Genomic DNA, 269,306 nt, shown 5'->3' with positions numbered 1-269,306 from the left:
GATTAATTGGTACTTCAAATGCTTTGCGTTTGTACACTTCTAAAATCAGTATCTTAGAGTTTAAGCTAAGAGTTGAAAACTTCATTATTAACCCAAAGGAGCGTTATCCCTGAAGAGTTATTATTCTCGAAATGGCATTCTTCTTTGAATCTCTTTTTAAAATGTCGCCACAAAATATTATCGCTCTGTATAAATTTTGAAAAATCTGCATGAATGTATGTATGTTTTTCGCACTTCGAGAAAAAGACAGTATCTAGAGCCATCAAATTTTGAATTACCTAATCCTCCACCCGAATATGGGCACCTAGAAACTCGAAGCCTTTTTCACAGTGGGAGAAACATTACATACATTCCTGCAAATTCTTCATTATTTAGTTTCTTTAAATGTAATACGGAACGATAATATTTGGTGGCAACAGTTTGAAAAGTGATTCAAACCTTTATAGTGATTCAACGCAAAATGCTCTTTTGAGACTAAAAGCTTTTCTGTATTGACGCCCCTTTGGGCTAAAAATGCATTCGCCTTGCCTAGCTCTAATATAAGGTAGTAAATGCGGGCTAGTATCTTTCCTCAAGATATTCATCTGACTCCTATATATAAAAGAACAGAAGCATGTACACTGCTCATGTTCTCTCATAGTATTTTGAATAAATAATTATTGACCGAGATTTTATGAAGTTAATGGTTTTGATAACCTCAGCGAGAGCAGTTTTATAACTGGGGTATAATTTTATAATTTTTTTGCAGCAAGTGCTTAAATTTGGATCATGCAATGGCTACAATTACAATTTATGGCGATATTTGTCATATGCTATACGTTAATTATGCCACTTAATGGCCTTCGCTTCATCTGTACAGGTATCTGTGTAGTTGTCTCATGGCATTTTGTTTTCTTCCAGAAAAGAATTTAGGAGACAAAATATTTTTACTTTAGTACATTTTGTGCAGATTTACATAACAAAAGATCTTTTAATAATGCGTTTTCGTGTGCTCATACCTAACGATGATAGATATGGTGTTGTCACAATTGGCAGTCTACTAAATTTCGTTTGTTAGTTTATGAGTTTTATACTAGATGGCACCACCTCTTTTTCAGACTTGTTGCTTTTACATGTGCTTTTCCCGTTGAATTTGCGAATAGTTTTTATAATGCTAATTGCTTTTTAAGAAACATAAGATATGCCTTCACGGACTATAAGAAAACAACGATCGAAAAGCGACTCAAATTTCGGTGGGGATAGGACACTCCAGTCCAGGCGCCCGTTGCAACGAACGTCTCGTTCAAGGATCCATCTTTGTTATCAATTTACTCTCAAATAAATTTCACGCTTACATTACAAAAAGTTAAAATAGGAAGCAAATGAAATAACTGTTATCTTAACCGGCAACAGTGTTTAATTTATCTCTCATAAATTCATTCTCTCTCTCTCTTTTTTTTTAATACTCTGCTTACAACAAGTTGTTTGTAAATAAGCTTTGAGACAACTAACAGTATTATCTATCGGCGCTTTAGATACCAAGAAATCATGGCTTTTACAGAAATTTGTTAATAACTAAATACGAATAATTTCTTCGGAAAGAGCACAGACATAGCCTTCCGTCCATTGCTTCTTTAAAAGCGCTATTTTGCAAGAAAACAAAAATGTTAAGTAGCAGACAATAATTTCCACTTTCAAAAATATAGTTCCAGTTACAAAAAAATTTACAAAGTAAGCGGTTTTTTTTTTTACCGCAAAGCAAAGTGGTCTAAAAGGTGTGCGAACAGGCTGTGAATAATTATTTCGTTGAACCTTTTTATAAATGTTCCTGCTCATTTAATCTTTTCGCATTCTAGTTGTTTTCCAAGTTTGTTCTCGAATATTTTGATTTTCTATTATTAATTTACCTCGAAAACTTTCAAGAGTATACTGTTCTCGTTTCAGTCATTGTGGCATCCTTTTAAATGCTGTCAAAAGTATTATTTGTACCATAAATGTTCTTCAAAATTGCTAGTGGTATCAGACTAATTGTATTCGTTACTATCAATGTTAATTTCTGTTTCAGATTCGTCATCACTTTCGTCATGTAATCAGTAGCGCCATTTTTTCCCTCTAATTTAGCATTTTTTTTTTTTTTTTTTTTCCTAGGAATGACACACTGAATGAGGACGCCATGAATAAGTGCAGAGGACAAAGGAATAACCACAATAGATCAGCAAGCACGGGACAAAGGTGGCTATTCCACAAAATTTTTAAACTCCTTCTTAGGTTTGCAAGAGATTACTCGGGAATTAGTTCTTTGCACTCTGATATTGTAAACTGATAAAGTTTTCTCTATATAGATACTATTCACTGTGTTGTTTGATTTTGTTGTTTCTTTCTGTTAGGTTCACTAAATACATACTGAGTCATGTCACACTTCTGATGACTAAACAGTGCAAAGGGTAGTTAGTCACAACAGCAAGAATGAAATCTGAGCCGTTTTATCTCTTGTTTAGCGAACTTAATTTAACATTGAATTTCTACAATTAATATAGTACTTTAACAACACAAATATATTATACGTAAAAGTGCGACATAATTTGCGAAAAGGAAAGATCTGATATAATAAATTTTAAAACTAATCTCAGAAATTTACATATAGGAAACACTTAGAAAAGTTTAGTGTTTTAATGTAATACACTATTTGTAAAGTTATAATAATTAAAAAATGTGTTCTATATAATTAAAACGTGGTTATGGAAGTATGACATCATTTATAACGTGGCGCTAAGTACCACGCATGGCAGTAAGTAATTATTTTGTGAATAATTTCGAAAACTAGCTGAGCACGATGAAAGTACTGCAGTAAAATGCATAAAATCAATTCTTTTTCACATTATCTTTTAACATTAAAAACAACAAAAAGTTAATTATATCTACCAAATAAACCTGACTCCCTAAATTAAAATTTCTAAGCAGTGAGACAAAAATAAGATGACTTTTGATAATGGCTCTTGCTTCCGCACTCTTTGTAATACAAATAAAAGTTAATCTCCTGCCAGTATTTCTTTTTGTTCATAGCATTTAAATTAAGCTTTTATTATTACATATTAATTATTACCGATATCATTCACTTTAATGTGCAACAAACAGTGTTTACCTGAATATGTAGCACAGACGATGTGTTTAGTGAACAGAATTAAAAAAATGATCGCGAAAATCCTTAAGACAAACAAACGCTATGCGGACAACAAACTCTTTCGTCAGTTTTTCTTGATAACACTAGATACGATAGAATGTGAAACCATTCACCACAGAATATATTCAATGATTTCGAAGTACCATATCAATAAAAACACGCTAAAAACTGTTAATATTTTTAATAAAAAAAGAAATAACTAAAACTGCAAGCTATTAGCATAAAAGAATCATTTATTTAGAAAGGTTTACTGAAACACATAGCAATGAATCGGGGGGAAGGGAGATCAGCGCACAAGAACTCATTAAAGAAGAATTACACGAGCAAGGTCAGGGTGAGAAAGACTGAGAATTTCTTGTCGTCACATTAAACGTTTGCTGCGACGTGTATGTGACGTCCGTACGACATTCACATCCACATCACAATGCGACATTTCTGCGCATTGCGATGTGGTCACAAATGTAATGTGAAGAAAATGCAACATTGAGAGGTCACTGCAACGTTATAGCAACTAAGTGTGCTGTGTGGGATTTTTCAAAGAAAATAGAAGAGATAATACTCATTTACATGCTAACGTAGAGTGTATGTTAAGCTGCATTCAGACGACGGTATAAAGGGCATAAGTGGTTTAAGCCGAGCTTGCGTTGCCAGGCAACCAGTCTGTGCCAAAGAATATGAAGGACAAGCTCTCGTAGACATAATGTAAACCAGCCTCAAGTGACTTTCGAATCGAAGCGAACATGCGGTGAAGCAAACGCGCAGGGTGCTGGCGAAATTCCTTCTACTTGAAATGTTAGTGAAGCATAGAGCGTAAATCTGCTATCTGAGAATTAGCTTTTGCTCTTATTTATGCTTAAAATCTTTATTCTGCAATGTACTTTGCATACTTTTTTTTTATTTTACATTATTATTATATTTATTTATTTATTTATTTTTTTTTTATTTTATTAAGTGTTCAATTAACAATTAATCATTTTGGCTCTTAAATATTTAATAAATGGTTGCTATTATATTAATATTTCTAATGTAATACTGTATTAAATTATGCTTTCATGTTAAATGTCTATGATTATATATTCCCATAAATAAACTCATAGATGTAACATTTATTATTATTAAAATAATTAAAAATGCAGCGCAACGTAGCGCTTCAATAACCCTTTGCAATGGCAATTTGGCAGCAGCGTTAAGAGTATTTTTAATCTTATCAGTGTTGCTAGTGTCGATAGAAGCTTCAGCCAACTTAATAAATAAAAAGAAAAATCCGAAAGGTGTTAGATTTTAACGGTCGCACAAAAGGGTTTGTTAGGGTTTTTTATGTTCACGCTGAGCTCGCAGTCTACTACTTTGCTGTTACAGTCATTCCTACTAACTTTTTTTTTTGTGTGTGTGTGTGTGTCTTTTTAGCGTTATTGTTAAGTATAATTTTCTTCGCGCTTATGCCATATACAATTGTACAGCAAAAATAAATAAATAAAGCAACATATCAGTACAATTCATAATTCCCGATACAACGTTAAGTGTTGCCTTGCAATTTTCTGCTTTTTCAGTCTTTTCTCAGTTCATCATATCAATGCTAAATTTCGCGTTTTCAATGACACTAAAAATTTCTTTTATGAAGATTTCATTCGTTGAGAGGGGAGACAGGTATTGTATAATAATACTTTGTTAAATAGGATGTACGCGTAGCGAATTATCGTAACATGTACACTGCCCTTCACCCTCCCCCCAACAAAAGGGGACAGTTTTATACCTTCCGCTCTGCCGGGTCGATTGACGAAATTCAACTTGCGTTTTCCACGTCTCGAGAGAGCGACTTAGGATATGTATTAGATTTATATATAGCAATGTTCTAATAGGTATTTTGACACAAAATAAGACTTTTTCTTAAATGACATGTCCCCCCTTTTTCTTCCCATATTTCGATTCTATCACTCATTATGCTAAACTGCCAAGTTTTGTCAAATTCGCACGAGTGGTTTTTAAAAAATTAGCTCTCAAAATTTTAGCTATTCAGTGTTGATTGATTTTGATATAATATATTTATTAATATCACTTTTTTTATTAAAATCACTTGATTCTTCCATTTATATTTTAAAATTAATTTCATTTCAAATAAAATTCACTCATTTTTTATGATTTATTTTTTAAATTTGTATTTTAAAATAATTTTTATAAATTTTTCAAAAAATTTTTTGATTTATAAATATGTTGTCATCATCTTAAAGTAGATGTATTTCTAAGCATACCTGCAAAAACTTAGAGTTTTTTATTAAAAATTTCCTAAGATATACGTGAATTTACATTTAGGCACGCTTTGACATTTGCCGTATAAGCGATGATAAAGAAAATGTGGTGTACGCACTTTGTGAAAATTATTTGAAAGTATGAAAGGACTTTTTTTCCTCTCGTGAACAAAGAAAAAAGTCAAAGGAAAATAGGTGGCTATAAATTAAGTTCGCCAAGTGAATTATTCTTGTTGCAAACTGAAAAAAATTCGCCAAGATAAATTTTTAATTTCTCATTCAAAATTACAAAATTTAATATCTAGACTTAATCCGAGTCGTAAAATCGAAATATGGAAAAAAAAAATGGTATGTTATTTTAGGAAAAGTCCGATTTTCTGTCAAAATACCTATGTTAGAACAATTTGCTATATATAAATCTAATATATATCCTAAGTCGCGCTTTCGAGACATGGAAAACGCAGCTTGAATTTCGACAATTGGCCCAGTAGAACGGGAGATACAGAACTGTCCTATTATTTGTCCAAAGCGATCTATTGTTTTCGTGCAAAGTCACTCTCCTAAGTCTCACTTTTCTACTAAGTCACTCTCCTGTCAGGAGAGAATAGAAAGGCCTCGCGTTGAGCACCGATGAGGTATCTCGCCGGAAGGTTCAATCCGGCCCGCGGTTAGAATTTTAATTTGCCGGTCCGAAGCAAATTAAAAGAAATATATATTTATATATTATACATCCATCTCCTTTTCCTCTTCGTTTAAATATTATTTTTTTTTCTTCCTTTTTTTTTCAAAGGACTGATGATGTTTTTACTTTCTATATTTTTTCTACAAAACATAAATTGACGGAAATAGCAAGCACAGACAGCTTTCAATCGGTGAGTGTTAAAAGCGGTAAGTTCTTTGTTAGTTATAGCTGTAAGATTGGCGTTAACAAGCGTTTTCGCTTTCTCGGGGAGCAGACATATGGGAATCTAATGTAGGTGAATTAGACCTCATAATGTAGCAGACTGCGCATTTTAAGCTCCAGCCAACGGCTTTTCTTTCGACGCGAGTTTTAATATTATTGATTGCATATGGAAAGAGTACGGACCTATAGCATTATTGTGAATAGCGGTGAAATTAATTAAAAGTATAGCGTAGCTTGTGCTTGTTTTGGGTTATTCGTAACATATTTCAACCCCAAAATGGCTACTAAAAAAACGTAAAGTTGATTCAGAGTGCCGTGCTTTTGTAGCAGTCTTCAAAGAATATAACATTTCCCGTCATTCCACATCTAAGCATAAGAATTCCAATTACGAAGCAATGTAAAAATATGAAACAAAACAAAGTGTAGAAAGTCTTTGTAAAAAATTATCAGGCCGACAAAATGTTTTCAAGAAGATAAACAGTATCCAGATCTCAAGATTTCAGTACCATTCAGACAGAATTGGAAATTTTTACCATGCTTTTCAACGTAAATTCTGAAGCAGTGTGTTCAGATTTCAAGCTTGAATTAATTGAGTTGCAATCTAACAACCATCTCAAGCAGTTGTTTCTAAGTATGCCAAAGTTAGAGTTTTACAATCATTATCGAAATTAAATTTCCCAAATTTAATATCCCACGCCCAGAAAATCAGTGCTATGTTTGCTTCAACTTATATATGTGAACAAGTGTTTCAACTATGAACCTTAGAAATAATTATTTCAGAAGCAGACTGACAGATAAGCTTTTAGCCCCGTTCCTTGTAATCAATACATCTCACTTCGAGCCTCAATAAGGAACTTTTGAAAATGAAATCGCAATTCCATTCATCTCATTAACATATTTAAATTGTAATACTTGTATATCATTTTTAAAATTTTAGAAAAAATTATCTTGGCCCGCCAAACTTTTTTTTTTTTTTTCGTTTTCTGGCCCGCGACCGAAAAAGTTTGCTCATAAGCGGAGCCCTAATTCACCGGAGCCCTAAAGAAGAAGGCTCTGGCAGTTCTTTATGTAACCGAACAACAATTTCAGCAGAAATTAGATCTCGAAAGTTTTATTTTTAATAATAGAATTATATTAAAAAACGATTCTCACTTCTAAATGCATGCCTCTCTTTCCTCGGAAAACAAACCCTTGAATGGAGGTGGAGACTTTTAAGGGAAAAAAAAAACCCCACCCACATGGTCAAAGGCTTATTCTCCACAAAGTACAATGATTTAATGACAGCGCGTAAATTTTTCATTGCAACGCTAGTGTCTCCTCGCGGAAAAGAGCATTTGCAGACCTTTTGGAATGATGTAACCGAAGACGGGAGATTGTCACTTGTTGCTTTTTCCTTAGCTAACCCTCATATTCGGGGAAAATTTGTTTCCCAGTCATTTTTCGCTTGACAGCTACAATTATATTGATAGGAGATCATGGTCAGAAAATGCTAGACTCTTCTCTCTTTGTTTTCAGACTTATACACTTTTCGTTAAAATTTTCTCTATACTCTGTTACTGTTTATAGCATTCTCATTAGTGATGCTTTAACCATTTTAACATTTTTCATTGGTGTGTTGGTAAAAGAATGGTCTATATATCTATTATCCCTTAAAGTAGTGCATTATATTTAGAGCTTAAACTAAATCGGAGACCGGTTGAGCTATTTCTCTTATTGGTGAAATTGTAATTCCAGCCGAAAGCCCAAATAAGTCAAAGTCCAGTACTTTATTTTATTATTTAACTATTTACCATTTATTTAATAACTTATTAAATTTTTATTCATCTCTTTAAATTTTGTTAAATTTTAATTTTAATTATATCATTATTCTAAATCATTATATATAATTATTCTAATAATTAATTATTTAATTATCCTAATCACTATTATTAAATTTTTTTAATTATCAATTACTTTATCATTTTATTTATTTATTTATTCTTGTTCCTCTTTCCTGATAATCTTTCATAGGGCTCCGGCACTTCTAATTTTAGAAATTAAGGCCTGCTATTAGGCTAACTGTTATAAGCTGTTATAAAATGACTTTGTGTCTTCGAATGTTAAATGAGGTTTCATAAACCACCAAATTTTTTATTTTTTTACCAACATTCTTACCCACAAAAATTATCTTTCCGTCCAAAAAATCCTGGCATTAGTAAGGAATGCAATCGGCTCTAACCGCTTTATAATAATTCGGGTTGTTTGTCAAGGTATAAAGAAAGATCACATTCTTATCGGAGTGGATATTGCTAACACAGTTCAAAGCAAGATATCACATGCGATATGGGCTCAGACAAGATGAAAAATAAACAAATTTATCTTCACTTCTATTTCATTGGAATTCAGATATAAACTGAAAGCAATCTATCTATTCGCCCTTCGTGGAAATTAAGGAAATAACTTTAATTTCACTTTCATTTTAGTAATAAAAGCTATACACCGAAAAAAAAAAAAAAAAAGAGAGAGACAAAGAGAAACAATAAATTACAATCTAAGAAAGGAAATTTCAGATTACATTCTGATAGCTCAAAGTGTTTACTATTAAAATTTGAAAATTTTTAAAAAAGTATTTAAAAATAAAATTTAAAAAAAAACCGGAAAACTTTCAGATTTTGTATTACGCCTAAAGGGGCATTTTTAACGTTTTGTATGTTACCTTTATTTATTAAATATCATTTTCTTCGCATTTAAACCACATAAAATTAAATTCAACAACAATATCACAAAGTATTTAAAAATAGTATGGCTTTAGAATTTCCGATATACAGTCTCGCGTGCTGGAAATAAAAATGCTTTTTTTTTTCGTACATTGTTGCCATTGCTCGCTTTGAAATAGTTTAGTTTGTTAATAAAAAATTCGCTAAAATTTTACAAAATTTGAAATAGACAGTAAAGTAAAACAAATTCAAAATTCAAAATTGAGGCTTCCAAGTGCCCATATTTTGTTGGAAGACTACGTTATTCAAAATCTGATGGCTCTAGGTACCGTTGTTTTATCTTAGTGCGAGAAACATACATGCATTCATACAGATTCTTGATTATTTATACAGATTCTTCATTATTCTTCATTATTTAGTTTCTTTTAATATAATACAGAGCGATAATATTTGGTGGCAACAGTTTGAAAAGTGAAACAACGCAGAAAGTGAAACAAAGCAAAATGCCGTTTTGAGATTAATAGCCCATCTAGGCTAACTCCTTTTGGGCTAAAAACGTTTTGAAAATACATATTTAATCTGCATAAAGAGAGACAGTTTTTTTTATATAAATGAAGTAAATAACTATCAAAAACAGATCTCAAATGATTATAAATTTTAATGAGTGATAAAATAAAGGTGAATTTCATGCACTATTATGACTCTGTCTTCTGAAATTCCTCATGAGCAGAAAATTATTTTTAACTTGAGTATCGAAAGTGATATGATCTGATTGTACTCCGCACTTAGATTTCTAGTGATTACTTTATCTCTGAATTGAGTTTTCTTGCGCAGTAACTAATAATAGTTTCGTAAGTCGTTTTGTCCTCTTCCTCTCCATTTCGCTCAATTTCGCTGAGAATAGGTTAAGAAGCTTAAGGGGAAAAGAACAAAAATCAGGTTAAAAAAATTCAAAGAGTTCAGATTTTAACGATATCCTAAAATATTTCGTTTAAAGTTTAATATGGTTTATCACTAGAGGTTATGGGTGATGCCCCAAGTGGAGCAAAATAGTTTATTAGTTTATTGGATATTATAATATGCATTTAGACTGACATGGGAAGGTTACATATCTTCTGTACATTTAAAAAGTGAAATAATAATAAAAACAGAAAATCTGAAAGCTTACAAATTTTATATTACGCCCGAAAGAGTGTTTTTTTTTTTTTTTTTTTTCTTTCTAAGTTTGAGTGTTACATTTATTTAAATCTCATGTTCTTCGTATTTAAACCATAAATTTCAATTCAACAGCAATATCGCAAAATAATTAAAAAAGGGCATACCTTTAGAATTTCCAATACGCTGTCTCGCGCTTTTTTTTTTTTTTTTTTTTTTTTTTTTGTATAGTATTGCCATTGCTCGCTTTGAAACCATTGAGTTTGTTAATCAAAAATTCGTTAAAATTTTAGAAAATAGGAAATAGATAATAAAACAAATTCCAAATTTTGACCTGCAGATGCCCAAATTAGAATGGAGGACTGCGTTATTTGAAATTGGATGTCTCTAGGAACCGTTGTTTTATCATAATACGAGAAACATATTTACATTTATGCAGATTCTTCACAATTTAATTTCTTTAAATATATAATATTTGGCGATAATATTTGGTGGCAACAATTTGAAAAGTGAAACGTTCATTTAAAGTTTTCAACGCAAAAATGCCAAAACGAAATTAATAGCCCTTCTGGGCTAACGCCCTTTGGGCTAGAAATATCTTACGTTTTTCCGAATAGCAACAGACCTGATTGGAAAAGAGTAGAGGATGTAATTTAAAACATTTTACGTTCATGAAACTTTTCTCTATTCTTTTAACTCGTGGTTTCTTTTCTTACCAGCAGCACAGGCCAAAAACAAGTAGCAGTTAAATTTAATGTAATTATTATTGTGTGAAATAAAATAATAAGATATATGTGAGAAAAGCAATTAAATTAAATATGGTAGTACAACTGAGGCAGTTGGTAAATTATTTTTGGAAGGAAATTAACAAAGAAAAACAAAGACAAGGAATTATAACCTTGCAAGGGGGTCGTTTTGGATGGGGTCATAAAAGAGTCCTTTATAGTATAACAGTAATTTAATAACAGGTTTAAGTTACGCACGGACATCACATTTAATTTTAAAAACATTACAGAGTAAAATTCTGATACAACCTAAAAGGTTCATCATTGGATCTTTACTGAAGTCTTTCTCTGGCTACTCACCAGAGGGCTCCCTCGTTGCTACGGTTAGTGCAACATAGTTCATATTAACAGCAGAGTTTATATTAAAGGATTGGTTACAACTTGAAAAAAAATTTTTTTTTTCTTTAAATGTCCCCTTGCTTACATACATAAAATTATATAAAGTGTATGCCTAGATCCATCGACACAAAGAGGGAACAGAACTATATTTCCCGCTCTACTGGGCCGATTGACGAAATTCAACTTGCGTTTTTCATGTTTCGAAAGCACTACTTAGGATATAAATTAGATTTACATGTAGCCATTGTTCTAACATATGTATTTTGGAATAAAATCGGTCTTTTCCTGAAATGGAATACAAATTTTTTTCCATATTTCGATGCTTACACCTCAAATTATGCTTAAGTGCCCAGGTTCGTAAAAAATCCCACAATTAATTTTTAAGAAATTATGTCTCAAATTTTTAGGTCCTTAATGTTAATTGAATTTGGTATACATTTATTAATAACTTTTTTAAAATTAAACTTAACAAGAAAAAGCAAACGTGATATTTAATCGATTTTCGCATAAAAACATCCAGTGAACGAAAGAGTGGCTGCACAGATATCAAAGAACGGATATTGTCAACATAAAGAATACTAGAATATGCAGAAATCACTTAAATGAATCTGGTTATGAGGATACAAATAGATTGCTAGTATTACCGACGAAAAAAAAAAAAAAAAAAAAAAAAGGTGCTATCCCAACTGTTAATATATACTTGACTTGGTTATTTATCAGAATACCACACGGCAGCAAAAGCAATGGAAAAGAAAAATTGTTACGAAGTGCATTTGGTAGAATTCAGAATTTAAGTCCTTAAAATGCATATCTAAGACTTCAAACGGATAACGATAATAGTCATAAGGAACTAACTGAATGAGTATAATGTTCTCGAGCAATGTTTTATGTTCCAACTCAAAACAATGTGAATAATTTAATGATAAAATTATCAGCTCTTGAGAAAAACTTTATATTTATAGACTGAGAGAAAGGAGCAGTTAAAACATATTTTCCTGAAAAAAAATTAAAATAAACAGAAAGCTAATATTATAAAAATTAAATGAATAAAATTCTGCATAAACTATTATCAGTATGTATACTTTTAAAATATGTGAATAGATGAGTATACTTATGAAAGTACATAAATACAAGTTTAAAATATTTTCGTTATTTTATGAGTAATTGATGCTGCATAATACCTCTGAAGATCCATAATAATGCCTTTATAGTAGTCATAGCAAAAGCTTAGAAAAATTTCATTGAAACTCATTTCCAATGAACACAGAAATAAAAGAAGCAAAATCTTCGTTTCGATTTAATGTATCACGAAATTTATTATTAGCATTTATTAATTTTTAATCTGATAGATGTGGATTGGATTGGATTATTCAATTATGGCAAAGCACACGCATTCAATTATGCCTAAAGGGAGGGATGCCTTCGTGGAGGACTTTCTAAGGGAAACTGGCTCGTATACACGTTACACACGGGGAAAACAACGAAAACGTCCATGCAGTCAGCCCGTTCACGGGATTCGAACCTCGGACCGAATTACCAATGTTCAGCGTCTTTACCGCTCGGCCGCTGGTGGGACCTCATAGATGTGCAGGGCCTTTTTAGCATGTATTCTGGAAATGTACTTGCATACTTTTATTTAATATTTCTATAATGCAAATTATTTGGTGATTGTAGGTTCGTTGATTAAGAACAAATACATATATTAACAGTATACTTTATAGAACAAACTTTTTAAAATTATTTGATTAACGATAGAACAGCACTAAAATGGTAAGAATTACTTTTTTGAGGGGGGGAAAAAATTCTAGTGCTTATTTTTTATTCTGAACTCTTTTACTGTTGCCACTTGAGCAAAAGTCGTCGTGAAGTAGATAGATCATATAAATATCTGTAAATGACATAGGATGTTTTGGGCTGTGGCCTGTGAATGGCCTACATTATCTTACTGGAATATCGTACTCGGATTTCTTGTCAGGTATGGGAGTATACTGATAAAGAGAGGCTAGATTTTTCACATGTAACGTTGCATTTGCAAGCAATGATTAAAATTATGCAAAGCATTATGTAACACCGTCGAGATACTTGACAATGAGAAAGAAAACATCACTGAGCAAAAAAGAATTTAAAGGATAAAAAGCAGAGTCCAAGCACATCTGAAAACTCCTGGAATCAGAAGACAGATGTCTGTATGATAGGCGACAGGAAACAAAATGCAGTTGTCGCCAGGGTATATAATACCTCGTAATTGTAACATCTATCCACTATCTATTCATGTTCTGCACGAGACAGTTCACAATTTCTGAGCCACCATGCTCGATTTCTCTTGTAAGACCGACTGCAGCTATAGAATCACTGATAGAGACTAACAAAGGGCTGCCAGAATTCTTCAGACAATGTCGCACGCACACATTTGGAGAACCTACAGAGTTCATAATACATAGGCTAAGCCATATAACAATATTTTCATTCTCCAAGTCAGCAACAGCTGCTGTATCATGAGGTATAGCACTGTTATTGGCGAAGAATCCTGAAAAATGTGTACGAGGGAAGGAGAACCTTGGCACAACAACAGTCAATAGTGAATGAGTTTCCTTCAGATATATGGAGCTTTATATACCAGCCATTAACTTCTTCAAAGAAGAATTCCATGTTATCATCACCTTCAAGTCGGTCCCTTTTGATTATGTTAGAGGAATGACTGCTAATCCCAGCCCTTTTTCAAGTATTTAGATGTCCAGAATTACTGACTAAAACTATTATTCTATCCATGAAACTGGAAGGTTTGACTACTTGATCCCTGGAGGTCTTGATAGCGACTGTTGCTATCATCCGTGAAACTCAAGTCCATTACTGAGCTTCTCAGATCCAAAGTTTCCGGTACTATAGGAAACACTACCTCTGACGAGATGGCCTCGATGGTTGACAAGCGAGAAAATCATCATCTGATTGTTTGGTAGCCATAGTAAAACGTGAGACTGAATGTTCAGTAACGCGTTGCATCAATTTTGGGATTTCACCTACTCTATGCTATACATCTCTCATCGTCTGTAGGACAAGATACGTGTTTTCCATATCCCGCCATGGTTGCTTGTGAAAGACCACTACTAGGGTTGGATTCATCATTGAGCAAAATAAGCACGTGCTTAGGACATCAAGGAAAGGAAGCCTGCAAAATTTGCTCAGAGTCTCAAGGGAAGGACTAGGCTATACAAAGGCGCCACAAAAATATTTCTCATTGTCGCTTTTACCATGTAAACCATAATGCAGGTAAACCAAGAGAGAAGGAACGATGAAAATATTCGTTATACTGTAAACATATGAGGAGGCACCAAATTTCTTAAGTGCTTAGTACGTATAAAAGTCTTAATTAGGCACTGACCACTACCTTCGGATAGCTGTTCTCATTGTTCGAAATGTAGTTCAAACTCCTAATGACATGATGCTACGTGCAATCCTGAAACACTTGGCCACTCTAGTGGCACCTGGACTTCTTTCAGTTTTCCAATGATTCGGTCTCACGCACAGTCGTCGAAATGTTGTCAATAGAAGTGTCCCATAGCGATTTCTAGTCGATACTATTCAGGGTGAAAACACTTAGCAGTAGTTTCTGTTGAAATATTGATCATACAGCCAGGGCCTGACTTAGCCTAACTGGGGCACGGGACAAAAACGTTTTTGGCCCCCCCTTTTCTTCACTACTTCAGTAATGAACAAGCGAACTTTTTGAAGATATTTAAATTTTTATAATTATAAACTTTCTATTCGATTTGGGGGCCCTTCTGTGACGTGGGAGCCCGGGCCAATGTCCCGTATGCCCCTACCTTAGTCAGGCTCTGCATACCAACGACTTCCTATAACTTCATATGAGTATTACATCTCGTTGCTGCATACAGCATTCTCATGGTTTATACCTTTTCCTACACCCCCATAGTAAATCAGACCTTAGGCGATCTAATTCATCTTTTTTTCCTTCTTCCTGTTTGTGTTAATTTACATTATTTTCTCCATTTTATTCTTAATTTTTGATCAGCTGTCGTGAATGACTTTAATTATCTGGAAAATTAGTTAAGGCCTGCAGATCCTATTAGATAAGTTAGTAAGAGATCACTAGGTGTTAAAAACTCCCAGATACAAAGGTTTAAATAACTACATTTGTTTTGTCTAAACTTTGAATATAGAAGGAACAAGTTGGGCTGAAAACAAACCATAATTTTTCCGATGGAAATTCACCTATAACAATCAATTAAATTGAAACAAACTACATATTCAACAAAATAAGCTATAAGCCGGTCAATATTTTAACGATGCGTAAACTTAAAGCACCCGGCTAGCGAAAAACTCCAAAGCCAGAATATCAGTTTTAAATAGGGCTAATTTTAATGGGTTTCATTTTGATCGAATTTTGGTAAATTTGAATTTATTCCTCATTCGAGCAGTTTAGACTGATACAAATATTTTTAAAATCATGCATAAAGATTTTATGATAATTTTAATTTTCACATAAAGTATCAAAAGCATTTAATTTTCTTCTAAAGCACGAAACTCAAAATAGTATTAACAATTTATGAAAAATTATGTTTGAAGCAGTTTATTTGCAACTTGACTCGAAAGTGGTTCTTTAATGTTTTTGTTTTGCTCTTGCAAAGTAGTCCCCCCCCAATGAAAGGAACCAATGAACCAACCTACTGAGTAATGAGTTCGGTGCAAATGGTCATGTGTTATTTCTTATCATCGTATAAAGTTTCAGAATCAGATTTGAAAGTGCCTTTTTCTGCTGACTTGTGAATCTTTGGCTATCATGGCTCTTTTATTAGTATTTTTAACTTTGAGTTTTGCTTGTTTAACTTTAGGTAATGTCTTGTTTACTTTTGCAAAAATATTTTAATAAAAATAATTACTATTATTTCCGGTTGCATTTATATTCTTATGTTAATGACTAATAACCAGTTTCATCTTCCTCAGCAAGAACTGAATAATAATTTATTAACTTTTAATCAAATTAATTGTGTATTGCTTAGGTTAATTTTAATAAATTTAATCAGCTCTTTTAAATATTTCAGCCGGTCCCGTTGAAAAAAAGGAAGCATGGGGTTATGTGAATGTCAGAAAAGATGCTTATATGTTCTGGTGGCTTTATTATACTGATATTTCCGAAGATTACAGAAGTTATCCGTTAGTAATATGGCTTCAGGTAATTAATTACATTGATATCTGTAAGCCATGAATATTAGCAGTAAGATTTGACTAATTTCTGAGAATTGAAATATTTATTGCAAAATATACTGGTTTTTATCTATAGTTAAATTTTGTGAGAAGGTTCTTGAAAAAGACGGCAAATAATATATGCTCTTAATTTATCTAAATATGCTAGTGGTGTGAAATTTTTTTCATGGTTTAGCTTATTAGATTATTTCCTAAATCCATTGTATGATGATTTGCAGAAGGTGGTATATTAAAATACACTCATAAGGTGCTATTTATTTCAAATTTGTGTTGTATTTCCAACTTTTATGTATTTAAAACAGTATATCTATGACTTCATTGTGCTTTTGAATAAAATTTCTTAGAACATAAAAATAATAGTAATTCAAAGCATTTTAAGCTGTGAAGCAATTTACTGGTATTTGAAATCAAGACTTTTTTTTCATGTAGGACAGTGACAAATTTGTGCATTAATTTTTCATTGAAATTTCAATAACAGTGTCATTTTATGACCTCATCTTAATCAATAGTAATGAAAATAATATTTTAAATCTTTTGTAAGTTGTAAATAGACTACAGTGATTATAATATATTCATTAATTTTGTATTAATGTACAGCAAACATCAGTTTAACATCCATTTGTAATTTCTGCCATTTCATATCATACTTGCCATTTCTCATTGTAAATAAAGAAAAGCAGAAGAATTTTTCAATATTGTACATACACAAAGTAACTCCAAAGGAAAAATATGTACAGATTAGTTGTAATCACTAATATAGTCAAATATAATGCATTCTACTTTTTCCTACATTAACTAAGAAAAGTTTGTTCCATGGAAAAGAAATTTATGAAAAGGCCATTTAAAGGAGGTTTGTAATTGAAATGGTCAAGTAAAAGATAAGTATAATATATTTTCTTCTCTCTATATTATTTTTTGTATTCCAGGGTGGACCTGGCTCTTCTTCAACTGGATATGGCAATTTTATGGAAATTGGACCTTTAGATGTTCATTTGAATCCAAGAAACAGTACATGGGTGAGTTTTTCTAATATGCATTTTTCTTTCTAACAATACTTGCCAAATTTCTGGCCTCTCATTATATTTATGTTCAGAAAATTGCTTAAGATAAGCTTGTAAATTCAAAATGTTCAAATGTAATTGGTACATTTTAAAGCAATATCATCTACATGCTATTCTGTTATCACAGTGAGAAATTGAAATTTGTCGAATGTCAAAATTAAAATTCTTACTCTTTATGTATTCCAGAACTCATCTGTGCCATAAACTGAAATTTGTACATTTTAAAACAATATCATCTACATGCTATTCTGTTAGCACAGTGAGAACTTGAAATCTGTTGAATGTCAAAATTATAACTCTTACTCTTTATGTATTCCAGAACTCATCTGTACCATAAACTGAAATTTGTGTTTTTTATAGTAAGCTTTTTGTGAGCAATAGAGAGTTCTTGCCATATTTATGCAAGATGAGCATGTCTCGCACTATAACTGAATAAATAAATTCCCTCTTCCCTCCAAAGCACTTTTTGTTCGAAAATATATTTATGCACGCTTCTACATTGTGTTGTTTTCTTATAAATATATTTTAATTTTGTATTCATTTGCAGTTTTTTCAGTAGTATATCATTTTTTTTTATTTAGTTTGTATTATAAATTTAGTCCCCCCTCAAATTATATACTGTATTTAACTGTTTATTGTAATATGTTTACAGCTGAACAAAGCTAATCTTTTGTTCCTGGACAATCCAGTTGGATCAGGTTTTAGCTATGTGACTAATAAATCTGCTTTAGCAACAAATAATAAACAAATTGCTCAAGATTTAGTGACTGCTTTGACAGCAATACTCACTACAGTGCCTGAATTTGTGGTATGTTTATTTTAAAATATAGATTATTAACTGTAGACTTTTATATATTTAGATGCAATCAAATATATGTATATTTAAATAGGACCCTCAGAGTAAAACATATAAGTAGTTGAAAGGAAAACACTTGAATGACTTTAAAAATTTGAAAAAGAAAATGTTCATTTATTGAACTGTGTGTAAAAAAATACACTGAATTATCTGATAACAGCTCGTGTAAATAAAAATATATAATTGATATTATTGTTATCTGTTTCAAAATAGGTGCTTACTCTGTGTTATCAAATAATTCTTTCTTGAAATGTAAAAGAGCTCAAATGTATTCAGATAATAATCTTCCCTGTGGTCAGTAGATTTATTTATATTTTTTAGTACACACACATAAAAAAAATAAAAATAAAATTGTGTTTATTTTTGAAAATGATAAATTTATTGGTAAAAGTTTACAATTGGGTGCCCCTTGTTTTTTGGCGGTTCTTTTTTGACACCAAGATCGGCGCCAGGAAGGCACAATTTCAAGATGGCCACGACACAAAACCAAAATAAGAAGTCGAAGAATTGCACAAACTTTGTGTCCATGTACACATCGATCTGTTTTTACTTAAAAGAATGTCCTAGAATTGCACAAACTAGGCATTGCACACTGCCTTAAATTTGTCCGTGTATACATCAAACTATTTTCATTTAAATAAAATCAGGAAGCTAAAACAAAGTTAAAACTATCATGGTAACCAGAAGTGAGGTTTTATCACCAAAATTTAAAAAAGAATTGTCACTAATCAAAGGGGCACCCAATTTTACACTAGAGTCAATTTATTTTTTAATTATTATCAGGTCTATATTTGAAACTATTGTTAAGTCCTACTTCTGCTGTTGGATGGTCGTATTCACTAAGAAATTCTGTAATTTGGTTCGCTTAGGTCCTTTTGATGGGGTTAGGGGAAGATGGGTAGAAAATTGGTCAGGTATTTTACCATTAAATTTATTAATTATGTTTTTTATAACAATAAAACAAATTTATTTCTTACAAATATAAAAACATAATAAATGAATATACATATAAAAATTAAATTCCAAGTCAGTATGTTTACATTTCAGATCATACATTTCAGATCATTGTCTCTTCTGTATATTTCCAAATTTCTGCCTTTTTATCAAGAAGGTATCTATTGTAATTTGCGTTTTCCTTTTGCGCTCTGTAAGAAGTTGTTGGTAAGTGGATAAGTCCATAACACTCCGTCTTGCCTTTGAACTCCTGTCAAAATTTGGGTCATTTTTAATCAATTGGTCCATAATTTCTGTTATAGTGGTCAAACTGGTTTTTAGAAACACTGTTAAGTTCTTTTTGCTCTTCTTCATAATCACTACTTTCAATATTTTTGTGTTCTTCTTGGTTTTCTATTTCATTGAGCTCATCATTAAAAAGACTTGCTGCTATTTCTTGCACTATTTCTTTGACATCTTCCACATTTACCTCATCTAAACCGGTTTGTTTCACTAATTCCACTATTTCATTCATATGGACAGAATGTCCAGTGTCACCGCCCTTTTTTAGATCTGGCCAAATGTTCTTCCACACCTCGTTCAAACATATTTCTGTTATTTCATTCCAAGGAAGGATTATGTTTTTTACAACATTCATGATATTGTAGATGTTATTTCCAAAGCTCTCTTATTGTTTCTTATCTCCATCTGTTTTTTCAAACATGTATCTAAATGATCACCACAGGAAATAAGCCTTAAAATTTGATATAATGCATTCATTCATTGGTTGGATTAAAGCAGTTGTGTTAGACGACAAGAAAACCACTTGGGCTGGAATGCATGTTATTAACCCGTAACTGGGGAGGTGCGGTCTCAGATACCACTACGGGTGTTGTTCCTATCACCAATATTCTATATTCCGTCTGGTTGAGTGAATGCTCCTGCTACCTTCTTTCGTGACCTTGATAATTCTCACCCATTAACTAACATTTTCTGCACCTGCTTCATTGTGAAATTCTAGTCCTTTGTCTCAGAGCATTATGTCAGAATGCACCTCCCTCTCAGTGTTACGATTTCTGTTCCAGGTGGAAACATGGCTCTGAGACTCAGTCTGAAAAATATCATATATCCTTCCGATTCGTGTTTTGCAGAAGAGATGCAAAGAATTCTTGATGAAGTAGGAAGTGAATTTAGCGACGAAGATGAATGCCAAGAAGATTTTGCAAATGAAAATTCGCATTCCACAATATCAGACCTTTCTGAATCTAACAATGAATCACTGAACCAGAGACTGAAGCCATTTCATCTAAAAAATATTATGGGAGAAAACTCTTCAAGTGGTCATCTATTGAACCTCAATGAAATGCGAGAACTCCCGCGCATAATATAGTTCATCTTCCAGTATTAAGAATATATGAATGCGAATCCTAAAAGCGTTTGGGAACTCTTTTTCACAAACGAAATATTAGAGAAAAAGAACTGAAACCTTTATATTTATACTTAAGTTGTAAAACGCCAGTTTGTTTCGTACGTACACAAAAATTATGTCACAAATGTGCACAAGATATACTGAGTAAATTGATATTGATCAAGAACGCAATGATATTACTGAAAGTTAAGGTACTGTCATTTTTTTAATGTTCCATACAATATTTATATTTTTCATCTGAATGCATCTATCATATGGTAAATTAATGGAAAATAATTATTATTCATAAAAATAATAGTTATTCTGGTTTGTTTCGCATAATTTACATTTGCAAGTGTTTTTTCACGAAAAAAAGTTCATGTTGCAGCAAAAGAAGTTCTTTGTGTTGATTGATTTCTTTGTAAAATAATTTTTTTTCTGTTTGAAGATAAGTGTTTGTAGAATGTATGGGTAAAATAAAATTTTAATATTTTGATTAAAACTTTTTATTTAAATCATAACGAGTCGCGGTCTCTGTGACCACACGTCCCCAATTATGTCCCAATATTTGACCTTCCCTGTTGTGGGTTAAGTCAGATAAATTTGTAGGATGGCTTGGGGCATTATCAATTAAAAGTAGTGCTCTTGATTCAAGTTGTTTAATTTCACAATACTGTTTAACAGATGGGAAAAAATATTCAGTGAACCAATTCTGGAAAATTTTCATAGCTATTCATGATTTTTTATTAGACTCCCAAATTACAGGTAAAGTTGATTTGGATATTCTTTTGATCGCTCTTGGGTTTTTGGAATGGTAAACAAGTAGTGGTTTTAATTTGAAATCTCCACTTGCATTACCATCCAGTAGAAGTGTTAAGTGATCTTTTGCAGCTTTAAATCCTGGTTTACGTTTTTCATCACGGGATAGAAATGTTCGTTTTGGCATTCTTTTCCAAATAGGCCTGTTTCATCAACTTTAAAAACCAATTCTGGAGGATAGTTTTCTTGTTCAATTATTGTTTTTAATGTCGCTAGGAATTTAGCCGCCACTTTCATATCTCCACTTGCTGCTTCTCCTGTAATCTGTATGTTATGAAGATTATTTCGATGTTTAAATCTATTAAACCATCCTCGACTTGCAATGAAAGTTTCACTTGTGTCACTTGCCTCAACCTGAATGCAATTAAAAATTCTTCTGACTTTTCCCATTACAATAGATTGGCTTAATGGCATATTGCGTTCAATTTCGTCGTCAATCCATATAGAAAGTCATTTTTTCATTTCCTCTATTGTATTATTTCTAGAACGGGTAATTCTAGTTGCAGAGTTTGTCGTAGTTGCAGTTGCCGATGGCAGTATTTTTTCTTTGTTCTAAAGAATAGTCCTTATTGTTGAAATTCCCAAATTCAATGCAGTACTAATTTGAGATTGACGTTCACCAGTATCTAATTTTCTAATCACTTGCATTTTAGTTTCTAGTGAAATGCTTTTTCTTGTTGCTTTATTTTCATGTTTTTTATTATCACCCATGATAAAACCTAAAGATCACAATATTTGTCACTATATCAATCATTACATTATATAAATTTATACTCACAATAACGACAATAAATGTTTGAAACGATAAAAATATGTTCGTGTAACAGCGCAGGATAGAAGAAACCCAGATAAACTGGTTCGGATATCGGAAAGCCTAACGCTGCATGCAATTTTGTTGAATTCCACAATTCAAATAAAGGAGCATTAAACCGAAACAGCATTAAGCGGTGTCTTACTGTATATGAAATGAATTTTGTCTTTTCTCCCTTTTTCCTGTAGACATTATTTTTATAATTTAAAAGCACTGATGCTCTTAAACTATAACTATTAAAATTTCTTTTGTATTACAGAGGGTGGTTATACATTTTTAGAACAATTTTAAGACTGCTTAATTAAAATGAAAAGAGCATTTTTTTTTTTTTTTTTAAATGTTTGGATATTCTTCATCTTCATAAGCTCCACAGCCTGTCACAGGCCAAAGCTGTCTCTCCAAAATTCCTCCACATGATCCCATTCGGCACAATAGCATTCTATTGCTTAACTCCAATTAACCTTAAATCTTGCTTGACATCATCTATCCATCTAGTGGGTGGTCTTCCTTTTTTTCTTTCTTCCTTAATTCTCGAAAAGGTTATCTTTTTGGTTGGAAATGCATCATCACATAAACACATGGTCCAGCCATCTGATACGATGTGCCTTTATGATTCTCACAATATCAGTTTCACCATATTTCCAATATTTTCCATATAGTTCATGATTATAGAGAATCTTCTACATGACATTTTGTTGTACCGGTCGAAAGATCTTTCTTAAGATTTCTCTTTCAAAAGTTGATATCTGATTTTTTTTATGCTGATTAGTTTGGATTTAAGTTGTTTTTTTAAGGCCATAGTAACATCTATTGGCCATAAATATTCTATTCTTTATTTCAATTTTTATATCATTGTAATCAATGGGCCCAGATATTTAAATTATTTTACGGTTTCGAAGGTATAACTGTTTATCTTCAAGGGGGATAAACAAAAATTTTATTAGATGCAATCATAAATTTTGTTTTGTCTTCATTAATGATTAGGCCCATCTTTCTTGCTGCATTTTCAAGTGTGACAAAAGCCTCGACCACAGCTTATTTTGATTGCCCAATGATATGAATGTCATCAGCGAAAAGCCAGCAGTTGAATGGTTCTGTGGAAGATGGTTCCACTTGTCTTTATTCCAGAGTCTCTTATGGCCTTTTCTAAAGCTATATTAAACAGCAGGCAAGGCAGTGAATCTCCCTGTCTTAATCTTTTCTCAGTATAAAAAGGTTCTGAAAGATATGTTGAAATTTTTATTCTACATATCGCTTTTTAAGAAACATCCTTGTGAGGCTTATCAGTTTCTTCGGAAAATTCTAACATCGCTTCAAGTAGTTTCTCTCTGTTAATACTGTCATAGGCAGCTTTAAAGTCAACAAACAGGTGGTAGGTGTCAATGTTATATTTAGTTCTTTCCAAGATTTGTCTAATAGAATGCATTTGATTAGTTGTTGTTTTTTCCCTATGGAATCCACACTGGTAATTCCTAATAACATTAGTAGTATATGTAAGCAATCATTTATACAAAGTAATGGAGAAGCTTTTATGTGCTGAATTCAAAAACGTATGTTTGCATCCAATAATCTTTTAAAAGACTAAGTCTGCAAGATTTCCATGAACCCCTTAAAAAAATAATAATAATTAACAAATTAAATAAAATAATATAAAACACACTTTCAGATTTTTAACAATTCCAGGATGAGATCCCCCTTTTTAAATATGCTAATGTAGCTAGGTTGCTATAGCGCAGAGCATTTGGTTTTTCTTTGATTGCATGTGGAATCAAAGAAATGCTTTTGAAAACCAATTTATGAGGAGAGAAATGGACAGGGAACGAGAGAGGAAAGGCATTGCTGATACCACTCCATTTGCACATCTTCAGTGTACAGGAACTTTCTCTCTCACTTTTTTTTTTTTTTTTTTTTTTCAGTTATCTCGTCCAGATTCTCCTTTGTTTTGCTATATGTGGTTAGTTAAATCATTTTTCTAGTTTCATCTTTTTTTATATTGTTACTCTTTTTCAGTATGTATTTTCTTATGAACTAGTGTAATCAGTTAAGATGGCCCTTAGTAAAATCAGTATTTCGGAACTAAAGCAGTGATATATTTCAGCATTGTCTTTGGAAGTTAAAATTGAGATGAAATTACAGTAGCTTTGTGAAACCTAATCCTGATGATCAAATGTAAGGCTAGAGATTTTAATAGGGAATCTAAATCCTATTTATGTGAGAAATGTTTATAGATGTGTGGATATGAAGCAACTAACAGGCTGTTTTTCTTTCCATGCATGCTGTTGCAAAACAGAATGGGGATTGAATTTGGGTGGGTTACGGTGTCCTTGATTTATCATGTCTAAGGCAGAAAATTAAAAAGCATGATTACTCACAATCATATTTAAACTCCATTTTAGGTTTTAATTAGTTAGGAAAGATGAATATTTGCCATTAACTCAACGGTGCATTTCATTCGAAAAGACACAATGATAACGTTGCCAAACATCATTAAGTTCTAACAAAAATTATTGACTGCATTCTGTTTTGCGGTACATTTGAGATTGCACTTCGATGACAGGATGAATGCAAGGATTCAATAAATCCAGGAGTTTTCAGATGAGATCATCAATTTCAGACTGGATTTCAGAGGTCTTATTAATTCTCAGCTGAACTTGATTCTTCTCTTAAAGACATCTCACTAGTGCCAGAGTTTTTAATGGAATGCGAAAAGAAATTAAAATATGATTTATTAGACTGCATGCTCAATGTTTGTCAGAACCATATAAAAAATTAGATTTCAAAAGCAAGTTTTGTTTCAATAATAGCAGGTGAAACTACTGATGTGTCATCCACTTCACAATTGGTGTGCAATTTTTCGATACAGTTTAAGTAATGGACAAAAAATTGAGAGATTCTGGGAATTCATGAATCCATGTGGACATGACTCAAAATCTAAATGAATCCAATCAAATTTGGAAAAAGTAGCAGACAAACCCAAGAAATTAATAGTGCAAAACTACCATGGTGCCATGCTGAGTTCAGGCTTTTATTTGATGCACCTTCAAGAATGCATAATGTGTATTGTTATGCACATCAGCTCAGTTTGATTGTTGAGCAAAGAACCAGTCAGAGTCAGTAAGTTTGAATATTTTTTCCAGTCTGAGTGATATTACAAACTTTTCAAGAAGTCTCTGCAGGGAATGGCCATTCTGGATGAAACTGTTATAAAAAAATACCTCATATTTCAGCTATTAGATGGAATTTTAAGAGTCCAACCATCGACACAGTGTATGAATATATAGGGAACAATTGATTGAATGCATGGAAAAACAGAGTCAACATTTAAACAAGCTGTAGTAATAAATTAAGCACAAGCTGCTTATGTTAGGAAAACTCAGAATTTTGTTTGGCTTACAATTTTTAATATTATGTCATATGTGATGTGTTATACAACCAGATTCAGACAGCACTAACTGATGCAGCAGTCATAAGAAAGAAAGTGAACATTTTCAAGCAGTCATTAGAGGAAGAAAGGAAGAGAATAGACACAGTGACAAAAGAGATATGAGAAGCATATGAAACTTCAAGATAAATGAAATGGGAAAATATTCATGTAAATATAGCTATAACAGCTAAGATATATGCTTTGTTATCTCAAAAATAAGTAACAGAGATTTTGTTTTATTTTGTCCTCTTTTCTCAAAACTCCATAATTCCAGTAGTACGAGAAAAAGTTTCCAACTTGGATTCTTGACCAAACAATGGTTGTTGATTCCGTGTTACAGAAGGATCATCTGAAACAGTGTTATAGCTAGGATGGAGCAAGGGGAAACGTCTGTCCCTAAGCGCAGCATCTAGAGGGCACCAAATTGATGTTACAAAATTTTAGAATGAAATGTTTTTCATTCTTGGTACACAGAAAGGGGCACAAAATCTTCAAATGTCCCTGGGCGATGAAAGCTGTAGCTATGGCTCTGATCTGAAATCTGGGGGGTAATATACAGAAGATGAGATTTCAGAAATATGATTGGTGCCATTAGTCTTGGAGACCTACAAGCTGTTGCTAATTATTATGACTATTTCAATGACCACTGCTGAAGTCTTAAGAGATGCTTCTCAACTCAAAACAAGATAAGACTTTTTAAGAAGCACTGTGAATAAGGACAAACTAAGAGCTCCATGATCTCAATTGAAAAAAAAACGTGAAACAAAATTTTATTCAATTAAAATGCTATTAATTTATTTGTCTCTAAATAAAAAAACAGACTAGTGGATTTAATTTACAAAACTTGTACATGACTATTTTATAATCAACATTCAAAAATATACTGTAAGCACTTTTATGGTTTTATTACATTCCATTATAAGAATTTTTTTTTTTTCCTATGAGAACTTGTTTTTGTTTTATGCTTGAAAAAAAGCAAATGTATGCTGATTTGTAAGCTATGTTGTGTCTGCATATTTATTTTTGAAATTTGTTTTGTGAACCTTCATTTAAATATCCCATGAGCCGCCTCTGCTTCCACTATTTTCCGGAGTCCTTCAGCTATCATGGGTTTGTGCTTAGAAACTCTTCAACAGACCAAAAGCACAGTAGTCCATAGGTGGAACATCTGGGGACTTCGCTGAAATACATTGAAAAGATATGCAGTACAAAGTCTGAAATACGGACATGCAATATCCAGAATGATTGAAAATCTGGACCACCAGCTGCTGCTGAACAACAGCAAATTTTGGAAAAAAAATTTTCCAGCCATTTGCTTTTGTTAATTCTATATTGAAATCATTCTAAAAATATGTAAACACCCTTTGTATTTTGTCATTGTACTTTATTTTTTTAGAAAGCAAGGTGTATTTAGTAAAATTTGTTTTCTCTTTTAGAAATCTCCCCTGTACATAATTGGTGAGTCTTATGGAGGCAAAATGACTGTGGATTTTGCTTTAGCATTATCTGAGGTAAACCATGTCAGAATAATATAATATTTGTTGACAATTTTAAAAAGATATTTTTGGAGTTACTCCTCTAATGTTGGAAATTTGTTCTATTTATTGAAAGCATATAAATAGTGTTAAAGCATATAAATAGTACAAGAACTGACTTTTTCAAAGATATGTGTGCAGTTATAGCATCATAAAGCCAGAAGTCTATTTTAGGTAAAAATATAACTGTATCTTATCTTGTTCATTTGCTCTTTGGCAGCTCAGGATTATGGTTCGGTAAAACCATCAAAACTAGTCGTGTGAAAAATTGCAAATATAACACTGATTTTGCTGTTTGACTTCTAAATTAAAGTCTATGCAAAAGTATATGCTATTAAAATTCTGTCTTGCAGTCTTTGAGGTCTAGGCATCTCAGTCCCTGTGTTAGGGCATAAAAATCAAACATGTACAAAGTTAAAAATGTTATTATTTTAGAATTATTAGTTTATTTATTGAAATAATTTCTTCTCCGATTTTCAAAAAGGGTCATAAATTAGTGGCTTTTATATTAAGAAAACAGAATGTAAAGTGCATAATTACTGTATCAACTCAGACATTCCCTCCCTTTTTACTAATTTTATCACATGAAAATCAAGAGGAGAAAATTATGTGAATAATTTAATTTCCAAAATCTGCTGGAATCCTGTGTCTGTGTCATCTACTATAGCTTCTGTAGCTATTGTGTTGCCATTATCACTGTTTTCATTCTCTTCAGCATCTTTCCTTGTGGGATGATTTTCAAAGCCATCAAGAGCATTAGCTATCCAGTTATCTTGAAGCTCTTCATGATAATTATTTCATCAAAGCCTATGCACCCAGAAAACAATGACTGTTTAAACTATTTTATGATTTAAAGGAGCTAACTTTCTAAATGCTTTAAGGAAAGGGAAAAAGATTTGAATATTTAAAAAAAATTCAAAATCTTGCACTAAAAAATAGGTGCAAAAATATGCTAGTTAAATATCATATTCATTTAATTTTGTTTTCTTACTGTGTTTGTTTTATATTTTGCATAGTTGGATTAATTTGCTTTTCATAATATTTATATACATTTTTAGGCTATAAGAAACAAAAATATCTCATGTAACTTTAAAGGCATAGCACTTGGAGATTCCTGGATATCACCTGTGGATTCAGTGTCTACTTGGGGTCCTTATTTGTATACAATGGTATATTTTTAATTTATTTATTTAAAAAAAAAGAAAGTTAGCTGAAATAGTGAAAAAATATATTGTATTACTACTATTAATACCATGGTAACGAATTTGAATATAATTAGTAATTTGTGTTCAAATTCATATATTAGTAATTTATATAATTTGGTTTAAAATAATTTCTAAAATTTGTCTATGTATTGTTTATCATTGATATTGATATTTTATAAAAAATGATTAATTATTAGATTATCAGAATTTTAATATTGAAGCCCCCCATGTTTACTGGTTAAAGGAAGGGAAATGAAGTATAAAATTACATTAAATCGTAGCAATAATAAAATTGTGTTTGTGCTGTTATGATTGCATGACTGATTGAACTTCTGTACCACCATTAGAGGCTTAACAGGGTGTAGTGGTGTTACTTAAATAAAGAAACGTTGAAATATTAAACATAGCCTAAATCAGCCCCATAAGCAGCAGAACAACCACCATATTACCTGAAATAACTTTAAATAGAATTAACAACTAAAATATGAACTTAAAAGTTTAGAAGCTGGTGAGATTTATCAGCTTCACCAACAAGTAACACATTATTTCATACTTTTTAAAACATAACACATGTTACTTACATGCATAAAAATATGTTACTTACAGGATATCATAAACACCCTAATTCTTCTTAAAACTGACAGAGAAATTTTTAAACACAATCAATATATAATTTTGTTTCATATACAGATATATATTTTATGAAATTTGTCAATTTCAAATTAGTTACTGTACTTTTACATGGATCCTTTAGAGTATTAAATTTAGCAATATCTGGAATAAATCTTAGAACAATATTTTTCTGCTGTTATGATGTGATAGATAAGTTGACCTGTAAAAAATATTACCTGACAGAACTGTAATTTATCACATATTTCTCTGTGGTTGACTAGTCATTTGCACTGCACATAGTATATATATTTACATTGCATTTAGTCAGAGCCTTTGTATATTTATTTGAAAGTGTGTTAATTCAAATATTTTGTTAATTCAAGTAATTTAATGCATTAGATATGTTGCATGTTACTCTTTCATATAGTAAGATGTCCAAATGGTTAGTTAATGAAATACCTCTAGATAATACTGTATTGAATTGTTATTGGTTATGATAAAGCATACAATGACTAGTTGCCTAGGAAATAAAATGCTTTTAGCAGAATTTTTTTAGTGAAATGGATTTATGAATAATAAATTAGTTTGCAAATAGCATAGATCTCTTGCTTATCCATTGCCAAGAAAACAATTTGACAAATTCATCTAATATTTTATACAGAGCATTTCAAACATCTTTGTTTCAGGCAATGTGAGGTGACTAACCCTATATTAATCCTTTCAGGATGGGCGTCCCATATACGCATTCCCTAAGAACGTCTGTCTCTTAGAGCCGGGCGTCCCATCCACGCATCACGAGATTGCATTCAGAGGACGGGTGATGCGTATATGCATTTTAAGCTGGAACGTTTTTCTTAAAGACACTAGATGGCATCCTTTGTCCATTACTTTTGAAATGAATACAGTTTTAGGTTCCTGATCTTGAATTTGATATATTCTGCCCGACTTTGGTATTTTACTCATCAACTGTTACGAGGGAGGGGTAGGGAAAGCGTAAACAAAGCTGGTCTTTCTAATATAAACATTTGCGTATCTGATTTATGTCCAATTCCTTTTTTTATTCTAATTTTTCCCTCTACTATGTACAGTCTTTTAGGGTTATTATGTGGAGTTCTGTTATGTTTTGAATTGCCTTCAGATATGTTTCCATTTCTTATCTTTTTATTTCGGAAAGCCTCACCTCTGGTCTATTATGGTGGGAAGGCACTTTTTATCAGAGGAAGAATACCCTCGTATGGTTAATGAACCATTTAACTATCACAGTTGAGAGTGATTATTCATTTTCTAAAGAGTTAGAAAGTGATACTTCTTTGTGCTGCAAGATTTACCACAGTCTTCATTTTAAATTTTGTTACTTCTTACTGTAAATACAATAGAAAGTCCGAAATCTGGATGCCCATTATCCAGAATGATCTAAAAGCCAGACCTCAAAGCTACAAACATTTTTTATTTTTTATTTTTTTTATTTAATGCTTTAAGCATGTGCATTTGATTTTTCCTTCCATAATACAACATGCGGAGATTTTTACTTAAAAATTCCGATTCTTAATTTCACTTAGGCACTAAATAAAATACCTCGTTATGGAAAAACAATCATGTAAGCATGAATTTGTGAGATTAATAATTTGGCTTCGTAGCTGAATATCTACTTGGCATACATCTCAAACTGAAACATTCACCTGTTTTATATCCCTGACACTGACCTGGCGAGTCATTTTTTTATTATATTTTGCTTTCATCACCGCATGTTTATCAATACATGATAACTTCTGTAATAACTCATGCTGTGATGTCTAAACTCACAGCATTTTTGCTAATATAAAACTTTTTTTTTTATATTAGTAGTGTACAAATGAGAGAGCTGGCGCAGTGACCTTTGGGGGCGAAACAATGACTGCGAAACCCTCCATTAAAATCGAACCCACTTTTAGAATGTGATGGCTCTCCAACCCTCCATAAAAATTCCATCCACTTTTAGAAAACAATGGCTCTCCAACCCTCCATAAAAATTCCATCCACTTTTAGAAAACAATGGCTCTCCAACCCTCCATAAAAATTCCATCCACTTTTAGAAAACAATGGCTCTCCAACCCTCCATAAAAATTCCACCCACTTTTAGAATGTGATGGCTCTCCAACCCTCCATTAAAATCGAACCCACTTTTAGAATGTGATGGCTCTCCAACCCTCCATTAAAATCGAACCCACTTTTACAAACGCTACTTTTCCAAAACGCCGCTTTTACAAACGCCACTTTTCCTCTTCATCGCATGCTTCTTTTGCAAGGGGACATTCGTCCCCCACATAATCCACTGGCATGGTATATTTAGTGAGGGTATTAATTTATACCATCAGTGCACCATTATGTATGGCTTCTAGAGCATCAAAGGAGAGACAATGGGTAATTGATTAATAATACCTAGTGAATAATAAAAGCATTTAAAGAGAAGCATTCTATATGTAAAGATGGAATTGTTACAAGAATTAAACACATTTAGTTCTCTCAATGAGTTCAAGAAAATGAGCGAACTTAATATCAATGAAAAGTATCCGGTTACAGAAATTAGAGAAATAAACACAAAGTATGGTAAAAAAATAATAGTCCATTTACCTGAGTGTGTTGTATCTTTACCGAAGCGATGTGATAACAAAGCATCTGATTATTTAAAGCTCAATGGCATTAAACCTCTTTATTTTGTTTATTTAGGAAGTAAAGATGTCGGGAAAGCCCAACCTGGAAACATGTTTAAATTTGAGCAATAACTTTTTTTTTTTAATGGTTTTAGAATCATTAAAAAATAAAGTAGGCTTAGTTACACAAAAGAAATCTGGTCATTTTTGATAGAGTGTCATAACCCATATTCTGTACCTTACTATTCTTTTCTTTGTGTAGTATTTGATACATTTGAATAATATATTTTAAAATTAGCGAATGAATTTCAGGATAATTATTATTCATATCTGTTTCTTCTTCAACAGCAGTCAGTAAATGCTGACACATTCTAGCAAGGCCGCACATTCTGCTGTTATTACCTGAGCTATATAAAGCTCTAATATCACCGAATAAGTCATAAATATTTTCCATCTTTACATATAGAATGCATCTCTTTAAATGCTTTTATTATTCACTAGGTTTCATCAGACCCCTCGAAATTTTACGAAACCTTCGTTAGAAATGACTCTGAGATCAGTATATTCATAAGCTGTAGTAATTAACTATGATGACACTCACCAACGATACCAAGGACTCGCTCGCCGAGGTACCGAGAAGAAAGCCAGGAAGGCCCCGCAAGCATGACCGAAGGACCCCGCGGACACTCTCCCCCATTGGACTAAACTTTGAGCGAACAGCCATTACAACACGCACATACACAGTAAATATAGACGGCCTTACCATCATGATAAGATAAGCTATCATACTTTTTCCCAATATAGAGGTTGGAGGGCGCAGCGCCCTCCAACTTTTTCTCAGTGGAGGGCGCAGCGCCCTTCACCTGGAGTTGTGGTCTGACTGGACTCACAGGGCTCACAGGCGCGCCAGCTGCACCTCCACAGGCCACCTCTCACACAACATATATAAGACACATAGAGGACATACACTGAAAGACTCTGACGCTTTAGCGTCGGGGATCCCACTTATGAATAACGGTGAATGCTACTCTATTGGTTCAACGGCGAGAGTAAGCTGGGATAACGGTGAATGCTACTCTATTGGTTCAACGGCGAGAGTAAGCTGGGATAACGGTGAATGCTACTCTATTGGTTCAACGGCGAGAGTAAGCTGACATGTCTTTTTGGCTAGGTTAAGACCATCAATCCGGATTGAATGACATTAATCCGGGAGAGGTCGGGGTTTGAACTTGGGACTTTGATGTTAGTAGTCCTGCGCGCTAACCGTTCAGCCAGGGTACCCGTATTCAATAATTGCTAACTGTCTTATAAATGTAACATATCAAACATGTTTTGTGAAGTGCTGCCATCTGTTGTCACTTTCTAATACTACGCATTTAGACGCAGTCAAGGTCGTGACGTATACGATAGAATAAAAAAAAAAAAAAAAAAAGCACTTATCATTTCCTCAAGCTAGGAACACGTTTCACTCCAAGGTCATTTCATCAGCGTTCGCTTCGATTTTTTTTTCCCCACGCGGGACGTTGAAAACGGAAACACGATCATAACAAATTGCGGGTAGTTATTTTATTTTTAATGCTACACAGCATTAAAAAATTACTAGGTTTAAGGTTCATTTTCGCTGCTATATCTATATAAATTTCTGTTGCATATGTTAGTTAGAAGGATGCAAATCAGTTTTTTATAGTGCATCTTGTAAAAGGCATTCGATAGTAAATGGTGTTTATAAGTCATCAGATGACAAAAGTCTATCTTATCCTGGTGTTCTAAGATAAACTCTTCGCTAAAGGTTTGATATCTGACAATTCGTTCCCATTCCAGCTGTTCTGCGAATTCCCTCATGAAATCTTCAGTGAGTGTTTGTTGGGAAGAGATAAGAACCATATCGATATAGTCTTTGTGCTTCCGCATGAAGTCTATGCTCAGTACTTGGTAGTGGGAAACTGTTATCCAATGCACTTTTGTTATATGTTTATCGAGGAAAGGTTCTGTCATCTTTTGGTACCTGCAAGCTTGTTCCCAGTCTAAACTATAGGCATATTTGTCCATGAAGGGTTCCGACAATTTCTGGTATTTGGAGATTTCATACCATTCAACTAAACCTTCATGTTTTTCTATAAATGGTTCTGATAACGTCTGATACTGACAAATGACCTTCCAGTTCACCTGATTTGAGAATTCTTCGATGAACTCCTCCGAAAGAGTCGAGTATCGACTCACGAGCGACCAACTTATATTCTGTTGTAATGCCCTGATTTGTCCTTCCAACAAACCGGTCTTCGAAATATCGTTCCAATTTACGTCAGCCATTTATTATAAACACAAAAGAATTTCTACTTTCAAGTATACATAGGTTTTTAGGTCCTTAGTCTTAACGAATACTTGTATCTCTTTATCTTTCTTAATATAGTTTATAAATGATACCTGTTCGGTGTTATAATTGAACTCTCGCAGCATCTTATTACCGTTAAAAATTTGAGCTTCAACCACACTTTCAAGATAAGTACCATTATTATCTATGAGTGCGAAGAAGGTTATTTTAGCCTTTACACTTTCATTCAATGTCATGAGTGCTCCATTCAGTAAATTATTACTGAACGAAGTAAATGTCACCTTCTGAAATTTTGAGCTGCTGTACCCGCTTTCAGGAGGATCTGCGCATACATAAACACTTTGAGTATATTCCTGTAATTTTTCTTCAGTATGCTTGAATCCTATTTCCAAGCTTTTAAGCTTCTTCGAAGTCTCTGACGAATAATTTTTAAAGCTGTTTACCATAGCATCATTACTTCTCCTAGCTTCCAGCTTTAGTTCCTCTATTCTGTTGGTCATAACATCATAAAGTGTCCTAATTTCCAGCTTTAAATCCTCCAATTCTCCGGAAACGAAGGACTTCGTGGTGACATCGTTGGCGTCTACTGGATCTTTACAGTTTTTCAGCACCTTGTTTTCCATATCATAATTCCCATCGTTTGTGAGTTTAAACCCTATTCCAGGTGGACCGCGAAGACCCACCGCTTTTCTGGGATAGTATATTCCAAAAGGATACCAAGCCATCTTTATTATTATATAAATAAGTTTTTAATAGATTGTAATCTATTAAAATCTAAAAATAATCTCTAAATATTACATCCTTAAAGTATTCAACACTATGATCTTCTTTTCTACCATATTGAGTTTGCATCTCTTTCTCTCATTCAAAACAAAGTAAAATACATACTTATCATCAGGGCTGCTCTTCAGTCTCCAGTGAAATTCAATCATCAGGTTGCTAACATTTACGTACGGCTCGTGAAAAGATAAGTTGAAGCATATGATTGGATAGAGACTTCTAAAGGTTTCATAGTTGATCAGACATCCGGCTTCGGAAGTGATATTGTTAAGCCCTGCATCTAAGAGAGCGGCGTAGAGTCTCGAATAATCTTTTTTCTCAAAGTCCATAGTATAATTGATGTTTGGCACCCTCACGTTATTGACCATAAGCCAGCAATCAATCATGTTTAAGTTATCGAACAGCATGTTGTTTTGAGAAAAGTTTTCGTTTCTTTTATCATATTGGGGCACAACGTAAAGGCTCATCACTTCATCAGTAGTGGCGGGTATGTTGCATGATCCGCTGCTATTTTCTAAAATGTTGGACTTGACTACTCTAGGTTGCCTCCAGTTAATGTCGATGGATTGGTCCGACAGAATCAGTTTTGTAAACTGACCATCAACAGAAGAATTGAATTTAACATAAGGTAGCCAAAGCGAAAGTTTCTTGACTTGTACTTTATATTTAGGATTAGGTACATTTGTATACAACATGTTCCTGTGACTGTTTCTTTGAAACTGAAATTTTACATCAAAGCCTGTAATGACTTTTTCATAATCATTGAGGAAGCCGAAAATGTATTTGAGCGGTATAAATATGTGCACAGACTGACTATCTCGGGTATACATCCATCTTTTGGTAAAACCTTCGTTATGGTCATCATTCACTCTTAAGTTAGTGAAAAAATTTGTTATTGTTGTAGCGTCGGTAAGGGCACCGTTAAACTTGAACGATCCTCTCTCGGTAGAATCGGAGGTATCTATATAGTAAAACATATTGGTCGCTTCCGAAGTTGCATAATCAGGTGTGAAGTTAATTAAACCCATAACCTGTAACATCAAGGATGTGTCATGCACATCTGAATCTATCTCGTAGGCACCGATGGTCATGATACTTCTCCTGAGTAAACCTCCACCATTCACCAATGTCACGTTCTCTTCCCCTACAGAATCTCCATTTGCTTTTAGGACTCTGAGTTCTTGGTGAATATATCCTTTGGAGTAGAGAATTTTAGCGTTTGTATCGAGTATGTGAAAGTTATACGTGGCATCTTCACTCGTATCTTGAGTGTTGTGCGTTTCTTTGATTTCTCTATACTCAAAACTTTCTATATCTCTGATGACGTCTTCTGACGTTTGTTTCAACTCCCAAATATTGTTCATCTTTATTATATGCAGTAAAATTATTTTCGCTTCATATTCTTTCCAAGGATAGCTTCTAATTTAGATTCGTTCACTACTTTTAAACCTGTGCCTCTTTTAATCGTTTTATTAAGGATTGACTCCAATTTACTATTCACTGCTTGCTGCACCTCTTGTTCAACCTCTTTCTTAGCTAGGTTCAAAAGCTTTCTCCCAAAGAAACCTCGCCCTTGTATCCTCTTGCTTGCTCCGTAAAGTCTATGTCTGTTCATTTATTGTAAGTACAAAAATTTTCTTCACTCCACCAGCAACCTGTAAAGTACCCTTTGATTATTGAGCTCAATAGGTTCACCATCCTGATTGGTCAGACGCATCCTGATCCTATATATGTGGTTACTCTTTGTCTTAAAAAAGATAGGTCTGTCAAAATCTTTAGAGAGCAAACTGCCTGGCTCTTGAGCCGGTGTGAAAGAATGGATAACTTCTGATGCAAATTGGTTCAAATAAGCTCCCTCTATTATATCACAATGGATATGAATATCATCGATGCTTCGAGAAATATTAGCCACATACTTGGCTTCTTGTTTCACTTCTTCGTAAATCTTTGGTTCAAATCCTAAAATCTCATGAAGCTTACTCTTTGATAAATCAAGCTTGTAGTGTTCTTTCAGTTTTATCACAAATCTCTGTCGAGCGAATATCACGCCAAACTGTATGGGAGGACTTTCGTCCTTGAAGTACTGCATCATGTAATCGTTTAGCTCCCCCAGAGTATAATTTCCATCCGGAATAGTTAGATCATACCAGAGGCTTCCATCATAGAATGAAAGCATGTTGTTCTCATAGGCCTTGCAAATGTTGTACCATGAAACCCATAAGGAAAATGATTGCAAAGCAACCCTCTTGATTCTCAGAGGCGTAGCGTATTCGACAGTAAAGTCTTCTGACTTTGGGTAGTCTTTTGAGTTTAATATAAGCAGAGTCATTTTATTATAAGCATTTTATTTTTTTTTATTTTAATGGGCTTTTACCTATTAAAATAACACACATGTTTCATTAAAGTAGCACTTTCTTCTCATTATGATCACTTGGTTCTTGAGTTAGGGAGTATAAGATGTCCCAAGGAGGGTGTCCTCTATTTCTCTTTTTTATGTATGTCATACTGAAGTAGCCACAACGCTCCGATGTGGGTTTCTGCAGGAAGCTTGAATTGTACCGAACTTCTTTGTTTGATGTTCTCAGGTAATGAAATATGTTTGCCGGGATAGTGTCATCCTTTAAAGTAGTACCTTTATATTTGTAGTCTCCGAATGAATCAAAATATTCTACAAAATTATTTTTTGGATCGTTGTAGTAAGCCACCCAATGTGTTCCAGGCCCTGTCGACAAGTCTAAATTAATAATTCCACTTTCAAACTTTCTCATCTTTTTGGGTAGCAAGTCTGATGTGAAGACGCCACGAAATCCTCTCTCACCATTCATGCATTCCTCAATCATTTTGTTCGAGATTCCCAGTTTTGTAGAACGCCTTTCCCCTTTTTTTTCTTTCCCCCGCAACCGGATCCACTCACTTTATCCATAATCTTTTTGGCTCCCCATCCAGCTGCCCCCGAAAGAGCACCGGTAGCTAAAGTAGTAAGAATGGGAAGAAGAAAAGGCAAGAATCCACCATTTGTCTCCAGTTGTGTTTTGCTGATCTTTATGCGTTTGCCCTTCTTTAGTTGCTCGATCTGTGTTTGTGTAAGATATAGATCATGATTTGGCGCCTTGGAGGTATTGATCTGTAGAGTGACCTCCTCTTTTTTCTTGTGTGCAGTCTTTAACTTGTTGATCTGATGATCAGTCAGATGCACTTTTATTTTAATGTAGTTACTCATTTATTATATGTAGAGAAAATTTTAGTTAGCTCAAAAACTTTGCGTAGTAGCTTTTTACAAAATCATTAGTTAGCTCACCCTTTTTCAAAAGCGCATCCAACAGAGTAACGATTTTATTGTAGAGCGTTTTACTTTTATTCCCTCCACATCTTTTATCCGTCAGTCGCGAAAGCAGCTCCACCCTATCGATACCCTCGCCTGAATAATAATTTCCATCCCTGAGTGTTTTGAGTGCTTTTGTATAGTTCCTCATCATTTGAATTTTGTAGTCGAACTTGTCCAACTCTTTTCTTAAATATTTTTTCCTATCTTCATTATCTTCTGCACTGTTCTTCCATTCTTTTTTCATAGGCCCTTTTCTAGTTCCGAATTCTTTATTTCTGTCGTTGGCGCGTTTTATGATTTCATTCAGCTCGCCCTCACTTTTGTTCACTAATTCCGATGGTAGTTCAAAACCCTCTTCCCGAATGAAAGACTCGTCGATATCCTTATTTAAGTTTAAATTATAAATCCTGCGCTCCAAATCTTTTATTCCATAATCCAATTCTGGAATTGTTGTGGACTCTAACGATGGAGAGGATATTTCCTGTATTGCATCCTGAACAGCTTTAAGGTGTTTGTTTCTAGATACTTCCTGCTTAGTCATCTCTTCTGTCACAGGCTTATGAAACTCTGTTAACATTTCTCGAACACCTAATTTTTCTTGAAGCTGCTGCTCGTTTTTTCTTCTAAGATCTTTTTGTAACTCACCCAATCATTTTTGGGCTAGTATCTGCCCCTTTATCTTTTCAATGCGTTCCTTTTCTAATTGATTCATCTTTATTACTTAGCAAATAAAGTTTTGCCTTAAAGTAAATGTTTTTGCCTTAAAGTAAATATTTTTTGCCTTAAAGCAAATATTTTCACCTTAAATAAAGATATGATTCGAATAAAGAATTACACGCAACCTGAAGAGTTTGCATATGCTGATCAGCATCCTTTGCTACCCAAACATCCCTTCAGACTTTTAATCACCGGACCTTCAGGGTGTGGTAAGACAAACTTGCTTCTTAACTTCATCTATGATTGGTTGAAGTTTGACAATCTCTACGTATGTGCTAAAGACATCTTTGAGCCCAAGTATTCATCTCTACAAGAAACATACACGCAATTTAATGATATAGAGGAAGATGATATTCTTAGCCTTAAAAAAGTTAAGAAGGTTGATAAAGAAAAAGTTTTAGAAATGTTTCACAAATTCAAGAAGGAAACATTATTCACGTCAGAGTTGGGCGATTTTATAACAGTAGATGAACTTGATCCTAACGTTAAGAATCTAGTTGTATTCGATGACTGCGTGACAGAAAAGAAGCAAAAAGTCATAGAGGACCTATTCATAAGAGGTAGGAAGAAAAATGCGTCCATCATCTATATATCTCAATCATATTACTCAACACCCATCAACATACGCAAGAACTGTAACTACTTTATCTTCTTTAGACTCCAACCAAGAGAGGTTAAACAAATCTTGAGGGAAATCGATGGTAGTCTCACCAGCGAGGAGTTCGATAGTATGTACAAAAAGTGTGTCACGAAACCTCATGATTTTTTCATGCTTGATTTAGTTAACCCTGAAATGAGGTATAGGAAATGTTTTTCTTCTTTAAATAAAACATGGAACAAAAATTAGAGTCATGCTTGTACGCATACAGAAAAAGCTACAAATTCTACAGTGATGTTAGTCTGTCTCTGACAATTGCGAAGTTCTTGTTTGGTACTTCGAGTTTGACAGCTTTCGCTCTGCTTCCCTTAGCATCCTTGAGCATCGTGGCCAGTGTCATAGAGATTATTGATAAATCCTTGCATGTCGCAGAAAGGAAAGAAGAATACAAGTTTGCCTACAAGTTTTATAAGTCTTTACTAAATTGCTTGAGAGCAAAGACTATTTCGGAGGAGGAAGCTTTGATTAAAGAGCAAGAATTTATTAAGGACTTGAAGTACTTCCCCATGGAAAAATATTTAAAGGAGAAAGGTTTGAACGGGTACGAAAAATAATTTTCTATTCTTAATAAATGAGCAAACAAGATAGAAAGATTAAAGGTGGAGATTTAGTCGGTTGGATGCAAGATAAGCTCAATCCACCAGAAATGCATCTTCCTGGTTATCAGTACTGTGGACCTTTTACAAAGCTTTCTAAAAGATTGACTAGAGGGGATCCAGGAGTTAACAGAGTAGATAAAGCATGTAAGAAGCATGACATAGCATACAGTCAAACAAAAGACACTAGACAGAGACATGTTGCAGATGAAGAGCTTTTAAAGGATTTAGATGCCATTGAAAACCCAAACAGCGGATTTTATCCACTCGGAGAAAAACAAGCTAGGGCTATCATCCGACCTATCATAAAAACCAAAAGAGTTTTTGGACTAGGTGCTATTGTGACATATTGCTTGATTTGTAAAAAGAAGACAGGTACACTAAATGTTGAAAATTCGGTAACAAGCAACGGAAGGCCTATTATGAAAGGAAAGTGTGAAAAGTGTGGATCAAGGAAAAGTTCTTTTTTAAAGTTGACGGGGTAACTCAGAACACCCCTAGACTGAGAGATGTGTACTATGATCCTGAAACTGGATATTGCGGCATCAAGGAGCTTCAGAGGAAGGTGCATGTTCCTAGAAAGGATATCGAAGAGTTCTTACACCAGCAAGATGTTTATACCAAACACAAACCACTTATCCGTAAATTCAAAAGAAGGAGAACTTACGTATCACACATTGACGACCAATGGCAAGCAGACTTGCTATTTTTAAAACCATTATCAAGTTCTAATGATGGTAACAACTACTTACTAACAGTCATAGACATTTTTAGCAAATATGCTTGGGCTATACCAGTTCGCAGAAAAACGGGAGAAGAAGTTACTATAGCGTTTAAAAAGATCTTTAAGGAAAGAATTCCTCAAAAAATTCAGACAGACAAGGGGACCGAGTTCATTAACAAAGAGACGCAACAACTGTTTAAAGAGAATAATATTCACTGGTTTACTACTGAAAATGTCGAAATCAAGTGCTCCATAGTGGAAAGGTTCAACAGAACTTTAAACGGTAAAATTAGAAAATATTTAGCAGCAAACAATACAAAAAGATACATAGATGTATTGAGTCAGTTAGTAAAAAATTATAACAATTCCTACCACAGAAGTATCAAAATGACACCTGTTGAAGCCAGTCTAAAAGAAAACAGTGGTGATGTGTATCACAATTTGTTTAAAGAAAAGGTCATACATAAACCTAAATACCAAGTAGGAGATAAAGTAAGAATATCAATATATAAGTCTGCCTTCAGAAGAGGTTATCAAGCAACTTTTACAGAAGAAATATTTGTCATTTCTGAAGTATTAGAAACTGATCCAATCACTTATAGAGTTCAGGATTTAAATAATGAAGAGGTTAAAGGTACTTTTTATGAAATTGAATTGGTAAAGTATGATAAGAAAGACAACGTATATAAGATTGAAAAAGTCATCAAAAAGAAAGGGGACAAATATCTAGTAAAATGGTTAGGCTATCCTGAGACTAGCTGGATTGATAAGAAGGATTTAGTTTATTTTTAATAGCCGACGAAAGCTATTAAAAATTATAATTCACTCATTGGGGTCATCGCACCCATATTTGTGCTCCAATTTAATGCATCGAAGATGGTTCTGCAGATTTCTTCATTCTGAGCTAGTGTTGTCATCAGTTTAGGTAGCTTAAGTGGGACCTCATAACCACCTCTTTTCCGTAACATTTGGTATAAAATATAGTCTTTGCTAATTAAGTTCTTACGCTTCGGATACAACTCTATGTATTTAGAGATAAAAGATGACAAATCAATCATAAGCTCTTCTTCGAAAGGAAAGTTATACTTACTTATCCATTTATAAAGATTTGTCATTCTGCTTTTCATTCTAGCTGTCTGCGCCTTTTCGAAATATAAATCTTCTAATTTGATAGGGGGTTTATTTGGATTATATCTCAGTTCTTCACCACATGCTTGGCAATTGTACCATTCATCACCAATTACATATTTGTGTTCACACTCTTTAGTTTTCAAGTCTGAAGAAACTTCTGTGTCTGGACTAAACAATCTCATTATTTCCTCCATTTCTTCCGTCATGTCCATATTTATTTTAATAAGTGTTCCTTTTAACCCCTTTTAAATTGATTGATAATGTTGTTGTCATGTCTATACATAAGTGCATGAGGTGCAAAAATCAAAAAGTCTTGGTGCTGCCAGTTCTGGAGGCGGATCTCTATTGGCGGAGTTCGAAGAGGCATGAGGGATTCAGGACAGCAGTTGGGATAGGACCAGTTGGTGATACCCTTGAAATGTTCAGTACGTAGCCGAGCTATTATAGAGGAGAGGTTTCTTGGGGGCCTTACCAAAATGCTGATCCTTCGCCTGGCATCTGTACAGGTGACTTTTGAGGTTGCTCTTTATCGCATAGTGACCGTGAGCCAAGGTATGGATACCATCTGGTAATATGTGCCGCTTGTCATCATCTCCTGAAAGGGCAATCTTATTTACTTGTATGGAATGAATATTATGTTTTGTGCTTCTAATGAGATTCATAGATCTGTACTGTTTTTGATGTGAGAATAGACAGTTTTTGTAATCCTCGAAAGTAATTCTATTTTTCACTACACATTTCTTAATACCTTTTGATTTTTTAACTAAGTCTTTTTCAGTTTTACAGGCATACATCTTAGATATTAAGCCAACGTACTCTTCCAAGATCCCCCCTGCATTTTCATCCTTCATCTTCCCCAAAACCTTTTTATTAACTCGCGGCATTCCATACCTATTATCCTCCGGATAATCAAACGTGTCAAAATGTTCAAGCATTCCTTTCATATCTTCATAGAAATCATCAGTTTTTATATCATAGATGAAACTATCCGTATCCATGTACAACAGTATAATGTTTTTCCCATATTTAGGTGCCATCACATTATAGTGGAAGTCGTACATTAAAGTTTTGGATAAATCTAAGATACTCATTCCAACATAGATAGGTTTATCAAAGAGTACTGCAGTTTTGTGCATATGTATAGCGGCTAAATTTTCTTCAAATATGGTTCTTCCTTTAAAATTTGGTTTAGCAATAAGTTTTTCGGCTTTCTCCGCATCACAGCACAGTTTGATATCAAGCCTTTTTCTAATATTTTCCATTGTCTTACCAAACACAAAGTTGTTCATGAGTTTATAGAAATCTTTTTCAAAGTCATTAGTTGCTTTAGTTCTCATTTCAGTGTTCAAGTCGATATATGTCTTCAGCCAAGGTGCTTGCTTATACTCTAATACCCTGTGTACTTTCTTCAATTTTAAGCCCATTTGTAAAAATTGTTTCAAACCCCTGTAATGAACCACATAATGATCTTTGTCATATAAGGTTGTTAGTAATTTTGTATGTTTTGAGCCATCAGGAACTCTGTTCTCAGCTCCTAGTGGGAGGTCTGAATGGAGATCATGCAAATATTCAGGATATTCCAAGTCGCATTCTAAGATATAACCCACATCTGAATCGTCGGGGATCGCTGTTACATCTATATCGGTATCCCCCCACTTGAAGCCGCCATATGGTAGAAATTGGCTCATTGCCCATCCATACAAGTTATTGGCATCTAGGTAGATTAAATAATTAGATTCTTTACTTCTGTCATAGTCTTTCATATATTTATTATTAGCTTTCCCATACCTATTACAACACTGAGAAATCCCACCTCTGGTTCCTTTTTCTAACATTAAAATCATGTTATAATCAGTCAATAATTCTAATTCCTTTCCAGTTGTTTTTAACATAGCATCCCAAGAGAGACCGGGTGCAGTGAAGTACCATGCAGGATCCAATTTGTAAGTCCTTATGCAGACATCTCTAAAATGTTCCATAATATCAGCTAAGATCAGTACATCAGTCTTCACATACAAATCAGAATACTCACCTAAATTTTTAATGTTGAAGGTCTTCCATACTGTTTTGGCATGTGCATAGTCCTCGTGTGATATATCCGACTCAGTCATTTTGTTGTAAAATTCTTTTTTGTTGGGTAGTCGTGTTTCGTCACATTTATCCCACGAGTCCATATAATCATACGGATACACGCCTTTTCTGGTAACGAGGTCCAATTTGTCCTTGGGAAAGAATTTGGCTGTTTCTCTGAATTCTTTCACATTTTTGGCTAAACTATCAATGCTGCTAGCCATGAACTTAAAAGAATCCAGAAACCTCAACTTTATTCCGGGTAGCTTGACCTTTTTACCATCACCTGCATCTACCCATTCCGCTCCAACCTCTTTGCTGAATGAAATGTATTTTTCCTCAGTGTTTGGAATGACATCGATATTCCCATTATCACCACCTAGCTCTTTTATGAATAAATGAGAATCGTACCCAGATAAGTTGTGAATGAAGACAGGAATGAGGGAAGGGTATTGGTACATTAAGTTACATAATTTATGAGCTGGCCCTCTATAGTTTGATTCATGTTTGGATGGATCGAGTAAATGGTCATGATCCATTACTTTTTGGAAGTCCTCAGAGTCTTTCGGTGAATATGGTGATGGTACTTCTTTGATGTTAAACCCGCAGATATGACATATATGGGTTCTCTTGAAATGCCTGTCATCTTCATCAGTAATTTTGATTGGGTGCTTCTTATCATAAATTTTCTTTATCTCTAAGGCCTCAGCTTTCAACGTTTCGTAAAATACTTTAGTTGCATTTGGACCTCTATATGTGATAGGCGGTTTGTAGTCTCCGTGCTTATATTTAATGTAAAGTGAGAAACTCATGGGTTCATGTTTTTGGTACTTCTGCATGTAAGAGCTCTTGGGATCTGGCTGACATGTATCTATCTTAGTTGTTAAACTTTCAAAATCTGCATACATTACAAAAGGTGCTCGTAGCGATTTATGGTAATGTTTGAACTTTAATTTTGAATCTTTTTCAGGCATTACTATTTTAACAGCCTGATTTTTCTTACAATCCTTTTCATGCGTTTGAAGATCTTCCTCAGAGTGAAAAAATAACAGGCACCTTTCACATGGGTATACTCTTCCATTATGCTTGGTTAATTGCCCACATATTAATTTGGACATGTCTTTTATCCAACAGTAATGACTGTTCCCTTTCTCGTTTCTTATGTAAAGTAAATTGACATGCTTATCTACTTTATGCTTAGTTATTCTTAAGGGGTATATGTTAGTCTTTTCATCGTATGAGTATATGTTCACTGATATGTTATTCAATTTTTCGAACCTTTCGAGTACTCTGTCTTCCATCTTTACTGGGTATTCAATGCCTTCGAACTTTAGCTCATTTTCATATGGCTTATATTTGGTGACTCTTTGGGCATCTTTTTCTGCTGGATGTAGTGCAGACAGTATCGCCCATTTAAAACACTCATTATCATTCTCATTTTTTACGTTTATGACTGCTTTTTTAGCTTTAATCACTTTTGACAAATCAATGTAGGATGATCCTCTCAGTGGGGTGTACTTATTGATCCTCACCTCAAGACTTTTGATTCTAGCAAGCGTCCAACCTGAACCCCTTGCAACAAACTCCTCCATCTCCGTCAATAATTTTTGGATAACTGATCTGTAATAAGCTACCAAATCAGTTGATTCTAAGATGACTTCATTTTTTGTTTTGAAGTTTTTCTCCATTTCTGTCATCGTTTCATCTTTCCCTTTTTCATAGTCACAGAGAAATTGGAAATTAACCTTCAAGCCATGCAGCCTCTTCAGATGTTTTGTAATAAGACCCCGGACCAGTGATGAAACATCGTTCAAGAAGTCTTTGGGAAGCATCAGATTGTGCTCATTTTGGACATCATACGTCACCAAACGGTTTTCAAAAGCCGTATCAATTTCATTGGGGGTATATAGCCTTCTCTCTCGCGAATCTGAAAACAGGTCGGAATCAAATTCGAAGTGACGGTTGAACAAAACGCTTTCTATGTATGCTTTGATGTCTGCCTTCCTCCGTAGTTTGGAATAGCCTGCGATGCCACGCGATCGACAAAATTCACGTAGTTGGTTAATGGTCATATGATGCAGCCCCTGCATATTGTCAAAATCATCTCTGTGAACCTCCTGGCTGGCCTTCTTAGGCTTATAGTTTTGATGAGCTTTAGTTTGTAAGTGCTTATTTATGCTAGATTCCTTTATTAACTTTCCGCAACACCTGATTTTTAGCTCCCTCTTCTTCTTTCGCTTGATAAACAAGTCATTGTGGAACCTGGAAAAGCCGTTGTGGTATTGAATGAGGGCGATCAGTTCCACCTTTTTAAGTTTCGAGTATCCTCGAATATCATTTTCTCGACAGTAATCTTGTAACTGTCGAACTGTTTTTGATTGAAAATCCATTTTGTCTTTCTATATACTACAAACCTTCTCTTTAAATGCTTTTATTATTCACTAGGTATTATTAATCAATTACCCATTGTCTCTCCTTTGACGCTCTAGAAGCCATACATAATGGTGCACTGATGGTATAAATTAATACCCTCACTAAATATACCATGCCAGTGGATTATGTGGGGGACGAATGTCCCCTTGCAAAAGAAGCATGCGATGAAGAGGAAAAGTGGCGTTTGTAAAAGCGGCGTTTTGGAAAAGTAGCGTTTGTAAAAGTGGGTTCGATTTTAATGGAGGGTTGGAGAGCCATCACATTCTAAAAGTGGGTTCGATTTTAATGGAGGGTTGGAGAGCCATCACATTCTAAAAGTGGGTGGAATTTTTATGGAGGGTTGGAGAGCCATTGTTTTCTAAAAGTGGATGGAATTTTTATGGAGGGTTGGAGAGCCATCACATTCTAAAAGTGGGTTCGATTTTAATGGAGGGTTGGAGAGCCATCACATTCTAAAAGTGGGTTCGATTTTAATGGAGGGTTGGAGAGCCATCACATTCTAAAAGTGGGTGGAATTTTTATGGAGGGTTGGAGAGCCATTGTTTTCTAAAAGTGGATGGAATTTTTATGGAGGGTTGGAGAGCCATCACATTCTAAAAGTGGGTTCGATTTTAATGGAGGGTTTCGCAGTCATTGTTTCGCCCCCAAAGGTCACTGCGCCAGCTCTCTCATTTGTACACTACTTATATTAGCAATTGAATAAATGGCAACCTTTTATGCTAACATTACGCTTGGCTATGATTATAGATTTTTAAATGCTCTAAGAAATGTTGACGAGAAAAAATTCAACAACAATTTCTTTTCATGTAATAAAAATAGATTTTGTTAATGAAATTCATAGGCCAAAAGATTACATTTAGTGCTATTTTAATTAAGAATAACTGATATGTCATTCACCATAAACCCAGAAGTGGCGGCAGAATATGTTGGCACCGTCCGGCAGAATTTGGGGACGTAACCGAGTGGCAAAATTAAGGGATGAGAAGTTTTTATGATTTAGGGAAAACACTAAGATCCAAAGTTTAGGCACAGTGAAAATTTAGAACTTAGGAAAGTGCTTTGTAGCAGAATTTAGGACTTGTAGAGACTGCACCAGGCAGTATCGAGTGTCGTCCCTAGATAAAGCTTTAAGTATATGTGGGAGTTTATTTATTCAGAACTCGGATTAGTTTTAAGCATGTGCAAGAAATAAACGTAGGTATAGTAAATAACTAAACTAATACAATTCAGGCTTTATTCAGTACGCAATAGGAGCAAGATAAAATTTAGCGAAACAATTTAGCTTTCATTGCCAATCTTGTGATACACAGCCAATAATGTATCACAAATGCTATTAAGCTAGGCTAAAATTAGTGGACTGTGCTGCTCCCTAATCTTTTAGTTTGATCCAGCTTATTATTTTTTGCAGATTTTTATTATTTCGGCAATTTTATAAAAACTAAGCTTGAACTTTTTTACTTAACATATTTTACTTAAAAACAAATTAAAATTATTATAATTATTACTGGCTACTGCTATGCATCATGTAAATTATACCAATATTTGAAATCAAAATTTGAAATTTTTTCTAATTTTTGGTAGCTTCAACTTTAATCTGGGTAACTAATGGTGCAATTATTAGTGCAAGATGTTTACAATTTCTAGTCTTTCTCTATGTATGCATTAATTTATAATTTAAAAAATTTGATCTTAAGTGAAATATGGTCAATTTTTCATGGCAGTAAAATAAAGTATTTATTAGCCCAAAGGGGCAAGTAGCCAGGAAGATCTATTAGTCTCAAAATGACATTGTAATGTTTCATTATAAATGTTGAATAACTTTTTAGATTGTTGCCACCAAATATTATCACCCTGTATTATATTTAAAGAAACTTAAAATGAGGAATCTGAATGAATGTATGTATGTTTCCTTGCATTGTGAAATATATATATACAGTACAAAGTCCGAAATCCGGACTGGTCGGGACTTCGACGATTCCTGATTTGGGATTTTTCCGAATAATAGATCATCAATTTAAATCTGGTAAGATGGCATGCAGAAATTATACAATTAAAAATATGAAATCATAATTTATGAAATAAAGAACAATTATTATCTAAAAGGTATCAAAATTTTCAAAAAAAAAAAAAAAAGCTTAATATTTATTTGTTTACTTTATCAAACATTTCTTTCAATGCAGGTTGTTTAAGAAGCTTCCACAAAAAATTCAAAAAGTTCCTTTTTCTTTTTTCTTTTGTTGTATACAGTGGACTTTCCAATGCCATACTCCTCGCATAATTTTGAGATGGATATGCCTTTATCCATTTTTTGCAGCAATTTCACTTTTTGTTTAATGGACATCAAAACATGGTTTCACTTTGTAGATCATTTGGCAACTCCAGAATTGCAAACTCTTTTCGACATAATCGAAAGTTCAAGCTTAGTTTTTATAAAACTGCCATAATAATAATACTCGGCAAAAAATAATAAGCTGAATCAAATTAGAAGATCAGGGAGCAGCGCAGTCTGCTATATTAATTGAAATGCATTAGAATCAGTAAAGATAATTTTAGCCTAGCTTAATAGTGTCTGTTATACATTATTTGCCATGTATCACAAGATTGGTGACGAAAGCCAAGTTGTTTCGCTAAATTTTGTCTTGCTCCTATTGCGTACTGAATTAAACCTGAATTTTATTAGTTTAGTTATTTACCATACCTACATTTATTTCCTGCACATGCTTCAAACTAATCCGAGTCCTGAATAAATAAACTCCTACATATACTTAAGGCTTTATCTAGGGCCGGCGCTCGATACCGCATGGTGCAGTCTCTACAGATTATAAATTCTGCTACAAAGTGTTTTCCTAAGTTCTAAATTTTCACTGTGCCTAAACTTTGGATCTCAGTGCTTTTCCTAAATCTTAAAAACTTCTCATTCCTTAATTTGGCTGCTCGGTGCTTCCGCAAATTCCAAAAATTTCGTCTTCCCTAAATTCTGCCATCCGGTGCCAACATATTCTGCCGCCGCATCTGGGTTTATGGTGAATAACATATCAGTTATTATTAATGAAAATAGCGCTAAATGTAATCTTTTGGCTTATGAGTTTCAGTACAAAATCTTTTTTTAACATATGAAAAGAAATTTTTGTTGAAATTTTCCTCGTCAACAATTCTTAGAGCATTTCAAAATCTATAATCATTGCCAAGTGTAATGTTAGCATAAAAGGTTGCTATACTCTTGTTATTATATTACTAATATAAAAAAAAGTTTAGGCATCACTGCGTGAGTTATTACTGAAGCTGTCATGTACTGGTAAACATGCAGTGATGAAAGCAAAATATAATAAATAATGACTCGCCGGGTCAGCGTCAGTGATATAAAAATAGGTGAATGTTTCGGTTTGAGATGTATGCCAAGTAGATACTTGGCTATGGAGCCAAATAACTAATCTCACAAATTTATGCTTACATAATTGTTTTTCTATAATGAGGTATTTTATTTAGCGCCCAAGTGAAATTAAGAATCAGACTTTAAAGTGAAAATTTCTACATGTTTTATTATGGAAGGAAAATCAAATGTGCATGTGTAAAGCATTAATTAAGAAAAAAAAAATTTTGTGGCTTTGAGGTCCAGATTTTAGATCATTCTAGATAATGGATGTCCGGATTTCGGACTTTGTACTGTATATATATATATATATATATATTGCTAAAAATAACATTATTGCTAATTAATTTATGAAAGAAAAATTTTTTTATCATATTTCAGTTCTATTTTAAAAATGCAGAATTCTTGAAATTGTAGAACATTTTCTAATTTCTGAAAAAAAATGTACTGAGTTTAGAATTAGTATTTTGAAATTTTTAATTGATATTTTAGTCTTTGCTGGATACTGCTGGACTTAATGACGTTCAAGCGAAAGCTTACCAGATTAAGCAATCTGTGGACTCAAGGAAGTTTAAGCTAGCTACTGATCAATTCTCCGAGTTACAAGAGCTTATTGGAAATGTAAGTTCATTAGTAGTTAAGTTATAAATTTCTGAGAATTTGTGATAGTACTTTTTATTAATTTTCTAACTATAAAAAATGTGTGGAGAGAAGTCTCTCCCTGTCTCACATATATACCTTTTTTAAAGTTGAAAAGAATGAAATGGGAATGAAATAGCATTTTTGGTTTTCCTAAAATAGCATTTATTCCTAGTTGTTGCATTCAAATAACTTTTCAAGCAATTTAGACAGTGATATCTATCTGTTTGTATGGAGGAACCTCATTTCATTTGGTTGGCTTTTTGATTGTGATTCGAGCAGATGTTAAATCAATTTTTCCCTAAAAAGATAAATAAAATAAATTTGTTCTAGACTCAAAATAAATGTGTATGGAGTGCTATAAAGGAAAATTTAACTGCATATTTCATGTATTATGGGGAGCTGGTAAAAAAGACAAGGTTTCTAATTGTTTGCACTGGGAATTACGCCTGCATGAAAACATTTGGTAACTCTTCTAATATTCTTTCTTTTCTCTTCTCTTTTTTAACACTGGATAATATTTGGTATTGAAAAGCTGAGCAATTTTTATTTAAAAACCTGCCCAATATTTATTGTTTTTCAGGAATTTTTAAAAAAATTCCTGAAATGGTCAGTTGCATCGTCATTGGGTAGGTTGATGTTTTTGCTGACCAGAGTTATATTAGAACAGTATAAAATTTTGAATTATCATCGTGTTAAATTGGGTAGATTACTATATGAGAATCCTGTAAAGGTTGTTCAGAAAGAGTTGTATGATTTTCTGAAATTTCTCCCTTGACCATATTGAATCATTTTGTTCATCTGTATTTATGGACTAAATTCAAAACCATTAAAACTGCCACATATTGTTATATACCAGTGTGCAAAACTTAAGCAACAAATTCATTTTTTAACATATAACTATGAATTGGTGAAAAGGGCTTTTTGCAATCAGTACAGTGGAAAGCTAATTGTAAAGGTGATGCATATGGGAATATCAGCACCATGACATCAGAAGGTATGTTTGCGCATGCAAAATGTGAGGAGTTGGAACCCGTAGTACAAGGCAACTTAAAGGAAAAGAAAACTTAAAGAGAAGAAAGGAAGGCACATTTCTAGTCATTATTCTGCAAGTGAAAATGAGATTGTATGGGCAGTATGGCTACAAGAAAACGTCAGGACACCTTTACATGTGGTAGACTGATTAGCAAGCTCGAGGAGAGGCATAGTTTGATGTCCATCACAAAAGAGTTTGGAATTGACAAATTGTTGTTTCACGAGCTTGAAAAGCCATCCAAACAACAGTTACAGCTATAAGAAGGGCTGGTAGTGGTTAGCCAAGGAAAACAAGAATGATTGATGACCAATATATTACCCTGCAGGTGAAAAGAAATCGAATCTAGACAACAAGCAGCATTTGCACATTGCAATCGGACAACACTTGTCTCGATTTACTGTGGCCAAACAACTATGGCCTACTCACCAGTCCTCGTGAATGCTGCATACCAATGAAAGCAGCTTCTGAGACGTTTATGTTAACACATTGACTGGACAGACGATAACACATTGACTGGACACCTCATCAATTAAGTCAAATTCCCTTTATTGATGCGAGTCGTTTCAGCCTGACAGATGGCTCTTGGTGCCACTTGATATGGAGAGAGGTAGGGACATACTTTTATCCCACTAATACCAGGCAAAAAGACCATTGGGGTGGTCCTGGCATGCTTGTACGGGGACACATTATGATGAATGGATGAACAGAGCTCCATGTTTTTACCAAAGATCATAACTGTGATGAAGTTATCTCTTCCCATGTCCATCTTTTCTGGGGTACCATTGGTTCCAACTTTGTTTTTATGGATGACAATGCATAGACACACAGAATTCATGCTGCCAAGGAGCTCTTGGGAAGTAAAGATATCTGCAGAATGGATTGGCCAGCGTGATCCTATGATTTAAGTCCTGTTGAAAATGTGTTAGATACTTTAAACTAGGTTGACTAAACGAAATCTTACTAAGGTTGTTTTGTTTATTATTCTTCCTCTTGTCCAGACAGTTTCTTTCTCCCCCCTTTTTTTTGTACCAATGCCATTCTGTCAGCAAAGCCTTTTACTATTTTGTACTGTATGCGTCCTATTCATTTTTTTTTTTTTGTTGTTTTGGTAGTTTCCTTATAGTTTAAGTACTATATTTTACCTCTGTAGTGTGAATTTCATATCTCACAGTTGATTTTTTGCAGACTAACAGAATTAGAAAAGTTGCTTAAGTTTTGCGTGCTAGAGTAGATATGTCTCCCTTGTGCCTAAGAGTTTTTAGAAAATACTGTAATTTGAATGTTTTTTAGACTGTTTCCCTTGTTGCCTTGTGTCACTTGTGTGTATGCAAAATTTGGACCAGCAGATGTGCACTGATCAACAGTCCATATTAGTGATTTTTGACTCGTATAGTCCATGTGTAGTGAGTTTTGATCCAAGTCAAATGACTTGGTCTTTGCAAACTGAAGTTAATATTTCATTTGTTCAAGTTTACTTGCACAAATATTTATTGGGTTGTTCGGAAAGTAATTTCGTTTTTTCCCGTCAGAGGACTTAATTACATTTTTTCGAAACCAACTTCACACTTAAGCCGCATAACCATTATATGTCTTGAGAGCTGATATTACAAGGCTTGTGTGTGAAAAAGTTCTATTAATTCTACGCAGTAGTTTTTGGTTGGTGCCCTTTTAAATATGGAGAGCAATAAGCAGCATTTTCATCATATTTTACTTTTTCACTTCAGAAAAGGTAAAAATGCTGTCCAAGTGAGAAAAAAATTGACGGATGTGTATGGAGAAGGCGTGTTAACAGTACGCCAGTGCCAGAACTGGTTTGCAAAGTTTCAATCTGGCAATTTTTATGTCAAAGATGCACCACGGTCTGGAAGGCCGGTCGAAGCTGACAAAGATGCGATAAAGGCATTAGTTGATGCAAATCGGCGAATAACCACACAACAGATTGGTGTGAGGTTAAATTTGTCGAATTCGACTGTTTATGGCCGCTTGAAAGACCTGGGCTTAACTTCGAAGCTCGATGTGTGAGTGCCCCATGTTCTTACGGAGCGAAATTTGTGTCGTCGCATTGACGTGTGTGATTCGCTCCTCAAACGTCAGGAAAATGATCCATTTTTGAAGCGGATTATTACTGGGGACGAAAAATGGGTCGTATACAACAATGTGAAACGCAAGAGGTCATGGAGCAGAAAAGATGAACCGGCTCAAAGCGTTTCAAAAGCCAACATTCACCAAAAAAAGGTGATGCTGTCCGTTTGGTGGGATTTCAAAGGAATCATTTTTTTTTTTTTAGCTTTTACCGGACAATACAACTATTAATTCGGAAGTCTATTGTCATCAGCTGAACAAATTGAATGATGCACTTAAACAGAAGAGGCCAGAATTAACCAACAGGAAGGGTGTAGTGTTCCACCAGGATAATGCGAGACCTCATACAAGTTTGGTCACTCGCCAAAAGCTTTTACAGCTTGAATGGGACATACTGCAACACCCACCATATTCTCCAGATCTGGCGCCTTCCGATTATTATTTGTTCTGGTCCTTGCAAAATTTTTTGGATGGTGAAACCTTTACCTCAAATGAAGATGTCAAAAACCACCTGAATCAGTTTTTTGCCAGCAAGGACCAAAACTTTTATGAGCGGGGAATCATGTTACTGCCAGAAAGATGGCAAAAGGTGTTGGACCAGAATGGCCAATATATAATTTAATAAAATATTTATTCATTATACGAAAATTGTCTTTCATGTTCCTAAAAAAAAAAAAAAAAACGAAATTACTTTCCGAACAACTCTATACATTCGTATAGAATTGCACTTTTGCTGATTTCTGCAAATTTTGTTACTATCACTGATGCTGTTGTATAAATTTTGAGCCATTATCTCGCCTAAGTTTTTTGGCTTTACATCCTGTAGAATGAGAGAACATATATATTAGCATTATATAATGTATATATGTATTGTATAATGTTAGCATTATATAATAGATCAGATTACAGCCTTAGAACACACATCACATAAAACAGTAAAATGTAGAGTACTACAATTTTTCCTTTTTTTTTTTTCTTTGGCCCCAGTATGCATATAAATGGAATTTGTATCAGTATATATTTAAGAAATATAGTTCTATTGAATACTGTTCCTTCATCTACTTCTCTAGTAAAATAAAAAGGAAAAAAATGTTAAATATCATTTGTTATTAATATATAAAGTAAGTAATGTTGAATAAATTTGCTTTTTTTAATTCTTAAATTAGGCACAGTAAATTCCTTATAATAGAATTTGATTTTCATTGCATGATATTTATATATGTATTTATTTTTTGTATTTGAGACTCAGTTTATGCATGCAGAATGAATACATATTTAAATACAGATATATATATATATTTTAGCTTACTCATTCTGTTGATTGGTATAATATCCTGAAAAATGAAGGTCCACAGCAGAATGTATCATCAATCAATAAATTTGCAAAAGATCACAGATTACGTAAGTTACTGTTACAGCAACGTAATTAATTTTTTAAATTTCAGTAATCATTTGAAAAAATTATTTATCTAAAACTAATATGTTTCCATCTAGTAGCACTTATTTAGTGTTTGTTATCTGTTCTATAAAGAGTGATGTGTAGTACTACACCTATGAATTTTAGTTGCATTGGTCTTCATGTACAGTATTTTTATTTGTATTGGCTTGCAGTTATTCTATTTTGGACTATTGTTCCAAGGTATAATAGTTGGTATAGTAGATTCGAGTAATCTGCAACTGCTTAATCCATGAATGCATATAATTTGCAATAGTTTTTGGATGTCAATGAACAAAATTTAGATTTTCAGGAAATTCAACATGGAAAATGTAAGGGAATTTTTCTTATATATCAGTAAACTTTTTAATAAAAATATGCTCGATTAATAATTTATTACTTATTATGGTTAAAAATGTAAATTAATTTTACTTTTGAAGTTTCTCAACATTTTAAGAATGCATATAAATTTTGTTATTAATCTAATTATACATAACATAATGACAGAATTACCATAGAATTAATTTTAGGGAAAACTTTGCTGCAAATGTTTTATAAACAAAGTATTTGTTTACTTTTCTTCCATATAAAAGCATAACTATCGCTTTGAAAGTAATTTTGTTATATTTTGAAATAATTTAACTCATGCCATTTATTTTACATAACATATTTTAATGCATTTATGCAAAGCTTTCTATTTTTTCAAAACTTTTCCTTCTCTATTTACCATAGTTTTCTTTCCATTTCATTTTCCCCTTCCATTGCCGTTATTTTCTTCATATGTAATTGTATTTAAAAATATAATACAGTACAAAGTCTGAAAATCCAGATGTTCAGTAACCAGAACCCCAGACCACCAGCAATTTTTCTTTTTTACAAAACTTAGAAAGCAAGAATGTTATTCTAGGAAAAACAGGTATGTTTTAAAAGCGAATTTTTATCCCAGCTACCCGAGATTCTTGTACATACATCACTTTCAAACACTGTAGGCTAAGAAGACGCACCATGGCCATTAATTAATGCTAGCCACGAGTGCACATTTGGCTCTTGAATGCAAGCAGGTTGTCTTCACTTGAGTGGTTGTAGAGGGGGTTAAATTTTTCTATCTGACCTGAACAATAAGCTTAATGACATATTTGATTAAAGTGGGATGTTGATAATACTAGTTTTCTTTTATTGGTTTAACAGCGGGTAAAAAGGAAGAATTGGATTTGGAAGAACAGCTATCTTATCAAAATTTAACGTTCGAATTCTCAGTTATGTTGAAAAGATTTCCTTGCACCACTACAAGGGCCAGAAGTGGTGGCCATTTCATTATGGAAGCACCTTATAGGTGGCCATCATTGCCTCCTATGAAGGGACAGATAGGTATAAACCATTGCCTTCTCCAGTATTCCACCCTATGCCCATTACTACGGCAGTTAGGGTCACTAACTGTTATACCGGCTGGGTGGCACCCTGTCATAGTAAATACCCTGACTCTGTTTAAAATTAAGGAATTGTGGGAATGAGTTTTGTATCGCTGGATACCTATACATGTGGACATAAGAGGTAACATGCTGGCAGACACCACAAAGTCTGCAATCGTATGTCCAGTCAGCTTGTCTCTTCGGATTATATCAGCAGATTCATCAAACAGAAAATCTTAGATAAATAGCAGAAACTCTAGGATGAACAGCTTAATAATAAGCTAGGAAGTGTGAAAACTAGAGTGTAATACTGGGATACTACTAGGAACCGGAAGGATAAAGTCGTACTGACCCAACTTAGAATCATTCACTCCAGAGTCAATCACATTTTTCTTCTGAGATGGGAAAGTGAAATGGTTTGTAATGCAATGTATTTCTTGCCATGCATCATTTTTTAATTGTCCTTTTTTTAAACAGACTTAGAATGAAGTATTTTAAAGACTGTGACATACCTCTTGATCAAATAATTGGAAAAGAGCTCATTAGAAATTTCTTTCAATACCTGAAAGAAATAGGTCTTTATTATTTAATTTGATTTGATTTTTAGTGTAATATATTGGTATTTTATAAAATTGTATAAAAATTATAATTTAGAATATAAGCCAAAGGATACCAAACTTTTATATGTCATGGTAACCTGTATGTAGAAATTATTACTATGGCACCCTATTTGAAAATGGCTTGAAACATTTTTTATAAAATACATCTATCAGCCATCATATGTGATTGTGTTTATAACATCAAATTTGAATGTTTATATTTTTATAATGCATTTGCATGTAAGATGTAATTGCTGATTTATAGATACTCCATAATACTCTTTTATATCATCTGCATATATTTAGATATTAAAAAATTTAAAAGTTGTGTGTGGGACCCAGTTCAGAAGGCTTTCATTTAGACTACTTTGTCATGAGCTAGGCCCACCAGTGGCCAAGTGGTAAAGTCTCTGAACACTGGTAGTTCGGTCCGAGGTTCGAATCCCGCGAATGGGCTGGCTGCATGGGCATTTTTGTGGTTTGCCCTATTTGTAACATGTATACAAGCCAGTTCCCATTAGAAAGTCCTCCACGAAGGCATTCCTACCCTTAGGCAGATAGCCTTTGAAGCTTTGCCATAATCACATACACACGTTGTCATGAGCTATTTTATTAGGACATCAGAGCTATATTGTCATGGGCTACTCTGTCAGGGTGCCAATACTTGCTGTAAGCTCATACCTTAAATACAATATTTAATAAGACTTACTTTTAAAAAGTCAGTATTCATTATTCTTTTTAAATTTATGTACATTTTTCAGGTGTTTTAAAAATATGTTTTCAGAAATTTTTTAATTATTTCCCTTTTTATTACAACTGTTTGTGCAACAGCAAGAGTTTTAATTGAAGTTTTTAATTATATTGTATTTTTAGAGCCTGCAGTTTTTTTTCTAAATTTTAATTCAAATTTCAAAATTTAATGATATTTGTAATTATTGTGTTGGAGACTGAATATGCTTATAATTAAAATTTACAAGATCAAGAATGGCAGAAGATGTTTCAAATAATTTGTTATTAATAAATATCACATAAAGATGTGAGTAACTGATATTATACTATTTGGTGCTTCAGATAAGTAACTGTAAATGGGTCACAGCAGCTTTGGTGTAGATGAGTGATGCTTAAGCTTTCTGAACTATTAGTTCCTTTTGCCCTAGAAATTTTTCATGATGAGAAGTTTTTTCTTAATTTCTGTAATGTATTATTGTTTTATTTAATGCTGTAGTGAAATGAGTATAATAAGTTTACTGAAATAGTAAGATATAATAATACATAATACCATGCATAATAAATAAAATGTAATAATACTAAATACATTGTAAGACTCTGCCTATACCTTCTAGATAACAACAATATTGCTATACATGATTTGAGAACCTGTGATTAGATGCAAGAATTTTTTTATATAGCTATAAAAGTATATTAAAAATATATATTTTTTGTATGCAGTCTTAATCTCTTATTATTGGTTAGTTGCTTTTTATCATTTAAAACCTTATCTGTCTGAGCATCTTTTATTATTTTCATTATTTTGCTTTTGCATTTTTAATGGAAACTCTTTAAAACTTTGTTTTTGAATTTTTATTTTTCTGTTTCAGGTAGGTTATTTTCTCGTCTTATTCAGCCTTATCACGGAGATGCCTTATCTGAGCTTATGAACGGAAAAATCCGACAGAAATTAAATGACATACCAAAAAATGTTACTTGGGGAGGTAAAACTTTTTTAATTATGAGTGAAAATTACTTAAATAATAACTGTTTAAAAATGATGTACTTGCAACTACAATACCTGTTCTAACACTTCATGAACTAGTAACATTCTTTCAATTCTTTGATTGGCACTTATGAAAATAGCCTATGTCATATTTTGTTAATGTGAGTGAAGGCAAGATGCAACTGCCATTTTTAAGTCAAATTGTTTTATTGAGGTAGAGAAAATAGAATTTCTTCTCCAGGCTACATATAAAATAACAAGCGATGGAAGATGCACGCAAAATTAGTAAACATTCTCTGGGCTATCTTCCATGTGATTTAGATTTTGCAAAAATTAAGAAGATAGAAATTTAGCATGGGCTAGGAAAAGAAAGCTTCCATAAGTATTATGTTACCCTAGCTCTCAGAAAATGGTCTGTATTTTGTATATGAGAATCCAGTGCACCTATGGAAGTGGTGTAAAGCAGGGATTCTCAGCCAGGGTGAATTTCATAGTTTCAAGGTAGGGAATGCAGTCAGCCTTTTATTTACTTATGTTGTAGGATTCAAAAGCTCCCGGACTCGATCTATAACATAAAAGTTTTTTGCAGTACCAGGGCTAATATCAAGAATGCAAGCCTTTGAGTGGGATCGTTGTTTCAGAGAAGGCAGGGAAAGTGCCAAAGACAATGAACACTGTGGCCATACCGTGACTTGGTGCACCGATGAAAACATAAAAAAGGTGCCTGCGGCAGTACGTTCTGCAAACAATTTGCCAAATAGCAGAATCAGTTGGGATATCAGAGGCCACATGTCAGCGGATACTGACTAAGGATCTTAACATGCATAGGGTGTGTCAGCATATCGTTTCCCACGTGTTAAATTTAGACCAAAAGGGAATTCAAATGGAAATGGCGGGAGATTAAATCTCGGCTGTTGACAAAAAGCCTTCCTTACTTGGCAGAATTGTTACTGGAGACGAGAAATGTTGTTTTTTGTTGACCCACAAACCAAGAGAGCATTGGCAACGTGGAAATCATCACAGTCTCCACGAAAGCTGAAATTCCGCCAAGGTTGCTCTGAAAGAAAAGTCATGCTAGAGGTATTCTTCAATATCCAGAGCATTGTTCATCTGGAATTTATCCCTGAAGGACACACTAGGAACAAAGAACTCTACGTCAAAATTTTGCATCATTTGTCTGAGTTGATCCAGAAGAAGAGGCCAAAAATGTGAGCTAAGCAGTCATGAGTGTTGTTGCATGACGATGCTCCTGCTCACTGATCCTTACTTGTCAATGGTTTCTTGCAAAAACAAAAACAATTGTTTTGCCTCATCCTCCTTACTCACCTGATCTCGCACCCTGTGATTTTTTTCATATTTCCTGAACTGGAAAGATGCTTGCAGGGTTGTTGATTTCAGTCTTCAGATGAAGTTAAATGTGCATCGCAGGCTGAATTAAAGGACATGGGCAAAAATGGATTCCAGATATGCTTTGATGAACTTTACAGGCGCTGGCAAAAGTGTGTTGTTGCATAAGGGTCTTATTTCGAAGGAGGATGTGTTTCTGCAATTTAATTCGTAATATTTTTTATGTCATAGACTCAGTCCGGGAACTTTTGAATCCTACTTCGTATTTGATATTTAGTTTTAGTATATGAATATAAAAAACTACTTTTATTCAAGTTTTGGTATTTATCAAACTTTTGTATACTTTTTCTCATTTAATTTCTAAAACACACTAAAAATAATTTAAATTTCAATAAATGTATGTAAGATATAACAAAGTATGATTGGCAACCTCGAAATTAACTATTCTAGATTCGGTGTTCTCCCTCCTAAATTCATCTGTTCTCCCAAATTCGAGATCTTTCCATGTTACATAGCAACCTAAGATTAACCAATCACAGATTAGCTGTACTTATACATCATACTTGGTGTAAATACTCTTGGCAAAACAACTAAGTCATTCCTGTCCGTAATTTCTGCTTAGCCAACACCGTGCTGCTTTGCCTTGCTTAAATGTTTATATCATTTCTTTTAAAAACCAATGTATGTAAAAATTATCATATTTCTTTAGGATTGGTCTACTAAGATTGTTTTATATGCATGAAAATAAATTTGGAACTTCTCAAAATTCATTTGTGTCACTCTCATTTTTTCATCTTTCCACTCGACCATCTAAGACCACAAGCTGTTAAAGTATCCATTTCCTCCTAAGCATTAAAATATTAATTGTATATGTATTTGTCAAGTTTTAGAAAGGAGGCAGGGGAGAAAGATCATCTGGTAATGATGAAAAGGGTGCATGGGGGAAAAATGTTTGAGAAACATTGGTATATGAAATGTGAAGGTCATTTTTTTAACCATGAATCTTGTACCTTGTTTCCTAATAACTCTGTATTAGGGGTATTTTTGTCCACAAACTTCCAGAAGAGAAATTTTAAAAGGCTGAAAATAAGTAAAGCATTGTGATTTGTGTTGTATTTATGTGTTATGACTCTTTGTATATCTCTATGTTTTTAGTTAAAGTAAGAAAAATATAAGAATATGATTTAATGGAAAATAAGTTATATTTGTAATTCTCTATAAAATAGGTCAATCAAGTGATGTATTTGAAGCTTTGGCAGGAGATTTTATGAAACCTGTTGTAGATTCAGGTATATACATATATATTTATTATTAAGCAGTATAATTATGGTATCTTATAATATTTAAATAAGTTTATTGCATTTTTGAGAACATGCATAATCATTTCTGGTGAATATTAATATCTTATACACATATAAATTTATATATTATAGTTCTTTCTCTACTTGTGAATGAGACCTATATTGATGTGAATGTATACAATGGGCAGTTAGATCTCATCGTTGATACAGTTGGTAAGATATAAAGTATTTTTATGAGATACCTAATTTGAGTGTTATTTTTATTTGTATCTTATGTTTTGCTCTGGAATAAAAATTTGTTACTTTTAATAACAAAATTAGCTTCATGTATATAATGAATTATTTTATTAATCATAATGTGTAAACGCTATGGCTGCATCTGTCACTTTCTGTTCAGTTTTGAAGAATATATTTTGTTTCACATACTATGTGTATTAGATCTTACCTCAGAATCTGAATTGGTAATTATATTCATAGTAATATGTTTTACTTAGTAACATGCATATTTTTAGAGTAAATTTGGAATTTACAATTTTAAATGGCATAAAATAATCCGTTCAGAATCTATTACTTTCATATTTTTTCTATATAACTATATATTTTTCTTTTTAATGTTGACAATACTGAAAAATAGTAATTATGCTACTGAAAATTAATGTGTTCTTCTATCTGTCAGTTTTAAGTACTGGTATGAAATTATTTTTGATATTGAGTTATATTGTTTTCTTTATCAATGCAATCTGTTTGGCATATAATATGAGAACTCAAGCATAGACAGCCCACAGCACTGAACTTCCATTCTATTTGATGAAAACTGGAATTAATAAACTTTTCCTACAGTATTAAATATAATTAATAGTATAAGTTTTCTAACTATGCGTTTGTTAACCAATTGTATGTGACCAATTGAAAATTAATAATTTTGGGTGGTGGTTTCAATTGTATGGGTTTTATATGCATTACCTGAATCATTTAAGTTGTTGAAACACTCTATTCACAGTTTGGGTAATCTCTAAGTTTGAACGTACTTGAATATCTCAGTTTTCATAGACACAAACTTTAATCATTATGAGCAGTGTTTGTACTAGCAAAAGTTTTGTGAACATTGCTGTGATTGATTTTGGTATTAAGGCATACTAGTAAGAAAGATCTAATTTGCAGATGTTTGATTCCTGCTCTAATCTTATATGCATACTTGAACACTAAATTATTATTTATCAACATTTAGCAGTGAATGAAATGTGCTATTATCTCAACAAAACCTTTAATAGTTCTATATTCTGGATACTAAAAAGAAAAAAGTAAAATATACATTTTAAAAGTTTCCCATTACAAGTGGCTGCCATGTAAATCTAACTTGGCATTTTATGATAACAGTTCACTTTGATTGTAAACAGTATTCTATATTTCTCTGTAATTGCTTCTTTATCCCGAGATCTATGTGCTGTTGAAACAAGGAGCATAAAATTGAATGCATCTAAGTCTTAAGTCATGTTTTTTTCATCTCAGAACAGGGGTGAATGTCTTGGCACTACCTACCAACATACCTTTATGCTGTAGTATGAATGCAATATAAAGGTATGTTGGTAGGTTGAATTATGAATGCAGTATAAAGGCTTGCTCTTTTCCATTCAGAGGTGACCAGTAAAATCTTTAATGAAGTGTAGAAGAAATTATGGTCATGATTTGGAATAGAATATAATCGTCCATCAGAGATTAAATAACATTTAAAGTTCAGGAAACCTACATCTTACCTGCTGTCGTATCATCAACTAATATCTCTTTTATCTGTAGCCATATTTTCATAAAGATTTCCTTTCTTAAATCAAATTTCTTTTGCAAATTTTAACTACAAATACAGTGCACTGTAGTAGGAGACAGCATGTTACTACTACATCGAAAAGACAAAGTGAAATGCCTATTAAGAGTTCTAAAGTTTTTAAACTTGATTTGTGCTGCTTTATTTTTGACTTTTGAATTGTTTAGATAGTAGTTGTTTCACCTGCAAAATGTATTTCATTAGTCTTTTTTTTTTTTTTTTTTTTAATACTTGAATAAGCAGAAATGTAGACTATTGAAATGAAACTAAAAACACTGGAATGTTTTTATAACGACAGGGCTGCTACATGGGTATAAGGTGCTCTTGTGCGAAGGTGTATTTTTGCGTCCAGATTAAATATAGTAATTAGAAATTTTTTTAAGCAAAAGAAATTTCTGCCACCTTTTAATATGGTATTGACACTAGGAAAACAGCTAGCAAATTTAATTTATTTTTTGATGCATTTGTCATTTTATGAAGAAATTTGATCCTTAATCAGACAATAATCAGTAAAGGTTAATTCTTAATAGCCTGGATCATATACATGCTTGAAATGGTATCACTTCTGATCGGGCATTTTTGTGCGAGGCTCAACCTGATTATCCATATTGGGTGGCCCTCTATAAAAGAGTACTAGCAGTTCTCATGTGTAATTAATGGAGTATTAGAAAAACTAGAGTGTATGATTGGTGGAAAAATTGGAGACCCCTTCATTTTACTAAGCAAACAAGATTATAAAATGTGCTTTCAAGAAGTAACAGTGTAAATTATGATATGGTTAATGCAAGAGCAAAGAGATATGTAATTTTGAATAAGTAATTTTGCATTGCATTTGCGTAAGGCTTTGGGAAAAATAGCTTCACATGCAATTTATTTATAGATAAAATGTATGAAAATTACTTTTTTTTTTTAGCAAACTATCAAGTAACCAAGAAAGTTTATGCGGTTTTTGTCACTCATCAGAAACGACGCATAAAAATCGTACACCCATTTTATTCTTAAAAATAATCACTTTTAATTCAACTACATGTTACAAATGAGGCACAAACTTATAAATGCCTTTTTTGAAAAAATTCTTTTTTCTGGAGTTTTTGTTTTAATTCTAAAGCAAAGAAAGATGTCTCGCACTGCAAGGAGATTTTTACTGAATCTTGGTTGTTATTTCTGTACAGAGCATAAGCTAATTTATCCTGAAATTCTTTTGAAAGAGAGAAAATAGGAAAAAGATGAATAAATATATGCTAGTGATAGAATTATCTGTTATGCATGATTTTCTGTTATGCATTTATAATGTTGAAACATTTTTTTCAGTTGGAGAATTTTAGGAACATTAAGATGCTCTCTTTATCATTGTTCTTTTAATAAACCCAAATTTATCATCAGAAATTTTTAAAAATATTTATTTTTATTCAGGAACTTTGAACTGGGTTGAAACATTACCATGGCCTGGTTTAAAGGGTTTTATAAAAGCACCAAAGAAACCCATGTCATTTACAGCAGACCGCACTGGTGGTTTTTCTAAATCATTCAAACAGTTCAGTTTCTTTTGGATTTTGAAAGCAGGGCATATGGTAAGTATTTAAAATTTTTTATATCATTTGCATTTTGGAACTTTTAATTTTTATGCACAATTATAGATAATTTCATAATAAACAGCAAGCATATACCCCTTTTTTTTTGTTGTCACAAAAACTGTTGGCAATGTATTAAATTTTTATGTTTATCTTTTTGAAGAAAACTTTTCTTTAAAAGAAAAAAAAAAGTGTAATTTATTTCCCACCTTCTTTTTTTTTTTGGGAGGGGGGTAATTGAAAATCAACTTCTACAAAAATGAATTATTATACAGTATTAAAATACCAAACATATTCATTTTAGTAATTTTTGCTTCATGTAATATAAAAACGATTGGATAATGTCATAATTCTTCTACATTGTAAATTAGTCCATATTCAATTTATTGTCCCTCAACATATTATAATTAGTTTTATTGTCCAAATCGCAGGCTTAAAAAAAGTCTGCAATTTCAATTTCTTTGGTTTGCAAGTTGCAGACTGGAAGTGTGATAATTTGGACCAGTCCATAATATTTTAATGAGTAATAATCACGATTAAAAACTTATTTAGATAAATAGGTAATATTAATTAAACTAATTTGAAACATAATTTAAATTAGTTCCCACCAGCAGCCGAGCGGTAAAGTCGCTGAACACTGGTAGTTCGGTCCGAGGTTCGAATCCCGCGAATGGGCTGGCTGCATGGGTGTTTTCGTGGTTTTCCTCATGTGTAACGTGTATATGAGCCAGTTTCTCTATGTAAGTCCTCCACGAAGGCATCCCTCCCCTTAGGCAGATAGCCCTAGTGTGCTTTGCCATAATTAAATACACCACATAATTTAAATTAAATGGAGATTTAGATCACCAGTTCCCAATCTTTTTGACTCTTCAAGTCCTTTTTAGAAACAGTTTCTATGAGGGATCCCCTAAGGCTTATCATTTGTCATAAAATTTAAAGCCATTTAGAAATAATGTTATTGGAGAGCAGGAAATAAATAGTAAAGGTGTGGAAAGCAAAGAGGTAATCAAAGAACTGCGCAATGTACATGTCTGAAATTATATTTTAAAACTGTGAAATTTACCATAATGTCTCAGTTTATTTTTCAGTTACTGCCAATGCACATATCAAAAGATGGCCATATATAAATATTCTACTTAAGTTCCATAAATCAGTAAGAGTAGCTATTACACTATCAGTGAGAACAATAATAAAAAAAAAAATGGTCCATACAGTAAACTCCAATTTAATTATTACACCCTCTTCAATTCATATACAGGGCATGTAATTAAATTTTCAATTATGAAGGAGAGTTAAGTGCACCCAGATGGCTCAAAGTCAGGGAGCAGTGGATGGTCAGAAATGCTTTACTGATGTGGTATTTGATGTTGGTCTGAGAGTTCTTACGGGGAAGCTTAGCACATGTGCAAAGGTAGTAGGATAAATGATAAAAGTTAGCTGAAACATGTTCCTTCCATAGGGTTGAGATTAATGAGGAATGATAGTCACCAATTCTGGTCATTTAGGAAAACCATTCTACGTTATGTTTAAGACATTCAAAGCTTGAGTGTGTGAGCTATAGAATATAAAGTCAGGGCTGCAGTGTTTGGAGTATTCTTGGAAAAAATGAAATGCATCCATTTCATATGCAGCATGTCCAAGCACTTCAACTAGATGATTATGCGCTTTAGATTGCTTTTGTATGGTTTCTGTAACACTGTGTTTTGTGTTATTCACTTGTGAATAGTGCTTCACAGGCAAAAGAATCTTCAATTTACATAGTACCCATATGCAAAGGTGTGGTTAGTGTCAAATCCCAATGCGAAAAGAAGTCATGCAGCACAGAACTATTTTGCAGTAACTGTTTGAGCCTGCATTGTGGGTGATCACCTCATTGAATCTTACCTGTTGCATAAGCATAAAACTGCAACATAAAATTTATAATAACTAAATATTAATGTCTTTTACATTACAATCACATTGCAAATAGTTCAACAACAAATCATGCATTATAAAGTGAATTTAAATTTATTTAGTATTCTTTCGAAATTGCGCTGCTGTGCAGCATGAAAAACCTCAGTTTTTCAGATTTTTAGGTTGGCAACTATTTTGTTTGATAGCACTTAGGGAATGGTTGTACGCATAGCAGTATTTGCTGGGAAAACCCAAGATGCCAGAAATCATCCAGAATATATGGAATTTCATTTATTTGGGCCTACATTACGTTTATGAATATACATTTATTATTAGAATGCATGTTCACTTACATGATATCTTTCCACTTTTGATATTTTTTGTGTATACTACTAAATGTATAGATCATTTCCAATCCTACATTGCTATGCAAATCTGAGTCATCTGCAGAAAACCTACCCTCCTACAAGTTTTATAGCTTTGGTATCGAGACTCATATATGTTCATTATGAACTTGTTATTAAAAAATTTTTATTCTTCACTGCAGAAGACAATTCTAGCTTAATTTTTCTAATTTTAGTGCAACTTAAACTCATTTGACTTTTATTTATTTTATTTTATTTTGAGTGGCCACTGGGTCCCTGAGAAATGTGTAAGGATCCTTTTAGGGCTTCATAGAACATAGTTTGAGAACAATTGATTTAGATTGATGTCACTGAGTTATGGTAATTGTATAAGAAATTTTCTTGAGAACTGTACTAGATTTTGAATACAGTAATTGCCAAATGCTCATTAACACAATGCATGTTCGACAAAGTTAACTCAAACAGCCAATAATAATCTTATAGCAAAATTTATTATTCAATCAAAATGCATTGAGAAATACTAATTCACTTTGAATTAAGATTTCATGCTGAACACAACATATTTGCTTTCTGCACTTATAGAAAAAAAAGGAGGTTAGGTGTAATTCAGATAAGAAAGTATTATTATTTAAGCAAGCCTAATTATTGTTGTTATTTAAAGGGGAAAATAAAATGAACAAATGTTAATTGAAAGGATTTCTATTACTGCTTAATAAGTAAGTAAATGAATCAATTATTTTTTAAAGTAGCTAGTGATTTTTGCTCATTTAATGTTTCGCAGTAAAAAGCGCTTGTTGTGTGTTAAAAGCTCTTTGATTTCTTCATTATCGCTGCTTTCACTGTTAGCTACTGTTGTAGAATCATCCAGTTCTTCATTTGGCATTTCACTGTCATTGTTCTCGACTAATTCTTTTATTTCTCCTTCTTCCACATCTAAAAATGCTTTGCTACCTATTGTTTTTATAGTCTGTACGATTTCATGATTTCATTTGCAATCACTGGAAGTCCTATAAAATGGTTGACAACTTCTGGCTGGAGCTGATGCCAGCAAGTATTAATTGTTGTTTGATTCACTTGTTCCCATGTGAGTTTAATAATTCTTATGCTGTGTTTTATGTTGAATTAATTCCAAAATGCCATTAGTGTGGCATTCTTTATTTCATCAAGTGCTTTATTGTCAGAAATATAAATGACTTTGAGCATTTTTATGATGTTTTGATCCATCGTTGGATTAAGGAAGTTGTGTTTGGTGGAAAGAATAAAACCTTTATATATGGATGCAACATTAAGAGGGCTTCAGCATCATGTCCTGAAGCATTATTGAGAATTAGAAAAATTTAAAGCTGTTTTTACTGTTTGACTTTGTAAGGTGTATGTTAATTTTATAACAGTTATTTTTAATTTTGAAACCCTTTCCTTTCAATTCTTGTTTCCAACTTACAACTCCCTACCAGAATGAGTTTTTAGAATCACATTGAATGCAAATGAGTTAGAAGTAGTATTAAAAGGAAGTTCAACTTACTTCAAATTAGAGTGTTTAGGAGTCCTCAATGGCACGTGTTTGCCTTTGGACTAATTCATTCTTGAATGTATTACGCTCTGCCATATTGTATATGCCTGCTGATAATCACTGGCTAGTTTAAATTAAGGGCCAACTATGTTAGATATTTGTGTCTAGCGTCGTTTAAGTCTATTTTAGTTAGTATTAGATTAGTTTCTTATTTTCTTATTCTTATTTAAAGGCCCGAGTGGAGGCTTTCCTGTAAGCCCAAGAAGGGGCCAACTGTTACAATCTCTTTGAGTGAATAAAAAGGGCATTTTAACCCTTCTTAAGTCTACATTGTTATGTCCTTGAACTCAGCAATAAGTTGCTACTTAGGTTTCTAGATTTCTCGACATTTTATCATAGGCAGAGTAGCGAGGGACATTACAACTTCTTTAATGAAGGAATTTTCAAACTAGTCATTAAAGAGGGTTATTGTAATGTGGCTGATGCTTTGCAGCATGCCGTGTATAATTGAAATTCTCACATTGGTAAAATTAAATGGGGATAATTAAGATAATGCATATAACCAAAACTGAATTTGGCAAGTGTTTACTGTATTTAATTTCTCATGTATACTTCAGAGGAGGATACTTTGAGAAAGCGTAAAGAGTTATTCTCCCCCCCTTCAAAAAAAAACTCCTCTTTTCAAAGAAAAGTATAATATTTTCTGTGTTTCCAGGAATAATAAGCAACTTATAAAATAATTTGCAATTTTTGTAGTTGTTTTAAAATTTTTAAAAAATGAATTATCTGTGAAATTAAATTTTAGATCCCAGCTGATGCACCACTGACTGCTTTGGAGATGTTAGATATGATTATTTCAAAGAAGAAGTAATATCATACCAAAGAATTTCTTCTGGTTATTTATGTTCCTTTTATGTTTTTAAGAAATATTTTATATAATTTAGAGGACTCTGATTAGTGGCATAGTGCTCTGTTTTTTTTTTTTTTTTTTTCCTGCAAGTTTACTTTAATACTTTAACATAATTTAAGCAACATATAATAATATACTTTATGACCAATATGAAGTAGTTTGGTATAATTTCAAAACACACGGCATCTAGTGTGTTAGTGACTTTAGTTATTAATTGGAGTTAAAAAAAAAAAAAAAAAGCTATTTTAATGTTTAAAATAGCTGTTTCTATCTACTGCCCAGCATATGTTATAAGCATTGATTGCTTTTTGGCATATGTTTAGGCTATACAGTGGCATCTTTTTTTTTATTCATTTATTGTATTTGTAAATAGTGCTGTATGTTATGTAATAAAAGTAATATTTTATTTATGTGTAAGGAATATTATTCAGAATTTGAAGTGTTTTCTCTTTTACTTGTAAAAGAAACCATAAAATACATATAATGAAGGGGAGTGATTATACTGCTTTAGAAGAGGAGGGAAATTCTCTCTCCTAGAAAAATTGCAGTCTGAGAATTTTAGATTGCTGGTTAATGAATTAAGAATTCAAGATACTGAAAAAAAGAACATTTTCATATTTTCTGAATGTGAACACAAGCTAATCTTGCTTTTAGTCATATGTCACATGTTTCTAGTTTTCTAATATTTTCTAGATGCATAATTTTGAATCTCTTATTCATACACTCCTCGACATTGAAAATGCAACACCAAGAAGGAGTGGTCAGAAAGAGTTGAAATTTGGAAAAAAGACAGAGACAGCAAGCAGCAATAAGTGATCTTTATTTCAAAATGATAGAATATGGAGCGAGAATGGCATTGGCTCAGTAGGATGTAGGACCACCGTGGACAATGCACGAAGAAACACGTCTAGGCATAGAGTCAATAAGAGTGCAGATGGTGTCCTGAGGGATGGCTCTCCATTCCCTTTCAATCATTTGCCACAGTTCGTCTTCTGAACGAGGCAGGGACAGAGTCTGCTAACGGCATTCAATCACATCCCAAACATGTTCGATTGGTGACAGGTCAGGAGAGTACGGTAACCAGGGAAGCATCTGTATACCTTGCAGAGCATGTTGGCAGATGTGAACACTGTGTGGCCGGGCGCTATCCTGCTGAAGGTAGGGGATTGCCGCCGGCCGCAGTACATTATCCAAGTATCGTTGGGCCATCATAGTGCCCTGAATACGAACTAGAGGCAACATGGAATCGTAGGCAATAGCGCCCCAAACCATTATGCCACGTCGCACGGTGGGGAATTCCACAGTTATTGCCGGATTAGATCTGTCTCCACGTTGACGCTACACACGTATGCGGCGACTGTCACTGTATAAACAGAAGCGTGACTCATCTGAGAACATGATGTTTCGCCATTCTGTCATCCACATCACTCCAGTCCGGCACCATTCTAAACATTGGCGTCTATGCTGTGGGGTAAATGACAGTCTTCTTAACGGACGCCGTTAGTCGTTAAGAACTTCCGTCAGTGCAGGCCACGTTCAACCAATCGACGGGAAATGGTTCTGGTTGACACGGGAACATCCAGGGTATCTTCCACATGCTGCAGAATCGCGGTACAAGTGCCACACCTTGTGGGCGGATGCGTCGATCTACGCTTGCTGACGTCACTCTGGTTGCACCTGCCCCCTCCTTTTTCCCCAATTTCCTTCTTCCAACCATGTTCGCCATAGCTGATGCACCGTGCTCACATCCATGTGGGTATCAGCTGCAATTTGATGTAAGGACCAACCCGCCTATCTCAGTCCGATCACCATACCCCTCGTAAAATCGTCTATCTGGCTGGAAGTGCCTTCCTTGATGATGGCCTGGCATTCACTTCTATTACATGTATCCTCCAGAAGAAAAATCAATTTTCTTCAATAATTCGTCTGGCAGAAATAACGACATGAGTATTGCCCATTCTGCACGTTTCTTCCCTTATATCTTACTTCGCGTGCGTCGGAGAGCTGCGCATTTCACATAATTCGCATGACTCAGTGAGGTGCAGCTACTCTAAAATTTGCATAAATTTCTGAAAACTCCTTCTTGGTGTTGCATTTTCAATGTCGAGCAGCGTACATAAATTAAAAGTAATACATGCACTACTGACAGGAAGCCTTTTTTTTTTTTTTTTTTTTTTTCCGGGGGAGGGAATAACATTTCCCTGTGCTTAGATTTCAATTTATTTTCATATTATCAGTTTAATATGTGAAATTGTTTTAAACTTTTGCAATAGATTTGTTAGTTAAAAAGGAATTCAAAACGCAGAATATAAAATCATGTATTTAAAACAAAATGCCAAAGATGGAGAGGGGACTTCATTATATTATTCATTCATAAATTAGCATCACATGAAGACGTTTGCTCTTACTTTAATATTTCAAGTATAGCTATGCATTTATTTTCAGTGTATTGCATTAGTATGAGGTTCGTGATAAGTATTGCCTATATGTTTACGGGCAGCACGTTTTATTTTATGAAGACATTTAAAATTCACAGAGTGTAAATAATATTATAACATCTTTAAGATAATGAAATGCTTCTAGTTTCACAGCAGGAAAAGCTGCTGCTCTGGAAATGAAGAAGTAGATGAAAATAAATATATCTGGAAAATATTTAGGATCTCGTAACAAAAATTTTTGAAGTAACACTGCACTTTAATAGAGCTTTATCTTATAAAAAACAGAGCATTATTTTATTAAAAACTCTAAACATGAAACTAAGAAGAAGATACAGACCTTCTTTAAAAACTGTAAAATGTCATTTAATTGAACTTACTTCATTGAAGTATAGGTCAGCTGTTGTGATTTAGGAAAAGAAAGAAAAAAAAAAAAAAAAAAAAAAAAGAGAGAGAAGAAGAAAAGAAAAGAAATAAATAAAAATAACAAAAAAATAAAATAAAATAAATATAAAAACCAAAGTCTGAAAAATCAATTATTCCTAATTACTTGCTTTTGGTCAGCAATTAGGAATGATTGATTATAATGAAGTAATAAAAATGTGATTGAATAAGGAATCACATTTTTATTGCTTCATTACTTCATTACTTAGATTTATGTTAAAAAGCATTTGTACTGCATGTAAAAATAATAAATAATAACCCCCCCTCAAAAGATTGTTGTGCTTATCAAATAATCAAATTCTGCTCATCATTATGATGGGGTAATTCAGTTATGATAAGCATTACAAAAAACTCATGGAGGTAAAGATAGACGTAATTTGCAAATTCTTATAATTTTGCACACAAGTGCATGTGTGCGTATTCGTGCCTGACATTTATTGCTATTAGTGAATTAAGTATATAAACTATGAGTATGTATTTGTGTTGAAACTAAACATATGAAATATGAATAATTTTTTTTTGTTATTTTCTCCAAAAAAAGATAATTTTATTATTAAAATAGTTGCAATCTTTACTCTGTCTCACTCAAATAATGTAAATCATCTCCTTCAATAATTTGATGATTTGTAAGTAGATATAGAGAATGCGACTGAATCCGAAACTCTTCATGTATCAATGATGTTTAGTGATAACAGAAATATGAGAATTAGAGGTAAGCAGTCCTTACGTAATCTGAATTGAAACTGTAATGTGGTGTTTAGTGTGAGTATCAGAAATATTAATAGTAGCTTTGTGGCAACCTACAAAAATCAAAGAAAGGAACTAAATGCCAGCAAATAGCATACAAATGAAGAAATTGTTGCATGTCCGTAAAAATCAGTACTCAGTGTATGCACTTTTTTATGTGTTTGTATTTTGAATAAGTATCTTTAGAGATGAAAGACGAAGAAAACAATTATAAAATTGGTCTATTATTTCATCTCTGTTCTTCTAATGGGGAAAGATCCAAAGTCTTCTGGTGGGGCAAAATCCTTGCTTTTATTATTATTATTCTTAACAAATCAAAATATGTTTTCAAAAAGGTTGTATAACTGAGTATATTTCTTGGGGAGGGGATTTGTTTGTTTTGGTTATGCCAGGGGCACACTAGAGCTATCTGCTTAATGGAAGGAATGCTTTCTTGTAGGAATTTTGTAATGGAAACTGTTTTGTGTTTACTCAGTGTATGATCCTAAATAGTGGTCAGCAAACTCTTTACGCAAAAGAGGCAAAGATCATCAGTACAAGAATACAGCAATAAAATTGCATTTGAGAGCCAAATTTCTATTAAAAAACAATGTTTTTAGGAGTCAGTTTAAACTAATTATGATCATTAAATAAAACCAAATATCATAATAATAATAACTTATTTATTGACTGAAAATAATATTTTTCATATTAAAATAAAAATATGGCAAAACATGCATTTAACATCAAAAATGACTTCGATTATTATTATTTTTTTTAATTTGAATAAGTCGTCAGGTTTGTGTGTCTTTAAATTCAAGCAGCAGTCTAGTTTCTCATCAATAAGATTATTTCTCAATTTACTTATTAAAGTCGCTGAACACTGGTAGTTCGGTCCGAGGTTCGAATCCCGCGAACGGGCTGGCTGCATGGGCGTTTTCGTGGTTTTCCCCATGTGTAATGTGTATACGAGCCAGTTTCCCATAGAACGTCCTCCACGAAGGCATCCCTCCTCTTAGGCAGATAGCCCTTGAGGCTTTGCCATAATCACACACACACAAGTTACTTCTGATACGTATGCTTGAAAAAAATTTTTCGCATGAATATGCAAAGCTAAAGTGTGAAAGAAGAGCAAATGCTAATTCTTTTAACTAATCATATGAATCAGCAAGTCTCTTTGTAAGTCTTTCAAAACAGAATTATTTTGCTGTGAACTATGATCACATTTATTTTTCTCCGTTTTTCCCATATAAGCATTAAGGCGTTCAAATTTAGAGCTCTATAATGCTTTGTGTTTTAACTCCATTAACTGCATTTTAAAAGCAATGACAATATTAAAGGAAAAAATTCAATTCTGTTTACGTCAGCACTGAAAGGTTCTTTAACTACAGGCTAACTTCACTATGTTATTTCTGAATTCCTGAAATCTCCATGGAAAAGCTACCTTCATATTTAAAATTGTTGTTGCGAAATAGTAAATCTTAATTACTTAATTATTTTTGTGGCGATGTTTCAGCACGCTGTGAAAAGAAATTAATGTTTCTTTTCAAAGTCTTGAGTAAAAAGGCATAATTTCTTTTCAGTTGAAATGACTTCTAACATCAAAAAAATTATTTCCACTCCCATGTAATTTGCGATTATTTTTAGATGAGGCCAAACATCTGCCATGAAATAAAATCTTTAGATCCACTGATGTTCCATTAGTTTATGATAGTCAATACCATTCTCAAGGAAAGATGCTTTAATTTCTAATACTAAGGAAGCAAAACGTTTTAAAACTTTTTTTTTTCTTTAAAGCGTATCTGCATCATATTCATTTTTCATTTCAACTACAAATTCCTTAAACTTTTGACGATAAAGAGTTTAGCCACAATGGTGTTGGCAGTCTTGATCACCAATTCCATAATACTGCAAATTTCTTGTGGAAATGTCTGCTTCCTAATTGCTTCTTGATGAATGATGCAATGGTAAGCAACTGCCTCGGGATTAATATTTGCCCTCAAAATTGAAAAAAGAACCTTTTCTTTCTCTGGTCATAATTTTATGCCCCATTTGTTTGAAATTAAAATAATTTTATGGAGTGAAATATAATGTTCCTCCATTCATGCTATGACGACATTTGAAGTATCCTTGTCACACATTGACTTTTCAATTGCAGTAATCCTAAAAGTTCTTCAGAACCCATAGACGAATTAAATCGAATAAAAAATGAAACATGGGTTGTGTTTTTTTATGTTGCAAGTTTTGTCAATAGCTATTCATAAAGCTGAAACCAATTTAAGATCACTTATTTTCTGATTGGTTATATTAGAAGACATTTTGGTTGTTCTGTTTTTTACTGTTTCAGCAGACAGTGATAACTGATTTTTTAAAGAATTTCTGCCTTGTCCTTAAAATTTCAGAATAGTTCTTCGGATGCATTTATAAAACAACTTTAAATGTGTTCAGCATCTGTTTCTGGTTTGCCTGTCTTAGCAAACTCTTGACTAACAGTAAAGCTTGCAAAATTAATATTGTTACGAAATGTACAGGAACGGTGAGATGGCTTCCCCGCAAAGAAGGTTTAGGTTTGCCACATTTGGCGAGAAATCGCCCATTTGGCAACAAAATTGGCGATATGCCATGGACGGATGGAAAACGTTCTGGAACAAATTCTTACCGGTCTAGCCCAGAATGTTCTCGAACAGAAGCCAAAAGCTATATAAACCCTGCTGGTCCGCAGTGAGTGTGTGTCTCATCTAGTTAGTCCGTGCGGAGACAATCGAGTTGACAGCCAGCCGGCGAGTACCGAATGGGTCGTCGAGGGCATCGAAGAGTCTGTTAGTGTATCGCTTTTAGTGCATCGTCGAGCGAGTGTGTTAAGCTCCGGAAACGACTGAACCGAAGAGTCGGGAGCTGTGCTCTTTGTGTCGTCGAGTGCATCGCGAGTTGTAGCATGGAGAGTCTCGAGAGTACGTGGACAAGAATGACCGAGCAGAATCGGGAGCTGTATTCTGGTGCTTTGCAGTGAAGCCGTCTCCACCGTTATTGCCTGACAGTATGAAGGCTGTGTTGCTGATTGTTCCAGCGTGTTTATAGTAGATCTACGACGACTGTAAAAATGTTTTGGAGCTGTCCTGATTAATATTGGTAAGTAAAGTGTGTTTCGATACTTCATCATCAAAGTCGTCATTATTCACTCCAAATACTTCCATACCAACGTAAAGGAAGAAAATAACCTAACAACTGGTGTCAGAAGTGGGATTTATGAGTGAATGGCAGTGACCCGCCTGCAGAGGAAAGCCATGGCGGAGGAAACGAAGACTTTGATGGACTTCTTAGCTGAGATCAAAGCCGGACAGGAAGAGATGAAAGCCGAACTGAAATAGTTAAAAGTCGGATATGTCGAGATAAAAGCCAGATATGCTGAGATAAAATCTGGATATAAAGAGATGACAGCTGAGATCAAAAGCCGCACTGAAAGAGATGAAAGCGGAAATGGAAGATAAGAAAGCCCGGCGAGAAGAAATAAATGTCGGCCAAGAAAAGATGCGAGAGCAACTCCAACAGGTGAAAGCGGAGCTTGCAGAAGAAACTGGAGCCATAAAAGAAGATGGGGAAATGACAGACGTGGCACCTGAAGAATCAGAGGATGAAGAAATGAAGGAAGTAGCTGTTGAAGTATCCGTGAAAGCTAATGAAATAAAGAATGAAACATCTTGCGAGATTAAAGAAAGAGAACGAAAAGATGAAGAAAAAGACATGAAAGACGCTTCTCATCCTCAGGTGTCCGAAGTTGAGCTGGAAGACAGTGGTAATACAGTTTGTAAAGATGAAGAAATAAACGAAGTGGCTTGAAAGTGGCTTTTGAAAGAGGTGAAGAAATAATTCATGTAAATAAATTTCCTGATTCTCAGATGCTTGAATTAGAGATGGAAGAACGCCAAAATGCGACAGTAATGTTGGTAGAAACTGACAGTGAAGTTATCAGTCACAGTTAGCAAGTATTGAACCATCTGAAAATGCATGTGAGGCAGAGATGAGAGAAGTTGATGTGCAGCTTAAGCAGTGTGTTCCAGTATTGCAAGAAAATTCACCCACTTTTGCAAACTATGTGTGCGTCTCATAGTGCAGATTTTGCAGACAAAGACTTGATTCTAAACCAGGATGCTTCTGTTTGTAAAGAATCGGGTTCGTTTATGACTCTGATGTAGAATTTGAAGCTGGTTCCCAGGAAACGGGGGAAAACGAGTATATACCAGCTGCTAAAAATACTGAGATGAACTGTATACATGCTGCGAATGAACTACACAATGGTGCACAAACCGTTTCAGATCTTCCTGTGGATGAAAAGTCTGAAAGGACTGAATCTTCAGACTGTGATATGCAAAATAGAAATGCATCTGAGAACTGCAGTGGAAAAGTATTTGACCCGGGTACTGAAATTCATTCTTAACTTCAATTTGTATAATTTAAAATTGTGATGTGTTTAATTTGTGTATGTTACTTGTACATAGTGTAAATATTTGTTTCATTAGTTATGTTATCTGTATGTTTTAAAGCGATTTGATTGTATCAAATTTAGCGTCTGACCAAGGGTTGTACTGCCCGGGACGTGCCGTCCTTGGGAGGAGGCAGTGTTATGAAATGTACAGGTGTGGTGAGATGGCTTCCCCGCAAAGCAGTTTTAGGGTTGCCATAAATGGCAAGGGATGACAGGGTTGCCATATTCGGTGAGAAATCGCCCATTTGGCGACAAAATTGGTGATATGCCGTGGACGGATGGAGAACGTTCTGGAACAAATTCTTACCGGTTTAGCCCAGAATGTTTTCGAACAAAAGCCGAAAGCTATATAAACCCTGCTGGTTCACAGTCAGTGTGTGTCTCATCTAGTTAGTCCGTGCGGAGACAATCGAGTTGACAGCCAGCCGGCGAGTACCGAATGGGTCGTCGAGGGCATCGAAGAGTCTGTTAGTGTATTGCAGTTAGTGCATCGTCGAGAGAGTGTGTTAAGCTCCGGGAACGACTGAACCGAAGAGTCGGGAGCTGTGCTCTTTGTGTCGTCGAGTGCATCACGAGTTGTAGCATGGAGAGTCTTGAGAGTACGTGGACAAGAATGACCGAGCAGAATCGGGAGCTGTATTCTGGTGCTTTGCAGTGAAGCCGTCTCCACCGTTATTGCCTGACAGTATGAAGGCTGTGTTGCTGATTGTTCCAGCGTGTTTATAGTAGATCTTCGACGACTGTAAAAATGTTTTGGAGCTGTCCTGATTAATATTGGTAAGTAAAGTGTGTTTCGATACTTCATCATCAAAGTCGTCATTATTCACTCCAAATACTCCCATACCAACGTAAAGGAAGAAAATAACCTAACAACTGGTGTCAGAAGTGGGATTTATGAGTGAATGGCAGTGACCCGCCTGCAGAGGAAAGCCATGGCGGAGGAAACGAAGACTTTGATGGACTTCTTAGCTGAGATCAAAGCCGGACAGGAAGAGATGAAAGCCGAACTGAAATAGTTAAAAGTCGGATATGTCGAGATAAAAGCCAGATATGCTGAGATAAAATCTGGATATAAAGAGATGACAGCTGAGATCAAAAGCCGCACTGAAAGAGATGAAAGCGGAAATGGAAGATAAGAAAGCCCGGCGAGAAGAAATAAATGTCGGCCAAGAAAAGATGCGAGAGCAACTCCAACAGGTGAAAGCGGAGCTTGCAGAAGAAATTGGAGCCATAAAAGAAGATGGGGAAATGACAGACGTGGCACCTGAAGAATCAGAGGATGAAGAAATGAAGGAAGTAGCTGTTGAAGTATCCGTGAAAGCTAATGAAATAAAGAATGAAACATCTTGCGAGATTAAAGAAAGAGAACGAAAAGATGAAGAAAAAGACATGAAAGACGCTTCTCATCCTCAGGTGTCCGAAGTTGAGCTGGAAGACAGTGGTAATACAGTTTGTAAAGATGAAGAAATAAACGAAGTGGCTTGAAAGTGGCTTTTGAAAGAGGTGAAGAAATAATTCATGTAAATAAATTTCCTGATTCTCAGATGCTTGAATTAGAGATGGAAGAACGCCAAAATGCGACAGTAATGTTGGTAGAAACTGACAGTGAAGTTATCAGTCACAGTTAGCAAGTATTGAACCATCTGAAAATGCATGTGAGGCAGAGATGAGAGAAGTTGATGTGCAGCTTAAGCAGTGTGTTCCAGTATTGCAAGAAAATTCACCCACTTTTGCAAACTATGTGTGCGTCTCATAGTGCAGATTTTGCAGACAAAGACTTGATTCTAAACCAGGATGCTTCTGTTTGTAAAGAATCGGGTTCGTTTATGACTCTGATGTAGAATTTGAAGCTGGTTCCCAGGAAACGGGGGAAAACGAGTATATACCAGCTGCTAAAAATACTGAGATGAACTGTATACATGCTGCGAATGAACTACACAATGGTGCACAAACCGTTTCAGATCTTCCTGTGGATGAAAAGTCTGAAAGGACTGAATCTTCAGACTGTGATATGCAAAATAGAAATGCATCTGAGAACTGCAGTGGAAAAGTATTTGACCCGGGTACTGAAATTCATTCTTAACTTCAATTTGTATAATTTAAAATTGTGATGTGTTTAATTTGTGTATGTTACTTGTACATAGTGTAAATATTTGTTTCATTAGTTATGTTATCTGTATGTTTTAAAGCGTTTTGATTGTATCAAATTTAGCGTCTGACCAAGGGTTGTACTGCCCGGGACGTGCCGTCCTTGGGAGGAGGCAGTGTTATGAAATGTACAGGTGTGGTGAGATGGCTTCCCCGCAAAGCAGTTTTAGGGTTGCCATAAATGGCAAGGGATGACAGGGTTGCCATATTCGGTGAGAAATCGCCCATTTGGCGACAAAATTGGTGATATGCCGTGGACGGATGGAGAACGTTCTGGAACAAATTCTTACCGGTTTAGCCCAGAATGTTTTCGAACAAAAGCCGAAAGCTATATAAACCCTGCTGGTTCACAGTCAGTGTGTGTCTCATCTAGTTAGTCCGTGCGGAGACAATCGAGTTGACAGCCAGCCGGCGAGTACCGAATGGGTCGTCGAGGGCATCGAAGAGTCTGTTAGTGTATTGCAGTTAGTGCATCGTCGAGAGAGTGTGTTAAGCTCCGGGAACGACTGAACCGAAGAGTCGGGAGCTGTGCTCTGTGTGTCATCGAGTGCATCACGAGTTGTAGCGTGGAGAGTCTCGAGAGTGTGTGGAGTTCCGAGAACGACCGAGCAGAGTCGGGAGCTGTACTCTGGTGCTTTGCAATGAAGCCGTCTCCACCGTTATTGCCTGACAGTATGAAGGCTGTGTCGCTGATTGTTCCCGTGTGTTTATAGTAGATCTTCGACGACTGTAAAAGTGTTTCGGAGCTGTCCTTATTAATATTGGTAAATAAAGTGTTTTTCTATACTTCATCATCAAGTGTCGTCATTATTCACTCCAAATACTCCCGTACGAACGTGAAGGAAGAAAATAACCTAACAACTGGTATCAGAAAAAAAAAGCAACAATATTTTTAGACAATTGCATCTAATAATTAAATACATAGCTTGATTTTTTTTTACTCTTCTGAAGTTCCTCATCTGCTTTCTTCCTTCCTCGCAAAAATTTACTGCCAAATGATGCAAGTTTAGTTGTAAAGTATCTTTCCAAGTGCGATTTCTTGTTATATGCCAGTTTTTCTTCAAAGTAAGATTGGTCGGAAGGCCATTTGAGTTTTGTTTAAAAGCGAACGATTCGGTCTGTTTATCTTTAAATTCACGGTTTTCATTTTCTGTTTTTCTTTGCTTCATCTTTCAAGCTATGACAAAAAGGTGGCGCCTAAAAATATGTTTTATAACAATAAAGACAGCAACGCAAAATTATAAGAATGCAGGATAAATAAATGCCTATATTGCTATTAAATTGATGCCAACAATACATGTGGGATCTGCTGCCGTTTGAAAGATGCTACAAGTTGTTTAATGCTGGCATAAGACGTTTGTGCACGCCAGGCCATCTAGAACGTGTTGTGGTTGCGCGCAGAGCTTAAATCGCGCCAGTACTTCTTAGTTTTGTGGATAAATCATAATTCTAGTCGGAGCGCACCGGAGCTTTAACCAGTTTAACCTGTGGCGCCCACGTTTAAGAGTGCGCACCGTTTTGTGTCGCCAGAATCGAGCCATGACGAGTCTATTCGTGCATCACAGAGTAAGTTGCGCTGGTAAGATATTGGATGGAAAAGATGGGTTTATTTTATAAAATTGTAAATTTTATTTCTAATATTTACTTATTTGATTAACATAAGCATATATTACATACATATTAAGCTAAAAACGCAATAAATTAAATATTATACACATAAAAGTAAGAATTTAAATTCCTGCTGTGGAGTGATATTCAGCGAAACAGGGTATTATACACAATGGGACTTTGCAAATCGAACACCAGTCACGCGATTCCTTCCTGATCTTACGTTTGTAGCAATGCGAACACCTTCGCGTAGGGTTGTTTTTTTCGATGTTCCGGGTGTATAATCCAGAATATGATTCCCGCCTAATTGGCTTATATTAGGTCTAAATGGCCGAGTTTGTCTCGATTTATTTCTTTAATTGGATACGTTGCAAAAGTGTTTTCGATAAATTTGAGCAAAAAGTTGATACGCGATATTGCTCCATTATTATTATTTTTTTATATATAATATGAATGCTTTTAGACACATAATGTCTAAGGAAATGGAGAAATATCTTTTTGTAGTACTTTTTGAGTCGTTTTCTTGCTGTGGAGTACGCTGTGATAATTCCATCGCTCATATCCACTCCACCCATTTTTTTATTATAATCAATCACTAGCTCCGGTTTCTTTGTTATTATTTTTATTTTCTCTGTTTCTATTACGTTGTCATTATGTGCAGTACTTACTAAATAAACCTTCTTCCTATCTTTCCATTTCATTATACGCATGACGAGTATGCTCGTGAATACGCAAAATCGTGCCGCTTCTCCATGACGAGTATACTCATCAATCACAGTTAACTGGTTGATCAGAAAGCTCCGGCACTTCTTTTATGTAACGGAACAACAAATTCAGCAGAAATTTGATCTCGAAAATTTTGTTATTAATAACAAAGTTAAATTAAAAGTCAATTCTAACTTCTGAATGCATGCCCCTCTTTCCTTGGGAAACAAACTCTTAAACGAAAGTCAAGACTTTTAAAGAAAGGATAGCCTCAACCCTCATGTCCAAGGCTTATTCTCCTGAAAGTACTATGAATTTATGGCAGTGGGCAAATTTTTCATTCCAACGCTGATCTTTTCCCTCGGAAAAGAGCACCTGCAGACTTTTAGGAAAGATGTAACCAAAGATGGGGAATGAAAATGGTCATGTGTTGCTTTTTTATCAGCTAACCGTCGGATTTGGGGAAAATGTGTTCTCGTCACATTCCGCTTGACAGCTAGAATTATACTGATGGAAGATCGTGATCAGATGGAATGTTGGACTGTTTTCAAAATGCTGGACTCTTCTCTTTTTGTTTTCATATTTACACATCATCCGTTAAAATTTTTTGTATGTTCTGGTGCTGTTTATAGCATTCTCTCTATTCTCACTGGTGATCCTTTAACCATTTTAACGTTTTTCATTGATGTGCTGGAAAAAAAGATGATCTTTATTTCTATCATCCCTTGAAAATAGTTCATTGTATTCAGGTCTTAAATTCAGCCTGAGAACGGTTGAGCGATTTCTCAGTTTTTGGATGAAATTTAAATTACAGCCGCAAGTTAAGGTCCAGCACTTTATTTTATTATTTAATTATTTATCATTAATTCAATAATTTATAAATTTTTAATTTATCTCTTTATAATTTATTAAATTTTTTTAGTTATTTATTATTCTAATCGTTAATTATCTTTTTATTGTAATAATTAATTATTTTATCATTCATTTATTTATTCTTGTTTCTGTTTCCTGACGGTCTTCCATAACGCTCTGGCACTTCTAATTTTAGAACTTAAGACCTAGTCGCGCGTGCCTCCTCCAGGCCGCATATCCCCCTCCGCCTACGTTAGTATGCTCGACACCCTGTTCGCCCGCACGTAGTCGAAATCGATTCATGACAGAGTGTCACTCCAGTGTCACTGCATGCGTCTCGCGTGCCGCGGTTTGCTGACCACTGTCCTAGCCTCATGGTTCCAACTGTAGAACGGAATCAGATTAGGTAGAGTCAGCTTAATGGAATAACTAGAAAGAAGAGGTATCTGATAGCAGGGAAGTATATTTTCCTGAAAATGCTAAGTTTATTAAGTCTTTGAGACTATTTATGACAAATATTCTGTCAAAATTCTTCGTTAGCGAAAATATATCGCCAACGAAGCCTTTCTCTGATCGTAAAAGTATAGGAAGGGTCTGTTTTAAACAGTGACGTAAAGAAAATTTGTGGGCTGTGGTAGTGATTGTGATGCATAAATCGTACAGAAGACATGCTTCAGTATACGAGTAATCACTACTTATTTCGGTCTTTCTCAAACCACCTTCCGGGCCGTACCAGAGCTGTAGCTAGGGTTTTCAGCGCCTTGGGGCAATTGAAAATTTCGCTCCCGCTCTTGTTTACAAAGAAGGAAAAACATTTCATTTTAAAAATTCACAACATCAATTTGGCGCCGCCTGGATGCTGCACCCGGAAACAGATGTCCTCCCTTGCCCCTCTCTAGCTAAGCCCTGGAGGTAAGAAAGCCAAGCCATGGAGGTAGGAAAGCTAAGCCATGGAGGTAAGAAAGCCAAGCCATGTAGGTAGGAAAGCAAAGCCATGGAGGTAAGAAAGCTGAGCCATGGAGCTTGCTCTACCCATGGAGCTCTAGCCAACGAATATGCATAGACGTTCTTTGCTCTAGCTAAGCCATGGAGCTTACTTCCTACCTCCATGAGCTAAGCCCATGAGTCGTACTATCACGTGTATGGTGCTCCAGGCTTTTTCCAATAACAGGCGCAATCTTGACCCATTGCTACGACGAATTTCTTGGGCTTCCTCTGCTTTCAGAGACTGATGTTTCTGTCGATCAGGTGGGTTAAGATACTTGTGTTGTCGATCAACATCAATATATGTACATATTAAATTCTGTTTAGGTAAAAATTAAAAAGGCTGACAGCTTTTCATCGAAGCTTCTGAGAAAGCTGGAAACGAACTATTTTGGATATTTTAAAAAATAACAGTTTGTTACGCATTTAAAAAAAGAAGATGATGATAAAAGCAGTTATTACTGTAAACTTCTAAGAAGCTTTCGAAATAATAATGATGAAGCAGATTCTACTAAATTTTAAATTAGTGTTATTACAACCTGAAGTTATGCCTGTCCTTCATCTTTGACCTACAGAAAAGTAAACAGGCTTATTGCTCAAGAAAGTGACTATTTTCTTCTGTTATATAATAGGTTAATGTGCACTTTTCTAATGAATTCCTCGCTTTTTTCCGTGTAAGTCTCTTCCGCAATTTTTAGTATGAAATGATTCCTATGTGATTTGCTGTTTCAGATTAGCAAAGAGTATTCAGGGTTTCTCAAAACGATGACACGCCTGATTATCTTTTGAAAAGTTAGTCGCAGACATTTTGTTTCTGGTTAATAAATGAATCAAATAGAATACGAGAATTCGATTGCTATAATTCTGGTCACCTGATATTTTTAGTTAACTGTAAGCTTCTAAGAAACTTTTCGAAATAATCATGATGAAAGAAAGCAGAAGTTTCGCTGTTTTCCATAAAGCGTTATTTAGCAGAAACAGATTCTACTAAATTTTAAATTATATAATATTAATAGTATAATTCATGAATATTTTTCATAGTTACATTCATAAAATTAAAATTTATATATGGGCTGCACAAAATAGAAAAAAAGTCTGTGAGGAAAATATATTTCATAACCAAATTAGTTAAAATAAAATTCCTTATAAGATTAAAATTTACCGAAATGCTGCTGTTTAAAAGTTCTGAGAACCGTACATTCATATTTTTAATGAAGTTTACTTAAAACACAGCCTTCTACGTCAGACATATGCGATACACCGAAGCACGACTTCAAATACACACCTGTAGAAATGTTAAAGTTTGAAATTTTTCGTAAAGGTTTGGTTTGGTTAATTTGATTATGGCGAGACTGTCTATCGGAAATTCTAAAGATATGTTCATTTAAAACTATTTTGGGATATTGCCGTTGAATTGAATTTTATGGTTTAAGTGCGAAGAACATGATATTAAATAAATAAAGGTAACACACAAAACGTTAAAAAAAGTCCCTTTGGGCGTAATGTAAAATCTGAAAGCTTTCAGGTATTTTTTTACATGTAAAGAAATTATATTTTAATATTAAGCCTAAAATCTGTGATTTTGCTTCGGAAGAAATTGGCTCAAGTCATAACATTTTCAAAATTTTTTTCGAAACAAATTTAACAAATACAAATCTTTTCCCTCAAAGATCTTAAGCAGTGACATACTAACTGTTACTGCATACAGCGCGCGCAAAATGTTTAATTTCCCTTATTTTTAGTAAAAGACATTATGATCAAAACTCTTAAATATCTCAAAAACCTCTCTTATTTAGTTCATTCCTTAAACTGGCCCATGCGTACGACGAACGTTCAAGAAAGATTTACTTGTACAATCTTTTAAAAATACCCTGTATAATTATTAAATTTTGAAACCATTTAACTAAATAATGGGTGCATAAAAAGTAAAACATGTAAATAAAAATATGATTTGTCTCAGATAATTTCCCGATTACAATAATTCCTTTACTTCGTTCAAGGAAGTAAAAACTAACATGAAATTTCATCACAAAAAGAAAATAATCTAAAAAACAACGCGAAATTTACGTTGCGCTTCATTCCACATCAAAATAATACATTTCGCCTTGTTATGTTAAAGTACAAGTGAACTTTTACTTCTTTATACGAAGTAAAGAAAGTATTGTAATCTTCAAATATCCGTCTTGAAGTTCTTGAATCCATTTGGACGATTTTTATTTTTTCCGTAACGTCTCTACATGCGCACAGAATAAAGGCGTATTTTTGCTAAAACCGGTTGTAAAATGGATTCAGAAGGGACTTTCTCGTAATGTCTGTACGTACGTACGTATGTGTGTATGTATTTTTACGTGCGAAAATTTATTATACGAAAAGAAACACTTTACAGTCCTGTAACTCTCCGCTTAAGTACTGGTACAGCTCTTCTCAGTATGACAGAGCTCAGTCAGTAATTGCCACTTCAGACTACTAAGATCGTTAAACACAACGCAATGCGAAGCGCATCCAAAGAGCGAAGCTCGCACTGGTATATCTCAACGCTCCAAAGTTGATTCTGAACTAAAAAAATGAAACCTGACGCTCTCTCCCGTCTCATATAGCAGGGAAGGCCAACCTGCGGCTCTTTGAAAGATTATTTGTGGCTCTCGATAATGTACCCCAGTTCCCTTTTCATTTTTGTGTTATTATATTTTTAAAAATTAGTATCGTTCCGTATGTGTTTCAAAACGTCTTTTAAATTACAGACAACAAATATGAAAGACTAAGTGCAACGTTGTAACAAATTTCATTTCCGTCCATCGTCTCTTGATTTTTTTCTGAATCCATTTGAAATTAACATAATTCAAGGCGAGTTTTCCATTTCCAATATAATTATGACCCAAAAAGCATCTGGAAAGTTAGAATTAATAGAGATGCAAGAAGATCAAGCTCTACAATTAAAATATAAATAGACGTCGATTACTGAATTTTGGAAATTTGCACCAGAATAAAAAATGCTGCTTGTCGAATTATTTCAATATTCGAAACAACGTACTTATGTGAATCATTTTATTCCACTCTAAAATTCGTGAAATCCAAACACCGATCAGTATTAATTAACCAGCATCTCAAAGAATTACTGAGAAATGCTGTCACCAATTTTTCACCAAATTTTAAAGAATTATCAAGAGAAGTAAAATAAATGTGTTTAATTTTTAATATTTAAATTCAATACACATATTTTGTACTTTTATTTATATATTTTCAATAAATATAATTTCTGTAATGAAAAAATTTTTAATACCTTTTTGCATACCTTTTAAATAAGTATTTAATTGCGGCTCACGAAAAATTTTAAAATTTGAAAAATGGCTCGGACTGTCAAGTAGCTTGGCCGCCCTTGTTATATAGTTTTCTCCTCATCGACGCAAAATTTCCAGTACCTTCCATTTCTTGAAATTTCTAGAAGGCATATACGGTTTCAGGTATATATAAGGTTCATATAAGGATACTGTTACAGTTACATACAGGGATCAATTACAGTACTACAATGACCGGATCAAAATTTCGCCAAATGGTCGCCAAGTTTGGCGTAAACTGGGGATTTCTTGCAAAATTTGGTGACAAAAATTAGTCGCCAACTTGGCGATATCTTCTCAGTTTAGCGAGATAGACATTTACCTCAGTGTTAAATAAACTTGCCCGCTGTAACCTTGTTTTTCCAGTGGAGTTTCATCTCTTCATACTTTTGATGTTACATTACACAAAATTCGTAAGAATATGCATCTCGCATAGCTCAAAAACGACAGCCGTAGAACGTTGAAATTTTGTATATGGGACTGCTATAACATGTTGTGCACCTCTCTATTGCAATAAGCATATACTCGTATATCTATATCTATCTGTCTCCGTGTCTGTTTGTCTATCTATCTGTCTGTCTGTCTATTTGTCATCTGTCCGTCCATCCATCCATCCAGCCAGCCACAAAACATTAAATTAAAAGATTACTTTCGAGAAGATTAATATACACTCAACCACCCTTACTCGGCTTAAAATTCCTTACCCGGTCTTTATTATCCCCATTATTGGTCGTAGTCATATACTTCTAATTACAGAAGTGTTTTAAATGACGAAAAAATATTCATTTTTTGGCAACGGCAAATTAAAAAAATAATAATTTTGGACAAAAAACGAAATTTTATTTGCCATGCGGTCTTCCGATTCCTATACTTATGTTTGGCAATGGTTCATACTCATCATGAAAAAAATAAAATTGACTGAGGTATTCAATTTCAAAATTTGTAATTTTTTATATCATTTTCAAATTGGCCTGAAGGATTAGTTAATTAATTAAGTAAGAAAAATTCGAGGAAATAAGCGCGAAATAAAGTGCAGCTAATATATATATAGGCCGTGCAAGGAAGTCGTGTGGTGTCCACATCAGATTTTTTAAGTTTTAAAATTTTGCTAAAATAGCTGGGGTTGGTTTATTTAATTATGGCAAAGCACGCGAAGGCTATCTCCCTAAGTGGAGGAATGCTTTCATGGAGGACTTTCTGATGGAAACTTGCTGATGAAACATTGCATGTAATACGTAACAAGGGGAAAACCAGGAAAGCTCCCATGCAGCCATCCCGTTTGCCTGGAGTCGAGCCTAGGTCGGAACTACCAGTGTTCGGCAATTTTACCGCTCCGCTGGCCCGAAGATTGCGAAGTTATTTCTGTCAGATATTTGAGAACTTTTCTTATCCAGTGATTGGCTGTACATGATTTTTGTCTGAGTGACTTCACCTTCTAGTCACTCAGACAAACCGATTAACAGAAATTAACAGACACCAGATGTTAATCAGGTTTTAACTGGACATGGGAGGTTTCCATTCTATTTCAACGGATTTAATCTGCAGGAAAATAAACTATGTAATAGTTGTCAGGTTGATCGTGATGTTAGGCATTTTGTGGTTGACTGTAGTTTAACAGCCCCTATTAGACAGATTTTTAACATTACTGATTTTAATGTAAGTGTCATTAATTTTAAAGTTTTTAAATAATATTCTATTGCTCTAATGAAGTTTATCAATTAAATAGGGCGCTGGTAGGAATCTTCTGTTAAAACTGAATTCTGTATTTATATGGGTTTTAGATATCTGTGGTGTTCTATGTTGTGAATTTGTGTTTATGGGTTTTTTTTTTTTCTTTTGTTTGTTTGTTTGTTCTGTAATTTTGTGTTAGATGTGCTTACTTATTTTTAATTTAGTATTTTTGTTTATTGTTTGGTGGTTGCTGTGTTAATGGATGCCGTCGTTTGTGGAGATACGGGGCCCCTTCTTTTGAGCTATGGGGACACTCGTGCCCAGGTAGGCTGAAGGGAGCCTCCAATTCTTACCTTGTAGATCTTTCCTTTTTACTCCCCAGAATTTTCTCAATCATAAGGCATAATCAGAGCCATCACTAGATTTTCTGACGCCAGGTGTCACTTCGAAATCTCTCGCCTGGTTCCTTACTAAATTCAAACATTTTTCCGCCTTTAACTTACGTGGTCCTATACAGCTGCTGTGGTTGCATAAGTCTTGGCGTCGGCCCTGGCATAATTTAGTAACATTCAGGGTTCACCTTGAATTATTAAGAAATTGTCTTGGCTTCACTCTGCAGTGTGAATCTCTTATATTTATATTACACTAAATGAGGGGCTCCCTAGTGGGGTCGTTATTGACCCCTTAGAGGTCGCTGAAATTATAAAAAGGGTCATTGAGAACCAAGGGGTCGATTGGAGCTCGATAACCAAATATATAAACTTGCAATGGATCTGTATAATCAAGATCTGATTGATTACAAATAATAATGATAATAATAAAATTGATAATTAATTGTATATTGATGTAGAGTTGTGTCATACAAAGCCAAGTTCTGGGCTGTTAAAATGCATAGGTAGAGGGGCTGTTAAAATACATAGGTACGCTAGATTTTCAGAATTTAAAAGTCATCTTAGAGAAAATATCCCAAAATGAAAATTGTTACCGAATCGGTATTATTAACTTTTCTCTCTTATTACCTTGTTGAAGCTGTTTTTTGTTTTGTCAACTAGATAATTTAGTACGGAAAGCAAGAAACTTGTAGAATATTTTTGAAAGAAGGGATTTAAGAATTAAGTTAAACAGTTTTATTCAAAATTTTCAAAAAATTGCATCAGTACATCAAGTGTACCGTTACATTCAGTAAATTCATTTCAGCCATCACAGTCATCATCTTCAACATTTTTCATTTATGCAGTTTTCTTTGTACACTTTGATCCACCAGTGGCCCAGCGGTGAACACTGGTAGTTCGACCTAGGCATAAATTCCGGTGAACGGACTGGCTGAATGGACTCTCCGATAGTGTATCCTATGTATAACTTGCATACGAATCAGTTTCTCTTAAAATGTCTTTCACGAAGGCATCACTCTGGTTAGGCAGATAACCCTCGCATGCCATAATTAAATAAACTAAATTTCGTTCTCTCCGTTTTGCACAGATACAGTAAAATTAAGTTTTTGTTTATTTTATCTCTTTAGTATTGTGTTGATCATTTTTAAAATTGTTTTTATTTAAATAATTTCTATCAGCTTTGAAGCAATCGCAGTGGTCCAGGAACGTACTAATCTATATTACATTATATTGATTTCTATGGGGGAAAATTGTTTCGATTTACAAACTGTTTTAACGAATTAAGGTCATGAACCGAGGTTTTTTTACTGATTATGATTATGTTGTGTGTTATATAACATAGAAAAAAATGCAAGAGGGTTGATGAAGAAAACCATCATCGTTTAATCGATGCATAAATAAATAAATAAAAATAAAAATCTGAAAGGTTTCAGACTTTAACGGTCACCCAAAAGGGTTTGTTAATGTTTTTCTATACTCTACCTGAGCTTGCAGTCTACCAGTCTGGCTGTTGCACTCGCTCCTGCTAACCCATTTCTTTTTTGTCTTTTTAGCTTTATTACTAAGCACCATTTTCTTCGCACTTACGTCATATACATTTCAACAGCAAATTTACAACATTTTTAAAAGCAGCATAAGAGTATACGTTTAGAATCCCCGATGCAGCACTAAGTATTGGCATATATTTTTCGCTCAAAGGAGCGTTAGCTCCAGAAGTGTTTTCGCATTTTGCATTGGTTCAGTATAAAAGTCTGAATCAGTTCCAAATTGTTGCCACCAAGTGTTAGAGTTCTGTATATTTAAAGAAATTAAATAATGAAGAATCTGCATGAATGTATGTATGTTTCTCGCACTATGAAAAAACAGCGGTACCTAGAGACATCAAATTTTGAATAACGTAGTCCTCCACTCAGATATGGGCACCTGCAAGCCCAAATTTGGAATATTTTATTATCTATTTCATATTTTGTAAAACTTTAAAGAATTTTTGATTAACAAACTCAACGATTTCAGAGGATTCCATTAACATTCACATGGCATGTATCTTCAAGCACGGATATTTATTCCGCGAGGTTTCTTCTTCTTCTTCTTCTTTTTTTTTTTTTTTTTTGTAATAATGCTGTTGAATTGAATTTTATGGTTCAAGTACTTCTGGAATTGAGTTTTATGGTTTAAGTAATCTGAAACTTTCAGATTTTATTAATTTTTTTTTTTTTTTCCCGGTCTTTTCTCAGTTTGTCATATCAATGTTCAGTTTTGTTACCAAGATGACTTAAAAAAACTTTTTTTTGTCTTTTTATTATTAACGTTTCGTATGTTTATTCATTAAGTATCACGTTCTTGGCGCTTACACCATATGAAATTCGATTTAACAGCAAAATCACAAAATATATAAAACCAGCATATTCTTAGAATTTGCAATAGACAGGCTCGCACGCTGGAGATAAAAATGTTTTATTCCGTATAGTTTTACCTTTGCTCGTTTCGAAATCGTTGACTTTGTTAATAAAAAATTCGTTAACTTTTTTTCAAAATATGATATAGATAATTAAACAAATACATAATTCAAAATTCGGGTTTCTAGGAGCCCATGTTTGGATGGAGGACTACGTTATTCCGCCGTTTTATCAGTGTGAAAAACATGCATACATTCATACATATTCTTCATTGTTTAATTTCTTTAAATATAATACAGGGTGATAATATTTGGTGGCAACAATATGAAACGTGATACGCTATTAATAGTGGTTCAACGCAAAATGCCGTTTCAAAACTCATATCCCATTCGGGACTAACGATTTGGGCTAAATAAGATTATTGAATTATTTCTGAAACTCAAACTGTGTTAGTAAAAAAACTCAACATTGATACGATTAATTGAAAAAAACTGGGGGGGGGGGGTGGAAATCTGAAATGTTTCAGATTTTAAATTACGTCTAAAGGTGCATTTTTCTAACGTTTTCCGTGTTACCTTTATTTATTAAATATCATGTTCTTTGCACTTAAACCATAAAATTTAGTTCAATAGCAATGTCGCAAAATAATTTTAAAATGAGTATATCTTTAGAATGTCCGATACACAGTTCAACGCGCTGGAGATAAAAAGGTTTTTTCCCCCGTAGAGTGTTGCCATTGCTCGCTTTTAAATCGTTGAGTTTGTTAATCAAAAGTTCGTTAAAGTTTTATAAAATATGAAATCGATCATAAAACAAATTCCAAATTTCAAATTTGGGGCTTTCAGATGCCCATATTCGCAGTAGGATTACGTCATTCAAAACTGGATGGCTCTAGATAGCGTTGTTTTATGACAATGCGAGAAATATGCATATATTTATGCAGTTTTTGCATTATTTAATTTTTTCAAATATATTGCAGAACTCTAACATTTCGTGGCAACAGTTTGAAAAGTGAACTGACATTTATAGGAGTCCGACGCAAAATGCCAAAACGAAAGTAATAGTCCTTCGGGGACTCAAATCCCTTTGGACTAAAAAACTGAAAAATGTATGCCAAATCTTAACTCTGCATTGAGAATTCTAAAGGTATACTTCTAAAACGCTAAAAAAAGTGTGCTTCATAATAAAGCTAAAAAGACAAAAAAAAAAAAAAAAAAAAAAAAAAAGTGGGGGTGTAGTTGGAGCGATTGCAACAGCAGACTGGTAGGCTGCTAGCTCAGCAAGAACATAATAAACCTTAACAAATCCTTTTGGGCCACCGTTAAAATCCACCCCCTTTTTTTACATTTTTCTAATTTATTTAAACATTTTTAAGGTTTTGTTGAAGGGAACAGCTAAAACTTGAATTTCATACTGATGTTAATATCTAACTGTTGATCTGGAACTAGGACTCTGTCTGTCTGAAGTAAACTGCTTCTTCACTTTTATCTTCATCTCAACTAATATTCTTCCCCTTGGGGGAAACAAAAAATATTGTATTATTGTATACTACAAATTCTTAGAAATCATAATTAAGCAAGATGAAGTGGAAAAACTTACAGTTTTACTGCGAAAAATGGCAGCAAAATAAACAGTTACGAAGAGCCCAAAGAGAAAAAAAGATATAAAGCGAAATTCTCCTTAAGATGCGAGGAAAATCAAATCGCTCGCAAAGCAAAATCTAAAAGCAGTTAATCACCGAGATAAATTCTCAGTATCAAAATATTCGCACTTTTTACAATTTCGAACTGAACTATTCAGGCTTCAGTGAAGTTTATATTTATATCCCACTTCTGGAAGCTTCCAGAAAAATTGGAATTATGTTCGGAGAGTAATACTGGTGAGGACATCTGGCTGCTTGAATTCTCTGAAGAATCTCAGAATTCTTCAATACATAAGCTAAAGGAATTGAAACTGTACTGCTAAAAATTGTTTCATGAATATTTTTTATCGTTTATTCTTCAAGGCAGATAAGTAAGTGACGGAAAGGTAATACTTTCTAGGAAGAAAAGTAAAATATTTTTTTTTCATGTTGCTGTAAAGCTGCAATAATCTGGGAGAGCCTACCGAATACTACACTCAGATTTATTATTAGCTTTTACAAATAATAATAATAATTTACTTGACGGAACGTTTGTTGAATTAAAACAAGTATAATAAATACATGATTGTTTAGTAAATTCAAATTTGATTTTGCTAATCACACGATGATTAACGCTGTATTAATAAATTGCTTTAAAATCAAAACTATTTAATTGTATTGGAAATTATCGAGAAAACTATAGTAAATTCAAATTTGATTTTGCTAATCACACGATGATTAACGCTGTATTAATAAATTGCTTTAAAATCAAAACTATTTAATTGTATTGGAAATTATCGAGAAAACTATTCAACTGTATTGGAAATTATCGATGAATTAAAAATTTATTCAGCTGTATCGTAGAAACTTCATCATAAACAAAAGTTCAAAGTAGCTTGTTTTAAGAATACCACTTAAATTGCAAAAATCTGTTTGAATTTTTTGTTTCAATAGAAAGTTACACCTTTGATATTTTTAAAGTATTCATCATTAAAATATAATACATAAATTTAGTAAATGAGTTTAAGAAGCATCATGCAATCGTATAATCCTAATTTTTTTCCGAAGATCGAAAAAAATACTTTAAATAGGTTATCAAATAACTTGAAATTTTAGAATAATGCATATATATATTCAGTTCAGTAATAAACATATAAGTATCCAATTAATAAGATATAAATTACTAATATTTACGCTGTATTGCTAGGTAGAATATTTTATGCAAAGAAATTGTAAGAAAACTTCAAGCAGAAAGAGTCTTAACCGGCAGCAAAACGCAGAACGGTCTTAAGAACTAGGGAGGAACTGGATACTATCGGAAGGGTGACCCCCTAATTTTGCATCAGAAGTGATGTGGACTTATGAGTATCAGAGGTGGTAAAGAGTCATGAGAGTGACGCTTATTGCAATAAGTTACTGGAGATAGAGGAAGAAATTTTTAAGCGGAACAACTTGGAGACGGGAACGTTAATGGAAACAAAGAGAAGAGTCCAATGCTTTCTGACCATGATTCCCTGCCGAAACAATTCCAGCTGTTAAGCAGAATGTGCAGCGATTAAAAATTTACCCTGAATTGGAGAATCGTAAACTGAGAACAAAAATAAGCTTCTGTAACAATGATAATTTTCTTTTCCCTTATTTAATTAACATTCTTTCAGAAAGCTTCGCTTTTAGTACTTTTGGGAATGAAAAATTTACCCGCTTTCATAAATTCATTGTACTTCCTCGAGAATAAGTCTCTGACATGTGGGTGGGAGCTTTATTGACCTCTCAATTTCTATAATAAGGTTTGTTTCCCACAAAAAGAGAGCCAGGTATTCGGAAGTTAGAATCGATAAAAAGGTAACTTTGTTATTAGAATAAAATTTTTAATATCATAAGTATTTTCAGCTGAAATTGTGCTTCAGTTAGACAAAAAAATGTGCTATAACTTTCTTATTTAGGGCTTTGGTGTACTTCGGCTCTATCTCAAAAAGTGAGAGTTCAACGGAATCTGGTTCCGGTGGACTGCGATATGTATTATGTGGCTGTTATAGGGGGAATGGTTTGAGGTAAAAGTATTTCAAATGGACATCTGCAAATGTATTTGCATTATCGGTATCGGAATATTCGATTCCTGACAGGTGTTAGGACTTCGGCCTTATAGGAGTTACGAAGTTTACGAGAAATATCGTTAAATGAATTGTCCATAGTCACCAGTGAATTGAGATAGTTTGTTCATCTTTTATTTTTGAAGGCAGTAATTTCTTGTTTGATTTGTTTTAAGGAGCTTTCAACTAGTTTTTAACACGTAAAGGTCATCTAGAATGGTAGCACTAGGTATTAGCAAAAAAATTTTTGTGCAAGCAATTTTATAGAGTGCTGTAGAATTTGAAGCGAAATCATTTACGTTCTCTTTACTACTAAGAACATATAGTGAATTTGAGTTTCAGAAAGCAGCGCCTCCTTATACTCTGTATCAGGTGAAGAACATCGGTAAAACAAAAAGACGAAAGTAAAAGTCAAGTGGCCGCCATCAGTCGACGAATAAGGTGAGTTTCTGGTCAAAGGTCCAAATCAGTGAATTGAAGAATTTAATATGAGTAAAAATGTTAAGGATGGAGAAGACAAGGCCGACTAGGTAGATCCAGTTGGCCTTGTCTTAGATCACCGCTATTATTTTCTAATTTCAAATTCATTTGTAAATTTCGAATTAATTTATTGCTTCTCATGAGTTACAATTTATTAAAACGTATTAATATTTCCTAGTATTCTGATGGGTTTTTGCAGAAAATGTAAACTATGTAGTTTTTTATTCTGTTTGGATTCTGAAGTCGTGACTAATTTATAAAAGCACATTTTTATTCTCCTTTGGCAGCACCTCACAAGAAGCAGAAAGCTGTTGTGTTGTAGGATAATGTTATGTTTATAGGTAAATCCTCAAAGCAGATCGGTGATACCAACTTGTCATTAATGATTGATTTAGAAATGTTTAACATTTCTTCAGTTCCTTCTCCCCAGGTTGCTCAATCATGGATTTAAAAAAACAATGTTTTGTTTTTCGTCGTGTTACCTTGGTGATTTTTACATCATCTGACGCTGAATTCTGAGTATTAACAAGAAATGCATTGTTTGTTATTTTAGTTATTTGGAAGGAAATTTGAATTGCGTTTCCGAGAGAAAAATGACTCACATTAAAAATCTTTTCTTCAGCTGACGCTGATACTCATCTCAATTGAAATCTCGATAATTTAATATCTTTTCTCTAGGAAATAAGTTCTTTAGAATTTTAAATTTATCAACAATGGGTTTTGGGCATTGCACCAACAAATTTTTGTACTTAATTGTTGTCATTAATTACAGTGTTGGGACAGTTAATTGTAAGCTTTATTCGGATCAGTTTGTTGTACAAGTAACCGGAGGTCCTGATGTAGTCAAACAGTTAGCGGATGAGCATGGATTTGACATCCTTGGTAAAGTAAGTACTTTAGTAAGTTAAATTATTTCTTATAGTTTCATTGGCTGCTACAAAAATTAACTTTTAAACTAATTAATTTTATTTTAAACAATATTTTGAATTATTTACTTTTTACATAGTTCTCAACGTTATATTCCCATAATTCAATTTTAGAAGATGACATTTTCAGGGATTTAAAAGTTAAAGAATGACAATATATTATGAATTGTCATAATTAAGTTGGACTATATTGGATCAATATTTGCATGAAATTTAGTGGTTTTCCTTAATTATGTGTCTTTTATGCTTAAAAGTTTTGCAAATAAATAGGTATTGTGAAATATTAGTAGTGGAAATGAAGTATATGATTAAATGACCAGTATAATCATTCCCTAACCATTATGAGTTGTAATGCTTAGGGAGTAAGTATATGATTTAAATGACTAGTATAATCATTCCCTAAGCGTTGTGAGGTGTATGTAGAATTATGTATTTATTTATTGCTTATAAATGTTGTCTTTGATAGAATTCTACATTATATCTTGTAAAGTCTATGTCTCTTTGGGAACCTAAACTATTGAATTTAAAAGGACTTTTGAAGAATTTTGTTCTAGTCTTGTGAAATAAAACAGAAATCAGAAGTGGGTGTATAAGACCTTTTATTTTAACACAACAAATGACTGGGTGTGGGTTTACATAAGCCAAGAACTTCTGACTTAACAGAAATATGTAACAAATAATGAATTCAAGCTGTGGTAACTTAGCCTAATGGCTCAAAGAATACTTAAACACGCAGGAACGGCTCTGGTTTGTAGTAAATGGACAAGACTAAGCCAAATGGCTAGAAACGCTCAAGTTGCTAATAATCACAGCACAATGGGTCTGGAATAGGAGTCATGCTCTAAAATTAACTTCCCAAACTCTTGCTTAAGTAGCACGTCTTTCTATCTTAATCTGAATAAACATTTGCTATTTCATTTACATTCTGGCATGAAAAGAGGGGGTGAAAAGAGAATAATAGGAAAGAAATAAGAATGAAGTATTAGTTAAAAATAAATAGATAAATCTCACAAATTGTTAAATTGAAATAAAAAAAGTTTGGGTTTTGAATTTTTCACTTTAAAATAAACATAGTACTAATACCTTGCATAATCCAGATTCAACATAGTTCACTAATATATTCAGAATTTCAAAACAAATTAAACTTTAACTGGGAAAAATTTAAATTAATAAAAAAATTTAGTGTTGAAAATTTTTTTTAATGTATAAATGATTAATTCCCCCCTTTTTGTTAACTGAAGTTTCTTTTTGTGCATTTTATTTTTATGCAGCTTTTAGATTATGCAGTGTGATACATATTGCATTTTTTTTCTATTCCTATTTCCTATCCAATTTGTTGTAGTATATGTATGTACCTATGCTCAGCCTATTCTTTCTTGCTCTATAACTGAATTAAGGACAAGAGGTGTGAGGGTAGTAAGGAAGCATATCATACCACATTATACAAATGATTTCTTTGGTTTTGAAACTCATTTTGGTGAAGTCACTAAGAACAGTGGAAACTAGACAGCAATTTATTTATTGAAAAAATAAAAGAAATTTTGTTATATAACATATTGTCATTTTTGTGTGCATTTAGTTCTTTCATCAGTCCAGTCTCAAACAGTTGCAAATTAGTAGTTGAGCCAATTATCTGGAATATACTAGGTATTGCTATATGTGGAATATAATGGAAACGTAATTTTTTAACTGATGAAGTACTCGCACTGGATATGAGATACCCGATCCTTTTCCTTTTGTTATTTATGTCAAGTTCTTTTGTTTGTACCAGGATAAAATTTTTAGTATCTGAATTGGAGGTCACACTCTTTGAAACAGGAAATCTGGGCTGTTCCTAATAAAAGTTTATTGGAAATGGTATATCATATCCTCGCAAACTCCCATGTTATTTGGATTTCGTTTTTTGTTTTGCTTTTTATCTCACATGGTACATTATCTTAGCTATGATAGTGATGTGCAAAGGTCACAGAACCCTTTTAGAAATTATAAAGATGATGAATCCTTTATTGAAAAAAATGAAGTTTTGATGAAGAATATTTTAGTGAGAACAGTTTGTTTAAGAAAAAGATGCAGTACTGAAATAGGAGATGAACCTTTCTCTCAGAATGACTGTTTTATTTATTGGTAAAGGCAAAGTTACTAAATGGTTTAAAAAGAAATTTTAGAAGTGGAAACTAACCAGATTTCTGTATTAATGAGCTGCCTAATATAAAACATAAAGAAACTCATAAAAGATGTGTGGGTAAAAATATATTTACAGGTCCCCTTGGTGATAATTGGCAGTTTTTGGCAGTATATGGACACCAAGTTTTTGCAATTCTTTGACTTGTTATTTTGGCTTCTGCACAAATCCAAAATAACAAGTCAAAGAATTGCACAAACTCGGTATCCATGTACACATCAACCTATTTTCACTTAAAAAACATCAGAGAATTGCACAAACTAGACATCGAGCACTCCATTGACTTTGTCCACATCAATCTGTATTCACTTAAAAAATCAAAGGAGCAACTAACAAAAAATATATAATCTGAATAAACTACATTTTAAATCAAGCAATGGAATAACATAAAAAAGGAAATTCATCTTAGAATTAGACAAAGGAAATATCCTCTTAACTTTATTTATGAATTTGTCTTCAGTCAAACAAACTTCTTTAACAGCATCCAAAAACTTCTTAAAGTTATCTGAATTAGAATCTGTATACAGGTATCGCCACGTAAGTTCACAAAAATAAGAGTAAAAAATATCGATAAAAGTATATTTACGGGTACTCCTTGATGAAAATTGACGATATTTGGTGGTACATAAATACCGAGTTTGTGCAATTCTTTGACTTGTTATTTTGGCTTTGTGTAGCAGCGATTTTAGTGCCAAAATTCGACGCTACACAAAGGCAAAATAACAAGTCAAAGAATTGCACAAACACGGTATCCATGTACACATTGATCTATTTTCACTTAAAAAAACTTCACAGAATTGCACAAACTATGCATTGCGCACTCCCTTGACTTTATCCATGTACATGTCAACCTATCTTTATTAAAAAAAATATCAGAAAATTGCACAAACTTGGCATTGTGCACTCACTTTGTTCATGTACACATCACTAAAAAAGTCAAAGGAGCACCCAATTCTGCAGTAGAGGCAAACAAAAAATACATAATCTCAATAAACTGCATTTTAAACCAAACAATAAAATAACATAAAAAGGAAAAACCTCTTATGCATCTAAGCACTACGCAAAGCAAATATCCTATTACCTTATTTAGAAATTTCTTCATCTTCAGTCTGCGGTACACAAAATTCATTTAACAGCATCCAAAAACTTCCTAAAATGTTCTGAACTCAAATCCGTATATTGGCGTCGCCACATAAATTCACAAAAATAAGAGTAAAAAATATCCTCTGTTGTTTCGGACTGTCCGGAAAATGGCTACTAAGTAAACCTTCATTTACACACCAGTCAATTAATGCTCTTTTCCCCTTTCATTCCAAATCATGCAGAAATTTTAAATTAATCTTACTAATTTCAGCCATTCTACCATCTAAACAACAAAACAATGTACTTCCTAACCAACGCACACCACAAGCCCTTACAAAACATCCCATAATTCAGAATTTACCACAATCATGCAACCGATTACATCGTAATAGGGTTTCCATTACATTCAACTACTCAGGTTACCATAAATGAAACAACAACTTGGCGATAAACGAAACAACAACTTGGCGATAAATGAAACAACAACATCGTGATAAAAAAAGGGGTACCCTTCAGTTTACTCTAACCAAAATATCCTCCATAATGTTGCTATCATCCGACACTGAACCATACACATTTCCTTCCTACAAACAGGACACTTAATAATGGCTACTAAGTAAACCTTCACTGAATAAGCCACAAAATAAAACACTTATCTAAAATCCGACACACACTTTCCAAATCTTTTCCCATGATTCAAATTGACCACAATCATGCAATCAATTATGTCATAATAGGGTTTCCATACCATTCAACTACTCAGGTTACCATAAAAGAAATAACAACTTTATGATAAATGAAACAGCAACTTGGCAATAAATGAAACACCGACTTGGCGATAATCCAAGGGGCACCCTTAAATCTACTCTAGCTGAAAAGAAAAATGCGATTTATTTGTCAAAAATGTAAAAAAAGAAAAAAAAATCGCATGGAACATTAATATGCTAGTGTGAAAACTGTATAAAGTAGCATTTGTAATTATAAAATAAGGTTATTTCTTTATTTTCTATTTTATTTATAACTTTTTTATTTATGATGTTTAAACTGAGAGAAATGGCTTTGAGTATGAGATACTCAGCATGAATTCGTGTGTTTGCATTTACTGCAAGAGTGCTGCTGAGTTAATACTTACTCTGTGATGTTATATTAGTTCAAATATATGTTGATATGAGTCACAGGTATTCAGCAAGATTATTACTTATTCATTGTTGACTTACTTTAAAAGAAAACATGAAACTAGTACATTTGGGATAGTACAGTTAACAATTGAGGCATAAGTTTTTGGTATATTATTGAGTTATCTTATTATAGATTACTGAAATAGCTATGTCTTATTAAATATATTTCTTATACAACCATTAAGATGACTGATTTTGATTTTTATATCTTGATGACATCGTAAATGCTGCGAAGATAGTTTGTAAATGCAATATTAATGGTATTATAAATGTTTAAATTTTTTCCTAGATATTTGATGATCATTATCACCTTCAGCATAAAAAAGTAGCAAAAAGATCAACAGAGTGGAGTATTTCTCATCATGAACTTCTTTTAAAAGATGAAAGGGTATAGTCATAATTTTCCTTTTCTTTAATTTTAATTTAAACTCTGTTCTTTTGCTATATATCTGTAGATATTTATAATAAACTTACTTACTGAATTTATGTCCTGTTTTAAATTGTTGAAGGGCTCTATGCTCTTGATTATTAGTTAATATATTTTATGAAACTGTACTTATTAATTTTAAGATCAACATAATCTAATTAAATCTCGGTACTGTTCTGTTATGCACCTGCCACATATTTTGGTAGATTTTTTCATTGTAAACACACAGTTAAATGTATTAAATGCTCATATACACATAAATGGTTTGGTCTTCAGTTGGAGCTAACATTAGGTCTCGGCATATGCTTGTTTGGCTTCTGTTTCACAAGCGTGGAAAAGTGTGGCAGGTGCATAATGGAAAAGTTCCAGTATTTTTGCAGACTATATTTTAACTTATAAAAAAGAGTTGCTTGTTGTAATTAAATTGTCATTAAAAGGTGCTGAAACATTCGCAACAAGTTATTAAGAAAAGGACCAAAAGAGATCTGAAAAATACAAATACTGATTTAAATGATCCAAAATGGCCAGAAATGTGGTATTTAGTAAGTAATTCTTGTATTCCTGCTGTAGTATTATATCTCCAAATTATATACTTATAAAGGTTTTATAATATGTCCTTATAATACTATATAAGTTTTTAAAGCCTTTGTAATGTCACACCATCATTAAAATATGAGGCATAAGAATAATGTATCAATTATTTGTTATAAAAGTTGCTAAAAGTGTAATTTTTAAGTACTTGCAGTAGTACCAGTTTCTTAACTAAAATTTTATCATAATACAGTCAAAAGTCGTTAATTCCGACACCCATAATCCAGAATGATCTATAATCCGTACCTCAAAGCTAAAAACTTTCTGTGCATGCGCCGTGTTGACACATGCGCATAGGCGTTTACCTTTACGACGTTTACCTATGCGCGTAAGACCTTTACGTCTGCGCATATGCATGTGCGCAAGCGCAGAATACGTTTTCGCATGCGCATTTAATGTATAACGGACAGTATAACCTAAAATTATCTAATTATCTATTTCAGTTAATGTTGATGATTGCATTGTTCCTTAATCTTCGAATTGGATGCGGCTTATTATTTTTTGTAGACTGTAAGAGCAATTTTATAAAAGAAAACTTGAACTTTCGATTATGTCAAATAGACTTTCCGATGCTGGAGCTCCCAAAGGATCTACAGAACGAAAGTATGTTTCGATGTCCATCAAACCAAAAGTGGAATCGCTGTAAAAAATGGATAAAGACATGAAGAAGGTGACAGAGAGGTTAGTGAAAACGAAAAAATTTCGATTGACAAGTTAGTCGGTATTCTCGGCACAGCAATTACGGGACTTGAACAGCGGAACTTTGTAACTGAACAAGAAATTATGTCTGTTTATAGAATTAAAGAGAAAGTATTATTACATAAAACGAAGCAACTTAAACAACTTACATTGAAAGAAATGTTTAATAAAGTAAACAAATAAATATTAAGCTTTTTTTTTTTTTTGTAAATTTTGATACCCTTTAGATCATAATTGTTCTTTATTTCATAAATTACAGTTTCATATTTTTAATTTTAGAATTTCTGCATGCCATCTTACGAGAATTTAACTGATGATCTATAATCCGGAATCGCCGAAGTCCCGACGAGTCCGGATTAACGACTTTTGACTGTATAAATATGCCTTTATGGCATGCAATGCTCAGTATTATTTATGACATATTGTTTCTAGTTTAAGACCTTTTGTTTAATTTATATTATACTTTATGTTTGAAAATACGTGCAGAAGAAAATATGCAGCCATTATGACACAACAGCAAATGAAGTATGCATTTTCAACTTGGGGCTCATACTCTGTTATCTTCATTGTATATATAGGTAGATGGATAGACACAATACCTGCCTCTTATTAAATTCACTTTCATTCCAAGCATTTGAGTTTATTAAGCAGTTGAGTTTAATAAATAGCGATTTTAATATTGCAAATTATAGTATCAACTTTGAACTTAGTTACTAAGATAGTAACTTAAAATTAATCTAATAATTAATACCTAAATTACAAGGGGTGATTAAATGAAAAGGTACGAAACGACATAAAAACATAACAGTTAAATATTTGCATATTCCGCTATGGGAGCACGTAGTGAGACATCTCGGGATGCGATTGGAGTCTCTGACTGGGAGAGCATGCGCGGGCACCCACATGCGCAGGAGAAAGCAGAGGCTCTTATCAAAAGCGGCATCCAAATGATGTGGGCAGTCCGTATGAGGACAGGATGGCGTTCGCTTTGCAAAATTCAACGACTGAGGAGCAGCGAGGTGTTATCCGATTTCTGACAGCGGAAGGTGAGAAACCGGCAGCTATTCATCGCTGGATGGTGACAGTTTAAGGGAAGAAATGTGCTTCTGACATGTCTGTCAGGAAATGGAGTGCCCGTTTTTGTGCAGGCCGTGAGAGTGTGGGTGATGACACGAGACCAGGCCAGGCAAACACTGTCATCACGAGCGATCTCATCGACAAGGTGGATGACCTAGTCAGAAGTGATCAGCGTGTCACATTGCAAATGTTGGTGGTGAAGGCGGATGTCAGCTGTGGAACCGTGTGGACAATTGTTCACGACAGGTTACGATATCGGAAGGTGTGTGCCGCTTGGGTTCCGAAGCAGCTCACCGACCAGCAAAAGCTGTGTATGCGGCTAGCACTGCAGCATGTTTCGATATCAGGAAGACCCCGCTTTCATGGAGCAGATCGTCACAAGTGATGAGACCTGGTGCATCACTACGAGCCAGAGACAAAGCGGGACAGCATGCAGTGGAAACATGCGTCGTCACCTCCGCCTAAAAAGTTCAAAGCCGTACAGTCAGCAGGCAAGGTGTTGCTCACTGTCTTTTTCGACGTTCTAGGTCCGCTACTTGTGGAATTCCTCGAGCACAGAAAAACCATGAAGTCCAATGTGTACTGTGAGACACTCCGACGCTACGCAGGTTCATCAAGTACAAAAGATCGGGGCTGCTCACGGAGGGTGTGGTTCTGCTCCATGATAACGCACGTCCACACGTCTCCAGAGTCACACACATGGAACTGGCCAAGTTCAGTGATCTCCATATTTCAATTCAAAAGTTCTTAGTGTTTGTAGTACTTTTCTTGATTCAGCTGAAGTTACCATGCAGTCACGTTCTTCTGTATCACTTTCATTGTCAGGTTCAGTTTTTCCAGCTATTTAACACTTTTTATAATATTGTAGTCAATGTTATCACATGCTGTCTTAATATCAATTGCAAAGTAGTCTAAAAATGGCAGAATTTGTAAACAGTGTCTAACAGGAACTAAGAAAGTGTACCCAAAAGCTTGTCACAAAAAGAGTCTGCCTAATTTCTAAATCTTTAATAGCAGTAGAAATTGAATTTGGGTGGTCTGTGAGTAGACTAGAAAACACCTCTGATGCATCAGACACATTTGATATCATACAGAATTTGATACACATTAAAAATAATTTTAAAAATAGATTTGCCATATGAGCTGATGAGAAATTTATTGCATTTATAAGCTGTGGGAATTTTTAATAAATCTAATGACAGTTACAGCTTAGAAGACAGTATTACCTTTAGAAAATATCAAGAATCCATAAAAATTGAAGAAATAGATATACAGCTTGCTTGCAGTACAATGAGCATGCAGGGAAATTACAGGGTAATTTTGAGATGGCAGAAAAATGATACGTGTCGATGTGGTGCAGATTTAAGGATCCAAAATTTACATGAAATTTCATGCACTTTACAACTTCCTATAATCCAAAATTTCATGTACATTACAACTTCTTGTAAATAATAATCTATCACAAGCAGTGCCAGTTTAAGCTCATTTTGGGCTCTGGGTGCAGAAGATCTATGGGCCCCCTTGTCACTGGTGGATCCAAGGAGGGGCTCTTGGATTCGCTAACAAATGAAACAAAATTTTAATGTTTAGAGAGAGAGTAGAGAGAATGGTACCGCTTGTATTATTGCAAAGTTGTTGTTTCATTTATTGCCAAGTTGTTATCATTTATTGTAGCTTGAGTAGTTTAATGTTAGAGAAACCATGTTATGACGTAATCGGTTGCATGATTGCGGAAAATTCGTAAGGGCTTATAGTGTGTGTTGGTTAGGAAAATAATTTAATGTGGTAAGATTAATTTGAAGTTTCTGTACAATTTGGGAAGAAAGGGGGAAAAAACATTACTTGACTGGTGTGTAAATGAAGGTTTACTTAGTAACCATTATTAAGTGTCCTATTTGTAGGAAGGAAATGTGTATGGTCAAATGTCGGACGATAACGGCGCTAAGGAGGATATTTTTAACTCTTATTTTGTGAATTCATGTGGCAACGCCAGTATACAGATTTTAGTTCAGATAATTTTAGGAAGTTTTTGGATGCTGTTAATGAATTTTGTGTGACTGAAGACATATTAATTTGTAAACAAGGTAAGTAGATATTTCCTTTATGTAGTGCAAAGTTGAATTTCTTTTTTATGTTATTTCATTGTTTGATTTTAATTTATTAGGATTATATATTTTTTTGTTGGCTGCTCATTTGGCCTTTTTAAGTGAATATAGTTTGATGTGTACATGGACAAAGTCAAGCGATTGTGCAATGCCAAGTTTGTGCAATTCTCTGATGTTTTTTTAAGTGACAATAGGTTGATGTGTACATGGATACCAAGTTTGTGCAATTCTTGTTATTTTAGCTTTATGTAGCAGTGGGTGATTTTTGATGCAAAAATCACTGCTACACAAGCCAAAATAACAAGTCAAAGAATTGCACAAACTCACTCTCCATGTACCACCAAAAATTGCCAATTTTCATCAAGGGGTACCCGTAAATATATTTTTATGCAATATTCTTATAAAAAAATGATTGAGCCCAACTAATCTGGGCCCCTGGGTGCTGCCTCAAGTGCCCCTGCATTGATAACAAATTGTGATAGATTAACGTTTACAAGAAGGTATCACGAGAGAATCAGAGTATTTAAAATCAAATGCTTTTTACCACATCAAAGTGTAATTAGAAAAAAAAAAAAAAAAAAAAAAACAAAGACATCGCAAAACTTCATGTTGTCTTTGACACGTCATGACATGCTGAAGGCAAATTGCCATTGAATGATTGTTTAGAATCAGACTTAGTTTCACTGGTTACAGTTTCAAGTTCATTCTTGAACTTTCTTGAATTCTAATATGTAGCATTACTGACAAAAATTTTGCCAATCCTGATATATATATGTATATAGTACAAAGTCAGAGATCTGGGATTGTCAGGACTTCAGTGATTCCATACTTTAGATCATCTGTTCAAGCCTAGAAAGATAGTATGAAAATTATTAAAAAATATTTTTTATTACTATTTCTTTAAAAAAGACATATTTTGGATACACAAAAGATTTTTTTTTCCCTCAGTCTCTGTAATGTGAAATTAAAATGTGACCCAAAGCCAAAATGGTGATATTTTCTAGATCTAAAATCATGCTGCTGATATTCACCATTCTGTTAATTGATTAACTACTGAAACATTGTCATTGCAGTGTAAAAATAGTGGGGGAGAATATCAATATAATACTCTGAATACAAACTAAAACTTTGGTTACTTGAACCTCAGTTAGATGAAATTTTTGATGGAATAATTGTCAGAACTAAAAATTCAAAGTTACGTCAAAGTGAAAATTGGAACAAACTGTTCAAAATTGATATTGATTCAGAGTCAAATTTTGAATGTTCGTTTTCTGACGGGTGTTTCTTTCAATATTGGTCTATTCAAACTTGACTATATTTGGGTTTATTCTTTGCTGTTTTCCATAAAAGCAAAAATGTTATGCACAATTTACTTACATTGTAGCACGTAATTTCAAACTAAATATTTAACAATGTTAAGTTAACCCTCTGAGTGGCCCAGGTTTTTGGATCTGTCATGAAAACCTGTACTAGTCCTCTTACAAAGATTATTTCAAATACCTAGTTTTTCTTCATACTATTAGAGATAATTTAATAAAAAAATATGAGCTTGTGATTTAGTATATTTGCAACAACTATTAATATCAGATCACTAGGTGGAACAGAATAAATGCTGGATTCTGTTGACCAAAAAATCTGAGAAATACATTATTCTTTTGTCATTTGGTAAGCCTATTTTAACTCAACTGTTTGTCCTTTGGGTGTTACTTGCACTCGGAAGTGAAGAAACTGTATTCATGAATCAAACTATGTTCATGAATTACTTGGTACGTTTCTTACCAAATTGTACAAAATTTGTTTTTTAGGTAAAATTTGATTCATAGAATCAAAATTTGAAAAGAAATTCCATATCATTTCAGAAAAAGTGATTTTGTGTTAAAATATTATGTTCAAACAACACTATATTTAAAATTCACTTTTTCGAGTCATAAAAAATATAAGTTGAATTTCACCAATCAGCGAGGTATAACAGGAGATATGTAACTGTCCCATTTTTTTTTGAGTCTGTGTATATATTTAAATATTAAATTTTTCCTGTATAATGTAAAGTCACATGGGGGAAATATATAGTGGTTTACAAGGTATATGTCTAAATTCCTAATCGATTTCTAATTTGAAACATCATGGCCATTGACAGCAAATATTTTATTTTCCTTCAACACTGTACTTGTTAAACTACTTGAAAAATACATATCTTGAATTACATAAAATTACTATTTGCATTAGTTGTTAATAATTGATAGATTAATAGTTAAGATGGTGTGAAGAGGATCTGTAATGAGATGTAAGCTTTTTCCAAATTCTGTGTTGAGCTGTTCTTTAAATTCTTTAAACAGCTACTTTTTTATATTATTATTATTATTTTCTATATCATATGTTTAAAGGCAATGAAATTTAACTACATAATATAATTTCGTACATTTTTTTAATACTAGAACAGAGGCTGGGGCTTAGACATGAATGTCGAAGCTGCTTGGGCTGAAGGCACTACTGGTAAAGGTGTTGTTGTCACTATTTTGGATGATGGGCTTGAAACAGATCATCCAGATCTTGTCCAGAATTACGTATGTTAAAATTGTTAATATTTTATTGATTATATGTATTTATGTAAAAGGAGTTTTGTATATTACATTAACTCATTATTTATGTATGTATTTTTTATATGATTTCAATTCTTTTTATGAGTATTCCACATTGTGGTATCCAATCATAGTGTGACATCTAGTAGCATTATAATAAAAGTTAATTATAAATATTAATTTTTATTTTTATTTTTTAAAATGTTGAAATATGCTGACATTAAAAAAAAACATCAGAGCATTTTTTCCAAAGAAATAATAATTTATTACCAGTTTCAAGATGTAAAAGTTTTAATATCATGTTCTGATATGCGTGAATTTATGTTAATGAAAATATGAAGTTGATTATGTCTTCGCACAGTGGCTTCAAACTGACATACCCCAAAGAAATTGTATGCAGCTCATGAATACATTTCAGTTACATATTTGTTGCAAATCTTTGAAGATTTTAGTTGTTTGAAATTTGAGTTTACATTAGTTTCATTACCACTAAAAAAATATGAATAACACACTAGAAAGTCTATAAATGGGTTAATTTGCAGTATGATATACATTTTATTCTAAGATTTGAAGGTGCAGGTTTTATTAATTTTTATTTATACTTGCTAAAAAATAAGTAAGTTCAGCTACAAATTTTTGCACTAACAGTAGTAGCTTTGTTTAGGAATACATATACTATACATGAGCAACCTTTTTTCACAATTGAAAATTAAGAAGAAAAAAAAACACAATAGACCGATGGGCATCTACAATCCGTGAAGGAGATAACTTCTAGTACTTTCTCTCCTAGGCTACGAATCTTATCAAAAGTGAAGTATCAGGCTTAATAAAAGAGGTTTGTAATTATTAGCCCATAGGGCATTAGCACAGAAGGGTTATTAATTTCGTTTTAGTATTTTGCGTTAAAAATGTTAATTGTCAATTCACTTTCCAAATTGGTGCCACCAAATATTAGAGCCCTGTGTTATATTTAAAGAAATTAAATAATGAAGAATCTACATAAATGTATGTATGTTTCTCGCATTGTGGAAAAAAAAAACGGTATGTAGAGCCATTAAATTTTGAATTTTGTAATCTTCCATTGAATATCTGGAAGTCCTAATTTGGAATTTGTTTTATTATTGATTTCATAATTTGTAACACTTTAACGAATTTTTGATTAACAAACCCAATGATTTAAAAGTGAGCAATGGCAACACTGTATGGAAAAAAAAAAAAAAAAAAAAAAAAAAAAAAAAAAAAAAAATTATCTCCAGCCTGCAAGAGTGTCTATCGGAAATTCAAAAGATATGCTCATTTTAAAATTATTTTGCAATATTGCTGTTGAATTGAATTTTATGGTTTAAGTGTATAGAACATGCTATTTAATAAGTAAAGGTAATACACAAAACATTAAAAAAAGTCCCTTTGGGACTTTTAAAATCTGAAAACTTTCAGATTTTTTAATTTTTTATGTATTAACATCTATGTTTTTATTTATGCATCAAAGAAAAATTTAATGAATGAGAGGAAAAAATTGGGTTGTCATTGTTTATTTTCAAGTTTTACTTCACTTGAAAAATTTTCTCGGGAAAATTTTTTTTCAGAATTTGTTCATTTTTTGTTTAAATTAAAGTAAGTTACTTAATTAACTAAACATGTTAGAATTGTTTTTAAATGAACATCAGTCTGAATATTTAATATTTAGCTATCGATATATTTGAATAACAAAGTGTAACCAACAAAAGTGTCTTAGCTGAAAGAACTTTTTTATCACAACCCAGAAGCCATTCCTGAACAGCATCTTTCACATCGTTGTTCTTGTAATGTGAGTTATGCAAGGACAGCTTCAGTTTCTGAACAAAATATCACTTTCAGCCAGTTCTGGTGAATATAAAGGAACTGAAATTATTGTTAGAAAATACTTTATATTAAACTATTGTTTTATTGAATATTATCAATAAACTGTAAATATCATCCATATAGGTCTTTTATTGTTTCATAAAATTTTTTTTTTCTTAGAAAATGGTTTTTTTCCGTTATAATATATGAACTAAACACTACCTATAAGCCATGATGCTAATCAAACTTAAAAATTGTCTTAGTTCAGTTTTTTCCCTCCAAAATTCTTAATGAATTGGAAATGTTTCTTGGGAGGTGGGAGTGCAGGTAATCAAAAATTACCTAATAAATACCTGTTATAGTGATGTTTTATGGTAAATATTAAAAATTAGTTTTAATAGAACTTTTTTATACAAGAATTTCTTATAAGTGAAATATATAAATCTTTTAAAAAAATCTGCTATTTTAATCATTTGTTGTATGTTAAAAATGAAAAACACAACTATAATTTTGTAACCACATTACTCACTTCTATAAGAGTAACTTATATGTTTTATATAATTTTAATTTTTTGTACAAAAAATTATTTTAAAGTTAAATTACAAGTTAAATTATATTTAATTATTTTATTTAACAAGTGTCAGTTTCATGTGCGGATTTATTGTTAAGCTTTATAAACATTTATTAATTGAAGATGCCTACTGTTTCTTTGTTTTATTACATGCAAGGTTGTTGATAAATGTTCTATAGAGGCAATCTCATTTTTTTTGTAGAAGTTTGTTTCCCATCTCCTTCCTTTTTAAATCTTCTATAAGAATATGAAAGGTTAATCAATAAAATGAAGGTTTTTAGAGCTTTTGAATCAATAGAAGTTTGCTTTCTTTAGTATGTCAAAATAGAATTGGCTTTTAGAATTTAAAAAATTTAATTCTATAAATTGCTTTTCCTCCCATTATTTCCTAAATTTTTAGTTCAAATCTGCTTTTGTTATATCTGTTATGTGTCTTTTTAGGACCCAGATGCTAGTTATGATATTAATAACAAAGACTGTGATCCACAACCTCGATATGATATATTAGATTCCAATAGGTAATTTTTTACTGTATTATTATTTTCGGAATAAATGATAATATTTTATTTTTATACACTACATGTATACTTCATGTGTCATTTTATATATATTTCAAACGTTCTTTGATTGATTCAAAAGTGTTTTTGTGTTTAAAAAATATATTTGTGTTTAAAATATGTATGTGCAAATATAAAAATGTATCACTTGAGAAAATCAAGTGAAAGCTATTTAAAATTTACAAATTTTCAAGTATTGTAATTTTGAATTATTAATTTATATTATTTTAAATCAATATCTAATAGATTTTATTGTGTATTTTTTGTATTTTATCGAAGAAGTTATATCTAAATAAATGGTTAAGTGAGTTAAAAAAGTAGTTAAAAGTAGCACAATTGTATATTTTTTTGTTGTTGGCAACAGCTCAAGTCAAATGTCAGCTTTTCCAGGATTCATCGTCATTGCACTTTTTATTGAAATTTTATTGTTTGAACAGAATGTAAATTTTCCCCCTTCTTTGTATTTTACAATTCTCAAGTTAAATTATAGCCTTCTCTTTTGCACTGAAACAAGTTGAATTAATCAGTTAACATCACTGAATCAAAGTGCATTTTGTAGTCTTCTTTCTAAATGATTAATGAAATATAGAGTAAGTGATTGAATGTTTTGATAAACATTAAATTGATTGTTGTTGAAAGTTGGCAGGAGTAGTGATGATAATGATTTTATGTTTAAAAATATGCTCAAACTTATGAAAGCAAAGAAAAGAAAGGAAGAAAAGTATATTTAGTGCGTTCATGAAATGTGTATGATCGCAAAACAGCAAGAATGACAGAATTACATACATATATTTAAACTAATTGAAATTAGTAATATGCTGGAAAATTAAAATTTTATCATGAAGAATTATTTGCCTAGGATCTTTTTTGTTCAAATATCGTAAGCAAAGAATGCTATATTCAATAATAAACAAAAACTTGGATTTCAAAGAACAGTGTTAGTTGCTATCTTCCCTTGTTTCTCTAGTGTTACCATATGCATTTGCTAGAGAGAATGAACAGTGTAGAGGAGAATGCTGTTATAGTTGTTAATGTTGGTTGTTGATTAGATAGGATTATTGGTAGAGGTTAATGTTCATTGCTTCTCTGTTGTCTGACTGAAGACATAATATTCCTCAAAGAACATTCCAGAGATTTAATATGTCATGTTTGGGGCCATGGCTTGATGCCTCAAGCAATGAATCTAAAAACATTCTTTGAGCTAAAATGATGATATGCTTTTTTCCAGCAAGCAAAGTCTTAGTGAATTACTATTTCAGATTCAAATTTGAATGAGGAAATATTTATTGATAATTATGGTGACTTACATTTAACACTTCAGGTATTCAATGTTTAAAAGTGCTTAGCTCGTATCTCTGTGTCTCCAGAAAGAAAAATTTTAGATTTTAATGTAATGAATCTCAGAATCTACAATATAGCATGACAGTTTGTTTTGAAAATGTTTCGTGATTACCAGTGTCTGTGTGTATATATTCAACATAACATAATATTTATAATTTTAAACTTTAAGACAAATAATCCTATTTTTAATTAGGAGATTTTCCATTCTCTGCATTTTAAAAGATAGCCGTGCATATCTTCATTTAATTGATGGCAGCAACTTCTCTTTGGAGAATATGATATTTGCCCTTTCAGGATTTCAATTTCTTCTCAAATAACATGTCACAAAGCTGAGAAATTCTGCAATATAACATTCTAAATTAGTACAATATTCACATCAGTAATCAATGGCACTATAATGATAGTATTTCCATTAAGGGGAAAATTACAGAACTATTGCTTTTTTAAACCTCAGATTTTTAAAATACAGTTCTTCTTGGCATTTAAGAATTCCATTATGAGAAATATTGAGATATGTAAGAAAATCAAGCTTCAACACTCAAGAATTTTGGTTTTTTATGTTTGTGATTTTCCTTTTGTAAGAAAAATTCTTATAAAACTCAGAAATTCATGAAAAATTTCATTTATCTGATGATGAATGATTTTCTGGATATGAAATTTTTTCTACCTTCTAAATTATGCAAATGAACTATAAGCTTTTGAGATGAGATAATAATTTGATAATTTAAAATGAAATATTAAAATGGCACTGTTTGATTTGGAATTGAAATTTTTGTTTGTTACATTGAAACTAGTGCCCTTCTATTGTGATTAGTTTCTGATGACCATTTTTCTTTGAAATTTGTCACTTAAAATTTTGATCAGCAATTGCTTCTTAGAAATTTTGTTGCAAGATATAACCGATAGTTCGATTTATCGTAACAGTGACATTCTTCTTGTTCAGTCTTAATTTTTGTAATAATAAAAATTTCAGACATTCTTCACTATTTTCTCAGTGTCTCTGTAGTCTGTCTTGCAGGTTTTCCATCCTTCTTGTTTTTTTTTTTTTTTATTAAATCTGTTTAGCATTGTTGCAGTTGCTTCTCTAAATATTTTCTTGAGCTCATTGATATTCCTAGGTTTATTTATATGTACTTAGTACTTGAAGTATATTAAAAATATTATTAATCTTATCCAATATTATTAATACCATTGAAAAAATAGATCAGATTCACTGGAGAACATTTAAAAAATGCATTGTTAAAAAAATGAGAGGCTCAACAGAGAATAATATTGTTGCAATAAATGGCATTAAATAGTCCGTTGTTTTTGAAAATATATTAATATTTAAGTTGTATTTCATATTGTTTGTTCAGAGTCGTCAGATTCCTGTGACTCTCACTGCATAGCTATAAATTTTAAAATTTTGATATTGCTATTAATTTTTTTTTTTTTTTTTTTTTTTTTTGTAATAGCAAAAATTTTATTTTTGGTACTTGAGAGGCACTGGTAAAAATAAAAAAGAATTACTTTCAATTTATTTATGCTAAAGTGTATTCTTTTGTATAAAACTAATGTCAATGCAAAATGAAGAAAACTTTTCAATTTTTAAAAATTTTTATATCCACATAATAGAACTTATGTAGCTCTTAACTCAGCAGAGTGTTATGTGTAGTGAAAAGTAAACTGAATGCTGCTAGACTTATTTGTTAATCTCTGCATTAGCGCATCAGCATGATAATTATTCACACTAAATGTCTATGTACAAGTTTTTTTTTTCTTAACAGAAACTGCTACTTTTAATAATACTGCTTTTACTTATACAAAATAAATATTCTGAAGAAATAATCTTATTTATAGTATGTTGTAATGATATATAAGGTTTGAAAGGTAATTTTGTTGGTTTTGTATGAAACACCTTGAAAGACTAGGACATTTTCCGGGCAACCAAGCATTTTTGTAACCCTTTAAATGCTTAAGACATCTTTAAACGCTTTCAGAGTTCTCTTAAAAAATGCTTCAGATACATATACATATAATCAAAATCTCTCGAAAAATTATTAATATACATTGAGGCCATACTTCACCATAAATGTTTTAAGACGTGTTCAGATGCTATTCCTGATCTTTGTCCTGTGTCTGTGGAGGCAGCTGTCAGTTGGCATAAAGCTCTTAATAGAGAGTATTTTATGGACTTGTAGGACTTTATGGGATTTACGTTTGGAACTTTCAGAAAAGTCCTAGGAGTGAATTCTTATTGTCAGACAGCAGGTGTGTATTATACTTATGGTGACTGCAAGCTTATGAATGGAGATAAATCGTTTGACAACTGTTTGTTACACACTGTTTGCCGTTTTGTACTTTATATTAATGAAAGTCAAACAAAATTGCTATAGCTCATTGCTGAATGTTAGTAAAAATAGAAAAAAAATCAAGAGTTGTAACAGAAGATGTATTTTTTTAATAAATCATATGTTATAAATACCTGATGCATAATTAAATATCTGGTGCAGATCTAAAATTGTCTGTAAATTATCTGGTGCATCTGTGAAATATTTTAGAATAATTTATTTTAAAATCTCTTTCAGACATGGTACTCGATGTGCAGGAGAAGTTGCAGCAAGTGCTAATAACAGTTTATGTTCTGTGGGTATTGCATATGAAGCAAAAGTTGGAGGTGATTTCTTATCTAAATATATAATTTTATTACTAATTTATAATTATTTCCGAAATGTAGGTAATACATTGCAAATAAGTTAAAAGTGATATAACAAAGAATGATTTAAGGTAAAATATGTTTATCTTTTCAATAAAATGAAGATTTAGAGTATAATAATATGGTTAGTGTTATGTGGGTCACCTTGCTGAAGATGGCAGTAAAGCAGCTGTATGTCCTAGGCTTCAGACTTGGGTTCAAATTCTGAAGAAGGCCTAAGTATTTGTAGTTATCTATTTACTGCTTTTTCTTTTTGTGGTATTGGCCACCATCTGTGGTGCACCTTGGGCATTGGTCTTGATAATGGGACAGCTAAATCACCAGTGAATTCAGCCATTTCAGGTGAATGCTTGAATTAGCAAATGTATGGCTGTTGAATTTAAAAAAAAAGTTATATGGCATGTGATAAAATTAGAAGACTCTGTAAAGAGTAGCAAGAGTGAATTGATATGAAAGTAAAATAAATAAGATAGAATTTTATGTAAAGATAAATTATAGCACTTATAAATTTTCTTTTATGTAAAATTTTGTGAAAAAATATAAAAAAGGGAGACAAAACTATAAGACATATAAATAAACATAAATTGCAAAATATAAACTGGAAAGATTAAGATCAATAATTGTTTCTTATGTATGTGTGTTTGTTTATATACAAGGTGACCAAAAAGTCTGTTAACATTTGAAAATTCAGTAACTGAATAATGTAGATATAGAGGTAAAAATGGTCACACATGCTTGAAATATCATGAGGTTTTATAGGAATAAAAAGCTTAAAACAGCCAACAAACGGCACTTTGTATGATTGCAAACTTTATATGATAACCATGCATTTCCTCAAAAAAGGATCCAAAAACGATTGTTGTGATAAATCCACATCACATTCTGACCAACACTCGGAAGTGAGCATAGAAAATTTACAGTCATAAAGGGACTGATTCCTTCTCTTCAGCCGATTTCGTACATGATTCTCATGCGGCATCACTAACATTTTGCTGCCCAGCGCGATATCGCTGCCTTTTTCGCATTTTCTTTTCTTTCAATAAAACATTGTGTCATTTCAAATGTGTATAAATTTTTACCTCTTGACCTACATTATTCTGTGAATTGTTGTATTTTCAAATGTTAATGGACTTTTGGGTCCCTTCTATATATATGATGTGTATGTAAACAAAAGTTATGAATTCTCCCCCATTTCTTCTGTGCAGAAAATGCTTAGACATAGCTTAGAACCCTAGCAGAATCCTGGCATTTGGTGCAACTCCTCTAGATATTTTACTTATTAGAATCAAAATTTGAAACAATTTTTTAATATCATGTAGACTGCAAACTGAATGTAGAAAATAATTAACAATTTTTTTTTTTTTTTTTTTTTTTAAATCTGTATTGTTGCCTAAAGCTATATGAAGCAAATCTGTTTTTTATAAGTAAAATTATAACTAATGATTTTTTCATTTTTCACATAGCGAATAATCTGTATTAATATATTTTCAATGCTTTTTTAACCTTCTTTTTTAATCTAAATGTAAAAAAAAAATTGATGTGTACACTACATGACTTTTTTGTACAGAATATTAAATTATATGCACTTTTTTCTGCATTTATTTTAAACATATTTCCTCGAATTTCATTAGAGATAGATTTCTCATTCAATTAATTCAGCTCTCACTTTGCAGCAAGGCAAAAATACATAAAACCTCAAAATATCTTTATTAAAAATTGGAAAATATAGAAAAATATAAAACATCAAATACAGTTAAAGCGACTTTGCAATTTTTCTTGGGTAAATAGAGGTAGTGATTCTAAAAAAATTAACAATTTTATATTTCATGAATCAACAAAGTTTGAGCCTCTGAGCTAGAGCTCTAAAAGTTTTTTGCGTGAATATTCTGTGGATAGGGTACCTGTATAACTTATAAATTTTGCAATCTTTCCAAAACGTACTTTAAAAAATTGTTTGTATCCAATATTTTTAAATTTTGAGAGTAAGAAATATGTGGTTGTGTAATATCTTGAAATTTTTGAACATTGGAAAATTAATCTATAATTTGTAAAAAAAATCATGAGCTATTAATTATATGATTTTCCACAGTTTTTTAATACTCTGTATAGGGAATTTGTCTTTGTTCAGATGCAGTTCCTCTCTGCTTATTTTCATCTGCTGCTTATATTATTTTGCTGCTTATTTTCTGCTTATTTTATCATTAGTATTAAAGTAAAATTCTGATAATCTGCACTCCTGAGGACCAAATATTTATAAATGATAAGTCGTGCCTTTGCAAATTTTGTTCACACTTTTCCCTTTCTAATTTTTACATTAAATTTTGATTGTTTGCACATAGATAATTAACATAATGATAGTTTAAGAATGTTTTAGTAAATATTTATTGAATACTAAACTATTATGGTTTTAGAAATATGTTTATACCAAAAATAAGGTAAAAATATTGTTCGGAGAAAAGGGAATAAATGATAAGTTTTTTTTTTTTTCTTTTTAAGGAAATGAAGAACTCTTTTGTAAAAATATAACAAATATTTTGTTAAAAAAATGTATTTATTACTAAAATTATTTTGAAGTAACTTTTATGATTTTTAAATGAGAGGAACTGGGTAAATAAATAGATGTACTGTTTACAAAAGTGTGTTTTTTTTCTAAATTAAATCCCCAAGCTGAAGCCACTGGTATGTTGCATGTGTATGCTGTTGGATTAATAACACTACAGATAAAAATTCTAAAATATAAATTTTGTATTTATTAAAAGAAAATTTAATACTTTCTAATTATCTGCATGCTTGATTTCAATATCCAGTAGATTTTCAACATATATTCGAGTATACAAGCAATAATAGCCAACTTACACGTATGTCTACCATAGACATGTTTGAGTACTTGTGGATTTGCATAATTTATGCTTAATCATCATTTTACTTAACTGTATGTATCAGCTATTAAGAATGTAAATATCAGCTTTACAGGTTTTTGTTTTCCTCATAAAAATGTCTTGTTTCTTTCAACATACTTCTTTTTGTTCTTATTTTATGAATAGAACAGTACTTGCGAGTCCTAAAATTAACCAAATAAGCAAATTTTTTTTTGTCAATTTATAAAATCATTAATGAGTTGGCACGTTTTTATGGGGGTGCAGGTAATTAAAGAATCAAAGATATCTGATTGTTCTTAAACTATTGTAGCATCTTTTTGGTTTAAAATGCTAGATACATTTCTGAAGTGGTTATTTTGAAAATTCGATCCCTGTTTGCTGGTGATTTAAATGAGTTTTTGCTCCTTGTGCAGAATCTAAAACATGTATTTCAATTGGATCTCAGTATCTGAAAAGCATAAATAAACAACTTCTTCACATATGTTAACTACAGTAACTCCAAATTAATACTAAAAGAAGTGTAGTGTACATTCAAATGTAGAGATTGCCTAAATAAAAAAAATTGCGAATTCATGATTACTATAAATAGAGAGCTATGCTAAATTCAGTAATAAATTAACTTCTTTAATACATCAAACGTTGAAAAAGAAATTAAGAAATTAAAAAAATTAACAAAAAACAAGTAATTATCACTATTGATCGGAAATTAGTTGACTTTTCAAGGGGAACAAACCAACTCCATTCAATGAACAATAATTAATAAATGCAAAAGTGTTTTGTCTTTTACTCAAGTAAGAATAATGATGCCAAACTGACAAATTAAGTTAGGCCAAAATTATACGAAAGTTGAATTCAGAGTATCCCCACTGCCCTTATAATAATATAGTTAATGTATATTCTGGCCTTTTATATTTCATGTACATTTAATATTTTACATTTCACTTTTTCTTATTATATATATTTACATTTTTAAACTTTTATTTGATTTGTTTTTGCAAAGATAACGTAGTTATGTTTCTCATGTTTATTACAATTACTTTGAGTTCTATTTCATAATTGCAGTCAAGATCACTACTATTTATTATGTTTTTTTTTTTTAAATGTTTTTTTTTTTTTTTAAAAAAAAAAAAAAAACAATAGTCTTGAATTAACATGCATAAAAGCGAAGGTGTCGGGGGGACATTTACTCAAGTATCTTGTAAATTTTACTACATAAATTGGCTTTTCACTCAAAATTTCTAAAAATCTTGTATTAGCGAAAATGCTTCATTCAGAATGAATTCTTTGATACTCTACTTTGGCTATAAATCCCATCACTTTATGGAACTACAATTTTGGCTTAACTTAATTTGCCAGTTTGGCATCATCATTTTTACTGGAGTAAAAGATGAAACACATTTGCATGTACTAATTATTGTTCATTAAATGGGAGTTGGTTTATTCCCCTTGAAATGTCAACTAATTTCCGATCAATAGTGATAATTACTTGTTTTTTTTTAAAATTTTTTAAATTTTTTAATTTCTTTTTCAAAGTTTGAAATTTTGTCATTCATGATTTAAATTCAAGTCCCCTTAAAAAGTTTTTTCATGATTTACATTTAAGTTCCTTTAAAAAACAATTTTCGGAATTTAACTTCCTACTTATGGGTTCCCTCATTTTGATATACTCTACTAAATTTATATTAGGAGTCATAAAGAAATATTAAATCAATATTTCTTTAGTATATATATATATATATACTAAAGAATGTATATATATAAAATTAAGTACATATGTATATATATATATATATATATATACTTTTGTTAAAAATTTATTTGCATATTAAAAAATGTCCTTAAATTTACCATGCTAAATTTTCTGAAAATCAAAATTTTGTTTGTTTACATCTAAAAATAAGTTTGGATTGCAGGCATTCATTCATTAAGCAGTAGAAAATTATCAGGATTTTGCTATATTTTTCCATGGCTCTCAACTTTTTTTAATGCTTTTTGTGTCTACTCGATGCAATATTTTTTTCTGTGTTACGAATTGATATATGTTTGTATTTAAAAGAAGTACTGACAGGCAAAGTTTGTTGAATAGGTGTACCTTAATAGAAAAGAATTTGGAATGACTTGTAAAGAAGGGAATAAATATAATAAATAAATAATTATTTTCCTAATTTCTCTAAATGCAGTCAAAAGTCGTTAATTCGGACACCCATAATCCGGAATGATCTATAATCCGGACCTCAAAGCTAAAATCTTTCTGCGCATGCGCCGCTTTGACGCATGCTCCTAGGCGTTTTACGCGTCCGCGCAAGGCATTTACGACTGCTCACATGCGTCTGCGCAAGTGCAGAATATGTTTTCGCGTCGGACGGCATAAGCTAAAATGATCTAATTATCTATTTCAGTTAATGTTGATGATTGCGTTGTTGCAGACTGTAAGAGCAATTTTTATAAAAGTAAGCTTGAACTTTCGATTATGTCAAATAGAATTTCCGACGCTGGAGCTCCCAAAGGATCTAGAAAACGAAAGTATGATTCGATGTCCATCAAACAAAAAACGAATTGCTACAAAAAATAGGATAAAGGTATATCCTTTGTTTATCTAACCGTTCGGAAATCTGTTTATCAATTTCACGCTGCTCTGCGTGGGGGGGGGGGACGTTGCGACGCGCAATGAACTGGAAGTTGATCTGTCACCACTATCGTTATCTTCAGAGCAGATGTTTTTATTTTATTCGGCTTATAATTCCTTATTAAATGTAGTATTTAATCTCGATGTACTCCGTCTTTGATATGATTTAAATCAAATTCCTCGTCATTATAAATATCACGAATACAAATCAAATAGTTTTCTGGTTGCAAATTTCTAATTTCGGCTATGCGTAAGGTACGCATGCGTGCGTTGAAAGAAATGTTTAATAAAGTAAACAAATAAATATTAAGCTTCTTTTTTTGTAAATTTTGATACCCTTTAGATCATAATTGCTCATTATTTTATAAATTACGGTTTCATATTTTTAATTTTATAATTTCTGCATGCCATCTTGACAGATTTAAACTGATGATCTATAATCCGGAAAAATCGATAATCCGGAATCGCCGAAGTCCCGATGAGTCCGGATTAAAGACTTTTGACTGTAGATAGTTAAATTTGGTACATATACATTTTTATTTTAACCTGAATTAAATATTTGTAGGTATTCGAATGCTTGATGGTGATGTAACAGATGCTGTTGAAGCTCGCTCAATAAGTCATAATATGCAACACATAGATATATATAGTGCATCATGGGGTCCTGATGATGATGGAAAGACTGTTGATGGTCCTGGTGAACTAACATTTCGAGCATTTAAAGATGGAGTTGAAAAAGTTTGTTTTGCTTATTTATTTATTTTGGCTGGAAAAGATGGAAAAGTTAATTAAATTTTTAAAAAATTAAAAATCATGGTCTTAATTGTTTGAGTGCCAAGCAGCATGATTGCGTTGTTGAGATTTTATGTCGAGAAAACCCAGTACTTTTTGAACATTGTGAACAACTGACAGTGCATGTCATGTTGATAATGTGGGCACTTTATTTAAATCAAGTGCACGTCGATGTAAAATAAACAAAGTGCTATCGCTCCACTTGGTATTTTTTGACATAAAATAAAACAAGCGCTGTCGCGCTTCTTTTTGACGGTGTTTTTTCAATACCCCCTGGGACTCGAACGATTAAATTAAATTCTTATATTTTTTGTATAATGTTTTTTCTTTCTATATTATAACAATATTTAAAAATAATTTTCCCTGTCTAGAAATAGGATTATAATACTAAATCAGAAGTCAAACAACAAAAATCAGCGTTATACCTACAAAAATTTTTCACAGGACTAGTTTCGATGGTTTTACCGAACCATCATCTTCAGCTGCAAAACCGCAAATGAACAAGATAGGAAATAATGATTAGATAAGATAAGAAAGCCTGGACAAGAATAGGCAAGTGGCGCCATCTGTTGGCGAAACCAGAACTAAAACATAATTTCTCTAAAAGCCGAAGGCAAATTTGGATTGGAATTAGGATCGTTAACTAGAACAGAAAGATTTTTATGAATGTGAAATGCCTCTAGAAAATCCAGTTCTCCAATGGAAGATGTTTTTTGAATAATTTTGGCAGCAGAAAAATTGAAAGTGTGATTTTCGGACCAACAATGTTGAGCAACAGAAGACTTCTGTGTTTCCTTTTTTCTAACATATGCCTCATGTTCTTTGACGCGAAATTTTAAGGCTCTCTTAGTTTGGCCAATGTAAATTAAACCACACTGGCAAGGAATCCTATAAATACCCCAGGAATTCATATCCGGAATGGGGTCCTTGAGTATAGAAGTTGGAATTTTATTGATGGGAGAATAAACAACCCGAAAGTTAAATTTCTGCAAAATATGTGCAACTTTATAGCTAATTGATGGAAAGAAGGGAATGACAACAGAATTTTTATAATCTCCTAAAATAAGAGTGTGGCTTTTAGTGTGTTGAGATGAGAATTTTTTAACTGCTTGATTAATAATGTTGGGTGAAAAGCCCCTGTCAATAGCTATTGCTTTTAAATAATTTAGTTCTTCATCAAGGGCTAGTTTGGAGGAGCAAACTTGAAGAGCACGGAAAACATGGGAATAAAATGAAGCTAACTTTTGTTTAGTCGGATGACATGATTTAAAGTGTGGTGGAAGGCAAACCGATGAAGGTTTACGGTAAACTGTAGTACTGGAGTTGGATGTGTTACGTGTGACCAGAATGTCGAGAAACGGAAGAGAATTGCAAGTCTCAAGTTCAAAAGTGAACTGAATAGTAGGATCAATAGAATTCATTGTTGAAAGAACTTTATTTAAATCATCTTTATTACCTTCAAACAGGGTAAAAGTATCATCTACGTAGCGGAACCATGCCGGGAAGTTTAAAGTTTCAAACAATTTTGATTCATAATAATGCATGTAGATATCAGCCGGGATGGGACTGATGGGGCTTCCCATGGCTAATCCCTCAGTTTGCTTGTAATATTTATTTTGGAAAACAAAATGTGTTTGTTTCGGCGTATTTATTCGGCGTGTTATTGTGTCTAATTAGGATTATAATGTTATATTTATGCACGTAAACATCTGATATAATGTAGTATTTGAGGTGAGAGAGGAGAAATTTACTCATCTGTTATATATATATATATATATATAAAGTAAGAGGAATGTTTAAAAAGTTAAAAAATTTTAACGTACAAAGAACTTTCTACCTAGCAACCTTCACGCTCGCGATTCAAGAAGCACACATACAATCTTGTTTCCCTTCTATTTAAACTCAACTTACTTCTGCTAAAATTTGAATATACTGCGCGTTCTACTACAATTTACATACTCTGGCATTGGCAATTCTAGGGGAAAGTAAAGGCTTGACAGGAAAGATAGCTTAAAATATATGTTAGTTAAAATAAATATAAACCCTACATTTGCCGCTGCCAGAATTTGGTAAACTTGGAAGCAGGTCCTAGAAATGACCTGTTGAAATAGTTTCCATATTCTGACCTAAGACTCAAGAGCTCTGTTTACAAAAACAAACTTTTGTCTAAAACAATTAGAATGGTTTCTGTAGATGATTAAAATACCATATCTTCTTACAGGATCCTTTCTGATAATTGGTCTTCATCAATCAATCTTTTTCTCTTCCTTCCAGCATCTGGAAGGAATAAGTATCAGTATATTCTAAATACATTATGATTTACACTTTCTTAACACTGTATAAAGTTTTTGTTTTCGATTCTTTTCTTTTCCTTAATTAACTGCTTACATTCACATTCATTCAAATATTCAAACATGAATTTAACTTTACCTTGGTTCTCCACCATGTGTGGTGTCAAACGGGAATCTTCGTGTTTTTGTATTACAACACTTCCCCTAACCACAATGATTTGTTAGTATACAAACGACCAAATATGACACACCTTAATCCAATATACTGAAACTTGATGAGCTATGTTTAACATTCTTAAAATTCAGGTGTAGGTGGAGAACCCTACAAAACACACTCATTCTAATTTCTCCCTCATTCATCTTTAGACATGCAGGCTTTCGCTCTAAAGCATGATTTTATCTACTGTTTAATACTTAGATTTGAATTCGTTTCTTTTGAGCATTTACTTTTAACATCTAAAATTTTATGCTTCTAGACTAAATTCTACTTTTACATAACTTTCAAGTATACCTATATTTACAAAATTCTAATATATATGATTTTTACAATTTACCATAAAATGAATAAGAGAAAATAAAAATTTACTTCACGCTTTCTTCGCCAAGCTGGCGACACTGAAACTAAATTTTACATTAATACAAGAATACGAAGTTATTTTACTTTTTGCCAAATTTTGGCTTTTAACATAACAGAACCAATCTCTCAACTAACTCGAACTGCTTGCTCTTAGATTTTACACTTAAAGAAAATAATGCTTTTGCCTTAGCTAAATAAAGTAAAACAAAACTAAGTCTCAACCGAGACAAATTGACTTCCGTCAACACATAGAACTTCGTATTTACGCATAACATTTCAGAACAAAGGAAAAATTTATAGAAGATTTTAACTTATCTTTGAGTTTTTGATGCTTGGAACTCCGACATCCTCTTCTGGCAAAATTGATCCCAAGTTACAGAGTTCATGGAAGTTAATCTCCGTTTTTGATTTCTTTGAGTTTCCTCCATAGTGACGTTCCTTTTTCGCCCTCTGTACACCGGCCTTTTGGGGTGGTAGTCTTCGGGTTCCTGTCTTTTCCGTTTGGCCCCTGGACGGCTAGTCTTGGCGGCCTCCGGTCTGGATTCTTGCTTTAATTTTTTCTGCTGGTGCCAATCTTTTCTTTCCTCTTGCTGTCTTTTTCTTCTCGTGAATGGCAGCCTTGTTTGCTCCTGACTATCTGGCCCTGTAAGTGGTTTCCTCGACGCAGATTTTCTACTGTGGGAAGTTGTAACTGGTCTTTTCCTGTTTACCAAAGATTCTTTATGAGACGGCATTCATTTCCTGCACTTCTTGAATGCTGGAGTGTGACCATTTTCCTTCCTTCTTTTCGGGACCCTAGAATGACTTGTAAAAGGGCTAGGTTCCTCTTCTGTTCTCTGCTTCTTGGGTGGTGGAGCGGGTGGCGTTAATTCTGGAATTTCCACTTCTTTTGCGCTTGAGTCCTGCAAGAAACTTTTATGGATTTCAAAATCATTTTAATTATAATATTTTTTCACCTGGTCGGGACTTGCTTTACTGGTTTCCCCTCTCTCATTCTTAAGGTACAATACGACTCCTTTGATTTCCTGTATTATATAGGGGCCTTCAAACTTTAGAGCCAATTTTGCCGTGAAATTATCTGGGGCATTTGATAAAGAAAATTTCCACTTTAACACTTATCCCCTACTTTAATATCTGCTTCACGGCGTTTTCGATCATAGTAAAGTTTCTGTCTATTTCTTGCCGTATCCGAACTTTTAACAGCCTGATCAATAAGTTTCTGTATATCTTTTTGTTTGAATATTTCTTCCCTTTGTTGCACAAAGAATAATTTATCTAGTGACGTAATTAACTTACACCCTAAAAATAATTCTGCTGGAGTTTTTCCAGTAGTATCATGATTTGCTGTTCTTAAAGCATAAGCTATCTCATTTATGTAGCCATCCCAGTGCTTGGTATGTGTGCTAACATAGCTTCGAATTATTTTTATAATATTTTTATTTACTCTTTCTGCGATGTTTGCCTGTGGTCTATACGGAACCATTTTGATATGGCGTATGCCAAGTCCAGAGCAAATGCTTTCAAAAATTTGGCTAACGAATTGCTTACCGTTATCGCTAATGACTTTTATCGGTGCACTGTATTTTAAAATGTGCCTGTGTAAGAATGCATCTGCAACTGTTTTGGCTGGTGCGTGTTTAAGTGCAACAATTTCTGTCCGCTTTGAAAAATGATCTACAATTACTAAAAGAAAACGATTTTTATTTAACTCACTCTGGTGAAAAGGACCAAGAAGATCTATGCCTAAAATTTCATTCGGAAATATAGCGCGAATGCTATTTAAGTACCCAGCCGGGCTGTAATTAATATAATTTATTAATTGACATTGATTGCAAGACCTGACATTTTACCATTTTGTATAATTGCATGAAATATACCGCCTCGCGTACCTTTTTATAGTCTTTCTGACCCCTAAATGACCCGATGTTGGCGCATCGTGTAATTCCTTCAAAATGCTCAATCGAAGAGAGGCTGGGATGACTGGTCTATACTCAAAATTTTCGTTTGTTGATTTCGTAAAAAACAATAATAGTTTTCTGCTCTACTTCTTATTGCGGCGACATCTGTATCTTCAAAGATTTTGGGGTATTTTAAATAAGCATAAATACTTCCAAGTTCAGGATCAGCTTTCAATTCTGCAATAGTTGTTTCTCTAGAATCTAAAATTTTAGAAGTCAACACAGCGCATTTGAGTTCATTCCCTTCATCGTCCAGTTTTATTCGGGATAGTGCGTCAGCTACATTATTTTCTTCCCTGGTTTATATTTAATTATTAGATTATATTCTTGAAGTTTTAAAGCCCATCTTATTAACCTGGGCGTTAGGTTTTTCCCAGAGTAAAGTCTACCAACAACCGCATGATCCGAAAAGACCTGTTACTGGCGCTTTGCCGAAATAAACTCGAAATTTGTGAACAGCCATTAATACGGCTAATGTTTCTCTCTCTGTATCTGTATAATTCCTTTGCATAGAGTTTAAAGTTTTACTAAAAAATTCCAAAGGATGACCATTCTGCATGAGAACCGCACCTACGGCATAGTCCGACGCATCTGCTGCAATTTCCAGGTTTTCGTCTCCTTCCGGGAATTTCAAAACAGGGGCATTGATGAGTACTTCTTTTAACCTTTCAAATGCTGTATTTGCTTCTGCTGTCCACCTAAACTTACTTTTTTTTCTTTTAATTGCTAACAACGGTTCAACAATAATCGCGAAATCTTTTATGAACGACTGATAATAAGAACATAACCCAAGGAAAGAAGAAAGTTTCTTAGCGGTATTGGGAGGTGGGAAATTCTTGATGGCTTTTACTTTTGAATCCTGAGTTTCTATACCCTTTTGCGAAATTTTATAACCCAGATATTTAAGTTCTTTAGTCGCGAACTTGCATTTTGATGCGTTAATTGTAAGACCGGCCTCTTTTAATAATTTAAAAACCTCTTCCAAGTCTTTAATGTGTTGTTCCAACGTACTTCTCATTATAATTATATCATCTATTTAGATTAAAGTCGATTTTCCTAGGACAGGCTTTAGAACAATGTCTATAGCTCTCTGGAATGTTGACGGGGCCCCACACAACCCAAAGGGCATGCGTAAAAATGCATAAGTGCCCGATTTTGTGATAAACGCAGTTTTATGTATATCTTCAGGTCTCATAGCTATTTGATAGTAGCCAGACGTTAAGTCCAACATAGTCATGTATCTCTTAGACTTAATCTTTCTAATAATTTCCTCTATTACCGGCAAAGGGTAAACTGGGAACTTAGTAATACTATTAAGCTTTCTGTAATCGATAGCAAACCTCCAAGCCCTTTTATCTGAAGGAGGGAAATAGTTCTTTTTCCTACATAGTACGACTGAACTCGCATACTCACTATTTATGGGCATTATTATCTGGTTCTGCAGCATTTCCTGAATGTGTTCCTCGATAATTTGCTCTTTCTGTTTATCATACCGGTAGGGCTTAGTCCTACAGGGTTTATTGGCAGTTAGTTGTATATCATGCATTACAATTTGACAGTTATCAGGCCGTTCTGAAAACAAGTTTGAAAAATCACTCACCCCTTGCTGGATGGCTTGGCTTTCATGGTCACTCAAATGGTGCAAGTCTACCTGCGGTTGTTTCGCTGGCTCCACCACCCTCCGATCCATTTCCAGCATGATCGAATTGTCCTGAAAATTTAGCTTGGCTTTCGCGGCCTTTAAAAACTTCATGCTTAAGATGACTGTGCAAATTTTTCACCACAAAAATTAATACTTTAAGGCTTTCATCTTTTATCTGTATTTTTAATGATAATTTACCGATACATTGACAGGTTTTTCCTTGGGCTGTTATAATTTCTGTGTTTTTATTTTTAAATAATCGTAACCTATTAAAATTCTTCTTGAAAAATGTATCACTCATAAAATTACCTTCTGCCCCTGTATCAATGAAGGATTCTACTGGTACATCGCCAACCAGGACTTGTATAATTGGTAATTGGGAATTCTTTACCACGACCGTGTTTAAGTATCTCCTTGAGGGTTTTTTCGAAACTTCCGGGGTCTGGACCCTTGCTTTTACAGGCCCATTTACTCGTTTAAAGCTTTCCTTTCAACTTCAGTCTTTTGGGTACACGGACGGTTCTTTTCAAATTTCCTTTTTGCGCCTTGACCTTTGAGCTTCAATGAGTTGGATTGATAGCTCTTTCCCCCATAAGAGCGATTTGTGTTTCCGGTCTGTTGATTTGAGAATTGCCTTTGGAGACCTTGAGATTGCGATGCCCCTCTAGATTTTTCCGCTATTCTTCGGTTTTGGAACTTGACCGCCAACTCGAAGAGTTCCTGCAAGGTGCTTGGATTTCGGATTTCGAAGTAATCTTGGACAGCAGGTAGCAATCTTAGTAAGATTATTTCAGTTATCTCCGTGTCAGGTTTCTTTCCATACAGCATATCCGTCAGCTTAACTTTTCGCAGAATAAAGTCCATCAACTCTTCCATATTATGTTGATAAAAACTATACAGTTCGGCTTCTAGCTTTGCTCGGTCTTTCACTATGGGGAAGGCCTTTAATAATGATCTTTTGAAATTTTCAAAGGTATATGTTTGGCCTCCGAATTCTCCTAATAAAAATTTCCCTATACTCTTCCACCATAGTGAGGCCTGTCCTCTTAGTGCAGACGTGGCAATGGCAACTTTTTGTCAACTGGAAGTGATTTTCGAGGCCATCTAAGAATATCGCCACCGAGTTTTTTCCGTCAAAATTGATGTTTGGCTTGATAGATGCTCTCATCGTTTGGACCAGGTGTCCAAATCCTTCTAACTGGTTTGCCATTTCTTGCTGTTGGAGTTGTACAGGAGCTTCCATCCAGTTATCGGCCATCTAAGTTCGTAAGATGTTCAGCCACCAATATAGTGTTGCGAGGCCCCAACTTGTCAGCAACAGTGGTAGTGACTGCTATGAACTGTAAATTACACAAACTCGTAAGAAGGGTTTAAATCCCTTTTTATTCCACTTTAGAAATAACAGCTGCGTTCATTTGACGCTCACAAACTACGCTGACCCGGTGGTTTAACAAAACAGAAATGTGAAACTAAAAATAAATGACAAGATGAATAAATAACGAGATCACTACTTACAAGGCTCTAAAATCGTAACTAACTTAAGCGCGTTCTAAGATACAGCTGAGATTCAGCAAACTTACTGATTAAGCAGTTGAAGATTCAACGAACTGCCAAAATAGGCACACAGGCCGAAAAGCACGGTTCTTAAATTTCTACCTAGCAACCTTCACGCTCGCGATTCAAGAAGCATACATACAATCTTGTTTCCCTTCTATTTAAACTCAGCTTACTTCTGCTAAAATTTGAATATACTGTGCATTCTACTACAATTTACATACTCTGGCATTGGCAATTCTAGGGGAAAGTAAAGGCTTGACAGGAAAGATAGCTTAAAATAAATGCTAGTTAAAATAAATATAAACCCTACAACATGTTTTATACATCTTGATTTAAAAGAACAAACAACTTAGATTATTGAATGCACTGCGAATCTCCTTAAAGTTTCATAATAATAATAATAATAATAATAATAATAATAATAAAAGAATTGCAAAATATGGCAAATGTGTGTGTGCAATTTCTTTTTGTAATGTATCTCCTGTTGTTTTTTTTCCTGTAACATAGTGTTCACTTTTTTGTATTCATGTTTGGTACAAATATATATAGTCAAAAGTCGTTAATTCGGACACCCATAATCCGGAATGATCTATAATTCGGACCTCAAAGCTACAAACTTTCTGCGCATGCGTCTTGTTCACGCATGCGCACAGGCGTTTACGAGAGCGCGTAAGACCCTTACGGCTGCGAATATGTTTGTGCGCATGCGCGTTTAATGTGTAACGGAGTTATACGCTAAGCTAAAGTTATCTAATTCAGTTAATGTTGCTGATTGCGTTGTTCCTTAATCTTCGAATTGGATCCGGCTTATTATTTTTTGCACTGTTAGAGCAATTTTATAAAAGTAAGCTTGAACTTTCGATTATGTCAAATAGAATTTTCGATATATATTTACTACAAAGTGAAAGTATGTTTTGAAATCCGAAATCTGTTTATCAATTTCACACTGCTCTGCGGCAGAGGGGGGGGCAGAAACGTCATTATTAGATTATGATAGATTAGAAAGATTATGTCAAATAGAATTTGCGATATATATTTACTAATATGTAATTTGTATCATCTACAAAGCGAAAGTATGTTTTGAAATCCAAAATCTGTTTATCAATTTCACGCTGCGGATTGGAAGTTGATCTGTCAGCACTATCCTTATCTTCAGGGCAGGTGTTTTTATTTTATTTGGTTTATAATTCCGTACTAAGTGTAGTATTTCATCTCCATATACTCCGTCTTTGATATGATTTAAATCAAGTTCCTCGTCATTATAATTCGCTTCCAATAGTGAAGAAAGTGACCCAGAGGTTATTGAAAACGAAAACATTTCGATTGACAAATTAGTCGGTATTCTCAACACAGCAATTATAGGACTTAAACAGCGGAACTTTGTAACTAAACAAGAAATTATGTCTGTTTAATAGAATTAAAGAGAAAGTATTATCACATGAAACGAAGCAACTTACATTGAAGGAAATGTTTAATAAAGTAAACAAATAAATATTAAGCTTTTTCTTTTTGTAAATTTTGATACCCTTTAGATCATAATTGTTCTTTATTTCATAAATTACGGTTTCATATTTTTAATTTTGTAATTTCTGCATGCCATCTTACGAGATTTAAACTGATGATCTATAATCCGGAAAAATCGATAATCCGGAATCGCCGAAGTCCCGACGAGTCCGGATTAACGACTTTTGACTGTATATATATATATTTACTTAGATTTCATTTAATTTTATTATTATTTTTAAAAATCTTTTAATTCATAGGGGAGAAATGGTTTGGGTTCGATTTTTGTGTGGGCGTCTGGTAATGGAGGTCGTGAGTGGGATAACTGCAACTGCGATGGTTACACAAATTCCATTTGGACATTATCCATCAGTAGTGCTACAGAGCATGGGTTAGTACCCTGGTACAGTGAAGCCTGTTCTTCTACACTTGCAACAACATACAGTAGTGGCTCTTCTGGTGAAAGACAAGTTGTAAGTTTTTTATTATACTCTTTTAAGCTTTTTAAAAATGGAAATGCTGAAATTTTATCATGTTTAAATTCATAAATTGTAATCAGTATGTGTACTTTTTTATATTTTTATTTCAGTTTTGTTTGTAACAAAGCAACATAATTTTTTACTCTTAACTTCAATTGTAATTCTTACTTTAATTTTATAAGGTTAGTGAAAAATGTATTTTAACACATTTATAATCCCACTAGTTATTATTAAATAATAATTTGCAATAAAGTTAAACCTTTAATAAATGATATATTTAAAAAACATAACTGCTGTATTTTTATAGAACTTTTAAATATATTATTTCTTTATTAATTAAAGTCATATTTCATTGTAAGAATTATTGCTATTACAGTTAATTTCTCCCTTAAACTCATACAGTGAAAAATATGGATATTTTCATCTTGGTAAAATATTGATTTGTCTATTTGAAAATGTATCTAATATAATTTGAAATATTACTTAGGACATGATTAAAATGTCAGGTAGTTGAATACATTACAACTATCAGACTCTAGAGACAAATCTATTCTGTGAAGGTGTTTCTTCTTTTTTATCTCAGCTATTTGATAATAATAGTTACTTTCATGACAAACTCTAAAGTAGGCCATTATAGCATTTTTTTGTATTCTGTTTTAAAGCAAAGTGTACAAGCATATTATTAAATTATGTACCGCTATACCTGTTATAATTATGTATTAAAACATGCATCAATACTCATATTTTGTTGGATTTAAAAAGAGGAGTTTATCTAATTTAAACTTTAGTAATATTTTTAATTAAAATTAGTGTAGGAATTTTAATAGTATAGCAAAACCTAAATTAATAATGTATATGCTGAAAATTAAAAAATATATATATATATATATATGTGTGTGTGTGTTACTGTGAAACACCGAAATCTGGAGAATGTCAACTTTCACCGGTGAATGTCAACATACACATAGTCGCTTGGTGTATGTCCGAAATTTCTTCCAAATACCCTTATTTCTGACTTACACCGGTGAAGGTCGACATTCACCATGTACTAATGGTGAATGTTGAACATATATTTCTACCAACATAAAGAACATATAGAACATATAAGAATATTATAGTTTCTTCTCCGTCAATTCAGTCGCGAAAAAACGCACTTTAGACTTAAAATAAGAACTTAGGAACATAAGAACTTAAAACACACAGTACATTCAAAATGAGAAAGGAAAATAATAGAAGTTAAAAACTTACTAAATTATGTGATTGAAATCTTATTTATTGCAACGACTTAAACTATTATGACACTTTGAATTGCACAAGAGGCCCTTGCTTTTACAACTGCATTTATTTGTGGAACACTTCATTTTGCAATGACAGCGTGTACATATACTCTTCTCTTTCCGACCTACACCAAAGCATATCTGTGATTGTCGACATACACCGGTGAGGGTCCAAATGCACAAGAATTTAATTAAATATTTGATCTTTCACCGACGTATTTGGTGAATGTTGACATTCTCCGGTGAAAGTCGACATTCTCCAATTTCGGTCTTTCACGGTAACATATATACTTCAAAAAGCTTAATTCAAATTTTTCTATGGAAATTTTAGTTTTCTTTCTAGTCCAGAATGTTTCTTTGTTACACTAGTTAAATAAAAGTTTTATTAACCTGAATCAAAGCAAAATCATAACTTTGCAATTAATCTTAAGTTTGGAAATAACATATTGAAACTTACTTGAACATGCTTATCTGCAAATAATGAATTTTCAAATACAGCAGCAAAATTTAGCTCAGTTTAACTATATGGAATGTATTATTTAATTTATCAAAGGCTATCTTCTGAAACTATTCATAATTTGAATTCTCATAAATATCCATGCTTTATCAAACTTGGAAGGGAAGTTTATAAGGGAAGTAGTCAATCTTCACTAACCACTTTACTGTTTCAAGCTCTGTTAAGTATCTTTCTGCTTTCATTAGATATTTTTCCACTTTGTCTTTCATATTTGTGCTATCACTGAAGTTATTTATATGAATATCTGCTGCTAGAAATAGAAATAGGAAAGAATCCAGTGTATGTGGGATTAGTGATTTCTTTCTTTAGACAATTTAGAATGTTACTGATATTTTGATATGTTTTAGATTAGATATTCAGAGCATAAGGACTCCTGTCAAAAAGGATTCTACTTTCATATTTTATATTTCATCTCAATGGAGAGATATTGATCTTGTATGAATTTTTAATCTGTTTTATTTCAGGTGACTACAGATCTGCATCATGGTTGTACATCTACTCATACAGGAACTTCTGCATCTGCCCCTCTTGCTGCTGGAATATGTGCTCTTACTCTTGAAGCTAAGTGAGATATATTTATGAAAATTTGTTTTGATAAAATATATGGTGTATTGTTTTATCAATTGTGTTATTTATGTAGTTAAATCTTTGTTAACTTAAGAAAAAATGCAATATTTTTATTTCTGGTTACCCATGACAACATATTCCTTTCTAGCTTCAATTTTATTTCACTGATATTTTAAATAACATTATTTTTGACTTCTCAACTGCATTTAATTGCTTGTACTAAGTTTTTTCTTTATTTATTATTTCAGCCCCAAACTGACTTGGCGTGATATGCAGCATATAGTTGTCAGAACAGCAAAACCAGCAAATCTCTTAGCTCGTGATTGGCAGACAAATGGAGTTGGTAGAAATGGTATATATCTATATTTTTTTTTTAAATTATGAATACGTTATTATAAATCATTTTTTCATGCACAGTTTTTTTTAAGGAGAATCGTATGAATATCTTTCATCATGTAGCTATTATCACAGACTTTTGCAACCATTTTTTTTTTTTTTTTAAATTTGCTAGAAACACTGTGATGATTTCTGTATAAAAACATTTGAGTTCTGTAAAACTTAAATATTTTTTATGAAGAAGTAAGTATTTTATATACTAAGATTTTTTATGAAGACTTGTTATTTTGCCTAGAGTAAAATAACAAGTCTTTGCCATTTAAAGCATTTTACCTGTCAACAATAAGACTCAATTAAGCATTTTGGGTTAAAAAAAAAGAGAGAATCTATTCTTTCTTAAGCATAAGAATCTTGAACATAACATTCAAATAGCTCTTTCTGTGTTAAATTTCTATAATTTACTAGCATTTAAAGCATTTTATGTGTCAACAATAAGATTGGATTTTTTAGTATTTTGAATAAAAAAGAGAGAGAAAGAGACAAATGCTATATTTTCTAAAACATAAGAAACTTGCACGTAAGAAACATAAGAAGATTCAAATAATTCTTAGTTTCTATATTAAATTTCTATAATGTAGAGTAAGTTTTTAGATGAAAAACATAGATTGTCAAATTATATTTTTAATCATCTTTACCATTAGTGATTTTATTATAATTTAAATTCTTTGTGAGCTTTAGGTAGTTAAATAATATTTGACTTGCACTCATGGAAAAACTGTGATAAAAATAAGTCCAGAATTATAAATACTGTGAAATTTTCTTTAATATGGCATTTACCTAAGATTTATTTCTTGTTAATGATGATAGATGCTTTTTCATATTTAAAGTGCATGGACATTTAGCTGTTAAAGACATTTAATGCATATTGCCCAGTGAATAATCTGGATAACATTTTTATGAATTTTCATACTCTTTCTCGCAAAAAAAAAAAAAAAAAAAAAAAAAAAAAAAAAAAAAAAATTAGGAAATTGATTGATTTTGTTTCAAAAGATTATATTAACTTGTTTTTCAAAGGCAGCTTCATAGACTGTTTGAGGAGATGCTGAGGAATATCAAAATAACTTTGATTTTTGTCCCCTTGTGTGTGCAGAAGATGGTATTTTCATGCTGTCAACTTTGTTGTGCTTTTGTGTCTTTGAATAATCAGTTCAGATGTTCTGAATAAACAGTTAAAACATACAGAAAAACTTGATCTTTCATTGCAGCTCTAAATAATAATAATTATTACCCTCCTTCCCCCAAAAATATTTTTATAGATCTTAAATAGCATTCTAATCCTTCTTAATGTAGGAATAAATATCATAAAGGGTTGTAAAAGTGCAGGACACTTGCTGTTGTAAATTTATACGTGAGACCTCAAAAGGAACAATAAAATGTAAACTTACTTACTGAGGAAAGTTGTGAACTTAAGAAAAACATTTGTTTGATAGTCTTTATAGCTCATAAATATTGTTCTATTCGTAAATAATTATGAAAAGAAGCATTTTGTAAGAAACAAGAACTTATATAAAAACAAACAAAAATGTTTAAGTACAAAGGTTGCTGTTTATATTTCTGGCCTTGGCAACAGTAAGTGTTGCTAGGTGACTGCAGACAATTTCATTCGAAAGTTTGATATTTTTAACCATAAATTCTTCTGAGCATTTTGCCATTTTAGCATGATTTGTATTGTTTACAGTAAACTGAAAAATTTATCTCTGGCAAAAAATGGAATAGACTCGTAAACATTTTCGTGTAATAATTTTTCATAACCTTTGACATGGATTTTTAAGGAAAGAGTGCTTTGATGAACTTAATTCTTTATACAGTGATAAAGCACCATCCTACAACACTGTAAAAAGCTGGTATAACGAATTCAATCGTGATCGACATTCGCTCCAGGATAAATTCCTTGATAAAATTGTTGTGCCACAAAATATTGATGCTGTACATGAACTAATGAAGCATGATCGTCATGTGACATACCGTGAGATTGAGGCATCTTTGGGCATTATTGTGACAAGCATCAATAAGACATTAAATGAACATTTGGCTGTAAAAAAAAAGATTTGTTCATGTTGGATTTTGCATAGTCTGACAAATGTACAAAAGAAGGCTTATGTCGATTGAGGCAAGGAAATGTTGGAAAAATAAATTCAAAGTGCATTAAAGGCTGCGTATGACATCCACACTGGTGACAAATCATGGATCTATGCAGAGCCCAAAACAAAACAGCAGTCGACTGTATGGGTCTTCCAAGATGAGCCAAGTTCAACAAAAGTTGTTCGCGGAAGAAGCACATCGAAGCAAATGGTTGCCTGTTTCTTTCGCAGTAGCAGTCGCATAGTAACAGTGGTGTTAGAGCAATGCAGGATGTTCAATTCAGAATGTTATACGACCATTTGTTTGCCAAAAATCATCTGAGAAATTCGAAAAAAGCAGAAGAGGTGAATCATTCTTCATCATGAACAACAATGCAATCTCTCACACATCGGTAAAAACAAAAAAAATTTTGAAAATTTTGATGGACCAAAATATCGAATTGATGGGTCATCTGCCATACAGCCCTGATTTGGCACCCAATGACTTTCTTTTATTCCTGCACATCAAAAATAAATTACATGGTCAGTGATTTGTGACACCGGAAAATCGGTTGTTGCATTCAAAATGCATATTTTAGAGTTACCTCAATTAGAGTGGAAAAATTGGTTCAAATTCTTGCAAAAGTGTATTGATCTTCATGGAGAATATTTTGAAAAACAATAAAACCAGTTTCGATTGTAAAATTTTATTTTTTTATTATTAGGCCAGAAATAGCAACCCTCGTATGGCTTTTATATTTTTATACTAGGTAGATAATGTTTATTTATGGTCTTCACATAGTTTTTACATAATTAATATTTAATAATTCATGCAGAAGTACAATTTTAAATATCAATACTATAAATCTATAAATATCTTTGATAAATTATGTTCATTTTGTAAACATGCCATTTGATTTATCAAATTTTAATAGCAAAACAAATAAAATAATTTGCATAACTGTTTTAACTACAAAATGTTTAAGTGATGTTCAGGTTAAGTGACAGTCAGGTGTTTATGAAAATGCTATTATCTTCACAAGAAATAATTTAATGTTAAGACTTGGAATGTGGATAATAAGAAGGTATTGTATAATACTCCCATGGAAGTAAGAAAGGAAGGAGTGGCCAAACGGCATTAGAAGTGAAGCACTGCTCTGAAGCTTTGGTCACCAGATGGGGTGTTTTTTCTTTACATTCAGATGCTCGCTTGACAGTGCTCTGATAGTATTTCGACACACGACAGTTCCATACAAATCGAAAAACGGGACACTTCCGCATAAAAGAAACATTCCTAGTATGATGGATAATAGCAATTTGTATAATTTAGCGACATTTACGCAAAAATCACAACTTGGTTATTTTTTAATAACTAACAATAGCGATTTTGATTATAAATTTGTTTTATAAAATTCTAAGCTGTTGAATTACAAAAATATAGATTTTAGCAAAAACGTTATGTTTAAAGAATGAAAAATACCTCACCGTACTTTTAAAATTGTATACATTTTTCGATACCCTTGATACAGTATTCGCTACTTTTATGTTCCAAACGCCAAAATGTTTTAAATAAAATAATTTTTTTTTACATGCACATATTATTGTAACATGTACTTTTTTAAAATTAGTGTAAATACTTTACTCGAAAAATATAGTGAATGCACAGAAATTAAATATTTCCACATGCCGGAAATGAAAAATGGTATATATGCATGTACTTGCAAAAAGAATGTACGAGGGCAATCCCAAAAAAAAGGTCTCCTCTTTCTTGGGGACGTAGAGAAAGTTTTAATACGGTTGTTGGCAACACTGTTGTGAGTGGTGCCTTCTCCACTACCACATAAGCACGCAGGTGCTTCGCTCGGATGCTCAGTCTTGGCTTGGCAGCCATTCGAAATGGAGCTCCCGATAAACGTTACCGCCAAGTGTGAAGTGCGCGCAGTTATTCGATTTTTGAACGCAAAAGGCGTTAAACTAGTTGAAATTCACTGCCTATTGGCGGAAGTGTATGGACAGTCGTGCATTGATTGCAAAAACGTTCGCATGTGGTGTAGAGAGTTTACAGCCGGTCGTACTGAAATTTATGACGAAGAAAGGAGCAGGAGGCTGTCAATTGCCGACGAGACAATTGCGAAAGTTGAGGAACTCATGCGTAAAGATCGGAGGATCACTCTGAATGCTCTCTGCATTTTGGTTCCTGAGGTTTCCAGAAGCACCATCCACAGGATTTTAACGAAAAAGTTGCAATATCGGAAGGTGTGTGCAAGATGGGTGCTGCACATGCTGACAGAAGACCACAAACGGCAACGGATTGATTCTTCCCACGAATTTCTTCACCACTATGGAGACGAAAAGGACAACTTCTTGGACTCAGTTGTCACAGGTGACGAAACCTGGGCATTCCACTTTACACCTGAGACAAAACAACAGTCATGCGAGTGGTGGCATCCCTCTTCGCCCAAGCCACGAAAATTCAAGCAAACACAATCTGCCGGTAAAGTCATGGCAACTGTGTTTTGGGACAGGAAAGGGTCGACTTTCTGCCTGCTGGGACAACAGTCAGTGCTGACAGGTACTGTGAAACACTGAAGAAACTCAGAAGGGCAGTTCAGAACTGGAGAAGAGGGATGTTGAGCAAGGGTGTAAGCATTTTCCACGACAACGCCCGTCCTCACGTTGCCCGTCAAACCGTCGATCTCCTGCAAAATTTTGGTTGGAACATCATCACACACCCACCCTACAGTCCGGACTTGGCACCCAGCGATTTCCACCTGTTCCCTAAGTTGAAGGAACATTTGTCTGGACGGCGGTTCTGCTCCGATGATGAGGTGAAAGATGAGGTTCAACGCTTGCTGAAGGGCATGGTGGCAAGCTGGTATGACATGGGCATTGTAAAACTGCCACATCATCTACAAAATGCATCGACCGAAATGGCGATTATGTTGAAAAATAAAGCATTCTTCAATCTTTAAAGTGATCTAGCAATTATAGAAAATAAATGGTTCTTTGTATATCTAAAAATATAGGAGACCTTTTTTTTTGGGATTGCCCTCGTATATGCATTTAACAAAATATGTAAATATTTATTAAATTATTTATAAATGTATTTGAAATGAAGGATTTATTCATTCATAAACAACTGTGAAGAAATCTAATTATTAAATGTATCTAAATTTATAATGATTATAAATATTATCTAAATGTATAATAACCTTAACACTGAATTGTAAACATAAACTGACATCCTGTTGACAAATACGTTATAAAACTATTTAAGCAAGAATCTGGAAAGCAATCTGTTAAAGGGTATTGTAAAGCAATTTCTATGAGATGCATACTTTAGAAAGTAGTAAAGAAGCGTTTTAGAATATGTATTGTTGAAATTAAGGGTAAAAAAGTTTGATAAGTATAATTAAAAGAGTTATTCCCCTTACATTTTATAATAACTCAGTTACAAGTTTTAAATAATATTAAAAAAATAATCCTTATTTTATTCTCTTTCAGAAATATTCAGAGAAAGTTAAGTACTATTTAAAGTATTTCACTGTTAAAATAAAAGGTGCTCTAATTTGAAATAGACCGAATAGAGCATTTATTATAAATTGACTTAAATTTTTCGATTTAAAAGTTGCCTCAGAAGCTAAAAAATCATGTCATATTTGAGAAAGTACTTTAGGAAGCAGCTCTGTAAATAGAAAAGAAATAATGCATAATTTTAATATTAATAATACAATAAACTTTGATCTTAATTTTTGTAATCCTTAACCGAATAAAATCGAATTACCTTAAAATTTTTTCCTAATGTAAGTAAAACTTGTGAAAATATTTCATTCAAATTAAACCATTCTGAGCAAACTGTTCTGTGAAAAGTATAGCATTTAATTCCGTTCAGAATGAAATGTTGTTTAAAAGTGCATTCTTTTCATATACTTAGGATTCTGAAGTATTGTAGAAAAAGAAAATATGTACATTTATATGCATATTTACGACATAATTACAAAATATTTACATCCGATCGTGTTAAAACCCATTGAACTCAATGGTAAATTACCCAATGTTTTGGTCACTAATGAAGGGACCGCCAGTGATTCAAAGCAGAGTATGGGAAAACTGGTTTAGGGCCACTTCATCTAATTTCCTACCTCCATGAATATTCCAGAAAAAAAAAAAAAAAAAAAAAAAAAAAAAATTATGTAGTTTTAGGCTCAGAGTTCTATTTATGAAAATTTCTAAAATGTTACTCTATGTCGTGAGAAATTACTAAGTATCCTCAATTTGTTATCAAAATGTTTTGATAAGATCTAGTAGATTTTAACCAAATGTATTCTGAATTTTGCTTATGCTACATGTACAGTTTGAACATGTATGGATTTTTATGTACAGAACAACATGAACATTTATGTTACAGAACAATACACGTTAATTCTAATGCTATATGCCAGAAAAACGCATAAAAATTCAAATTAAAAGTTATACAAAGTATGCAAAAAGTGTAAATAAAATTCTGTAAAACAGAATAAAATTATTTTTTTAATTCAAATTTTTTGCAATGTTTCTGTTTTGTCCATTTGCATGATATATATTTATGCCATTGGTTATATAAATTAAATGCTAATGTTCCCTCATTTTAGTTAGTCATTCTTTTGGATATGGCATGATGGATGCTGGGGACATGGTCAAACTAGCACGATTCTGGACTACCGTTCCTGAACAAAAGACTTGTGAGATGAGAGGCCATCAAATTAATCAGTATGGGTCATTAATTTTTTTAATCATTTTCATATAACATATTGTGCAAATCTAATTTATTCAAGTACAGTATAAAGCCCATAATCCGGACGTCCATTATTCGGAATGATCTATAATCTGGACCTCAAAGCCATAAACTTTTTTTTTTTGTATGCTTTATGCATGTGTGCGTTGAAAGAAATGTTTAATAAAGTAAACAAATAAATTTTAAGCTTTTTTTTGGGTAAATTTTGATACCCTTTAGATCATAATTGCTCTTTATTTCATAAATTATGGTTTCATATTTTTAATTGTATAATTTCTGCATGCCATCTTACCAGATTTAAATTGATGATCTATAATCCAGGAAAACCCCTAATCAGGAATCGCCGAAGTCCCGACGAGTCCGGATTACAGACTTTGTACTGTATTTGGAAAAAAGTGTACATGCAAGAAAAATTTATCATATTCTTTTTGATTCGTTTTGATTTGTCTTTCTAAAAATAGGTTTATTCATCCAAGAGGTAGAGCAGAAGCAACACTTAGAGTAAACTGTGCAAATATTCGATATCTGGAGCATGTGCAAGCCAAGTTAACTATATCGACTGTACGAAGAGGTGATCTACACATATATTTAACATCACCAATGGGAACTAGGTAACTTAATTATTGTTATGAATTTTAACAGGATTTTATTTTTATTGATTTATAAGGAATTCAAAATAAATTTATTTTATATATATTTTTAATTACTTGATGAGATTATTATTATGGGATTTAATTTGTAATTTCAGAATATAATATATTGTTGTGTTCGTAATAGAATGAATGCACACAAGTCCAGTGATAAATTAATAAAACTTATTTTATCAAAAGAAACACTTCATAGTTCAGGAACTAGGTATTCAGTGTATCACAGAGTACAATCAGTAGTTACACTTCAAACTACTAAAAAACTTTAAACACAGTGTGATCCAAAGCACATCTAAAGAACAAAGATATCTCCTTATTGTGAACTCATTAAACAAAACTAGGGGGACTGATGCTGTCTCTGGTTTTATATAGTTTTCCCCTTCCACGAGATTTTTCTAGTACTTTCTGCTTCTCAAAATTACTGAAATGTATATGAGGACCAAAAACAGTTTTATGCAAAACATAAGTTGCAATTATTTAGTTACAATACCTATTATGGGATATAGGGACTGGACAAAATGTCCCCAAGTTTGGCAACGTTTGGCGATTTGTCGCCGAAACCATTACCAGTTTGGCAATGTCTCGCCAAATTAGCGAGATAGCCATTTAATCAATATTAAAAGACTTGCCCCTATATTCTTAGTTTTCTGGGTGAGCATTCTCCTTCTAGATTTTCATGTTATATTTTACAGAAAAATATAACAATTTCACATATAATCAGGGCCATTCCTAGACCATTGGCTGCTTGCGTACTTTCCTAAGATTTCCGCCCCAAATTAAAGAAAAAAAAAAAAAAAAAAAAAAAGCTCATTGATTAATAAAATTCTTATTTTATGCTCACTAAATTCTTACAATGAATTAAAAATATTTGGGCGTGGTATTGCCAAGAGTTCTGCTCTCCCTGATTTTGGCCACCCACATACTTATATGCGCTGCACCTCTGCTAGGAATGCCTGCATATGATTGCACTAAAATTATCTGCATATGTACAAAATTCATAACAGTATTATACAGGGAATTAGAAATAGTTATTCAATTGTCCTAGCAAACTGGAATTTTTATGTTCATGATTTTAAATCCAGTTTTGAAAATGAGGATTTATATGGTATATTGATGATACAGTTATACCTAGTTCATCAAACTACCTTACGAGTGTAGGAGGGGAGATTACAAAGTATTAAAAAACTGGGAGGGGCATGATTAGTTAATTTTTTCTTTTGAGGACTTTCAAATTTTCAAAACAAATTAAACTGATGACTGATTTTTAATTTATTAAATATAAAATAGGTGTTTAGTGCAAACAAGGCACACAAAGACTATCTGCTGAGGTTCTGCTTCAAATGAAGGGTTCACGAAGTATGACGATACATGTTTTCCTTTTCCACCAACCTTATGAGAGAAATTTATGCTTGATGGATTTTAAATGTCCCCATACCGCAAAAAATTAGTCACAAATATTCAGGTCTTATTTGAGATTCGAACCTGGACCCAGCGGCACAGAAATTTGTCGACTTGTGTTAATCACATACCGTACTTGGCTTGAAAATAGATTATTTTGTGTGTTATGAATAAGACGAGGAAAAAGAAGTTTACCTATAAATATTAAGAATAATAATTTTTTTAAGCAAAATTTGTAAACTGTATGTTCTTGTATTGGGTCCTCTGAAAAGTTCTGCAGTTTTCTGATGATAAATACAAATGAAGCAGTACAAAAACATGAGAAACTTTCATTGAATCATATAAGCACCATTTTCTTCTGTGACATTTACTATCTCTGAGGTTGCTGAAAAATTTTGCTTTTAAAAAAGTCATTAGGTTTATTTGTAAAGAAATTATCAACATGCTCTTTGACAGTCTCCAAAGAAGTAAATTCCAGGCCATTTAGAGGATTTTGTAGTGGCTTGAAGAGATGAAAATCTGAGAGAGCAAGGTCTTGTGAATATGGGGATTTTAGCCACAGCCAATAAGTTTTTGTCTGACATTCATTGACAGGTGGGGCCAAATATTGTCATGTTGGAACACAACACCTTGAAGACTGGTCATTCCTGGTGCTTTGCTTCAATTTCTGCTTTGAAAACTGCCATTTGGGAACAGTATTTTTCTGAACTTATTGTCTGACTTGGGCGCAACAATTCATAATGTGCAATTTCTTTGTAGTTCCACCATACACAAAGTATTACTTTTTCTGGATTAAATCTCCACTCTCGATGTTACAAGAGGTTCTTTTGGTTTATGGCATGGTCTTTTTTCTTTCTTTCTTTCTTTCTTTCTTTTTTTTTTTTTTTTTTTTTTTTTTTTTTGTAACATTATTGTATAGTATCCACTTCTCATCTCCAGCCATGTAGCATTTAAAAGAAAAAGAGTTAATTATTTTAGCATGAATATTCTGCTCTGTTAGGGGGTACCCATGGATCATAGTGGCTCCCATACTCACTTTTAGAAGATCAATAAAAAATATGTCAAAAGGTAAACTTACCTTTTTTTCTTCTTCCTGGGGAATGGCTGATGGGATTTTCTAATATGAACTCATAAGACTATTCCAGACCAGGTTTATTCCAGACCTCAGTTCACTTCATTTCGTGAGGGATGAAAACTGCTGAGAGGCTGGCTCAGCAGCGACACTCACTCTTCTTCAAATGATTATATACTGCACTCTTTGAATATTTACTCTGTCTGATATTCCTAAACTGTGTAATTTGGGTTTTCAGCCATAGATTCTTTTAATAGGTCCTTGTTTACACAGGATGATCATCCAGAGGAAACATCATTTTCGAGATTGAAATTTCCTTGCTTCTTAAACCACCTTCAAAATGTGTCATCAGAAACAGTACTTTTCCATACATAGCTCAAATTTTATGAGCAAGATTAGCAGGCTGTCTAGCACTTTTTTTTCTTTTTCAAATAAAAGAGCATTAATAAGATGTAAATTGACTTTTGGACTCTTCATTCTTAGTACTGCACCGAAACAAAAGTTATATAACAACTCATATTTATGCTTGTGAGGAGAACAGATCATATTTAAACATCTGCTCCGATCAGGTCACTCTTTCTCAGCAGTAACAAAACCATGTGGCTTTTCACTTATGCAAATGATGATATGCCCATCATATAGTTTGATAAAGCATGATGAGGAACAAATTTTAGGGTAATGGTATTAAACAGAAAAAATATGTAATTTCAAATCAGAGATATTATTTATTGTTACAATTACTATAGTTATTCAGCATAATGTTATTTCTGGTTGTGAAATAAGACTGCCAAAATATTTTTTTTTCACTATATTAACACAAAGTTGTTTCTTAGATCTACAATTTTAGCTCCACGTCCATCAGATACATCTAGAGCTGGATTTGAGAACTGGCCTTTTATGAGTGTTCATATGTGGGGTGAAAATCCAAATGGTGTGTGGAAATTAGAAGTTGTTTATGATGGGAAAATTGGAGGTATATTCTAAAATGCATCTCTTTTGTCTCAAAGTATATAAATTTGTTTTAAGTGACTTGTTTTAAGTTTTTATTTTCTCCTGTTGAATAATCTATCACTAAGGAGATTGGAGCAAGACCTGATAATTTTACTGAAAATATAAAAATTTAAGTATTAGAAATTTTGTCACTCTTGTAAATAGATTTTCATTACACTTTGAGAATAAGGCACAATATCTTTTCCTGTATTTATCTGCCTGGTCTTAAATAAATTGCTTACATGAATGTTGTCATTGCTTGTAAAATACAAAAAAATCTTGTTAATTTAATCCATCCTTGTTGTAATATACAATCCGTGAAATAGTAATAAAAACTGTAAACTAAATGTTGATAGTATTAGGAATTAACAATCATGAATGATCAGCTTACTTGGAAAGCAAAACACTTTTGCCTTACATTCTATAAGTGTCATTTTGCAATGACTCCCATCCCATTTGACTTGTCTTGCTGTCTTGTCTCTGCCACATTATTGCTTTTCCATTTTAGAGGCAGTTATGCTATAAAATTCCATCTGTGCTAGTCGAGTTATTTGTCGCTTCTCTAATTCTTAAGTACATTGCTGATAATTATTTGTATTTTGCATTATTTTTTTTCCATTTCCATCTTTAGCAGTAATTAAAAATTAATGTATTTTAAGATCATTATAAAAGTTGAAACATTTAATTTATGTGATAGAGTAAACTTTGTATTGTATGAAAAAGAAAAGTTAAAGTACTTTTCCTTCTTGAGAAATTCTCAATGGAAAGAGAAAAGAATTATCTCAGGCAAACTTGAAAACCAGCAAATATTTGCATAAAATGCATCGAAACAAATTAAAATAGGGTATTTTTAGATTATGCTGGTTTATTCAACTTTGTTTGAGTGGACTGAATGTAAGAACTAAATTTCAAGTTGCAATGAAAAAACTAGTTATACAGTTTGTCATTGACATATTTAAAGAGAATTCAAATTGACTTTACACAGATTTAGAAGATTGTGCAACAGGCTAAAAAAGTTAATAACAAAAGTTTCACTGAAGATTTTTAAGCTATTGGTCTTTTTGGGAAGGGGAAACTGGATGAATCTTTAAAGGAGAAAGGACCAATATGAATGAGATTCAACAGAATTATCTGTATACTATGAATGAAATAGGTATAAATTCTCAGAAAACATTCAGGTGGTTAGGTTAATTTTTAATATTTAAAGTTATTTAATTTAATCTGGACTTTGTTAGCTTGAATAAAAATAGTGCTCAATCTGGATTAGGAGGTTTTATTATAATAAAATAATAAATATGATTTTGATGATTTAATGCTGGAATGTTGTTAATATTTCAGATCAAATAATGAACATGGTTTATGACAACTCCTTGAATGTAATGAATTGACTTTTTAGTCCCATCCAGTTTCCTATACATTTAGTGATATTTTATACAACTATGGCAATTATTGGGGGAGTTAAGGCAACAAGAATAAATGTGATATTCATAAATTTTCAGGACTAGTTTTAACTCTTTAAATATAAAATCTTCTTTCTTCAGTTGCAGAAGGACAAATGATGAAAGAGAAACCTGTGCTGAGGCAATAAAAATGAGAGATTTTTATGAGTGTGAAACACTCTGTACTGAAGTTTGTTAAAAGAATTTCCCCATTTTGGTCAAATATCGATATTTTATTTTTAAACTATATATCACTTACAAACTAAAACATTTTGTTAGCAGTAGGATCATTCAAGCGAGAAAACTTCTCCATTTCTCGCTGGTATTTATTAGGTAGTGTAGCAATGCAAAGACATTACAGTTTTAAACTCCTTTCTTGATGAGAAACATTTTGAAGAAAAGTGTTTTTTTCTTCCTTGTACAAAGTAAGGGAAGTACTGTAATCACGAAAAATTTCGGGTATCATCTTTTAATGAAAATATTCTTTTTGACTGCTCTCAAATCCATTTGAAAAATTTTTTTGGCGTTACATACGGAAAGAATAAAGCAATCTTTTTTTCAAAACAGGTTGTAAAACAGATTCAAATGGAATTTTTTTCATGATTTTTTTATATATCTCTCATAATTCAAAAACGATTAGCCATAGAACATTGAAATTGTGTCTATGAGACTGCTATAACATGTAGTTGTGCATATACCCACCCTCTTACCTGACTTAGTGAACCCTATTTTTACTCTTATATGTTTGTAAACTTTGCATTTTTTGCTCTAAAAGCAATTGAATTATGTTGCTCTTATGGTCTGGTTATGGTTTTTATGCATTAAGTTAATCTGCATTGTGGTGCTAGGCCTGACATGGCAGCTATTTGTTTACATATGAAACTCATAGCAGTATAGTGAATTGTCAGTTAGTGTACAAACTTCGGTGCCTTTTTGCCCAGTGGAGCCAAAAGTTAACTTTGAATCAAAAATTTTCTCTTTCTTCCTGTTGGCTGAATTGCTGGCTTTTCCAAGCAACTATAATTTTAATTGCAAAACTTAGTTTTTTAACTGTATTTGGTATTTTAGTTTTTCTTTATTTTACAATTTTTAATGAAGATGTTTTGAGTTTTTATGTCTTTTGACTATGCTGCGAAGTGAAAACTGTATTGTTTGAAAGAGGAATATATCTCTAATGAAATAAGGAATAAGGAAATAAGTTTAATTGAAATGCAGAAAAAAATGTGTAGGATTTAATAGGCCATACAAAGAAGTCACATATGCAGTGGACATCCTACTTTTTCTTTGCCTGTTTGAGAGCAAGTTTTCCTTAACTTGCTTTGTATAGTTAATTTGAAAAATAGAAAATTTTTCTTGATTATTATATGTTTCAGTGTGTAGAGTATTCTGTTTCAGATAATTTGAAAAATTAAATATATTTAACTTACCTTCAGAATTATTTAACCTCTCATCACTCTGATTTTTTTAAAAATTTTATTATTAGGAGATCTGGGATTTGTGCTAAAAACAGATGTATGTTTATTTTTACCTTTTGATAGAATGCCAAAATTTTATTTTCTTTTACCAGACTTTCTGGCTCTACAATAATTCTTCATCTGAAATTGTTTTAGCTTCTTAATCAGCTACAAATACAGAATATTTTTGAACAGATTTCCTTTGTTTTGAAATTCTAGAACCTGAGGGAACAGTTCCTCTTTTAAGGTTTCCCCTTTTCTCTTGAATGTAAAATTTGCAAAACATTTTCTCTTTCTTGTTGTTAAGCCAGTAGGAGAGCAATCTCTTTCTTCTTTCGAACTTTTCAAATGTGATTTTTTATCATGCAAGATGCCAGATTTACATTTTGGTTTTTCAGTTTTTGAACATTGGGAATTTCTCAATGCAATATCTTTTCCTACATTTTGCACCTCATAGTTAAAATCATCTCTCCTTCTAAGAGTTTTGAAATACTCTCTATTTTATGCAAAGCAATAGATTTTTGCACTTTTCTTTGCAGTGAGAAGACAGGTTTCATTGCCAAATTTATTTATGTAACAGTTACAGAATTTGATGCACAAATACATTAAAAAATGTAGTTTCTTTTGTTAGAATTTCAGAAAGCAAAGCTGGCTTTTTATGCAATTCTCTAGTTTTATTGTCCTCTAGGTATTTCAGTGGTATAGGTTTCTTTGTCACGGTCTCTTTTGATAAAGAGTGTTTTCCAGAATTTTGTGTATTGAAGTCTGAAGCATTGACTCTGTTTATATCTCCAGTTTCAATAGGCACACCTTTCATTTTCACGCAAAAGTCTAGATTCAAAAAAATTATTTTCTTGGAACACAAATGTGTCTGCAGATCTTTCTGATGTATCTCTAGGTTGAATTTCCTCATGAAGCAATATTTATTTATTTACACCTGGAGTTACAGATGGAATATATTGACAAGTTTCAAAGCATTTATATTATTTTAAGTTGAAAATGTATTAATAAAAGGGATAACTTCACTTAGCTCCATATCATCAAGGAGCAATTGTATTATTTATAGCAGTAGGTTCGCATATTGTTATATGAGAATAAACAGATCTATTAGTATATCTACAGCCTTAGTACTCTATTCATCAAATGTTGACAAAATATAAGTATACTCAGTCTCTCCCCCCCCCCCCAAAAAAAAACCAGACAGTTCTATATATCCCATTCTACTCAGTCGATTTACAAAATTCAATTTTTTTTCTTGTATTCAAAGAGCAACTTAGGATGCATATTCAATTTATGTATAGCATTGTTCTAACATACATATTTTGACATAAAATTGGACGTTTATTTTTTTTCCATATTTCAATCCTACATTTCAAATTATGCCTTAAAAACCAAATTTTGTAAAATTTGGTATGGAATTTACCTTGGTGCACCTTTTTTACTTTGTGCCAAGAATAATTCACGAATTGATGAATTTCTGAGTTTAAGGCAATCTATTTCTCTCTCCCTTTCATTCTGTGTGAGCACAAAAAAGTATAATTTTTTCTTTCTTGCAAATATTTTTACTTTTATTATAATTTTTAATCGCAATTGTCATATATACATATATTTAGAATTTTTTTTAAATTATTTGAGTTTAGTGTTTGAATTATAGTTCTTCAAATAGTTATTTTAAAAATTTCTCTATATTTTGTGCATTGGTGTTCTTTAAGCCTGTTTATTCATATATGTGGTTTTTTTTTTTTTTTTATTTAACCATATTTATACACTTCTTTTAAAGAATACTTTGTCGCCCGACATTCGTCATGACGTCTTTGAAAACTGCATTCTACATTAAAAGAGAAAATACCATAAAATACGGTTAATACATCTTTCAGTGCACCATTCAGATAATATACATGAAAAAGAAAGTTGTATAATCTACATTTTAATTTCAAATGATATCCATTTTTATGTGGTTTTATTACTATGCCATTGCTTTACACAATTTTATTGTCCAATACTTAGTTTATTAAAGTATTATCCAGATTTCTGAATGCTGATGATAATGAAAATAAGGATTGAAATAAAATATAAAGTATAATTCAAAATAATTTAATGAACAGGAAAGGCTAAACAACTATTTCATCTTTAAAGAGAAGTTTTTCATAACTTGAGGAGAAAAAAAATTGTGCAAATGTTTGAGAAATTAACAATGTTAAATTCTTCTTTTCTCATGTAGGAATTGCATTTGTTATTAGTACATTTCAAAGTTTTATATGAATTATATATATTAAATGTTGTATTAAATTGCCCAACAATTCATATCTTGGGGGGAGTTTTAAAGTGATTGAATCAGAAATTGTGTTGTATTGAAATTGTGTAAATTGTATAATTATAAATTGTATTGTATTGAAAAAGATAACAACTTGTGAGAAATTAAGTGAATTTTGTACATACCTTGAGAAAAAGAGATGATTATAGAAAGTTTTTATGTTTTTCACTTAAATTAGTTTTTATTTTTATCTATTTACTTATTTTTTTTTTAATAATCGCATTAGCAATAAAGGCAGAAAATAGCATAATTTTGTACAGTTTTTAAGAAATATTTATTATTATTATTTGGTAAGGACTGGTGGTTTATCTTTTATTATGTTAATTTATTTCATTCAAAGCATATATTGGTAAATCAATATTTGAATATTTAATATTTCATTATTTTTTAAAAAGGTCACTACTATATGCTTAAATTGATAAATTTGGTAATTTTTGAAAATTTTTTCCTAAGTAGACAATATTTTATAGAAATCCTTATTTGTTATGTTTCTCAATTGTTCATCTAGGTCGAGCTACCTTAAAGGAATGGAGTTTAATACTTTATGGCACTTCTAAAAGTCCAGATGATTTTATAAGAAAGAAGGACGCATACGATCTTGATTTTTTACACCGAAGTGGAGATATGGGAAATAACGATGTGTCAAATATATTAGGAAGAAATTTCAGTCCTCTTTCCGATGGAAGTTTTTTTTTAGATAGGAAACCAAATGCACTTCAGGGTATGAGTAAAGAAAATAGATCTAGAGGTAACTTAAGAAATTTAAATATTTAACAGAAAATTTTAGAATGTTTGATTTCAATTAATCTGTGGTGTTATTCATATTCAGTTTGCTTCCCGTTTTTCTATATTTTAATGTAAAATTTTAGTTTCTAATAGTCCTTAATCTTTGATTTGCCTCCTCTGCTAAAATAGTAATTTGCTTATAAATAATGTACCTATAATAATATTTCTAATGTACATTTTTCCTACATTAATATATGTCATTTGTATAATGCTGCTTAACTGACAAGCTTACACAAAAAAATATCCAATAAAATTAAAATCAATGTATTTTAAGGCCAGTAACTTATAATTGCTCCCTCTAGCGAAAAATCGTAGAACCTTTTAATTAATTTCAAGTCTCTGAACTGAACCTTCTTTATTTTAATGTCTATTCTTATTTAAAAATTATACAATTCTTAAATTATAAAATTTAATATACAAATGTATCTATTTCTTGCATGTATTCAATAATAGAATTACTCATTTATATGTATACTGTTACTTCAAATAGTAAAAGAAAAGATGAAAAATCCATAATTCTCTTTCATATTCGAAATTCTTCATTGTAATTTATATTACAAACGTATGTCTAGATAAATAGACAACAATATATTCTTTCTTTTCTTATATATTTTTATATAGAGAGAAAAAGTCTGTCCAGTATTTTTAATGATCTAATATCCAGACTTCTGGACTGCTAGCCAAAAATAAAATAAAATAAAGTCATACAACAATTTTCCTTTACAAAAATCTAGGAATAGAGAATATAATAGCAAAAGAAAGTGGGTATGTCTTAAATGCCACTTTTCTCTGGACTGCCTGAGATTCCTGCATATCACTTTCAAACTCTAGCTGGTTAGGGAGTCACACCATGCCAAATTAACAGTGCATTAAGATGTATTGATATTATTCAGGATCACATTCTTAAACCTTGAGTGGTTGTATATTAGTGGGGGGGGGGCACTACGCATTTTGCCTTCTGATGCAGTTTCTGCAGATCCTAAATTCTGCTACTTAATACCTCCCTAAATTTAAAAACTTTTGCAAAATCTTCTCTAAATTCTAATATTTTTGCTGCACCTAAATTCTGAGACCCATTGCAGCTGTACCATTCATACTTTAATTGGTGTCAGCCCTGTGTGTGTGGGGTGGGGTTAGCATTCTTCGACCTAATCTAAATAATAAGTGAAGCCCTAGTGTTGTCATGTATGTATGTCATCTTACTATATTTAAACTAATGATCTAAATTCCAAAAAGTTCCAAAATGTGGAATCACCAAAGTCCCGGTGATTCCGAATCTTGTACTTTGTACTGTTTATGTACATAAAAAAAGTTTGTATTTAATTACGACAAAGCCTCGAGGGCTATGTGCCTAAGAAGAGGGAGGACTTTTTAAGGTAAACTGGCTCGTATGCACGTTACACATGGGGAAAACCACGAAAACACCCATGCAGCCAGCGCGTTCGCGGGATTCGAACCTCGGACCAAACTACCAGTGTTCAGCGACTTTACCGCTTGGCCGCTGGTGGGCCTTTTGCAAAAAGATTAGTGGCTGATGATTTATGATATAATAAAAAAATTCTTCAAGAAATAAAATGTAACATTAATGACTAGTTCATAACTAAATAAACATTATATCATACTATAACCAAAACTACCATAAACAAAAAGCTCATCTGGACTTTTTAGATAGCTTTAATTAACAAAACACAATTAAGATAAAGCATTACAATTAAGGGCGTTATAATTACACATTTAAGTTACAAAGTAAATCTTAGGGAACAAAGTAAATCTCAGGGAACACCATGCTGAGTCCATGATTCCTGTACATCGACTGAAAGCTGTAGTCTTTTTTCGGCAGCCGCTAAGTGGCGCTCGTTGAGCCGTGGGGTTACAATACATTTTTTTAAATTGAAATTTACATTTTTAGATTTTTAAAGCAGCCTAATTGTAGCATGAATGTTCTTGTGTAAAGTTGAGAATTCTATTTAAGTAAATGTTCTTTGATGCATTATCTTGTACACAGGGGCCATCTGTACTGGTTGTGAAAATCTGAATTTGCAGAGTGGCAAAATTGATTTAAATTATAAAATTAATGTCTAATTAATAGATATGAATAATTAATTGATAAAAGGGCAGTAAAATATACTCTTACATTGGTAAAATTCTTAGGATTGTTCCTGTTTATATATACACAGGTTAATCTTACATCAAACAGTTTACTTTTAGATTTCAAAAAATGCTCTAGAAATCTGGCAAAATTTTGGTGTAATTCAAAGTTCTGATCTGAATTTTAGAATGATATTCCAGCATTTTTTTGCCATAAATTCTAACTGAAGGTATTTTTAAAAATATAATGAAAAACAAATTAATAATTATAATAAAAATGAAAAAAGGAAAAAACTTTAAATTCTTAAATTTATCTAACCATTTTCAGAAAAAATTAATATTCATAAAAATCTTAGAAAATCCTCTAAAATCCATAAATCAATTGTAGAAAATTCACTGTGTATTGAAATTATTACCTTAGTATTATTTATAACATACAAGGAAGATTTACAAATACTGTCATTTGATACTAAAAATTTCAAATTATGTTGTTCTTTTATTGCATATAAACTAATACTGGTGATAGTTTTTAATCAGTATTTATTTGGTTATGATAACTCTATTCCTAAACTAAATCAGTGTTAGTTCTTGTTGAAATAAGGAAAAATCTTTGTAGTTTTGTCTTTTACAATATAAGTGATCTTAATAACAAGCATTTAGTTAAATATTATTTATAGCTATTCAGATATTTATGGGTTCTTGTATGGTAACTCAAACATCACTTTAACATATATAACTGTCTTTATAAGTCCTTATTTTGTGTGGCCTTTATTTTTAAAACTGTTGGCCTTACGCATATACCTCTAGTTGAAAAAATGATTTGAATAAGGAATATATTCATGTTATGGCATTATTAAATTTTTAGAAAAGAAATCAAATTTATAAAAATTACTAAACTTTAACTTTTTTTTGTGTTGTTATATTCAGTAAAAATTAAGTCTAGCAAATTGTGAAAAATATAATATAACAATTTGACTCCTGTATATCAAAAATTAACTGAGATATATAAAGCTTCAGAATGTATTCAGGAGTCATACACCGATTAAAAAGTGAACCTTTGAAATTTATACATAACTAAAATTGGGCATTTTCCCATTAAAGCTGTACCACTTGGTGCCCTTTTTAATTCTGTATGACTGTATGATTCTTACAATTGCATTTCTTTCTCACTAGGTATCATCAGTTTTGTTTTGCATCTTCCATGGTAATAATTCTGTTTGTAACCAACACTCACAAACAACATTTTTTTTTAAAATCTAATACTTTTTTCCTTTCCTTTCCCCATCCTGTGAATGGTTTTATGATATGGGATTTTGCCAAAAGAGGAACAAGCAGCTACCTTGTTTCTTCAAGAAAAAGTATATTCTTCATAAAAATGATTTTGTATAAATGATCACTTGATGAAATTAAAATATGAATTGAAACTAAACTGGTCATACAGTCTTTATTTATGCCAGGAAGAAAAGTGTCTGAACACATAGTTTGTTGGATCCTACTCCTTTTGTTACTGCCATATGATTCATTTACTTAGACTGTATGATTCTTACAATTGTAGTTTACTTAAGGTGTCATGTATTGTGAAATTCAACTTCAAGTGAATCACAACAGAATGGTCTTTGGAATAATTATCTCTGAGATGTATGTGATGATTTCTTATAATCTCATCCTATTGTTAAAATTAGTGAACATAGAAAAATTACAGAAATTGATGAAAGTTTATTTATAAGAAGGGGGAGAAAAATAATAAACCGTGTTGGAGGAGTATGATGGGAAATTGGAGACTGTTTCCTTTTTCTATTCTGTAGTGCTTTATGCAGACTTTAACGGCTGCAACAAAGGAGGATATTATGAATGGAACTATTATATTTTCTGACCGCTGAAGTGTTCCAGCTCTACCAGTTTACAAACTGCTGGATAAGAACATTTCACAAAAATTGGTCACAAACAGAAATTTCATAAAAAGAGAAACATGGCAGACTAAAACTAAAAGGTGGTATTGAGCTAAGGCCACGAGGAAAGAAATGAGCCAAAATGTGGTAATATTGCACTGGGAATGAGTGGTATTAACAGAAAAGTACCTGAAATCTCAGTGTAACAGAAGGTGTCTGATAGTAATAGGTTAAGGGACAAGTATGAATATCAATTTTAAAAAAAGGTATCTGATGGTAATAGATTATGTGATGAGCATTGCTGTAAAGGACAGTCGTGAAATGTTCTGATCAAAATCATTCTTTTTTTTCCAAAAAGAAGATCTCATCATTCTAAAAATGAATATTTCAGAAAGCAGTAGCAGGCTTGCTTCACTGTTGACACAGTTAGTTAGTAACATTGTTTGTAGAAATTAAAAGTGAAAAATATTTCTAGTCCAATGAATTTCTTTTCATATGACTATTAAATTATTATTATAGAGTTATAAAGCTACATGTGAACATGTTTAATGAATTTTTAGATTTTAAAACTTACAACTGCTTGTGTAAAAATGCTTTTGTATAACATGCAACAAAATTATAAATTACTGAATGTTATACACTAGTAATTCACAAAAGAACATCAGTGAATGACATTAAAATGGGGGGAAAAAAACTTTTCTCTGGAAGCTGTACTCTGCATTACTAGTACTGCATTTTTGCTTATTTCTTTCCTCTAACCTATGTCTTGATATCAGATGCAATAGAATGATCAGGAAGTGCAGTAAGGAAAATTTCTGTTATTTCAAAACAAAATCCTCCAAAAACCCTTTATGGGAGAAGAACATGACCTAAATTGACCTATTATTTTTTTCCTTTTCTTTTTGTAAATAAACAGTTTCCACTTGTTTTAGCATTAAGATGAGATAGCAAGAAAATGGCACATATCTCTGTTATGTAATTATTCCAATCAATGGTTGTATTGATTTATTTGAAGCAAGCTGTAGTTTACAAAATAGATGTTAAGGTAGCATGCCAGAAAGGGTTAATTGGCGAACCCTGGCATGGAGAAAATACACCATAACCAAAAACCACCAAGTGGTATGGTTTTAACAGATAAGTAAAAGAAAAATCAAACTTGAATTATAAGTAAATGAATCAAAGGAATGCATAATCCATTGAAACATTTTTTTTCAGCCACCTCTTCCATCCCAGCCTGAAATAAACGCTTAGTAGCCATTTGATTTCATAAAGTGGTAATTTGAACACCTTTCCTGTTGAAGAATATATCTTTCTCAAGCCTTTGCGACACAGTGTGTTTGTGGCACAAACCAGTCCATGTATTTTAGCCATGTTTAGTTTTTAAGACCCTCATTTATCAAAGAAATCTTCCAGATTTTTTTAGGGTATAAAAGGAATTGTTTGAAGAGAAATTTCTCTGTTATTTTTTGGTTGTATGCTAATTTCCTTATTCTTTATTAGTTTTAAATTTTTACCTTGAAATCTTGCCTAAAATTAAATGGCAAACCCTAGGCGTGCCCAGACCGGGCACACCGATAATATAGGACAACTGAGAGTGTATTTTGTTTCTCTGCATCTCATCGGTCAGTTCATTGACAACAATACTCATTTCAACACTCTTTTTGAAGCTCTATTCAATCAATGTGCCCACTTCTTGCACACCCACAAAATTAAAACGATAAGTGTAGCTTCACAAAATTTTACTTGTGTACTCCTCTAGGCCTAATTTTTTTTTTTTTAATCAAAACTCTAACTTTAAAAGGTAGCGTGCCAGAAAGGGTTAATTGGCGAACCCTGGCATGGAGAAAATACACCATAACCAAAAACCACCAAGTGGTATGGTTTTAACAGATAAGTAAAAGAAAAATCAAACTTGAATTATTTTATATTTTTTAACAGAACTGTTAAAGGAACCCCAAAAGATGACAAAAATCCTATCGTGGAAAAATACTTGATATGGGAGTCAAATTTTTTATGTTTTATTTTTATAATTACTGTAAATTTTAATAAATATAACTATAGAAATCGAAATGGATTATATAGAAGTTATTTTTATGAAATTGATATTTTTAACTAAAAAACATAATGTACATATTTATGTCAGTTAACATTTTTTTTAACTGGAAGTACATATCTGTGAAAATTAAGGCTGCATGAAGACTTTTATGGACATGATGTGTGACTCAGCTGCAAATGGAATAATATAATACTGATAAATGATCAGTTTTATCTTAATTATTGTAATTTAAAAATAAAATAAAATCTTATACAAATTCTTTTATCTTTCTTTAGAGTAGTTGAAATGTATTAATTTCTTTATGACAATTTTTTAAAATTTTTTCGCTCTCTCTCTTTTTTTTTCTCTGTAGGTTTTGCTTCTATGATAGCTGCTAACAGTAATGAAAGAAGTAAATTTGGTGATTATAAACATAATAATGGTAATAAGAACTTAAACTATTCGATAGAATTGACATTGGTATTTTATTTACTCATTGGATTTTTGTTTTGAATTGGTTACTGCTGTGTCTGAAAGAAAGCTAAAAATAACCAACAGTCAAATGCTGTTGAATTTTTTGTTGTATGGACATACAGTCTGCAGGAAAGAGTTTATGAAGTCTACAGGAAAGAATCCTGACTAATGTGTACAGTCGTCACTTCCAATCAGATAATGCTCACAAAACTTCATATCTAGAATGGAACAATAATATAAATCTGTGATTTTATGAAGTTTTATTTTTTTGGCCAACACACTCAAAATGTTACATTTTTATTTTTTTCCTTAGTGCATAAGTATTTTATCTCCATAACTAGAGTATTTATTTTTTATTCATGAATGTCCATATTTATTAAATCTATGTGTTATTTAATTCAGTGTTTGTAATATTAAAATCATTATATTTTATTGCTGAAGGCAGTTTAGTGTTTTAAAAAATAAAACTATTTTTTTACGCCTTTCTTTTAATGGTAAGTTTTGTAAATATTAGAGGAAGCACTTTACTAAATGGAATACTGAGCATTTTAATTAGCATTAAAATCTGATTTGAATTTAACATGTGATGATAAAAATTAAATTCTGTATTCAGAGATTTTTAATTTTGTATTTGCAAATATATAAAATCACAACTCATTAAATTTTCTGATTTAAATTTATGCCATACAGAATTATTATTCTTTGCAAATCAGTGTTTTATCAACTAATTCCATATGCATTAAATGAGATTTATCATATTTTTCAGTTAATGTGGTATTTTAAATTATTGCTCCTTTGGAGAAAATCATGCGAGTTCTCCATTCATATTTATGTTCCTCAGATTTTAATTTATTGGGCTTTTGGCATTTACTAAATAGTGAATTTGCTACATTATAAAGTAACTTATTAATTTAAACTGTAAGCTTTTCAAAATAATGTTTGATGCATGTATATATATTGGGTTTCTTTTTTTTTTTTTTTTAAACATTAAAAATTTTGGCTATAGTAGTAGGAGTTTTGTCACTTATTCGAGTCCTCGGTTTTGTCTAATTCTGCAAGCTTTCTTTTGGGGGGTTGGGGAAGAGTAGATTTTATGTTTAGGGCTATATTTTAATATGCAAAAAATTATTCCTTTGTGTTCGGCTTTTTTAAAAACATACATAAACATATCAATAAATTTTATGTATGGATCTAATTTTAGGCTTTATTTATTTATGTAATAATTGAAATTGGCAGTCTTTAAACATGGTAATATTTTCCTTTTTTATTTTGAAACTTTAAATTTGAAAAATGGTCCATACTGAATGCTTTCTAAGATGACCATTGTCATCTTAGATTACACCATGGATTATTTTTCAAACGATAGAGTTCCAAATGATTTTGGCTTCTTTGGAGGCAGTCATCTAAGAGAGATATTTGCTTAGTTAGATATTTGTTGATATTCCCAGAAAAAATATTGTTCACTTTCAGGTGTCGTCATTTTAGGGAGGTAACTTCTGCAAGAGAGTTCACTGTAGTTTTCATATTATGCTGATTTATATGATAATTTTTTTTTTTGTACTGCATAACAAAATGCACGGTATATAAATATACCTCTAAAGATGTAAAAAGCATTGTCATAATTTTATAAACTGTATTTATATGAGATGGAAGGAATAACTTTGAGAATTTATTCTCTTTTAGTTAATGTTATTTATTAAGTGTGTATATATATATATATTTATATAATATATATATATATATATATATTTATATACATACATGTTTATGTGTGTGTCATCTGAGTGTAAGCATTGTAGATCATGTCCTGTTGACATAATTTACTCCATTTAAAAGGCTTTTAAGTAATTAATGTTTTATGTTCCATATTTTAACTATTGATATCATAAGCAATAAACAATTTAGAAGTTTCTAAGGAATATACATCATGTATTTGAAGAATGTAATAGTAATTAACATTAATGAAAAAGCTTATCAGTAATAGATGTGAGAAATATATTTTACTAGAGTTTTAATAGTTACTGAAATTCAGTATTGATATTAAGTAAAAAGATATTTAGTGCCTTTTTAAGGCTAAACAGCACAGTATCGTCATCATTAGGAGCAAAAATCTCAAATGATAAATGAATAGAAAGTAACATCGTAGCCATTGTCCTTAAGAAAAAACAGATAAAGGCTATATTTTGATCTAAGTACTATATTTTAATCTAAAACACTATAATTGGAATGAAAAAAGATATTTTACATGAAATGAAGATAATAATTATGGATGAATTCCAGGAATGATATTATAATACAGCGAGAATAAAATTTCAAATATATGATGTGTGGTTACATTCATAGTTGAATTTAAGTTCATGTGTAATTGAATTCAAATAATTAGAAACCTTATAAAACATTCTGAACTGTTTAAAATTTGAGTTTAGTTTGAATTACAAACTGTTGTGTACTAAAATGCAAAGTCTCTTTATTAAATTTAATGTCATATTAAAGTTGAATTTGTCATTAAATTTAATAAAGACTTTGCATTTAAGTACACAACAGTTTTTGAATTACAAACTGTTGTGTACTAAAATGCAAAGTCTCTTTTATTAAATTTAATGTCAAATTAAAGTTGAATTTGATGACTAATTATTAGACTTCAGACTTACTACTAACTACTTAAGCAGTATTACTGTTTCTCTTAGTTTTTCAATTTAAAGTTTGAAGAGTAAAGATTGTATTTTTTTCTGATAGGTAGATTGTATTTATTGTATGTTGCATTTATATAAAAATTTGTATTCTGTATTGAATTGTGATATACATGGATGTAGCAACTGTTCATTATGTTGAAAAGATGTTTGGTAATGAGAAATTCTTGAAATCTGCAGCTTGGTTTGCTAGTTATTGCAATATAAGATTCCTCATACAGTAACTTCTATATCAGAAGGAAAAAGGTTAGTCATCATTATTTCAATTATTCCCTTGATCTCAATTTTTAAGTACTGAACATTGTAATTCAAATATATTTACAATAATGATACAAATAGTAAAGCAAAAATCTTAAGTTATTTTACTCAACATTTGACATATTTCTCATGTCAACTTAATATGTTGCAGTTTAATACAGTATATAAGCATTTACAAAATTAGATTTTTTTGAATGTATAAATATTATAAAATATTCATTAAATATATATATATATAATAAATAAAAAAAATTTTTTTTTTCATTTATCTGCATAAAAAATGGTAATTCTTGTGTTCAGTATTAGAAGCGAAATAAAACTTAATTTATATAATGCTACTGGAACTTTATATTTTGCCTTTTTTTTTTAATATATAATTTAGATTTTATTTTTGTGCATAGTGTTTGAAGAAAAGCCTACTACCTGTCTTTCCTTAAATATTGATCATAGACATTCATTTTTGAACAATATTTTTCAAAATGAGCCTTTCGATTTAAAAGTGTAATTTTTTATATGGCCATCTAGGTAAAAAAATCCCATTGAATAAAATATTCCTTATGTTCTAAAAAAAAGTATATGTTACTAATTTAGTAATATGCCCAGTTACAGGAACTTCTGCATCAAGAATGTATTCTAAGTAAAAAAAAGGGGGGACCAGTTTTATATCTCCCATTCTAGTCAGCTTGTCGACAAAATTCAACTTGCATTTTTCATGTCTTGAAGGTGTGACTTAACATACATCAGATTTATATAGCATTGTTTTAACATAGGTTTTAACATAAGAATGATGATATATCTAATACAGAACTTAAACCAAAACCTTTTTCTTTATAAGAATTCGTATCACATAACTAAGCACTTTGCTTCTATGTCTGCTGCCATTGAAATGCTGCTTTCTTTCTATCGCAACACTATCAAGAATGTGAATATTTGGAATCAAGCATGATTAGAGTGCCAAGTGAATAGTATCTACAACTGTCAACTGAAATAAAAAATATTTAATCTGCCTTGGCTGTCGAGCTGCTGTTTATTATGGATCAACATCTGTGCACTCAACTTTCCTGCATTATTATATATATTTGTGTGTGGGGTGTGTGCGTGTGCACACACATACACATATATATATGTCATAATAAAAGCAAAGGAAATGACGGAGACTGTAGATGCGTAGTTATCCTATATTGAAGAGGAAGTAATCTGATTGCGTCGTAAGCTAATGTGTTGACTTCGTAAATAAAACTTGGCAGTAGAAGCGATTTTAATTCCATTTTTATTTCCAATTAATATTTGTGGCCACAATCACTTGGCACTCTAGTCGTGCCTTTCCACAGATGATTTACATTTTTGATATTGTTGGGATAGAAAGCAAGCCAGCGAAATTACATCTTAGCACAGTAGAAAGCAAAAGCTGAAGTGCGTAGTTATGCAAGATGGAAGCACGCGAAGAGAAAAGTTTTTGTTTGCAATTTGGTGATTGGTCATCAAGAGGCATCTGGTATTAACGGTTACGTAAGATCGCATGATTAATTTGAATGACGCAATGCAGAGAAGTTATTACGATTTTAGAATAGAGAGGAAGAATTAATGTTTATAGTTATATTATAATTCTGATTCATATAATTTTATATTACATATTTCCCCCCTTCAAAAAGAAAAAGGCTTAGCGACAGAGAAGCCTTTTTAAAGAGAAAGAGTTAAAACACTAGCAAATAAAAAAGAAAAACATAAATCTGAAAATTTTGATTCTATAAAAGTATAAAGTATAACTTATAAATATCAATTTTTTTAAAATAAATTTTTAATTTTTAGAGTCCTATTGAATTTTTCAGCATTTCAGTCCAAAAGTCTTTTTGTTTGAGAATTCACATAATCATAATTCTTCAGGGAAGGTTCTTGTTATCGCAGAATATCACAAAATAAACTTTTACATAATCATTACTTATAATTAAATGTAATGCACATAAATATTTATGATACTTATTTTTATACTGATAAATTATAATTTAACATCATAAATAATAGGATTAATATTTTCAGAATTTATGGTTTCACCGTTATCATCTTTCATTTACAATTCCTGATTTTACCAAACTGGAAGCCTCGCAATACTTCTAAACAAACATATCCATCAGTAGGGCTGTCCTCTTGCGCTAACCAGTGTGTTCTCTGCACTGGTGGCCCAGGGTGCCTAGACAGTTACTTGAAAAGACCTCCGTTCCTTGCATTAAGGTAACTGGCCTTTGAGAACTGCACTAATACATTCCATAATAAAAAATATAATAATAATAATAATATTAAAAAATTACACACATAAAATGAGAGCCTCTAACATTATCTTGCATGAAGAGGGTAAAAGGAACAACTGTACAGAGGTAATTACAGGCCTCTGTTGAAAGAACCAGTACACCCTCATCATACTATACTTAACACACAATAAGCCATAAATTTTAACACACATTTACCATAATTTCATATTACGTATCTGTAATAATTTCACTTATTTTTTACATCCATTTAATTTTTAGAATAATTATAAAATTCGTATTCAAAATTCTCAATAAAATTTCAAAAACATAAAAACTTATCTTAATATGCTTTCCCATGAATAATTTAAATAGCTTAAATTTCGTTACTTAATTTGCTCACACATAATTATGAAAAATTAGAAAAATTAATGAACAAGAATTTCAGATTTTCTCAAAACAAGTTGCAGAAATTTTAACCAAAGTTGAAATGAAAACTATAGAATTTGCAGCATATTAAATAATTTAGTTCCTGAGCTAGATTCACACGAATGTAATAATTTTTGAGCTGTTGAAAAAGCGGAAGTGCAAATAATTTTCTGTCACACATACTTGCAAACACTAACTCGGATCGACCTTGAACCCGCTGTAATGCTTAATTCCTAAACGGTAATTCACTGATGATTTAAAGCACTTTTTTTCTAAATATTGTAGAGATCGGCAAAGCAAATTCAATATTCCTTTTCACTAGGCATTCGAACTTCTCAATTTATCGAGAGATTACTTTCAATCTGTAAACACTACGCGTGATTATTTTTTAGAAGCACTTGCAAAACACGACAGCAGAAGAATGATCTGTTACTTTTTAAACACTGAAAAAACAAATTTGATGATTCAATTCTTTCACATTATCTTGGATTTATCACAAAACGATGATTGGAAGAGCAGAACTAAATTTTCCATTGAGGTTTCAGGCTGCAGGAAACTATCCTTACCGGCTTAATTGTCATAATAAAAGCAAAGGAAAAAGACGGAACACTGTAGATGCGTGATTAGACCCATATTGAAGAAGAATTTTGATTGCGTAGTATTTAAAGAACTTGGCAGTCGAGGCAGTTTTAATTCCATTTTTATTTCCAATTGATATTTGTGGCCACAATCACTTGGCACTCTAGTCGTGCCTTTCCACAGATGATTTACATTTTTGATATTGTTGGGATAGAAAGCAAGCCAGCGAAATTACATCTTAGCACAGTAGAAAGCAAAAGCTGAAGTGCGTAGTTATGCAAGATGGAAGCACGCGAAGAGAAAAGTTTTTGTTTGCAATTCGGTGATTGGTCGTCAAGAGGCATCTGGTATTAACGGTTACGTAAGATCGCATGATTAATTTGAATGATGCAATGCAGAGAAGTTATTACGATTTTAGAATAGAGAGGAAGAATTAATGTTTATAGTTATATTATAATTCTGATTCATATAATTTTATATTACATATATATGTATGTAACAAAAAGTAAAGTATAAAATATAAAAGGAACATATCATTATATTAAAGCATAAGGTATTTTATGTTAATTAACAAAGTCTTATGATTTAAACTTTTACTGTAACTTCTCTGTTTCATTGTTCTCACCAGAATGCAAATAGTTGTTTGTGTATTTAAGCTGTTAGATTTGAGCTTCTAACAGGCTTGTCTTGCTGTTACTTACTATCCTCAGCTGTGCCAAGTTTTATTCTGGCTTTAGCATCCTGATTGCAGACATTTAAAATATGCCTGCTTGTGATTTTTGAGCCGGCTCGAGTCATCTATTTTATGTGTAATCTCAGACTATCTTATCTGCATTTGAAATTTAACTTTCTATTATGTGAATTTAAATACCCACAAGTCGCAGAATTTCGTCTGTCATGCAAGCTGCACCTTTCTGTTCATTTAAGACTAATAATAAAAAAGTTATTTTAACCTTCCTTTCTTAGACTTTGTGATTTGTTTCAGATTAAGCGATAAGTAACTACCAGTTCAATAAGGACGTTAATGCAAACTTCTTAAATACGGCAGAAGCCTACAAGTATAATATCAATGTAAATGATTGGTTAGGTTTAATGTAATGTTATGGTTAATTTTGAAGCAATTAGAAATTTTTGAACTATATATATATGTAATGATTTGATAGTGTAGATGACTAATTGAGTCTCAGAATATACACATAGACTTAGCCGTGTAGATGAAAATGATGGACTTGCAGACAGACATGGCCGATTTTAACATAATTATATTATTAGCTAAAGCATTTTTAACCAGTCACCCTTTAAAAGGGGAATATATAAGGTAGTTTCGCCCTCTTTCCAGCATGCCTTCGTGGTGTAACTGCAGCACACTCGCCGCATATTCGAGAGGTCCAGGTTTGAGTCCCGGTGAGGACACTGCATGTTTTCTGTCCCCCCCAAAAAACCTAATGACTCTACAAAATGATAAATTAAAAAACTATACATTACACAGAAGTTTTTCTATGTAGAAATTTATCTATTACTTCTGTAGTAAATATGTATGAAAAAGGAACAGCTGTTGATATTTGGATTATGGCGAATGAATGAAGGCTCTCTGTATTATGTAAGGGATATCTTTGTGGAGGAACTTTTAAGAGAAACTGGCTCATATTACACTTAAGGGAAAACCACAAAAACTGTCTTCATGGTTCCTACACGTAAATTAAGGACTTTTAAGGACCATCAAACAAAAAAATTAAGGACATATCAGCAAACAAAAACCGAATAGAATAAAGCAATTATCCATACAACCGTTTAATGTTTAACAGATGGTTTAGCTAGGCTAAAATTATCTATTTCAGTTAATGTTGCAGAATGTGTTGTTCTTTGATCTTCTAATTGGATCCGGCTTATTATTTTTTGCAGACTGTTAGAGCAATTTTATAAAAGTAAGCCTGAACTTTTGATTATGTGAAAAAGAATTTCCGATTCTGGAGCTGCTAAAGGATCTACAAAGCAAAAGCATGTTTCGATGTACTGCTTCCGATAGTGAAGAAAGTGACAGAGAGGTTATTGAAAACGAAAAAATTTCGATTGACATAGTCGGCATTCTCGACACAGCAATTACAGAACTTGAACAGTGGAACTGAACAAGAAATTATGTCTGTTTTAAAGTATTAGCACAAAAAACGAAGCAACTTAAACAACTTACATTGAAAGAAATGTTTAATAAAGTAAACAAAAAAAAAAAAAAATATTAACCCTCTTTTTGTAAATTTTGATACCCTTTAGATCATAATTGCTCTTTATTTTATAAATTACAGTTTCATATTTTTAATTTTATAATTTCTGCATGCCATCTTACCAGATTTAAATTGTTGATCTATAATCCGGAAAAACCCCTAATCCGAAATCGCCGAAGTCCTGACGAATCCGGATTAAAGACTTTGTACTGCATATTTTCCATGTTTTGTGTCCCCCCCCAAAACCTAATGACTCTACAAAATGACAAATTAAAAAACTATACATTACACAGAAGTTTTTCTATGTAGAAATTTATCTATTATTTCTGTAGTAAATATGTATGAAAAAGGAACAGTTGTTGATATCTGGATTATGGCGAATGAATGAAGGCTCTCTGTATTATGTAAGGGATATCTTTGTGGAGGAAGTTTTAAGAGAAACTGGCTCATATTCACGTTACACTTAAGGGAAAAACTACGAAAACTGCCTTTAGGATTCGTACACTTTTCCTTACACGAAAATTCAGGACTTTTCAGGACCATCAAACAAAAAAACTAAGGACCTATCAGCAAACAAAAACTGAATAGAATAAAGCTATTATCCATACAACCAACTTCATGCTTGTAATCTCATTTTAAACTAACAGAAGTGTATATTATGCACCATTAGTAAATTCAATAGTTAACATACATAAAAGAATTTTGAAAATGAATCTAACTTACTACAAGTTGAAATTAGGAATATAATTTCTTGAAAAACATGTCTAAGTGTATTTTACACTAATAACAGTCATACATATTTTAGAGATTTATATGATTATTATTAAACTTATTTGATATTTATTCAAACACAGTCAACTACTATTAAAATCACAATGGAAAAATATTTTGCAGATTAAAATAACAGATTAGTAAACATACAATTTATTTCTTTGAAGGATACTAGCATAATAAACTATACAATAAAAGATACAAAACATTTATACTTTTTTTAAATCTGAAATTTTTTCAGATATTTTAAGATCTAATTTATTTATGTCTATTTCCTTTTTTTTTTTTTTTTTTTTTTTTTTAACTATTCTTCTAAGTTCATTTTCTTTCATAAACAAATCAATGTTCCTGCTGGTCTCTGCTTCATCTGCTAAAAGCATCTACTTCTTCATCAGTATCTATATCCCTTTAAAGAAAATTTTTCTTCTGCTTCATATAATCAATTTCTTCCTCAATAATTTTTCTTTTCTTCTTTGAATTTTCAGATTTAGTTAAAGATTTTTGTTCTTCTAAATACTGCATATATTTAGATCTTGCAGAAGCTGCTGCTGATCTCATTTCTTTATTAATTTCAATATTAAGAATATTTCCAGAAAATTTTATGTAATCAAATATTGTGCATTGAAAAATGTATGATGAGTCACGTAAATTTTCAATTTCAATTGCTCTATTTACAGAGACACCTCTTTCCACAGGGCCCTGTTCATTTGACAAGATAAGAGTCATTTTCACTATTTTCCATACTTTTGAATAGTGAAAATCATGAAAAAAAAGAAGTGAAAAATGTGTCAAGAGAAAGATTTTGAAGATCAAAAGTAGAAAAGTCACGTAAATTTGTCTTAACTACTTTGTCTATAAACTCTTCAAACTGCAACAGGATTTGTAAAACATGTTTATTCCACGTTAATACCGTCATTTTGTTCTGGGCATTTTGTGGACTTTTTAGCCATCACCTCTCATTCCGAAATAAAATACCAAAACTAAAAAACATTGCATAAGAGTGAAGGTACACTGACTGACTGACTGACTGTTCCTGTATTGCGGGAATACCGCACGGAGTGCAGTGTGTCTGACTCTATAAAATAATGCCGCAAGGGCGCATCACGTTGTACAGTCCGGGCGTAGTATCCTCGAAGGGAGCTAGGCAGGCAGGAAAGAAAGGGAACCGATACATCGCTCGGTCAGAAATAATCCGATCATGGACAACAAGGCATATGGAATAGTATCATAAAAATTTTGAAATCACAAGGGAGAAGAAACATGATGCAGAAAAAAATTAATTTAGGTATACAAACAGATATCTAAAATGCTAAGTAAACATATGTACGGCTATATACAAATATACAATAAGATATAGCACTATGTGCTAAGTCGGAAAATTAGAGTAAATGAAGGTACACATAATTTAACGATATATTTCCTCACAACAGACATACAGCTACATCTAGTGGCAACAAAAAAATACTAATTAAACGTTGTATCTAAAAAGTCACATGTGGTACGCCCGACCATACAGTGAATTAAATAGCGATTCAAATACGACACACCCAGCTGTGAGGTAATGTTCGCTGCCTGATGCATATATGACACGCCCATACCGAACGGGTTAAGGACTAAAAATCATTTTCATAAAACCTAGGACTTTTAAGGTCCATACAAACCCTGGCCTTGCAGCTTGTTCACCAGAATTTGAATCCTGGTCAAACTACCAGTGTTCAGAGATTTTATCATTTGTCAGGCTGGTGAGCTAAAGAGCTCTTGAAATAAAATGTGTTGAATAATATATTAAAGAAAATATAAGTTATAATACTAAGTAAATACAAAAAAAATGCTGAAGTATAAATTTACGTATTACGCAAATGAGTTAAATTTATCTGTATGCCATTATGAAATATTAAGATAACATAAAAATATCAATAAAGAAGGAAATACAATCTAAACCACTGTAATCTAAATGTATAGTATTTGGAGTATCTGTTATTAAATTCAATACTGCTGAAATGTATTATAAAAATTATAAATGAGATACATTATAAATCACACATACTCCTTGTATTATAAATTACAGCAGTTAGAAATATTATTAGGTGATTTAGCAGCTATCTTTCTTTACAAATAATTTCAATCTGAACCTTTCCATACTAAAACAAAACTTATCTGCATAAAATCTTTTCCACTTTTCTTTTCTTTCTAATAAAATAAAAATGTAGCAAAATTGTTAATCCACAAATAATTGTACAGTATCTTATTCCAAGGTACTGGTACAAGTATTAGGAACATGGTTTGCTAATTATGTTAAAAATTCAAATTATTGTAAAAATATTTACAAAATATGTTATTAAAAATAATATACATTTTAAAATTATTAAGAATATAAATTGTTTTTAAATTAATAAACTTGTTAGCAATATATAGTTTAAAAAATGGCAACATATATAGTAACTTACAATGCTAGATAAATGCTCAGACAGCATAACATAACTATCTGAAAAATGGAAAGACTAAACAATGTATATACAGGGTTCGTAACCACATTTTAGTTAAAAAAATAAGCACCTATAAGCACATTTTAAGAAAAAAAAAAAAAAAAATAAGTACGTCTAATTACATTACACAGGTACTTATAATACAATGCAGCTATACACAACTGCATAACCTTAAAAGAAAAATTAGACTTGTAATTTAAAATATGAGAAATTCAGTATTTATTAAGTGAGAATAAGAATTACTCAACCATGGAAAACAATTAAATTCTTTTTTAAAAAATTTTTAAATAAATTAAAATTCTTTTTTTATTGTATAACAGTTTTCCCTTAACAGATATTGCAAGCAAAGTAATTTAAGTAAACTTTTCTGAAATCAGAAGACAGGAAATTGCTTCATGCAGTCATTCCTTAACAATAAAAGCTTAACCAAATATTTATTGTACATAGACGTTCTTTGCCTTAAATAGCCAGCATACTTGGAAATTGCGGAATATCTGAAAATTCCGGCTAGTCGAGCGTAACTGATAAAAGAGCAAGGGAGTAGATTGTACCCATTCTTTTGATTTTTCAGCTAAATAATACTTTTGATATTCCGATATGTGAATCATGTAAAAAATAGCCCAATGAAACTGGACAATAATCTGCTTAGCAAGCACAGTAAAACTCTTTTATCTCTGCGAAATATCGCAAACGTTATTGTGCAATACGTGCCTTAATTATTACGCAATCGGAATTAACAATGGACGGTATTCGAAGAATAACTAACTAAATAAAAAAAATCGCCCCCTTGCTTCATCCGGTTTTTCACTGTCATGCGCTCATGTGGCATATTTATAATTGAGCAGGACACGTCGCACTCCGCACAATATGTCTGCCATACTCATATTGATTAATAGAGAGATTTACCAATCTAATTTTGAAGACTGTGTTAAATTTTCGGAATAGAATCATTCTTCGCTTGGGTTGGTAGACTGCAGAACTTTTAGTCCTATTCAATCCAGGTTGAAAAGTGACCAAAAAAAAAAAAAAAAAAAATTAGTCCGTTGCTTGCTTTGCTGCAAACTGTAACGGTTTCAGTACTCGAGATTTTGAGGAGAAAGGGGAAGACACCCCCCAACTTCCGTACTGTATAATCATTGGTCAAAAAAAAGAATTATTTTGACTATTCAATTACTTTTACTTTATTTATGCCATTCCGAATATTATTCCTTAGAAAACTGTGTTAAAACACACTTACCCATTTTTAAAGTTTATCTATACTTCAGATACTTTTATTATCAGTATATGTATGAATATTTATGATAATATATTACTGCAAATATATTATCATAAATATTCATACATATACTGATAATAAAAGCATATTGATCATAATAAATGCGAATATGAACTGACCACGCGAAACAAGAAAATAAATTATTAAAATTTTGAGAGAAATTCAAACATGTGTAGTATTGGGTGGGAGCAAAAGAAACAGAATGCACCAGAATTTTCTACTGCTTTTGCAATTCTTTGACCAATAGATGCACCTGTTTGTACTCGTGTGCACCGTTAATGCAGAGAAAGGGGGCGAAAAGCTATTTCTGGGAGTATGATTCACCATCTGATGTTAGATATAAGGAAGAAAAGTTGTTTATTTAGTTTCGGCTTTGCTACAGGGAAAAATATATATATAAAGTGCTTTGGAGGAAAAGTACTATAAGGGCTTTAATATTTTATTTTCAAATATAAGGACTTATAAACACTTATAAGGACAGCTACGAACCCTGTATATATCTGCAGTTGAAATCAAAGCTTCTTTTGAGGACTCGGAAGAATTCTGTTTAACTGTATGACTTCATATTTTTCAGTGCTGAAATAATATTAAATACATTTTTTAAGGATGTAACAATTTTTTTATTCATAGATATACAAAATAAGGATAACATTCAGCAGATTATGGTATCACATATAAGTCACAGCTTTAAGTAGATATAATTTTTCAATAAAAAAGCCAAATGTCAAAGAGTATACTGGGCACATGCAATATCAATATGAAATTTAACAATGCACTGTACATATGAATGGAAAAAGGAGATTTTTTTTTTTTTAACAGACAGCAAAAAACTACTCGTTCAATCAAAATCTCTGAAGTCTGAAACATCCGAAGTAACTATCTAAACATTACAAATTGAAAGTAACACCTGGAAAACTATTTTTATCTTACCTTAAATATGCATAGTTTTCTGTTTTCTAAAGGACAAGAAGTTTCATTACCTTAACTCTGAGCTACTACAAATTTACATTAATATATTTTAAGATATCATATATGTAAATTTATATTTTATCAAATTTACCGATCACAGTAATTTCCTAACAGAAAAACTTGGCCTTCTTTTAAAACTAATATAAATGCTACTTTAAACTTTACAAAGCTCTTCAATTTCTTTTGCCACACAAAAGGAATGTAAATATGATTAAGCAGAACCAAAATATTATAAACCTTTTATATACAATTTAAATAATTGTATTTTAAAATCATAATTAAAAAATAAGCAACAATCAAAATATATATACACATACATATATTATATTTACACTAATCAAGAAATGATATAAATATATATTATTAAATTTCTGAATATATCATTCAATATTTTCTATATGTTGATACATTTACACAGTAGCCACAAACATTTCACATGGAAAACTGGAAAAAAAGAACAAGACATTTTATCACAGCTTTTGTGACTAGACTCATTGTTCGGGATCATTTTTGATACACAAAATAAAGTGCAAATTTGATTTCACATGTTACAAGTTAGGTTAAAATGAATAGGCTTTTAGTGTACATATGTATGTACAGAAGCATACCAACTTTCAAAATTACGAGGGCCATCCAGGAAGTAGATTACGTTTCCGTCTGTGTCCGCTAGGGGCGGGGCTAGCGCGGCCATCTTGGGGTCAGAGCGTTGCGCAGCTCAGTCTGCATCTAGCCGTGCTAGTGAGAGGTTCGTGCTGTGCTCCGTTCATATACTGTGACGGTTTGAAATGTCTGCGTTAATTGAAAATCCCGCGAGCTGCGAGGTGCGCTCAGTAATAAGGTTTCTGACTGCAAAAAACTGTAAACCGATAGAAATCTATCGGCAGCTTCGTGAAGTGTATGGGGACAACATTATCACTGAAGGTGGAGTGCGTCAGTGGGTCATAAGATTTCAAAATGGCCGAACCAATGTTCACGACGAAGATCGAAGTGGGAGACCCAGCATAGTGACCGCCGAACTTCTCGAAAAAGTCGATGCTAAAGTCCGTGAAAATCGAAATTTCACAATAACGGAACTTTCTTTGAGTTTTCCACAAATTTCGCGAAGTTTGTTGCACGAAATCATCAGCAAAAAGCTTGGTTACCACAAGTTTTGTGCAAGATGGATTCCAAAAATCTTGACAGAGGACCACAAAAATCAGCGAATGGCTGCAGCGTTGAACTTTTTGGACGCTTACCATAAGGATGGTGACTCTTTACTCGATCGCATCGTTACTGGTGACGAAACATGGGTGAAACATGTGAACTGTGAAACGAAATTGCAATCAATGCAGTGGGGGCACACAAGTTCTCCCCAAAAACCCAAGAAATGCATGCAAACAATGTCGGCAAGGAAGATGATGGCAACTGTTTTTTGGGACAGAAAAGGTGTAATTTTGGTGGACTTCCTGGAAAGAGGCACTACAATAAACTCTCAAAGGTATTGCCAAACTCTCCAAAAACTCAGAAGAGCAATTCAAAACAAGCGCAGAGGAATGTTGAGCTCTAAGATCTTGTTGATTCACGACAACGCCCGGCCCCACACGGCAAATGTCACTCGTAAAGTTCTTGAATCTTTTAAGTGGGAGTTGTTTCCTCATCCGCTGTACAGTCCCGACCTGGCACCGAGCGACTTCCACCTATTCCCAGCAATGAAGAAGTGGCTGGCTATGCAGCGTTTTGATGACGACGCACAGCTGCAAGAAGAGGTAACGAAGTGGTTGAAGGCGCAGGCGGCCGAATTTTTCGACGAAGGAATTTCCAAGCTCGTACATCGCTACGATAAATGCCTTAATTTGTATGGTGACTATGTAGAAAAGTAGTATTTGAGTGTGGCTTTCATCTGTATATAATAAAATTTGTTTCCTATACTTTGTTTATTTTTTTATTCCAAAACGTAATCTACTTTCTGGATAGCCCTCGTATATGAAGTTTAGTCTTCAATAGTAAATTATTTTAGACTTTTCCTGAAATAATTTATAGCTGCATTCTTACCAACATCAAATAAATCAATACAATAGAAGGTTGAACTTTGCTTGACTTTAAAACAAAATAAATTATTACAATTAAAGCTGACTTATGCTTAATTTAAAAAAATTAAGATACAGGTGAAGAGACATTTTCACATTAATATTCATATATTTGAAGTATAATTGGCATATAAATTTTTTATAGAAAACATTTACACACTTGTACAGAATATTGCGCAAATCATGATACGGCAAAATGAAGCATATCCTATTTATTTTTAACTGCAATTAAGTTCAATTTTTTAATTAATAAAAAGGAATATTTATTACTATCTCTCAATTACACTATCAAATAATATACAACACTAGAATCAAAAATATAGTATGACCTTCTATTATAAAATTTTCCATTTTTTTTTTTTTTCAGAGAATTGGGGAACTTAAGGAAAATAGCTACTACATTTTATTATTTCCAAAGAAAACATATTTTATACATTTCCTTGTCCTAAACTTTAGAAATCAACATAAATATCCAAATAAAACCACGTCTTATTTGTCAACCATAAAATTTATTAATTATGATTAATATTTTATGTATCGCATTTAAAAGTCAGACATGGCCAACATTTGTTACATTCTCTTGCATAAAGAAATGGACAATGTTCATTGTACGTAATTACCATACTATCATTTCAATTTATAAGGTACTTTACTTTTTGAAGGCTTTTTTTGTACTATTATACAATGATTAGACTATCATGAGTCAGGTTGCTTAACCCTCTCACTGCGTATCCCGCTATTTCCACAGTCAACGTAGAAGTATCAAAATTTATGCAACCCGCGATTTCCGCGGGGATGAATTTTTGCAGTCTATTTAACTGTGCAACCCGCTCTTTCCAAGTTCAAGGTTTCCTTTTGGCTTTTCTGTGGTGTTTAATTGTTTATTTAGACGTGGGCTAACAGATGGCGCTGATTGTCCAGATTTCTGCCAAATATACGAGTACAAGAATACCTAATGTAGCATTTTGTGTGCGCTTTTCAGAGCTCAAAGATGTCTGTCAGGAAGCGTTTTTCACGAGTGATATAACCTATATTTCTGACGATATTTCCAACACTGATAGTAGTTCTGACTCTGAATTCAAGTATATTGAAGATAGTTATAATGAAACTGATGAGAATTTCTCGGGTTTCTCTGCAGTTACTGATGAATCTGAAAATTCAGTTTCTATTGAAAACGTTCAACAGTGATGCAAAACTGATATGCAAAATATTACATTATGCAAATATTTTCATTAATATATATGTTTTACCTTTGTATTTTATAAAATAAATCATAATTTAACCAATATTAATTTTCAAAATTTTCCTTTTATATCATTATTCTTCAATTTCAATATTCTGACATCGTTTTTTCTATGATCGAATTTCATATTGAAAAAAAAAAACTCTTTACAAAAATTTTATATATTTTAACTCTAAAAGATATGTAGATTTGAAATATGTAATAAAAAGAATATGCAATTTTTGAACCTATTTTGATACAAAATGTACGCAGTGAGAGGTATGAGCTATGGTTACTAGCTATGAGCAGTGAGAGGGCTACTAGCTACTATTATACTAGCTATGAGTACATTACTGTGTTACAGCTATGATACACAAGTCACTTATAAAAACAAATGGACAATTTTTAAAATTTAATTCAAAGCAATTCCAATTCTTATCAATTTTACTGTAATATAATGATAGAAGTGGAACATTAAAAAAACATTATTTTTTTAATATACAAAACGTTATTTTTTTAATATACAATAAAAAATAAAAATGCATATTATAGAAAAAGAAGATAGAATGCACATATAACAAGAATGATCCAAATCTCATTCCCTCCTCCCCATTGAATAAATTTCATAGTAAACTTTTGGCACCATCTAATTGGTGAAAAAATAATGAAATTTTACTTTTTAAGTTATTAAACTATGAGCTGTAAGTTAAATATTTGTAATGCTTTATTATTGTAAGATATTAATAAAAATTATTTTAACTTGTTAATTCACTTCTATAGTAAAATGTTTTGGCACCATATTTTGTTACATTAAGACAGGCTTGGCAAAACTCTGAGCCATTAGCAAATCTTTGCTCTAATAAATGTGGCTTATTTTGCAACATATAGTGGTTTTATCTTTTAAACATTATTTGAAAGAGTCATGCTATAATGTGCTTTTTTAATAATCAGTTATTTTAATAATTAAATGACATTAAGCTTATCAATTTAAAAGTACTAATCACCAACCAAAGTAATAAACAAAGAACAAATAATTCCATTTCTAAGATGCACAAACATGAGATGTTATTTTTAAATAGGTAGTGACTATCATGACAACAAAATGGAAATACACTGAAAAAGTATTATGTTAATGAAATATTTGAAATCATGTTGAATAACTCGAATTTTAGAAAACAAAATCTATTAAGTGATAGAATGCATACCTATTGAATTAAATTAATGCTATACATGATCTCTGTATATCAGACTCAGAGTTAATTAAGTATAAAAAACCAAACTATTAATTTTTATGTTGAAATCCTAACATGAAATAACTTATACATCTTAATTACAGTTTTTCTGCACCATGTGATGTCATCCATCTTTGTTTTCATTCTTTCTAGTTGACTATGCAAAGAATGCGTTAAGAATAAAGAAAAACTGTTGGCTCCGTTTTTCAAATTGTATCACTTGAACAAGTAGGTTATTTATGCCTACTACATCTTTTTTGCACCCAATTTAATCCTATTAAAAGCAAATGACAATTAATATTGGAAGGGAGGGGGAAAGAAAATCAGAACATGTTCGGTTTTGTTTGTTAATTTACGAGAACTATTTCATTTTACTTAAAAACTTATTTTACTACTTTAAAATAATGTAAATATCCTACTTGCAACTACTACTTGGAGTTTTTATGAAAATTAACAAAAGTTCGGCCAGTCCTATATTAATTAATGTTATCTGAATTTCTGGAGCGTTACTGCCAAATGTTTCAGCAACTAAATTTGATAATTTTTAGAAAAATAATAATCAATGCTATTGCTAAAACAGTCCTTGAAGTACCTCAAGAATTTTTTGTATTTTCATTTAAAAGTGAACTAAAATATGTTATAATTATTTGTATTAAACAAAGAAACTTTGATGAGTTTAACTGACAATCCATTAAATAGCTAATTTGACTTTATATAATAGCAGTTCCACTTTTTTAATCAAATGAAGAGAAAAAATTATAAAACATTATGCATGATCACCACAATATACTTCTACATGTTTAACATAACAATGAACAATTTTATACCATGATTTTTTTTTTTAAATGTCAATTTATTTGCATTTTCTAACAGTTTTTTTAATACAGTGTATATTACATCTTTAAATAAATTTCGACTATATATACACTCAAAAACTATTTAGTGAGAGATTTCAAGCACAGGAGGCTTTTATCAATATCTACCCTGAAAAAGAATGATATTAAATTATGTTTCCCACAATGCATATAAAATTGTTCAAAATATTTTGTTTACAAATTCATAATACATAAAATATTCATACATTATAAAAAAATAAATATTTCTTTATCAAACAAAGGGAAATTAAAAGATTGAAGAAGGAAAACAATCCAATAAAATCCTTTTATGACACTGAATGGTTAGATGCATATTTAATATAACAGTCTGAATAAATGCAATATATATCTTAAGGCTCATTTTTTGTTCAGAACTTGAGCAATAAAAATATTCTAATTAACTGAAAGGCTGATCGAACTGTGATACAACAACCACTTACTTCGTTTAAAATAAATAACATGTTTATGTCAGCCCAATAAAGTATTTATCTACATTAAAAAAATGCACATAATAGGTTGTTGTAGTAAATTTTTATGATAAAAAGGCTAAAATAAAATTTTAAAAAAGAAAAAAACACAGAAAGTGAATGTCTTGAATTCAAACATCAAAAATAAATAAATATGATTTCACACCAAGAATATTTTTACATTATATTTGCATAATGCATATATATTGAATAATCTTTATGATAATTAGCTAAGAAAATAAAAGAGAAGGACTGAAAATTGTATAAGTGAGCTAAAATATTTATCATATAAACGATTTTTATCGAAAAATCTGCTTGTTTGGGATATATATACACACACGCACATACATATATCTTAATTGCAACATTCTTCAACTGGAAAAAACAGTATTACAATAACAATAATTGTTCATAAACTCACACAGTCTTTGGTTTATCTGTGGCAGTTTTTTCTTCATTAACATCAAGTTCTGAAGGCTGGACTTTGTCTTCACTGCTAGTAGAAGAATTCTGAAAAGACAGTGCTCTCTTTAATGCATGTTTTCGCTTTTTCAAGGTTGATAAGAAACGCATGCTGCTACCAGATGCAGAGCTGCCAGAAAAAAATTTCTTGCTTCCTGATCCTGGAGTACCATCAGGTGGAGAATCTGATTCTTGAGATGAGTTCTTTTTTAAAAGTTTAATCTGAGGCAAACTTAGTTTCCTTTGTACTCTTTTATGATTAGATAAATATGGAGTCTCAAAATTTATACTCATTGCATCCATGTCTTTTTGTATAACAGGAATGTTTTCGCATGGAATTTCAAGTAAATTTTTGGTAGTAGGGCTGGCATGTATGCTTACAAATTTATCAACTTTACTTGGTTCTTCACAATGATATGTGTCAGGACATGTATCCTGTACAGGCACCATATCAGCAGTGGAAATAATTGAAGTTGCTGTTTGTTTACTAGGTGTTGTAGATGGTGATGAACCTAAAACTAAATCTGGGGTTGAATTATCTTTCTGGGTGGGATAGAAAGATAATGTCTGACATGATCTGTCTTTCTTTTTTGGATTATTAGCATACTTCTTCACACTTCTGGAAGTGGATACAGGTGAATCAAAATTGCTATTCTTATATTCCATCTTCTTTTTCTTCCTAGACAAAGAACTTCTATGGAAATGCTACCATAGAATAAAAGAACTAACATTATCAAAAATACTAAAAAATATTTATTATTAAAACTTATGTTATTTAAATTTATTAATGACAAAAAATTTTAAAATGCATTTAAAAATATTTATAATATTAAACAAATAATAAGAAAAAGAAAACTACAAACCTTTACAGCTTCTCGACGCTGGAACTCTACTTTAGCCATTTTTGTAGCAACCCACTGAGGAACATCAGGAATAGCATATGCAATACCAAACTTTATAGATAATATGAGATGCTACAAAATTTAAAAATTGTACACTTTCTGAGTCAGTTATAAGTATAATATTAAAAACATAAAAGTAAGAGACTTAAAAATTTAATACTATTTCTACAAAATATATTTATAATAAACAAATAGTACTTTTTTGAGGGGGAGGGAAGGGGAGAGAGGTAGAAACAAAACCATTTCATTAACAAGAATAATATACTTAAAAAAAAGTATTCTAAGTGTTAATTATTCTTTAAAATAGCAACATGTGGATTTACATCTGTTACAAATAAATAAATAATAGGTTATTATACACAATATTTGATGACATTAATGCATATTACTCAGGAAAGTAAAATGAGCTCATTTATCATTTTATCCATAACGCATATATTACAAATCTAAATTTCTTAAACGTGAACTAAAACTACCAAATTTCTAAAATTATACACAATTAGAAATTCATAAGTAAAAATAAATTTAATGTTTTGTTGAATAGCAGTGTTAATCAATATCTCTAGTTGTAACTTCTATTTATGCCTGCATGAAAAAAAATTAACACTGAAAGTTTGAAAAGTTCACAATTAATTTTGGGAACATATATGAAATCAAAATAGTTGAAAATATATATTGAATTTACTCAAGTATTCTTCCCACCCCCCTTAGTTTTTTAATAAAAGGTTCTGAAAATTTAAAAAAACATTTAAGTATTTCCCCTCTTTCTCAGGACGTTCAGATAACAAGCTTTCGTCCTAGTAGTTTTTTTCATTCCCCCTATTCTTGCTTGTATAAATCTATGTATGAAAATATACCCATTTATTTTCCTTGCATCATGAAATGAGACAACTCAAAATTCTGCGATAACAAATTTCTGTAACAAAGGCAATACAGCAACTGGTGAAATTTTAATGACAAATATTTTAACTTGCATAGAGGAACTAAATTAACACGTAACATTATTTATATGTTATTTTTAACAGTTTTTTAGCTTCTCATTTTTAATTCATAGCTTTTTGGAGTATTAAAATTGCTCTTATGTTTACAATTACTCCAGAGATATTTAATAAAATATAATGATATTAAGTTCCTAACATAATGTTTTAAAAGTTATATTTCAGACATATTTAGCAAGGGAAAATACATACCTCTAATACTACAATAAGAATGATCGTGCCTTGAGTCGAAAGATTCGGAAACATTCTCTGAACTTGTCCAGACATGCCAATCAATGCACAATTAACAATTACAGCAATGACGCCCATAACTTCCATGGCATCCTAAAAAACAGCATCATAAATTTGAAATAATATATATGGCAATATATATTATTTCAAATTTAAATATAAATGGCAGACATTTATCATAAATATTTCTAATCATCAGCCTCTAAGACAAATAAACCTCAAAATGAATGATCAGATTTTCATACTCCCAAATAAGTATTTAACAAAAGATGGTTATTCTCTAAACTATAATAAAAGAAGCAGATTTCAAAACAGATTACATTAAAATTTTATTTACTTGTTTGTTCAGTTATGCTTGACATATCAAGACATTTTTTAAATATGAATGCATGTACAGAGAGAGATATTGCACTTTCTATCATTGCATAAAATTCTTCCTGTGATAAGGCAATCAAGAAAATTATAATTAATATATTAGCAGTTAATAACAGAAAATAACAGTAAACAACTGCCAAAAATACATAAAAAATTACAAAATTTGTTAAAACTGAAGATCTTAAATGGGTATGAAAATGAAAGTAAAAGTTACGAGAGAAAGGTGGCTAAAGAGCAATTAATATGGGGTAGGGGAACCCAAGGTTTAATTAAAAAGGATAATGATATCATTTACTTTTTCAGAAAAGAAGCATTATAAAGAATAAAAAAAAGTCTATGTTAGTACATTTCTGATTGCTTTTGCCTATTGCAAACAGAAGTCTCAGAATCCTTTACTATTAACTTATTAATGTTCAATGTTGATTTGCAAGCTGCTGTTGATGGCTGGTTTAAATACTAACTGCAATGCTTTGAATAGCATCCAACTTACTGCTTGTTATTTACTGAGAAGACATTACTGACTTGACATGAAAAGTCATTTCAAACATGTGGTTATTTATAAGAGGACACATATCTTCAGTTAAAACTTGCCCAAATCCTTGGAGCAATGAAGAAATAAAATATAATTTCTTTCTCCAAAGTTTAGAAAAAATATATCATAAAAGTAGCAAAAAATATTCATTCAGCTTGGGAAGAAATAATTCCATCAATATAAAGTCAGTAAAGATTACAATTTGTAACTTTTTCCTATTATTTGCTTACTTTATACAGCCTGTTAGAGTAAAAAAAAAAAATAATGGTCGAAAATTTTGTTTGTAGCCCATCTCGTTCCCAAAAATGCCTCAATGGCCAAGTATCCACTGAAAGATCCATTTTTAAGGACAAATCATGTAAATAATGCCAACATTGGGAGATTTTCTTCAACCAAAGCAAGCTCAAAGAATTAATGTCCTGTATTGCGAGCACAGAAATTTACAAAAAATAAATAAATACAGACTATTCCAGCAAATTTATCCTCAAAAAACAACAAATATTTCACAGCAAATTTATTTTGACTAACGGATAAATTATAATCATATACAATTAATTCGTTATAAACTGTATATGACTAATTGGTTAATTAAACATTAAAGAAGGTCTTCCTGCAAAACTATTAAGAAACAGTGTAAATTAGGTATCTTTATACCCAATATTTACTGAGGTATTTTTCAGTTATACACATACTTGCCATGTTCCTATATTTTCTGCTCTTTGACCAAATGGCCTTTGGAAAATCATGCAAAGTTTAAAGGCATCACTTCTTATTTCAATAACATTATTCAGCAAAGCACACATCGCAGCCATTGGGAATGCAGATGAAAAGAGAATGACATATCCAAATTGTATGAACATTTCTAAATAGTCTTCAAATGTGCCTTCATACTGAAAAAAGAAAAAACGAAATGAAAATTACTTTTAAACAGTAAAAAAAAAAAAAAAAAAAAAAAAAAAAAAAAAAAAAAAAAAAACCAGAAATTTAAAACCATATATCAAGTATTCTAAAGTGCTTCAGAAATTTAAAATCATATATCAAGTATTCTAAAGTGCTTTAAAATCATACATCAAATATTATAATGTAAATTCTACAAATTTTGCTGGATCTCAATCATTAACTTGTGTAATGTAATACGGCAAATTTTAGTTTGAAGCAAATGAACTTCTGATTATTAACTAATGAAAAGCCAATGGTACAAATAAGGTCTATGGATTAAAGAACCCCTATAGTATACTATCTTACATGCTTTATTTTTTACTTCTTTTAATTTGGTATTAGGCAACGAATTTCAACCCTTCAATGACTTTTTGCTAATAATGCATTCTTTTTTAAAATTTTGGATTTTACTAGTGAACTATTATTTTAAAAACAACCAGATTTATACTTCATACATAAGTATTGCATATCATTAGATATATGAGAAAGAAGTGAAATTTCAAACAATACAACAAAATAAATTTAACTTTTTATCAAATTAAAAATTGCTAAAATATTACAAATTTACGAAACTGAAACACACACTAGTACTTGATTCAAGCATTTGTTGTTAGCATATACTTTTGAATGAAGCAGCTTACAATTTACAATTGTATCTCTATCAATATCTGCATGTTAACCACATTCAGGAACTTCAGACAGACTCGGAAAATTTGGTAGTCATCTGAGTATTTTCGATTTATCTTTTTTTCTCAGTAATGCAAACCCTTTGAAGATAATTTTTTCAATCTATAACAGTTTTAACTATCATACTTAACATATATTTGTCATTTTCCCAGCACTGTTAACAGCAACTTATATGTGACTTCTGTCTTGTAGAGTAAATACATATTTTGCTGTTGCAACTATGTATGCATATAATTATATAGATATCAATAAATAAATTATTTGGCTTTTTCAAAATAATTTTCTATCCCCATTCTTACTATCTAACAACACCTTTTAATGCTGCACTTCTAGAACATTGCTTCTTTGATAATGTATACTTTCACTATACAGGAAGAACAACATTCTCCATTGTTTGGCAATATTCCAGGACTCTTGAAAAAACACAGATAGTGTTCAGTTTGTTATTTTGCAAACCCAAAAGAGACTAATTAAAAAATAACGATTTCAGAACATGTCACAACTGACAGAATAAGATTAAGCGTGTAGATGGCATAGATACAAGGCGAGCAGATATTTACTATCAAGTTGTTGAAATATTTTTGCAGCAATAGATCTTGTTACATGTACGATTGATTCAGTTACTTATACTTAAATGGAAAACAATATCATTTTAACCATGCAAGGCAAATACACTGCAAAAAAACTAAATGATATTGGTTCAAAATATTAAATCAACTTAAATTTTACAGTACAAAGATGTAAGAAAATTATAATAAATAATAATAAAAAAAAAATAATAAAATAAAATACATAAAATAGAGGAAATTAAATTTTTTCATTGTAATTCAACTAATACAAATATTATGAAAAATATGCTATTTTTTGGATTAAATGAGGACGTTTTATATAAATATAATAAAAAAAATCTTAGGATAATCACAAGAACAGAATTATTACCACTATTTGGGGGTTTAACTTTTCATGGATGCTATCCCTTGAGATTAAAGTTACACATATCATTTACGTGGATACAAGCTATTAACTATGTAGTGACCACATATCATTTATTTAGATACACGCTATCTATTACACCAATTCTGAATTTAATTTGCCAGCATTTCAATATACAAAGACTAATGAACAACAGAGTCACAATAAGCACAGTGATAGAGAGTTAAAGAAGATAATAATGTGACAAAATATGGAAAAATTAGAAAGCCATTTAATGAAATTTTAATTAATAAAACAGTCTTTAAATTATCAGATAATCAAATGTTATACTCTTCCTCTACTAACCATTCAGATATATTATTAATTAAGTAATAATATCATTGTTACTATTATAGTTTCAATTAAAAAGAAAAAAAAAAGGGGGAGGAAAGAAAGATGTAGAGTGAGAAAAGGAAAAGATAAATAACTTGTTAAAGAGTCAAAAGACACATACAATTAAAATCATGTTAAAAAAATAGCTTAGTTAGACATGCTAAAGTCACTTTTAAGGAATAAGTCAGAAGCTTTTCAGAAAGCTCCTTTGCTTGTCAGCAGGAAGTGGACCGAATGATAGGAATTTGATCTTATCATTCATTCCTATTCCAGTTGATGAAACAGATGTGTTGCACATAACAGCTTCCAACTTACTGATGACAGTTTTTGGCATGTCAACTTAGACTATATGGTTTTGTTTTTAGAAAAAAGTAACTCCTCAAAAAATGTAAAATCATATCATAAGGATTTTAGATACTCAAAAGATACCTATTTTTTGATGTTTAAACTCTCAAATTTACACCATCTACAGTGTTTCATGTGGAGAAATATCATTACCTACAGAATGGCACATCAATTTAAAAATAGATTTTTTTGACACAACTTTATTTTTGATTTGCATTAACAGTGATGATGTTATTTTCATTAACATACCTTATACATCGCACTTTCAACTTCAGCTTGGGTTAAATTGTTATGATTCTTCTTTTCACTATTACTTTCGTGTATCGGAGTAGATGCTGCTGATGACATTGGATCACTTTCTTGATCTGATATCACATCTTTTTGATCGTTTTCTGATCCTGAAGGTGTGTGAACTGAATGATCAGCCCCTAAATGTGCTAATTTTAATGTTTCCGTAAGAAAGGGAATAAAAGACTCCTTGATGTTACCAACAACTTGGCGAGTTATCAGAAGAGCTGCCAATTGCTAAGAAAAAACAAAATATTGAAGTACATCTTCAAAATAATACAACATGCATAATGGATTTAAGAGAGATATTTAAATATATGTATACTTTTTTGCAAGAAAGTAACTTTGAAACAGTATTTAATAATGTAATAGCATTAATTAAAAGTTAAATTAATAACTGTAATTTTCCATACAAAAAATTCATTTCTAGAAAACAGTAATTTTTTCTTTTACAGTTGGGGGGGGGGAACTAAAATAGATATTGGCACTTACATGATATTTAAATACAACATTATTTTTAATTAAACAAGGAAGGGATCAGAAATATCATGCATCAATTCGGAAATGTTGATCAGAGAGAGGAAGAAGTCAAAAAACAGACTCAACAAAGCTAAGTCTCAAACAACTATAGCTCAATATATATATATTTTCCAAGGGGGAAGAACTTGCATTATAGAAATTTCAGAATGTAATCTAATAAACTGCTCAAAACAATTAAAGGATATTGTAAGTTTTATATAAAATAAAGATATAAGCAAAAATTTTTTTTTTTTTTTTTGCCGATAATGGAAGAAGAGAATCAATCACAAATGCAAATTTTTCTGATTTTCAAACTGTGGAGTATGCTAATTTTGAGTTCGACATCAATAACATCGCTTCAGGGGCAGCAAATGAAATTTGACTTTCAACTGAATAAAAGACAATGAAGACAAGGATGATCAGCATTCAGTGACTGCTTTGTTTCGATGAGTACGATGTCTCAGCGAAGTCATTTAACCGATTCAGAAGCTTGGAGAGTTGTTGGTAGGTTAGAAGGGGGCCAAACTCAAGCTGAAGTAGCGCAAGCCATTGGAGTGTCACAAAGTGCGATTTCCAGGATCTGTAACCGTTTTTTGGAAACCGGAAGTGCAAGCCGAAGACCAGAGCAAGGCCATAGACAGGCAACAACGCACAATGAAGATCGTTATTTAGTGTTAATGGCTCGGAGACACCGAAATATGAATGGTACTCTTCTCCAACAACACCTTTGCTCGGCTACTGGCACCACGGTTTCAACTCAGACTGTCTGAAACCAGCTCCATGGTGTAGGTCTGAATGCTCGCCGACCGATGGTATGTGTTAGACTAACATCAAGGCATCGTCGTAACCGCAGGGAGTGGGCAACAGAGCATGTGAACTGGAGGAGAAATGAATAGAGCAATGTTCTTTTTTTCTGACGAGTCCCGTTTTTCTGTTCATCCTGATAATAGGCGTGTTTTCATCTGGAGGGACCATGGCAGTAGGAATAATCCTGCGTTTGTGCACGAAAGTGTCTGATTTGGCGGTGGGGGAGTGTTGGTGTATGGTGGCATCTCCATTGACAGGCGCACAGACATCTACATCATTTGAGATGGACCTCTGACTGGTCGCCGATATAGGGACGGAATTCTCACACATATTGTAGTCCCTTACGCTGCAGCAATCGGAGATGACTTCATTTTAATGGACGATAACTGCTGGCCACATCGTGCTAACCTCGTGGAGGATTTTCTTTCGAGGAAGTAATTGTACGAATGGAATGGCCAGCGTGTTCTCCAGACATGAATCCAATAGAGCACATTTGGGATGCTCTAGGAAGACGAGTTGCTGGCCGCCAACCACCACCACAAACTCTCCAAGAACTGGAAAGAGCTCTTCTGGAAGAGTGGGACAGAATACCCCAACTTGTGATTAATAGCCTCATTGACTCCATGCCTCAAAGGTGTTCAACGTTGCTGGCCGCCCGTAGAAACCATACCCCCTACTGAAAATGACTTCCTTTGAAGAAAACACCTTTTCTTATTCTTTTTTTCTCATATGCACAAATTGTGATTTTTTCCTTTTGTATACAAATGCGCAATAAAATGCATTTTTTTTTCCTGCCAAACGTGTAATTTATTCTCATATAACCTACAATGTCTGTCGACCATGTATCAATCAGCTAAAAAGTTTCCCAGCCACAAAATCCACCTAAAACCGCAATATCCTTTAATTGTTTTGAGCAGTGTATCTTGAAGGATTTTACTATTAACACATAAAAACAATACCCACTAAGGCAAAATGCTGAAGTTAAATATCTATCATTAAAATAAAATTAAAACATAACTATTTGGGAAGGGAGGAAATTCCAATTAAGAGATCTGATGTACTGACCAGTATATCTCTCCTTTTTTAAATGTAAAATAATAGTACAGTCAAAAGTCGTTAATTCGGACACCCATAATCCAGAATGATCTATAATCCGGAAATCAAAGCTTCAAACTTTCTGCGCATGCGTGTAAGGCCTTTACAGCTGAGAATATGCTTGTGCGTGTGTGCTAATACGTTTACGAGTGCATGTTTAATGTATAAAGGACGGTATAAGCTAAGCTAAAATTATTTAATTATCTATTTCAGTTAATGTTGCAGATTGTGTTGTTCCTTAATCTTCGAATTGGATCCGGCTTATTATTTTTTGCAGACTGTTAGAGCAATTTTATAAAAGTAAGCTTGAACTTTCGATTATGTCAAATAGAATTTCTGATATATATTTATTAATATGTAAATGATCTACAAAGCGAAAGTATGTTTCGAAGTTCATTAAACGAAAAGTGGAATTGCTACAAAAAATGGATAAAGGCATATCCTTTGTTTATCTAAACTTTAATGTTTGTTTATCTAAACTTTGTTTATCTTTAATGCTGCGGCCCCACGCAATGAATTGGAAGTTGATCTGTCAGCACTATCCTTATCTTCAGGGCAGATGTTTTTATTTTATTTGGCTTATAATTCCTTATTAAATGTAGTATTTCATCTTGATGTACTCCATCTTTGATATGATTTAAATCAAATTCCTCGTCATTATAATTCGCTTCCGATAGCGAAGAAAGTGACAGAGGTTTTTGAAAACAAAAAAATTTCAATAGACAAATTAGTCGGTATTTTCGACACAGCAATTATAGGACTTGAACAGCGGAACTTTGTAACTGAACAAGAAATTATGTCTGTTTAAAGAATTAAAGAGAATGTATTATCACATAAAAAACGAAGCAACTTAAACAACTTACATTGAAAGAAATGTTTAATAAAGTAAACAAATATATATTAAGCTTTTTTTTTTTTTTTTTTTTTTTTTGTAAATTTTGATACCCTTTAGATCATAATTGTTCTTTATTTCATAAATTACGGTTTCATATTTTTAATTTTATAATTTCTGCATGCCATCTTACCAGATTTAAACTGATGATCTATAATCCGGAATCGCCGAAGTCCCGACGAGTCCGGATTAATGACTTTTGACTGTAATAACTAAATATCAAAAAGAATATTGAAATTCAGATAAAATGGGAGGAAACTCTGCTTTGAATAAAATTGAGGAGGGGGGAGAACGAAAGAAAAATAAATACATATAAGATAGTAATCTATATTACTACACTGAATATTTATTATGCTTTCATTGTTATCCTGACATAAATGCAATGATTTTTTTCTTTTCGTTTCTTTTTCAAAATAAGTTCCTATCTATCATGATTATGTCTAATAATTAGCTCAAATAGTCTCCATAGAAAAATTTTTACAGCCTAAGATGTTTTTAGTATTAGCTATAAGATATTTGAAAGAATGAAAATTTTATGAAATATGAAATCTACTTCATAAACATATTTCCTATTCCAAAAAGAGAAAAAGGTCTGTTTTATGAATAATATCTTACAGCTTCCAAATAAAATTGCACTCATTTGCATTCATTTTATGTCCCCAAGGAATTCTGACAATTTGGACAATTACTTTAATAATATGTAGCTTTGTATAAATCTTGATATGAATTTTTATAATATAATCTGAATCTCTTACAAGATTATTAGACAAGTATTTCAGTGATCAAACTTGCAAAAAACAGTTATATGGGAAGAACTGTAAGCAAATCATTCATCTAACAACACATATATTTTTTTATAAAACATTCCTAGAAAAATAGATATTTCATAGCAAATAACATTTAAGTAATACTTTTTCACATTATTAAAATAAAGTTTTCACTTAAACACAAGCTTTACTTTTATTATAATTGTTTAAATAATTATAATCCACTGTCATAAAGTTATTTTTAGCTTAATAAATCTCAGTATTAATCATTAAATAAATAAATATAGTGAAACTGCAAGAAATATATAATTTAGAATTAATGGCAGAATTTATTTTGAATGCATAAAGGTTTTACAAAAAGGAAACACTCTTTCAAACAACGCTGAGATACATATTTACTTACCTCTTTTAACTTTTCCATATCTTGTAAGTAGAAAGCAATATAAAACAGTGACAAGAAGGAATTTACAAATTGAAACTGTAAAGGAAATAAGATTTTTAAATTTTTTTAAACTTTATGATATTTACAAATTAAAAATTGAAGCAAGTAATCAGTACATTTAAATATTTTAATTAGAAATTGTAGTAAAATTTCAAATAATAATATAATTTACAGAACATTCATGTGCCAAAAACTCTGTGCTGTTATTTTATGAACAGTGATTTAGTCCAGCAAAAATACTGAGGGCCATTTAAAATTAAGATAAAAACAAAAAATCAGTGAAAAACATTTCTCATTTCTTTTATTATAATACTTTCATGCTATGCAAATAAAAACCAAACAGACCAAAAAAATACTTAATATATATTAAAAATAGGGAATTTTCATTGTATTTTCATTAGCAATTATATTTTTAAATAATTTAGAAAAAGTTCGCCCAAGATAGCTCAAAGGAATATTTCAAAATTTTAAATTTGTAATGAATATGTTGATTATATTCACAGCAAACACAGAAGGTGTTTATATATTTCTAGAATAATTTCAGGACTGTTTAATTAATGTTTAAAATGTACATTTTTTTTTTTTCATGTTCGATATGATAGCTTTTTTTCTGGACTACATGTCTACATCATGACAGGAGAGCTTTTTGTAAAATTTCCAGAAGTACTGATTTCCATTCTTCTTTCAGTACTTTCCAGAGTCTATGATTCATAGTGCAATCCATTTAAAAACAGTTAAACAGTTCCAGTTAAAACTTTTCAAGCAACCAAAGACACAATAGTTCATGGGCAAAACATTAGAAGACTTCACAGGAAAATACACATTATGCAATACCTATACAAGTCTTTTTCAATGAATGAAATGGTACTTTTTGAAATATGACTTATTGCTTTGTGATGAAGTTTCACTCTTTGAAAGTCAGTGGGATAAAGAAACGGTACTTTTTCTGCAAATATCAGACATAAAACTTTCTCTTGATAGTAGAGCTGATTTTAATACTTTTTTCCACTCTTTTTATTTTTAATTTCCCATTGTTAGAGAATCCTGTGATAATCACAAACATCTTATTGAAACTTACATTACATTGACAGAACCAGGTTTGTACACTTTTTTATCTTTGTTTATATAATAAATAGACCAGTTTTTGTTGACTTCATGCTTCATCAAGGGTCACAGTATATTTTCATTTATCTCCCACTATACAGGGTGTCCCATAAATGTTGCAATAAACTTCTGGAGGAGGTAGGGCACATCATAATGATTAAAAATTGCATAGGAACCCATGCCCAGAAACGTCATTTTATACTGCCACAGGGTGCTATACAGGGGAATGTTAGTGAAAAGTGAGGATTGCCTCAGTTGAGTGGTAGATACCATACAAAGAGCATGGAACATTATACGAACTGGGAGCATGCAGACACGCACTTAATTGTAGGGAATAGCTAAGGGTAATGGATGAACCGCTGCACGCATTTATCGAGAACGTTTCTCTGATAGACATCAACCATACCACAGTTTGTTTGCACGTCTGCATCAAACTTTGTGTGACTACAGGTCATTAAGTGGACTCATTTTGGACTGTATATTCATAGCCATTTGAACAGATCATCCCTGCATCAATGGATTGGGCATGGGAGACAAGTTCTCTGGCCCCCATGCTCACCGGATTTATCGAGCCTTGATTTCTTTTTGAGGGAAGCCATCAAAGGTGTCGTGTATCACGATCCTGTTATGCCTGAAATAGATCTCGTGGCAAGACTCACCTGCGCAGCTGCTACAATCAAAGAAACTTCCGGTGTGTTTGAACATATCCGACAATCAATAGTTCCTCCTGTATTAGGCAAGTTTGGCGTCTGATGATGCAAGCTTCGAGCATCTGTTGTAACATTCAAGCTGTTGTACACCATTTGTATTCATGTCCAATAAATGTTTCAAATTAATCACTCTTATTTCTTTTCCCATCTTCTATCTCTGCTACCACTTACCCCCAACATTTCCAGCCATGCGTTCCTATGCAATTCATAATCCTTATGATATGTGCCCTATACCTTCCCCAGAAGTTTGTTGCAACATTTACGGGACACCCCGTATAGTTTTCATATAGGGTTCTACTAATTGTTCTGCAATGAGCCATATGCCTTGGCAATGGTGAACATTAGGTTTTTTTCAACTTTTTTAATTAGTAAATCTTGGTTTATTATTTTATTTATAGTTGCTACAGATGTATTTAAATGTTTTGAAATTGATTTCTGCATTGGCTAGATTTACTCTTGTTATCAATGATTTAACTTTAGAAACAACATGCACTTTCTTTGGGTGTTCAATTGAAGTCTTCTTTTCGTATAAAAAAATGTTTGACAGATTTCCCTTTCCAATTCATAATGTTGCTTATTTTCCACTTGTAAATTTTAACACTATGCATTTTACACCACTTTTGAATTACGGATCACGAATATTTCTCTTTGGAAAGTGCAAAAGCATACTCTTCAATCAATAACTTGTTTACATGAGACATTTTGAAAGGAAAATAAATTTTAAAGTAGTAGACTATATTTCTCATTTCATATAATAAGCTGTTGCCAGAAATTTTTATTCCCAAACATTTGCTTATTTGCTTTTTTTAAAATTCTTTAACAAAATCATTCTACATATGCATAAACACCCTCTTTAAAATTATTCACTAATGTATTTTCAATGAACACAAAATATGCAGAATGAGAAATTTTTTTCTATATTAATACAGCCCAGATTCAGTAAACTATCTTATGTAACACTTTCTTTTGTTAAATAGTTTAGTATTGGTATGAACTTAAAACATATATAATACTTAAACTAACTTATACAAAACAAAAATTCAAACTTGTCATAGTCAAAGCTAAATGTACTAATATGCAAGCATGATCAGGCATACAGCATTCAACAAATACATAAAAATGCACACTTACATAATTATATGAACAATTAATGTTAAAAAAAACTACAGACAAGTTGTAAAAAGGAAATAAGTAATTATACCCCAAGCTTCAAACTGGGAAATTCATGCAGTGATGTATCTAACATCACCATTTCAAAACAGTAATCTCATGCAAAAATTGAGACACCATACTAACCAATAGCTCTTTAGCTACAAGATGATTTTCATATTCTTCTTCTCCCCTATAGTTCTCTGGCAAGCCATAGAAAAAAGGCAAAGAAAACTTACAAAAAGATTTTGTGGCTATATAGTATTAAAAAGCAAAATACAGACATCTCAAAGCATAAATGAGAAAGCCGTGCTTCAAGTAAACATTTGGCTGATGTTGAAGGCAAATTAAGAATTGAAGGCACATTGAAAAGATATAAATTAAAAAAATAAATAAATAAAATTCTGGATATGACATCAAAGGTCTTCAAACCAGATAAGAAATTACAGAGCTTTGATCATAATATTTAGAAGCTCCATATTTCCTTTATTGGAACGTATGACGAAAAGAAAACATTTAATACTTTGTCAAAAAATATCACTTTTGTAAGTCAATGATCTTAAAAAATTCTTTATAGCACAGAATTTCATAATTAGAAAAAGAAAGCACAGAATACAACCAATATGGGAATCAGCAATACCAGAGATAGGAGTCCAAGAATAAATAAACAATAACAAAAGCTTACAAATAAATTTATATGAACTCTAGAGATATACCCAATATTCTATTTTTCCCAAAAAAGACATTTTTTTATTGCTTTTCAATTCTCTGGATATTTTTTCTCTTCTTAGACAATTTCTGTAAACAATAACTATCTTTAAATAAATTTCTTTCAAATTATGTTGCAGAAAAATTTCCTATAATTTAGTAATAAAAAGGCCATTTATCAGTCTTAGTGAAATGTAAGATAAAAACGTCATCCACTGCTGTCATAGTAAAAAAAATTTTTTTTTGTTCTTGTAAAAAAAAAAAAAAAAAAAAAGGAAGAGGTGGAGTGAGCTTTAAAAAATTTGCTATGTGCATCATGGAGGTAGGAAGTAAGATGGAGAGGCCCTAACTGGTTTTCCCTATTACACTGCTTTAAAGCACTGGCAATCCCTTCGTGGTGACCAAAACATTCAGTGAATCAATCAATCAAGATCAATGAGTTTTGACATGATCGGATGTAAATATTTTGTAATTAAGTCTTAAATATACATATAAATGTATATATTTTTCTTTTCTACAATATTTCAGAGTCCTAAGTATCTGAAAAGAATACATTTTTAAACATTTCATTCTAATCAGAATTAAATGCTACACTTTTCACAGAACAGTTTGCTCAGAACGGTTTAATTTAGATGAAATATTTTCACAAGCTTTCGTTAATCACATTAGAAAAAAAAAAATTAAGGTAATTTAATTTTATTCAGTTAAGAATTACAAAAATTAAGGTATTATTAATATTAAAATTATGCATTACTTCTTTTCTAGTTATAGAGCTTCTCCTAAAATACTTTCTCAAATATGATATGATTTTTTAGCTTCTGAAGCATCTTTTAAATTAAAAAATCTAAGTAGATTTACAATTAATGCTCTATTCGGTCCATTACAAATTAAAGCACTTTTTTTTTTTTTTTTTTAAATAGTGAAATACGTTAAATATTGGTGCTCATTCCCAGGTACTTACTTTTTTTCTCTGAATATTTCTGAAAGGGAATAAGAAAAGGATTTTTTTTAAAATATTATTTAAAACTTGTAACCGAGTTATTATAAAAATGTAAGGAAATAATTCTTTTAATTATGCTTATAGATTTTTTTTTTTTTTTTTTTTTTACTCTTAATTTTAAGAATATATTTTCTAAAACTCTTCTTTATTACTTCCTTAAGTACACATCTCATAGAATTTGCTTTACAATACCTTTTACCAGATTCCTTTCCAGTATGAACAATTTTTGCTTAAACAGTTTTATAAACATATCTGTCAAACAGGATTTCAATTTATGTCTACAATTCAATGTTAAGGTTATTATATATTTAGATAATATTTATAATTTAAATACATTTAATAGATTTCTTCAGAGTAACTTTCACAGAAGTTTATGAATGAATAAATCCTTCATTTCAAATACATATAAATAAATAAATACTCAAATATGTAATTAACCCAAATAAGTAAAACGTGTAAACCTAAAAAAATTATTTTTCAATTATATAAAAATAAAATGATGAGTTTAAAATGAACAACTATAAAGCCTCTCCTCTAAAATTTTTTAAAAAGTACATCTTACAATAATATGTGTATGGGGGGAAAGAGTATTTTATTTTAAACTTTTTGGCATTTGGAACATAACATAAAGGTAGTGAATACTCTATCAAGGGTATCGAAAGACATGTACAATTTTTAAAGGTACCATAAGACATTTTTATTCTTTAAGTGTAACATTTTTGCTAAAATCTATATTTTTGTATTTCAACAGCTTACAATTTTATAAAACATATTCATAATCAAAATTGCTGTTGTTAGTTATAGAAAAATATATGATTTCTGCATAAATGTCACTAAACTATACAAATTGCTATTATCCATCACACAATGAATGTTTCTTTTATGCGGAAGTGTCCTGTTTTTGTATGGAACTGTCGTGTGTCGAAACACTATCAAAGCGTTGTCAAGAAAGCTTCTGCATGTTTACCTTTTACCAGCCTTTTACCTTTTACCAGGTTTAAAAAAAAAAAAAAAAAAAAAAGCACCCCATTTGGAGATTGAAGCCTTGGAGCAGTAATTCACTCGTAGTGCGGGCTTGGCTTCTTCTTCCTTTCTTACCTCCATGATGTGCATGAAATCACAAACAATAAATGAAGCTAATAAAGAGTTGCCATTGAAAGAAAAATTTGTGCGATTCAGTTTAAGAAAATATCTAGAACAACATTTTCCTCAAAATTAGAAACACTGCTTTTAAATAGTTTTGGAAAAATAGATTAACTATAATTATTCAAGTTACGGATGGTGACAGAGCTTCCAATATGGAGTACACTACCAGGACCAGAATAAGACTTTTAGAGATCCTAAGCACTTTAAAAATTTTGGGTACCCCACATACATTTATAGTATAATGCCCAATGTCTTAGTTTAGCTGCATCATACATTCCTTGGTAAAACTGCAATGAAATATTTTTGTGATGACCCCTTTCCTTAAACCCCTAAGCACTCTTTTAGTGGTGTCCACTATTTTTTAACCACTTTGTGGTGACCCTTTCTTTGTTGCCCCTATCTTCATTTGGTGCCTTCTTTTCCTGATGCCTGAAGTATATGCTTATTCTGCTTAATGGTTTAATTCAGCTATTAATGAAGTCTTAAAAACTTGCTCCAACTACCTTCCTTTGAGCAGAGGAATTTTTTTTTAATGATAAATTATAGTATTAACTACAGAAATCCAGACAATTTTGACTTTTTTTTTTCAGAGATATTAGGAAAATACATAAAATTGTAAATATAAATTTCACAATTTCATGGACAGTAGCTTCTCTTATTAAAAACATTGAAATTTGCATATTTGTTATACAATTTTTTTATGGCAGAACATAATTTTATATTATTTTTTGTTTGTTAAACAGTGCCAACTCTTTTTTCTATATTGATTCCCATGCTTCCAGGAATGTGCAAAATTTTGCAAGAAATTTTTAAGAAATCCCAGGATGGAAGAAAAAAACCTTCTTCAAAAAATCTAATAAATATGGAGAAGAATAAATTTAAAACTGTGGCAAATTGTATTATCTTTCTAAGATATCAGTTTTACACATAATGCTGACAAAAATTATATGACCTTTAACCAATTTTTTATATTTCTAATGACACAGCACAGGATTTTTCAATGCTTAAAATTAATTTAATATAGCTGCTACCTTTAACAGCTGCAATTTCTTTTCTTGCTGCATTTTCTAACATAGCATAATAATTATTGAAAAAATTATAAAAATTCATTGTACCCTACTAAAATTCTAAATGAAGATTACATGCCTTCTTTATATAAAAAATAATATGCAAAAACTATATTTTGAAGATGAAAATTCTCACTAACTAATCAGACTGCTTCATAATTTTCTTACAAAGAAATCAGAAACAAAGAACTGAACGAAATAAAATAAATAAATGAAAATAAGGTCAGGATGTTACAATAAAATATCTGTAAGAGACATCTGAATTTAGAATATAAAAGTGTCATGCAGTATCAGCTTTACAGTGCTCTGCACAGCGCCAAACCAAAATAATAATAAAAAGTGCAGCACATGTCACTTATTTATAGAGCAAACACATTTAGTATAAAGAATAAGAAATAAAATGTATTGCTCTATTTTAAGTACCAACCAGAACTAATTTGATAATCAGATGATTTTGGAATGTGTCTTCCAGCCTATAGTTTTCTGTAAAATAAGATATTTCAATGTTCAGTTGCATTAGCAATTAAAATTCCTACTACCTTTAAATTCTACTAAAACATAATTAAAAAAAATGTTTAAAATCAAGTTTTCCTTTCTAATTTTTTTCAAGCAATTTTAATTCACTCACTAATAAGCATTATTAGATACTTCAATTAACATGCATGGGAAAGTTATGTTTCTACATGAAGGTAATAACCATGCAGAAATGCTAAAAGATTAAAATTATTCTAAATATGAACAAAAAAATTTTTTAATGCAATATGGGACATTATTAAGAAACTTTTACTAAAAATAAAAAAATGTTCACTATGTATATAGTATACTAGCAATACTATATAAAATAAAAAATTATGTCAAATAACTCTAGTTGAAATAATGTATACAATAATATATATTTACCGATGCTCAGGAAGAGAAATCTATATTTTTGCATATAGATTCAGATACAATAAGTTTTGTGATGATTATTCATAACATCCGTTATCATACTTACATTTAAAATATATGACATACTTTTTTACACTTTTATTACTAAATGAATGATTAAAAAAATTAATGGCCTCTTTATTTCATGGTTTAATATACAGGTATTCTTCATGGTAGCACAGTAAATATAAATGTAATGTGCAGCAAATCTGATAAGTATGACATTATGATTTTCTAAAACTATTCTCCTGAGTAGAAAAATAAGTTTTTGTAATGTTTTTCTAAAACTGATTTTTTAAAAATTACCTCATCTCCCCCCCCCAATTAAAATTGTCCTGTTGGTAGAATAACCAGTAGCCATAGTCTGGAGATTGGATTTGAATCTTGAAGAAGGTATGGATATTTGTAGGTGGATAGTGTCTTTGAGGCATGGGAACACTTAAAATACTGTTGAAGGGATATTCCTCCTGAGAAGTTAGTGATAGGGCAGAGGGTTAGGAAATCCTCAGATCTGCCATTAGGGATGTTCTCTTTCAAAATTAGGATGAAGCTTTCTTTTTCTTGTGTATGTAATTTGGCTGCTACTTATGATGAACTTTGAACAATGGTTTTTTTAACAGTGTTAAGTAATCTCACTGTTTTTTTAGCCATCCCATCACCAAGAGATAGCTAAAAAAAATGAGATAACTAAAACACCAGTTTCGATGAGTGCAATAAATTGCAAGTGTTTGGCCATTTGTTATTTTTCTGTCAAGGCTACAACTAAGAAATATGCATACATTAATCTTTAAAAGTCTTATAAATTTCTGTTTTCAGTGCATTTAAGTCATTCAATTGAGCAATTAAATTAAAATTTCGATTTTAATTTGAGTATTATTTTTACGCCTTGATAGGCCCTTTACTTATAGTTGAAAATATTTTGTGGGGGAGGGGGAAGCATGAATTTTTAGTGATTACTTTTACTGATAGTTTTTCCATTGTATGTTTTTAAATGTAAAATGAAAAGCATTCTGCATAAGAAAATAGCAGCTCTAGAAAACTGTTGTCAGCAGCAGACATTCATAATTGATATATAAGTAAATAATCATAGCCATAAGTAGAATGGCTAACTCGTGCACAGTAGCCTTATTTTTAATGGGAAACTGCCAACTGATTTAACTTGACTGCTTGTCTGATTTAAGCAGAAAGTAATGATGAATGAAAATAAATTTATAAAATCTAATGAATTTTATCATTTCAACAGCTTCTAGTATAAACATACTAGAAAATCTAGTCTTCAGTCCATTGTGCTTTTTCATCACACAAGTCTTGCTACTAGATTTTCTGTAACTTAATATTATCAGCACTCAGCGACTGCATTAATCATAAATACAATGATATTTCTAAAAATATTGATTGTTATTTAGATAATAAATTGTATTTGATTATTTGCTCAAGGTAAAGCCTACAAAGGCTATCTGTTTAACCCTCTCAGCATTACAGCAGTAAAATTCCGTATAGAAGTCTGCCTTCTACATTCATTATACATGAAAATTTCGGCTAGCTTTTAATGTATCTGATTTCAGTTTGGATGTATATCGGATGAAAAGGAATGAAGGTACAAAATGAGAGAGTCATTTTTAAATTAAAATCAAGAAAATACCACTTATTCATGACATTTTGAAGAACTTTGAAATTTCAGGACTAAATCCGTAACGCTCGGAGAGTTAAGAGAAAGGATACATTTGCAGAGGACATTCTGAGTGAAACTGCCATGTATTTGTGTACAAAGACACATAAAAGAAAACCACAAAATGCTAATGCAACCAATCAGCTGTCACAAACCGACATTTGAATGAACCAGACTACGGGCTGGTATTTAAATATTAAACTAAATATCAAGAATCAAATTTTGTAAGGCTCTTTAACAATGGACAGAACAAAAATATGAGAAGGAAATCTTTGTAAAGCAACATGAGGAAGAAAGAGTGGTAAATGCACAGGTCTTTTATTAAAATAACATTAAAAAATAATCCTGTTATTTTATATATATATATATATTGAATACATTCAAAATCTTTAATAGATTCTTTGGAGATTCATATTGCTGCAAAAAGATCAAGGTAAAGATGCACTGTTGAGAAACTGCTGCTGACTAAAACTGTTTTCATTACTGTTAATGATACTTTATATATATGATAGCATTTCAATTACCATTAATAATATTTTGCAAAATACATTAAAATTTATATAATATCAATTACATAATTCTGATTATAAAACAATAGCATTAATACACAAAACCAATAATTAAAAAACATTATCTGTCTCAATACCTTATCATTTGTCAAGTTTTAGGGAGGTGTCTTAAACAAAGCAACTTTTATAATTTTTATCTAGTAACATTATTAATTCATTAAAATTACTTGTTTTCAAGAGGTAATGAAAAATTAAATAATTTTTTTAAAATTTTGACAACTTATTTAATAGTACAATTATTTTAAAATATTACATTAGCCCTAGAAATTAATATACTATTATTTTTTAAATACTAGGCCTACTATTAGGTTTAAATGATGGCAAAATCAAATGCAAAATGATAGCAAAATCTCCGTTTGCTTGGGAATTTTATGAATTTGGTCATTTATAATGTACAAGTTTATTTCTCTTCAAGATGTCTTCCACAACAATATTCTATCTGAGGAATGTAATCTTCAAATTCTTTCATAATTGAGAATTAACTTTTCACTCACTTAGAACAACTGAAAATATTGATTATATAGGAAGACAGAAATAACTCCGCTCCTCTAGAATTTACCTAAAATTCAACATTATCATTTATTATTCTATTAAATTGATACATACTGATATTTTTAAAACTTAAAAATCAAAAGCTCTCTAGTTACTAAAGAATATATAGTATCAAACTGTGTATAATTCTATTACACTGGGAGGCCATTGCATGCACTAACAAAAGCACAGGTTTTGATGTGGCATCAGAATAGGGATAGTAATTTTCTGCCAAAGTGATAAAAATAATTGTTATAAGAGGATAAAACTAGCTTAGTAGAAACTCAGGTAACTAATTAAACAACTAACAAAACTTATTTCATAAGTTAAGACAAATCTCAAAAGGTCATATAATGTTATTACAAGTTACTTATTACCATTCAAGTTTAGCTGAGGAAGCAGCCTAAGCAGAAGTTTAATTACTGTTTTAAAAATCCACAGAATTTCTAAATTTATTGCAAATAAATGAAAATATGGAGGATAATCATTTGAGTCTAGCAAGTGCTTAAACCTACAGAAAACTGTTATTTGTTTTGTCCAATCAAATATAGCAGAATGGTATATACTCTACCATGACAATACTTCTTATTTATACTCCATTATTCTGATACCAAACTACTAACCAAAAAATGCATTCCAGGAATCAGACCATTTTCCACACATTTATTTAAGACCTCACGCTTTTTTTTCTCCAAACTACAATTTCATGAAAGATTATCACCATGACTATCGAGACAACATCCAAAACTGTTATGAGATGTGTAAATAAAGTAATAAGACTGAAAGCAAAGCATTCGATCTGGCAACACATCCAGTACGAGTTTTAACTGCACAAAGTCACCTAGTTTAATAAGGATTTCCTCCCTATAAACACTTTTTTTAGTTGTTTATGAAAACAAGTGATATCAGAGCATCCACCTTTTTTTTATCAATTTTTATCTCCCAGATGAAAGTTGCAAAATTCCATTTAAAATACATACAATTACACCTTTTAGTTCTCAAAATGTATAACAGATGGTAGCACTGGTATTCATTCATGGAAATAATGTAAAATAAAAATTCTTTGCAGGTCTAATTTTGAAGCAGTTTTTTTTTATTTATTTCTAATATAATTTAAATCGTCTGAACAGCAACTTTTGGTGTTAGAATGAATATTTTTATGTGAAAGTTTCCTTTTCTAAAAAAAAATATTATTTGAATTCATATATATTAATTAAGAATGGCTGAAATTAAAAGGTGAGACCAAACATGTCCCATTGCGCATGTAGGAATTGCTGCCATTAGATGGCAGCACTGTTCAAATATTTTTAAATTCAAGTATCATGTTCATTTTATATGTTGATAATGCAAATTTATATTTTCTAATAAATTGCAACAATGTTAAAACTTGAAAAATATTTAGTATTTTTTCCGAAAGAAATGAAAATGTAAGTCTGTAACATGAAACGTCATTGAATACTGAATGGATATGTAAGTGTGATTCACCATAGAAAAATATCCTAAGCAGAGGAAAGAGTGATGAAATGGAAATCATGACGGTCTTCTAAATATCTTCCTTTTCAAACTTGTAGCAAATAAAGTACTGGAGCGAAAATCTTCTCTGTTTCAAATCTATTATGTCATCATCAAAGAATATCTAAAAAGACGTACAAGGATAGATTTTTTTTTAAATTATGTAATTTTTTTTGAAAAAAATATTTTTTATTTTGCGAATATGATCAATGTTTTCCAGATAATTATTTAAAAATTTTTTTTATATCTTACATTTTCATTTGGTTGCTGAAACTATCACTTTAGATAAGCATGTTAGGAGAATTTATGCTGTGGCAAAAATGCCATTTTACTGCTCTAGGTGAACGGTTAAACAAGCGGTATCCCACCATGTTATGAATTACCTTAAAGATTTACCTGTTTTTTCTTGCATGAAATAACATTGTATTAGGGGCTAGTTATCTATGTGTAAAGTTATTTAAAAAAAAAAAAAAAAATTATGCATCGAACCTCAAAGTGTTAAGGCATTTTCTTAGAAGTTAATTGAATGAAGATGAACTTCATAGGGGAAGGCCTGCAATGGCAAGAACAGACGAAAGTACTGCAGGAATGTGAGATGTGCTCTCTGATCATTACCTGACAGCTAAAATGATTGAAGAAGAGTTTAATGATACCACCATTCACCAGATTTTAATAAATGAACTGAGGATGGGGGAAAAAAGAAAAAAATCTGTGCAAGAATTGTTCTGAAAAACCTTTTGCAGAAGCAAAAGAACCATAGGAGGGAGAAGAGTCTTTACTTTTTGTAGTGGACTAAAAATTATCTCTTTCTGAAACGTGTCCTTACTAGTGATGAGAGTCATAGGTATTTCAGTATGATCCAGAAACAAAATGCCAGAGACAGAAATAGTACACATGACCTCACCAAGACAAGAGAGAGGCAAGGATGAGCAAGCCGAAGTTCAAAAGTATGCTCATTTGCATTTTTGATGGCCAGAAAGTCTTGTAAAAGAATTTGTGCCTCCAGGTTAAATGGTGAACAAAGGAAAAATTTAGGAAATATAGTCATGCATGGACTATATTTCCTAAATAGGACTGAATATAAGTCATGCATATGATATCAAGAATCAAGACCACTTGGGTGCTGCATCTCACCAATGTGTCTCGTCACATACATTTTCAATTGATGAGTTTTTGGCAACTAAAAAACATCCCTGTGGCTCCTCAGCCCCCTTATTCACCTAACTGAAGTCCCTGTGACTTTTTGTACTTCCAAGACTGAAATCCTACCTCAAAGCATGTTATTTCGAGACACTAGAAAATAATAAAATGACCATAACCGACTCACTGAAGTTAATTCTAAAATCCAAATTCCAACACTGCTCTAAAGAGTGGAAAAATGGTCTCTAATGCTGTGTGGGTTCCGAAGATAATTACTTTGACGAAAATAATATGAGATTATAATTTTAATTGAATAAAAAATCAGTCTCATTTATTTACATACCTTGTACATGAATAATTAAATAATGGCAATTAATTATAAAGAACAACTTCCAGTGTGCTGCACAAAGTGAAAGCTGTATCTCTAGCAATATGTTTGGAGGAAATAATGTGGATTTGCTAGTCTTTATCAAGTCAATTTTCAATAAATACAGAGTTTTCTAATAACAGTCTCACTATTTTCCAGACATATCATAAATAATGGAAATTTTTACAGATAAATAGTATGAATTAAAAAAAATATATATGAAATAAATTTCTTGAATAAAAAGTATACGAAAAACCTTTTTTTTAAATTACTATAACTATGGAGTCTCTTATTGGGTGTGTATAATAATACTTCATAACCTTGCACGATATGGGAATATTATCCTTACAAAAAATAATTAAATAAAAATGTCAATAGATACAATATTCAAATGCAGTTAAATAAGAATTATGTACTGGAAAAAGATAAATATACCTTTATCATTCAGCCACACAGCAATTCTATGATAAACACCATCTAAAACATTTATGACAAGAGCTAAAAGCACTTTGGGGAAAAGTGTCATCCAGAATGGAAAACCTCTTGCATTAATCATTCGATCCCACCAAGTCTAAAAAAATAAATAAATAAAATAAAATAATAAGCTGTTGCTCTTGCAAGTATTTTTTTGACAAGGTAGAGATATTTATAAACTTTTAGTAGTACTTATGAAAAAAAAAATTAATTTGAAAATGCATTTTTAAAGTGCAGTACAGCTTTGAGCATATAAAGTAAATAAGATCACAAATACTTTGGATAACTGAAAACGTAACTCATAAATACTGAATTTTAAATCATGCAATTTTTTTTTTTTTTTCTGACAGGGTTTTCTAAAATTGTTTATGCAAAATTCTAAAAATAATTGCTCATATAACTATAATAAAATAATTTTATTAACAATTTAACTATAATATAATATTATTATTAATAATTTAACTATAATATAATATTATTATTAACAATTTAACCAACTCCTTTATTATAAGATAAAATTCAATCTTTTAATTAAAAAAATCAGTACAAAATTTTATTTTGTGACAAAAATATTACAAAATATTAAATATACAAACTCCATTAAAATTTATGCATATTGTTAAATTGTCTCAAATTTATTATATATATTTTCACATCAATTACTCTAATGCCACAGTCCTATAACTCTACCAGCTACCACTTAAATCATGTCAGTTTTTATTTAACAAAAGATCTACAGAAGAACCATCAAGTCATTGCAAAATATTAAAAATCTTTGCTTTCAATGCCAAAGCATAAAACTGTTGAACACTGGTAATTCAAACAAGATTAAAATCTAGGTGAATAGGTTGCTATATGAGAGATTTTGTGATTTTCCCCATGCATAAGAGGCAGTTTATTTTTAAAAAGTTATCCATAAAGTATACCTCCCACTTATGCACATAGCTCTGGTAAGCTTTACTGTAATCAAAATAAACAGAAAATGAGTCTTTGGCATGGTTAATTTTTACATTGTTCATTTCTGTTTCATTGCCATCCTCCACATTATTTTCATAGCTGCAATTTTTTTTGTTCTCCGTATCTACACTACAAACAATTTCTTCACTCAAAATTGGAATTGCTATTTCCTATATTTATCCATTTTGAAAAATAACTTTGAGCAATGTCTTCGTATAATTTTATCCTCTGAAATGAATCTATGAATTCACCGATAGCTAGAGTTGTTTTCATCTGTAATATATGTAAAATGTATTTTTTAACTGGAAAACCATTAAGTGACTGTTACTAATAAGAAAGGCCGAAAGATCGATCAATGACAAGAAAATTTGCGAATATTACTGATTTTAGCTGCATCTTTCATAATGTTACTATATCCCTCCCAACCCCGACTTCTTTAAATGGTTGTTGGTTCAGTTAACAAAAATCTTGGCTAGTTAGGACTCTACAGTATTAGCAAATCATCCCCCCACTGCCATGTAAGAAAAATTAATTCATTTTCATAAAAATTTAACCCACATTTCACTCATTATGAAATCTTATGAATGAGAAATGTTCCCTTTTAAAGGTTATGCAGCTAACAACTGATATATTTCAGAAGATTATATAAATAATATGAGATAATCAAATAACAGGGTCACATAATTAAATACTAGTAGGATTACATTTTTGTAAGAAGTTTAAGTAACATTCACTAATTAAAGTTTGTATTTATCTTTTATGGAGATTGCTTATAATTTACAGTATCAAGCCATACTAATGTGACTACTTGCTATGTTTGAAGTCAGCACTAAATAAATTTCAAATTCAGGCTTCCAGGTGCCCATATTTGCTGGGGGATTACGTTATTAAAAATTTGATTGCTCTAGGTAATGCTGTTTTATCATAATGCGAGAAACATACATATATTTATGTAGATTCTTCATTATTTAATTCCTTTAAATATAATACAGGGCTGTAATAGTTGGTGGCAACATTCTGAATAGTGAATCAACACAGAAAGTGAATTGATGCAAAATGCCAAAATGAAATTAATTGCCCTTCTGGGGCTAATAACCAGTAGGAGATGCAGCTTTGGCAGGTAAATAAAATATATTGCAGGCATTCAGGAAATATTTCAGTTGCTGTTATAAATAAACAAAAAAGAATGAGCATTGGTTTTCAGGCCAAGAGCGGCAGCAGCAGCATTTCAGAAATTGCACATTTTGCGAACTGGCCACATACTACAGTGGTAAAAGAGGCTACTGTAATTGTGTTGAAATTGACAATTCAAGAAATCTTGCTAGATATAGGGCTCTGCTGCAAGCAATGGTGACAACACCTATCTAATAACTGTTCATCAGTAGAAGAAGATGGAATTTGCACAGGAGAACAACAGAAGGTCAATTAGCAAAAGGTCAACTTTTCTGATGAATCAGTTCCCCCCCCCCCTTTAATCAGATAGATAAACATTGGCACATACGGCAAGAAACACTCCTCAACCATTTGTGGACAAATACAAGCTGGTGGATGCAACGTTAAAAACTGGGGGAATGTTTTTATGATATTCTCAGAGTTCATTCATTCTTTTCTTGGAAAGACTGGGATCTTCAATACAATGAACGAGTTACGCAACTAGGAATGTTGAGTGGTTAGAAGAGCTTGAAGATGACTTCCTTGCACTTCTCTTGCCCCCAGATTTAAACTCAATTAAGAATATACAGAACCACCTTGATTGAGTAGTTCACTCTACTGATCCTCCAGCACCAGTCAATTGCATTGCAGTTGGCATGGATCTACATCCCTAACCACTTTCCATCCCTCCCAGCCCATCTAGGTACTCTCCATACACCACACAGCGGCTATTTTGGATCAGGACAAACAGGACATTTTTGGACTAACAGGTGATCATATTAATGTGATTCTCAACTGTATATATTAAGTATGATATCAGATGTTGTTATATGAAATGTTACATTATGTTACTATATCAATGCTATATATATGTATTACATCAAATGTTTTACTATCACACCTGCTAATCCCATAAATTATACAAGAAGAGTTAACAAAAATAAGGAAACAAGCTCTCACAGGCATAATAATGCTTTTGCTATTCTAAAGTCACCTGCTGTAATTGTTGCATAAATTTGGGAAACTATAACTTTACGATGGCTGTGCTAACAGAAATGTGTCAAGTATTGAAATGATAAGGTTTCTGCATTTAAACAAATCTTCACCAGCAGAAATTCATAAACTTTGTTTTCATAAGCTCAATTTGAAGTATATTTGCTAATGAAGCTTATGTCATAGCATGTTAATAAATTTTGTTTTGACACAGTGTGTTCCATAAAGTCAGGATAAATATTCAAAACAAGCAACGACCATATTGGCCAAACAATGTTCACCACAGATGACATCATTTGCCTAGCTAAAGTTTTTAATTTAAGCAATGTTTCTACTCCTAAATAAAAAGGATATTGGATCATCCTTAAAATATGTAGAGTTTTACTCAAAATCTGTGAAATGAATTTTAGCACAATTTAAAATTTTACACTGCCATGTTTCTCTTTCATTTATGTGATTACCTAAGAAGACAGGCAACTGCCATCCATTCAAGGTCACAGAAAGAATTGTTATGGGAGTTAAGACATGCATAGTTTTTGCATATAACTGAAGCATTTGAAAGATTGATAATATGCAAGAAAAACATGCTCGGATGAACATCATAGGTGAAAGCATTGATATTAAAATTTATTTATTTATTTTTAAGTTACTTTACAAAAAACATTGTATATTGTTTATCTCAATGTTAATGGCATAAATCTCTTTGCTCAGTTTTTGGATGGTAGTATAATATTCTTTCACAGAAGTCATATGCTACGTTGTAATATCAATATTCAAACAAAATTTGTGCAGCACAAGAAAAGGGCTTCTTTTTAAGAATTTATCACAACAGCAAATTATAGATATACATTTACATCAAAACACCAATGTATGGATCTTGTAAATGCACAAGAAATTATAAAACAGATCTGACTGCATATACAAATTCTTAGTACATTTAGTATAAAAATAAGAATGGAAATTTAAAAAACTACAACAACATTTTTACCACTCTGAAAATTTAATGAAATCATTATAATATAACAATTGCATTTATCTTAATTATTGTTGAAGTTTTTAGTGCAATACTAGCTAATTCTGCTAGTTTTAATACTATCTGTCATACTTTTTTGTGTTCCTCCTATTAATATATAAAATGAAGGAAAAAATCTTAACTTATTAAAATTGTGAGGGTGATAGTAAAAAATCTCAATGTATACCATTTATTGCTGATAGATACTAGAATTTAATGGTAGAACAAATAACTGACCATAGTATAACCAATAATTTTTACAATATTCAACATATATTGGACTAATTATATTTAAATTCTTTAAAGAAATTCTTTTTTCTAGTTTAAAGTTTTACATTTAAGTATATTTGCTTAAATACCTAATCATTTTATACCATTGAAAATCTGCTACCATTTCACATACTGAAATCAAATCATTCACAGATCATATACAGTACAAAGTCTTTAATCCGGACCCGTCGATTCCGGATTATAGATCATCAATTAAAATCTGTAAGATGGCTTGCAGAAATTATAAAATTAAAAATATGGAACCATAATTTATGAAATAAAGAGAAATTACGATCTAAAGGTTATCAAAATTTACAAAAAAAAAAAAAAAAAAAAAAAAAAAAAAAAAAAAAAAAAAGCTTAATATTTATTTGTTTACTTTATTAAACATTTTTTTCAATGTAAGTTGTTTTTTTAAGTTGCTTCGTTTTTTGAGCTAATACTGTCTATAAACACACATAATTTCTTGTTCAGTTCCACTGTTCAAGTCCTGTAATTGTTGTATCGAGAATATTGACTAACTTGTCAATTGAAATTTTTTTCATTTTCAATAACCTCTCTGTCATTTTCTTTGCTATTGGAAGCGTTACATCGAAACATGCTTTCGCTTTGTATATCCTTTTGCAGCTCCAGAATCGGAAACTCTTTTTGACATAATCGAAAGTTCAAGTTTACTTTTTATAACATTGCTCTAACAGTCCGCAAAAAATAATAAGCCGGATCCAATTAGAAGATTAATGAAAAACGCAATCTGCAACATTAACTGAAATAGATAATTAGATAATTTTAGCCTAGCTTATACCATCCATTATACATTAAACATGCATGCATTAACGTATTATGTGCATGCGTAAAGGTATTATGCGCGTGCGCAAAAAGTTTGTAGCTTTGAGGTCCGGATTATAGATCATTCTGGATGTACTGTACATGTATTTTTGAATGAACTTTTCGCTCAATGAGTGCTTTTCCCCCTTCCAAATGTACCTAAGATAATTAAAAACACATTAAGAGAAAAATGCATTTAAATTAAATAATCTAAATATACTTAATTATAAAGTAAATAAATCACCTACCTGAAGTTCAAATATGAGGAACATGACCAAAAACACAATAAGTAAACAAAATGCAATAACGGGTAAACTAACGCAGTAACGAAATAAATTACGTTTCCATGCAGGATAAGTAGGTTCCATTCTTCCAGTTATAGGACTTATTGCAAGAGGCCCCTAAAATTTGATACACCAGTTCATTAGAATCATACCACACACAGCATTAATTTCTAGATAATATTTTTCAAAAAAGAAAACTTTTAATTCCTTTAAACAAACGAACAATTAAAAAGAGAGAAAGAAAGAAATTTATGTACCAAAGGCAAATAGTATAATGCAGGACACAAGTCAGAGCATGAGAAATCTCCAGACATACTGGACAATTATTTGTTCATTTTAAAGATAAGCAGTTTCATGCAATTTAGTTAAAAACACCTGGTGCTCTTATAAAGGATCATGCACAAATTTGCATGTCTTTTATAGACATAACAGAAATAATCTCAGTAATTACTTTCTAGATTATGAAATATTTAATAACTGAGTTACATAAACCTAAAACAATTAATCTGCTACTATAAAAAATATAAAATGCTTAGATTACATTACCAAATTAAGAATTACCTCAATAACCACAACAATAATAATAATAAAGTTTTTCAGATTCAATTTAACCTCATAATGAGATCAAATTTCAAAATCCATACAGGTTTTTATCAATTATTTCTATTCTCTTTCAAATATTTAAGGAAAGAACTAAGACTGCAGTTATCACAATTGTATTCATATTCAACATTCTTACCATCTATGTACAGTAGTTACTTAATCTTTTCATATAAAATGTTCATATAGTGTTATTTTAACAAGATATACACAGCTTACCATTGAATAAGAACGGATCATGCAATAAATCAAACATGTATATTTCATGTATCAGTAAATGTATTTCATTATTTTATGAATAAATGAGTTAGCAATTACTTTCGAAAGACCTCAGAAATACTCTTGGTTTAAGTCTTAATAATCCTTGTAGGCTTTTCTTAAAATTATTTTAAAGGGTATTGCAATGTCTTTATATAAGCCGCAATGATCTTTATTATTATCACTAGTTAAGTAATCATTAGATAGCTTGATTCAAAATCATAACTGTTACTAATTAAATCTACTTTTTTATCACTTATTTTCACAAAACACACCCCTAGTGCATTAGTAAGTTTAGGTAAGTAATTTGGCAAAAACAGATAAAACAGACATTGCCTTAGGGCAAGTGATGCATGTGGCACATGCCTTTAAATTTAAAATTGTAAAAAAGAAATTATTATTTTCTAACATAACTGCATAATGAAATGCTTATAAGTTATTTTAAATATAAAGTTATTGAATCATCTATCTTATTTAGAATCAGAAATTTAAAACTAAAAGAATTACCCGCTATTGTGTCTTCTCTAATTCTGCCTCTGCATTCTTTACAAATCTAAGCATCATTAACAAAATAATGTATTTCACACAAGTAAAGGGAAAATTCTTATCCCTCTATAGCTCTCACCAACAGGTCAATTTTCCCTTATCTACATGTGGTCATCTCACAGCAATCAAGGTTGATTAAGTGAGTGCTATTTGTTTAGCACTGACTTTCATAAAATTTATTATTATCAATATTATTATTATGAAGTTATTATTACATAAAGTTTTTTTTTCGCTTTGAAGTTTGCATTGTATTTACATAATTGTTTAAGTGGTTTAGTTTAGTATAAAGTTAGTTATTCTCATTACTAAATTAGTTTTACAGTTCCAAATTGATAATGTATTAAACCTGTAATATTAAATGAAGCATAATTATTTTAGAAATTGAAGCATGACTGAAAATGAAACAGAGTTGACTTTTAAAGGGTTTAACTCAATCAATATTTAAATCTTGATTGTTATCTGAAAAATACAAATTTCTTAAAAATGACAAAACTTAACAGGCATGTATGTACAGTAAATATAAAGGTAAAAATGTTAGACATACTAAACCTGCATAATACAAGAAAACTACCTAGGTAATAGTTTATGATGTCAATAAGGAAAGGTTTTGCTTTTACCATAGTCAGTTTAAGTTATGAATTTAATAATTTCACCATGTTATAGTATCTATTTCAAAATACGAAAAATTTCGTTGAGATCAAGACTTGAATTCAGCCAGTGTTCAATTCTGGTATTCATCACTAATCAATATAAGTAAATTCTAATAAAAAGTATCAATATGATTAAATTCTAACAATAAATGCAACTTTATGAGCTCTCTTCAGGGTTACCACTCAAACCTAAGAATGAAGTTCCCTGACTTTTCGAGGTATATTTCAAGAAAATTCCAGGCTATCCACATAGCATGTGTTGGCTGTGCTGAGAGTAAATTAATTATGGTCCCACTTAAAAACATAAAAATTTGCCAATTACATATGACTTTATATATATATATATATGTAAGATAAAAAATATGTAAATCAAAATTATAATTTAAACTAGTGATAACCCTTTAATTCTCCCTCTCTGTTCTAAAAATTGTAATAACTTGGCTGGATTGCATCATTTCTAGATCATTCCATTTTGCATGGCCTGTGCAGCACTGATGACATAATAATTGTGAACTGAAACTTTTAACTCAGACTAAAACCTTTCTCTTCATGTGCTTAAATATCGGATAACTTTTCACTTCAGATTCTCTTTGTGCACTACTTGGACATAATTTCGCTTCCTATCGAAATAATATCAAAAATGTAATTATTCTTGAATAGGCACGACTAGAGTGCCAAGTGAACTGTGGTGACAGATGTCAGTTGCAAATATAAATGGAATTAATATTGCCTCGACTAGCAAGTTAGTTTCGTAGATATTATGAAATGAACATATTAGCATACTATGCAATCAGATTTCTTCCTCCTCAACACGGATCTACGTTCTATCCTATATAGCCATTAAGCATCAGCACTGCTGTGTCTTTTCCTTGCTATTATTACATATATGTAAGATTAAAAATATGATTTACTTTGATTTGGGAACTTCATCTCGCTGTCTTAGAAATTGCGCCATAACGTCTAAACTGCGTCATTCAAATTAATCATGTGATCTTATGTAACGCTTAATGCAGATACCTCTTGACCAATCACCCAACTGTAAACCAAAACTTTAAACTGAAGCTTTTCGACTCCCTCCCTTCTTCCTCTGTAGTACTGTGACACTCTTTCTCTTCTTGCTTACGTTTTCATCGTGTTAAGATGCTTAATGTTCGATTCCATTGCCATAGTAACAAAAATGTTCTCGAAATAGGCACGATTGGAGTACCAAGTGAATTGTGGCCACCAATCAGAATTTAAATAAATATGGAGTTTAATCCGGTTCGACTGCTTCTTCAAAATGGATGGACGTTCTAAGCATCAAATATCTACGCTAAACAACATTGCTACTCATCTACATCTCAGAGTAGTTCTAAACATCAACTATCTACGCTAAACAACATTGCTACTCATCTACATCTCAGAGTAGTTCTAAATATCAACTATCTACGCTAAACAACATTGCTACTCATCTACATCTCAGAGTTCTTACATCAATGTTTCCAAAATTTGTGCAATTATTACATATATATGTACACTTTTATAACTATAATAAGAAATGTTTTCTTCACTGAGGATTGAGATTAGGATTTGCCTAATCGGGATTTAAAAATGTCTTTTCTGCAGATATTTTGCAGCTAAAAGAAAGAAATCTATTTAATGATATTTTAAAATAAATTCAAGTATTTTATATTTATTTAGCAGCACACATAAGTAAAAAATATAAGCACTAAATTTCGTGAAGGTATGTCATATTACTGCTAGAATTAGTTTCATGAGTATGCCAGAGGAAATTGCTATTAACTAGTGTTATTAACTAATAAATAAATTTAGAAGGAAGAAGACACATTAAATGATATGAATAACATTAAAATAAAATTAATTGCTTAAGGATTAAAAACTGAATTACAAAAATTGACAGTATTTTGGCTCATAGAGATATATTAAATGGTTAGCCTAGACGACTTATTATTATTATATTATTATTATTTTATTTTACTGCAAAATGGCAAGTAAGACATTTAAGAAAGAAGAAAAGGTTTAAAAGATTTTTGTTTTATATGAGAATGGGGAGAATTTAATTTCTTTCAACATGCACTGCACATGCGCATGCAAATCTCTGGATTCTTGAGGCTACTGCAAAGAATTTGTAGGATCCCTTACAAATTCTTTGGTTACTGGAAACTAGATGTCTTTCTAAAAGACAATCTGATTGGTGCTGCGAAATTTGGCTCTATGCCAGCTGTTCGAATGAGGCTCACGCGATACATGATTTGCCAGGAAAGTGATCGCTTCTTCCGATGTTGCCGTGAAAATCTCTCTCTCTCTCTTTTTTTTTTTTTTTTTTTTAAGAATTGCAGTATAAAATTCTCCGACTTTTCCAGATTTTGACCAAAATATTTAAATTCCGTGACTTTTTCCTGATTTTATTAGTCAATTTTCGAATTCCCTGACTTTCCCGGTTTTTCAGGTTTTCCAGATAGCATGGCAACCCTGTTTCTTTGAAAGCGGAGAAATTTGCTTTTAGTTTCTTGAAATTTTATTAAATATATTTAATAATGCTGCAAATTATTTGAATTGAATGTCCTCTCTTTTTCTCTTGAGACTGAAAACAAATTTGTACCACATATAAATATCTGCAGTACACACAACATGAAGGGAAATTCAGAAAATTGTGTGGCAGATTTTTTTTTCAATATCAGCATTAACTGTACCAGTGTTCGACTTCTATTGGGGTGTAGAATGAATTAATAATTGATTTATATAATTTATTGATTGATTGATTATACATGTGATACTTTACAGAGCTAATATGTATCAATCAAGGAAAATTGAGTTTTGATTTCAAATTTTATGTCATGCAATGTTAATAATAAATTAATATGCAAGTACAATAGTGAGATTTTGAATGCATAAATCTAACTTCCATTCATTAATATAATTTTTAAAAAAATTGGTGTTTAGCAGTATGCCCTTTTGAAAAGTTTTTGAAAGTTTGATATTTATAATTGAATAAGATTTAAGCTGATTGTTATCTTTCATATAGCAGGATTTCTTATTGTATTTACATGCTTTTCGTAAATATCTGATTCTTTGTCAGTAATTAAAAAACACAAATCATCAAAGGAAGGGAACTGGTATTCCACTGTGATAGAACAAACATCATGTTTAAATGCTCTGAAAATTGTATGTTGAAACTCTTTAAGAAGCAAATGAAAGGATATGTGCAATATGGGCAAAAGAAAACACTTTCTATTATGTACACAGAGTTGTAAATAAATTTAATTGTTTATACTGCTCAGAAAGATGTATTTGGCTTGAATCAAAACACATGCATGAATTATAATACTTATGTATTTATTCTTCTTATTCACTAAAACAGCAATTTTATTAAATAAAGAACAATGCAAATATATAAATAATTCATAATAAAAAATGAGAATTTTCAATATGAATTACTTACTGAAAATAAATTTCGAACAAATGCCCTAAAAGCAAACTTAATTATTCTTAATAACTTATATTACTCTCTCCTCAATAAATAGAATATCTCTCCTCATATGTATGCACATACAAACACACACACACACACACACACAAAAGTTTTAAAGTATTAAAAGGTAAATAATTATCTTTAAACACTATTCACTTTTAACAAATTTATGCAAGTCTGACTTAGAAATTAATTTGAATATCACAGAAATTATTCATAATACCACATACAGTAAAAAGAGGTCGTGGTTCTGCAAGTAGCTCATTCTGAATGTCTAAAGTACCCCAGCGATATGCTAACTCAGCACAATGCCTTTTCCAAGATTCCAAGTATAGTGTTGCCCATAAAACATTGAATAATGCGAAAACAACAAAGCAGATATCCTCTGTAGCCTAAAGGAAAAGATTTTTATGATAAAATCTCACCTGTTTGTACAATAAAAATCAAATAATATGCAGAAAATATTTAAAAATATTCATTAATGTAGGGGAAAAAATATAATGCACAAAATGAAATCATTACACATAAAATTCAAGGAGTAGATTAAATCTCCAGGGTACAAGTGTAATAACTTCAACCATTATGCCAAATGATATACGATAAAATACAAAAGCATATCAAGTTGATACTGCATATAAAACGTTACATGCTTTTATACTTAATAAATATGTAAGTATTTATAACTGAATCAGATTTAGGCTGTTTATTATCTTGCATATAGCAGGATTTCTAACTGTTTTTGCATGCTTTTTGTAAATATCTGAATATTTCAAAATCTTTGGTTCTTTGTTAGTAATTAAAGAATATATATCATCAGTGTCATAAGAATATATATCATATAACTTGTTTCTCAATATGAGGCCTATTAGACAATTCTAAATCATCAAATTTCTATTAGAAATAATAAATATATTATAAATAAATTACAAATAATAAAAAAAAATTCATATACAATGAAATCTCCCATGGTAACTACTGCTCTTTGACGATCAATTTTGAAAGAGACCATTATTTTTGAGTACATAATTAAAAATATTCAATATAAAATCATCAGATTACAGTCTATCACTTTGAAGAGTTCAATATAAAATTTTCAAAAATTTATATATTAAAAAAACTGGCAGACTATAAGTAACCATGGTTAATACTGCCAGTCATTTGGCAAAAATCCACAAAGAGTTCTGAGATAAAGAGATACTTTAATACAGTCCATTAACAAATAGGCTCTCAGCTCTGCTTAAATAAGGGATGGTTTAATAGTAAGGAAGTAATATATTTTTAATATCATTTACAGGTAAAAATTTATTGAAGGTTAGTTTTTTAACACAGGTATAACACTTGGAAAGGAAAAATGTACTTGTGTATTTTCCAGTACCTAGTGATACACTGCCAACGGTCTAATGACACATTTTGGCAGTGCTATCTATGATATCATAGATAGCAAATTGATGAAATAGGTTTTTTTATTTCAAGTTGATACTGCAGGACAATTATCCAAGATTATTATTCTTCACAATTTGTCTCTTCTTCCACACACATTTGGCTCAACTTAAAGGCAAATGAATTTTGTTGAACAAATTCTCAGTTCTTATTCTAATGCTTCATTAGCCTTTTTTGCTATTACATTGCTACTGAGTACCTTCTGCCATGTACAGTTTTGCTGCGCGAGAATTGAAACACTCATTATTTTTGGCAAACACATGTTCAAAAATAATGGGAAAAGGTTACAATGCTCCTATTACTCAGTCTGAGATTGATGCTGAATACAAAAGATGCCAATTTGTAACATCCGTTAAGCCAAGGGGGGTGACATTAACAAGAAAAGAAAAAGAAAGAAAAAATCATCTTTCAGAAGAATCTTGAACAGCTTCTAGGATTTCATGGCAATAATGTAATTATAATTGCAAGAATACACATCTCAAGGAACTTATAATGACAAAAATCAACAATTTTTGAAATTAAAGTTACTCTATTTAAGCACATTTCTGATAATGGTATATACTCTGCTGTAGAATGAGCACTTTAAAAATGATCATCCTCCCCATAAAATGGAAAGGTACAAAGAAATTAAACTTTGAAAAAAAAACTTACCTGATCTCTTCCATAATAACACAGCCACATAAACAGTCCAAAAAATGCAGGCATCGTCAAAGCTTTAGTATAATGCCCTAACCATGCAAAGTAGATGGCAATTTTTACACCAAAATAATCACAAATATCATCTGCAAATAAACATATAAAATTTAAAACAACAGCTGATTTAATAATATTAAAAAAATATTATTTTTAAAATGCAGTATGTATTATTTCTTTTTATGTATTACACTGAAAGCTAGACTACCTGACATTCAACTAATTAACGTATTTGACGGCATATAAGACGCACTTTTTTTGGTCTCAAAAAAGTTACCTGCATCTTATACATGAAGGACACAGGTTAACTTTCAATACTGAATGCTATTTTTAGCCCGGATAAAGGTCTAGACACACATAACTTTTTCTACATCTGCCATAATTATTTGCGCATGCGTGAAATATCTGTCGCCAAAAAGCGCCAAAGCTCAAAGCTGATGTTGATGATCGAACAGGTTCGACGGCCACATTACATCTATGGAGCCTTTACTTCTTTACATAGACTTTCTTTTACTCAGCCAACACACGTGTTGGTATCAGTGATACTCTGTATAAATATGTCGATATCAGTGTTTAAAACTATTTGTTTAAAAAAAATACTCTGGAAAATAATATGACTACAGGAAACAAGAGATTAAGCTATACAATTCAGTATAAACTAGGAGTGTTAAACTACGCCAAAGTGCATGGAAACAGAGCAGCAGCAAGGCATTTCGGTCCACCACCTACCGAAAAAATGATACGTACTTGGCGAATGCAGGAAGATCAACTGAAGACTGCTAAAAAACAAAAACATAACCTTCGATGCCCAGCTTCATCTTGGCCTGAACTTGAAAATGCCGTAAAAATGTGGGTGATAGATAAGAGGAAATCTAGGATAAGTGTTTCAACCAAAATGATAATCAATGAGGCCAAAGGATTTGCAGAAAAACATGGGAATCAGAACTTTTCAGAGTCTGAGGGCTGGTGCTACAGGTTCATGAAAAGGCAAGGCTTATCAATATGCACAAAAACAACTATTGCACAGAAAATGCCAGCAGATTATGAAGAAAAAATACTAGCATTTCATAGGTTTGTTATAGTAAACGCACGCAAGAAAACTTCTTTTGAGCTCGGTCAAACAGGAAATATGGATGAAATTCCACTCACATTTGATGTACCATCCAACAAGACTGTGAGTATCAAAGAGTCTAAATCAAAAACCATAAAAACCACAGGTCATGAAAAAACCCGATATATGGTAGTTCTAACATGTTGTGCTGATGACACAAAACTACCACCATTTTTCATATTCAAAAGAAAAACTTCCAACAGGTGTAATCGTTCATGTTCATCCGAAAGGCTGGATGGACAAAGCTGGAATGAAACTGGTTACGGAACGTATGGACGAGGCGACCTGGTGGACTCTTAAGAAAACCCTCTCTTTTGATTTTGGATCAGTTTAGCGCCCACTGAACTGAAACCACAAAGAAGAGTGAGAGAATTAGAAACCCAGATAGCTGTCATTCCTGGTGGATTGACTAGCCAATTGCAGCCTTTAGATGTATCGGTGAATAAGCCATTTAAGGAAAAAGTGCGAGAACAATGGAACAAGTGGATAGGAGAGCCACATCACGCCCTCAGGTAGAATGAAGCGGCCCTGTATTTCACAAGTGTGCGAGTGGGTAAAAAGATCTTGGGAGGACGTAAAGGCTGAAGTAATTGTTAAATCCTTTAAGGAGTGCGGAATCAGTAATGCTCTTGATGGAACAGAAGACGACGCATCATTCGAAGAAGGTGATACTAGCAATGACGGAAACAGTAGTGATGACGATATTCTCGTTTTCGATGATGATGATAGTGAAACGGATTTTTATGGTTTTGAAAGTGATTAAAGTCTAATTTCATGATAGGCAACATTTTCCTTGAATCTGTGTTTCTTGTTGTTTCTGCTTTATTTTATATTATGTTTGATTGCTTGCCATTCATTCATTTATTCATTATTGAAATTTACATATCATGTTCAAAATAGCTTGCCGTTTGTTAATTTTCCTTAATAAAAATATGTTTGGTAATTGCATTCAATGTTTGCCTTTTATGAAACATGAGAACTAAAAGAAACCACATTTTAAGTTATTGTGGTACTGCGCTGTTGCACGGCTTATTGAAACTTTTTTCCTTTATGTGTGGCCTTCTAAATAAGGGTGCGTTTTATATGCCGTCAAATACGGTAATTGAAAAACTCAAGTAGCAGGAATATTTTTAAAATTTTATATAACCCTTTGAAAAATCAAGCATATCAGCAAAACTGTCACCAAGCAGTGTAAATCAGCACAGTAATGGATAAGTGTGATGTCACAACACAATTACAATGTCTTCATCTTGATTTTATGTAAACCAAATTAATTCTTGATAATTCAGTTCTGTCTGTGCACAGAAGATATAAGTTAATTGCTACTTTGATGCAGTTTTATGACACAATATTTCCCTCTCAAAAATATCAGCTACTTTTCCTTTTTGTGTGCGTGATAGTCTTGTTAACGTCTTCAGCCACAGCATTATCACATTTTTCTTGATCAACAAAAGATTGACGGAAAAAGCATTAGGATGTTATTCTAAATTTTAAAGATATTTGTCTAAGGTTTCAGCATGGCTAATTTTCACATTATTTGTTGCATCATCATCCTCAGCATCATTTTATCACTACACTTTTTATTATTTCTTCCAGCAGAATGATTTCTTTATCACTCAAAACCTGGTTTCTTGCTTTTTACCTCCATGCATTCCAAAATGTCATCTTCAATGTATTTGCATCATTCTGTTCTTTGAAACCCGACAGTGAATTTGTTATCAGTTGGTGTTTGACTGTTAGCGTTGCTTTCACCTTTAATACATGTAAACAACATCTTTTATTGTAATGCACAACAAGAAGATGATTAGATTGCTCATCACTGATATGATAGGCCAAAGAATCATTTAATGATTTATTTAAATCAATTGGTAGTTCACTTAATACAGACCTTGGTTGATAAGGGCCTGGTTAATAAAGGTTCGTCTACTACTATGCACACATGCAAACCCTCTAACTTCAATATCAATACTGACTGCCCACAGTTGGAAAATCTAAAGACTTCTCGGTTAGAGTAGATTGAGGTATTATCGCGAAGTGGTTGTTTCACTTATCGCCAAGTTGTTGTTTTATTTATAGTAATCTGAGTAGTTGAATGTTATGGAAACCCTATTATCACATAATTGGTTGAGGTAGATTTTGAATGATGGGAAAGATTTGTAAGGGCTTGTGGTGTGTGTTGGTTAGGAAACACATTGCTTGTTTTGTGGTTTAGATGGTAGAATGGCTGAATGTGTTAAGATTAATTTGAAGCTTTTGTAGGATTTAGAATGAAAAGGGAAAAGAGCATTAATTGAGTGGTGTGTAAATGAAGGTTAGTAGCCATTATAATTGTTCTGTGTGTAGGATGGAAATGTGTATGGTTGAACGTCGGAGGATACTGGCACTACGAAGAATATTTTTTACTCTTATTTTTGTGAATTTATGTGGCAACGTCGTTATACAGATTCTAGTTCAGATAATTTTAGGAAGTTTTTGGATGCTGTTAAGGAATTTTATATGCCGCAGTCTGAAGTTGTAGAAATTTCTAAATAAGGTAATACGATATTTGCTTTGTGTAGTGCTTAGATGCATATGATGAATTTCCTTTTTTATGTTATTTTATTGAGTAATGCATTTACATATTTTTTGTTTGGCTCTACTGTACAATTGGTTGCTCTTTTGATTTTTTAAGCGAAACTAGGTTGATGTGTACATGGATAAAGTCAAGGGGGTGAGCAATGCCAAGTTTGTGCAATTCTCTGATTTTTTTTTTAAAGTGAAAATAGGTCGTGTACACAGATACCGAGTTTGTATAGTTCTTTGACTTGTTATTTTGTCTTTGTGTAGCGGTGATTTTTGGTGAAAAAATCGCCGCCACACAAAGCCAAAATAACAAGTCAAAGAACTGCACAAAATCGGTATCCGCATACCACCAAAAATCGCCAATGGGCATCTGTAAATATATTTTTACCGACTACTCTAAAAAACATCATCAGAACCAGATTAAAATATTAACAAATTACTAGCCATATTACATAATAAATGAGCCCACATAGTTAATTTTTTAATAATATGTTATAGAGTGAAATGCAAATTTACTGTCACTGCCTATAACTTGTTACTAAAGTAAATCAATAATCAACGACAAAACTTCATTTTTAACCAATAATTTGTTAGAAATGGAAGTCTGTGTGATTATTTACTTCAACCAGTTGTTTGTCAATATTTTAATATGACAGAAATGCTGCCTTAAGGGCATTTCTCTGAAACAAATGATCTTTTTATAGAAGATGCATACATCTATATAAAAGACAAAAATTAGGCAAAAAAGACAACTTTGGATTACACCTCCCACAGATTTATTTTTACTAATTATGTACTGTTTTCTAGGTTGTGTTAAAGATTTTCCTACAGGATGCAATAAACAACACAAAAGAAGAATATGAAGGTAACCTTTATCAATTAAATAAAGGATGCAGCCATTTAAGACTGAACACTTATAACACTAAATGTTACAAACAGGTTACATGTTCTAAAATGCTTACTCAATGGTTGAGGCTTCATAAATGCCTGCATCCATGTCTTTTTCAGTTTATTAAGATCTTCTGAACTGTGCAAAGGTAAAACTTGTGATATAACACCTTCAGCTAAACATTTTGGAACTAAAAGCAAATAATAAATGTATGAACAATCATCATTTAAATATAGTATAAAACAGTTATTATCACATATATTATCAGCTATGATGCAGCAGCAGCACATCAGCTATTATGATGCAGAACATCATAAGGAACTACTGGAAGGAATTCTAAGGCAGTAATATTAACCCTCTCGCTGCATATCCCACAATTTCCACAGGTAACTTAGAAGTTTGCATGACAGCGATTTCCGCGGGGATGCATTTTTTCTCTTTGCTTAACTCTGCATTCAGCTCTTTTCCCATTCATGGTTTTATTTTAGGTTTTCTGTGATGTTTAATTGTTTATTCAGATCTGGGTTAACAAATGACATTAGTTGTCCATATTTCTGTGAAATATACAAGCATGTTTTGTACCATTTTACACATTCTTTTCAAAGCTCAAAGATGCCTGTAGTTCAACTTTCAATCCCATAAGACTTAATTGCTCGACATTTTGCTGGCCATATACCAGCAAATCCAATCAAGAAAAGACTCATAGACAGTGTGTTGTTTGTTGTTCAAAACTGAAACTGGCAAAGAAATTCCAAGAAAAAGTGAATTTGGTGCAATGACTGCAAGGTAGGCTTATGTATCGAGCCTTGTTTCAAAATTTAATACTAAACTTCATTTCTAATAAATGTTTTGTAAGTATTTTGCACATTTTCATTAGCATATATGTTTTACCTTTGTATTTCATAAAATAAATCACAATTTAACCAAGATTAATTTTTAAAATTTTTCTTTTATATGATTATTTTTCAGTTTCGATTTTCCGACAACCTTTACTTATGGTCTAATTCTATATTTGAAAAAAAAAAAAAAAAAAAACTCTTTTACAAAACTTTCTGGCTATTTTAACTCTAAAATATATGTAGATGTGAAATATCTAAAAAAAGTATGCAATTTTTCAACTTACATTGATAAAAAAAATTATGCAGAGAGAGGGTTAAAACCCATGAGTAATAAATCAGTCTATTATTTTTCTTTGCTCTTGGTTCTCACTTTATTGTTGTTTGTTATTTTAAGAAATTCCTAAAGTATTCTTAAGAACTTTAAGGGGGGGATACATTCTGCATTTTTCTTAAAATAATTTTTGTGCCTAAGCAAATTACTTTCTAATTCTGTATGATATTATTAATTGATCAAGAATGTGATACAAAATCCCAATTGGAAAATTTTTGATAACTAAAATTTGAATCACATGGAACAGAACAGGGAGAAAGTAAAATTTAAGACATTTGGAGACTTCAAAGATACTGCAACCTGATTCATCAAAATTTCATATAATATAGGATGTAATTTTAAATTCATACAAGGATCAGAAAAAAAAAAAAAAAAAAATCTTAAATAATGACTTCCAAGTTTATCTTCAAGATAGACAAAATACCATAGACTAGTACTTGCTATAGAATAGGCCAAACAGATCGCTACGATGAAAGATAATATGAAATTAGGATGTTCAAAATGAACATTTTCCAGATATATGAAGAGTAATTCAAATACCAAACTCATGAAACAAAGAATAAATCTCTTTTGGTGAAACCACTTGTTGATAAAACAGCAATGGTAAAATAGAACATTGATAAAATTCCCGTACTTTCATCTTCCACATATTTTTAGTTTTGAAGCAAATATGGTATTTCTTTCCCTAAAAGTAATAAAATATAATAGCACATAAAATTCAATTAATAATATTTTAGGATCACAACTACTGATATCCATACCTAGAACTACAGTAGGGATCAGTTTGAATGTTCTACAATCATAGATCAGAGGGCTTGGAAAAATGAGTATTTTTCACATACAGCTTTTATAATAACTGAATAAAATAAAAAGCATAAAAATTATGCAACTTTTTTTTTATACAGTTGTGAACACAAAACTATGCTTAATAAAAGTGGATAACTTTGAAATGAGATCTCGTTCCAGTATACAGATGATCTATGTCTATGAAACATATACCAATACATTTCTCAGTAAGATATACATCTTGTATTTATGAATCATAATGCAAATATAAACAAAATGGTTTTCATACTCAAAAGGAAATCAGCATTCTGAAAATAAAAGTAAAAAATTGCTATAAAATCATTGATTCAATTTCAAATAACTTTACTTCTGAAATTTAATACCATGGATGCATGAAATTAAACGAATATGGTCTCAATTTTGTGCATAAGAGTCTCACATTATGTCTTTCAGTTACACAAATAACAAATAAAATCAAATTTAAGCTCTTTGCATATTCTTCATTAGCATATTATTGTTACTAACATAAAAATTTGAGCATTATATTGCATATAAAATTAAATTTATATACATTATAACTCTCATCAAATAATTTGTTTCTCTTTCAAATGGCTAAAATTGAAATTCATCAAAAAAAAAATTTCAGATTAAAAAGTAATACGAAATTATTATGTAAAAGATATAAAAGTAATAAACTGTTTATTAAAACATTATATACAGTGTGTATGTCAAGACAAATATGTCCTAAATAGCATATTTAAACAGATATAACATGTTGTAAAAAAATATTACCTATAGGTTGACCTTCAATAAATTTTATATGAAGAAGCTCATCCTTTTCAGAAGCTCGCAAACCATACAGCATATTTAATATTATACTTTGTCTTTCTTGACTACTTAAAAATACATCCTTGTTCTCAGATTGATCAAAGCATTCCCGCTCTTCATAAACGAATTCTTTCATGCCTCCTCCAAACTCAGGTTTCAAAGGCTTACGAAGTCTTTCTTCTTCAGCTCCTTTTAGTAAACTAATAAAAATATATGATGAATAAATTTCTGAAATATGTCACTAAAATATAATATCTGAAATGCTTCTAGATTTAAGCATTATATAATAACTAACATATAAAAACTACAAAAGGATGAGGGCTCTACTCTTATATGCGCCCTAATTTCACCAAATATGGCAATATGTGTTCTGCGCTGGTTTTTGGTGCGATTGCGTGTTGTATGGCAACCCTGTTGACATTCAAAAATCTTTTGCTGGAGTGGCTTAATTGCTCGTTGGTTCGTGTCGTGCATGTTTTGATATTGGCCTATGTTGTAATGATAGATGTGGTGGCAAGATTTGAGTGACATATTTTAGATTGTGTGGAAAATAAATTTAGTATTAATAGGTACGATATTGTAGTTGTTAACGAGTCTTTTGTTCACGGGTGTGTTTATGAGGATTGAAGTGTATTTTTGGAATTTCTGTGGGACTTTTAAAACAGAGTCCGAAATGCAGAGCTGCTATGAGAACTCGATGAAGAAGGGCATTTCTGATAGTTCTTGTGTGGATTTGCAGTCAAATGCTTGTTACATAACTGCCAACCTCTAAAGATAAAAATTCAGAAGATTTCTTCCCCAAATTCAGAAGATTTCTCCAAAATTCAGAAGAACACGAAGAATTAATATCATGCTTTGATATTAAAAAAATAACAATTTATACAAAAAGAAAAAAGAAAGTTGTACTTACATTAGTAAATCTCAATTAAGTAGTAACTAAAAAATTTATTAGGAAACATAAAACAAGAACTTAATGTTACACAAAAAAATTATTGCAATGAATTTAGAGTGCATTTTTTGGCTTTAGCCAAAAATTCTTTGGAAAATTTCCTGTCATAACAATTAGTTTCCTCATAACATTTAGCAATTAAAACATTTTCTAGAGTTTTTGGTGAAATTGAAGAACGGAACATAGTTTTGTTTTTCTTCACAACACTGAAGACTCTCTCGCACTCAGCATTACTGTGTGGAATTACGAGAATAGCACATAAAACTTTGCTAGTCTATCATATTTTGGTGTTCCATCAGCTCTTTTTATTCTTTTTAAAGTACCAACCAACGAGAACATCAAGTCCATCTTCTCCAGAACTGGCAAAGTCTTCAAACTGTGCAGCAGAAAATTGGTTCTGTAGTTCATCTAAAGCATTATTATGGCATTCATTTTCTTTAATTGTTAACAAAAATGGAAATTTATCAATAAAAAAACGAATCTTTTCAAAAGATGAATTTTCAATTTGTTTCAAATTTTCCACTTCAGCATTTAAAAAAACTTCATTTTGCAATAGAAACTTCCTTACAATGTAATCACAGGCTGAGGAAAAGTACTTTCTAACACATTGAAAAAATTCTTTTTTCTCATGATCTTTCAAAGAATTTACAAGTTCCCTGGTTTGATTTCCAATTATAAGATCATTGTCATCCTTTTGATTTGCCAAACTATTATAGGCAACACGAATCAACACACTGTTTTTCACAGCGGACGGTTTTACAAACTTAGTATAAAGTTCTTTCAAAAGATCATTAAGAATTTGGATAAGCAGGGAAGATTTTGGCGAAGCTGATTGTAGAAGGGTATTTACACTTTCAAAAATCTTAATGGTACTTAACACAAAACTACAATATGCTTTGCTCAAATTCGAAGAAAGAATATAGAAAATCCTTTCCTCTCGGCTAATAGAAGGCTGTTTCTTCTTCCCTTCAACTTCTTTAACAAAGTTGACGTTTGAGGAGTCTTCTAAGCATTTTCTTTTTAAAGGGTTTGATTCTGTGTGTTGGCTTTTCCCTTTTAAATCATTTTGATTAGAAGCAAAGTTGGTTTTCGGAATCTTATATACCACCAAATTTGATGGGATCTGTGGTTTCGTTTTGGTTTCTTCATGAAAATATTTTAGCAATGCATCCCACTGTTCAATAAACCTTCCTAGCACTCTGCCTAAGGATAGCCATCTCGTGCATACATGTTTCAGAATTTTTCTCGTTTCACCAGAGCACAGTTCTTGAAAATTCTTTAGGTTTTCTTTCCTTTTTACACTTTTTTCCAGATAGAAAAACACATCAATCAGAAGCTGGGCAATATTTAATGGTAAAGCAGCGGCAGCTTTTTCTGCTGCCAAATTAATTAAGTGGCATGGGCATCCAATAACAATTAATTCATTTTGTTCTTTTTTGAGGAAAGAGGCTAGACCCTTTTTGTCACCCAACATGATATGAGCATCATCTGCACCAAATGAAATGCAGTTTGATATTGGGATGTTAAGTTGTTTCAACTCATTAATTACCAAGGAGGCAATATTTTCCCTCGTAGCATCTCCATTTAACAATGGAAGACTCAAAAGATGAGTTTTCATTTCATTGGAAACATCACAGAAATATGTGACAACAATGGGGTAAAGCTTCCAATCGCTGTCGTTGCTACCATCCATTGACACAGAAAATGCTGAATTCTGGAGTGCAGCTATCGTTTTACTTTGTGGATCGCAAGCAATTTCGTTCACAATAGAAGATGTTTTCGTGCGAGCACAAGCATATTTCTGAGCAATCTTGGAGTCGGGGAAACATCCGTCTGAAAAGTTGACCGGCGTGATCGGCACGTTGTGTTTGATGAGGAATGCAGTAAACAAACACTCTGCCAAAATGACATCGGCATCCGAATTCGTAGCCGAATTTGAAAAAAATTCATCCACTTTCTTTGACGTTTTCGAAGCCGAAGCATTAACTTCATGCTTTTTAGACTTAACATGCTTCACAATGTCGCTTTTTCCACCGTGACTTATTATGAAGTCACACACGCACACATTGCAAAATGCATAGTTATTTCCTTTGAAGGATTCTTTAATTGTTGGAAATTCGGCTTTGTAGGCAGGCCGAAAATATTGAGAATAAGGTTTTTTTGAATTCATTTCGTAACAACGACGTACTAAGAAAATTCGTAGCATGTGGGGGGGGGAAAAACAATAATAAATAATCCCACAAAGAAAAGAGTGGGAGAAACAAGTTCAGCGGCGAGTTGGGAGAAACAGCAGGTTACTGGATTCGAAGTAGTCGGTAGTTGGCGATGCAATTGGCAAAAATCGCTGAATTGGCGAAAAATTCTAAAATTTCGACAAAAATCACTAAAAACACTTGAAAAAGGAAAAAAATCGTAAAAAATGGATTACGATCGTAAAATTGTAAAGACAAACGCATTTTCGTAAAAATTACGAAAAATTCGTAAAAGTTGGCAGGTATGTTGTTGGTAAAGTATGTGGTTGTCAGCAGAGTTTATGATTTGGATCGTGGTTTTGGTATAGTAAGTTAACTTTGGAGGAAGTTTTTATTATTACTTTCGAAATTTTGAATCTCAGAAAGACACGTGATATAGCAAAATCGTGGCACTTTTGTTCAGAGATGTTGTGTGACTGGCAAAATTTTATTCAGGAATGTATTATGGTAAGTGCATTTTATTTTACTGTTATTATTTTGAGAATGTTATGTTCATTGTTTTTTTTTTTTTTTTACTATGGATTTTTGTCGTTATTGTTGTTTTCTGAATTGTTTGTAACTTAGTTTAGTTTATCTGGTTGATTTGTGCACAATGCCTAGCTTGTGCAATTCATAGATGATTTTTTTAAAGTTTAAACAGAATACTGTGTACATGGTATTCTTTAAAATTTATTGTTATGTTGTTGAAATTTATTGTTATGAAGCGAGATGTGCGTAGTTCGTAGATTTCTTCGCTGCCTAGAATGAGCAATTCGTAGATTTTTTTTTTAAGTTAAAACATATCGCTGTGTACATGGAAGTCTTGTCAAATATTTTTGGTTAGAAATTTTATGTTTTTACTATCTACATTTTTTGTTTTTGTTTTGGATTTTTAGCTTAAATTCGTCTTCAAAACTTACTTTTTGCATGTACAAAAAAACGCGTTTTTGGAGACATTTTAGGCTTAAAATTCAAAATGTAGACAAAAAATTTAGGTAGTAATATGGCGGGAGTTTCTCGCCAAACTCAAATTTAGGGACCTGAGGGCGCATATAAGAGTAGTTCCAAAATGAGTATAAAGGGTGATAATTAATCCAAAGTTGACCAAAAGATACACTACAAACTATTTTTATGACAGACGTGTATTATGAAATAAAAAAGGCCAATAAATTAATACTATTATATACACGTTTCCCCTTTAAGTTCAGATACAAATTTGAGCAGATATAGTACAACAAATTATTTATGTTTGTCACATTCTTGCCACTAGGTGGCGGGCATCTCTTCCTTTACTTTTGCTGTAATTAAGTTCCGAGAAGCAGTCGAGACTGGAACCGCTCTGAGGAGCGTAAAGGCTCAGAACTAAAAATGTACTGTCTTAAAATAATTATCACCTACCTTGTAAATAGTGTATATTAGCTTTTTATTCCAAAATATAATTAAAAGACAAGATGGCTTGTTAGCAGTAATAGAAACTCTTACTGAAAACGTGATTATTAGAAGCCTGGCATCGTGAACACTGAAGATGCAGCAGGTAAGGAATTTTACATTAATTTTATTATAAATAGAAGAACCTGATGCAACATTTTTATGGCGCCCGAACAGGGACTCGAGGTTTTTTGAAAAGTTCTAATAAAGTGAATTCAAAAGCTGAATATTAAAATTGAAGATTTTAATACTTGTTCTTGAAGTATTCAGCAAAAGAATAATTTTGTTTTCTAAGTAAGAGTTAAATATTTGTTTTTCATGAGACGTATATTTTTTGTGTAAATGTTTGAATCTAAGAAAGATAATGGCTGAAGTAGATAAATTAAAAAAGAAAAGAAGTATCTTAAGAACTGCCGTTACAAAACTATTTAAGAAAATCGAAAGTGAATTAAATAAATCTGAAGGTAGTATTAATGAGCTCGAAGAATTGTTAGAACAGCTTAATGCTAAAACCGAAACGCTATCTAATGCCGATGTGGAAGTTGAACCAATTCTGAGTGTAGATGAATTCGAAATTACAGAACAATATCGCGAGAAGATAACGTTATGGAAATTCAGGCTTAAGAAACGGATTAAGGAACTTAATCATGACTTAAATGCACCGAACACACAGCAAAATATAAAAGATACACCTAATGTTAAATTACCAAAACTTTCGATTCCCGTATTTTATGGGAATAGTAGTCAATGGCTTACTTTTTGGAATAGTTTTGAGTCCTCAATACATAATAACGAATCATTGAACAAAGTAGACAAATTTAATTACCTGAAAGCATATTTAAGAGGAACAGCTGCTAGTTGCGTTCAAGGACTTCCGTTATCGCCGAAACATTATGATTCAGCAATTCAAATCTTACACGACCGTTTTGGAAGGAGAGACATTCTTATTAATGCGCACATGAATAATTTGCTGAATATTGAATCATTAAAAAATGCGAATGACATAAAAACATTTCGTAATTTGTATGATAAAGTACAAACACAGATTAGATGTCTCGAAGCGTTAGATGTTGTATCGGAATCTTACAGCGCTTTGCTGTGTCCGATGATTTTGAAGTTATTGCCTTCAGAATTAACGCTTGAATTTCATAGAACACAAAATGTTGGCACCGATTATAACATAAAAGATTTAATGTCATTTTTACACGCAGAACTTTCATCCCGTGAACGCACGAGGTCAACGGTTTCGCAACAGCAAAAAGTATCCGATCGGCGACAGTCTTCTTCCCCCCCTGGAACGAAAATCGCATATGGTTTCTCAAATAGACATAATAAACCAAAGATTCCGACCGCTACTGATTTGTTTACAAAATCCGAATGCAGAGAGGAAAATATGAACTGCGTCTTCTGTAATCAATTCCACAAGATTTATGACTGTAGTTTCGTTTCCGGCTTATCATTACAAGAAAAAAGGGACATTTTAAAAAGAAAATGTGCTTGCTATAAATGCCTTAAACCACACCATTTGGCTCAAAACTGCAGAACAAAAATAACTTGTTCTATTTGTAAAAAACAACATGCAACTATTATGTGTAATAAACAAAATCCTTCTGTCGAGGTTTCGGAAATTAAAAAAGACGAACAGATAGAAAATAAAGTACTTTCAAATCAAGCAGGATGTTCAGAAGTATATTTGCAAACTTTAATTGTTCGCATATATGGAAGAGGGAATAACCAATTTGTTCGAGCGATAATTGACACTGGAAGTCAAAACTCATACATAAGCAGGTATGCAGCAGAAAGGTTACAATTAAGAAGCTTAGGTGAACAAAGTGTAACCCACGGACTTTTCGGTGGCATAGAAGTTTCGGAAAAACATAAACGTTATAGAATAAAATTGGGTAGCGTAGATAAACGGTATAATTGCGAAATCAATGTATTGGATGAAAGAAAAATATGTTCTTCGGTCCCTAAAATCAAAAATATACACTGGATTAGGGAACTTAGAAGAAGAGGAATTTACGTCAGTGATGTTTTTGAAAATTGCAGATTATTTCAGGAGAACCCCCAAGAGATTCATTTGTTGTTAGGGGCAGATGTTGCTGCAAATTTATTTATAGGTAAAATCGAAGTTCTTCCTTGGGGAAGATTAGTTGCTGTAAGTACAAGACTTGGGTGGACAGTCATGGGGAAAGCGAACACTGACAATTACGAAATAGAAAATTCCTTTTCCACGCTTTCGTTATCTTTACATATTTCTGATGCCACTCTGTGAAGAACTGTGGAGGCTTGATGTTATCGGAATAAAAGATCCAGTTACAAAGAAGGCTAAAGAGGAAAGGGATTTGCAATCAAAATTGCAGTTCGAAAATTCTGTATCTCTAAACGAAGAGGGGCGTTATGAAGTCGCACTTCCGTGGGCGGAGAATCATGTACCACTTTCCACCCACAAGGATTTAGCGTTGAAACGTCTACAATCTACCCCCCAGAAACTTTTATCTCAAAATTTATTTTCTTCATACAATGCAGTTTTTAATGACTGGTGTAACTTAGGAGTGATCGAAGAAGTTAAAGAAAATATTGCGGTTGACTATGGACATTATTTACCGCATAGACCGGTGATCAAAGAAAATAGCTCAACACCAATTCGACCGGTGTTTGATGCGTCTGCGAGGAAACAATCGTCTCCTTCTCTAAATCAGTGTTTGGAGTGTGGACCAAATTTGATAGAACTAATTCCATCTCTTTTGTTGAGATTTCGGGAAGGCAAGTTTGCTGCTATAGCAGACATTGAAAAGGCTTTCTTACAGATCAGTGTAAGGCCTCAAGATAGAGACTGGCTTCGGTTTTTCTGGTGGAATGATGTGGAAGAAAGGAAAACGAAAATATTTTGTCATACTAGGGTAGTATTTGGGGTTAAGAGTAGTCCTTTCCTTTTGGCAGCTGTTATAGAATTCCATCTACAAAAGTACATGACAAATTCTTCATATGATACGGAGATGATAACTAAACTCTTGCGTAGCTTCTACGTAGATAACGTTGTTGCTAGTTTTGACAAAGAATCCGAGATGATCCAGTTTATAGAAAAATCTCGAGAAATAATGTATGAAGGAAAGTTTAATCTTCGAGGTTGGTTACATAACGGAGATAACTTGAAACAGGAAACTATTTCACCCGTATTGGGTCTGTTATGGAACTCTCAGAAAGATAATTTAACTTTGAATCTGAATTGGCTAGAATATTTTGAAATGGGTATAATAACGAAGAGAACAATTCTCGCTGTAACACACAAAATATTTGATCCTATTGGTATTGTGAGTCCTGTTCTCTTGTATCCTAAAGTATTGTTGCAGAACCTATGGAAAACAGGAATTTCTTGGGATACTGAAGTCGACAAGAGTACAAAACAAAATTTTGTGAACTGGCATAAAAGCCTTTTTCTCTTAAGTAGTAATGCGTATGCTGCTGCAGTTTTCTTGAGAACTGTGACGAATTCTGGAGTTGAAGTTCATCTGTTGGCATCGAAATCTAGGGTAGCTCCCGTGAAATCTATTACGATCTCTCGTCTGGAATTGATAGCTGCCACGATAGGTGCCAGACTATGCTCTTCTGTTTTAAATGGTTTACAATGGCAAAATGTGGAAACGCATTTTTGGACGGATTCTACAACAGTTTTGACATGGATTCAAAGGGAAGAGATTGTCTGGGCTGTCTTTGTGGAAAACATAGTCAGGGAGATTAGGAAACTGACGGATCCAAAAACGTGGAAACATATTGCTGGAACAAAAAATCCAGCTGACCTCCCATCAAGAGGTTGCACCGCTAAACAACTTTTAGCAGTTAGATGGTGGGAGGGCCCCGACTGGCTGAAGAAAAATCAGGAAGAATGGCCTATACAAAAGGAAATACCGGACATGGAAATAGTGAATTCAGAAAAAAGGAAATCAGTCATTTCTGCACTAAATACGCAAAGGGTAGAACATTTTTTTGAGAAATATTCATCTTACCATAAAATGTTAAGAATAACTGCTTGGATATGCAGATTTATCAACAACTGCAGAAGACCAGATTCTAAACAATCAGGAGAACTCACGGTCCCTGAAATAGAAACTGTAGAAAAGAAAATATGCAAGATAATACAAATAGAAGCATTTGGCAAAGAACTTAAAGTTAGCAACCTTTGTACCTTTTTTGACTCAGATGGCCTTATTCGGTTAAAGACCAAGATTACTAGAAGAGAGGAAGAAGAAAATTTTCTCTGTCCAATTGTATTGCCCTCAAATCATGACTTAGTTCATAGGTTAATTTTAGATTACCATTTGCGACTATCCCACGCTGGTGTGCAATTCGTACTAGCCAATATTCGACAGAAATTCTGGGTCCTGAGAGGAAGAAAAACAGTACGTAAAGTTCTTATGAAGTGTGTTCGCTGTAGAAGATATAGCGCAAAGAATATAGAGACTGTTCCAGTACCTCTTCCTGAAGATCGAGTTAGAGATGCTCTGGTGTTTGAAGTGACCGGAGTCGATGTAGCCGGTCCTCTTTATTTACGAAAAGGAAAAAAGGCATGGATCTTGCTCTTTACTTGCGCGGTCTATCGCGCGATACATCTTGAACTGATAGAAAGTTTATCAACAAATGCGTTCATCTTGGGATTAAGGAGATTTATTGCCAGAAGAGGTCGTCCAAGTATTATTTACAGCGACAATGGCACTAATTTCGTTGGAACTGAAAATCTTTTAAGATCGATAGATTGGAAAGAAATACAATGTAATTCAACTAGTATGAGAATACAGTGGAAGTTTAATCCCCCAACTGCTTCATGGTGGGGCGGTTGGTGGGAGAGGTTGGTACAAACAGTGAAGAAGATGTTGAGAAATGTTCTCGGCAAGTCCTGTGTCTCTTATGAGGAAATGTTGACTATACTTTGTGATATCGAATCAGTAATCAACTCAAGACCCCTTACGTACCTTTCAGAAGATCCAAATGATCTTACGGCACTAACTCCTTCAATGTTTCTACAAGATGTGCACGACGTCGGAGTGCCTGACTTAGACTACCTGGATACCATTAATCTGACAAAAAGATACAAGTTCTTGCAGAACTTAAGAGAACATTTCCGCAAAAGATTTCGTGATGAATATTTAGCTATCCTAGTGCAAAAACCATCTAAACGATCTACTCGGACTATCAACAAAAATGACTTGGTGTTTGTCGGCAGCGACAACAAGAAGAGAATAGATTGGCCAATAGGTCGTGTTGTAGAACTATATCCTGGGAAAGACAACGAAGTACGTGTTGTCAAAGTGAAAACTGCAACAGGTGAACTCCTAAGACCTGTGAAACGTATTTATCCTCTCGAACTTGATAGACCTAACTTGTTTAGTGACTTCACCATGAACATAAAAAACTCTGCGGATAAGTGTTACAGTGATATGAACTATCAAACTAGATATGGACGTAAAACTGTAAAACCTCTTACATATTTTTAAATTGCTATACTAATTTTTGTTTCTTTTCAGTATTTTAGAAATTTAATTGTCCTAACAGTTGTCAATTGGAACATGTTATCTGGATATGGTATGAATGTAATGCAGAAAATGTTTAGATGTGTAATCCTTCTTTGTAAGTATTAATTTTAGAGCATTAGTTACTTTTCATATTTGTGAAAGTTGTACTTGAATTTTTGTTTGATTATTGATAAATTTTGTTTTGATTTTCCCATCTTATCGAGGTAAAATCAAAAGGTGGGAGGATGTCACATTCTTGCCACTAGGTGGCGGGCATCTCTTCCTTTACTTTTGCTGTAATTAAGTTCCGAGAAGCAGTCGAGATTGGAACCGCTCTGAGGAGCGTAAAGACTCAGAACTAAAAATGTACTGTCTTAAAATAATTATCACCTACCTTGTAAATAGTGTATATTAGCTTTTTATTCCAATAAATAATTAAAAGACAAGATGGCTTGTTAGCAGTAATAGAAACTCTTACTGAAAACGTGATTATTAGAAGCCTGGCGTCGTGAACACTGAAGATGCAGCAGGTAAGGAATTTTACATTAATTTTATTATAAATAGAAGAAACTGATGCAACAATGTTGAAAATTTTATAAAATAAAAAACATAGCCAGTTCACACTGACCTGAAAGTCTGAAATTAATATACATCTGAATAGCTAAATGTGTTAAGTCCTGATCCCTTCACTTACATGATCAAGTCATTATTAGAGCCACCATCATGTACAATTATCCAATAACAGAAAGCACACTTTTCGTTCAAAATTTGTGCAAATATTAAGCCTTATAGAGGCTGAATGGAAGTTCAATATCAATCATGATGGCAAAAAGCTCTGATTTATTTCAAGTTAGACAAGGGTATGATCACTGAGCACCAAATGCTAATGTTTCAAAAACTGTAAGATTTGTGGATTGTTCCTTTATGATTTATGTTGAGAGTATCAAGAATGAGCTAATGGCAAATTTTGAAAGATTGGAAATCAGAGTGCCATGAGAGATCACAGGAGTAATTGTTACCTTTAAAAATTAGTGAGAACTGATTCCTATATATCTGTGGATTGCTAGAAAGTTTCCGAAAAGAAGTATGTCCAAGGAAAAAGCTCAGCAGATTTTGCTGTATAAAGGACTCTGCAGTTACTACTGCACTAAGACTTAAGAAGATTCATCAATATCGGTGCCTGTAAAGCTTCTTTCAGACATTTTTTTTTCCACCTATTAGGCAACTTTATTCCACTATTAGGCAACTATTAGGCAACCACTATTAGGCTATTCCACTATTAGGCAACCAGACCTTGTACATTACAAATACTCGTTTAAAGATATTACCTTTTTTCAATTTCATGTTAACTTGGTATGAGAACTGACTAATCATAGCGAGGCAAATAAGAAATGTTATTTAGTTGAAGGTTTTGCTGAGTCAGCTACACATTACACATGTGGAAGTGATTGGCTATGGTTTAAAACCTCTTAAATGGACTTAGTGAGTTTTACGCCTTAAACCACAAAGCATCATGACAAAAAAAAAAAAAAAAAAAAAAAAAAAAACTGTTAGCCATGTTCCTGAATGTTTCTAAAAGCCACATTCCTAAATCTACATGATTACGGATGCTAGAAACATTTCCAATTAAAAATTAAAAAAACCAATACCAAACTAATTTTAATTACTTTAGATTTTTTTGTAGCTATAATAAAAATTTATTTTCAAATCAGTTAAACTGCTATTAATAAATTTATTCTCTTTAGCAACCCTATGGGTGCATCATTGTTTTATTTCTGCCACTATCCTGTAAAGAAATTGTTTCTTTCAGAAGAAACCAACCCTAATCTGAACTAGCTTTCAGCTCGATGTACAATATTTCCATCGCAAGATCTTTGACTATATAGCATATTTAAGATTAAATGAGAATATCCTTAGCAGAGGAATTTTTAAAAGAATTTAATCCTCAAGTAAAAAATATTTTTGAAAAATCATTGCTGAGCCTTAGAACTTTCTACATAATCGTAGACTTGAAGAAGAAAATAATGTGTAGCAGCTTTTGGCATAAATAGTGCTGCATAATTAAATTATTCACGCCATCCAACAGCTTTCAAGCATGTGGTCATGGCATGACAGAGTTCAGAAATGTATATGGCAACAGCAGTGGAGTAGCGAGCATAACTGGCACCCGGGGGAAAATATCTTTGCCCTGGGTGCCTCCAACCAAAAAAACACAGTGATATGATAAAAATCTTGTTCGGAGACCATTTGGTGCCCTTCTTTCGAGCAGTGCCCGGGGCATCATACACTCCCTTGTCCCCCCCCTCACTATGCCACTGGGCAACAGTAAAGATTTAAGAAAAAATTTTAAAAGGGAAAATAATAGAATAACAGTAACTGAAAAATTATATAAGGATAAACAATGCTTTAAAGATGTTGAAGAGGACAGACATTGAAAAAATAAGTGTCAACAATGGAACAGGAGTTCAAAGCATATTTTATCTTCTGACTTTAGATATTTACATGACTGGCAATTCTTTCTTTTTGCAATGTGAATGCACTCATTCTACAAGTAAAATTTTCTATTATAATACCAACATGCATATCTTAAGTGTAATGTTAGTTTCAAAGAAGAATAAAATATTTAAGAAGGTAACAATACTTAGATTTATGACAATTTTGGTTATAAAATGCAGTTTAATGCTGAACCTGAATGATTTATCATGTTCAGAACAACCAGTGTTTAAGACTCTTAAGGCACTGACTGATATTCTCTTCCAGGTTTTTAGTTAGTACTTCCACCAGCGAAGTCTTTATTTTGAAAGATTATTTTGAAAATGCGTGAAGTTTTGATTTCATCTTCACCCGAAGATAACAAAGAGCAAAATTTTCAATGGAATTTGAAAGTATGATAATGTAGCACTTTTGGGAATAGCCAGGAAAAAAGATCGACTAGTGTTAGTTCGTTTGCGTCTTTCTGTCTCAAACAATTTAAAAGTGATTCATTTCAAAGATTTAATCCCAAACTCAGAAAAGTACGAAGAAGAATTTATAAAGAATGTAATGACCAGCAAAACTGATGAAAGAAAATTTATTGAACAAGCAGCTGAAAAACGTTTGCATGAAGATAAAGCTGCTGAAGATGAACGAACTGAAAAGAAACATATTTTTGAGATGGAAAAGTTAAAACTTCAACTGAAATATTGTGGGAGAAAAGTTATACCATATGCTACAAAGTACAAAAGTAAAGTTTAAACACACACTGACGAAACACAAAGCAACATGCTCAACATGAATTTAGCATGTGGCAAAGGCCGTATACAAATTCTACTTGAGATAATTTTAAACAGTTTTTCGATGCTGTTAAGAAATTCTGTTTGCGACACATTAAACCAAAGACACAGAAATTTCTAAATAAGGCAAGTGGATATTTTCATTTTGTACTGCACAGATTAGATTACAGGTATTTCCATTTTTATTTTGATTTAAAATGCAGTTTATCGAGATATTACTTTTATGTTTTAATTATATTTTGGACATTTAATTTCCATTTAATTATACTTTGGACATTTAATGCCTTCCCAAATAAAATGGTGCCATTTTACTTGGGAGGGCATTAAATGCCAAAAATATCCTGAAATATATTTCCCCCAAATTATCATTATATGAATTCATTATGATATTATAGACATATAGTATATCTTTACATTAATATTATTTCATAAAAACAATTACAGAATAATTAATGTATGATTATTTATGAACCTAGGATTAAACTTACTTTTCATATGATGTAGTTAAATAAAATCCATATACATTTGTATGTCTGTGATGACGGACTTCAACCATAAGTTCGGGGACATTTGTTTTCAGTTGTGTCAAAAACCAAACTAATGTTTCTTCTGTAGTTGATTGAGGAAATGTAACAACAACATCACAGTCGTGGCTCGGGAGACTGTTTTTCCATACTTGTCCGGCTGCCAGAAGCTGACGAGATACTGATATTCGTTTGCGTAAAAGTCTGCCAGCTATGCAAGAAAAAAATTTAAGACTTTAATTTTTACAGTGAATGGATTACAACACAATGTTCATCATCATTACTTCATTTAACATAAAAAGCTTTCAAAAATTGTGACTTGTCACACATTTGTAAAAAAATCCAGATTCTTTATGACTATCCACTCCCCTACTGAAAAGTCATGAATTCACTGCCGACTTTGAAGAACATTCATAAACTCACTGGTAAATAATATTTCTAAGTTAATGTGCAACAGCCATTTTTAGAATGTCAGCCCATTAAGAATTCTATAAACCAGCAATCAATCAACAAACTTTAAAAGATAGATAATAAAATAATAGATAATAAAATGCGGTACTATTCCGTTTTGAGGACCATAAAAAATTGCTAAACTATTGTTGATGCGAATGCTGTCAAAAATAATTGCGGCAACCCTAACGCAAGAAAAGAAGTATAATAGTAAATAACTATCTAAAGATTGTTTTAATTTATACAAAAAGTTAATTTCATATAATAAATTTTTATTATTCTAATTTATATAAAAAAGGCTAAACATAACTGAATGGAAGCATAAGAGTAAAGAACTATTTCAGATCATTATTATAATTTATATAAAAAACGGCTAAACATAACTGAATGGATTCCTGCATCGCTATTTCGTTACCGAGCTATCACTAAAGCATAATTTCATCTCGTTGGTAGTTCAAACATAATTTTCTATAATGAATAAAGCCTTTTTTTTTTTTTTTTTTGAAAAATTTCTACTGCAGACCTTTTGTCATGAGCAATTCCCAAATTGTTAAATCCATAGGATATCAAAAAAGGATTTAAAAATTAAACTAGTATTTCAATGGCGTCTTAAGAAATATAGAACTATCTAAACTTACGCAATTTGAAATCAGCGTGCATGCTAGATTTGGCGCTTTTGCGCACACATTTTTGTTGCAATTTTTTTATGGTCCTCAAAACGGAATACAGTCAAAAGTCGTTAATTCGGACACCCATAATCCGGACCTCAAAGCTACAAACTTTCTGCGCATGTGTCTCATTGACGCACACGCGTAAGACCTTTATGGCTTTGAATACATTTACGCATGCGCGTTTGATGTATAACGGACAGTATAAACTAAGCTAAAATTATCTAATTCAGTTAATGTTGCAGATTGCGTTGTTCCTTAATCTTCGAATTGGATCCAGCTTATTATTTTTTGCAGACTGTTAGAGCAATTTTATAAAAGTAAGCATGAACTTTCGATTATGTCAAATAGAATTTCTGATATATATTTACTAATATGTAAAGGATCTAAAAAGCGAAAGTATGTTTCGAAGTCCATTAAACAAAAAACGGAATTGCTGCAAAAAATTGATAAAGGCATATGCTTTGTTTCTCGAACCATTCCGAAATCTGTTTATCAATTTCACGCTGCTCTGCGGTGGGGTGGGAACGCGGCGGCGTGCAATGAATTGGAAGTTGATCTGTCAGCACTATCCTTATCTTCAGGGCAGATGTTTGTATTTTATTTGGCTTATAATTCCTTACTAAATGTAGTATTTCATCTCGATGTACTTCGTCTTTGATATGATTTAAATCAAATTCCTCGTCATTATAATTTGCTTTCGATAGTGAAGAAAGTGACATAGAGGTTATTGAAAACGAAAAAATTTCGATTGACAAATTAGTTTGTATTCTCAACACAGCAATTATAGGACTTGAACAGCGGAACTTTGTAACTGAACAAGAAATTATGTCTGTTTATAGAATTAAAGAGAAAGTCTTAAACAACTTACATTGAAAGAAATGTTTAATAAAATAAACAAATAAATATTAAGCTTTTTTTTTTTTTTTTTTGTAAATTTGGATACCTTTTACATCATAATTGTTTTTTATTTCATAAATTACCGTTTCATATTTTTAATTGTATAATTTCTGCATGCCATCTTACCAGATTTAAACTGATGATCTATAATCCGGAATCGTCGAAGTCCCGACGAGTTCGGATTAACGACTTTTGACTGTAGTACCAATGCGGTACTAAAATGCTTATCTTTTTTGAGAAATCCTTTTGTTATTTATTTTCCTGAAATGCCCTTTTTCCCCCCTCTTAAAATTTTGCATAATTTATATGTAAACATTTGATATGCATGCTGATAACAAATAAAATGACTCTTTTTTATAATTTTTTCCTACCATCAACTGCACTTGTTATACCCTCGATCATCCAGAATTTTGGCATATCTAAATTGGCATTTCTTGAGCTTTATGGATAGAAGGGCTTTAACTGTGTGTATGTTTTAAGTTTAAATATATGTCACCATTTGCTTCCACATAAAAAATGAAAATCAAGAGCAGAAACAAATTTCTTCCTTCTATAAATATCTGATAAACATTAATTAAATATTTGGCTAATCTTTGGAATATGGTAACAGGTAGTTTGGCGACATTTTGGTAGGCAATAAAGGTTACTACCTAGGACTTTGGGAATAATGTGAGAAGTACTCAGTTCCGATTACGCATTATTTTGTGTGAGGGAAATGAGAGATCATGAGATATGTCATGTGACATTAATGGACGAATTATAGTTCTTTAATCGGAAAAAGGGGGAAATCTGGAAAAAATCTGGAAATTTTGTATTTAGCTTCATTCTGTGTTGTGTGAAACAGTATTGGTTAATTTTTTGATCCTATGGCCCTATCTAAAGTGAATTCGAAATGGGTATTTAGTGGGATTGAAAGGGGTAGTAATAAGTCTTTTTTTAAGGTTGTGCGAGATAGAAGTAAAGATTGCTTATTAAGTTTTATTAAGCAGTATATTCTACCTGGTAGAATAATATCTGATTGCTGGAAGTCATATGTGTGTTTGGAGGATGAAGGTTTTCAACATCTTGCTGTGAACCATAAATATGATTTTAAAGATCCTGAAACAGGCGCACATACGATAGCTTTTTATTTAGCGGAGGAAATAAGAAAAGTTTATCCGCCACGTAATCAAGATTCTGAAGAAGATTAGGTAAGTTAGTATTTTTAATTATTTGAGGATATTATTTTTATGCATTGTTCTAAATGTAAGGAGTAAATAAATTAACAATGTATTATTGGAAAATTGTTATTAGCAATGATTTAGTTTAAAGTAATTAGGATTGTAAGCTAATTTTTATTAATTTAATGTATGTGCTTATTTATATTTTAAGTAGTGTTTTTTAATTTAATTACATTTTAATTAAATGATATTTATTTTGTGAATTATATGTTTGTAGCAATTTGGTATACATTTCAGTGGAAGTAAACGTGCATGGAAATAATTTAAATATTTGACACTAAGTATTTGCAACCATTTTTAATGTTTGCGTTATGAATTCGCTGGTGACGTTTATAATAGATAATTTAGAGGTAGAAGTTTTTAGATATTTTATTTATTTTATACGTGCAAATGTTCATCCTTGGAAAGGGTATATACTTTTTCGCGATCAGGTAATTTCGTGTCCTTTTTACCAAATTTAAAGATTCACAAAATTTTCATGCATTTTTGGAAATAATTTAAATATTTGACACTAAGTATTTGCAACCATTTTTAATGTTTGCGTTATGAATTCGCTGGTGACGTTTATAATAGATAATTTAGAGGTAAAAGTTTTTAGATATTTTATTTATTTTATACGTGCAAATGTTCATCCTTGGAAAGGGTATATACTTTTTCGCGATCAGGTAATTTCATGTCCTTTTTACCAAATTTAAAGATTCACAAAATTTTCATGCATTTTCGTGAAATTTTTCTAATTTATGAGAAAAAAGCAGTATACATGGATATAGAAGAGTGTGCGCAATGCCATTTTTGTGCAATTCTGGAATGTTTTTTTAAGTAAAAATAAGTCGACGTGTACATGGTTTAATTATATTTTAATTAAATGATAGTTATTTTTGAATTATATGTTTGTAGCAATTTGGTATATGTTTCAGTGGAAGTAAACGTGCATGGAAATAATTTAAATATTTGACACTAAGTACTTGTAACCATTTTTAATGTTTGCGTTATGAATTCGTTGGTGACGTTTATAATAGATAATTTAGAGGTAAAAGTTTTAGGATATTTTATTTATATTATGCGTGCAAACGTTCATCCTTGGAAGAGGTATATACTTTTTCGCGATCAGGTAATTTCATAGATGTCCTTTTTACCGAATTTAAAGATTCGCAAAATTTTCATGCATTTTTGTGAAATTTTTCTAATTTATGAGAAAAAAGCAATGTACATGAATATAGCGAAGAGTGTGCGCAATGCCATTTTTGTGCAATTCTGGGATTTTTTTTTGCTAATCTTTGGAATATGGTAACAGGTAGTTTGGCAACATTTTGGTAAGGCGATTAAGGTTACTAGCTAGGACTTTAGGAGTGTACATGGATAAAGTCAAAAGTGTGCACAATGCCATTTTTGTGTAATTCTGGGATTATTTTTAAGTGAAAATAGGTCGACGTGTACATGGATACTGTGTTGTATGTGCAATTCTTAAAAACGCTGCAAGCAGTGGGCGATTCTGCACTTTCTCCCAATTTTGCACCTAATTTTTGTCATGATTAAGCACTTTTGTTCCATAAAAGTTCCAGCATAAGCGTAATTCGGCTAGCATATTGTTGGAAAAAAATGTTGAGTAAAAAAAAAAAAAAAAAAAAAAATGCCTTTACTTCGTGAAAACAAACTGGCGTCCAAAAAAAAAAAAAAAAAACTAGCAGGTTGCTGTAGCAGGGTTGATCGCCAAATTTTCTCCATAAAATTGCCAAGTTATCATAATCGGAAGATTAATTGTTTTTTTAAGTAAAAATAAGTCGATGTGTACATGGTTTAATTATAATTTAATTAAATGATAGTTATTTTGTGAATTATATGTTTGTAGCAATTTGGTATACGTTTCAGTGGAAGTAAACGTGCATGGAAATAATTTAAATCTTTGACACTAAGTATTTGTAACCATTTTTAATGTTTGCGTTATGAATTCGTTGGTGATGTTTATAATAGATAATTTAGAGGTAAAAGTTTTAGGATATTTTATTTATGTTATACGTGGAAATGTTCATCCTTGGAAAGGGTATATACTTTTTCGCGATCAGGTAATTTTATATACGTCCTTTTTACCGAATTTAAAGATTCACAAAATTTTCATGCATTTTCGTGAAATTTTTCTAATTTATGAGAAAAAAGCAGTGTAGATGGATAAAGTGAAGAGTGTGCACAATGCCATTTTTGTGCAATTCTGAGATTTTTTTTAAGTAAAAATAAGTCGACGTGTACATGGTTACTGTGCATTTGCGATTCTGAAAAACGCAGCAAGGAGTTTGCGATTCTGGAGTTTTTCCCCAATTTTCCAGTTAATATTTGTCATGATTAATACCATAATCCAAAGATTAACCAAATTTTTTTACAATGCATATATTTATATTTTCTTTTAGTGAATAGTTTGACTATGGCAAAGCAAGCGAGGGCTACCTGCCTAAGGGAAGGGATGTCTTTGAAGTCTTTATAAAGTTTTACGAATTTATTAGGAAAACTGGTTGATATTATTCATGTCATGAAACCTTGGGAATATGGGGAAAACCTTGAAAATATCTATGCTGCTAGTCTGTTTGTGGGGATTTGGAATGGGGCAAACTACCAGTGTTCAGTAATTTTAGCTCTTGGCCACTAAACAGCCTTGGCTCAGTAAATGCACTACTTTAACTTTTTAATTTAATATTTTTGAAAGATATCTATATACAGTTTTATTTTATAAAACTTTAGATACACAATTTATCAATGTCTGCTCTTTTCTTTGCCTTCAAATTAAAAATACAATATGCATCTAATAAAATCGTAGCTTAATTATTTTTATCCCCATTACATTATTCACAATTAATTTGAAATTGAAACATACATAAATACTATCAAGATAATTAAATTGTTCTCTTATTAAAATATAAATTGACAAATTTTATTTTAATAAGAGAAAAATTACAAATTTAACAAGAGAAAAATGACACTTGAATGAAAAAAGGTAATTTTTTAAACTAAAATCCACTAAAAATCAAACAGCTGTTTAAGAAGAATGAACAATACCTTCATCCAAAATACAACTCCTCGCAGTGGAATAGCTAGTTACAAATAGGAAAATATATTTTCTGTAACATACAAAATTTGAGAAAAAAAAAAAAAAAAAAAAACAGAAGGGGAAGGGCAGTGATGCTTTACATTAAACATATTTTTTACTTTATTACAACCTTTCATTTAAAGTAATGCTTTTCCAAATGTTAAAGTATAAGTTTTTTAGTAGCGATATCATGGGCTTTCAACCCGAAGGGTTAATTTAGCTTCAGGGGTAAATGCGGTTAGTTTTTTGTTTACCTGTTAAGCATTTAGTTTTAGTTAATGAATATAGTAATAAACTACATTTATTCAAATTTTGGCATTAATCAATATATTCTCTAATTCTCTTGTTTAATTCATAAAACGCATTAGAAATAATATAAATTTACGTAAATATACACATATTTTATGAGTTTTGAAAAAGAAGGGGGGGTATGATTGTCTAGCAATGATTAAAACGGCCCGCGCGGGAAAAAAGTTTGAGAACCACTCAGCTGTATGATCTACAGAATACGCCGTTTTATATACAATAAATAATTTTCTCGAACATTGCTACGAAAATATGAATATCTTTTAAATGCGCCGATATCGGATTAAACTCCTATAAAATTCTCCAACCCATCGTTTAATTAAATTTATAGAATATACTTTGTTGTTTACCTTCTGACAGCGTCATCCGAGACACTTTCTTGCGATTGCGCATTTCATTCCCATTATGAGGTTTATAGCTTAACATTTTAGACCGCAAAATTTAGGAATGATGTATGACGCAGATATATTATAATTCTTCGATTGATCCTCACGGAATAAGTAATATATCTCGATTACATTTTTCGCTCGCAAATATCACTCTCACTCAACAGTACTCTCGCGCTGTACACAACTGTGACATTATCCGTAGATGTAATCCCTGGCATTTTGCTTTTCTATTGGTCCAAATCAAATATCTAAGTTTACCATATTTTATAACTTCTCGCTTCGCGTTTATAAATTGATTAGCAAATAATAAGAAGCTAATAACATTAAACTTTGAATTTCGTTAAAAATTTGTCTTGAAATTTTTTTCAGGTTTATAATTTTGGCTAACATTACGTAATTTAGGTTTCTTTTGTTTTGCAGGCAGCTAAATCAGCTTTTTCAATATTTTTGAATTTAGTAAAAGACAGTTGATTTTGAATGGATTAAGTACCCTAATGTTATAAATGTTCTAGTCACTCATCTTTTTAAATTTTAGAAAATTTTTGTGTATTGCTATTTGAAAGAGTAATATGAAGGCAAAATTCAATTATAACTAAAAGTAGTTGTAACCGTTTGAAAGTATTCCATTGCAACCCTGCAAAATGGATCAGGTCTATGTTTAACGTCATGTTGTTGTTTATGGTTTTGTAGTTTATCTTTCTACTTAAAATTCCCGAAACGGGTAGAATTACACATAAGTATGGGTGATGTAAAGTGTTATTTGAGGAAAATGGATTTCCCTAATGTTGTTCCAGAAGCACTAAGACACATACAGAAATTATGGCTTCCTGATTGTTCATCTCAACAACTTTCATTAATGAAAGAATTATCTGAAGAATTCGTTTTTTTCGAAATTGATAAGTGGGGAAACAAGAGGAATCAAAAACTGCCACCCATTAAGGAGCTTCAGATTGTAGAGAGGATAGCTTGGTATTTTAGACAACCTGAAAATGACCAGAAAATGGCTACTTTTCAGTTTCTTTTCCCGTTTGGTTCTTCGCTTCTTGATAACAGGTTACCCGTTTTAGGGAAATTATTATCCCTAGCTATTGCTACTGAGAATGGTAATGTTTTAAGTTACATAGGAACATGGATGCAGCTTTGCACCTGTGTATCTGATTATTCTGCATTTATAGCCAAAGCAGTAGTTCGTGAGCATATAAAACCGTCAGCACCTAGTGAGAGGATGAAGAATTTACCTGTCATATCACCAGTATTTTGTGCTAGCTTAATATCAGCAATTACAAATATGTATCTCACTAGCTGTCCTCCTGATCATATTATCAACATAATTTTAGAATGGATAAATAGTGTGCCAATGCTTTGCTTCTCACCTTTTAAATTAAGTATTCCAAGTAGTTTTAATTTTCCTGGTCCTCAGACACCTATTCCTGGACTAATGTTTTGGTGCATATTGTCTCCTTTGTACAAAGAGTACTCTGATTGTGCTGGAAGTTGCGACAGCAGTAATAAAACATTTTCATCATTATTGTTAGCTTTACTTCAGTGTATGACAAAGTCTGCTGCTTCGAGAGATCCTTCTTGGTGTGAAGCTGTTTCTGCTACAAGCATTATTGTTATTGCTGAAACTCTGAAAAAAATGAGTTACATTTCTAAGGATAGACTGGATACATCATTAGATAGATTTGCTATGTGTGTAGAAGTAGCTCTTTCAAGCAGTTGTTTACATGTTCACCCTGAACGCCTTGGTAAATTATTTTTTCACTGCTTACAACTGCCGTATAATCGTCCTTTAAAAATTGTTTTGCAAAAATGGAGTGCTGTTCTACGCCCTGACTCCTAATGAACAAAAGCACATATTGTATTATCTAAATTTATTTTTCCAGCACTCAGTCTGTTAATAAAATATGAAAATATTTTTTTTAATTTCTGAACATGTTTATAATTATAAATGATTGATGGCACTTTAGTTTATATAAATATCATGAAGTTCTTAGCATCTATCAATGACATAATAAACAAAATAAGTGTACATAACGTTTCTTTGAATTACATGCAGCATGTCCTCAAAATCTGAAATCATATTAAACCCTTACATTTACATCTGCTTTGAGGACAATGGCCATTCTGTGAAACAGCAGTGATTTTTGTGAGATGAGTTATAAAAACAGTCCACTTTCTTTTCAAAAAAATATTTGTTTTTTGATATAACTAATCCACAAAAACCTGAGCCACTGCTTGAAAGTGAAGGAAAGTTAAGTCTGTCATCATCAACTGAATATCAGAATGGCAGCATTACTTGGATCTGCACATGAAAAATAATGGAGGTCATTTTAAACATACAAGGTGTGACACGGAAAAAAAAAAAAAAGAGAGAGACTGGCCCAACAAATCATTGTACTTACAGAATCGGTTCATCCTGACATTATCACCTTCAAAGTAGTTCCCGTGAGCATTCACACACTTGTGCATTCGGTGCTGTCATTGCTGGTAACAGTTCTGAAACGAGGTTTTTTGAAGGCCCTTCAGGAGATTCTCCATTTTTGCCTGAACTTCTTCAGCTGAGGTAAAATGGGTTCGCTTTAAGTAAGATTTAACTTTAGGAAACAAAAAAAAGTTGCATGGAGCCAAATCAGGTGAATAAGGAGGATGCCTCATCACAGTCATGTCTTTGCTGGTCAGAAACTGCTTGACAGATAGGACCGTGCGAGTGGGTGCATTGTGCTCGTGCAACAGCCATCCATTACTCCAAAACTGTGGCCTTTTATTTACTAATTTTATCATGAAGTCTTTTTAGTACTTCAATGTAGTAGTATTGATTAACAGGCTGACCACTGGGAACCCATTCAATCATGATGAATGTGCTGGAGGCCTCATTTGGCACCCAGCAAGTTCATCTTCCACACTGTTCCTTCTCCCTAAAAACCACTTATGCCATTCAAACACACATGCATGAGACAAAGTTTCATCTCCATAAGCCTTGGTTAATATTTGAAATGTTTCTTCCGTGGCTGATTTCTTAAGTTTCACTAGAAACTTGATGTTGATTCGTTATTCGGTTTTTACGTTAGACATTTTTCCAGTAGAATGCAATTGCATGTGTTCACTCAATGACGCCACGTCATTACATAAATATTTTTTTTTTTTTTTTTATCTATGTAAAGTCAAAACTGGTTGCATGGATAGAGGAGGTGTGTGGCATGACGTCAAGAAAACAGTTGTTGCCAGCTTCACTCTGTTTTCAAGCTACACATTTAGTCTAGTTTTTTTTTGGTCACACCTCGTATTCCAGATTTTGGAGATACATCAGTTATATTTTAACAACTGGGCAAATCTGATTTGATTAACTTTGTTAGATTTCATTTTCTACGATGACTGTATATATTAGTAGAAAGCAATTTCTCTAAGTGTAAGGAATTAAAATGGTATTAGAATTTCAGGCCTTGCAAAATATTTTTTTTTGAGCAGTGAAATTTCCTGTATCAGCCATCCCTGAAAATGGCCAGTATTTCTGATGAATATAAATGAGCATTTGTCATGTTTGCTTTCATAAAAGATCAAAATTACTTGGAGCCATAGATGGTCCTCTAACGCAGTGATCTTCAAAATATGTCGACTCACAGAACACTTAGAACTATAAAATTTTGGCGCAGGGGAACTTCGTTCCACCTTTATAAAAACATATCTTAAAATAATGTTTAATGTAAATCAATATGTTGTACATATTTTATGTAAAGTCTTTAAGAAAACTGCTAAATTTTGAATAAATTATTTCAAAACAAAATTAATGTAATTTACTCATTAATAGCATTAACTCGAGCTGCAGGTGTCACCTACCCTTGCATTATATTTATGATTGGGGTGTACTTGCATTTCAAAGATAACTAAATGTTTGTTTTTACTTTTTCAGTTAATAAAACTGCAGCCAGCTACTGTGAGTGCTTTAAAATTTTCTTTTGTCCAGCTGAACCCTGGGTTTTGACTTATGGAACCCAGGGGTTCTCCAAAACACAGCTTGAAGAGCACTGCTTAACCCTTTATCGGGCGCAGGCCATTTATTTTCAAAATTCATATTTTATTCAACTATTAGGGAAAAGTAGCTCGTTTATGACCAAAAATACTATTTTTGGACTTCTGTTGTTGTTGTTGTTGTTTATAATAGGGGTGGTAACATATTTACCACAGCCCGGTATAAGCAATGGCATTTTACTGAGTTGTGCAAAAGTAAAAAATCATAATTACAAAAATATCACAAATAAACATGTATTTTTGATGAAAACTATTTATTCTTGATTATTTAAATATACATATAATATAAAATCGATGATTAATATAAAAGTGATTATTGATATAAATATAACCAAATGCACGATTTCTACTGATTTTAATTTTTATTTTTATTTATAACATGAAGCAACACAGAATGGTACATGACATGTTGACATCAAAAATACACCTTGGTAAGTTTCTGATTTACTTTTGTGCTGCAATATTTGCACCTTCTGTAACTTTCTCCTCTGACTGGCATGTGTGTTCTAACATTAGTTGTTCGGATTTCCCCTTGGAATAGCATTTTCCTTTTTTGCTGATACCCAGTTTGATTGCAGTTTTCGTTTTTTACTAGAGAAGCCTCCAATTAGGCTGTGAGCTACTCTCAACCTAAATTCAAATCTTTTCCTAGTGTAAACTTCAGACTGATATAGGTAAGCAATTGATGCGTTTGATCTAGCCCAAATCTTATAAACTCTTTTTACAGGCTTCCCTGGCATATATTGCTTCATTGTGGACCTTCCTTTGAATTTTACCATTTTTTCATCAATAGATTGAAGTCTGAATATTTTTCTTGAATTTTTATCTAAATGGGTGATGAAAGAACGCATTTACTGTAATTTGTCAAATTCTGGCTCATTTCAAGGGACAGTCTTTTGATTGCCATTGATATGCAAATTTGAAAGGGTATTTTTTTAATCTCACTGCTGGCATAATTGATGAGATTTCTTGATTATTGAAAAAAAGAGTCAGAAGACCAGTACAAATCTTAGGTAATTTATTGATCCCCTTCATAATTATGATTTCCCAAAAAGCCTGCAGTTCTTGCGTGAGGGAGTCCTTTTTTGGAATCTTCAGGATCGCAAAATTATGCTCTACAGCTTCCTCGGTGATGAATTTTTTTTCTTTTTCTTCAATGCGTTTACCTAAAATAATATTCATTACATTTAATTAGTTACTTATGTTTTGAAATCTCTTGAACATACTTATCAAAATATTACTTTTCTAGCATTCTAAAGTAATATTTTAATTCTAATTTCTAAATACATAAATATTTATGTAATCGTAAAGAAACGCTAAAATATTTTCCATAATATTTATAATAATTAACATTAGAAATAATTAATTATTGAAATGCTAATATAAAAGTATTAGATATACAAGAAATCAAGTACCATGCCAAACAAAATGGTATTTCTAAAGTGAAACATATTAGTAAAACTGTGTTTCGATCAGGCAGTGGTAAATTATTTACCGCCTCTAAAATCACTAAGCGTGCCGTGGTAAATAATTTACCACCAAATTCAAATATGTATAAAACAAAATATTTCTCTATAATTTTTTAAATAATGCCTAATACAATTTACCACCAAATTCAAATATGTATAAAACAAAATATTTCTCTATAATTTTTTAAATGCCTAATACAATTTAGCTATCAAACCTTTAAGATACAAAATATATGACTATATAGCTTTTAACGTATTTTTATATATCATTACACAAAAAAATAAGAAAAGAGTACGTGCTTACCCTCTCCATTTTGCTTGAAAACTGGATGAATGCAGAAATGTTGCGGTTTACGTGGCCTCTAACAGCCATCTGTTACAGAAAATATGAAGCTCTGGTTCCAGAGGAAAATTCCTGGTATCGGGCGCTGGTAAATAATTTTCCGTATGCTGCTAGAAAACAAATTGCTTAGTGGTAAGATATTTACCACCGCCTGTAAAAGGGTTAAGAGAAGTTTTGTTACATATTAGAAATATATGTTGGACTTTTAAATATGGGTCACTTTGTTAGCAACTATAGTTATTTAAACAATTTAATTGGCAGATTACTACTTAAACTAAATGAGAGCTTAAATGCATAAGAAATTTAAATTTGAGCATATTTTCAGCTAAGTGTTAACAGCTGTAAATGTTAAGGCTTAAAGACAAAGAGTCTTTAATTAAAGAACCCTATTTTAAAGTTGCCTATAAGTGAAACTAGTGATCAGAAAATTATGAAATTTTGTGGCAGACTTAATGAATGGATGCAAATGTCTTTCACCGAAAAAAATAGTTACAAATAGTGTCACCAGAGGGCTTTTTGCTTTGAAAACCTGTAGTATAAACTTAAATCTTTTCGATGTCTTGCAGCAGTTGTTATAATACCTAGAAACATTTACAGAGGCTTTGTTTTCAATGTGCTTGTTGCTTACAAAAATGATAAATTTAACGTAAATCTTTTCGATGTCATGCAGTAGCTGTTATAAAACATAGAAACATTAGTGAAGGCTTTGTTTTCATTGTTCTTGTTGCAGTAATTCAGCAGTAGCTTGTCTATGGAATTTCGGATTTTAAATAGGATTCTATGAGGTCCAATATGTCTTCATCCCAGAAGAGAAAAAAACCTGTTTCTGTAGAAGCAGTACAAGAGGTTGCACTTCAGTTCATAGAAAACAAAAGCTTCAAACCTTCAGGGATAGCACCAGCATATAGCAGAGGTGCTGGATAGACAATGTTCATCTGTCCATAAGACCTTGCAGAATATCCTCCAGTATTATTATTACAAACATGCACTAGTGCAGTAGTCCTGCAGTGCACCCCTGTTCTGGAGCCTCATTGTCAATAAAATTTTTATTAACATGACTGGTGTTGAATTATTCTGCTTTGCAGATGATATTTTGGCTATTGTCTATGATGACTCTTTAGAGAAACTTGAAAAAAACTTTTAAGAGTTTAGAGGAAAATTTTATGAACTGGAGTAGAGAAGAAAATATAGAGTTCAACAATGAAAAAAATAATTGCCATTTTCTTTCCTAGGGGTGGTAAGGCTACTAGAAAACCAAAGTTGAAATTTAATGGTATAAAGATTAATTTTAAAAGTCACTTTAAATATCTTGGAGTGATTATTGATGAAAAGCTAACTTTTATTGAACATTTTAAGGCTATTCACAGAGATATAGAGAAAATTTTAAAATATTATAGAAGTGCCTTTGATTCACAAACTTTAAAGTTAAAAAGCACTACCCTTAGAGATATTTATTTAAATGTTATTAGGCCAAAAATTTTATATGGTATTGGCATGTGGGGCTGCCGGGCAGGGGAATTGATTAGACTGAGAACTAAACTGGATTCATTGCAAAGGAGCTGGCTGCTTGCAATCACAAGGGCTTTCCATACTGTTTCTACAGAAGTTATTTGCTTACTTGCTGGCATTCCGCCACTCTCAATTTTTTATAAATTTTATTATGAAAAATGTTTACTCAGCTATGGTTTTAAAAAGATTTTAACATGTGAAAATGGTGATGTTTTGAATGGTAACGCCTTGACAAGAAAAGATTTTATGAATATACATCCAAAAGATTTCAAGGGCATACCGTACTGTAAAGATTATATGAATATTAGCATGATTGATATATACACTGATGGCTCTGGATATGAAGGTGGAACTGGTTGCGCTTTTGTTATTTTTTATTACGGAGTCGAAATCTATACTAGAAAAATACGATTAGAAGGAAATAAATCAGTGTATCAAGCTGAAGCGGTTGCAATTAGAGAGGCACTGCGGTGGAGTTATAAAAACTTAAAACAGTACTTTACAATACATATTTATTCTGATGCTCTCTCGGCCCTACAAGGCTTGGCAAATCCGGAACCAAGCAATAGACTTCTTTTGGATATAAAAAACATTTATAACAAAATAAGAGAGAAAAATGCTATATATTTTCATTGGGTTAAGGTACATATTGGTGTTATCGGGAATGAAAAGGCGGATATGCTAGCTAAAGAGGCTGCCCTGGGAGAGAGTGATATTTATGAGGCTATTAATGATTCCAGAAGAATTACCTTGAGAAAAATGAAAGCAAGTATAATTGAGAAATGGGCTCGGGAATGGAATAGTTCAAATAAAAATAAGGGTTACTTGAGGATTTTGACCATAAAAAGAAAAATGGATCTATTTAATAATATAGATACTATTCAAGTTATCACGGATCATGGTAGATTCCCGGCCTATTTAAAACGATTTAATCTCCAGGGCAATGATCAATGCTTGGCTTGTGGGAAGTACGGAAATGCAGCTCATTTTATGGAAGAATGTAAACTGACCGAGAGTGTGAGGACGAGATTTGGAAAAATAAATGAACAAAATGTAATTGAAAAAAGAAAATTCTTGAATAGCTATGCAACAGAAATTATGAGGATTGTGAATGAAAATATCATAGGAATAGGACTTTAAATATTTTAATCTTTTATTTATTTGTTTATTTTATTATTATTTATTATTTTGTTGTTGTTTTCCTGCGTCGGGTGTGCTGCGTTAACCATGAGGCTAAGGCTCCTATGTTTAGAGGAGCCTTACATGAGGCCGATTACTGTCGGCCAGGAGGGTTGCAGCATACTCGTAAACTAAACTAAACTAGTGCAGTAGTTGCTTTCACGTGATTTTGATGCTCAACTCCGGTTCCTCTGGTGACACAATTTCTAATTTTTTCCATTAAAAGACATTCTCATCTCTTCATTAAGTCCGCCACAAAATTTCACAATTTTCTGATCACTGGCTTTGCTTGTAGGCAGCTTTGAAATAGGGTTCTTTAATTATAAACACCCTGCAGAAACTAAGGAAAGCACTTGGTTACATAAACAAGCAACCTTACAGTCAAATTGCATGTAGGTAGAATGTACTATCTGAAAGCAGCTATGAGCCAGAATTTTTGGGGGAACAAAACGAGAGGGGATATACATAAATATATATCATTTGATTCCATATATATTTGTATATATTGCACAATACTTAGTGTTTATGTATGGAAAACACCCCTTTACATACAATATATTTATGTATGTAACACCTTTTTATAATGTCTTGCTTGCAACAAGTGTAAGTGATGTGCTGGGCGCAATTTTACTTTTAAAATTTAATTTTCCTCAAAACTAGTTTAACTAAAAATTAATTTCAGTAATGTACTTTCTACAATCTATTTCTCTATACTTACCTTTTTAGTTTTTAAATTTGTACAGTACAGTCCGAGATCTGGACTTGTTGAGACTTCAGAGATCTAAAATTTTCTGGATTACAGATCATCAGTTCAAATCTAAGAAGACGTGCAGAAATTATAAAATTAAGTGTGAAAATAGTTCTTTATGAAACAATAAAACATTAACGATCTTATAAAAATCAAATTTTACAAAAAAAAAAAAAAAAAAAAAAAAAACAGTATTTATTTGTTTGCTTTATTAAACATTTCTTTCTGTGTAAGTTGTTATGGTTACTTCATATAATTTCTTATTCAATCACAAAGCTGTACTTATCAAGTCCTGGAACTGCTTAATTGAAAATTCCCAGTAAATTGTCCTATCAGTCCCCCCCCCATCTCAGCAATTTCTTTGTCACTTTCTTTACTACTGGTAGCAATATTTTCTTCATTTACAGCCATATTAGAGTAGTGTTTTAAGCGTAGCTTAATGCTTAACTGGTGTCTGTTGTGCGCTTTTCGCAACGTATCATGACACTGGAGACTAAAAGTATGTCTATTGTTAAATTTTGTATTGCTCCTATTGCATGTTGCAGAAGTTAAGTCTGAATTATGTTAGTTATTAAGTATAATTATGTCTATTTCCCAAGATTGCTTAAGACTTATCCGAATCCTGAATAAATAAATTCCCACTTATACTTAAGACTTATGTAAATAACAAATCAGTTATTCTTAATTCAGACAGCGCTAAGTGTAATATTTTGGCCTATGAACGTCAGCATACGAAAAGAAATTTCTGTTAAACTTTTCTCATCAGCTCGTTCAGTACTACACATTGCAGTTGGCTAAAGTTTGTAATTGTTGGCAAGCACAATGTCAATAGTAAAGGTTACCGTGCTGTTTAATATTCAGTTGTTAATATTTTAACAAAATGTTTTAGGCATTGCTGCATGAGTTTTAAGCTGCTATGAGTTGAGGTAATGTGGTGATGAAAGCAAGAAATAACAATGATTGCCAGGTCGGTGTCGAAAAGTTATTTAGTAGGCATAAAATTAGTGATAAATTTTGGAAGAATGTTTGTATGTTCCAAACCCTATTCACTTGCTTTCAATGCCATTGGCTTGAGTGCAAAAAACGTGGTGGTGTGTAGACCATTCGTAGGTCATTCTTAGGCCATTGGCTGCCCACATACTTTTCTATGAATGCCACCCCCAAATTTAAAAAAAAAATGCTCAATGATTAATACAATTTTTATTTCATACTCACTAAATACTTACATATAACAAGTACTTACAATGAATTTAAAATATTTAGGTGTGGTATCTCAAAAGTTCATCCGCCCTTGTTTTTTGCCGCCCGCATACTTTTATGTGCTGCAACCCCGCTAGGAATGGCCCTGGACCTACATTTTCAAAATGCTGTTATCAGCAAGAGTTCCAAACTATTGTCGGCCCATAAGTGTAAAGAAATTAACAGGAAACAAACCACACACACACACACACACACACAAAAAAAAAAAACTGTAAAATGTTTTTAGGTAACATTTGTAATTGCAGGTCTCCAATGTTCTGCCCTATAAGCAGTCAAAGGCATGGAAAGTAAAACGGCAGAACCAGAGAAGTTCTTGGATGTCTTATCATCAGTAAGTTCAGATACACCGAGCAAAAGAGTTGGAGAATACGTTGGGAAAATATCTGGAGTTTAACAAAATCATTCTCTTTTTCTTTTGAAAAAAGATACCAAGCTGACCGTCAGAAGGGAACATACTATATATAGTATTCAGGAGGTTGCTTTTATTTCAGGTTATCTCAGGTTAAGTTGCTTTTGTAACTATTCATCAAGATTTCTTTTCTGTACGCTTCTATCTAAGAGGATTCCAGTCAAATTTGTTGTTGCTAACTTTCGAGTCCAGCTTCTGCTAAACGAAATCCATGAACTTATTCACATTCAAAAAGTCATAGAATAGCATATGAAACTTTAAGAGGTCGTCGTAGGAAAAACTTAGACACCTAAGAATATCTGCTGGAGAAGCCTGCTCATTGCTATATTTCGGACAAATCGGGTTGGTTTTTTCACCACCCTGGAAGGCAAGGATTCTTAGATGGTCACTAAGAAAGCGGGAAAGTGCTGTATGGGTTGATCTGTCACAGTTCATAGCGAGGGATACACCAGGGGATTCTACACGGTACCAAGAATGTGTCGGAGGGAAAAGCCAACTCATTTTATCAGTATGTTTTCTGTCAGAATAAAGCTCAAGGTAAATCAGACAATTAGGAGTAGGCAGAGCCTCCTCGGCACCCTTCTTCGTTAGGACATCCGCTTCTTCATTTCCCCAAATGCCCACATGTAATGGGATCCACTGAATGTGCACATCACAAGAGAACCAAACTTGTTTTAATTTAGTGAGAATTGAAGTTCGAATTCTGTCACCAACGTTATACCATTTTGAAAAATGTTGGATGGTACTACAACTATCAGTTATAATCATCTTTATAGTCTAAAAGACGTTAAATAGCTCTCCCTCATCGATAGCAAAGAATTTACTTTTAAAAACTGAGCTTAAGTCAGGAATTCTTTTCTTTATTTTGACAATTCCATTAAGATCTCTGATAAGTACTCCACCATCAGCGTGGGATTCTTCATTTTTGCTACCATCAATATACGTAAGGGTAGTGCCGTTTGGGATGCTATTTATAATTTCAAAGGCAAATTGTCAAAGGCAAACCGGCGCGTCATTTTTTTTTTTTTTTTTTTTTTTTTTTTTTTGTGAATTTAGACAGTAGTTCAGTATGAAAACTGACCTTTGGAAGACTCACTGAGGGGTCTCTGCATTGTTTTACCCTAGGGTCCAATAAATTGTTATGCTCAATCTGACTAAACGGACTGTGTTTCTTTAATCTATCGTAATTATGCCAATGCCGCAATAAATCCGAGGTACTATTTTGAGAACCGTAGTTGTAAAGTTTGTTGCAATACGTCACTAGGATCGAGTTCCTTTTGAGACTCATAGGCTGAAGATCTACCTCAAACTACACAATATCATTTGGTCAGCTGTTACGTGAGCCAGTTATAACACGAGAGGCACTAAGATGCACTCTCTCCAATTTCTGGAGTAGTTGTAGACGCATAGCAGTATATAGGAAGGCCGTATTCGAAAATAGAAGGGATAACAGCCAAGTAGGTAGCTCTTAAAATTCCTGCGTCAGCACCCCAGTCCCGTCCCGAGATACATTTCAATATACTAAGCCGGTTCCTGCTCTTCATCACCAATGCCTCCACATGCTTGTTGCTAGTAAATTTAGGGTCTAGATTAAAACCAAGCTATTTAGGATGCTTCCCAAATATGAGAGGCATATCAGCCATAAAAAGTTTTGGTTGATAATTATACAATCGCTTATTAGTAGTAAAAAGCTGACAATAGATTTAGAGGATTAAAAGTCAGCTTATCTTTGGAAAAACTCCATATGTCTGCTAGGGTAGAAATTAATATTAGAATCGATTTTATCCATATCTGAGCCAAAGCTCCAGAGGGCAATATCATCTGCGTATATACCGACCTCACATCTCTCCGTTATTACCTTTTCAACGCCATCCAAATACAGGTAGAAAAGAGTAGGGCTCAACCATGAACTTTGAGGGACTCCCTAACTCATTTTAAAGCTGTAGTATTAAACTTCTCTGATCTTCTAGCAGAGATAGAGAACCTGATCTGTTGTGCTGTGACCCCTTCTGAATCCCTACTGTTCCTTTGGCAAAATACAAAGTTCTTTAATAACGTTGCAGCCACATGTAAAGTATCTTGGAGTGAATGTCAACAGCAAACTTTCCTTTATTCACACATTCTATATCAGGGTTAACCGGGAAGGGGAATTCCCCCTGTGAGGAAATTTCATAGTTTCGGGGGAGGGTGATCTTTTAAATATTTAATTGAATATATAAAAAATACTTTTATTCAAATTTCGGTATTTATCAATAATTTCTATACGTTTTCTCGTGCATTTTATAAAACACATTAAAAAATAACCTAAATGTAAATAAATGTGTATCTTTTAAGTTTTAGAAAAGAGGGGGGGGGGCGAATGGTGGTCTAGCCGCAGCCGCCTGAGCCGCGACCATGAGCGCAAACACGCATGCTCCAGTCGAACCAATTTATTCTCAGAATAACGCGGATGGATATGATTATGTCGTAAGGATTTCTTCTTTTCCTATTTTTTACCTGTTTATTTCTACAACGTTCAAAGACCACAGGCTAAGTTTCTTATAAGCAATCTAAGCCAATATGCTGATCATACTTTATAATTAGCTGTTTTATTACATTCTATTTAATTTTGTGCATTTATTTATACATATAGCCAGTGCTTAAATTGCGCCGGAGCCCGGCTCCGGTACTTCTCAATTTTTAAGATAAATTACAATTTTAGCCAGAGCGCACCGGAGCCCTAAATAAGATGAGCTCCGGTACTTCTTTCTATAAAACTGAACCACAATTTAAAGGGAAAAATTTAGAATTCCTAACGTTTTAGTTTAACAATAAGTAGACCTTGCAATACTCTATTTCCCTAGAAATACGAACTCATGAGAACATGAGACGTTCAAGTAAAGTTCCCTCACTCACATGCGGAAACCTTTCCCTTTAAGAAGGGCAATAAATTTGGGGGAGTTTGTTTAGGAACGCATAAATTTCTCGCCATGCCATCGTATCTTGTATATTGTTATCGATGCTTATAGTTAGTTATCCTCGCAAGAAGGAAAATTTGTGTTCTTAAATTAGCGTTAAGTGACAGCGAGTACAATCAGAGTGAAATACTGAGATAAACTGCTCAAGCATGTCCTATACATCGTCTTTCCCACAGTATCCACTAATGGGAGTGGAAGCTTAATCAGAAACTTTACATTCATCCTCAGGAGTCATATTCAGGACTCATTTTACCCCTGACATACATCTGCTTAATGGCTATAATTATATGAGCAGAGAGTCGCGGTCAAAGAGAACGTTTCTACCCACTCATACCCTCATTCATTTTCGCACTGGAATTTTCATCAACTTTACTTTAAGTATATTTAATATTTGTGATGATAAAAGAACTCTGCCCCCTCAGAGCTTAAATTGGGCTCACCGGATCTCGGCTCCGGGGCTTCTTAATTTTTGTAATAAATTATAATTCTAGCCGGAACGCACCGGGGCTCTGAATAAGAAGGCTGCGGCACTTCTTTTATGTAATTGAATAACAATTTCTGTAGAAATTTTATCTCAAAAATTTTATTTTAACAATAAATTTATATTAAAAATCGCTTATTTCAATTTATCTCTTTACATTTTATTTAATTTTAACTATTTAATTACTTCAATCTTTAATTATTTCAATAAATGATAATTAATTATCTAGTAATTATCAATGAAATTATAATTAATTAATTATATAATAATTATTGATTAAATAAAAATTTATAAACATTAACTAAATAGCTATTAATTAATTTGATAATAATTAACTATTTATTTTTAAAATTATTAATGAGTTTAATAGTCATTTTATTTATTTATTTACTCTTGTTTCTCTTTGCTGACAGTCTTCCATAGGGCTCCGGCACTTCTAATCTTAGAAATTAAGCCCTGCATATAGCAGTAAAAATATGTATTCCAAATTAATTTTGCTACATATATAGTATTTTATAATAAAATTTAATAAGTAAATTTTATTGTTTTATAACTGTAATTATAATTATCCAATTGTTATATTTGATTGTATGATTTTCATTATTATTATGATGATTTCAATAATTTAACTTTTATTATAATTAATTATAATGTGTATACGACAATAAATAATTATCTTATAATTGATAATTATTCCGTCTTTTGTTATATTTGAGCTAAAACTTATATGCATTACTGAAAAAAAATTTCCTACTGAAAAAAAAATTCTTTGTAATTAATTATAATAACTATAGGGAATAAATAATTATTATACTTATTATTAAAAAAATACCACTGAAAAAATTCTTCGTAATTAATTATAATAACTATAGAAAAGAAATAATTATTATGCTAATTTAAGTAACTATTATAACTATTACATATCTGCTTTTTGCGCTAAAACCTGTATGCTGTATTATACATACTGAGTGGGGGGGGAGGGCAAAAAAAAAAAAAAAAAAACGAAATTTCTTACCTCTATATTTATTATTCTGTATCGCAGTCACTATACATATCGAACTTGTCATGCTTTTCATTAGAAGAAATAATTAAGACTCGCATAAATCTTCCTGTAAGCCACCTTTCTTCCAATAGTCATTTTCCACGTTTTTTGCATGGATGCAGTACTATTTTGAGTTATCTGTCTATCGTTACACTTTCATGGGCCTTTTTCTATAATTTTTAATAATTTATCCATTGCCTTATCTCCAAATGTGTTGCAGTTCCGTACAAATTGCTTTATATAACCCCAAACGAATTCAATTCCATTAATGTCGCAATAGTACTGGGCAGATGAGTAGCCATCAAACCATGTTCTTCGAGCATTGAATCAAATTTATATGATTTTTCTTTAGGAGTACTTTGTTTCATAAGCTCCATCAACTCTACTTTTCCGTAAATTTCAAAATCTAATCTACACCGCCTCTGATGTGGGGTCAGTGGTAGGCGTCTTTATGGACGTCGGCAGCACATACCAGTATTGACCATTCATCCCCGAATGGTTTCCTTTGATATCATCGGATGCCTGGAAGGTGGTAAATGGTGACAAATTGATGCTAGCAACGTTGTTAGTGTGGAAGTGGTCATTCTTGTCCTCGTGCTCATTTGTGATCCTGGGACGCCCTGACAATCTGCGACGGTAGATATCCCTTCCGTAATCCATTGTCGCCAACACCGACGTCTCAGACGCATCTCTAGTCACAATACCGTCCATCCAAGTCTATAGATTCGTTTGAATAGCCGTAAGACATGAGTAATCATGCTTTCAAACTCTCCCAGCTGCGCATAGCGCGCTTAAACTTGTCTCATTGGCATCGAAATTTAAACCATTTCCATATGTCTTACCAGACTACATTCCTGCCGAGTTTCGTGATTGTGGCCCGATTTCTTCTAGGTGCTTCTAGGTTTCTTTTTGTGGCCCGATTTCTTCTAGGTTCCTATTTTTTGTGTGATAGAGTGTATATATATATATATATATATATATATATATATACTGGTCATCAAAGGATAATTGTAGAAATATAATGTAACTGATACTTAATGAAAAATTCTTAACAGAAATTTGTACAAAAGCATTAGTTAACATTAATTACAATGCTTGGCAGTTGATCATTTCCAAAATATTGAAATTAAAATCAAATTTATGGAAATTGGAAAATGATGGAAAAATTAAGTCATCTCTTGCGGAAACTTTTTTCTTTAATATGGTGTATGGTAACCTCGAACAGTCATGCATACCTCATATCATCGTCTTGGCTGCACTGAGCATAACGACGGCACCAGTTTAAACGCCCCTTTCCCTGGAAGCTCGAGTAACTGAGACACAAGCCATTGCTTTTCTTGCATTAAGCCAACCTCATTAAGCCTTCGTACAGCAGTAGAAAGGCTAATTCCACTGCCAGCCTGAAGTTCTAAAACAAAATCTCTTTTAATCGTTTCGTGGTTTCTTCGCACCGACGACGTCAGAAAACCATGAACCACCTAAACGTTCTATGAAGTTATGGTGGAGATCTGACCGCTGTGCTATGTTTCGGATCTCTACAACGCTGATTAGATCCAGTTTAGATTACATCTTTGTAGTGCGCTGATCTTCACAACATCTATCTTACTTGATCCCATTCACCATCTAGCTTTGCGCATTGTTCTGGTGTATCACGAGCATCTGCTGTGCTGAACCAGTACGTATAATGATTTGAATTATTACTTCACTTAAGATATGATGAATTGTCTCTGTTATTGGTTTCGTATATAGTCCCAGTTTGAAGATCCTCCACGATTTTAAGTAATAAATGATTCAAGTGGTCTCCTTTTCCAAGCATAACATTCTCTTGCTCACTGGTCGAAGAATACTGCATATCTGGGATGAATGTCTAAGCAATAAAACATTTTCGAATTTCGCTTTGCGTATATTTTAGAACTGAATGACTTAAAATATTCAAATATTTTGAGAAGAACAATACTAGCGAGGTTATGCAGCCCGTTTTGAATCACAGAAATGAATACAGCAAATAGTTACCCGTGTTTACAGACGGATTAAAATCACGTGACCGTGTTGGTGCAGTCTTTGTGATTGAGAGTCATACTGTCTCAGCTTCACAAGGCTTGTTCTGGTTTCACATCACATCATACTGCTATACACTGCGCTCTTGTTTTCAATTCAAAACAACGCCGTAAAGAATGCGTTACACATACCAGGGATGGCGAAACCCCTCAACAGTAGGTTTGTTTGTATATTTAATAATGGCAAAATACTTGAAGGCTATCTGCCTAAGGAGATGCTTTCGAAGATGATTTTCTAAGGGAAACTGGCTCACATCCTCCCCGACAGCAGGAACCACATATTATAATTCAGAATAGTTCAAGAGCCCGCAACTAGATTTTCCAAGACTGAAACGTCCGCATCTGCCTCGTTCTAAAAGTACTTTCAAAGGTTTTTAATGAAAATAAACGTTTGAAGCAAATTAATGAGAAATTCACATTTTTTATGTACTTAACGTGCCATACACAAATTTGAAAGTATTACGAGATAGAAGTGAATATTACTTTTTCAGACAGAACAGTTGACATTTTATTCTGCTTCCTTTTCTCTTACTGTTTATAGCTGTTGACTGGTTTAGAAGAAGAAAACTAAAATTGAAAGATGACGGCAGAACGAATTGCGAATTGAGAGGTAGCTATCTAGTTATTTAAATAGCTCTATGAAGCGTCCTCAAACGTTATTTTTATTCTAGTGGCTAGTTATCGCGCTTAGTCTAAACTGACAGAGAAAGCAATAAGCACATAAAATATAAAATGCTGAGTTAACTATTTTCTCAACCCGTATGAATGAAATTAAGATAATACAATCATAAAATCTAGGTTGACTTACTTACTTGACTTACTGGCCCGAACGCATAACAATTTAATTGAATACATCAAGAGTCTTCCTAATCGAGAGCAATATACTATATTAAATTTTACACATGACAGACATCAGGCACTAGCGAAACCTCGTGCCTAATGTCAGACGAATGCTTTTAGCTTAACAGCAAGGCAATAACAACAGCTAAAGTTTCACCTAAAGTCATATGGTTATAATTCTTCGTTTCAATTTAAACTACGTCTCTTTCTCTGAAGTCTGCATAAACCCCTGGAATAAAGAGTACGTGCGGAAAACGAGGCAAAAAGGAAAGACCTAGAAAACAAAATTACCAGTTAAATTTAAATGAAATGTGACAATGTAACGAACTTTATGAGTAAGAAGATGTGAAAAGCTTTTCATTTGAATACAGAATTTATTCGAAAAAAAATATCTAATTTTTTAGTTCTAACTCATGGTTACTCCTCTATGAAGAACAAAGTAATTGACGCTGGATAGTGCGCACTGTAGAGAAATTGTTATTCGAGAAATAAAAATTATTTTAAAATAAGCTTGCACTTTTCCATACAAAATATTTTTTTTTGGCGCAATCAACACGAGAACCAATATACTAGATAAAACCTAGCTTGAAATAATTGAATTAGTTCATTACCTATAACTAAATCAACAATTACATTTCCTTTTCTTCCAAACATGGCACATTCAAATCTACAGATCTCAGAATCTTAAAAAAGATTTGAAATTCCAAGCACGGAATATAAGCATTTTTCTCATTATTTGAATCTCAAGATATTTTTAAATGTTTCGGCTCGGAAAAACCGCTACTAATATCAATGAGTTGTTCTTTATGAACTGCGTATTAATTTCGGACACCGGGTAAATTTTTCATTCTTTGAAAGTACTAGAAATGATCACCCTGACGACACACATCCAACGTTAATGATTTCCTGAGTAAAGACAGATGTTTTGAAATGATGTAATCAAATACGAAGGATGAAAATTGTGATTTGTACAGAGCCATGCTAATCCTCGGATACGGAGGAAACGTTTCCCTCTGTCACATTCTGTAAGAGAGCTTGAATTACGTTGTTAATACAGTAAAAATTGCAGTAAAAATACAGTAAGTATGCATGAAATTCTGAGCAAAAATAATGTATAAAAATTTTGCTAGATAATAAAATTATTATAAAACTAACAAAAAAAAAAAAAAAAAAGAAAAAAAAAAAAAAAGAAAGAAAAGTATAAGTAGAGCATGAAGGAAAAGTAATTACTTAATTTTAAAGCGAGGAATCAAAATTTTCAGTACAAACGCATTGAACATGTTGAAAATCAAAATGTGCATATTTAGGATTAAACGCTGTTCTTAAGTAAATACAGATATTAGTTACATAAAGCCTAATTTAGTGCTAAAAATTATATAAAAAATGACGAAACAGAAGGAAAAGTGCAGAACTTTCCATCGTAATAAATGAGGCTTGAAAGAAATAATAAGTTCATTTTTTTAGTAAATGCAAAAGAGGAATTACAAAATGTATTTTTGCATGCGTACGGGTTGGTAACAGATTGAATGCACACAGAACCGATGACAAATTGATAAATTTATTTAGCCAAAAGAAACATTTTACAGTTCTGGAATGTTCCAGAAAAATACTCGTACTAATCTCCTCAGTGGCATAAAGCACAAGCAGTAGTTACACTTCAAATTACTAAGAAAATTAAACACAACGCAATGCAAAGCGAACCTAAGAGGCGAAACTCTCATGGACATCTCAATGCTCCGAATTCAGCTCTGAACTAACAAGTGAGAATGCGATGCTCTTTGTGGTCTTATATAGTTTCTCCGGGCCGACGAGAAATCTCTAGTACCTTCCACTTCTCGAAATTGCTGGAAGGCATATGAGGACCGGATACAGTTACAGTTGTACATAGAAATAAATAACATTAATTCAACGGCAATACTAATTACAATTGTAGAGGGACAGGAGCAAAATATCGCCAAATGGTCCAGAACTTCGTCCTTTTTTTCAAGTATTTCATGTTACATTATGCAAAAACATATTACAGTTTTACATATAATTTACCTAAAATTATTTACATACATACAAAATTCGTAAAAATATTTTTGTGTAATATACAAGATAAACCAAAAATTGTTTTCTTTGGGGGGGGGAATGAAAATTAAATTTAAGTACGTTATTCCTTGTAATAAAGCACTTAAAGATAGCTTAACAGCGTGTAAGTTATTGTGTAACATTAAGCAATATAAATGAAATTAACCGGGACTTTTTTCGTGTTTCTAAATTCAAAATACAAAACAAAAAATCAACAATAAAAAAATAATGATTCATATACTGCAGATTTAAATTAAAACTTATAAGCTTGATTCGTAAGAGGAAATTAGCTATTCGTTTATATTTAATTATTCATAAAAAAGATTAATATGTTAATTAATACCTAATTTATTATCAAAAAAAGTATAGTAGACTAAATCTCAACCTTTAATAGAAGAGTATTGTTTGCCCCATATGCAGACTTAGTTACGAACCTAGATAGCCATTTCAGACTCTTAAAGTACTTCCAGTATATGTAATAAAGTAGCACATGAAAAATAAAGTAACCTACATGTTCTGGTTATTTTTAGTTAATTTATTGGAATTTCCATTAAATTCCAATAAATTTTAATGTAAATATCTTTGTTAAAACTTTATGAAGAAATATTGAATAGTAAAATTTCATGTAACAATAAAAGTAGTTTAAATAATTGGAGGAAAAGTTCTAAAAATCAATATGTGAAATTAATTAATTTTTAACTTTAAATACTGTTTTAATAGCCATTAAACTATTCGTTTCACTCGTATTTTAGACAAAATTAAAACAAAAATGCCATATAGGCATTTTTAAATTAGTTCAGCATAAAAGACATATTTACAAGAAATAATGACTTAAAAGATAAAAGAAAAAAAAAATGAATATTTTTCATATATTCCTTCCCGTTAATTAAACTCTATTATTATTATTATTATTATTATTATTATTATTATTATTATTATTATTAAGTTTGCCTTTCTTAGAGCTCAGAATCAGCTCTTCTCCCCCTTTTTCATTTCAACATTGCGGCAAACCTTTTTTTTTAGAAACTAAGTTCAAGTAAGGACTTTCGAACTACGAATCGCAGGAGGAGTTTTCACTCCTTCCCCTCCTCTGGGTATCGAAAGAGGAGAAAGAGAGAGAGATGGCAATCGATCGTTTTCAAATTCCGACAGAGGAGATGCCCAAGATGAGTCATCCTGATTCCGGATGTCGCACACTCGGTCAACTTTTGGTTCTTCGCCAAATTTCAGCGCCAAATTTATCTTGGCGCGATGCCAAACTTAATGGACGCTTTACATAGTAGCGTTACGCGTAGACAATACATCCTAAGTTGGTTTCCCATATTAATTACCCAGATAATGTCTGGTTCGACCTCTAACTAAAGATTAATGTATAGTTACTAAGATATATGTTAACCTACATGCAATAATAAATGCATTTTGGCTTCCGGTTCCGAGCTTAACATTGATTTATGTTCATTTTATGACATGTAATAATTATAATATTTGCTTTGGCATCATTTTTATGGTTTTGGTGTACGGATAGGTGTCAAAAATCTATTTGTAGAATTATGTCTAGAAAAATGTATTAAAATTGATTTACAAGAATAATTTTACATGTTATACATGTATCTAAAAAAAAATTAAAAGGCCTTTCTGTTTGACAATCTTTTTACGTAACGTCATAGTTTTGTCATAAAATGAAGGCATGACCTTAATTCTTTTAATAATAAAATATTGATAACTATTTGCCCATGGAAATGACTTTTTCAAAATTTAATTATTTTTGATAGAAAATAAAAGTATCTTCACGCAGCTTTTTATTTCGAAATAAAACTAAATATTTGTCTCTATGAAATAAACGAAATAGCTACCCTATGAAGAAATCTTTCATGAAGGACATTCTAAGGGAAATTATTTCGTGTTGAGTTTGTACGTGATGAAAAGATGGATTAAACCCGGGAGGAACTATTAGAGTTTAGAGGTTTTATCCGCTCAACTATTGACAGGACTGTTTCGTTCAAATTCAAAAATGGTAGCGGATGATCAATTAAAAAGCGTGTAGAGATATTAGGGGTGTTTTTTTTTTTTTTTTTTTTTTTTTTTTTTTTTTTTTTTTTTCTTTCTTTCTTGGAAGCAGGCAAAATGAAAAATTAGCAATGTCCTCGCCGGGAATCGAACCGCGGACCTCTGGAATACGCACCTAGCGTGCAGACCACCACACCACGAAGGCATGCCAAGAAGGCGGGAGAAATAGCTTATAAGCGGACGGCTTCACTTCAGCCATAGATTTACGAAAACTCATAAAGCTTCTCGTAACGAAAACTTGTAACACTTACGGTGAAAGTGTAAGAGTTTCGTAAGTGTGGGCCATACACTTAGGAAATTTCTACATTGTTTAAAGGTTTGTCCCGTAATTTTTTTTTAATTGAACACTCAGTATATAACTGTTTTCTCCATCCTAATATTGCTATCATATATTTTCATTTTACGTCGTATTTATAAGTGTTATTCAACTGTTTAAAGTAGTAAAATAAAAGTGCTGAGTTCGCTTTGCTTGTGATTCCTGAAACAGAACTTGTAGAGGTTATTTTAATTTTCTAATAGTTTTTTTTTTTTTTTTTTTTAATTTTGAAACCCTTTCATTTAAATACTTATTTTCTACTTGCAACTCCCTGACAGAATAAGATTTCATTATCCCGCTTTACGTAAATGAAGTGGAAACAGTATTTAATGGGAAGTTCAGTCACGGTCACGTCAGTAGAAGAGCTTAAAAGTTCTCAGTACAGCTTGTTCTGCCTTCGGGCCATGGGCTTTAAACCTGTCTTACTACGTACGGCTGTAGTTTTACGTTCCTGTTAGTATTCGCCGGTGAGGTTTAATTACGAGCCACCTCGGTTAGTTATTTTTGTACAGTTTCCGCTAAAGTTAGCTAATTAGAGTTAGTTTAGTTTTTCATTTTCTATCTGAAGTTAAAGCCCAAATGGAGGCTTTCCTGCCAGCCCGAGAGGTACCGTCTGTTAGCATTTCTTTAAGTGAATAAAATGGTATTTTAATCCTTCTTTGGATAATTTTATAGTTGTAAGAAGACCAGCGAATAGTCACTAGACACTTCCTTAAGGTTTTAGTAGCCAAGGACACGTAAATTAACTAGAGCTTTATAAGCTGATAATTCTGTTTATTTATTTTATTTTATTTTATTTTTTAGTTACATAACCAGCAATAATAAGTTTTCTTTTCCTTCCATTCTTTTGCCATCTCATGTTTCATATTCTAAAAATCACCTAACTCTTAATAACTTTTTTTTTTTTTTTTTTTTTGGTTAAGCTATTCAGAATTAAACGATTTATAATAAATAGTCAGCCATGAGCAAACGGATGTTGCAGAACATATTTACCCTTTTCAAAGGTTATTTTTAAATTAACGTCCGTTTTGCAATAAAAACGAAACAAATAAAAATTTTGAAATTTTTTTTTTTTTAATTTTCTGAATTAACGCGCAATTTACCATTTACTACATCTTTCTTCATGATGGTTAAAACATTTATCGTGACGAACAACGGGTTTCTGGATGCCATTCTAACAAAACTCTGCCACCACGGATGATAGCCGTTATTCGCTAACGTTTTTTTCTCCATCACTGGTTTATGTTTCTGCATACCATTTGCAAAAATCTCCTTTCTACGTGAGTCTGGGTCTCAAATGCCTGCGTAGAACCACCAGTATACTTCTACAAGATGGTTGACAAGAGTGCGGTTCGTCACTGAATGTTTTCCCGAAATTCCCTGAAGAATGCGCACTTCAATGTTATTCATTGCATAG

The 269,306-nt window shown here is 32.0% G+C and overlaps 4 protein-coding genes across 5 annotated transcripts; 3 read left to right on the top strand and 1 right to left on the bottom strand.

Moving 5' to 3' along the window:
• The first annotated feature begins 15,944 nt into the window (after positions 1-15,944).
• On the top strand, positions 15,945-69,980 carry LOC118184095 (retinoid-inducible serine carboxypeptidase-like). The gene is made up of 13 exons (XM_085819525.1): positions 15,945-16,135; positions 16,346-16,476; positions 17,435-17,524; positions 18,222-18,377; positions 27,257-27,331; positions 28,414-28,524; positions 50,431-50,559; positions 55,000-55,096; positions 58,737-58,850; positions 61,426-61,488; positions 61,633-61,713; positions 64,733-64,890; positions 69,464-69,980. The coding sequence occupies exons 1-13, from the start codon at positions 16,084-16,086 to the stop codon at positions 69,527-69,529; spliced, it is 1,323 nt and encodes a 440-aa protein (XP_085675651.1). The 5' UTR covers positions 15,945-16,083; the 3' UTR covers positions 69,530-69,980.
• A 26,243-nt stretch (positions 69,981-96,223) lies between these two features.
• Positions 96,224-168,408, top strand: LOC118184093 (furin-like protease 1, isoforms 1/1-X/2). Of its 2 annotated transcripts, XM_085819526.1 has the most exons (16): positions 96,224-96,825; positions 101,597-101,695; positions 102,172-102,276; positions 108,642-108,770; positions 111,619-111,695; positions 115,643-115,731; positions 121,841-122,013; positions 131,856-132,068; positions 134,333-134,433; positions 134,684-134,787; positions 141,523-141,640; positions 142,127-142,276; positions 145,616-145,755; positions 151,488-151,727; positions 158,151-158,219; positions 168,136-168,408. In XM_085819526.1, exons 1-16 carry the CDS (start codon positions 96,652-96,654, stop codon positions 168,192-168,194), a joined length of 2,040 nt encoding a protein of 679 aa, XP_085675652.1. In that variant the 5' UTR covers positions 96,224-96,651; the 3' UTR covers positions 168,195-168,408. The 2 variants fall into 2 exon arrangements, with proteins under 2 accessions (XP_085675652.1, XP_035209626.1); XM_035353735.2 differs by lacking the exon at positions 168,136-168,408 and having other exon boundaries at positions 96,225-96,825; positions 158,151-161,537.
• Positions 168,409-171,798: 3,390 nt separating this feature from the next.
• wwk (anoctamin 8 white walker) lies at positions 171,799-245,292 on the bottom strand. The gene is made up of 15 exons (XM_035353733.2): positions 245,075-245,292; positions 238,069-238,315; positions 224,155-224,390; positions 221,480-221,596; positions 216,803-216,933; positions 214,942-215,103; positions 209,150-209,302; positions 203,654-203,789; positions 192,730-192,785; positions 189,581-189,655; positions 185,059-185,334; positions 182,226-182,423; positions 180,588-180,719; positions 179,359-179,469; positions 171,799-179,200 (listed from the first exon to the last, which is right to left on the bottom strand). The coding sequence occupies exons 1-15, from the start codon at positions 245,148-245,150 to the stop codon at positions 178,451-178,453; spliced, it is 2,856 nt and encodes a 951-aa protein (XP_035209624.2). The 5' UTR covers positions 245,151-245,292; the 3' UTR covers positions 171,799-178,450.
• A 461-nt stretch (positions 245,293-245,753) lies between these two features.
• Positions 245,754-247,150, top strand: LOC118184091 (integrator complex subunit 15). The gene has a single exon (XM_035353732.2). The coding sequence runs from the start codon at positions 245,853-245,855 to the stop codon at positions 246,954-246,956; it is 1,104 nt and encodes a 367-aa protein (XP_035209623.1). The 5' UTR covers positions 245,754-245,852; the 3' UTR covers positions 246,957-247,150.
• The last annotated feature ends 22,156 nt before the right edge of the window (positions 247,151-269,306 follow it).

Source organism: Stegodyphus dumicola, chromosome 6 (assembly GCF_044657685.1).
Source record: "Stegodyphus dumicola isolate Sdum_Otavi_A_Nest chromosome 6, ASM4465768v1".
In the NCBI taxonomy this organism is placed as follows: domain Eukaryota; kingdom Metazoa; phylum Arthropoda; class Arachnida; order Araneae; family Eresidae; genus Stegodyphus; species Stegodyphus dumicola.
This window is presented reverse-complemented; position numbering and strand designations above follow the sequence as displayed.

Coding starts and splice junctions, on each gene's coding strand:
- LOC118184095 (XM_085819525.1), top strand. CDS start 16,084: ATGGCTCTTTTATTAGTATTTTTAACTTTGAGTTTTGCTTGTTTAACT. Junction 27,332..28,413: donor TTGCTTTAGCATTATCTGAG/GTAAACCATGTC, acceptor ATACATTTTTAG/GCTATAAGAAACAAAAATAT. Junction 50,560..54,999: donor TACAAGAGCTTATTGGAAAT/GTAAGTTCATTA, acceptor TATATATTTTAG/CTTACTCATTCTGTTGATTG.
- LOC118184093 (XM_035353735.2), top strand. CDS start 96,652: ATGGGTTTTGGGCATTGCACCAACAAATTTTTGTACTTAATTGTTGTC. Junction 132,069..134,332: donor CTTCTGGTGAAAGACAAGTT/GTAAGTTTTTTA, acceptor GTTTTATTTCAG/GTGACTACAGATCTGCATCA. Junction 141,641..142,126: donor AGAGGCCATCAAATTAATCA/GTATGGGTCATT, acceptor TTCTAAAAATAG/GTTTATTCATCCAAGAGGTA.
- wwk (XM_035353733.2), bottom strand. CDS start 245,150: ATGTTAAGCTATAAACCTCATAATGGGAATGAAATGCGCAATCGCAAG. Junction 238,316..245,074: donor TCGGATGACGCTGTCAGAAG/GTAAACAACAAA, acceptor TTTCTTGCATAG/CTGGCAGACTTTTACGCAAA. Junction 209,303..214,941: donor AACCACGACCTCTTTTTACT/GTATGTGGTATT, acceptor ATCAAATTTTAG/GGGCCTCTTGCAATAAGTCC.
- LOC118184091 (XM_035353732.2), top strand. CDS start 245,853: ATGGGTGATGTAAAGTGTTATTTGAGGAAAATGGATTTCCCTAATGTT.